General features: G+C 45.9%; 10 protein-coding genes and 1 non-coding gene across 18 annotated transcripts; 6 read left to right on the top strand and 5 right to left on the bottom strand.

Annotated features, from left to right (window-relative positions):
* The first annotated feature begins 7356 nt into the window (after window positions 1-7356).
* Window positions 7357-73389, top strand: myripb (myosin VIIA and Rab interacting protein b). The gene is made up of 17 exons (XM_084702538.1): window positions 7357-7892; window positions 12674-12870; window positions 38887-39108; window positions 58516-58652; window positions 63948-64028; window positions 64343-64440; window positions 64876-64956; window positions 65200-65373; window positions 66799-66964; window positions 67167-67885; window positions 68316-69083; window positions 69479-69541; window positions 71132-71329; window positions 71536-71697; window positions 71963-72052; window positions 72151-72211; window positions 73349-73389. The coding sequence occupies exons 2-17, from the start codon at window positions 12761-12763 to the stop codon at window positions 73387-73389; spliced, it is 3171 nt and encodes a 1056-aa protein (XP_084558664.1). The 5' UTR covers window positions 7357-7892; window positions 12674-12760.
* Window positions 73390-75901: 2512 nt separating this feature from the next.
* prlh2 (prolactin releasing hormone 2) lies at window positions 75902-77557 on the bottom strand. Its single transcript, XM_084702560.1, has 3 exons — window positions 77493-77557; window positions 77067-77261; window positions 75902-76335 (listed from the first exon to the last, which is right to left on the bottom strand). The coding sequence occupies exons 2-3, from the start codon at window positions 77230-77232 to the stop codon at window positions 76139-76141; spliced, it is 363 nt and encodes a 120-aa protein (XP_084558686.1). The 5' UTR covers window positions 77233-77261; window positions 77493-77557; the 3' UTR covers window positions 75902-76138.
* Window positions 77558-80129: 2572 nt separating this feature from the next.
* On the top strand, window positions 80130-80202 carry trnar-ccg (transfer RNA arginine (anticodon CCG)). The gene has a single exon. It is a non-coding gene; the product is annotated as a tRNA-Arg (tRNA).
* Window positions 80203-80623: 421 nt separating this feature from the next.
* zfand1 (zinc finger, AN1-type domain 1) lies at window positions 80624-82979 on the bottom strand. Its single transcript, XM_084702554.1, has 8 exons — window positions 82846-82979; window positions 82414-82456; window positions 82217-82256; window positions 81985-82115; window positions 81753-81844; window positions 81474-81595; window positions 81137-81292; window positions 80624-80984 (listed from the first exon to the last, which is right to left on the bottom strand). Exons 1-8 carry the CDS (start codon window positions 82898-82900, stop codon window positions 80808-80810), a joined length of 816 nt encoding a protein of 271 aa, XP_084558680.1. The 5' UTR covers window positions 82901-82979; the 3' UTR covers window positions 80624-80807.
* On the top strand, window positions 82307-85320 carry chmp4c (charged multivesicular body protein 4C). 2 transcript variants are annotated; one of them, XM_084702556.1, is made up of 6 exons: window positions 82307-82372; window positions 83481-83673; window positions 84069-84246; window positions 84374-84482; window positions 84640-84766; window positions 84864-85320. In XM_084702556.1, exons 2-6 carry the CDS (start codon window positions 83586-83588, stop codon window positions 84926-84928), a joined length of 567 nt encoding a protein of 188 aa, XP_084558682.1. In that variant the 5' UTR covers window positions 82307-82372; window positions 83481-83585; the 3' UTR covers window positions 84929-85320. The 2 variants fall into 2 exon arrangements, with proteins under 2 accessions (XP_084558682.1, XP_084558681.1); XM_084702555.1 differs by lacking the exon at window positions 82307-82372 and having other exon boundaries at window positions 83123-83673.
* A 76-nt stretch (window positions 85321-85396) lies between these two features.
* Window positions 85397-88795, top strand: gimap4 (GTPase IMAP family member 4). Its single transcript, XM_084702553.1, has 3 exons — window positions 85397-85579; window positions 86176-86946; window positions 87340-88795. Exons 1-3 carry the CDS (start codon window positions 85549-85551, stop codon window positions 87354-87356), a joined length of 819 nt encoding a protein of 272 aa, XP_084558679.1. The 5' UTR covers window positions 85397-85548; the 3' UTR covers window positions 87357-88795.
* A 4269-nt stretch (window positions 88796-93064) lies between these two features.
* Window positions 93065-148924, bottom strand: plxdc2b (plexin domain containing 2b). The gene is made up of 14 exons (XM_084702546.1): window positions 148489-148924; window positions 125885-126123; window positions 120077-120223; window positions 117845-117914; window positions 113275-113397; window positions 111806-111924; window positions 110173-110272; window positions 106221-106316; window positions 105889-105970; window positions 102620-102680; window positions 102056-102209; window positions 98708-98746; window positions 94127-94293; window positions 93065-93190 (listed from the first exon to the last, which is right to left on the bottom strand). Exons 1-14 carry the CDS (start codon window positions 148589-148591, stop codon window positions 93071-93073), a joined length of 1620 nt encoding a protein of 539 aa, XP_084558672.1. The 5' UTR covers window positions 148592-148924; the 3' UTR covers window positions 93065-93070.
* Window positions 148925-154605: 5681 nt separating this feature from the next.
* On the bottom strand, window positions 154606-185366 carry malrd1 (MAM and LDL receptor class A domain containing 1). Its single transcript, XM_084702561.1, has 33 exons — window positions 185058-185366; window positions 184581-184718; window positions 184343-184431; window positions 184089-184250; window positions 183389-183485; window positions 180518-180655; window positions 180264-180416; window positions 179542-179647; window positions 178964-179331; window positions 178346-178785; window positions 177275-177362; window positions 177000-177185; window positions 176614-176773; window positions 175457-175613; window positions 175232-175342; window positions 174362-174575; window positions 174005-174252; window positions 172614-172893; window positions 170729-170974; window positions 169948-170105; window positions 165930-166110; window positions 164333-164461; window positions 163970-164131; window positions 162423-162580; window positions 161809-162010; window positions 160546-160824; window positions 159971-160096; window positions 159336-159402; window positions 157196-157284; window positions 156731-156827; window positions 156453-156513; window positions 155416-155523; window positions 154606-155236 (listed from the first exon to the last, which is right to left on the bottom strand). Exons 1-33 carry the CDS (start codon window positions 185242-185244, stop codon window positions 155144-155146), a joined length of 5478 nt encoding a protein of 1825 aa, XP_084558687.1. The 5' UTR covers window positions 185245-185366; the 3' UTR covers window positions 154606-155143.
* Window positions 185367-193826: 8460 nt separating this feature from the next.
* Window positions 193827-200407, bottom strand: arl8 (ADP-ribosylation factor-like 8). 3 transcript variants are annotated; one of them, XR_014766252.1, is made up of 7 exons: window positions 199854-200407; window positions 197708-197768; window positions 197417-197564; window positions 196475-196558; window positions 196041-196192; window positions 194563-195869; window positions 193827-194478 (listed from the first exon to the last, which is right to left on the bottom strand). XR_014766252.1 is itself a non-coding variant. In XM_084702559.1 (7 exons), the coding sequence occupies exons 2-7, from the start codon at window positions 199897-199899 to the stop codon at window positions 195821-195823; spliced, it is 540 nt and encodes a 179-aa protein (XP_084558685.1). In that variant the 5' UTR covers window positions 199900-199978; window positions 200071-200407; the 3' UTR covers window positions 193827-195820. The 3 variants fall into 3 exon arrangements, 2 of the variants coding, with proteins under 2 accessions (XP_084558685.1, XP_084558684.1); XM_084702559.1 differs by having other exon boundaries at window positions 193827-195869; window positions 199854-199978; window positions 200071-200407; XM_084702558.1 differs by having other exon boundaries at window positions 193827-195869.
* Window positions 200408-200448: 41 nt separating this feature from the next.
* Window positions 200449-202952, top strand: LOC146274955 (serine/threonine-protein kinase pim-1-like). Of its 2 annotated transcripts, none has more exons than XM_084702551.1 (8): window positions 200449-200574; window positions 200731-200997; window positions 201140-201234; window positions 201484-201534; window positions 201714-202092; window positions 202188-202364; window positions 202521-202618; window positions 202751-202952. In XM_084702551.1, the coding sequence occupies exons 2-7, from the start codon at window positions 200868-200870 to the stop codon at window positions 202616-202618; spliced, it is 930 nt and encodes a 309-aa protein (XP_084558677.1). In that variant the 5' UTR covers window positions 200449-200574; window positions 200731-200867; the 3' UTR covers window positions 202751-202952. The 2 variants fall into 2 exon arrangements, with proteins under 2 accessions (XP_084558677.1, XP_084558678.1); XM_084702552.1 differs by having other exon boundaries at window positions 200541-200574; window positions 200785-200997.
* Window positions 202953-203081: 129 nt separating this feature from the next.
* On the top strand, window positions 203082-207837 carry nsun6 (NOP2/Sun RNA methyltransferase 6). 4 transcript variants are annotated; one of them, XM_084702549.1, is made up of 11 exons: window positions 203084-203492; window positions 203637-203792; window positions 204068-204171; window positions 204636-204742; window positions 204890-205043; window positions 205240-205321; window positions 205430-205549; window positions 205739-205883; window positions 206092-206237; window positions 206817-206942; window positions 207030-207837. In XM_084702549.1, the coding sequence occupies exons 1-11, from the start codon at window positions 203418-203420 to the stop codon at window positions 207204-207206; spliced, it is 1392 nt and encodes a 463-aa protein (XP_084558675.1). In that variant the 5' UTR covers window positions 203084-203417; the 3' UTR covers window positions 207207-207837. The 4 variants fall into 4 exon arrangements, with proteins under 4 accessions (XP_084558674.1, XP_084558673.1, XP_084558675.1 ...); XM_084702548.1 differs by having other exon boundaries at window positions 203082-203492; window positions 204071-204171; window positions 206817-207837; XM_084702547.1 differs by having other exon boundaries at window positions 203083-203492; window positions 206817-207837.
* Window positions 207838-208155: the final 318 nt, after the last annotated feature.

The raw sequence follows: 208155 nt of genomic DNA, 5'->3' as shown, positions 1-208155 counted from the left end.
CACATAATGGCAATAACACTGCCTGCCTTTTCAAATGGTGGTCTTACCTGACGAACACTGAATGCGGGCTTCCCGTGTGAGACATGAGCTGATGTTTTTTGACAATTTGCATTATTGTGAGTCAAAGAATGAAGCTGCTCGTTGCAAACCCCCAACCTGTGAACCTGTGTAAGGACAACAGTGACGTAGATCAATGACATGCAGAACCACTTCCTGTGTTATTCTCATTTTGGCCTCCTCATTGGCTGGCAGTGGCAGCTAAGAGCCGAGTGGCCATCACAACTCGTATGAGCCTGATGCGCTTTGGCAGCCTGTCGACCTTGTGTGTGTATGTGTGTGTGTGTGTGTGTGTGTGTGTGGGAGGGGCACTCTCTGGAGGCACTCATGAGAACAACAGGTAATTTGTGACACGATAATGCATCACAAGAAGCCACTTGGACCCAGACAGACACAGACGATGCGTCATTGGGAGACAACTGTCTCAGAACATCACCAGTAGGGAGGGAATCACGAGCTGTACGGTATATTTTGTGTAATAGGCAACAACATTTTTTATCAACCAAAACTAATGATAGAATTGCAATATGACAATGTCATGAAAAGCTATTGTACATTAAAGCGTGACACACCTAGCCTTTTGGCTGCGTCATTTTTTCAGGAGGTCAGTATGAAAAACAAGTCCATTTTGAGGGTCTGTATGTTGTGCTCCTGGCCAGGCTTCTCACTGTGAGATGGATGGTGATGGGCCTCTTCCCAGAGAGCAGAGCAGGATGTGGTTTACCGTGCAATCTCTCTGCAAATGGGAAACAAGTGGATATAAATCAGCCACTATACAGGGCTGCTGAGTATGTGTGCGTGCATGTGTGCGTGTGCGTGCATGCTGGTGTGTGTGTGCGTGTGTTTACCCAGCTCTTTGAGAGGCTGTGAAAGCTAGTAATGGAAAACGAACAGGCCCTGCGGCCCCCCGACCCCCCGGAGCTCTTGGGCGAGAGATCTCCCTCTCAGCCCCTCAAAGTGGCTCTCCTAAACGGAGCCATGCACGGCGTGGCACCATCCGTCTGCTGTGAATAGCACTTCCTTTGTGTGCAGAGGGAGTGATTTCAGCACCAGTGCTACCCATTCTGACTGTGGTAAAGATAGACATCACGGCAGCACGCTCCTTCCAGACTTTGAACATTGTTTTCTCTATGTCCACTTTTCTTTGTTCTCCCTCTTCCATGTTTGCAGCCTTCGCTACCGCCTCGGCCCCATTCCAAATCAATACTCCTCCAAAGTGCTTTGTCACTATTTCCAAGAGGCCGGCTCTGGCAACAGCTTGTTTTGAGGCGCGAGGGCAGCGGAGACCTTTCAGGGCCAACGGGTGGAAACAACCTGACAACCCAAGGATGGGGAGGGAGAGAAAACCCAGATGTGTACAGTCTGGCATGGCAATCAGCGGATTTGTCACTGATATTAGAGACAGTGTTGCCTGCCCCTCCCCTCCCCATCACTCTCTATTCTTTATGTTTTCAGACTGCAATGAACAGTCCCAAACTTGAAGTTATCTTGAACATCTTATCAATTACCCATGTTCATTCATCTTTGAATGAGTATCTTTGCCTGGCCAGACCCTCAGAGAGAAGTCCTTGTGAATGAAAGGCCCACAGCAATCAGAAACCCCCTTTGCTACAGCCCTCAGATGAAATAAAATTCCACCCCGTCCTGTTTCCTTTTGATGAAACTACAAATTACTTTCCATTTTAAACACCAACTCCCAGATCCATAGAGACGGAACGGGTGCCAGCTTGCCAGATTAAGAATGAAAGGGCTAATTGAGCTCTGCCTGGGACGTCCTGGTGATCTGTTATTGTCTGACAGCTCAAAACATGCAGAAATAAACTGAGGCACAGACGGCATCACTACAAGGATACTCACAACAGCGGTGCTCATCGTAAGGATACCAGCTTACTATAAGCATACACACATCATTGGATCAACAACGGTTGGTAGTGCACATGTCCAGCAGACATATAGATTTACAGACACATATACAGACAGATATACAGACAGATATACAGATAGATATACAGACAGACAGAGAGGGACCAGCTCACGCCCTCTCACTTTCTCACAGAGTTACAATCCATTCACTGGGCTCCTCTTACCATGGCAGCACAGAGTCGATGGCAAACAATGCCTCAAAGGTAGGTGGTGTGGGGAAGAGAGGAATGCCTTTCAACACTTGTCTGTCTCCACGACTCACTCTTACATGTCTGCTAACATCAAGCTCCATCCTGACTTCTCACTCTCAACGCCCACAGTCTTGACACCTGTGAAAAGGTGATGCAGAAGGTCAATTAGGCCAGGAGTAAATAAACTTTCACTGTTGATGAAAGAACTCTTTAGACTTAATAGTGCTGCTTGTACAATGCACCATGCAAGAGAGCATGATATCTTTCTCGTAGTATACTGGGAACATCAGCACAGAATCTCAATCCAGTGATGCTCCACACAGCACAGAGACAGTCTTAATGACATGGGGTCTACAGGGAGCTGGTGATTTGACATGAAACAGGAAATGGGAAAATACGATTTTTTCATTTCACAGGAGGGATGTGGACAATCTTTACTTCCCCTACTTAAAACTGATTGTCCATAACGTTCTCATGTCTCCCATGTTGACTGCCGGAGCTGAGGTGAGACATCCTGAAATCTGTAGCTCCTTCGTTGCATACCAAACACTATGCAGCCTCTCCCCTCTCAAATACAGTCTGCCATCCTACCTTCAGCTAGGTACAGTGGCGAGTAATGCTATTCTTCCATGCCTGCTTTATGCTGAATCAGTTTGATGCTTAGAGACTAACCTGTCTGTGAGTGTGAGGATTGGATGACTATGAGCAGCTGTTGGAGGGCTGTTGAGAAACAGACTGTCAGAGAGACAGACGGCACAGCAGGCCAGAGATGACAGGAAAACCTGTTCAGGATTCATCAACGTCGTTTCAGCCGACTCCCAAGCACCTTTTTGTTTATTCAGCTTCATTAATTGGGCGTGACTGGACCATGGTTTGGAGATCACATCCTTTGTGAACGTTGGATGTGAAGCAGTTCTGTCTGGATGTAGATTTATCCACACTTCTTTAAAGCAAAACCTCAGAGCTTCCTAAGGGATTGCGGACTCTGCTGGAGTCTGTACTGTTTGTAGTGTTGTAATGAATGACAAAGTCTGGCACGATGGGAGCCGTTATTGAAATAAGGACACAGAGGAAAGAAAACACAAACACAGCCTCAGGAAGCAGCTGTGGTGGTTAGACTTGGCTGGAGTATTGTTGGCAAGGGACGTGTATGGAGTGCTAGGCAAAACTCTCACTGATCCACAATTGTGAAATAAACAAGCGGTTGTATGTATGTGTGTGTGCATGTGTGTGTGTGGAGGGGGTGTGGGGAATAGGGGGTGGGGGATGGTGGGGGGGGGTTGGGGGAGTGTCTGGCTGTGACTAATAAAGTCTGGAGGGGAGATTGGGTTCTGGCTTCTCATTACACTGTAGTCTCCATGAACAGGAAGCACATATCGGCAAGATAATAATGAAATGAAATCAATTCAAACATATATCTGTGTCAGACCTCAAACAAAGCCTCATTTCCCCCCAGGGTTGGCTCTGCCTCCGCTAGTCCTTCCCAGGAGGATGCCCCAGTCTGCAGGCCTGACGATCCCTACCTAGTCCCTGTCTGGCCCCTATCTGGTCTGCCTCCTCGGTAGGTCTAGTGGGCGCTGAAGTCAGATTTTATACTGGTTTAATGACTACAGTTGAGCTGGGAACTGGGAACTGGGAGTTTCCTCCACTGTTTCACTCATTAAAGACACTGGGAAGACCAGGCGTTAGTCCGTGTTTAATAGCCGTAACTAAGGGACCATTTTCTAAGTCTGGAGGTCTAACTTCCAAAGGGTTGTTTAAAAACATGGAGTGATAGTTCAAGTACAAATACTCTACTGTAAACAATAAGTCTGAGTTTGTATGTGGGGAAAGGATGGCACACTTCAGTTTATTTATTTTTAAATACTGTGGACAATATTTCCTGTGTGAGTGAGTCATTGTTTGCTGAGGCTTTACCGACTGTGCGCAGGCCAGTTACAGGCAATTAGCCACGTTCATTAAAGTCAACCTTTGCTAAACCTCCAACTGTTCGATCTGAATCTTAAAGTTAATGTATATTCTTTAGGTAACAGGATTCAGCAGAGCAGATGTAGATAATACACACACAAATGCACATACTGCTTACATAAGTGTATATTTACCTAGATGACAAGGTGAACATTGGTCTGTGATGCCCTCTGATGGACCACACAAAGATCCTGGTTCCTACTTGGCCATCATGTTGTGATCCTTACCTTCTCAGTCCTGTAGCTGTCCCCTGCCCATCCTGACAAACGCCAATGCAGAACACAGCAAATACTCTACTGATTCAAAACTTGGAGTGTCTGCGTCTTAACCATCCATTTGCTAGCAAACGTTTACTCTTACATTTAGTCATTTAGCAGACGCTCTTATCCAGAGCGACTTACAGTAAGTACAGGGACATTCGCCCCAAGTCAAGCAGGGTGAAGTGCCTCGCCCAAGGACACAATGTCATTTTGCATGGCCGGGAATTGAACCAACAACCTCCTGATTAATATCCCTAACCGCTCAGCCATCTGACCCCCACTCTTATCAGTATTCTTACTGCATACAGACATACAAGCACATTGACACAGACAGACATAGACTGAGTCATATGAATGCTTTAGCCAATACAGATAACTACAACCACACACACACACAAACTACTCCCCCCCCCCACACACACACAGACACAAACTAACCCCCTACCACCCCACCCCCCCCCCCCCCCACCCACACACACACACACCTAGCCTGGATGGTGCTTAGCAAGCGCATTATCAAATATCTTCCTGTGGAGAATCACTAATTCCAAAATCAATACCGTCTTACTTTGAGTTTTTCCGAAGCGCAAACTTTATTGTTTTTAAACATGCAATGATTACTTCTCTGCTACAGGGATACCACTCTTATCACTCTTATGTGGGATTAAGTAGATCAATTGTTTCTAAAGAGAAAGAGAATAAAGTAGCGGATCAACGAGAATGTATCTTAAACTTGGCTGAATTCCAGGCTTCATGGAGGGTGGGCTAATCCAATAAATTTGATTCAATAGAGTTCAGAATTTCTTGTAATAGGGGGCATAAGCCATTGTAAAAACACACATACACTTAGAGACACAAATGCTCTGTCACACGTACAAACACAGACACATAGCTACAAACATTGACACAGACATACATTGCAGATCCAGATTACCACTTAACTTGACAATTCACCACTTACCCATCACCCCTCCCCCCCACACACACACACTCAACACACAAATTCCTGTTGTGAGTGGTTGAGGTTTTCAGTTCCAAAGCCCCACAGGAAACCTGCACAGCCCAGCACATTGCAGCCACAAGAGATCCAGCTCGACCAGCTCTTTGTGATGACTCATGATGATGCAGAGATTCCTTTTTTCCTTGGTAAGAAACTGAGAAACTTACATCAGTCTACAACATAACTCCTTTTCCTGCTTCAGAATTGTCCTGAATTCAACACAGGAATCTGCTCTCAGATCCTCAATCTATGCTCAGTCCAAAAGTTTTTGGCTGAGAAAAAACAATAACCCTGAATGGTCTACCTCAAGGTGCGTCACACACAATGAAGGGTGTCATTTACTTGGTGCCTTCTTTCCGTTCACAGTGCAGAGATCATTGTAGCAGGTTGAGATGCGCGCACTGTTTAAATATAGCTATGTATGTAGGAATGTATGGTTGCTCCAAACCAAGGCTTATCCAGGCATATAATCAAACATGGATATGAACATCCCTGTTATTGTGTGGATACAAATGGAAGGCAATCAACAGGAAAGAGTGTTTTATAACTTTAAGCCTTCTTTAATCAGGTTATTCACCTCTGAAGGTGATTGTTTTCTTTATTGTACCTTTAGCTGTGGATTGGAGGGGCTAGAAGTGTGACAGCTATTTTCAGGACCTTTGACATGACAATTGCATCATTCTTAAGAGTGGGTCATGACAGGAAGCTAGTGGTTGAATGTTTGACTCTTTGTGAACGGTGCTTGCTGTGGGTCAGGGTTGAGTGGTCGATGAATATGACCGGTGCCAGGTGCTAAGGCTTTAGACACGCCTGCTGTCTGACTCACTGCCAAGGAGAGAAGGTAAGGCATATAAGTTGCTCAGGAATATGTGCTTGTGAAAAAAACCTATTGTAGTTACACTAATGTTGATTTTTTGCTTCCCATGTAGAATAGTCGTTTGATTCAAACCTCAAACCACCATAAACCTCCAACTCTCTATTGTATCTCAAGTTGAAAGGTAGGTGAGAAGAAAGCAATACACTTAGGACATAAGTGAGGTATCTATTGTGAAATAATTGATAAACCTATGAATTATCTCCACAAAGGAGCTCGCTGGATTCATGAATTAAATCTGTCTTAGATTGTTTTGAAGTGTGACATTTCGACAAAGAAATAGTTTGCGTAGTGTGCATAGAGACTCTCTGTATAGCCCCTCAAATGCCAAGGTTCCAGCTGTGTAGCTAATCTATTCCCAGACAAACAAAAATTGTGAATGTCGCTGCACACACACACACCTTTGCGTACACATACACGACTTCTAAAGCTTGCTCTTTCCCACTGATTTATAAACACACTGTGGGAGGCATGTGAAAGGGATAGAAGGACTAGAATGCTTTGCTCTCTTTATTCAACCAAATAATCCCACATTAGTAATCTCTGCTCTCCAACCCACACCAGTGCACTCACACTTGAAATCTACAACCAACCCACATGATACACTAGACACACTGTGGCGACAGAAAATGCAAGGCGCTTTAAACTTGTAACTTATTTCAAAATGTAGACTTCCTTTCATTAGCTACAGCATGCAGCTCTTTACATTTTCCCTTTGTGACACTTTAGGTCAGTGCGTGCACATGCCATACTGGGGCGTTTATTCCTGGGCACCAGCGACTTTTTTCATAGCGTTTCTTCTTTTTATGTGCGGCCGCTCTCTGAAAGTAAAGGCGCCAGTATCACTGTCGCTCCTTAAGCTAGCTAGCCACTTAGAGTTAAGTCTGTCCGTTAACGATAAGATAATATGAGTTTAGACTTTGAATAATCTCTCTGAAGTCTAAAACAAGTTATTTAGTCAATTTTTATTTGATGTAATTTTTATTGAGTTACTATGAACGTGAACTGAGAAACAGATACATCGAATCGTTTAGTATGGCGTTGTCATGACCTCCGGTTTTGTAATGTCTTTATGCTATTTGTTTTATTTTTTTGTGAATGAACACACCGAGCGAGTTCATTCTGCAGCAGAGGAGTGGACTACCTCAAGAGAGGAGAGAAGCGGTGTCTTTGAAGCACTCTGATTGGCTGTCCCACAGGATGCACAGGTGCCGACAGAAGATGGGATCAGAAGCTGGAAATCTACGTGGCGATAAACGGAGAACGTGGCGTGCCTGACATTATTTTGCGTTTTCTACCGCCTTTTGTTCTTATGGCCGCCCAGAGAAAATAAATGTGCACCGCTCTAAACACCGGGAAAACTGAGATATGTAAATCTCCTCACCTCGCCCGGTCTGCGCCGTCTTGTAATCCAAACCTTGTGATCACTCAATGGTGCCTGCGACTGTTTGGGGAAAAAAACCCGAAGACATTGCAGCGCAAGTGACAAAAGGACTAACCTAAAGGAAGTTTAGCACTGCATATCAGAGCGCATCAACCCACGTTTTGAAATCATTGACTGGGATAAAACGCTGTCTGGAGACTGTTGCTGGCGGTCATCTGGTGCTCATTGATTGCGTGTAAGTGTTTGCTAGACAAATGAACTTATGGCTGATAACCTGTTGTTTGTTCGCATCTTTGGTTGTAAACATTGACAGCAAATTGACGGAATGTTCTGATTCAACGTATAAATAAAACTTGACAAGAATGCTAGACTGCAAAGCATCTGTGTTGTGTCTGATAGCCCGTTAATGCAATCATCTGTGTGTGACCACTCCGTATCATGCATTTTAATCATGATTAGCTAAAACAGTCGCTTGCTCTGTTGCAGATATAGTTTTAGACGGAACGATGCAGTGTAACAGAACATAGTATATTTAACAACAGACACAACCTCCTTGTCTAACACTTGCTAGACTATGTTCTTATTGATAATCTGTTTTGATAAGCCAGCAAACGTGGCATGCAGTCTGAGAGGCGGTGAATGGGCTAAACACAAAATCACCATTGATAAAATTATCTCGGGAAATGCGATTGCGCCTAAGTCCCTACTAACATAACATTTATTCGTAAAAAAACCCGGAGGTGACCAATCATCAGTCTAATCCAATGTTGTTACAATACATAGACATGTTAGTCATCATGGTTTCAACGGAGAGGAAATAAGGACAGTTTTGTATTCGTCCTTACACCTGCATTCATATAATGACGTGTTGGTCATTGTAAACAAGGCTATTTGGACACTGAGCTGCCAGACCTCAGAAAGGTAATACAACCATGAAAGGATATGCAGGGGAATGCAGAACAGTCTGGAGAGTGTGTACAGATTCAATGTGAACAGGCTGGGTTTATGAAACACAGATTGTAGGCACACACTCAGAGGGGTGGGCTTAGTGCAATATATATCCAGGCTAGTATAACTCGTAAGGTGTACTGTAGGATTAGATATCCAGCCCAGGAAAATAATTGATCATAGTAAAGAGAACTCATTCAGACAGGGCTGTGTGCAGGTTCTGGTTGCTGGTGCTGATGAGTTGGCATTATGGCTGCCTGACACCTGTTGATAAGAAAGACTTTGGCCGTTCAAAGGCTTTGGTGCAAATAGCTTTCATCTCCATAGACTGAGATTAACCCATGCATGACAATAGGCTTCCTCAAAGCCAGTTTCTTTGATCTTTTTCGATATGGAAGAATATGCAATGAGCTGAAACCATACATCTATTCAGTCCGCATATCACATCATAGGTCACAGCAGCAGGAGCAGCATTGAAGCTATTTCTGTGTTCAACAACCTTCCCCTTTTTAATCAGGAGCGTTAGCTTTAGGTTAAAGGTGATGTCAGTGATTGTGAGGTAAGGTATTTCCATGGGGGATTGCAAAAAGCTTACCGGAACACCATTGTAAACAACTGCAACCTGTTCTCATATTCTCACCTTAACACTTCCTGTGTACAGGGTGGTAATTGCAAGGCAGGCACAGAGTGTGATAGCACTGCATCAGACAGTGACAAATGGCCTGGTGGCCCTCAAAGGCCTGGGGTGTGGAGGCCGCCGCTGACAGATGGTTGTTCTCTCGTCTCAGGCCCCCACAGTCTCCCCTTCCTCTTCCTCTTCCTCTCTCTGGGGCATTAGCCTAGTTGAGAAAGACAAATGGCCAAACAGACACAAAAGAAAAGACAATAGGCAAGATAAAGGCTACTGTTTCGGGTAGACTATTGTCCATTCCTTCAGTTTTTTTGACGGAACTTGGAAGCGTTCCCCGCGCTTTTGTTCTTTCGTTTCTGTTGTGGGCGCCTTGTTTCAAGGTGACTGCCATGCCATGGCTTGGTCTCTGTGATCTATGTGTGCAATTATTGCAGGCACTACGAACCTCTGGCTGGTTTTTCACCTCTAAGAACACACTCCTGTACAGATGGGTCACACACTGCACCCTCCACAACACTGTCCACAAACATACAGCCGCAAAGAACGAAGGAGCTGGTTTTTATTCACGAGATTCCTCCTCGGATGTCTATTAGTGGCTGGTCTGTGAATGGAGGTGGTGGTTGTCCTTCAGGCTGTGGCTAAGCACCGATCCTACAGAGAGGCTAAAACAAGCAGTTCATTTAGCGCTTGGCTGCCCATACCCTTTGAGCTCGTCCTGAGGCCTGCTCTATCAGTCCTCCATCTGCTAGGAGCAAGCCCTGGGCTTCACACACTCACCTGTGATAGGCTGCAGCAAGCAGACCAACGTCTTTGTCTTTGTGTGTGTGTGTGTGTGCCAAGCTGACATTTTCATCCTCTGCATCAATATGGGTGTTCCTGCATGTGTGTATGTGTGTGCCTGTGTGTGTGAATGTGTGCAGTACTGTGCAGAAGTCTAAAGCAGAAATTAAAATAAAATAAAAAGTGGGACTAAAGTGCTGAAATAAATAATGTAATAAAAAAACTAGACAAAAATTGCCACACAAATTCAAAAGACAAAAAATACACATTCAAGACAATGTTCATGAAAAAAAAAAATTGGGTGTCTGACTTTTGCACAGTACTGTATGTCCATTTGGCATATATATATATATATATATATATATATATATATATATATATATATATATATATATATATATATATATGCCAAATGGACATACAGTACTGTGCAAAAGTATATATATTAAATATATATATATATATATATATATATATATGTATATGTATATGTATATATATATATATATATATATATATATATATATATATATATATATATATATATATATATATATATATATATATATATATATATATATATAATGCTCTGTATTGATGTGTGCTTCCTAGTTGACACAGGTTCCTGTGTCTGTGTTCTGTCAGGTGCTCCAGTTTCACCCACTTCCTGCTTGTCCTACCCAGCCACGGCTCATTTGCTATCTCCCAAATCTTCCCTCATCTCATTGATTTCTCGCAGTGACTCACTTGCGTTTAAAGGTCAGCTAATCAAAGGCTAAGCAGTAAGGGGAAACTTTGTTTACGTCACATGACCCACTATACTGTTGGTCTTGGGTGAACTACCCAGGTAAACAGCTCTGCCAGTTGTACTCCACAGTACTATCATTAGTGCAGGACAGCTGGCACCCCATGACACGGGTGGTTCCCTTAAAGAACGTGTCTGATTCAGATATTGTCAAGCAATCAGCCCCTTTATGACTGAAGACCGTCTCTGGCAGAGTGAATGACAGTGTTGCTGAAACGTCAACCCAATCTCCAATCATTGTGCGGCTGTTTAATTCAGTGCAGCTTGTCGTGTTGTGAAGCACTTGCCCACACATCCTGCAGCGCTGGGTTCAGAGCGATGGCTCATTGGTGGCTTTTGTCTGCTGTGTGCTGGTGGGCGGGCTGTTGTCAGTGTATGATGCAGATGTGGTGACATCAGCACACAAGTGTGCTGGGATGAGGAGGCGTGTTTGAGTGTGTGTGTGTGTGTGTGTGCGTACAGTCAGGATGTGTCTGTGCATGTTGGCTTTGACCAGAAATCCATACAGAGAGTGTTGGATGCCACCCAGCCTAAAGCTGTGACTGAACATGTGGATCCAACTTTGTAATACAAGACACACACACACATACACACACATACACACAGATCATTGATACCCCCCCCCCCCTCCCCTTTTCCCCTGCCCATGACACGGCTATAAAAAGCTGGGGCTGAATAATTACCTTTGCCCCTGGGTTTAAGTAATGGAGTATTTTTGCTGCTCTTTACATCAGGACAGTACAGTAGCTCCTTCTCCCCAAGGCCTGGGCCACAGGCACATGTGACAGACCTAGATAGCTCAGCCTAGAGAGTCACAATCCTCAACTGAAGTGCCAAGGCAGAGGCGGGGGCAGGAGGGTGGGTGTGTTCTCATGTTCTCTTCGCTCTGTCGTCAGTTACATTTACATGTATTCATTCAGCAGGCGCTTTTATTCAAAGTGACGCACAAAGAGTGCATACATTAAGCCCAGCAGGAAATTATGACATTGGTTTGTGAATGATAAAGGGTGAGACATAGGGCGTACTTGCAGGAGATGGGTGGGGGGGGGGATTCTCGTTCAGCTCCAGGGGTCAGTGTGATAGGCTGAGTAATCTAGCTCGCTGGCTAGTAGCAGATGAAGGTTTGTCATTGGGAGCTGCAGTAGTCAAAGTGGGAGGTCTTGTGAATGACATTGTTATGCACAAAATGCAGCACCGGCTTACTGCGATGGTGAGATTTCACAGCTTTCCACTTAAGGCTGTTAAGAACGTGACTAAGTGTGTGTCTTTGTGTGCATGTGTGTGTGCGCGTGGGTGAAAACACAATATGCCGGTGTATGCAGTTTTTTCAATGGGCTTGTGATGCACGTTCATTGGCTTCACTAGCTGGCTGAAACAGATGATCTCAAGGCTCTTACCCAAGAAAGGACACAGTGAAACCTACAGTCCACAATGGAACATTTATCTCCCACAAACTGACTTTGACATTGGAGACCAGCTGTCACTCTCTGGTCTGGGAGACGAAAAGACTCTCATCTGTCTTCGTGACGAGAAATAGGATGATGACGTGCGTTTGTTCTCCACACTGGAGGAAGGCGTGCTAGATGGGTAGAGAAAGAGAGAGAGAGATGGAGGGTGAGAGAGGACAGGAGTGTAGTGTGCAGAGGAGAGGAGAGAGTCTCCCTGTACTACAGGTCAATAACAGGAGAGATAATTGTCCAGGCTCATCATCATTCACCAGGCTCTCGCTCTGAACTCAGTCTCATCGTTTACAGGCCCCAGAGTTAATGGAGCTCTCCATGTCCTCCCTCTTCCTCTCTCCCTCCTTTCTCCCTTTCTCTCCAACACCCGTCTCTTTCTCCCCCCTCCCTAGAGGGTCGTTCCAGCCTCGGCCCCCAGAGCCTCCTCTGTCCTCTTCCCCAGGAGCAGCCCCTTCGCTGAGCTGGCGCAGCCAGGAGAGATGGGGCGGAAGCTGGACCTGTCGGGCCTGACGGACGACGAGGCAGAACACGTCCTGAAGGTGGTGCAGAGAGACATGAAGCTGAGGAAGAAGGAGGAGGACAGGCTCAGGTGAGGTCCGGGGGGAGGGGTGTATATTGGGGGGTGTGACTTGCTCAAGATTAAGAGACTTCTGCTGATTCGGAGTGACTGGAACACATGGGGAAGAGGTTCTTGTCAGTCTGTCACTGGACATCAGAGGCGCTGGGTGTACAAGTCTGGGGTCAGCGATAGTTCTCACTGTGATGTTATGTCATGGCTCCCACTCTCTCACTCCCTCAGACAGATTGCCCACACTTCCCCTCCTCTTCATGGCCGGCTCCTCCTCCCCTCCCCCTCTTCATGGCCCTCTCCTCCTCCCCTCCTACTTCTTATCCCTCCATCTCTGTGACAGGCGGTGGTCAGAGGAGACAGTGCTGTCACATTGACAAGCTTGCCTGGGGGACCCGTCATCAGATCCATTGTCCAGTCTCATCTGTCTGTTTTCTGAAGGCTCAGCGGGATTGGATGGGTATCCTATGAGAGCTTCAGGGAATAAGGATGTAAAAAATAGATTTAACAGATAAAACACAAGACAAATTATGTTTTGTTTGGCATAATGGTGCATCTTTGTCCATCTGGCAAACAATCTTAATTTGTTATTGGATGGCAAGTTAATGATCAAAAATTGAATTGGAGGTTTTGTTGTGTTATCGAACCTCCTTAAGCGATGTTAAAGAAAGACATCGTTGTCATGCTTCGCTGGGAGATGAGTGGATGGATGGCCTTTTAAACCTTCTCAGCAGTACAGATGCATTAGTGACATCTAGCTTTGTTTGTAGCCTTGTTGAATTAAACATGGGTGGAAGCTAAGTGCTTTTCAAAGTGTAATGTTAATTTGGCAGTTATTTCAGATTATAGTTTCCAGCACACAGACACTTAAAGTGGATTCCTTTATTTCTACTGATTTTGTTTGGTCTTGTTATTTGTTAAATATTGCCTAAGAAACCATTTCATTATCATCTGTTTTGACACACTCCCACAACAACCATCAATGGGCTTTTGCCTTTTCTGTGAAATGAGCCCTCCGCAGTGGCCTGTTCCTTTTTCAGTCAGTTACTGCCTCACCCATTTCTCTAGTCCCCCGCTCTTGAGATTAGTTTATGTGTTTCCAGAGTTATCGTTTCAAAATGTACCACAACAAATGTACTGTTCTGCTCTGTCTTTAACTATCTGGGGTCCAGCTGCTTTGGGAGTCAGAACTTTGCATCTCAAGAACAAGACCACACACATACAAACACCACAGCCTATGTGTGTGGTCTTTTTACAGTTGCCTAATATAAGAAACTACTATAGATTTCATGTATATTCCAGTCTGCCATCAAAGGTTTAACTTTTACTTAATTATCTAATAGGTTATCAAAATGTAACCTGAATACCAGTGAAACAGAAAATGGATGTGTGTGTGTGTCGGCTAAATGTGTATTTTGTGTGTGTGTGTGTGTGTTAAAGTGAGGTTGTAGAGCCATTGGTGTATTTTTGCTACTGCATACACCTATTTAAGAAGGATCAGACCAGCATTCATAGTTTCACAACTTTGCTGACTAGGTCAAGAAAACAACCAACAAAGCCTGTTGTTTGCTCACTGTATGGAGCCATTTACAGGGAAACACCAATTCTCAACACTGGAGACGTGTACATTGTCTGAACATTAATAATAGCATATTAAGTATAGATATGAAAGCAACAGCAGATGGTGTGTTGGTGTTTCTGAATGTTTCAGCCCCCAGAGGGGCTTCTCTGCCTGGCTGACGTTTGTTTGTTCTCTCTGAGATGAAGACAGCCCAAAGGAGTTATAAAGCATCCCATGAATCCTTCTCAAGGCTAATTTACAAGTCTCATCTGGCACCTTTAAACGCTGCAGTTTTAATTTCCCCAGCGTTGCCTGCTAAGAAATGGTGAAAAACCTAATTGATATTGCCGTCTGTCTCATAAATACTGGCCTGTCAGAAAGTTTAAATAAGCACAAAACAGTTCTGGAGTTTCTACAGAGAAAGTTTTTGTTTTAATTAATCAGCATTGGCATGTAAATGCTATACACAAGTTGCTATGGCAGTGTGTTATACAGTCAGTCAGTGGGGTGTAGCTGGCACTGTACTTGATTGGCATTGATTACCACTACTTTGCTGGTGTGTAAGTATGTTGAAGGGATGATCATGTCTGGCATGCTTCAGTGTCATCCGCATGCCTGTGCCTGTGACTGTGGGAATGTATGGAACATAAGGTGAGAACAGACGCCACCAAAGGCAGCATGACAGGCCATGGCTATGGATGAGCTGCTTGTAGCATGTGCTGCCTTCTGTAGCAACACATCTGGCTGTGTGATCCCAGCTTATTATCATGTAGGAACTTCTCCACCTCTGACCTTATCTCTGTCCCTCTCTCTCTCCTTCTCTTTCGCTCTCTCTTCCTCTCTCCACTGTCCCTCGGCGGGAGTGGCCTTCATTAGAGCAACGAAAAGAGCTGAGGTTGAGTGCTGAGGCTGAGGCTGAGGCTGGGAGTAATGCTGAGGCAGAATCAGAGGCTGAGGCCGAATATGATGCTGGAAAGCTATAACAAACAGCCCAATGAGTGTTACTTATTCTGTAATGGTGCACACGGTGTTACCGAATTTTCTTCGAAATCAGTCATATTAATTGAATCGAGCAATGACTCCCAAGGGAAGGAATTAGACAAAAATGATAAAAAAGAACTGAATACCCAGCTCTATGTGTGTGTCTCTGTGTGTGTCTCTGTGTTTGTCTGTGTGTTGCCATGCCTCGTTCATGCTGGTTCTCATCACTAATTACCTCAGGAGATGGGGAGATCTTCCACAGGGCTCCCTCTGTTCCTGACATGATAATGCCAATTACTTACTACTACTCTCACTCCTGGCTCGCCTCACTTTCCCATTAGCCAGGATTTGACAAGTCTATCTTTATCATGCAAAGGCAAGCGTAGAGAGGGTGCATCACCTTTTAGTGAGCCAAGTCACCCGTGGAAGGTAAAAATAGCACGGTAATTGAACAATGTTCTGCTTCTAATTTGCTGTCCCTTCGTCCCATTGTAGAATGATGTTCCTTCCACCGTGTGTCCTGGCTCAAGCATGTTCTCTCTCTCTGTTCCACTCTCTCTGTCCCTCTCTCTCTGTCCCTCTCTCTCTGTCCCTCTCTCTCTGTCCCTCTCTCTCTGTCCCTCTCTCTCACTCTCTCTCTCTCTCTGTCCCTCTCTCTCTGTCCTCTCTCTCTCTCTCTCTCTCTCTCTCTCTCTCTCTCTCTCTCTCTCTCTCTCTCTCTCTCTCTCTCTCCCCCCTCTATCATAAGGAGATTACAGACTTGTACCTGATTGCTGAAGGGTGTCGTTTTTACAGCTGTGGTTTTAATTGGTCACAACCCTCAGTGTAGGTCTTCAGCGATGAGACGGTAGTAAAACTGCACGCTATGCTCAGACAAACAGGCAGCCTCGTCATCAGACAAGGCTTTGTTAATGATGCGTCGAGCCATTTATCACACCAGGGGGTGATGAACCGGTCCTACAGAGACATTTGCCTTCGTCACTTCTCTCCCCTGAGTGAATGTGACAGAATGTTGTGATCGACTAGGGGTAGCAGGTGTTAGAGATTAAGGCTGTAAGTTTGTCAACAGAGACAGCCGAAGAAAGGCCTTTCCATGAAGCGGAGGCCTGCCCTCTGTTTCCTGTGACGTTTATCTCCTCAACTGTCCACAGAACTGGCCGTCCTGCGACTTCAGTTCACCCCAAATCAACCTGAAAGCCACTAATTTCACAACACAACTCATTCACTTACTGACTTATTAAACAGTTATGTAAAATACCCCTCTCTTTTTCTCCCGAATGGTTCTCTGTCAATCAGAATTGATGTAATTGGGTGTCCCGTTGAAGGACGTCTCGTCAGTAGGTCTTCATTTCATTAGAGGAGCACTAATGGATGGAGATTAACTATCTGACTCGCGGCTGTCTGGACACTTCTCGTTTCCTTTCCTCTCTTCTCATCGTTCCTCTATATAATGTCTGTTTCATCTCTGGTGGGGGAACGGTTGTGTGTGTGTGCATGTGTGTAGGTGTGTGTGTGTGTCTGTGGGGGGGGGGGCATTAAACCAAGAGGGATGACCTTCAAGTAAATGTAAAAACAACAGAACATAAACTTTTCAGCAGTATTGCAGTGGTCAGGTGAAGTTCCTTTAGACTGAATAGACCTATTGTGTTTCACAGACGTGTACTAATTCTCCAGGTTTAAAGCTCTTCTCCATGATAACATGTGACCTTATTCCTCATGAGCTGCTAATCTGTTAGGCCAGCGTTGATCACAGCGTTGATTACATACAACACAACATTTTCTGATCTTTACATGGATGTTGGCTAATTGGCTCTTGTTACAGGATTTATATATATATATATATATATATTTTGTTTTTTTGTTTTTTTTGTTCTCCAGATTCAAAGAGGACAGTGAATTAGGTGGTGCAGGTCGATATAGCCGCAGTTCTGTGCTATGCTTCTGGGCTACGTGGTGGTGGTCAGGGATAAAGTCATGTTTTGCTCCGGGGTGGAGGGGCTTTCTCCATCAGGGATTAGAAGGGGCGACCTGTGGCCTGGAGTGTTGATCCGAGTCATGTATCTTAGGCCTGTTGCCCAGCAGTGTACCACCCAAGGAATCCCCAATCACTGGCCTTTATTCAACATGGATGGTGTTGCCCTTGTCTGTGGATGTTTGTAAATACAGTATAGCAGGCTTATGACACAGTGTTATTATTTTACCCGGGCTATACAGCAACCTTTTCTGTAAATCAGCAACATTTTTAAGTTACCTACCTCTGCTAGCAGAAAAACAACACAGCAACAGTCTAACAGACGGATTTAGCAGTGTCTGTTTCCTCATAAAGAGAGTGACTTTTGATTATCAGCGGTTGTGTTTTAATTTGTTCACAGGCGTTAATGGTCGTTAGGGTGATCGGAGTTGCTGCATGAGCCTCCTGATTTCTAATTAGGCTCTAATATGACCCAGACGAGTTGATGTTTAATATGTTTAATACCGTCAGAGTTTAATTAGCAGACCGACAGTTAACCTCCACCACGGTGATTATGCATGCGTGTGCACGCTCAGCCAATCAGACAAGGACTTTCATCTGAAACACAACAGCTGTCTCTGTCAACACCGAGCACACTGCTGTGGTCAGGTTGGTCTGTGGTCAGTTTGGTCTGTGGTCAGGTTGGTGTGTGGTCAGGCTGGTCTGTGGTCAGGCTGGTCTGTGGTCAGGCTGGTGTGTTGTCAGGTTGGTGTGTGGTCAGGCTGGTGTGTGGTCAGGCTGGTGTGTTGTCAGGCTGGTGTGTGGTCAGGCTGGTGTGTGGTCAGGTTGGTGTGTGGTCAGGCTGGTGTGTTGTCAGGCTGGTGTGTGGTCAGGCTGGTGTGTGGTCAGGCTGGTGTGTGGTCAGGCTGGTGTGTGGTCAGGTTGGTGTGTGGTCAGGTTGGTGTGTGGTCAGGCTGGTGTGTGGTCAGGCTGGTGTGTGGTCAGGCTGGTGTGTGGTCAGGCTGGTGTGTGGTCAGGCTGGTGTGTGGTCAGGCTGGTGTGTGGTCAGGTTGGTGTGTGCTGTGTTCAGAGTGTGTGTGATCTGGCTGCTTTTCTCTGTTGGTGGATGGTACATTCCCATAAAGTCAGGTGTCTGCAGAGACTGTTCTCAGCCTCAGACGCCAGGGCTCATTGATTCCCCTAGAGGACAGCGAGTCAAATGTCACCACTGAAAACAGCTTTTGTGTGGCTCATGTCTGTGGACAGGAGCGATAGCCAGATGTAATGGATTCCCAGGCCAGGTATGTAAGCATTCTCGGAAACCAGCTTGATGCTGAGGTGTTTTCAGTTGATTGGACAGATATCCTTTTCCAATTGTAACTTTACCTGCCTGTGTGTGTGTGTTTTCATGCATGTGTGTGTTAGGTGACACAACTTGCACTTTGGAAAGAGCTGACTCTGCCAGCTGGTCTACCCTCCACCAGGTGACTTTGGAAAGCCAATCACTTCCGACGGTTTAGCCACGCTCAGCAGAGCTGAAGTGAAGGGCAACAAAGCTCTGCTTAGCCTTATCTCAAGGCCAGACAAATAAACCTTGATGTGAGCTTCTCTCCAGAACAGGCTCTGTAGCTATCAAGACAACTGAAACAGACTTGGAACAAAAAAAACGATTTTGTGATATGATATTTGTATCTTTTAACAAGGTACAGGCTGCCCAAAACGTGGCTTCCCCCCCCCCCCACCCCCCAGCAAAATGTCAAGCACATTAACGCCAGGACAGCTAATACCGAAAAGCTACTGTGAGCCATCATATTGTATGTAATGTCCTTGTCTACACATTCTTTTTCACTCTGTCGGTGCCCCCATCTCCCCTTTTCCCTCTCTTTCTGCTCCTCTTCTTCTCTGTCTCTCTCTCATCCTCTCCTACCTCTCTCTCTCTCTGTCTCTCTCTCTCTCTCTCTCTCTCTCTGTCTCTCTCTCTCTGTCTCTCTGTCTCTCTCTCTTTCTCTCTTTCTCTCTCTCTCCCCTCATCCCTCTCCCTTCGTCTCTACTCCTGTGCATCATTAGCTGGGCTCTCTGAGAGGTGTATGGACAGATGAGATTGATACCCAGGGTTGTGAAGCAGGAGACTGCAGCCAGACTCCTCCTGTCTGAGTCATAACCTTCGCCTCTTCTTCCCCTGACCAGAGACACATCACTCAGCCTCCTCACCGCTGGCATCAGCTCATAAGCCCCAGACTCCCCTTGAACACCAGCTTTATTAAACATGGGCCCAGATGGATTCATGGGGGGAAGGGGGTATCCCTGGTCGAAATGTGCCTCTTTAGGGTGTGCGGTGGCTGGTCAGCTTTTTATTGGGAGCTGTTCAGAGGAATGTGTGTAGTGTGTGTTACAGCTAAGATGCCCTTCAGGAGTACATCTGGGAGACAAAGAGAAGGAGGATCTGGGAGAACATCAAGCATGTTCTGAGACCAAGCTTGGTCAGGTGATTCAGGGATAGCTTGATGCTAATGTATATATTTATAGTCTGTGTGTGATTTTATTTTCGTTTTGCTGAGGGAACATCCTATTCCTCCAAATGCCCTACATATCTCACAGACGCCAAGATAACATTTGGCCTGCCTTTTCAGAATTTCTTTTTTAAGGAAGTGGAGGGGGGGGGGGGCGCGGGGTGTGTGTGTGCAGGTGAGGCTCCTAGCACTAGTCAACCGAATCAGGGGTTCCTCAAGATCGCTCGATCCCTGTCTCCAACGTCCCCTATCTCCCTGATTCACAATGCCTCGGCTTTGCATGTCTTGGTTTTTAGACAATCAATTAGACACCCTCTGCAGCTTCTGAGAAAGCTCTTGAGCCCAGCCCTACTCCAGTCAAGAGGATGCTGGCTGGTGTTCTCCTCAACACCCGGGGGAATCTCTTTCCACAAGAGTTATGGATGGAGGAACTGTATGCCAGGACGCAGAGCAACAGCACAGGCTTTCTGCTGCTGCTGATCTCTTACACTTGCATTTGCACACGACACCCCCACACACATATAGCCTGATGTTGTCATACTCATTATTCTAGTCAGAATATGAGTCTGAAAACTCTCCATTGGGCTGTGACTGTGGGGCGTGTTTCAACCGAACTCCAACTCGTAAAACAAATGCCTCTTCGCTCATTTGGATAGACCTACAAGCAATCAGATTAACGTAATATGATGTTTGTTGAAAACGAATTCAACCCAAGGGCTCTTTTGTGACTTTGTTGATTACGTTACTGTTGCTCATCTGTCCATCATCGTTTAAAGCCCGCCCTGGCAATTTCATTGGTCCGCCCAGATCTTGGTTTTATTTAGTTTTTCCCAATACGAGACCCTCCAAACCCAACTTCCCGACCAAATTATTTTGTGGGCGGGGCAAAGTTGGGCTGGCAGCCAGGCTAACACACATACAAACATGGTGATTAAATGAGTGTTGTGCTTTCCCGTCAGCACTGTACTCCAAGTAACCAGTAAAATGGCGGGAACTCCGTCGACAGAGGAGTATATATAAGATCACGTCTACGAATTCTGCCTCTTCCATTTTGTATATGTGAACCAAAAACTGGAAATCCAATCACAGGATCGATCAGATGCAAGCTGGAGACAAAGTAAAAAGGTCATTTGTAGCCTTGACTGTGGTAGTAACGCTGTGGTTAAATCCACAAGCCCGAACATGGGCCCAGGGAGCAGCCTCATGTTGAAGACTTGTCACGCTTCCTTTTGGAGGGCCATTGATTCTAATTTTCTCCTCTGCTGGGTCTATTTCAGGAAGACGAGGAGGGGGCTGATATTTCCTAACGGGGAGTGTCCTGGACTTGATCAATACCTCCCCCAGGACTAGTCTTCGTTCCACCCACACACACACCGGCTGAGAGGAACACACACACACACGCTCTCTTCCTCCCTCCCTGCCTTGCTCTATGGTGTGGTGTGTATTATATAAACTCCACTGTCCCGGTGTCCTGGGGTGAGGCTCAGCGTGTGTGTGTGAGTGTGTGACAGGGACCAGACTGTTGCGGGTGACATTTCCCTCCTTCAGGCTTTACTAACATGCAGTAATGGCTGGATGGGGCGAGGGGTCGGAGGGGGTGTGGGGGTTGGCGTGGGGGTTGGCGTGGGGGGTGCTTCTCCCTGGTCTCTGACCTTGAAGAGCCTTGCTGCCAGCGTGTGACTAGCGTCAGAGCCTCCCTGTCGTGGATATGGGAACATATGCTGAGATTAGATATGCAGCTCTCTGGCGATACTTGTGACAAACAGCTGGCCTTTTAATTCCAATTACAGCCTCCTTCAGCGAAAGTGGTTAGCATCCGTTTATGCCGAGCAGCTGCAAAGGGAAAATCATTTACCTATGTGATTTTCATTTTGTTGCTCTTGTGACGAAGGGTAAACTAAACCCTGACGGGGGAGGCTGGTGTTGTTCCTCTCTACAACGATGAGATCGCATTTCTGAGGTTTGCTGCTTCTGGGTGTGAGGGTTGTTTCTGACAGGGGAGTGCAGGGGCTGCTTTGTGTCGTGTCAGTCCAGAGACAGGATAGGCAGCCTGGGGTGTTTCTCATGTTTTCAGGAAGGGCTGCAGATGCTGTCTGAGCCTCCTTATCAGCACTGCCTTGCTCTGCTCTCACAGCTGCTGCTGCAGTGTGTGTATATGTGTGTGTTTGTGTACAGTATGCTTGTGTACAGTATGTGTGTAGATGTTGCACTGTAGTTGAGATCTCATTACTCTCGCAAAAATTCAGTTAGAGCTTTGCCCTTCTGATCTTTGGTTCTCTGCGGTACTATACACTATTTTCCTGTCGCTTTGTATTGTGTGTGCATGTGTGTGTGTGTTTATGCAAGTGTGTAAGCCTTTGTGTGTGTGTGCATGCAAGTGTGTAAGCTTCTGTGTGTGTGTGTGTGTGTGTGTGTGAGGGTTCATGACAAGGCTGCAGGTCTGTCTCCCACACCTACCATGCCCAGGCAGCTTGTGAGCGTGTGTGAGTGTGCGTTTACAGCAGAGGAAGTGCTATGCAAATGCTATGCAGATTTTACAGTACATTACCTTTCCAGTTATGTTTAGAATGCATACAATATGCATTCCTCCGGTGTCACCAAAGGTAATGCCCAGTACTGCGTAGCTTATGTGTCAGCTCTAAGAGTGGGATGTGTTTTGCATATTGAAGAGTTTCCATACCTGTCCATGCATGGAGGTTGTGTAGGGAAGGAAATTATGTGACAGGATTGAAGAATTCACTCTCAGCACAAAAACAAAGTGTCTGTCACTTTCTTCAACAACTATGATCAATCCACATCTGCATCCTCTCTCTCTCTCTCTCTCTCTCTCTCTCTCTCTCTCTCTCTCTCTCACTACCTCTCTCTCTCTCTCTCTCTCTCTCACTACCTCTCTCTCTTTCTCTCTCACTACCTCTCTGTCTTTATCCACCCCTCTTCTCTCAATCTCCCTCCCTCAATCTCCCTCTATCTTTCTCTACCCCCCTCTGTTCTCTCAAAATCACAGTCTCTCTCTCTCTCTCTCTTCCAAGCCTCAGCAGCTGAAGTTGCGGTGGAAGTGTTGAGATGTTGAAGCAATCCGCAGAAATATCACAATGAGCAGCACTTTGTGGCGGATGGCTCAGCCCCGTCCTGTAATTCAGGCCACTGATGGTCTGTCAGCCATGGAAGGGTTCCACACTAGTGGGGCAACTGCACTCTTCTCACCACTATTCACTGTTTCAAAGTGTTTGAGCGGCGAGTTGAGTTTTTATGATGACTCGGCGTAAAGGATCTCGGAAGATATTCTGCTAAGCTTGGCTTGTGCTTTCTCCTTCACTTTCTCCTTCTCTCCTCCTCCTCTCCCACCCTCCTCCCTTCTTCCCTGCTGGCGGTTTCTGTCTTAGTCCTGGGGTGTGGGGTAGTTGGCTACTGTTAGCTAGCTACAGGATCTCTGAGCCCCTTTTCAAAGGTTCATATCACTACAGAAGCCACAGCGGTTTGAAGTTGGCAGTTTGTCTCCCCACTGTAAAAGTCAACCATTGGAAACCCATTCATCTGATGTTAGTGTTGACCAGAAGGCTTGGCTACTGATAGTTGTCACTGGGGACACATGGTAACTATGTTGAAGTGGGCTGAGTCTAAGGAGAGTCAGGTGACCTGGATGGCTTCCACTAACCCCAAGTGAGATGGATGGGCCTTGACTATCATAATATGTGTGCTGCATTAGGAAGGGTTGCTAGGTTGTGGGAGCAATGTTAATGAGTTTACCACCACTCCTCAGATGGTTGCTAGTAGCGACTGTGGACAGTAGTTCTGAGGGATTGCAAAGTAGCCATGTAATGGATTAGTGGGTTGCCAAATTTGAGGGGTCTGGCCCGTTGAAATGCAACACACTATACTTCAAGTTCAGAGATTGTTAGGTATCTTGGAAAGTACTTTATCTATATAGCTATGATCTAAGGCGATTAGTGGGTTTCCATATAGTAGTTTCCTTTCACCAAACTTGACCAATATAATCCTAGTCAGTCATTTCTTTCTACTGGGTGGGTTGCCAGATTTGCAGATTGACCTGGTGTGTAGAGCTTCTGTGTAGAGCCTATAGGGAGCACTGTTGTCCATGTTACTGTTAGGTCAGGACGGTCTCTTCCAGCCCCAACTCATCCTTGGCAGTACCTCAGGATAGCCTCTATGGTACCTCTGTTTGGTTTTCTCTCTGAATGGCTGAATTCATAGTTACAGTTTTCTGGACTGCCAACAAATTAGATCTCTGCTTCATCCAAGATCTTGGGGAATGACATTCCAGGTTTGCAAGGTTTGTAGTCTTTATAGTTAAAAATACCATTCGTCCTTATTGGAGTAAGTTGTTATTAGTGGCCCAAACATGTTACTGTAACTGTGAATGTGCACTGCAGAACATTCAGTATGTCACACTGCATCTAGTGCCCTCTTCTGGAATGGGGTGGCATTGCAGGAGAAATATTTAAGCAGAAAAAGATTACCTTATTTTTGTTCATTGCAACCTTTTCCCAGCCTATTATCAACTTAGTTTTAAGGAATTATGATTACATTTGCGATCAAAAGACTTCTACGTGTACAGTTACAATTTGCATTTTTGAAGACCATGGAGTGAATATTTGTTGGGAGGATTCTTATTCACTGTTTCTTGCCTGTTATCTATAATGCAACTCCTCCTCATCAAACATCAATGAAGCTTCTCAAAATGCAATGTCTGGCTATTTGACAAAGACATCTTCCTGAAAAGTTAATGAGTCACAATGTAATGCTTCCTCCCCCGTGTGTGTGTGTGTGTGTGTGTGTTTGTGTGTGTGTGAGGTTTTCGGGAATATAATTGAGGTTTCTCCCAGCTTAAGGGACCTGGCTGAGGCTCTCCCGGTGGAAACTAATCAGCTCTCCTAACGCTCAGTGCATCAGCCTTGTGAGAGTTCACACACACCAGTGCTTGAACACACACCTCATTCAGACACACACACACACTCACACACTCACTCACACCCTCAGACAGATACAGTGCAACCGACATACATGTTGCAGTTCCCAAACAAGCTTTTCCTCAGGTCCAGCATCTGTGTCTGTGTGTGTGTGTTTCATGTGTGCCCTTCTGATTGAAAAGTAAGGAACACACAGGTTGGAAAATGGAGGAAATTACAGTTCTCTCTACCAGTGCTCCCATCATAAGCCGTAAGTGCATGTGGCCGACAGTAGCAATATGAAGTATTTCAGTCAATCATCAGCCTGACTCCAAGTCCCTGAGGCCCACAGTCATTTCAGACTCGTTTTCTGTTGCTGAGATCCAGCCTTTACTGAACCATACAGAAATGCGGCACCTTGTTCAACTGTAAATGCTGTGCGGCTGTGCTGTACAGCGTTTGGTACCAACACCAGTTAGAGGTGATTGAGGTGATTGATTGTCTTTTGCAGCTGAGAGCTTGCCCTGTAAGCGTTTCATACTTGACTGAGTCAGTTGGAGCCAGTGCACTTTGGACTAGCACACAGATGCAGGCAGAGAAGTGTGTTTGTGTGTATAAATGTGTGAGTATGCATGTGTTTCTGGTTAGATAATGTAATGAAGAGAGATTAATGAGCTTGTATTGTTATGCTACCAGTTATGCACTGATTGTGGATCAAGCTCAGTGTGTGTGTGTGCGTGTCTGTGTGTGTGTGCGTGTGTGTGTGTGGAGTTGTTCTCTGGCTGTTAACAGGGGCGTGATGACACGGCTGCTAGGACATTACAGGAATGTTGCTCTGCTGTCCTCAGAACACACACACACGCGCGCGCGCACACACACACACACACACACACACACACACACACACACACACACACTCACTCACACAAACACCAATCTGCTCATGCCTACACTTCCACCACCCTGATTAGATTTTTACTTGTCAAATGAGTTATGTACAATATTTCATTACAATTTCAAAGATTTTTCTAAAAATGGTTATTATGATGATAAATTATGACTTTTACTATTACACATGGTTTGGTGCCAGTTTAATCATTTGTTATCATGTCCTGTCCTTTCATGGGTTCCTCCTGGCTGTAGCAGCATGACACTATGAGGGGCTGATCAGATTCTATATTAACAAACAGCATCATACTCCTTGTGAAGTGCTTATAAATAATGACTCCTGATATTTTCTCAGCCTTAATTTCCCCCAGCTCCATGGCTGTGTGCTTGACTAAAGCAAGACTCAAATACATTCAAATGAGCTTTTTTTGGTGATACATTCTCGATTAAAAGTCCCATTGATGAATATTACATGCAGTATTAATAGAGCTGTTTCCCTTCCTTCTGATACAGTTAAATGCCCTCTAATTGTGTTCTGATCTTTGTCGGTCTCTTAGGAACTGTAATGTTGGCATTCTGCTGTTCTGGAGACAGAAGCCTTCTGATCACATTTGAACAGAACGGGTGAGGGAACAGCAGTCATCTTCAAATAATGACCTTCATATATACATGAACAATGCTTTATAGACCATGTAAAAAAAACCATTTAATATCAGCATTGGGTCCATCAGTAAGACTGCGGTCTGTAGCATGGTGGGACTAAGCTGGTGTTTGTGTGCTGGAAGCTGAAGCCTGTTACTGCAGCAGATCAGACTCATCTTCACTCCAGCACACAGTGCACACGCCTCCTGGTCTCAGCTCCCAGGAGCTCTTTACATTGGGACTACCTTATAGAGGATTCTTGCTTTAACTAGGATTTTCCTCTTTGTAGGCAATTTCTATATGCTTCTAGAAGGTTCTCGCTTAAACTCGTCATCATGAAAATACTACTGTGTACAAATGCCATATTGTGGTGTTTGGATTTTATACAAACTGAAACAACATTGTGTTTTGTTTACTGTAGGAAGTAAATGTTTCCTTTCGATTAGACTGAAGAGGTTACCTGTTTTTAAAGCCTTGCTGTAGCCTGTAGACACGACTGGATCAAACCGGTATAATGTGTGTGTGAGTGTAAGCATGCGTGTATTCTAAGGCCAGAGCTGTGGATCGTCTATCGATGATATTCAGAGTCATTACCGTGGCACCATCACAGTGTTTTAAAAATGGACACATTAATTACTCACCCCCTGGTCTCCGACCCCCGGAAAGTGTCCCGCCAATCATCAGGAGTTGCCATGGCAACGGCCGATGGCGCTCCACGTGACCTGTTAATGAGGTACGATTGTCTGGGTTGTGATTTGGGATTAGAGCCAATCAGCATGTGTGACACGTACAGGTGCGCGTGAGTACGTATGCTCTCTGTTGCTCTGAGGTGCCCCCCCATTCTCCCTTATTGCCTTCTTATTGCAAATTAACGACACGCCGCACGTGATTTGCAAGCCATTTATTATCGTTCTTATGAGCATTTGCCCATGTAGGGAGAGGAGGGGCGGGGGAAGGGAGGGAGGGACATGACTGGAGTGATCCATCAGGGGAGCTGTACGCTCCGTGTGATTGGTGGAGAGCTGGCCACTGTTGGGATTGGATCCGGGTTTACACGTTTCTCATAATGGTAAGACGGATGCACGCGGATGCCTTGTGTGTCTTTCCTGGTGTCGTGTCAAATTGTCGATCTTATCCACGGCCGCCGCTGAACAGAAGTGGGCCGTGATTCGGAGGAGAGACCTGTGTTCAATCAGGGCCTGGCGCTGGGACAGAGACGGGTTCCCTAGCTCTGCTGCTGCTCCTCAACACAGGGAGCACAGCTTCGCCCTGAGAAAGAAACCCAGTAGATCCAGGACCTCCTGTGATGGGAGACCTATGCCCGCCTACAGAGCACACAGACTGGGAGATGAAGGGAATGCAGGAGTTATCCAAATAGGGAAGGTGTCCTACTAGAGATAATGTGAGAGCCAAAGCTAACAGAGGAGTGTATATTATGTGTGCCCGCACGTGTGTGTGTGTGATGTGATGTTGGATTCAGTGCTGTGCTTCATGAGGAGGTGGTGGTAGACGTCTCATTGCTCTATCTGCAAAAGCGCCAGTGACTGGAAGTAATCACTCCACCGATAGTTATGACTCATCCAGTCTCTCTCTCTTTCTCTCTCTGTCCTGTATGATCGTAGCTCTCTCTCCCCCTCTACCAATGGGTCTTTCTCCCTCTCTTTCATTCTCTTTCTTTGTCACTTCCCCCCTTCTACAGATCCTGCCTGATAGTCTAGTCTCCCCATCTTTCTGTCTATTCTCTCCATCCGTCTGTCAGGGGGGCTGTCAGCCAGATGCCTGTCAGAGAGCGTCCTTGTTAAGTGGTGACCCTGCCTCACCCCTCCAGAGCCGCCTCCGCCTGCCCTGCCCTGCCTGCCTGCCTGCCCAGCTCCCTGGGCTGAGCTTCCACCCCTGCTAGAAGAAAGAGAATCCTTAAATAATGTACTTTTATGAAATGACAATATATTTTCATTATATTTACCCAATTGGAAGTGTACTTAAGGGATACACATTTTGTATATTCACATACTTATTGACAACTGTAATATATGTGTTTCTACTTATAATATTTGTTGGCTTTGGGAGCGTGACTGATTCCCCTGCTCTCATTTCTGTAGAAGCAACTCTGGAGCCTTTGAGAGAGTTATAGTCTTTGAAGGGGAACTGGACAGATCCAGTATGGGGGCTTGGCTACAATATACAGCCTCAACCTGCCTCAACACCAGCTGGGCTGTTGTTGAGTGCAGTCTCTGGCCTGGACACACACGGACACAGGTGGTAGGTACACACATGCGTTCGCAGCAATACACAGCTTGTCCTCCCGTTAGACAGTGGTAGGACAGTGTGTCAGAGTGGGTAAGAATGCGAGAGAGAGAGTAATATTAGGGGAGAGAGGGACTCCTCGCTGTTGCTGTGAAACTATATTTTTTCCCCAGGGAACTATTAAAGTGTGACACTAAACACAAGTGTTTCTTCTCTTTGGATCTTTTTCATCTCAGTTGGATAAATAGCCCTGCTCTTTGATTTGTGGCTGTTTTGTGAAAAGCTGTTTTTTCAATAGTCTCCTTGCAGAAATCTACTGTAGCTACACTCATTTTGTCACTGAAGGTTATTATGTTTTTACCCAATGAAACAGAGTTTGCAGAAAGGGTTTGAAGCGACAAAGGGATTCCGTTGTGTGATGTTTCTTGTCCTAATTCCTGCTGTTTTAGTTCCCCCCATAACTACACCATCATTTTCTTTAGCTTGCTGCATTTTTCAATTGCATTCTGCTGCTTTGTCGCATTCAAAATAAACTAGTGCAGGAATATCTGGCTCCTAGTTTCTCCTTCGCTATGAAAAACATTTTCAGATGGGAAGATAAATGTTTGCCATCATGGCTGTCTGTGTAGAGAGTTGACTTGAGTGATGGTTGACAGTTTGTAATTGCAAGGTAAACAGCCCGGAATCCCTCAGTGTGCAGTTTGGGAGATTGGCTGTCTGGATCAGATGTGAGTGTGTTCTCCACTCAGAGTGAGACATGCGACATCTGAGGCCTCTTAGTTTAGATCTGTGAATTTGAACCTGCGTGTCATTGTGTCAGCGTTCCTTTAGCGAACAAGAACAATCCTTCATTGATCTCAAATTGTGGCACGCATCAACACACGCTTGCAGGGAGCGGTTCACACATGCAAGAAGCCTCCACAGGACAGACTCCCCAGGTTGGGGATTGAAACCAGGACCTTCTTGCTGCGAGGCCACTTGCCACGGTACCACACAATGACAAATGAAGAAATCATTGTGCAATACATCTGTGGTTCTGTGAATGAATGGGCGTATATGTGCTTTATGTGTGTATTTTATGTGTTTGTGTCATTATCATCATGTGTGTGTCAGCATGCTGGCGCCCACCGTAGTGATTGATGAGGTGTCATCTCTCCTTGGTTGTGCCTGATCCCTCATTCCTGACACACACAAGAATAAAGGATTTAAGGATGAAGCAAGGAAGGAAGAAAGAAAGGAAGGAAGGAAATTTTAGAGAATCATAACAGTCCTAAAGCTGGGTGTTGAGCCTGTCCCATCTCTACTCTCCATTCCTCACTGTGGCTGCAGTCCAGAGCCTGCACGACTCCTCTCAGAGCTCTGTCTGGCTATTATTTAACACTGCAATAATGAACTTCCTCCTTGGGAAGTAATCCAAGTTAAATGTGTGCATCCCTGATAACACTTTCTAATCAAAATGGCTGCCCTCTCGCTGAACCAAGGGGGGCGAAAATCCTTCATGAGTGTTTATTACGAAACACAGCAGACTTGAGGTAATTTAAAGGCAATTTCTTTCTTTCTTATGTTTTCCAATTTTTTGGGAATACTTGGCTTAATGGTTTTCTCTTTGCAAGCTGGAAGATGATAAATTTCACTTTGATGAGAGATATCGTCTAGGGGACTGCATTTCATCATCTTGTAGCTCATGCTCAAGACCATAGGCGACAAATATCATTCTGACAAACTTCCTCTCAACACTGAGCTGCACACTGAGCAGTGTGGGATCTTTATCAATTGGCTACTGAAGCTGACCAACCAGTGAGCAGCCCTCAGGGCTGGAATACCGCCTATAGAGGTCATGGTTTAATGATCTTACACGCACTCAGGATCAAAGTCTAAGCCCAGCAGTCTCACACTTTTAACCCTGACTCCCCTCCATCTCTCCTTCCATCCATCCCTCCTCCATTTCTTTCATCTTACCAAATCTCTTTCCACAGTATCCATCGCTTCATCCATTCAATTAAATGAATCTGTTTTTTTTTTCATTCCTTCATCTCTCCTTACATCATCCCATCCCACTTTTGACCTTTCATCCATCCATTTCTGTTCATCTCTCCCCACATCCATCCCCTCGATCTCTCCATCCAACCGTCTCCCACCCTCTCTCCCTCCCTCGTCTCTCCCTCTCTCCCTTTCTCCGTCTCTCCCTTCTTCTCCCTGCAACACCTCTTGGCTCAGAAGGATTACTCATGCGGTTCACATAGCGCAAACTCGGTGGAAGGCTGTGATTGTTCCCACTTTGCTGAATAATCTCTTTTCACTGGAAAGAAAAGAAAAACAAATATGCCAGCAATTCAGCTTAAGTGTCCCCCCCCCCTTCCCACCCACCACCAGAAGTCAAGTGAGAGGGAAAGGAGGAAGGGGGGTGGGGTGGGGTGGGGTGGGAGGGAGGGGACACATTCGGGCGATTACCCAATGGCCTCCTCGATGGCCCCGGACAACAGTGCTGAGAAATGCATTGTGGGCAGCGTGCGGAGGAGTCAATCTGTTGTTGGGCTGACACTGAGGAATAATGATGCAGGCTCCAATAGGCTCGGCCTCACACTCAATATGCTGGTACTGCTACTCTGACCGTGTGATTAATACAGACCATACACACAGTTATGCCTGTCATGCCTGCATCACATCACCCAGGTGACCAGAGGGAAACAGGGAGCTTTACTCCACATTTCAAAATAATCTATTTTGTTGTTGCTTACTGCAATTGGGCCATGTACAGTGGTATGAATGAGTATTTGGTATGTTTTTGAAGGTGTCCTGTAATTGGCTGAGAGCATACACATGTGGATCTGGGACTGCCGTTGGGAAAACAATGGCTATTTCAGAGGCAACAAAGACACTGAGCTAGGAGGAACGTCCTTCAACATATTCCACTGGGATGAATACTGTACTGCATCAATGAGGGAGAGGAGGACAAAATGGGATAAGAGAGGACAGATAATGGAGGAGAATGAGAGAGAATGTGTTCACATAAGGGGCGGGATGGGTGGAGGGGCGAGATGGGGGCGGGGGTAGTTATTTTAGGGAGATGCCATTTCAATTAGGAACACAGGGATCGCCGTTGACTTAATGAGAACCTGGGTTCACATTCTGGGCATGCTGTCCTGAACCCAATTAGAGAGGAAGAGTAGACTCAGATTGGCTGGCTGGGTACTTAGAGACACAAAGAGACACTGACTGGCGTAGCCAAAGTACCCAGGGTAGTGTGTGCAGCATGTAGATATTAGAGAGAGAGTGTCTGTCTTTCAGTTTGTCTGCTGGTCTGTGAGTTTGTGCGCTCTGCCGATAAGAGACAGTTTTCTCTGCGGGGGACTCTTATGGCTGAACTATTTGACAGTCGCTAGCACACACTCCACAGAAGGCTCAGGGTTAGACTAGGCACACACACAAACAGCCATACACAAACACACATACATACACAACCACACACACAGATTTCCCTCAAATAATCAATAAGGGCCGGCTTCAATCCTTCTACCAACCGACAGACAGGCCTGAGAGAGCAAGACGCTCATTTGCTCACCAGTGATGGATGCCTGGTCTCTGGACAAGCCTCATTCCCCAGCTAGATGCAGTCACCCCCCCCCCCACACACACACACACACACCCTGATCTGGCCGAGGAGGGGTGAAAATATGGCATTGGATTTTTTTTGACGGCGAGGTATTGATTTCAGACTGAGACGAATGTCCATTCGCAATAGCGAAGCAATAGGCTTTGATTTGAGCAGTTTCATAATGCTAATAGCCAACAGCTGTGTGGGGGAGGAGGACCGGGTGTGGAAGGGAGCCAACGTCCACAGGCCTGACCCAGGGTGACTTCTGGGTGATGTCGTGTAAACATGCAGACAGGCATCATGTCTCATGTGCCTTACGGAGGACTGACGTAAGTATCGGTTTTCTGGTCATGCAGAGCAGGAGCCAGATCGATGGTATAAACATGAGCTTCTGTGTCTTGTTTAGCCTGTCAGATGTGGCGCTTAGTAAGGGCCTGTGGAAAGGTGTGACATGACTAGGATTTAGAACATTCTGGTCACTTCATATAGCCTCACTGTTAAGCCATTCATCCATCTCGCTCTTTCTCTCATGTACCTGTATGTGCGTGCCTGTGTGGATGAGTGTGTGTGCGCGGATGTGCGAGCGTGTGTGTGTGTGTGTGTGTGTGTGTGCGTGAGACACCTGGTCTTCTTCTAATATCTTCGGCGAGCTTCACTGACACGCAACAGTATCCTCTGCTAATCCAACAGAGGCCCTCCCAAACACTATGATCTCAGTTATCTTGTTCATTCTCTCTCTCACTCACTCAGTCACACACACACACTGTCTCTGCCTCATGTTATCCATAAGGCATCTTCTATTTAGAGACATGTCCCTACTGGTGTATGAGTGTGAGTGTGTGTACTAAAGAGTGGCATGCTTTCATTCACACAGTATGATTCCATTCCCAAAGGCATTTTTACCGCTGAAAAAAACCCTGCTGAGGTTAACATGCACATAAAAGCTCCAGCACATACTTAGTAACACAGTCTCCCACACACACACATACACACACACACTCACACCCTCTCACACACACACACACACACACACTTACATATGCATACACATACCCAACCAAGAGATATCATCACATGGTCTTGCCCTTGCTGTGGTCACCTTGGGCGAATTGTTGCAGTGGGATGTGAGAGATGAAGGGGTAGGGTGGGGGAGAATGAGGAAGAGGGGATTGGACAGTGACAGAAAAAGACATAGAGGGGAAAGGAGAGGAAGAAAGAGGAAAAGTAAGGTGTGCTCTGGGCTAGATAGGAGGAAGAGGGCTATAGAGTTGTGAGAGCATCTAGACTTAGCATATCATTCTACTCCAGCAGTCACTCCTTTCACATTTCACAAAGTACATTATTTTCAACCTTCATCCAAAATATGAATCAGAAGGTACTTTAAGCAAGGATACAACTGTACCACTTTGTCATTGTGCTTTTGACTCGTTCTCTTCTTCCTTTTAACCATGCATGATTTTGAGCATGTTTCAAATCGGACCAAATAGCAATGCTCCTTGTTGGCTCAGTACTATGTTGAGTTAGCATCGTGACCTCACTGTCAGCCCCAGTTCCGGCCAATGAGACGCAGGGCACTCTACTCTTCATCCAATCAAGTGCCTTAATAACTCAATTTGATGAGGCAACAAAAAACAGGTGACAGGTCTGTCATTGACTTACACAGCGCTGCCATCCATTCATCTCCTCATGCTGTTAGTCATGGAGTCACTTCTCCATAGGTCATACTAGCCTTTGTCCCTTCTCAAAAGACCTATATTGTATTGAGGATGGATCTATGTGAAGTGTGTTGGAGTGGATTGTACTCCATTGTTGTGTGTGTGTGTGTGTGTGTGTGTGTGTGTGGAGTGAGAGTGGGGTTAGGCACAACCAAGGAGAGATGACACCTCATCAATCACTGTAGTGGGCGGCAACACTACTGGCATCATACACATGAGGATGATGACACACACTCACTCACACACAGAACACTCACAGTCATTACAATAGCAGCTGAATCTCATGCTGCCTGAAGCCAGTGGCATTTTGATAACTCTAGTTAGTTTTACACGACAAGTTCATTCAGACGCCCTTTAATAATTTCTGTGAGTACTGATGTTTTTGGATAAATCCTGAATAAAAAATGCATTAACACATACATAATGAAGCTCCTGGATGCACACTGTGACAACATCGCTGTGTGTGGTTTAATTTGCTAGCAGTAATACTTAGACTGTGTAATGACCTTAGGCGGATCTTGCTTTTTATTTGTCTGTACTGTAGTAGCCTTGTTTGTCTGTGGTGGAACTAGCTGGGATAGGTGACTCTCCCTGTGGCATATCCACTAGTGTGTATGCAGATGTGGAGCAGCCCTGCATGGTGCCCCGCAGTCAGGATTCAGTAGGGCTGTTGAAGAACTTCCTAGAAGTGAGTATAGCAATCTTCTTTCTTCTTTCTCCTAAAAACCGCCCCTTATATCCCCCGGTCTCTTCTGTCCTCATTTTCTCTCTTCTCTCTACTCTTACCCTTTCTCCCACACACACACCCCGGAGAACTTGCTCACTACCCTCACACGCTTGTGACAGATAAGAATATCCACAGAGTTATATATTATTTGTCACTGCACCAGGAGAGAGAGAGAGAGGGAGGGACAGAGAGGGACAGAGGGACAGAGAGGAGGAGAGAGAGGGGGAGAGAGAGAGAGGGAGAGAGAGGTACAGAGAGAGAGAGGGAGAGAGAGGGACAGAGAGAGAGAGGGAGAGAGAGGGAGAGGGAGAAGCGATGGTGCAGCTGAATGAGGAGATCCTGGGGAGGACGAGATATGACACTTCTGCTTCAGAATTCTTTGGTTCATCTCCAGGTCAACCCGAGGCAGTGCCACCTGCTCTGGCTGAAGGGAGAAGGGAGAGTGGGGATAGGAGACAAGATAGAGAGAGCAATGGAGAGAGCGGAAAGTAAGAGGGAGAGAATGAGGTGGACAAAGGAAGAGAGAGGGAGAGAGACTGAGAAGGATGGAGTGATAGATGATGTAAAGATGATGAGGGAAGGAAGCTAAAGGAAATATGGCATCAATCCAAGCCAGTCTGAATTTTCAGGACTCATCTAAGAGTGTGGAAGATGGCTAACACTCTCTCAGAAAGGAAACATCCATGGCATATAACCAGGATTTGGGGGAAATGACCTCACAGGCTAAATATTCTTACTGGAAGTTGGCTGACTGACTTCCTGGACTGGAGTGTGACTCACAGCACACATTAGCCTAGCGGGTTAGCCCATTATGGCCCCCAGGAAGGAGTCTGCCAAACAACTTCAACCCTTCCCTCAGCCCGACAGCCTACCCTTCACCTCAATCAGCGGCCTGGAGACAGGCCTGATAACCTCACACCGATGAGCCTCACACTCAATTCATGGCTGTGATGTGTCAATCTGCTATTGCACTGCAGAGAAGAGTTAAGGCATTGTCAAGTCTGCTCTGACAGCCTATTTATGTCTGAACGTGACATCTGACTTAGGATCAGCTGCCTAAACCCTGCTCATATCTTGACCAACATCTAGCAGAACCATTACAGCTGGCTCTGGACCAGGTCACAAGGACAGAAAGTTTCTGGAAGTTTGAAAGTGTACATTCCATGAGGGAGATTAAAACGGTATTGATTATGGAAATGGATGACTGTATTGTGACACCATGGTGAATACAAAATAGAAGAATGCTATTCAGCTCTTTAAAACTGATAGTTTAATGATAGGGTATTTGCCTTTTCTTGGCAAAGGAAGGCTTAGATAGATTCAACTAGCCGGTGTGGGGTGTCTTGCTTTCTAGTCTGTTTCCTTAGTTAGTTTTCTCTCTCTCTCTCTCTCTCTCTCTCTCTCTCTCTCTCTCTCTCTCTCTCTCTCTCTCTCTCTCTCTCTCTCTCTCTCTCTCTCTCTCTCTGTCTCTGTCTCTGTCTCTGTCTCTCTGTCTCTCTCTCTGTCTGTCTCTCTCTCTGTCTCTCTCTGTAGATTTCTCTTAATCTCTCTCATCATTCCTCCTTCTTCATCTCTCTCACTCTCTGTCTTTCTGTCCACCACACTCATACAGTAGCCTTAGCTTTACTCCTCAGTCAACACAACACAGCGCTTCCTCCTGTATTTCTTTCTGTCTTTCTTCAAAGTCTCAAAGTTCAGGAGAACATATTTGAGTTCGGCCTGAAAGCAGTTGTGTTAATATTCAGTAGAAGAACCAAACGACTTGTCAAGCTCATCTGAGTGGTGATGCTCTCAATCTTATAACAGGACAAGATAGGATACCTCATAAAGTTAACACTGCCATGCATGTGAGGCACTTCAGTCCTGTTAAATGCTGTGAACCCTACACAGTCCCAGAGTCCAGCAGGCAGTGGTAAACAGTTCCATGAATACTGAATGAGAGGGGGATGAATTATTGACTAAATAGTAAAGGGCAAGCTAATGAAATAACTCAGGGCCCATTTAAACGACACACAGACCCCTGCTAAGACTTTCTCACCTTTACCATGTTTAATTCATGTATTCATTTATAAACACACACACACAGACACACACGCACACACAAACACGCACACATACACACACAAACACGCACACATACACACACATACAAACATGCATATTTGCACACGCATACACGCACGCTGGTTCTTCGTTTGCTGCTGGAATATTAGATCTGTGGTGGTGCATTGGGGACGTTCCCCAAGGGGTGCTGTGACCCCCAGACACAGTTGAAGGCGGGGCAAGGATACTGATCGGCTGTGGAGCCCTGTACGAGCATGCATGGCTGTGTTTATGTTTGTGCTGTTGTTCGTGTGTGCCCGCGTGCATCTGTGTACACGTGTGTGTTTGTGGGGGGGTGGAGCGTGCATGGGTGTTTGTGAGGGGGTTGGGTGTGAGTGGGTGTGTGTGTGGGGGTGGGGTGTGAGTGGGGGGGTGGGGTGTGTGTGGGGGGGTGGGGTGTTTGTGGGGGGGGGGTGCGCGCGTGAGGCAATGCGACGGCGGTAGCAGCTCTACCCTGCTCCGTGGTTCCATCTCCGTGTGATGTCATCCTGGACCCCGCGCTGCTGTGACACCGAAGGGACGTTTCTTATGCCTAGTTAAGGGAGAGGGAAGTTAATCTGCCTGAGCAGCGGGCGTGACCTGCGCTCTGTCTGTCCTTGGCTGTGTGTGTGTTTTAGCCCATCTCATTTACTCCAATGACTTATCACACACACACTGTAGCTGTAAGCCAGCTGGACGGCTCATCTCAGCTCATTAAGGCCATATCTGTCTCGGACACGCAACTTAACCACTTTCTTAACCTCACCACAACATGCCATTTTCTCTACTGTACTCAGGCAAAATGTCTGCCCTGTTTTTTCTGTGCTGGATGAGTTGGCAAAAGGTCTTCCCGGTTTGAAGGTAGTTAATCTGTGTTTGTACGTGTGTTTTGTGTGAAAACGATTGTTTGTGTGAGTAAAGAGAGCATTTGGGTGTGTGCATTTGTCACACTGTGTATAAACTGGACTGAATATGTGTGGGGGGACTGTTCATGTGATGAATATACTAAGGCTAATGATGCATGTGAAAAGCAATCAGAGAGGCAGGAGCTGATGAGTAAGGGAGATGAGTATAAATACCAGAGGAGGCAGTAGATGGCTCATCCCCCTGGCCCCACCACTGGGCTGGCTGCTCCACATACTCACTGCTCCACACAATTCCCCTTTACCTCTGTAGTACCAACCCGGTATTGTTCACGATAGATTCTTGGTGATGCTGCTTAGCGGGTGAATGATTGTTGTAAGGCGTGTGTGTGTGCGCGCGCATGTGTGTTGCCGTGCTTGTTTGTTGTGCACATGGTGGTTATAGGAGCGTGAGTTTATGGGTGTGTGTTTGTGTCGGAGATCATTGAAAGTCGTGTTAGAGCTGGCGCTAGCACTGTAAATCCTGGTTGATAGCGAGGCTTGAATAATTTACTTAGTGACTATGAGTCCGAACCCTTTCAGTCTTGTCTACCTGCATCTGCACCTTAGGAGTTTGTCCATGTCTGTCTCCAGCGTTCACACTGAGGAAATCAGATAGAACAGTCAGTATATCTTAAACAATTGACACATTATTTTCAAGGCTGTAATTCTAAATACAATTTTTTTTCCTCATTGGCCTGCTTAAATACCTTGGTTTTTTTTACAGTAAAGTATAGTCTGACAGTATATCCATACATAAAAAAGGACATGCATGGATTGATCCAGAGACTTCCTGTGTGGTTTGCAGGCTCGTATAAATCTACTGTCTGACCTTTAGTTGTATCTCTTTAATCTTACTGTTTAATCATCATCGTCATCACCACCATGACCATCATTATCATCGCCAGCATCACCATCATTGCCATTATTGTGTTGTTTCACAAATGAATGTGCGCACACACACACACACGTAGTGGATTCAGGCTTTCTTTGGGTTTGATTGATGTCGAGAAACAAGGAGTGACATACTCCCAGATTGAAATGTCGTCCGTCGTGTTAATTCAGAGGACTGGCATGAGAGAATAGGAGAGAGCGTTTTCCTCTCCGCCCCACCCCGACCTCCCCCCTCCTGTTTTATTATCCCTTTTTAATTTTTCATTTGTTACAGCATCTCCAATTATTCCGCCTCGCCGTTTTTTTATTTTACATTCCATCTCAGACGCACTCGCTCACTCTCTCTCTCTCTCTCTCTCTCTCCCCCTCCCCCTCCCCCTACCGCTCCCCCCTCCCTCCCTCCCTCGCTCTCTCCCTCTCTACCGCTCTCTCCGTCAGCGAGATGAAACAGGAGCTGGCGGAGGAAGGCAGCAGATGCTCCATCCTCGCCAGGCAGCACCGCTTCAACGAGCACTGCTGCATCCGCTGCTGCGCCCCCTTCACCTTCCTGCTCAACCCCAAGCGGCCCTGCCTCGACTGCTGCTTCAACATCTGCAAGACCTGCCGCACCTACAGCAAGAAGGAGCGCGCCTGGCTCTGCTCCGCCTGCCAAAAGACCCGGTGAGTACCCACCCACCCCGGCTCGCTCCAAACGCACGCCAGACGCTGTCCCCTGGAGAGAGGGACCGGGGGACAGGGAGAGGTGGGGACGGAAGGAGAGGGACAGAGGAGTGTGGATAGAGGATGAACGAGAGGAATGGGGTGAGAGGAGGGTGGTAAGAGACTGAGACAGGAACGGAGGAAAGGGAGGATGGGGCTGTGACTGCTGCTACTACTGCCAGGACTGCTGGGAGTGAGTTACAGGTATTTAGAGACGAGAGAGAGAGAGGACTCCGCTGAAGAGAGAGTGAGCGACAGAGAAAATGGGATGCCTGTAGAGTGCTGTGAGGGTTGACAGGTTGTTTTAGGGCAGGAGGGGAGGAGGAGAGGAGGAGAAGGGAAAGGTGTTTCATATTTGCGGCTGCAGCTGCTGCTAGTGTGTGTCTACCATTAAACATCAAACCCGCACGGGCTCATACGCACGCACGCACGCAAAAACACACAGGTGCCGAGTCTGAAAAAGTGAAAATAGTATACCGTGCTGTGTGTTTGTAGAATTTATAACGAGGTTGTATTGAACCATGTTGTGTATGAGTTGAGTGGGGCTTTAGTGAGTTAGCTGGTTGATGATTTATTTTCCTGTCAGACCTGGAGCTCCGTTAGCACTGTGGGATCTGGGTGGCGTGATGGTCGCGGTGTGTCTCCGCACATTCCCGTGTGTACTGTACACTCCACGAGTGTAGCGGTAGGTGTGTGTGTGTGTGTGTGTGTGTGAGAGAGAGACTCGTAGGTGTATCTGAGGAAACGCCTGTGGTGTCTGGGAGCTGGTCACGTCTGAGCCACCTGCGGCCGCGGCACCGACACAGCGCCACGCTCCCTCTCACCACACCGTCTGTGCCTCAACTCTCAGTGTGTGTGTGTGTGTGTGTGTGTGAAATTCAGAGAAATGCAGACTTGTGTGTGCGGGCATAACTGTGTGTGCGTAAGACAGTTTGGAGGTGTTGATTGTGGAGATTAGGGAGCATGACAATGTGTAGAAAAGGCGTGACGTAACCGCTCTACCCAAGTCTCTCTCTCTCTCTCTCTCTGTCTCTCTCTGTGTCTCTCTCACGTTCTCTCCTTTTCAGTTTTTACTCTGTCTTTTTTCCTGTCTGTCTGACTGTGATTGATTCTGCTGCATGGTATTGAGTGAGACCCTCAGCCTAAACTCTCGCTTCACTAGAGGAGGGGGGGGGGGGGGATGGAGGAGAAGCTAGAGATCTATCGATCTGGTTAAAGAATCTCTCACCCTCTATCCTTTCTCTCCTTCCAACCCCCCCCCCCCCTCCTTCCCACCCTCTCTATCTTTCAGCGCTCTCCCTCTCTCATCTCTGACACTACCCCAAGGCAAGGGAGCGCTAGCCCGCTAACGGTGCGCCAGCTAGTCCTTCTCCAGCGATGTCATGTTCTCATTAAGGCAGATAGAAAGTCTGTCCAGATATTAGCAACCACCAGGCTCATTAAGCAGAGCACCTTTCATCAACGTGTTGAAAGAGCTGTCAACATTAAATAGACGGTGGGCTGTCTAATAATTTCCTGAATTGTGTTGTGGCCCAGCATTGTAGCAACATTGCCAGTAAGTTGCTGCAACATTGTGTGTCAGCTGGAGAGTAAATTTACCCAGTTATGTCGCATAACCTGCTTTCTGGAATACCCCCCAGATCTCTAATTCTGTTACTCTGATCTTTGCGGGTGTTTGTGTGTGGTTGTGTCCGAGGTGTGTGTTTGGAAGGTACGATTGGACGGGCCACATGGTCTGGTTAACACGTACAGGCTGTACTTTTATGTACGCCCACATTCCTTCCGAATGCTACTGAGTGACATCACCACCAGCGACCACACACTCACACACACACACACACACACACATGCTGGCACACACACATTTCTGTGTACACTCAGACCTGCGCACGCACAAACACACTCAAAAGCACATGCACACACACACACACACACTTACACACCATGTACTACACACCATATAAGTCATGAACATGTAATGATAATGAATCATTTCGAGTTTACTGCTAATTCATTTTGACTAACGCCATATGGTAATCAGACTGTTGCCTACGGTTACACAGTCACACAGAGAGGGGGCACTACCCAACTGATTGGTCCTGCCCAGTGGTTCTAGGTAGTGATTGGTCCAGCCCAGTGGTTCTAGGTAGTGATTGGTCCAGCTCAGTGGTTCTAGGTAGGGATTGGTCCAGCCCAGTGGTTCTAGGTAGTGATTGGTCCAGCTCAGTGGTTCTAGGTAGTGATTGGTCCAGCTCAGTGGTTCTAGGTAGGGATTGGTCCAGCCCAGTGGTTCTAGGTAGTGCAGGGTCCGTGTAGAGCAGAGGAGCTGTTATAGGACTTGGTAGGCCAGGCGGAGGACAAGATGAGGGTTATGTGTGCACAGAAGAGATCGTGACGATGCTGCCTTGTTCCCCTGTGTGTTTACCCTGCTGCGGCAGGACTGTCACACCACCTACCTGCTAGACTGAGAACACACACACACACACCACAGGCACATAGCCGCATCAACAAACACACACACACACACACACACACACAAACTGTCCTTACCAGTCCTGGGTAAACAGGCATGTTGAGCGTGACCGTGAAAAGTCTGGTTGTATTAGTCACTTAGGCCTCTGGAGTGAGTCTGTGTGTGTCCACACACACACACACACACACACACAGGCAGACAGACAGTTCAGGTTGAGAAATAGTAAGTACGTAGTTCATGACATCTACAGGGCTTCTCGTCTTCTATTGAAATGTTTCCAGATGGGGTACATATACACACACAAAAACACACGCACACACATACACACGTTCCAACACACACACACACACATGCCTAGACTTTTACTAGGTTTCTCAGGGAGAGTGGCAGTGGGAGGGGAGTGCGGGGACAGAGAAGGATGCTGAGCCCCCCTGCCTCCCAGCTGGCTTGGACCAGCACACACTCGGCTGAATGAATATGAAATCCTCTTTTCATCTTCCTCTCAAGTTGCCCTGCTCGCCACTTCCATCTGGGAAATGAAAGTCCCTGTTCTCCACAGTTACGTTTGCACCAAATTTCAAAATTGACCACTCTGATTTATGTTTTATACCCTAGCAATACCCCCCTCCCACACACACACACACACACGCACACACACGCACTTCACACAGCAAAACGGACATGCCGCAGTTACAAAATCAAACCAAACTCCTGTGGCGGTGTTGACCATAAAGGGGTCCACCTCTGGCTCTATTTCAAGCTGATGGGCGTCAGGGGAGGGAGCCTGTACGCTCTTGGCCTGGAGCCCATCACCTGCTCTTCCTATTGGCCAGCCAGCTGGAGCCACTCTGATTGGTTTGGGTAATGAACAAACGTAACCCAAACCCTCCGCCCCCGACCGGTCCAGTCCCCCACCCCCCTGGGCATATCCCGGGATGCATTCTTAGACCTTCCCACTTTTTAAATCAGCCCCTGTCACCAATTGTCACCTCCCCCTGATGGGATGTACCCCACGGTTGGAGATGTGCCCTTTGACAATGATGAGGAGTTTTTATGAATGGGACTATTTCTAGGGATGACCCAGGGGTGACGTTAAGCGCTTGTGACATACGTCACGCCTGTGGCACTCCTCTGTGTGTCCAGATTGTGTGCACATAGACACACTAACATGGAGGTACGGTATGTTTTTATTATATTTGTATACGTTTTTTTATTTTTATAATGCTTGGTTACACTGCTATGGTGTATCATTAGCAGATGGAGTTGTGTTAGCAGGTAAGGACTCATGTCCTTGTGGATGGCAATTAGACTTGAGAGTGTGTCTTGTAAATGGCAAGCATTCTCTGAAGAAACCGTGAAATAACTCAAGGAAAAAAAAAGTGGAGAGGAGGAAGAAGAGGAAAGATGAAAAAGGAGATATCTTCAGCTTGGGGGTGTTTTTGGAGAAGGAGAGCCAGCAGGCTCAGACTCTGGGTGTCTCTGTGTGCTGACTGCTCGCTGAATGTCAGGACGTCTCCGGTCTGGAATGGTTTCTTGTGACCAGCGCATCTCCATTTTCACACAGACAATCTGTTCTCATCCTGCTGCAGTCTGTCTGTGTCTCATCACCTGATGGATCTGGACTAGCCTACTGGAATGTCTTACTACATGTTAGACATATTCATATTTCATTAAATGTGTTGTCTTCCGACACATGGATGAGATTGTATGTGACATACAGGCAAAGGCTTATAGGTAGTGGTTTGTGTGTGTGTGTGTGTGTGTGTAGATTCAGAATACAGGGCAAGTCTGTGTGCTTCCTTATAGGCTGTCTAGGGATGTGGCTGCAGTCTCACGTGTGTGTGTGTGTGTGTGTGCGTGTGTGTGAATGAGGGTCAGAAAGAGCAGGGGGAGAGAGTGAGAGAGAAAAAGAACATGTGAGAGAGGGAAAAGGAAAGGGAGGGAGTGGCAGAGAGAGTGGCAGCGAGAGAGAAAGACAGAGAGAGAGAGACAGAGAGAGCTTATGGAGATATGTTGAGGGGCAATGGCTGTAAGAACTCACTCCATATTTTAAAGAAGCTTTACGTTAATGGAAAGGATTTGACAGCAGTACGTAACACTGCTCTTCCTGAACACTTGGATAACCCAGCACTAAGATGACTGAATACTGAGAGAACTGAAACCTAGGATAACTGAACACCAGGATAACTGAATAGTGAGAACTGAACACTGGGCCTGTTCGTCCTCCCTCTTCTCTCTTCGTCTGTTTTTCTCTGTCCCTCTATGACTAGGACTGTTTCTCTTTAATGCTCATTCGCTCAAGCTCTCCCTTTTTGTTTTCTGTCTCCTCCTCTCGCTCTATCACTGTCTCACCTTCTCTGCTCTCGTCTTGATAACCTCTGCTCCACGCATGCTCTGTGGCAGACACTCATATAGACACACTCGCAACTCCAGCAGGTATAATAAGTACAGGGGATATAGTGTCTGTGGGCACTGTGTATTTCTCTGTGGAAGGGAGAAGGCAAAAGTAGGGTTCTCGCTTGATGAAGGTACATTTAAAAGCCGTGCTCCCCTAAACGAAAGCATAGACCCAATTAAAGAACTCATTCCTTTTGGCAAATAGTATTTGTGCAAGAGCTTCCTCAGTCTTAATTACTGCTGAGCACCCCAGCCCACAAGCTAGATCAGCGTGAGCCAAAGGACACTTGTGTGTAATGTGTGGTTCTTTGTATGACTGCATGTGTGTTTATCTGTGTGTGGTTATCTGTGTGTGGCTATATGCATATGGTTATGTATGTAAGGACATTAGTTTGTGTGAGCATGTGTTGTGTGTTGGTCTGTGTGCGGTTCTTTGTGTTTGTGTGTGGGAATGTTTGCGGGTGTGTCTGGTAGCCCTCTGTCACTTTGCGGATCTCTGAGTCATTGTTGTGGGTTAGCATGCCGTGGTGTCTCTGCTGTCATTTTGTCTGTCTGTGTGGGTGGTGAGACTGAGCCAGTGACGCCTCTGACACACGCCCATGTGACCCCAGCGCCAGTCAAGAAGCCATGCATGCAGCATAAAATATTGCTGCTCTATCCTAGTACAGTACCCCTGGCTGCCATTGAGTTTCCCCTGTTGCATTAGTTCTGCTTTGTGACTTGAAACTGGAACTTAATACCATGCCCCAGAACTCCATTGCTCGTCATGCAGGCTTCCAAACCTTCTGGCGCACAATTGGAAATTGTATGATTCTGAAATTGGATTGTTGGTCAGATATGATCTATCACAAGGCAACATTAGCATCAGAAATCTCTAGAACCCTGGCCATTTTTCATTTCCTGTCATAGACTGGATGCAGTCTGCCTGACGGTGATGCGAGAGATGTGATTGGCTGCTCTTCCTTCTTCTCTTTGTCTCAGCTTGTGTCTTCTCTCTGTCTCTTTCTGTCTGTCTGTCTTTCTCTCTGTCTTTCTCTCTGTCTCTTCCTCGCTCTCTCTCTTCCTTCTCTGTCTCCTTTCTCTCCGGCTCTCCTCCCCCGGGCGGACAGTTCCATCTGACTCTCTGCCACAGTGTGCTCTCCAGTGCAGAAATGAGATATTGACACCTCAGCGTTCATATTCACCACGCGTTCCCTCCCTCCCCCGAGAGCCCCCTTTGAAGAGAGAGAAAAAGATAGAGGGAGGGATTTAGGAGGGGGAGGATTGAGCTTCTTCCTATGCAAACATTTCCATAATTGCACAAATCCCTTTCCCTCATCTCCACAGTGCAGTCCAGGGTGGGAATATGAGTATTAGTATTTGGGCTCCAGCATGTTTGTGTGGATGAATAGTGTGAGTGTGTGCGCGTGTAGAAAGAACATTTTTGTGTGTTATCTAGTTATCAGGGCTGACCAAATTATTTGGGTTCGCACAAAATAATGTACTTTGTGTCGCTAATCAAACACACACATTCATTAACACAAACATATACAATAACCTGCATGCAAATCATGAACTCATTGACTGGTTTTCCTGGAAAGTGTGGCATTGGGCATGAATAACAATTAGCCGATATGCTAATGTTGCTATCCCACTGTTGGTGTTCTGCTCTGAGTACTGAGGCGTTTTAATTGATGTGTTTTCCTTTTCTCTTTTCCCCCTCTCTCTTTCTCTCTCATCATTCGTTCTTTCTCATTATCTCTGACTCTCTTCTCCTCCCTTTCTCTTTGCTCCTTGCACTCTTTCTCTTTTAATCTCTCCCTGACTCACTCACAAAGTCTCCCTCTCCCGCTACTTTCCCTCCCTCCCTCCCTCCCTCCCTCCCTCCCTCCCTCCCTCCCTCCCTCCCTCCCTCCCTCCCTCCCTCCCTCCCTCCCTCCCTCCCTCCCTCCCTCCCTCCCTCCCTCCCTCCCTCCCTCCCTCCCTCCCTCCCTCCCTCCCTCCCTCCCTCCCTCCCTCCCTCCCTCCCTCCCTCCCTCCCTCCCTCCCTCCCTCCCGGCCGGCATATAAATGATTCTGCAGGGCTCCCAGTTTGTGTACCCTTTCCCGAGTCTTCACAGCCCCTCCTCATGCAGCCCAGCTATCTGCTCCTCGTCCATCGTTTGATAGTGATTTAATACCTGGGTGCTCAGCTTGTGTTATCATATTTGTTTAGGACCGTCTGAAGTGGTTAACACTGCCAGGCAGGGATGCTGGGAGTTCAGACATCTCGTTTGTGTTTCACAAATGCTCAGATCATTTCTAAGTCCTGCTTGCTGACTTTACAGAGATGGGTGGATGAGGGAGACCGTGTCGGTAAGGTAGAGAGGAGGTAGACACTGAGTGAGTTGGTGACAAGGGGCTGGAACCTTGGCAGTATTGTACTGTACTGATCAGAGGAGATGTTGGATGCCTCAAGTTAGAGCTGAGTGTGTCTTCTGATAGGCTTGCCAGATTACGCACACACGCACATGCAACACACAGGCACACCACACACACGCGCAAAAACACACACACTCAAAATAACAGACAATATACCCAAACACATATGTACAAGTCAAAAAAACGACAAATAAACACACACCGATAGTTTTATACAAACACACACACTCACTCACTTGCACTCACTCACTCGTTGAAACAGATAAACACCAACACACATGCTACTGGCATCATTGATCTACCAGGTAGATACACCGGCAAAACTGCTAACCCTTTGTCTGTGTCCTTGTGTGTGTGTGTGTGTTCGTGTGTGTGTGTGTGTACTCCTGTATCAATCTTCTGCTTTCTGTATATAAATATATATCTTCTGCTGAGGCCAGGATCAGGGTGTTTGATATAGTGCTCTCATCAGCAGTATAGCCCACAACCCTGGCCTTGCCACCAAGCTGACTGACAGATGGACTGACGGACTCCAACAGCATAGATCAGTCTGCCTCGCCCTACATATTGGCCAAATCTCGTTAGGACTGTGTGTTTCATGTGCGCGCGCGAGTGTGTACGTGTAGTAGCCTGTAGGTTAGGCTGCTGCCACTGTTGGGTTTCATCCAGCCTGCAGGAATGTATGTACGGAGCCATGAATTTTGAATGAGCTCTCTTTTTCCTCCTGCCCCCTGCCAGTTTGTAGATGTGAGGTGGTCTCTTCTCGTAAGGGCCTCTCACTGCACCAGACAAACAGCCACTGGAGTCGCATTGCTCACGCAGTACCTTCACCTCGCCACAGACGCAGAGAACATCTCCCCTCGGTTGTAAAACCTCCAGCTCCGATTTTGGTGTTTGCGAATGAAGCAGGGTCCCGGAAAATTGTGTACAGTCCACTCATACGACTAATTCATTTCTGTGCAATATCAGCCTCAACAAGTCACATATCAACCCCCAACCCCATGGTGTTACTACTGAAAATCCCAACGTAGCTTGTTAGTTCTCTGTGCCGAATATATAAATTGATACAGTACCACCTCCATACCCCTGTACTGTGTTGTTCTCTGTTACTTTGTTTTTGCGTTTTGGCACCCTCCATGTTGATACTATGTTGGTAAACAATAGGGATCCAGAGAGACTGCCTGCTTGTCTGGCTGCCTGCCTGCCTGGAAGACCGCCTGGGTGACTGCCTGCTGTGTAAAACGCCCTCAGGCTGACGCCTGTGCACACACACACATGCGATCACGTATTCCTGGTTTTGGGTCTCTAATGTCATTGTGACAGTTGTGTTTTGTGTTTTGGTGGTGCCTCTTTTACAAATCGACTTCCAGTATCTGCATTCATCTCCCTCACAGCTGCACATGTTTATGGATCATCTGCTCGAGTCCACCTGCTCGTCAGGGTCAGCCAGGGAGCACAGGCTTCCCCTGGTCTGTAGGACCCTTCCCCCTCCTCCCTCCCCCAAACCCTTCAACCATCACCCCCCCTCCTCTCTGGAGTGAGTGCGGGTGAGGTGATGGTGAGAACGGACTCCTCCCAGGTGCGATCAACTCTGATCTTGGTTTTCCCGAGAGGACACACTGAAATGTCATTGAGCTATACCTCCGTCGGTTCATGCTTGACCCGCGTCAATCGGTCTCACTGCGTTTCTCCATTCCCGCGTGGCACACGTGCGCAGGGTGTCCTGTCGCCTGTCACAGGGCTGCCCTGCCGCCCGCTGTGTTCTCGCAGCGTCGGCTGCTCAGCAATAAAAAGTGTTTTGACTGTATTGAAGCGAGCGGCGAGCAGAGGGCCCGTGGCTGTGGGGGACGCCCTCGCTCTCAGCTGGATGATTGTCGTTAAAGTCGGCCCGCGGTGAGGCCGGCAGTTATTCATGCTGATTTGCTCTCCAGTCCAATCTCATCTGCTATCGAGCTTTGTCTCGTTCGGAGGGAATCACCTTGACATGTAGAGGTTGAAGATAACGATCAGGGAGGTTTACACAAGCACGTCTGTCCAACCATGTTCCTGAAGAGCTTGAGCCTGTAGGTGTTTAGCTCCAGTCCTAAATGAGCACAGCTGATTCTAATAATTAGCTGGCAGACAAGCGAAGTGGGGTGAGCTAAAAGTAGGGTTCGGAGAGGAAGCCTGCAGCTCCCCAGGAATAGGGATGGAGAGCCCTGCACTGCACCATCTCTCCCTACGGTACTCAGGGTTCCATATCAGCCTCCTGGCATGAATAATAGAGGGCTGTGCTGCTGGGTAGCCTGGGACAACTCTGGACTGTGCTGCTGGGTAGCCTGGGACGACTTTGGACTGTGCTGCTGGGTAGCCTGGGACGACTCTGGAGTGTGCTGCTGGGTAGCCTGGGACGACTCTGGACTGTGCTGCTGGGTAGCCTGGGACGACTCTGGACTGTGCTGCTGGGTAGCCTGGGACAACTCTGGAGTGTGTCGAGGAGGACCATGGATGACTGTGTCAGTTGTGGTGGTGGTGGGGAGGGGGGGGGGTTATAACACTTAAGCGATGTGAACCCCCCCTCCCACACACACACACACACACACACACACACAGATGCATATTTTCTCACCCTCCTTTCTCTCTTTATCTTACACACACATGCACGCTTTCAGCTTTTGGCTTGAGTGACCAGTGTTTACCACCCCTCTTTAGAGCTCACAGCTTTGTAGTGTAAGTCTTTGGAATGAGCTCAACGTACAGTTCATGCAACTCATGCTATCCAGAAGATGTGAGGACGTTATTGTTACACTCTTTGGGCTTAGCGCTGAGAACTCCTACTGTCCTGTCGCTTGATTTAATATGTTTGATGCTGTTTAATCCTATGGTTAAAGTGAGTTGCTACATAAAAGTTCTCACTTGTTGTTTTAAATGGCCTGGGTTCATGACTGGCTCTTTACAGGGATGTCAGGTGGCTGAGCGGTTAGGGAATCGGGCTAGTAATCAGAAGGTTGTCGGTTCGATTCCTGTGCCAAATGACGTTGTGTCTTTGGGCAAGACACTTCACTTGCCTCGGGGGAATGTCCCTGCTGTAAGTTTCTCTGGATGAGAGCGTCTGCTAAATGTAAATGTCCAGCAGGTATGCTTGGATGCAATCTAAATGTGGAGCAGAACCTACTAGTCTCACTCGTTATACTATGGCATCCTACGCAAAGAACACGTCTTACGTCTCACGTCACTGTGATCCCCCCCTCTATATCCTAATTTAGCCCAGCTCATGTTAATCTGTCATGGCCTCTAATGAGATTAAACGTGATGTTTGCTGCTGGAATACTGGAGTTTGTCAGGTTTGCATGTCATACCATGTGCTGGACTGAATTGTCCTTGAGAGTTCCTTGCCACGTGTTTGCTAGTAACACTGTTAGCATTAGCATGATATTAGCTTTTAGCAGGATATTAGCTGTTAATTCTGTGCTACCGTTTAGCATGGTGTTAGCTGTTGGCGAGATGTTGTCTTTTAGCACTATGTTAGCTGTTAGCCCTGTGTTAGCTGTTAGCACTGTGTTAGCTGTTAGTCTGTAGCAAAGAGCCCCAGGTGGGTCTGAGAAGGACATTTCTGTATTTGCTTGCCTGGCTGTTCCAGTCTGTCTCCAATCCTCCATCTGTCTCTGGCTGTGCCATGGAGCCACTGGCACAGAAACCCTTCTATATGCACTGATAATTGTAGAGAGAGAGAGAGACAGAGAGAGGCAGAGAGATTGATGCCTGGGGTAATGGGGTAGACTGGTAGGGGAATCGGTAGAGCTGTATATGACAGGCTATGGAGAAGTTGACTAATGTACACCGTATGCTATGTAGGATGTATAGGATAATCTGCTGCTTCTCTATGCAAAGATTCTCCAGTTCTGTGGACAAAAAGAGAAGGAGAGAGAGATGGAGGGATGAGGGAGGGAGTGTGTCATTGATGGTCCTCCTGGTCTATCTGGCTGACTGCTGAGCCGATGGGGCGAAAACTTACTCAGGACTGGCTCATACACGCACGCACACACACACACATACACGCACGCACACACACAGACACACACACATACACACACACACACACACACTGTTACCCAGTTGCTACGTGTCTGACTTGTCAGGACAGCTAGTTCAAGATACTCATTGGCTTGAATTAAGTTTCATAAAAATGAAAACCTCGCCTAATTTATACCTCCTCAGGTTCCAGATACTCCCTTATTCATAAACTGCAGATGCCCAAGACAGTATTTTAGCCAGAGACATTACAATATGTGGTCACTTGCCAGCACCTTTTTTAATGCTATTCTGTCATCCTTTAAAATATTTAGACCAACAGGAGATAGCCGTAAGGAGGGAGAGAGAAAGAAGTGAAAGGGAGGGAGAAAGATCCAGAGTTCTGTGATTGCCTCTACATAGTGTTAAATATAATGCCTTTCAATGCAAACCTTTGCACTAGTCTTAAGGCTGCATTGTGTCAAAGTAGCCACTGTTTTTTTCATGCACCCATAAAACTGACTCAAAGTTGAGAGTTGTTTAACTGTTTAACTATCAAGTCCACAGACCGTCCATATGACCAGTCAGAGAACAGTTGTTTCAGACATCCTACACATCTGCATTATTTTTGTCTGGCTCTGAATGACCAGCATTATTGTTCACCACACCCACCTTGTGTGTTTGCAAATGATGTCATCCATGGAAGGTTTGTAAAAAGAGGATCTATAGTTAGTGTTATTTGTCTCTTTGGTCTGGTCTACAACCTCAAGGGACCCTTACCCCTTGACACCCACAAGGGTCTTGTTTGAGAGAAGGGACATTCGTGGCTTTCTTAATTGGTGGTTCTGCAGTGAAATGGCAGCATTTATGGTCCTGTTTTGGGACTGTACTGCCTCATATAAAACGCACTCAAGTGACTAGAAGATGTGGCCTCGGGGGTGACAAGCGTGGAGAAATTATTGTGATGGGCTGACGTGCACACACACAAACGCACACACACACACAGACATGTACACGCATGCACACACTCACGCACGTATCCTCGCTCAGACACACATGCACACACACACACAAACACATTCTCCAATTCTTTGTTACTCACGTCCGCTGGGGGAGTATTAAAGTGTCTTAAGCTTCGACCAGAGAAACCCCACTGTGTCCCGTGGGGCGAGGCCATTCCGTGTGTTTATAGAGCAGCTCATGATGCTGGCTCCAGAATACATACTGCTTTATTTACAGTGAGGAAAACGGGAGTGAGCACGGTTCAGAGCTGTGCTATCATCTCCAGTGTTCTTGGTGTGTCTGTGGAGTCAGATGGCTGAGCGGTTAAGGAATCGGGCTCGTAATCTGAAGGTCGCCTGATCAATTCCCGGTCTTGCCAAATGACGTTGTGTCCTTGGGCAAGGCAATCCAGCTACAATACATGATGTCACAGATACACTCTAATGCCCGTTGACCCGGAAGAAAAGGGACCACACAGGTGGTTTCCCATAATACTCTGAAGTGTCAGGACTCGAATTCTACTTTCCGGGTGCGCTCTCTCTCTCTCTCTCTCTCTCTCTCTCTCTCTCTCTCTCTCTCTCTCTCTCTTTCACCCTACTTGGGGAATGTCCCTGTACTTACTGTAAGTCGCTCTGGAAAGAGCGTCTGCTAAATAACTAAATGTGTGTGTGTGTGTGTGCACGTGTGTCCTGTCTCCAATATGAGAGGCTGAGTGATCCAGCACTCAGGCTCAGATACGGACACAATGTTAATCCTCTTAATGTCATGTTACATGATATATTGCACTGTTACTGTTAACTGCCAACGTCATAGCTCTGCTGAACTGCAACCAGAATACAGGAGATAATGGAGCTGTTCTGTTATTCTGGACTTGACGTATGAGGTTTGTTTTTCCATGTACAGAACAGCAAATTAACAAGTTTACTTTTAAAACATGGCAATCCAGCTACAATACATGATGTCACAGATACACTCTAATGCCCGTTGACCCGGAAGAAAAGGGACCACACAGGTGGTTTCCCATAATACTCTGAAGTGTCAGGACTTGAATTCTACTTTCCGGGTGCGCTCTCTCTCTCTCTCTCTCTCTCTCTCTCTCTCTCTCTCTCTCTCTCTCTCAGATTAGAGATGTGGATGAGACATGGATGTCAGCTCTCCCTCAGTCAAACAGCCTGTCAGCCAAGCTGATAGTCTGAATGCGACCTTCAGTTCAGTGCCTTTGACATTGTTATCCACTTTAAAATATTCCCTTTGTCAACCTCTTTTTTGGGGGGAAGCCATCTTATCAAGTGAAGGAGTAGGAAGGGTTTGTTCCTTACAGAGCAAAGGTGCGGGCCCAGAGCACTTGAAGGAAATGCAGCCAGAGATGAAAGATTGCAGGTCAGGGTCTCTCTCTCTCTCTCTCTCTCTCTCTCTCTCTCTCTCTCTCTCTCTCTCTCTCTCTCTCTCTATCTCTCTCTCTCTCTCTCTCTCTCTCTCTCTCTCTCTCTCTCTCTCTCTCTCTTTCTCTCAAACACACTCTCTCTCCTTTTCTCGCTTACTCTCTGTCCCTTTACTTCTCCTTATCTAACTCACTCTTTTCCTCTTTTTTTACCTTTCCCCCCATATCTCTCTCTCCCTCCCTCCTATTGAAAATCGATCCGCATGGATAACACAGGCTGAGGATGAAGCGTGACTTCTAAAAATAGGGACGGGGAACTAATGCCCCATGCATCTGGGGTGTGATGTGTCCCCATGACCGCCTCCTCTCTCTCTCTCTCTCTCTCTCTCTCTCTCTCTCTCTCTCTCTCTCTCTCTCTCTCTCTCTCTCAAACACACACACACACATCTCTGTCTTTCTCTCCTCAACCCCTCTCATTTCTCCACCCTACCTCCTAGTCAGTGAAGGTGACACTCTGATCACAGGCTAGGTGTGGTCACATGGCTTCTTCTACCGTGTGTCCTTCTGTGTCATCTCTGCTTCGGTTGTCCAGGTGTTAAAGCGTTAAGATGACTTGACATGACCCCTGGGTCATGTCAAGGGTCTAACCCTAACCCTAACCCCTGCGGTTGTTTATTTCGCTAAAAGTCATTTTTCCGTTTTCTGTCGATTTCTAATCCTCCGTCGAGTATGAGGATAACATTGGAAAGCTGGAGGATAACAACAATGGAATTGCTACCCGACTTGGAGTCACCAAACACAGCCACATACACGACTGTTAGGACGAGCAGAGGTTAGACATTTATGAATGAACATTGTCTTGTTTACATTCTAGATTCGAGATTCCCTTTACTGTCCCACAAAGTGGAACATTTGTCTTGGGCTTTCAACCACGCTGCAGCCGTAAAAGACAAACATTCCGCTTCTTAAGAATGAATAAACATGCTTGTACGCCCCTCTCTCTGCAGCTGCAGTGTGCTGCGTTCTTAACTCCTCAAGGCTGGAGTCGCTCCCAGCTACAATGTCATTAGCCCAGCAGAGGGGCCAGATAGGCTGGGGGTGACAGGAACAAGATTACAGCAGCACATGTTCTGACTGTTAGTTCCACCCCATGGCTGGACTCCACTCTTAGCCTGCTGGATGGTGCCCTGGGTCCAGTCTGGAGCTTCTCTCATCAGGGGCTCCTCTAGTGGCAGCAGGCCATCCAGGAGGAACCTAGATTAGCAGGTGGGGACAGACGAGGAAGGCGTCTCATTGTCTTGCCCTTTCTTACTGGTTCTCCCTCACCACCTATCAGTCTGTCTCATACTCCTCTGCTCTCACAGCGTAGTGTAAATTGATGACTGGCATTACCAGGGTGCTTAGCATTACCATTACTGTGTGTACAGTGTTGATCCTGCTGCTAGACTAACTGTCTAGGACTTAAAATGTAAACAGTCTATCACACCCTATGGACTGTCGATGACTTCCTATGAATAGTACATGACTCCCTCCCTACAGAGTGAGTAGTCTATCCAGACTGTGACTCTCTACATACACTCTCCAACTCCGCACATACAGGTCTACGAGAGAGCAGTATATATCATTAGATACGATCCTAGAGCTTCTCCTAGTCTATCCTAGTACTGCCTTCTCTGCCCTGCTGTTTGTCCCTGGTCTGTGCCAGATGCTGCCATTGCCCTTGGAAGAGCCAGGGGGTCTGGATGTCTTGAGAGAGAGAGAGAGAGAGAGAGAGAGAGAGAGAGAGAGAGAGAGAGAGAGAGAGAGAGAGAGAGAGAGAGAGAGAGAGGGGGGGGGGTGAGGGATGGGGGATGGGGGGAGGTGTTGAAGGGAAGATGAGGTTTGGGTGAGTGAGAGAATTGCCCGGCAGTGCCTGAGCAGCAAGATGTGCTGCTCCTAAATTTAGAACCACCAAGTGACCGGTGAGCTGGATGACACCAGAGTGTGTGGCTCTGTGTGTGTGTGTGCATGCGTGTGCGTGTGTCTGTAAGAGTCAATTACCAAACCACTGATTATGTGGTCTGGGGTCTCTTCATCCCTGCTCCCTGTGTGAATGCCCATCACACCTAGGGCCCTACACGCAGACCCCGACAGGAGATCAATACCCCCCTCATCTTCTAAGAAGGGGCATCAACAAGGGGTCTTGCTGGTAGCCTGGGGAGATTGGGACCTGCAGTTATCCTTTGGGGTGTGTTCTCTCTGCAGAGATCTGGAAAGGCAGGTGAAGACAGGGGTGCTTCTAGCACACAATGTACCCAGACGCTGCCACTAACGGACTCAGAGCAGAGTGGAACAGAGGGAGCAGAGCGTGTGTCACGCACAGTCACTTACTTAAACACACACTCACAAGCTGAACACACAGACACTCTATCATCCTGTCCGCGCCTTCAATCACTCACTAGCTGTCGTTTCCTGGTACTCATACATTCTGTCTGGGGTTATAGAACAAAGCTACACTGAGACACACCGGAGGAACAGTAAGGGACCCGATCTTGTTTGTTTGTAAAGAGGAATTAGTCGCTAATTTGTTGAATGATGAACTTGATTAATATTACAAGCTTGTTGCCTCCAGGCTCATTCTTGACTGCTTGTCCGTTTACTTAGAGCAGGCTTGTACTCAACCAGCAGTAATCTTACATAAGGGTTTACATAAATCCATTATTTGCATAACGTTGTTTGTTTGCGGAATAAATAGACGACCACCTCACCTTTGGCAGCCCTTGCTGGAGAGAGGCCCTGCTGCAGGCTGCCTCCACCTTAGGAAGGCTGGCGGGAAACACAGCTGGACGTCCTTATCATGCCTTTTGAAAGTTTTTCTTCACTTTCTGTTCAAGTTTGAAATAGGAAACACCCCCCCCCCCTCCCTTGCCCCACCCGTCAAGTTAAAGTGGAGCCATGATTGAAGCGGTCAAATTAGCAGGAGACCACAGCGCTTCAGACACTATATTCTCATTAAGACATGCGGCTTGAGAGCTCCTTGTGTCTGTCTCCCCCCCCCCCCCCCCAGCTCTGATCCGCACAAAGGAAAAAGCAAGAACGATGTCTCCACCGCCTTATGTTCCTTCATTCGAAAAAGAATCCTGCGATAGCTTTCAGAGCGAGGACAGATTCTGTTTGATCTCCGGTTAAAGCCGCCCCCCCCCCCCCCCACCTCTGACAGAAACCACTCCAATTCATTAGATGACTCAGAAAGTCAATTATGGTAATATCTGCTCTTGCCAGAGAAGCAGACCTTGGCAAGAGCCACAGAGGGTGTCTTTTATTTGAGCGCTTTCACATTTTTTATTTAGATCTCATTTAGATGTGCAAATTGACAAAGAGATACAGAGAGAGACAGAGATACATATTTATATATATATATATATATATAGAGAGAGAGAGAGAGAGAGAGAGAGAGAGAGAGAGAGAGAGAGAGAGAGAGAGAGAGAGAGAGAGAGAGAGAGAGAGAGAGAGAGAGAGAGAGAGAGAGAGAGAGAGAGAGAGAGAGAGAGAGAGAGAGAGAGAGAGAGAGAGAGAGAGAGAGAGAGAGAGAGAGAGAGAGAGAGAGAGAGAGAGAGAGAGAGAGAGAGAGAGAGAGAGAGAGAGAGATAAAAAGAGAGAGATAAAGAGAGAGATAAAAAGAGAGATAAAGAGAGAGGGAGAGATACAGAGAAAGAGAGTGGGGGGGTGAGCTTGTCTCTCATGCTCCAAAAAGGGAGGGAGGAAGGGAGGGAGGGAGGGAGGGCAGGCCCTGTGTCTGGAGAGCATCTCAAGGAATTCCTTTCTGTTTTATTTATGTGTGCAGAGCAGGGGAACATAAGGGATCTCCCAGCCTTATTATGGGATGGGTATTTGTAGGAGCGAGCAGTATGGAGATACTTTACTCACACTGAAACCTCCCCTGATCCACTTCTCTTTCAGTCATTATTGTAATTCTGCAAGTATATGAAGATTCCTTGGTTCTCCCAAATTCTTTTGTCTTGAGATGAGAAGCTTAGTTTGGGTTGGGTTCGTCTAGACTGTGGTGACAGTGAGATTACAAGGAGAGAGAGCAGAGACAGAAAGAGCAGGAACGAATGAGACAGTTCAGAAAGAAAGCAGGGAGAGAAACAGTAAAGAAACAGTAGAGAAACAGTAGATAGCGAGCAGAGCAGAGAGACATGGAGAGCAGAGAGGGTAGAGCAGAGAAATAGAGGCAACCAATCAGACGGCTGCTTCACAACATCTCCTGATCAGTGGTCTGGAACATGCAGGCCTTTAAATACGTTACCACGGTGGCACAGTAGTCAAAGCACACAGCCAGACCAGGCCACAAATGAGTCCACTCTCTAATCAACCATGGCATATTCACATACAATGTTTTTCATTAGGAAAGTGATATTGCAAAACGCCATAATCATCTCAGCATCTGGGTGCATTCAGCCCTGAGAGAACTTGTGATTCCATTCACTGCCAAATGGAATTGCAGCAATTTCCTGTTTTTTGCTACATGCCTCATAGGTCAAAGGGCCCTTTCTAAGGTCATAAGCTCATTTTGGAGTTCAGGAAAACCTATTTCCATCTGCCCTTGCTTCCCTGAATCAAAAATACTTCTGCAATTTGGGGTGCATTTTTTTTGCCGTCTTGTGCCGCCCGCTATGGGGGTAGAGCATAGATAAAGACCCCTGGGTGGTTTGATTGAGGAGGATGGAGTTCGGGTGCTGAGAACAGACTGCTGGTGGAGGCAGAGCTTCTGAACTCTTCAGAGAGAGTGGAAGGGAGGGAGGGATGGATGGAGGGAGGGAAGGAGGGTGAAAAGAATGCCAGCAGGGAAGGATGAAAGTAGGCAGGGAGGGATGGAGGGGGAGGGGGGGGGGGGTAGGATGCAGGTCTGAGGGGATTGAAGGAGGGAGAAGAAAAGAAAAGATGGGATTGGAGAGATTCCTTCAAACTATGAAGCCTCGGGGACACTCAGGATCCTCTTAGTGTTCACTTACTGGTGTGTCACTCTGATGAAGAAGAAAGCACACTCACTCACTCACACACACACATACATACACTCACATCCTGCACACATCTCAATGACCATTTTTTGCACTCTTGTGATTGTTTGGTCAATCCCAACTCAAAACTCACCCCACAATGGAATGCAGTTTACGTAACAGTCAGCGCTTAGGAATTGGGACAGGCTTCAGCCTTCCCACTAGCAGCTTCACACCATAGGGGAGTGGACTTCAAAGACACACACACACACACCCAAGACAAACACGCGCACATACACAGGACCAGACTGGAGAGTAAAGCCCTGGTCATCCAGATTTGGAAGCCAATTATTTTCTCCAAAGAGTCTAAGTGGAGCTTTGTGTGTCTATGGGACTGTGGACTGGATGACTGTCAACTTGAGTTTGAAATGATGCCAGGTAGCTGACTCAATATCGTGAATGGGGATTGGCCATGAGCCAATTAACTTCACTTGTATTGGTTCACATGGAGAGCAGTGACCGAGACACTTGTCTGAAGCAGGTCTATTTATCTCCCACTGCAGTGTAAAGACACAAAATGAAACGTTTGGGTTCTGAGTTTACAACCTAAAGTTATTAGAAAGTTCTTCCGAACTGTTTCTTTCCGAACTCTCTTTGTGCCATGTTTAATTTCACCTTTGACTGACTCTTGTCTGTCTCTGTTTCTTTCCTCTTCTATCTCTTCCTGCTCCTCCTCCACCCTCCAGGATTCTAAGGACCCAGTCTCTGGAATGGTACTACAACAACGTCAAGAGTCGTTTCAAACGCTTCGGTAGCGCCAAGGTCTTGAAGACTCTGTACAGGAAGCACATCATAGAGAGAGGAACAATCTCCGAACTCCCAGGTAAACACTGCTCCAGTTGCATCAGAACAAAGACACCTTTGTCTCTCTGGCCTCTAGTAAACAGCATCCGTGTGTGTGTGTTTGGTTCAGCCGAGGTAACTACGCTCTTTTGGCTATCGTCATAAACCCAACTTTTGGGATTGAACACTAACTCACTCTCTCTACCCATTCTACTCTATATTCTCTCTCACACTCAAACACGATTCTCCGCCGGATACACACATTGCCCAACCTAGTCTGGCCTGTGGATCCATTTAATCCCAGAATTTGGGGCTGTAATCCCGGTGTGATATTAGCAGGCAAAGTTAAGGCGCATGTTCACTAAGCCTAATGGAGGATAGCGCCTGTGGCTGCTCCAGAGTGCTGCTCCAGCAGAGGGGGAAGCCACTGGGTCAGAGGACCAGGGACAGAGCTTCTGGCTGGGGGAGTAATCCCCTCGCAGGCCCTGGCCACTTTGGCCGCTGAGTGATTAGTTCCTGTGTTGAAGAGGGAGAGTGGAACGCGTTTAATCTGCCCCGTCCAGATGCCATTGTTGCTGGTAGCATGAGACAACTGTGTACGGAGACCGAGTGAGGGATTTAATAAACAACAACAGAGAATCCCGTGTACTGGGGCTGCAGGCGTAGCTGTGTCCGTCCGTCCGTCCGTCTGTCTGTCCTCTCCTCTACTATCCTCTCCTCCCTCTCTTACATCATCACAGAGGAGAACAGGAAAACAGGATTAACTGCACGCTGTCGCTCGCGTCCCACTTCACATGAGACGAACCGATTATAATTGTCTCCTGCACATGCTGTATGCGCGCGCGTACACAGACACAGTGTTGCATGATAGGGGAAATACACGTCATCTGTTGTGTTATGTTCTGGACTAACCATACATGACTTACTGCCATGTGTTTGTGTGTGTGTGTGTGCACACGCGTGTGCGCGCATGTGTGTGTTTCTCTTTCGGTGCTTTCGTCCCTGAGAATGTCCTTCTGTTTCTCAATGAGATGCCCCCTCCCTTCTTTCTCTCCCTTTCTTCCTCTCTCCCTCTCTTTCTCTCTCCTCCCAAGTCCTCCCCTCTTTTATCTCCTACTTCAGACTGGATAGGGTGAGATTGTAGAGATCTCAGCATGGCAGGGTTAAGGATCCTTCTGGAAGCTTCCGTGTTTCCATGATACTGCATCCTAATCAGTGGAAGGATGATCAGCATCCACCATTGCGGTAAAGAATCCACAGGATGGAGGTTCGATAACCCCCCCTCTGGCACTGTGACCCACTCAGAGCCCATTGGTACTTGGAACTTCTCCTCTGCTTTCATTGAAATCAAAGGGAGAATCTGCAAGGAGAAACGGCTAGAAGAAATCTAAAATAAAAGTATATACTTTGACTTGCAGGGTTTGAAATGTGGTACTTAATTCATCGAGAGTACACTAGGGCTAAAATCAGTGCTCGTCTTTTGGAGATCCCAGATGTGATTTTGTGGTAACTGTGCACTGTAAAGAGTTGAATGCTAGTCAATGACATGACCTTCAAACGTACAGGCAGCCAATGTGAACATGAGCTATGTGTACTTCCTGTCACTCAGTGAGAGTGAAGGCTGTGTGTGGGTGTAGTCCTGAGTGTATGTGCACGTGCGTCTTTGTGTGGATGCGCACCTGTGTGTGTCCTTCTCTGCGTGCATGTGTGTTTGTGTGTGTCTGTATGCATGTGCACTTGGTTTGCGTGTGCATGCGTGTGCCTGTGTGAGCGTGCGTGCATGCGTGTGTGTGACCTGCACCGGCAGTCGTCTGCAGTAGCAGTGATATGGATGATAGATGTGGCCCAGGGGGCTGGTCCAATTAAACATGGAGGAGACATTGATGGAACAAGCTAGAGAGGAGGACTGGGAGGAGGAAGAAGAGATGGAGGAGGAAAAGGAAGAAGAGGAGGAGAAGAAGGAGGTGGAGGAGGAAGAGAGATGAGGAGGAAGAGGGATGAGGAGGAGAGGGAGGAGGAGGAGAGGATGAAAAGATCAGGAGATGGAGAATGGGGAGGTGGAGGAACAGCAGGAGGAGGAGGTGATGGAGTACAGGGAGGAGAGGAAAGACCAGGAGGAGGAGAATGATTTGCGTGTCTCTCTTTACCACAAAGCAGGTTTCTCGTCTCAGCCCAATGCTGAGATAACGTTCCAGCAACCGCAGGATAACTATCTCAGAGATACAGTTCACCACCAGATAACCATTCATGGGTAGTGCTGTAAAACGTTTATTGAATTAATGCGATAACATTCACGAAACTGCCAGCTAATATTTGGTTTCACGTCCACGCCAATCCTCGTATATCCAGAACCTACAGAAGAATGTGGTCAGCCTGAGCTGAGCTCTTGTTGGTGCCTGTTATTTCCACCTGGGTGGGTCTGAGCTCATTCTGAGCCTGGAAACTCTGTGCCTGGCAACCAACTGGTCTCTTTTTAAAGTGCATCATTTCTATAGTAAAATGGTAGCGATCGCCTCAAGAGAAACATAGCACCTCGTGGAGCAGAGCGCTCCTCAGTGCGCGGTGTTTTTGACCGGAACTCTGTGGAGCGTCTTGAGTTTAAAATAGCCTGTGAGCACTCGGGAGCGCCGCACTATACACATCTTTCAGTGTCCTCTCTGCTTCCGCCTCCCTGGATGAGCGGAGCTGGCCCGAGCTTACCCCGTGAGTCAGTGTCTGAGGCTCGTTGTGAATGGTGACCTCGGTTGTCCCTCTCATGCTGTTTGGAGTCTTGGAGACATTAGTGACTCAGTGAGGTGCTGTCCTGGAGTTGACTCTGGGAGTCTGGCTGGAAAGGGCCTTATCCTGGGAGTGGAGGGCAGCATGGAGAAGCTTGAGTAGGGCTGAGGGTTGGATCCTGGGGCCTGGGACTGGTGGCTAGGGCCTAAGAGCTGGACGCTTGGGTTCACAAGGATAATAGTGAAATAATCTTGTGTTCAAATGTGTGTTTGGGACCATCCAAGTGTTGTGTTAGGGCTAGTCTGAAGCTGGGGGGGGGGTCATGTGACCATGGGGGAGTTTAACTGGTGTCAGCCTCCATATGGATCCATCATCAATCATTTGTCACAGATTGGAAAAGGTTAAAGACACACACACACATACTCACACAACGTACGGTGCACTTTATTGCAGAGGCGTTGCTAGTGTCACAAGATTTAATAGGATGAGGAGAGGACAGTTATACTGTAGAGATATTTCACAAAACACCCTCAACCTCGAATCCCAATCCCAGTCATGGCATGCAGTGCCTCTGGTGGCCAAAACATGTCATAACATGTAGTTTATCTGTGTTAGTGGAAGTGAAATGGAAAAGGCCCTCTGTATTTCTATTGATGTGCTGACAACTCTCTTTTCGTTTCCATCTCTCTTTTCTCTCTGTCTGCTGGTATGCTAGCTGTCATGTCGTTTTCCAGTGCGTGTACAGAAAAGCTGGGCTGCGTGTGTGACAGATGAGCTGTTACAGTTGAAAGCGAGCTGTCTGGTCTCTACATGCCCCCACTGTTAGGAGGAACTGCAGCTTTAAGTGTTATTATTGACAGTGTCTCAAACACACACAAACACACACCCACTCTCACGATGATGCTGTTGTCTGCAGTGTTGCCATGGTGATGTGGAGGGATTGTGCAGCCGAGTGCAGTGGGGTAAGGTGAGGCGGTGACCAGACAGGAAATGAAGACACATGCTGAGAAGCCCCCTATTTCCCCCAATAACCACACCCTATCACTTGAACTTCCTTGTTCGGGAGAAGGGGGCGGTGCTCCTTTTGGTTTGCATCCATGATTGACAGGGCGGGAGAGAGAGCCAACGTCATATCAGGATGGCACACAGCACGTCAGGTTGATGGTGTATCAGGGTGTGTGCATGCTGACAGCTCACATCAGGATGTCACACACACATGTACAAAAGTCTTGTATTCTTTTTTGCTGTATGCTTGTCTGTCTGCCGAGATGAGTGTGTGTCTCTGTGTGTGTGTCTGTGTGTGTGTGTGTGTGTGTCTGTGTGTGTGTCTAAGCTCCACTTCCACATCAGCACTGAGTCATTTATTGGGGGTGTGTGCGTATCCCAGGGGGCCAGCTGTTTCATCAAGCAGTGCTTTATTGACTCCTTGCTTCCTCTCCTGGGGATGATCAACCTGCTCCAATCAGACCCAGTTGGGCTCTTAACACTGGTGTAACAGCAGGAATTTGGGGCAGGTTGTTTTTGTGTGTGCTTACAGAATGTGTGTATGCATAAGTGTGTGCGTGCGTGTGTGTGTAACTGATGGCAATTTGTGACAGGAAAGCAGGCTGGCTGTCCACTGCCTGCCTGCCTGCCTGCCTGCCTGTCTGTCTGTCTGTCTGTCTGTCTGTCCATCTGTCTGTCGTTCTGTCTGTGGGGTCTCGTCAGGTTCAACCAGAGACAGATGGTGATGGTTCCTCTGCTTCCGACCCACTGGGTCCTCAGCCCCTCCTGAGACACAACGGCTGCCTCCTCAGACTCTGCTGCCTCTCCTCTCCTTCATCTGCTTCTCACCTTCCACCTCTGTCCCCATCTCCCCGCAATCTCCTCTCTCCTTCCTCTCCCTCCTCTCCCTGCTCTACCCTCCATCCCCTCTCTTTCCCCCTCCGTTTCCCTTCCCTCCATCTCCCTCTCCCTGCTCCTCACGCAGGTACAGTGAGTGACATTCATTGCTGCCCCGCAGCCTCAATACCAATAAGAGGCTGGATTGAGGTCAACCTCCCTCTGACAGGACACTGTTCTGTTGTAAATACAGCAATGCTATGAACTGGAGGGAGAGAGACGGAGATAGAAATAATGTATCACACGACCATGTAAAGGGCAACATCGTGGTTAATGTGTAGAGTCTGGCAAGGCTGACGGAAAGGAAACGAAAATGAACTCGATGAAGCATGCAGAGCAACAACAACTTAACAATGCCCCGATAACAAACGGCAGTAGAGAATCGAGGCCGTGTGGCATTTTGCTCAATAGGCTTTCATGAGGCACTGCCAAGTATCTCTCCTTTCGTTCCGTCTGTCTCTTACTCTCTCTCTTTCTCTCTTTCTCTGTCTCTCTGTCTCTGTCTCTCTCTCTCTCTCTCTCTCTCTCTCTCTCTCTCTCTCTCTCTCTCTCTCTCTCTCTCTGTCTTTCCCTGAGAAGCATGATTGTCGTGAGTGAGTCTGCTTTTCAGATGTTTATCTTGTCTTATGGACTGTAGAAGCCCTCTCATAACATAAATGTGTGTTTCTGTAATATGGTGCCAAATCTCCCCACTTAAACTAATCTTCTCCTCTCCTCCTCCTCTGTTCTTTTTCAGAGAGCAGTATCAACGAAGGAAGCAACGACAACGATGGCAGTGTGTGTGGCAGTGACTCCACCTTCTACAGGCAGAGTGATGGTAGGCCTACCAGCCATGTACTAACCAGTCAATACTGCCATTACAAACACACTTGCATTGTCGGGCTCTTGTCCAAAGCGCCCCTACCTCCAGGCCAGCCCAGTAATGCTCATAGATGCACACACACACATATATAAACATGTCCAGTGTAAACATCCAACCACAGACACTGTCGCTAATTGCACTTGTTCAGCCAAATGATCTTGTTTTGTTTGTTTAATATACATAATTGAAATATGCCTTTCAGATAACAATTGCCCCAAGAGGAAACTAACAAACACTGTGTGTGTGCGTTTGTGTGTGTGTGTTTGCAGAACACAGCATGGCAGATACCCTTACAGTTGCTTTGCGCGTTGCTGAAGAAGCCATAGAGGAAGCCATTGCCAAGGCAGAAGAATTCAGTGACAGCTTGGTGAGGCGTCAATGATGTTCGGTCTTTCTCCTCTCCCCGTTACCTTTCCCCCTCTTCTCCCCTCACTCTCTCTTCTCCCCTTTACCTCCCCCCTTTTCTCTCCTCCACACTCTCTCCTCTCCCCTTTACCTCTCCCCCTCTTCTCTTCTTTCCTCTCTCTCGTCTCCCCATTTGTCTCCTCTCCCTTCTTCTCTCTTCTCTCTCCCCTCTCATTCTCTTTTCCCCTCTTTCTCTCCTCTCCCTGTCATCTTTTTTCTTCTCTAGTCATGGTTTTTGGCTGGATTCAGCACCACTGCACAGGGGTTCATGGTAATTCTCAGCTCCTTTGAACAGGCTTTGATGTGTGTGTGTTTGTGTGGGTGTGTGTTTGTGTGGGTGTATTTCTGTGGGTGTGTGTGTTTCTGTGGGTGGGTGTGTTTTTGTGTGTGTGTGTAGGAGAAACAGAATGAGGCTCGATATCTACGGGACCACAAAGAGGAACTTATAGAGGAACTTGCTACAACCATTGTACAGAAAGTAAGTGGCTTTTGCGTTTCTTTGTAAAACACACTAAAAGGATTGGCCAGATTGATTATCGTTTTCTGCCCAACAAGGTTTATGTCCTCCTCTCCCAACCTATTATGTTCTTCTATCTATCACAATCTATCAATACTCTTTTCCTCCCCATGCATGGTGCCACCATCTCTCTCTCTCTCTCTCTCTCTCTCTCTCTCTCTCTCTCTCTCTCTCTCTCTCTCTCTCTCTCTCTCTCTCTCTCAGATCATTCAGAGGAGGAAGCGTTCAGAGATGCAATCTGAGTATGACTTTGTGTGGCCCCAGTCTCAGAGCCAGTCCCAGGGCCGACCTGGCGAGTTGCCCTCCCCCCCTCAGACCCCCCATGCTGACCTGGCTCAGGGCTCCCAGGCCCAGCTACACAGCTCTTACTCCCTCTGGGTCAGTCTGGAGCTCCACCACACCTGCAGCCAGCACACACACACACACACACTCAAGAAGATGCACACACACGCTCACCCTCTTACTCAGATAAACACACGCTCACCCTCTTACTCAGATACACACACGCTCACCCTCTTACTCAGATAAACACACGCTCACCCTCTTACTCAGATACACACCTGCTCACCCTCTTACTCAGATACACACACACACACTCTCTATACTCAATATACACATGCATTCAAACACACGCACTCCCTTTCTCTCGCACACACGCGCTACCTCTCACACCATAAAGCACACACACACACTCAAAAATATACACTCCCCCACACACACACACACACACACACACACACACACACACAGAGCCTCTCCTGAGGCAGCAGGGTAGACTGGGAGGCTGGCAGTAGAACTGTAGCAGGTCTCTGTGCTCAACCAGGTGGTGCATTCCTAGTCACAGGGGAAACCTTTAGCCTTTAGCACATGTTCACACCCACACCCACACACGCAAATAGACACACACACGCATGCACAAACACACAGTGTTGGCAGAGTTTCAGTGGGGCCAGTTTGGTCGATCTGTCCCGTGTGTCAGGCAGACGCTGTGTGGAATCAAAGCAGCGTTTCCCAGCCCCCCTCCTGCCTCAGCATGTCTGTTTCACTCAGTTATGATCAAAGTGCTGCAAAACACACAGGGATTCACCTAAACTCCCTAACCCTACCCCGCCATGGGGTAGGCTGCCTCCGTCAACACCACGTAAACATACACACAGACTCTCATGAATACACGATGCACATGCACGCACACACTCTCATATGTACAGTATATTCGCACACTTATTCACACACATATCTGTGCTTATGAATGAGCTGACAGAAACATAAATTTGGACAAAATGAGAGAGAGGGTGGGGGAGAAAGAGGGTGGGGGAGAGAGAGGGTGGGGGAGAGAGAGGAACTTAATTTAAATCGGATTACTCACTCCTGCACCACTCTACTGTTTTTCTTTTTTAACAAATGTTTTTGTAGCTCTCTTGTGCCCCCTGTTGACTAAAATATGAACCACAGCCACCAGTCTCAGGTCACAGCACTGACACATGCCTACTGTGAAAAGAGACCAAGAATGTTTGTATTTGCTACTTTTAGATTCTTACAGCACTTGGCCGCTTTACACACACACACACACACACACACACAAATATGTAGCAGTAATCTAGAGTAGCTGGTTTGTTTTCACTTAGGAGCATGAGAAAGTAACAGTTAAACCCCATCTTAACTCACCCAGTAATTAGCTGAAGTATTACTAAGTATTACAATTGTGTGTGTGTGTGTGTTTGTATGGATTGCGGACATGTATGTGTGAATGTATCTGTTCATGTATGTGTGTGCATGTGTGTGCATGTGTGTGTTTTCTAACAGAGATCCAGGTCAGCCTTCTCCCTGACCAGTGACGACTCCCCAGAGAAACCCTCAGAGGGGGGTCTGGGGGCCGGCGCGGGCTTGCAGCACTACACCTCTCTGAAGAGGGACGCCAAGGCCGCGTCGCTGCCCAGCTGGAAGAGTGTGGACCGCCTGGATAACTCCAGTAAGACACACACACACACACACACCTGCCCCCATCACTCTGGCTGCTTATGTTACGGTCAACACTAAACGTTACTCTGGTCTTTGTAGCATGGAACTTGGTGATACTACCGTGTCTTCTTAAAGGCTGTAAATAGGTGTGCACAACTGTGTGTGTGTGACTGTGTTTGTGTGTGTGTGACTGTGTTTTTGCGTGTGTCCAGGTGCGTCGTCTGTGCTCCAGAGCCCAGACGGTAACTGGATGGCCCTGCAGAGTTCCCAGCTGTCTCGCCCCAGCCTGCTCACCAAGAGGAAGAGCCTGGTCTTCAGCGTGCTGGAGAAGGAGTCCGGCGTCGTCTCCGCCTACGACGAGATGGGCTCCGCCTCCGAGTCGGACCGCGAGGACGAGGGGGGCTGGGCCTCGGCCCTGATGCAGTTCCGCAGGAAGCTGTCGGATGAGACGTACTACACCGACTCCCAGCACGATCCAGAGTGGACGTACACCCCGCACCTCCCTGTCACCTCGCCCTCCTCGGGGCAGTACACCAACACCGAGACCCTCAACTCCGACTCGGAGCCCTCGTCCGTCCCCTCCGCTCGCCCCCGCAAGCCCCCTCACAACCTGGGGAAGAAGAAAGCCCCCCCTGACTCCCAGCTGCACCCCCACCACCCTCCGCACCACCACCAGCACCAACATCCACAGCATCGTCCTCCTCATCAGCATCAACCCCAGCAGAACCCCCCCTCGTTCCCGCAACGCCCCCAGGCCCTGGATGTGAATTTTAACCCCAAGGTGACGGGGGACAGCAGTGAGGCGGACGAGCGTCAGGTTGACCCCATCAGGAGGTCGCGGCGACGCAGGAAGAGCAAGAGGGAACCGGCTGAACAGGGGAGGGGGGGGAACCAGCCCCCCAAGCAGCCTGCGCCGCCCACTACAGTACAGGTAGCATTCTACTTCACTGGAGACCTAGTCAAATACCACTGGATTTGTATACATTTGAAAAGTCATCGCTAGGCGCTATTTGGCTCCACGTTAGGTATTTTTGCTGAATAGCTTGGGTTTTACTCCTCTTTCACCACTAGGTGTCCTCCCAGGGCCATATTGCTGTTACACAGAATGTGCAGCATTGGTCACACAATGCCTTTACTCGAGTAGACAGTCGACAGTCTAAATATGCGCCACTTTGTTATGTGACCTTTCATACAGCGTCTCATTCTCTTTTTCCCTGTCGGTTTCTCTCTGCGTTCCTCTATATGTTTCTGACCTTGTCTAACTCTTTTTCTCTCTCCCTCCCTCCCTCTTCCCATCTCTCTTGTTCTTTTTCTTCATCTCGACCTGTCTCCACCTGTCTCTCTCTCTCGCTCGCCCACAGGAGAACAGTGGCTTCCTGCTCAGCGCTCTGATGAAGAGGGGAATGCGTGAGGAGAAGCCGCCCCATGACATTCCCACGCCCATGATGGAGGCCTCCACCTCGGATGTCATGACCCCAGAGCCCGGGGACCTGGACACAGTTGCCCCTGTCTCTGCTGCCCCCAGCCCCTCCGGCCGGGACCCCCAGGCCCCCCTGCCCCCCTTTGACCCTGGCCCCCAGTCGCTCAGCAGCTCCGGACCAGGTTCTGGAGACACCCTGGAGCAGGAGGTCCGCTCCAAACTGAGCGAGATGGTCAGCCGGGCCAACAGCAAGGAAATGACATCGTCTGAGGACGAGACGACCAAGCGTCTCGGAGAGAGGCCGCTGGACAGAGGAAGTGACAGACAGCAGGACATGCAGAGCCTGAGAGAAAGACCCAGCTTTAAGGAGAGGGAGAAACCAAGAGAAGTGCACGAGCAGATGAATGGGCCCGACCTGAAAAGGAGAGAAACGCTAATGGAAAGTTCTGTGTTGAGAGAGGAAGAGAGACTCAAGGCAAGGAGGTTGGAGACAGGGGGAAAGAGTTGGGAAGAGAAATCAGATGACAGCAGAGGAGAAAAGAGATTGGTGAAGAGAGAGGAGAGCAGGCAAAGCAAGAGACAACAGAGGAGAGAGGTGGACAGAGAACCAGAGAAGGGAACAGAACCAACGGAGGAGAAGGCCGGATCCACTCCTTCCTCCCCTGCCATGTCCCCTTCTCTCCTGGAGGGGGCGCTGTCAGGGGGACAGGTGAGCACAGAGATACCGTAGATCACTCGAGCTTTAGCTTAGCGTCCACGTGCAGCAAGAACATAACAACATCTCTGTTTTGTGACATAGCCTGTCTGCTCGTCTTTGTCTCTGTAAACGTTCTTTGTCTCACTCCTGTCCTTTTTTCCGTCCATCCCTTCATCGCTCTCCTTCCACTCTTGTCCATGTTTTTCCTGTGCTGTCCACATCCTGCCGTCCATCTCTTTGTCTCCTCTCTCTCTCTCTCTCTCTCTCTCTCTCTCTCTCTCTCTCTCTCTCTCTCTCTCTCTCTCTCTCTCTCTCTCTCTCTCTCTCTCTCTCTCTCTCTCTCTCTCTCTCTCTCTCTCTCTCTCTCTCTCTCTCTCTCTCTCTCTCCCTCCCTACCTGGCTAGCAGGAGGGCCCGAATGGGCTGGATCTACAGCAGAGACTACAGTTACTCTCCTCTCTCTTACAGCAGGTGAGATGTGCTGTCTCTATAGCAGACTGCCTCAGTCACTGTCTATACAGGCAACGTCTGGTCTTGTCCGGAATAGTCTGGTCAGGACACTATTTAACACAGCAAATGTTGGATTCCAGACTTGGTTGGAAGCGTGCATTTGATTGATCTTGCTTGGTCAATGACCTAACTAAAAGGTTATTCACACACAAAATCAAACCCTACCCACCTGCTCAAAGAACACAAGCTGATGGTAAACATGTAACCCTTACATTCACTCAAGTGAGACGAACACACAATATTCTCACATGGATGGACACACACACATGACATATGGCCCTTTTGTCTCCATCCAGACTTTATTGATATCAGCTCTTGTTCCTACTGGCTTACTGTGCGTCCACATCGATGATGGAGACTATTTCAAGTTGCAGATGCCACTCACTGGTTGTGCATCATTCAAGTATAGTTAATAGTCCTCTAATTTGAGTCCACCATCGAGCCAGTAAGGCCAGAGTTTAGGGGCTGAGTGAACGACAAACAAATGATCACAGTCTTTTGAAACAAGATAACTGCAACGTTTTCTTAAAACGACAGTAGATAAACAAATCAGTTCTGATTTGACACCCAAACGGTGCTTGGTAAATTAAAATAATGTGGCTGGTGCTAGTGTGGTCTGTTGGTGCTGGTGTGGTCTGTTAGTGTTAGTGTGGTCTGCTGGTTAACATAAGTGAATCCCTAACCCTCAGAACGGGCTTGTGGCTGTGTTTCATCCTCCTGGTTATGACTCTGACTTTGTAGTTGATGACACCAGCCGCTCTCTCAGTATAGATCCATTCTCCATTGACGCAGTAGTCAATACTGCGGTCTCAGCCTCGCTCTCTTTTCACCGCGGGCGGCCATCAGTGTCTTATCTTGCTTCATGTCATTTCTGACTCAAGTAGCCCCCTCCTCCTTCCCCCATCCTTCCACTCCTGCTCGTGAATCCCACCCCAGCACACTTCTTTTCAAAAACAGCGCTGTCACTAAGTAACCCTGGAGTGTGTGGATCAATGCTCTCACTGGTTCTCCTGATCAAAGCCCCGGCCAGTGATTAATTAATTTATTGAATTTCATCTATCTCTCTCTCTTTTCCCTCCCTCACCTCCTCATCTCTTCCAATAAATGGAGGTTTTTTTTTCTGTGTCTGTCCTGTATGCTGAAGTGCTCTTGTGTCGTGGTGTGATTCGTTGTCTGCAGGTTGAAACTAAAAGTTATTCGTTGTGGCATCACTCCTGTTTAAGAGAAAACATTGTAGCGGTGTAGTAAAGTGATGAAAGGTCAACTTTTCCCCCTCTCCTCCTCCATACGCCTCTTCGCACTCCTTCTTTTCCTGTTCTTACGACACCTGACAACTCCTCACAGGTCAAGCATGACGATATGTGTTCACAGTGACACATGGTAGGGTGTGGGAGAAGGTGTCATACCTGCGAGAGTGTGTGTTGAGTGTGATTGCCCGAGCAACATTTGCAATCCTCTGACCCTCACATCGCGATGTGTTTGTGCGCTCCACTGCGCGTGTGCATGTGGGTGTTCGCACCTGTGTGTGTGTGTGTGTGTGTGTGCGCTGAGCAGAAGGACACAGCGGCGTCTCTGTGCAGCATTACCACTGAGGTCCTAAAGGTGCTCAACGCCACGCAAGAGCTGATAGGTGAGGCTGGCAGTGGCAGCGCCACTCCGTCCGAGTCCATGAGTGCCCACGAGTCCTCCATCTCCAGCAGCTGTGAGACGCGCAGACTGGACCAGAGACTCACCAAGATGGAGGAAAATGTAAGACGACACGTGGCTTTAGATTCATACCTACATACATACAGCGCCCGAGAGTCGTCATAATGTATTTACACGAGAGAAGAACAAAGGATATGAGGACAATCCCCGCCTCAACTTTGACCCAATCTCTCCCCTCACTCTCTCTCCTTCCTCCCTTCTGTCTCGCTCCACCTTCTCTCCGGCTGTCCGTCTCCGTGCGTCTGCAGGTGTACCTGGCTGCAGGAGCGGTGTACGGCCTAGAGGGGGAGCTGGGGGATCTGGAGGATTGTGCGCGCAGCATCAACAGTGGCACCTCAGACAGAGACCTGGCCTTCCTGGAGGACCAGGTGGCCACGGCCGCAGCCCAGGTGCAGCAGTCTGAGCTCCAGGTAGGGCTCTCCCCCCAGAGAGGCGGCTCATCTGGGTGTGGGGGGTCGGTGGCCTATTGATTACCAAAAATGTTGTGATACGCTACATTCTTTATGTTTTTTTCCATTTAACAGACGCAAAATCGTGCGAAACAGCCCCTGTGCTGTCTGTCCACCCAATAGTAGCATTCTTGGTTGTTAATGAGTAATTAAACACCAGAACATCTCTTTTTAGTTTAACCTCCATAGTTGATATTTATGCACAGCTGTTTTCCCTCCTCTCCAGATTTCTGATATTGAGGCTAGGATATCCGCTCTGAAAACAGCTGGCTTGAACGTCACAGTCTGCACACACAAGTACAATTCGAAACCCCAGGTACACACACATACACATCCTTCAATCTCCTCAACATGCACCTAGAAATAGTCGCCCACAGACAGGTACACTGTGCTAACACTCTGTATCGTCCACAGCCTCAAACCCTTGACTCATCACGCCAACAAAGGAGAAAGCTTCCGGCTCCCCCAGTCAAAGGTATCACAACAGACATGACCCTCCAACGAACTCCCACCTTCCACGATATGGTCTTTGTGATTTATCTGTTATCAATTAGATTCGTGTTGGGGGGAGTTACAGCCATGACCCGCAAGCCACATCCCAGACTGACAAATTCTGTAGACAGCTTAATGTCAATGTCAAATGTGTGGCGGAGCGAGGTTAGCCTTCGGCCGGAAGGACGATCTTCCGCAGCTTGTTCTGTTCAATGTGTGAGCATGGTTCATTGATCTCTGCTCACGCCAGCGCAGCTACAGGGCTGTCTTTTCCACAGAATAACTCACTCTTGTTATGTTTGGGTGTTCTAAGAAGGACAGAGGGACGGAAAAGGAAAGAGAGAGAGGGGGTGGGGGGGGGTGGTGGAAGAATAGTATTCACACCTCGACTCATCACACGTTCTCAAGTGAAAGAGTAGGTTGGGAGTTGAATGGATGCAAGTCTAAATGTGCACGGTGGAGAGCGCCTAAGTGAGACGGACTCCATTAGGACCTGATAGAAGGAACACTGAGGGAACATGGAAACGTGGGGCTGCTTTATCCAGCCGTGGCAGACAGCTCCTTTCATGGTAATTAATAGTATTTTTTGTGGGTCGTTAGGACCAGTGTCCACTCACACAGCCTGTGTGGTGACGCACTCTTCTTCAGCTACAGTTTCAAAGAGACACACGGCACAACAGAGAGGGAAAAAAAGCAGAGACAAAGTCATGTTATCGTGTCCTTTATTCTAGCGAGGCTCAGCCTGAGATGAGGAGCTTTTTAGAGATACTGGGATAAGACGGAAGTTTACATCATTTAATTTAGCATCCGTTTAAATTCAAAGCAATATACAAATAGTTAATAATTTTTTGAAAATACAGAATCAGAAAATCACTGATGAGAAGTGCATAGTTCTGGTATTTCAGTGTTTAATATCAACGAATAGTCTGTATTTTGGCACTCAGTGCAACAGTAACATCTTGACTACATAGTACAGTGTAACAAAACATCATTATATCATTGTCAGTGCAACATAAAACAATGTTGTGGGTGGAGTGTTTTGTCGGCAATGCTACAGTGGTGCCTGCCACTGCTTGTGTTATCTGGACTGTCTTAGACTCAATGCAGTTTTGTGTTGCAGATAAGGATGCAGAGCAACAGTTGAGAGTGGTTCGACCGTAGTGGTTCAACAGCACAAAGAGCCTCTTCAGACCCCAACCCCACCTTCAGGCACCCCCCCCCCCTCACCTCTGGACACCCGGGGCCCTATCACTCCAGTGCCTTGTTCCAGCATCCATCTCCAGCTCCAGTGGCCATGGGGCCTACACCTGCCCTATGTGCTATCCCATTTGGAGCTCTCCTCAGGGGCCAACATCAGTCCCCTTGCTATCCCATTTGGAGCTCTCCTCAGGGGCCAACATCAGTCCCCTTGCTATCCCATTTGGAGCTCTCCTCAGGGGCCAACATCAGTCCCCTTGCTATCCCATTTGGAGCTCTCTTCAGGGGCCAACATCAGTCCCCTTGCTATCCAATCTGGAGCTCTCTTCAGGGGCCAAAATGAGCCCCCTTTCTACCCTATCTGGAGCTCTCCTCGCACAGGCACGGCATCAGCAATCAATATCTCAAACCCTTCATTTTCTCAGTCCAGCCCAGGACTGACTCCCTTAACCCTACCCACTCTCCCACCCATCCCTGGACCCCACTTCCACCCTCAACAGGAGGGCTCGACAGACAGTGTGTCTCTGCCTTAAAATCTACAAACACTCCTCGCGAGACATCTCACTGTCCAACTCTCAACATAGGAATACGTGACTTTCCATCTGTTGTACAGAAAAAGCCCTGTCCGTCAAGTTTTCTATCTGTTTGCAAGAGTGTTGTAGGTGTTTGAAATAATGTATGTCAATGAAGATGTGAAAATCATGTGACATCTAGTGTGATACATGTCTCAAAAGAGGTTGACCCATGTTTTATACTGTTCCCTTTCTCGCCAATTATATGTCATGAAAAACGACCGTTTCCTAACACAGTAGAGCCTGTTTAACATGACCCTTACATTGGATCCAACTTACTGTCAGAAATTCAAAAACAATTCATAACTTTGATATTTTGTTCAGAGTCTTCTCTACATCTCTCCTTAAAAAAAAGTATGACACTTGTTTTGGGATTTGGAATTGGCATGAGAGTTCCCAGCACCCTAAGCACCGTGAATAAGGAAATAAAGTTAAGCATCTCGAGAGCTCTAATTACTGCCTCACCCAAACAGTGACATCTGATGGTTACTTTGCAACACTAGGTTTTGAATGTGTAATTTAAGCGGAAAAAAAAACGACTGTAACTTTCATATCTATCATGTTATCACCTGAATCAAGTAATTCATAATTGTTTTTCTTATCTAAACTCCCTTTGCCTTTTTAAAGCTTTGTGGCCTTTATGGCCTTTTTTTGCCATTTTTCTTCTGATTTGTTTCTTTACTATCTCGCTCCAGGTTTTACGTTGTCTTCACAAATCTTGTAAAGCTGTACACATATTGAAATATAATAGGCTTTATATCAAATGTCATGAAACCATGATTTTGTTACAAGCAATTTATTTTTGTACGTACCAAGAGTTTTTATGCACTGAAGTAAGTGGGCAGATAACTTGGACAAGAACAACACGTCTTTTATCTCCTTAAAGGGTTCTCTCATCTGAATCCATGTCATGTCCATCTCTTTAAAGTGCTTTGAATGTTTGCCTGCATTAATTGACTGAAATGAATGACTCAGATGGGGAATTGTCAAAGACAAACAGGCGATACAAACGCTTTGACTTCAGCTCATAGCATTACTCCAAAGAGCTCCACAAAGTTACATCATCTCACACCATCCTTTGAAAGTCATTGAACAGGAAAGCAGAACTAGTACATAGATTCTGCTGTCATTTATCAGCCCCGGGATCACATCAGCAGTCCTCTGGTATGGACTTTGAAGTGATCTGTTCCCCTTTAGTAAGACTTGTGTTGCTTTTGAGATGTTTCTTGACTCTCCTCCTCATTCCAGGCTTCTCTCAATCTGCAGATCGTTGCTGTTCGTCATTCCCGTACCCGGAGGTGTTTGCGTATGATAGCATGTTCCTGGTTTAAATAGATGTACAAGTTCTCATGAGAAGCACAGCCAAGGGGTTCAATATCAACGTCTTGTATTTTTATATTGTAAAAAATTAAAAAAACTAAACTCAAATATTTTATTTCACCTCAGAGTTTGCTCATATGTATTTATATATACACACATATATATATATATATACATATACTGTATGAGGAAAAGATGGATATGACATACAAAGCATAGTCAAATGTGAGACTGTACTGTTGCTAACTGTATGAGCGTGGTGAGTTTCGCTATGCACAGCTCACTTGGTGGTCCACGCACTCATACGTTCAATCGTTTGTCGCACTTGCAATCCACGTGTTGGGGAAAATATTAACAAGCAAAAAAGAAAGATTATCTGTGCCAAATTACCTTGATTGAGAAATGTGTAATATCAAATAAATAAAATTTGCTAAACCTGCAAAGCTTGAGTTATTATTTACTAAGTCCTCTGTAGAAACATTACTGAGAATTGACAGCAGAACAATTAGGGTTTATAGACTTGTTTAAGTAACCCAGAATAGTGTCTGACAGATACAAGAAAAAAAGGCAAAAGAAGGGGAAAATATGGTCACAATATCCTCATTTATTAATCAATATAGTTTGCATTTCTCATATGTACATACTCCATCTTGTTTCGTTTTTTTGTCGGGCCAAAGAGTTCAGTGGTCCAGTCAACACAGGCTTCAATGGGACTCTTGTCACGAGATAAGGCAAGACACAGAGAAGTAGAGTAACAATCCTTGATAAATAAAAAAAAACACTTTAACATATACGAGCGAGGGAGAGAACTGGGCACACTGTCATGGTAACCAATCAGAGTCTTCGTGGAGCACCTTTCCAAGGTCCTCCTTGTTCCTGATGGCATCCAGGAGCATCTCCAGGGTGTTAACCACAGGACGCAACCCTTCACTAGAACCGACCCTGCTGTTCCGCTTCCCAAAGCGCCCAATTGGCCGCACGCCACGCCCAACGTACCAGAAGGGGTCTATCTCTGGACCTGGGGGACCACGGGACGCACAGCAGGTGTGAGTGAACACATATCAGAAGATAGAGGATAAACTAATACAAATATCTAACAATAAACATCATATTTTGTTTCTATATGCCAAATATACTTTACATCAATTCATGCAGATGCATTCATTTCATAACTAACAGTGCATTTACTTGTCGCTATAATTAAGTGCTGTCGATTTGTGTTGGCAATTGATGGTCAACTATGAAATTAATGTTATTATTACGATGTGTTGATCACATGCAAACTTTAAAGTGGATCACAATATGGATCAAACAAACACACACACACACACACACACACACAGTTTACATTCAAAGGGACTCTTGTAGAACCAAGATGCAATGATAAACACATCCAAATTCCAATTCAAAGTCCTTTATCGTTTTGTAGCCTAAAAAGGTTACCAACCCCATTTACTGTCTTTTTTTAATGAAACTTAAATGATCGATTACTTAAGTAATTTCTACCTTTATGGCCTTCCTATAGCGTTTGAATGTTACCCCATATTATTTCATACCAGTACCTTGCTATTATAACGATAAAGACAAATATTCCCTAATACAAGATCTGACTGAACCGATAACTAAAACAAAATCCACATTCAAATGACATCAATCAATTATTACTAAATGCATGTATGTTGGATACAATATATGTTTTACAGAACGTGCACCCCGTCTTTAATGGGTAATTGATTCGTAAAGTCTTACTTCTGTTGTCGACATTGTGGACGATATGGAAATCATGCTCCACTGTAGTACTATGAGCGCAGGTGACACTCATGGAGAGAAGCAGAAGGACGGTAAGCGCTGCCGTCAACCAGCGAGAGGCCAGAACGCACTCTCCCACCGGGCAAGCCACTCTTTCAGGCAGCATGTTTTTGACAGCAAGGCACTGCGCGTGGGCTGTTGAAATGTAAAAGAAAAGCATCCGGAAATAGTAAAACAGATATACAATGTCGTTTTTTTTCAAACATTACCAACTAATCTTCTAAATAAAAACGTAAATAGCTTGGCAGTTCCATATTATCAGGTTTCGTAATTTTACAATAATTGTTTTTACACCAGTAGTGTTACTGTGTCTGGAATACATAAGAAAGTCAAGACCAGCGTAAATTCAAAGCAGAATAAACTCACCGTAAACTTTGGTTGCGCGTAGAGGTGAGTGTTGGCTTTCTCGTGTTCAGTTCTTCATTGTAAAGCGTATTTGTGTGCGAGCTTTTATAATCTGGGCGTCAGAAGACGATGAATCAAGAACGTCCGTCACCACAAGGGATGATACTTTGGCCCCCACCACACCCCACTAAACCCCCACCCCACCTCATCCCCAACATCCCCTCTTCGCCTCCAAGAATGATGAGATAATTTATTGGGAATTTTGGTGTTGAGCTTTCCTGGTAACCGGCACGCCGTAGTACACTCCATCAAGAAGTAAATGACACGCGGACATTAACTTAGTTGCAGCTGCCTGATTTGGGGATCCCTACCTCAAGTGCACGACAGTGGCACAGAAGTGCGGAGGCGCGTGTGAGTTTATCATGTTGATTGAAATCGACAACCCCTTCGGCTATCACGCTCCATACCATGGACTTGTGGCTAACAACTACACATTCAGATTATAGATTCCAATTTTAAGGTTTTGGATCATTGTTTGCTAGTTATATTAAAACAAACGGAACTGGTCTGTAGTGCACTTTCCTTAAATGGCTGCAATCAAGGGTTCCATGCTATGTGCGCCAATATCCAATAAGGTCATGCAATGTCATTGAGACGGTTTTCTGTTCCAATATCTTTCAACAGGAGTACACATGGGTGTAACAAATGACTCACCTCAGGTGGCCAGACGAGGGGAAATGGGAGTGTATGTATGTGGGGGGTAGAGGGAGGGAGGGACGTGGGGGGAATCGACAAAGGTCAAAATGAGTGTCACAAAATGCCAGTATAGGATGTGTTGAGCAGTGTTTGCGTGATGCCAGTAAGTTCAAGACAAAAAAAAATCGACTTAAGAGAGGCAGCCTTTGTGTCTCATTGCCCACACATATCTAGGCCTTCCATATATTATTGTATTTTTTGCACACCCAGTAATTGGTTGTAGGTGCTTAGTCTGTCGTCCAAAAAAACAACAACAGTCTTATCCAGACATTCCTCATGCAGAAATTTACTAATCGAAGATAAATGTCTTAAATTGGTCAATTTCCGTATATTGGGGATCTTCTCATACGTCATTGGTCTATTTGGTAGTAACAGGGCAGCCTATCCTTTTGGTTCTCCTCTACGGAGTGGGACCATTATTTTCTAGTTAAGGCGATCAGATGGTGTTTATAAAGCTCTGTGAACGAGAGGGGATGGTTTGGGTAATGAGCAAATGACTTCCTCAGGATTCCTTTAATCATAGCGTCGCTCTCCGCGCATAAAATGGCCCTTAACGGTTGAAGATACACATTGATTGATGGTGAGGAGCTCTAATTTGCAACAGAACTAATATGAGATTCTTCGACCAGATGCTCAACATTAGATGTTGCCTTAAGCATGGAAGTTTGAACAGCCTTGAAATCAAGAACAAATCCATCCCCTTTGTCCCAAAACAGTAGAAGTATGACAGGTTACCACTGAAGAAACACATACGGTATGTGTTTCATCATGAGCAGTCATCTGACCTGCTGCTGCTGTGTGGAATGAGAGGATCCGATGGCCATCAGAGTCTTATGTTCTCACACCTTCAGATGGATCAATTGACCAACTCAGGTCTTGTCTCAAAATCCTGGAAAATGATTCAGTTTCTGACTCAAAGATTCTCACCACAGGCACCAACCAACCAGTCAGTCTCACACATGGGCTCTTTCTGACACCTCTTTCTGAAATAAACATTATAGCGGATAGCTCAGTGGTAGAACATTTAACTGCAGATCAAGAAGTTGTAGGTTCAAAATGTTCCTAGTATGTCTCTTTGGATTGAAACATTTTCGGAATAAATTACTATTATGCCAGAAACCAATGATACAAGGTTTAGCTCAATGCCTCAGCTCAAAGCCAATTAAAATGTTTGTTCTTATTTGACTTTTCAGGCAATGTTCACTCCAATACCCATCCTATTGAATGTAACAGGGTTGAGGAAAGTAAGTGCTAACAGGGAACGCTAACAGGGTTTGCAGGATGATTTAAATGTCTTGGTCAAGTAAGACTCTGAGGCTGAATCACTCCTCTTGGTACCCTGGTGTTTTTCTTAACGAGTCCTCATAAATCCTATCTCACAGAGTGGGCTGATGTCCAACATTGATCTTCCTTGGTTAACCCAGTCCACAGGAAGCTTCCTCGCAGTGTTCAATGAGCTATTTGGTGCTCATTTGTGGGTCTGTTTCTTTTATGGAGGGATGGGGGGGGGGACAAAGGTTGTAGGTCACCTTGTAAAATCAATAATCTTCATCGTAGCAAATCCATTCAGTCTTCTCATCAACTAAAAGTAAAAATCATTGTATTACGTATTGATGTCTTGTGGACAATTGGAGTACCAGACATCGTTGAAACACAGCTTTGTATGGATCTATTAGAAAACGGAAGAAAAAAATCTGTGGAAAACGTGTGTCTCAAAATGAAGTGATCATACAGCAGCAGTTTCCTTCAATTTGGAACTTAATCTCTCTCTAAGCAGCCATGCAGAAGGTACACACCCCATACTGTCAGAAATGCTCATCTGCATCTCTATAGGGAGCCTGGGTAGGGGCTAGCCTCTAGTGTTAGAACAATACTATCACAATATAATGGAGTCAGTGTCAGGGCCCAGTGGCCTAATGGATAAGGCATCAGCCTCCGAAGCTGGGGATTGTGGGTTCAAGTCCCACCTGGGTCGATAGCTATTGGAATTTTACACTAATTGCTAATCTAGGTTATGTGTAGCTCAAGATATCAAGTCTTTTCTAACAGTTGCATGTAAGACTATACCTCCAAAAATCCTTCAGATCATACAAAAGTCTGTTTGTGGAATATGTTTCAATTTGAGTATCATCTTGAGGTCCATCTAAAAGCTCGACCTCCTAACAAGCAGGAGTCAAGTGGCTGAGCGGTTAGGAAATCGGGCTAGTAATCTGAAGGTCGCCAGTTTGATTACCGCCTGTGTCAAAATGAAGTTGTGTCCTTGGGCAAGGCACTTCACAGTACTTGCCTCTGGGAATGTCCCTGTACTTACTCAAGTTGCTCTAAATGTATTGTAAAATGTAACTATACAGAATTACTGTGAAGATACTATCATGGTCTGAAAATACAACTCAGTATTACACTTGTTTTTTCAAATCTTTATCATTACAATTACAAAATACACATTCATGGTATGTTGACAGCAGTAAACAATAACTCACAGATGTGGGTCTGATTTTATGAATAGTCTCAAGGCAAAAATGATCATTCTCCAATACTGATGTATCGAGACACTGCCCCATGCTGTCTGCTGTGTGTCAGTCAGGACAGGGGAACATAGGCAGACACATCGTCCAGGGTGCTGCAGTCATTGTCCAGGTACTCCAGGATCACGTTACCCCCATTGTGGAGGGGCGACTCAGGGTGGGCCAGCAGTGACAGCAGGGTGTCGTCCATCCTCAGGGCCTCCCCAGTCTGGGGATGGCACAGACGAAGCTTCTGCAGAGAAAGACACCATGTTGGTTTTCAGTGGGGGGGCGTTTCAATGAAAGAGTTGTATAGTGTGTTTATGAGGAAAATAATTTGGAGTGCAGATTTCAGCTGTCTACAAGGGTCTCTCTGTCTGCTCACACTTCCTATCCAATGGTTACCTTAGCAGTTAGTATGTTGTTGTTGTTTTTGAGACTAGCCAGTGAGGCTGCATAGTCCACTACTTTCCCCACACTCCACTTGGAACAGAAGAACATGGGCAGGCTGGCGTCTTTGCCTTCTTGGGGAAGGTAGACTTGGAAATAGGTCCTTTCTACCTGAAGGTACAAATCAACACTTTCAGAAAATATAGATATCCATGTTAAGGTTCCCAGTACAGCAGACATTGCTGCTACTGCTTTGCTGTGTTTTTGAGGTAATAGGTGGGTTATACTGTTTCGTATCACATTAAGGCACACGTGTTTCTGGCTGTCTCTCCCCATACTAGACGAGTCTTACCTGTGGCAACCCCTTGTCTCCTACAGCGTGGAGCTTTAACTTCATCAGTGCCACTTTTGCTGCAGTTGCACTATTCTTGGCTCCTTTGCGACCTTTACTTGCTGGCATGTCTTTCTTCGACTCTGAAAGGCAAGAAAGAGGCACAGAGTTTATTGAATACTGCCCTCAAGTGGAGATGATGTTGAACTGCTACAATATTTTAAGGTCCTAAGCACCTTAAAAAATAACTACATAATACTTTTACGGATGACACTTTTATACATTCAAGACGGGACTGACCAACAATTCTTTTCACCAGCTCTTGCGTGGCTGCCATCCGGGGCTTTGGCATCTCCAGCTTCTCACACTTGTGGTCATCTTGATGACGATGGCTGGACAGTCAAGACAGCAGTTGAGACAGATGTTCAGGTTTTAAACATTACATGATATTAATATGTGAGGAACATTTCTGTTCAGTCCAATTGATTACAAAACTGTGAAATTGCATAAGATTAGTATTACTATTACTTACCCCAAACAGAAATGTTTTTCGCAGTGTGGACATATGACTGGTAGCAACTCTCGTCCTTTGCAGTCCTGGAATGTGCAGGGATGGCTAGTGATGCCTCCTCCGGATGTCTGAACCTCTTTCTTCAGAGGCAACTGGTAAAAGTAGAACCCAGGAATTTAAAAAAGGAAAATTTAAATTTCCACACACACAAAAAAAACTTTATGTTGGCATTTCAACCACCTTCTAAAATTACCTCCGGGCATGAATGTGACTCTCGACTTCTGTGTTCAACGCTGAAATAAAAGTAGATACATATGTATTCAGATATGTCTGTTAACACAAAGTTTAAAACGCCCATAGAGGCTCACCGTCAAAGACCTGCATTATACATTGTGTGATAAAGCAATAGGTGAGTGCTCGACAAGTAACGCTCGGTTAACTATGTCTTACCAGAACACTTCCTTGCAGCCATCGCACACAAACGGTAAAAAGTCTGCAGAGGAAGCGTATATATATATATATATATATATTATAATACTTAATTGCAAGTTAGGAAAAACATCATGTTAGCTCGCTAGCAAGAAGCATGTAGTTAGGCTACATGAGTCATGGTCTTGGGATTTACGTTGCTAAAACACCATATTAAATATACATGGGATTAAGTTTCAGCTAGTCACGATGCTGGAAACATTTGAATATGACCAGTTTCAATGCAAATATATTTAGCTGTTTGTATCCATTTGGATGCAACCAGTAAGAGCTAATAGGCTAATGTTGTTTGCACGCTCGAGCCAAGAACTGCAGTGCTAGTGGTGAGCATATAGCCAAGTCAGGATACAGAGATATTTATGTCAATTATATCGGTAAGATTGAAGAAAACACCTTTCTGATAGCAGGTTTTGAGCCGACAATGATCACCAATGTCCAGTTCAGCCATTAGCCTACTGTCCAAAATGTCAACATGAACTTTCACCCCGTCAAAACAAAACCACGTGATACTCACGGTATTTTATTTTTGTAGCTGTCTTAAATGGAAATGTAGCCTACATTGATACACTGACTTTATTGTATCAAGTAGCCTAGGCTGTATCCTGAAGTAGCCTAGACATGAACGTTGTTTGTGTGAACAGCCTAGGTTTAAAATAATCTAGAATTTTGGACTATAGCAACATGTTAAATAAGCAGTTATTTACTTTGATATTCAAAACAATTAGAGGCTTACTCAATATTTTCAGAAGTCTGTTTCACTGACAGACTATTTTTAAATGTTTCTAATTTGCTCAATAACCTACCTATTACAGCTCAGCGTAATAGTCAGGCGGTGTCAAATATCATGAAACGTCATACAGGTGTGTGGTTGTTTGAATTGAGGTTAGAAAGCTGTCAGGCAGGAATTGGTGCATCTGCCGCCACTTTCTCTCCAGCAGTTTGAAGAAAGATTGTTTAATAGAATTTTGACCGCAGATTAAAAATTACAAGAGAGTGCAAAAATGAGTAAAATTTCTAAAATGTTTAAGGGAAGCTCTTCAGGTTCTTCAAGCTCGTCAAAATCGAGACACAGGGGACAGCACACCGGACCTTCCTCTCAAGAAGCCATTCACAGACTTCGGGAAACAGAGGGAATGCTAACCAAAAAGCAAGAGTATCTAGAGAAGAAAATAGAGCAAGAAATTGCGATAGCGAAGAAGAACGGCATGAAGAACAAACGGGGTTTGTTTTTATTTAATTTTCATGTTAAAAATTCCCAACCTGTTAGACTTTTCCAGGACGACGGAATGACCCTCTAACGTTAATAAACCTAAACTCCTGTTTAAGGCGCAAAGACAAACCGCTTTCGATTACGCCTAATCGACCTGAGAACAGTTAGTGTACCATAATTACTTTGGTATAGTTACATTAGTCTGGTCTGCATGCAGTGCTAGGGGAATTTATAACAGCCTTCTCTTGTTCAGCATGAGGCCTAAAGACTCGCAGAGCAAAATGGTCAATTGCCGTAAATGGGCAACATTGTTCAATTCAATGCACTATAGCTAGATACAAAAAAGTATTTTCTGAAGACACCCTGAAATACTGTCAACTGTCTCTATGTACCCATCATCCCCTAGCTGCCCTACAGGCTCTGAAGAGGAAGAAACGCTATGAGCAGCAGCTCACCCAAATTGATGGAACCCTGTCCACCATCGAGTTCCAGAGGGAGGCACTAGAGAATGCCAACACTAACACCGAGGTGCTGAAGAACATGGGCTTCGCAGCCAAGGCCATCAAGAGTGTCCACCAGAACATGTGAGTGACCTGAACATATGAGAGGTGCCATATTTTTTCAACTTAAATCAACAAGGATAGGTTTATTGCAGACTAATGGGGTACGAAGATGATTGTCTTTCTCTTTCTCTCTCTCCATCTCTCCCAGGGACCTGGAGAAGATAGATTCTCTGATGCAGGATATAACAGAGCAACAGGAAGTGGCTCAGGAAATATGTGATGCTATCTCGCGACCTTTCGGCGAGGTGTTTGATGAGGTAAGAGGCCTACTTGTTAACTTATCCTCTTCTACACATAGAGGATAAGTTAACAGGTAAGGTCAACATTAAGTATGAGTAGTCTCTTTATGTGAGAGTGTAGACCCAGCGATGTCTCCAGAGGAGTTTCACTATGGCCTTTGTTTCACTTCTCCAGGATGAGCTCCTGGCAGAACTGGCAGAGTTGGAACAAGAGGAGCTGGAGGAGAGCATGAAGAACATGGGCAGACTGCCTCGTGTGCCGTCCTCCAAGCTGCCCTCTGTCCAGCCCAGTCAGCGCACCAGTAAGTATGAGCCACAGGGCATTACCTGTTCTGCCTGTACTGGGACCATAGCCCACAGCTTCGAGGCTCAGCAGTTATGTTGTCTCTTGTTTTACAGAATCCAAGAAGAGGGTGGACAATGACAACGACATGCAGATGTTAGCAGCCTGGGCAACTCACTAATATGCGCACATGCACAAACACACATGCACACACACACACACAGTCTTGATATGAAGGTTAATCTGAAGGTTGTTTTTTTCTCTTTTGAGAATTTTATAAGTGTATACAGTTTCTTTGTGTTTCTTTGTAGCCTATAATGGGTAGGTTTGGCAAAAATGTTTGGTATACCAGGAATACCATAGGTAGGCCTAAGTGACCTTCTGTGGTCTTTTACACCAGTGTGGTTTCTTTTATTGCACTTTTGTATGCTTTACTGTCAGAAACAAATTAGTTACATCATTTTAATGACACAGGTTTTTGTAATACAATAATGTTATTAGTCAGACACATTTTTGTAAATTCATAGTAATATGACTTTAAGAAATAAAGTATATACAGCATATCTGAATGTATGTCAAGTTTGCTACACCGCGTTTCTGTATTGCCGAGCTGAGATACCAAGGGGGCACCATACTTCACTCTTTGAATACGTGCTGTAGGCTACTGTCCCGCCTGTCAGCCAGTAAAGCAGGAAATCCTTCTACGGTGGATTAGAGTAAGACGAACCTGCCGATGAAAGGAGCATACTGTAGCTCATAGCTAATGTAAACCTGCATCTTGAACCGCAATAACAAAACAGTATGGAAGCAGATAAACCGGTACAATCAACAGGTGGGTGTTCCTAAAGCTACATAAACGCGTTGTTGAACAAACTTTAAGAAATTGCGGTTTTGTGTAGTCTACTGTGGTAGCCTACCCGTCAGTCTTCGGGTAGGAGCTAATTTGCTAATTCATGTTCAGTTTTACGTCACACATTTGACCACCAAGTGACACGTCTCTCGTTAGATAGTTTAGTTTCCCGTAACACAGACAGAGATAAACAAACGTTAGAATAATTTAAGACCAGCAGCTGCGTGGCTGCTCAGTTCCATTGTACGCTTCTAGCTAAATCGTCTACAAAAGTTGTCAGTGGAGTCGACAACCATTTGGAACGCATATAAATAATACATTATGAACAATGTAAGGACGTATTTTTTACGTTTTAATTATTGATGTTCTAAATCTATCATGGTCTATTAGAGTTAGGCTACTTAGAAAGTAAATCAATAGTAATGTGTTGAAAGACTAAATTAAATACATTTTACAGAATCGATTACAAAATGATTTAGTGTCAGGTTAGCTTGCAAAAAGAGTAGAAATTTGGTTGTGGTCTTTCCTTGATCAAACCTCAGTTGTATCCCACTCCTAATTACATATCATTCCCACAGGAGAAGATGTCCTTGACCCAGAAGAGGAGGAGAAGAGGGCGGCAGCAGCAGCCCGCGTGGCCAACCGCCTTCCAGAGCTCCGCCTAGTTCTTCTAGGCTGGCGGTGGCCTGGGAAGAGCCTGACAGGGAACACCATCCTGGGCCACGAGGAGTTCCGCCTGGAGCGGGCCGCCGAGTTCTGCGTCAAGCGTGAGACGGAGGTTGCAGGCCGCCGTGTGACAGTGGTGGATACGCCCGGGTGGTTCTCGGTCCAGGATACGCCGCCCGTGTACCAGAAGGAAATGCTCAGAGGCGCTTCCATGTGCCAACCAGGCCCCCACGCCTTCCTGCTCGTCATCCCAGTGGGCATGTTCACGGACGTGGACCGCGCCCGCATCGAGGAGCATGTGGGCCTGTTCGGGGAGCGGGTGTGGAGGCAGACGATCGTGGTGTTCACCTGGGCTGAGGTCTTGAGGACCATATCCATTGAGAGGCACATCCGCAGGGAGGGCAAGGAGCTGCAGTGGGTGCTGGAGAAGTGCAAGCGGAGGTACTACGTCATCAATAACTACATCTTCGGGGAGCACCCTCAGCTGCTGAAACTGATGGAGAAAGTGGAGAAGATGGTGGCGGAGGAGGGGGGCTTCTACAACCCCGAGGAGGCCGTGGAGGAGAAGAAGACTGTGGACCAGAACCAGAACACTGCACTTGTGGGCCGAGAATTAGGGGCACGGCCTAAGCAAAACTCAGCAGTGGGATTAGCCAAAGCCATGGAGGTGGACCCGTCCCATAGTGAGTGTTTGGCTTTGTATTGACAGTCAACATCACTTTACTGTTCCATTTTGACCTACACTTAATCTATGCATTTTCTGGTACTCCAGAGAAACACATTTTGTAAACGTGTTACATATCTATCTAGGTAACACGATTTGAACAATACATTTTCCAAGTAGGTTACTCTTCCCTTATACACATAAGGCAATGATTCCTGTTTCTCTCTTCTACCCCCTCTCTGCCCTACTCTGTCTGTTTCTGGGTGTAGAGTCAAACTGTGGTGACATTAACCCAGGCAGGACGAGGGAGTGTAATAGCAGCACCTATCCTGTCTTCTCTAGGAAAACTAGTTTATGCCTGATGACGGATGTATTCAGTGATTTTCACTAATCTATGATTTCCTTGTTTTAGATGCACTGACTGACTGACTGACACATTGGCTGACTTGCTGACTGAATTCTGGAGTGCTTCTGGATCACCAACAGAACTGATTTGAAAACTGCTGAAAATGCATGGATGAATGGGATCATTGGAAACTTGTAGGTTTGAATGTGTGTTATTTATTTTGGGAGAGGGATAAAATGTCGAAGCATATGTTAGATTTTATGTCACGTCCTCGTGATAGTGTCTTGGGTAACAGCTACACTTACTCACCAGGAGACCCAGTGATTGCCTCAGGGCTTTATTGTATATTAGGTCAAATACCCTTTTAAAATGTTTCTTAAACAGTTCCTTTCTCTCTGCCATCCTTGAGGTAACAATTGGTAAAGTCATGTGCCCCTTCACACCAAACTGCTGCTTCCTATGCTGTCATGTTAGAGCTGTTCCTTTCCAGGAACACAAGATTGTGGTCAAACCTGATATAGGCCCAGGACTGCAAGACATCCGTGATCTGTGGGATGGGAGTGTAAAATGACACTTGCTAGATACATCTATCTGTGACATCTGTGAGTGACACTAACTGGAACTCCAAGAAATGGAACACTTAACATGTCACCCCAATGTGAACACTTCAACCTGACATCACCCTGTACTTAGTACTATTGTACTGCACTGCAGTTATAGTAAACCGGGGATCGATTACAACAAAAAAAACAATGTAGTAGTTTGTATTTTTGGGAAACAGTTGGTCAGGTTCCCTCCTAAATTGTGACCAATCTTAGGAATGTGTCTTGTTTTAAATATATCTTAATATTTATGTGCTTATGTTATTCATTGTTTCGACCCCCTTTTGACAAACATAACCTTTACATATTTATGAATGTTCTGGGTGTCCTTTCAGCACAGTTATCGTGTTGTACCTACAACATATATTATTTGAAGGTATCCAAAATTGTAAAAAATTATAACAAATGTTTTAATGATTCCAATGCTGTTGCAGTACTGTATACTTAAATACTACTGTATAAATATGACCCAAATACTATTCTACCCAATGTACTCCAAAAACGAAATAATACTTCTATTGCTTTCTCTAGAGTTCATATTCTCAGCTCGACTTGCACTTGCACAACCTAATGTCTAATGCTGGGTTTGGGTCAAACTCCATTGTTTATATGTTGATATGACATGCAAACATATATTTTTAAACGATTGGTATTTTAATGTAATTTTATAGGGCTCTGAACGGAGTTAAGCAAATTGTAAGTACAGAGATATCAATGTTACTTCTTAGGTTACTTTGAATAATTGATGAAGTGACAGTAAGGTATAAAACTGGTCCAGGCCTGCTTAGTGACATTATGTCTTCCTTTCAGGTGGAGCTGACTTGTTTGTATGTGAGAACACATTCTGTTATTTTAGTATTTCAATTACAGCCCCACTGTTTTTATGTAACCAATAAAAGGTTTATATTTTCAGTTAAACATTTCAGTCTTTCGAAATTGCATTATTTCAACACAAAGGAAACTCCTGCTTCATTCATGGCTTATGATTCTCACTTCCTCTGGTATTTCAAGGATCCTCAGAGAAGATTAGATTTATTTCTGTCTTTCATGATGTTGATTGTGGTATGGCCTATTAGTTAGACGGATGCTAGTTATGTCAATATTGACTAATCAAAGCTACTGACATGGAGACTCTTGAGTTGTTATTGTAACCTTATTGAAAGTTTCTTATATCAATCCCATTTATCATGTGAGGTGAAAGTCTGTTTTATTAGTTCTTCCACTAGATGGCAGTAGCACATAACAGCTAGGATACCTTAAATTCAACCTGAAAATGATTCTACTTTATAATAAAGACATTTTAATAGTTACAATGATCTTGGCTGAATATAACTTCTTTGATACTTGACTTGCAGAAGTAGGTGCGAGCTTCCCATAGAGTATCACAACACTTACAACAGTCTCTAAATATGCCAACAGTTACAGTACAGTCAAACAGATCAATATTAACCTTGAACAATATCCCTTGGGGCAACTTCTATGGTTTCCAACATATCCTCTAAAACCTTGGCATGGGTCTCTGTCATCCCCCCTGTCTGCCTGTCCATCCCCCACCTCCAGCCCTGCTGAGCCTGTTGAGGACAGTGTCCACCCCCCAACTCCAGCCCTGCTGAGCCTGGTGCGGACAGTGTCCACCCCCCACCTCCAGCCCTGCTAAGCCAGGCGAGGACAGTGTCCATCCCCCACCTCCAGCCCTGCTGAGCCTGGTGAGGACAGTGTCCACCCCCCACCTCCAGCCCTGCTGAGCCTGGTGAGGACAGTGTCCACCCCCCACCTCCAGCCCTGCTAAGCTCAGCTTTGAAGCCTGCTAGCTCAGTATGTCTCAGGTGTGCTGACAGACAGCTCTCCACCTCTGACAGAGGACCAGGGCATGTCAGCAGGCACCTACAATGAAGAAGCTTCCTGTAAGTCCCAAGATCTGCGCAGCAGGGTTCTTTGCCAGGAATATTTGGCCCAATGAAAATATACCATTTGGGACGTTTTGAGGAACTGACTGCCTGCCAATGAGCTGGTCTGACTGGGAGTTCACCACCGGTAAACTTTTTAAAATGAAGAATAAAGCACGTTATCGTGTAAGCTGCAAACCTTCTCAACTGTGCTGGGTTACACCAGGACTGGTAAGAGCTATTCCTGTGGTAGCAATTGGAGGACAAAAGACTGGATTTTAGTGTCAAAAGAAACATGGATAATTGTGTTTTAAACATTCTTTATTATTTCAAATGTAATCAAAACAACAGTAGTTACAGAAATTACAGACAGCTATGGTACTGTGCAATTTGAAGTGTTTCATCATGTCCTTTGTGATCATTCTGGAACAAAACACAGGGTCACAGTTTGATTAACCTCCACCACCCCCCATCACACCCCTGCCTGCTCGACCCCATTCTGTATATTTGTGACAGACAAACATTGTAGAGCTAGACTTGTACCTGTATATAATCACATCATTCAGTGGCAGGAAAAACACAATAGCACACTGCGGCAGATGTAGCCTATCCCAGCAACAGCACAATGTTGCTTGCCCGAAATAAAAGAACAAAATAAATGTTTATATAAAGTTGGATGGAAGTAATCAATTCAGTTCAGAGATGCAAATTATTATTAAAGGCATAGTAACAAACCCCAAGCAATGTTGAATGTTTTTTTTTTTATGGCAGAGGTGTCTTGACAAGCAGATCTTTCAAAGTGCTCCCAAACAGTACTGCTCCACAGGGGGTGAACCCAACCCCCCACCCCAGCCAATCTCAGAGAATGTCTGTAAGCATAGAGAGGCCATCAGCCACCAACCAGTGTGTCCACCCCCTGGCTCTACCCGTCCTTTGAGATCTGTTAGGATCTCTGTTAGGAAAAGACTTAGACTTTGAGGGAAGCCCTCAAAGCATTGCTCTCATGTGGAGAGGCTATGAAGTACAGGAAGTGCTGAGTAGAGAGGCAGACAGAGGGAGAGGTCTGGGGACTCCACAGAACAGGACTGCTTCCACACATACCTGTGTGTGTATATGAATCACTGTGAGTGTCTGGTGAGATAATAGTGCACATGTCAGGTGTTTGGGTTTTCCTGTTGGAGGCGGGGCTATGGTAATAGGGGGTGAGGGACATGGGACTATGGGACAACCACACACGGCTTGAATGAAGAAAAGGGTATGGGCAGAGTGTGAATTTAGCAATTTTGTAGTAACTGTTATGGTTTATGTTGAAATGATTCTTTGGTCTGCAGTGCAATGGAAATGTGTGGGTCCAGATGGATTTTTATATTGCACATTTCATGTCACTTGTCAGCTAAAACAGTATACAAGTACAACGTGTTTCTAAGATTTGTGTTTTTGTATCTGAAAGAGTCATAAAAATCATAGTCATTTGTTTGATTTGATCAATGCATGAAAGCATGGTATATTGATCTGCATCAGCAGCAATTGAAACATGATTCTATGTTTTGATAAAAACAAAATGAGAAAGAACATAAAGAAGGCCACTCAAAAGTAAGACATATTAATTTCCTAATAATATATGTACTAAGTTCATTAATAACCTGCAAATGTTTTTGAACGTCTGTCTACAAAGGTGACCCTTGTATACATTGCTATGGTTAAATGATGTGGACTAGCCACTATTCATATCCTCTAGAGATCAGTAACACTATACCTCAGACAAAAATATGTAACTTGTGTGAGCCACCAAAATACATTTCAACCAATGAGCATCAATCACACAGAGCCAGCTCAAACATTCCAAGCCTTAAAAAAGTGGATGTCCAATCACACACACACATGAACTCACACACTCACAAGCGCCTGTCTTGTCATTTTGCATTATTACCAAATAATGTTAGTCAAATGAATTAAAGAAATATGTGCATGGGAAACAACACTGTATAAAAAATGGCATGGAAGAAGTGAAAACAATGTCAAATTAAAAAACTATTTATTTCTTTCTCTCTTTCTCTCTCTCACACACACACACACACGCACGCACACACACACACACACACACACACACACACACACACACACACACACACACACACACACACACACACACACACATACACACACACTCACACACACACACATTGAATAGCGTAATCTTTACCTTTTAAGGATCAATTGAATAGTGAAAAGAGTATTCACAAACTGATTTTTTTTTAACCCAGTAATCAAAGAACCAATCACCTTTGTAATAAAACTCACGCAAATCCACCTGCCTGAACAACTGAAAGCCATGGCTGTGTCACCCCCACCCTCACCCCGGCTGTAATTGGGGGCAGCTGCCAGACATCATGGTCTATACTGTATCACACTGTTCCGCCTTACTGTGTACAGTAATAGACTGTAGGGAAAAAGTCAAAGGCAGCCATATCACTGTACTGGAAAGCAAGGTCATATCACACATTTCACGATGGAAAGTCCAGTAAAAGCATCAAAAAAGAAAGCATGAAAAATTTAACAAGCAGGAAAAAAGGATATACAAAGGCCTATAGAACCCAGAATCTCTGTGCACATACTCTGTATTGTTTCTGAAAAATATACTGTATGTATAGTTATATTCACTACCAATCCCTTAGGCACATCAGCACAACACCAAGGGCAGTTAGGCTGTACAACCACTCAATGGCTACAGGAAACCAACCAGAACCAAGGCCACACGGCCCTTCCTCTACCCCTCTGTGTGTGCATCAGTCGCCTGCAGCGGGGAGAGGGAGCTCTCTGAGGCCTGGAGCTGAGATAGAATCAGTTTAGAGTTTTCCTGCAGCCCAGTCCCGCTGGCAGTGAGCCTCCCTCAGGGCCTCTCACATCAGCTCTCTGGGCTGCCAGACTTCTCCTGGTGCATTATGGAGGTTCACTAAGGCTGAAGACCACCACCGCAGGGAGAGAGAGCCTGGGATCTCAGAGTGAGGTGAATGAGGTGAATCTTATGAACGGACATCTTTTCCCAAGTACTTTGTCACCATTGACACCTCAGACGTTAGCAGTCCACTTGGTGAGCCAGCCTAAGTCTAAGTTGAGTCAGCGCAGTAGGTAAGGTCCTCCATTTGGGGTCAGTACTGGTACAGGATGAAAGTTCACTGTGGGGTGGACGAGAGGGAGGAGGAGGAGGCAAAAGCGTCAGGGAGTGTAGAGTACAGAGTGTTGTGTGTGTGTGTGTGTCTGTGGAGGCCCCCCACCCCCCTCCCCCCACCCCCCTCCCCCCCATCCCCCTCAGCACTGCTCAGACTCGATGAAGCCCTCCTTCTCCTGGCCCACGGGCTCCACCTCCGCGTAGGCCGGGTGCCCCGATCCTCGACGGAACTTCATGGCTGGCCACCTGCTGGGACGTCTCTGGAGGGACAGGAGAGAGAGAAAGAGAGACACAGAGAGAGAGAGAGAGAGAGAGAGAAAGAGACACACAGAGAGAGAGAGGAGGGGGTCACAACATGCCAACATTGAGGGATAAGCTCACTGTGTGATATTGACCTTGAAGAGGATTCGTTAGTCATTTATTAAAGTGGTATTTGAACATCAATCACTCTCATCACACCGTCAGAACCATACACATAAAACTGGACCAATTTATCCTTGAGGCCTTCACAAATGCCTTCACAGGCATTTATCAACAAAGACCATAAAGTGCCACTGCCTCCTGCAAAAGTTATGCATATTTTATAAGTCAGGGACATAGTGTAAAGAGCTCTGTCAAGAAACATTTTTGCCTCCACGTCCAAAAAGAGATCTTAGAGGGACATACAGAGTTCAAAGTTTTGGGTTTGTTTTTCCCACTTGGAGGCACTGGTGTCTGTTTTTTTTGACAGACATGACCTTGGACAGCAGGACCTGCCTCGGTAAGTTAAGATAGCAAGCCTCTCAGACCTGACAGTCAGAATCCCTCTCCGTTCCTCTCGGAAGCCTCGGGCTACTACACACCTCTGTTTCTCATCCAGGAGGGCCAGAGGTCACTGCTTGTGAACAACAGAGGCAGACGATATGCAGCAGAGGGACGACTAGACTGAGTACAGAAAGTTTTGAAACTTCTGAGATGTCTTGGGTCATGCAGGGATATTTCAAAGCTCATAGACACACTCTCCCAGCCATAAAATGTACACCTTCATTCAACCTTCATTCAGCATTTAGTGAAGCTTCATACAGCATTTATTCTACTTACATAATTCATGTTTTACACCAACATGTGCGACACCTAAATGGAACCTTACTCAGCCCTCAGACGAGGACTCGAAGGCAGAGCTATGACCTGAGGGGGTGCGAACAGACTGCACTCACCTCGATGAAGAAGAGGCTGGCGGCGGAGGTGGGGTGGTGGTAGACGTAGACGGTGATCAGGACACCGGCGACCATGACGACCATCACCATGAGGACACCCAAGATCATCCCCGTGTGGAGGGGGTGAGCGCCCGTGGTCCGCTCAGCTGTGCCCTCAGCAGGCATGGCTGCAACACAGCACAACATGCTGGGTGAGTCTCAATGGACAAACAGAGAGAGAGAGAGAGAAAGAGAGAAAGAGAGAGACAGAGAGAGAGAGACAGAGAGAGAGAGACAGAGAGAGAGAGAGAGAGAGAAAGACAGAGAAAGACAGAGAGAGAGAGACAGAGAGAGAGAGAGAGAGAGAGAGAGAGAGAGAGAGAGAAAGAGAGAGAGAGAGAGAGACAGAGAAAGACAGAGAGAGACAGAAACAGAGACAGAGAGAGAGTCTGATAAGACACAGACAGGTAAACAGACTGATGAGAGTCTTTTCTGACATTGAAAACCTATTTGATTCATTTCTTTGCCGTTCTCCTTTCCAACAGTAGGGGACACTCATCTTTCATCAATTCCAGCCTCTCGTCCTCTTGCCAAGGGTGCTTCTGTCCTCATAAACACGCCTGATGCTCGTGATTAAAACTTAATTTGACCAAATGTCACGGTATTGAAACAACACACAGGCGTTGTTTAGTTTCACAGCATAACCATAATCACTCTGGAGGCCCCCCCGCACTCCCCCATCAGCCACAACACAGACGAGTGACAGGCTGCAGTTCAACCTTTCAGAAGTTAATTGTGTTTTTCTGTTTTCTGTTTTGAACCAAAACAGAAAAACACCTCAGCGTCTTTCAAAACGCTGCAGTCAACAGAAACACTTTTAAAAACACAGGCTTTTTCTGTTCTGAGGGAGATGGAAAAATCCAGGTTTGTGCTCGGGTTTTTAGCTGGAGTGTAGCGAGCTTGGTGCATGGTAGAGGACCATTGTTGTGATCTGCTTTGCTATTCATGAGCACTCATGCTCACAAGGCAGTGGCAGGAGATAAATCCAAGGTTAGAGGGATGGAGGGATAGGAGAATAGGGAATAGGGAGTTGGAGGAGAGACGGATGTATGGATGCTGATACAGAGTCCTATCAGACAGACGTCTGATAAGGGCTGGGAGAAGCAGCGTCATTACGGTGTCCTACAGAGAGCCTTGAAGTCCTGGACGCATCGTCCACAGGCCCACAGGAGATCCATGTTCATGTGGTTGTGGAGGCCTGTTGATCCCGGTCCACACCCATGTCACTCAGACAGACTGCTGACGGCAGAGCCAACAGCTTACGAAGAGCAGGGACTACAACACTCGTTATACAATGATGTTGGGCCAATGCTGTAAACGTTTGAGGCAGAGAGAGGGGAACAAACAGGCGAGAATGAGCGAGAGAAGGAAAAGATAGAGAGCTGTGATGGACAGTGTCAGTCAGTCTGGAAGAATAAGAATAATTGACCAAATCCTCCATTGTTAGAGCGTATCATTCTCCCCAATCGCATTAGCTAATGTCTGTGACTGAATATAAAAGAGACTAATCCACTTTCAGACTTGGCTGGCCCAGAAACATCATCTAACTTTAGACTGATGCCAATGAAAATGTCCAATTCTTTGGAAAACTATTTGTCTTGTTTTTTGGAGAAACACAATGGAGTCAAACTACTATCACCTCTGGCCCAGAACAGCACAGAGCAGAGCCAGGCTTGGCTGTTAGCTTGAGATGTTAGCTGAATGACAGGGGGAAGTCTTCTAAGCACTAGCATAAGGAGAGAGAGAAAGAGAGGGTGAGACTGGAGAGAGAGGGAGATAGGGGAGTAGTATCAGGTAGGTTAACAAGCCTCCTGTGGACCAGGACCGACAGCCTGCCTGCTAACTGACTGCTTCTTTATCTGTCGATCAGGGAGAGGAGTGGACGAAGGGGGATGGAGTGGTGGGGAGAGCAGAAGAGGGGGGAGAGGAGGGGGGAAACCGGGATGAGTAGAGGGTGGAAGGTGGATTGCAGAGGAGTCAGACTCAAGCATTAGACTACATGTGTTTGAGCCTAGACAGTGTGTGGACATGCTCTATCCTGTATTACTGAAAGTCAACCTGGGACACAGTCAAACCCAAGGTACCAGGGTGCTGGCATCAGTCCAGTCCATGCCCATAGAGGTCAAGACCGCAGCATTGTGTTGTCTCTATTACAGCTCACACATTAAGGATGGGAGGCTGTATTAAACCCTAATGCGCCGTACAGCCTTCTCCCTGCAGCCATAAAAACACATTAGTGTTAAGAGAGAGGACGGACCCCTCTGATTCACTGAGCCTCATTTGGCTCCACAGTTCTGCTAGGGAACAGGAGTGTCGTAGGGTCATGTCCTGCCTGTCACCTGGCTAATGGCACTAATTGAAGATGGAGAGATTGAGTTTACGTGCACACACGCACACACATGCACAGATTTGCACACTCACACCAGTGAGAAGTGCATCCAAGGTCCCTGTTGTTCTGGATCTTATCATTGGAGTGGCTAATCGCCTCGGCTTAGGGTCTGCAAACACACAGACGGACAGAAACTTCTCCCAAAACAAGACAGATTTCAAGCTGGGACATGTTCTGATCCAGCAGGGAGGGGATACGTCTGTAGATTCAAACCCAGTATCTGAGACAATCCCTGTATGCATGTGGACCTGTGTTCTATCATCACACCGTATCGTGGGGTCAGATGGCTGGGCAGTTAGGGAGTCGGGCTATTAATCAGAAGATTGTTGGTTTGATTCCCGGCCGTGCAAAATTACGTTGTGTCCTTGGGCAAGGCACTTCACCCTACTTGCCTCGGGGGAGAATGTCCCTATACTTACTGTAAGTTGCTCTGGATAAGAGCGACTGCTAAATGACTACATGTAAATCACATCTAGGATTTGAGCCTGTGATGGATCCAGTCCAGTGGAAGACTGGAAGAGAGCACCTCTGAGGAAAACACTGTGGTTTGGCTCCACCATGCCTGGCTCACTGTGGCCTCCCTCCCTCCCTCCCTCCCTCCCTCCCTCCCTCCCTCCCTCCCTCCTCCCTCCCTCCCTCCCTCCCTCCCTCCCTCCCTCCCTCCCTCCCTCCCTCCCTCCCTCCCTCCCTCCCTCCCTCCCTCCCTCCCTCCCTCCCTCCCTCCCTCCCTCCCTCCCTCCCTCCCTCCCTCCCTCCCTCCCTCCCTCCCTCCCTCCCTCCCTCCCTCCCTCCCTCCTTCACTAGCATTGATTAGCAATTAAAATAGCAAGCAAACTAGTCAAGTCTGGCTAAAACCTCAGGCCAAAACTCAGAGAACGAGGCAGTGAGGCGAGCCATTGAGACCACTACACAGCAATCCTCTCATGGAAGTATAAGAGATGTGAATTCCTCTCCTGCAGGAAATTAAACATTGGAGTGGCTCACTCAGGATCGGACTGAACTTTTTTTTTTGAGTTTTTTTGAACTTTTTAGAACACATATATCTGCTCAGTGCAGACACAAACACATTACCACAGTTCTGCTCAACTAAATAGACTTGTCCAAACAAAGTGGAAGAAAATGTGCTGTCCTTTGTTAAGGCGTTGTGTGTCCAGCATTATCTACTCAGCCTGCCTACGCACTCGGCTACAGCAGGGTGATGGCCATACCTGCTAATCTCTACAGTGACTTTCAGCTGACATTGACTTCACCGTGAATGTCAGGTACCCATCCCCCCCAAAAAACTACTGGTGGACCTTGTTTATACATGTTTAACCACAGAGCACACCTCACCACCTCTACCCTTTCCCCTGCCTCTAGCCCATCCAGGCCCGATGATTGATATCTCCTTCCCAGAAGGGGTTGAGTTCACTGGGTGGCTGGATGATATAGCGGGCTACCTGATTAAGCCCCAGTATGCTTTCCCTTGGCCTACCAGCCTCTAATACCCAGGAATCCAAAAGCAATCTGCTGCCTGTACTAGAAGAAATATCTGGGTTGTAGATACAGAGCAGTCTTCCTGCCTGACAAACACTCACATGTAGACACCCACAGGCACACTTACACTTACCCCCCCCCCCCATTGCCACACACACATACACCCACAGGCACACTTACACTTACCCCCCCCCCCCCCATTGCCACACACACATACACCCACAGGCACACTTACACTTACCCCCCCCCCCATTGCCACACACACATACACCCACAGGCACACTTACACTTACCCCCCCCCCCATTGCCACACACACATACACCCACAGGCACACTTACACTTACCCCCCCCCCCCATTGCCACACACACATACACACACAGGCACACTTACACTTACCCCCCCCCCCCCCCCCATTGCCACACACACATACACACACAGGCACACTTACACTTACCCCCCCCCCCCCATTGCCACACACACATACACCCACAGGCACACTTACACTTACCCCCCCCCCCCCATTGCCACACACACATACACACACATGCACACACTTGCACACAACATATACACACGCACACCTACAAACCAACACAATGCAACATCCAAGATATTGCCCAGTTCAAAACCAGCACTTGGAATATCTGTAACTACATAGCATGGCAAGAAGCTTACCTCCATTGTCTTTAAGATGCAGAGCAATCTTGGTATCATCTGTGAAAAAGACAGAAAGAAGATGAACATGTTACACATATACTTCTGTATTGTAGTACTTTCTGCTGTTCTGATAGAGCCTTAATCCAACATACAGTCTACTGATTGTTGATCTCAACAGCAGAATGAGAAACCAATGTTTATATTTGAGAAATAATTTCATTTTAAGGCTGTTTATATTTGTCCTTTTTTTCTAGATCACATTTATTTCCCCAAATTAGATTTACACTACACTATTATTAAAAATGAATGTACTGAATATAATGCTGTCACATCCATAATTCAACACTATCAAAGCAGTCTGGGGTTAAGTTATGGTGAAATATGTAAATGTAGTTTGGCTTACTTCTCAGAGAGAGCTAATGTGCATCCAGTATCCACACCACCGAGCTCATGCAACATGCAAATGTGGCATCAATTCATAAGAAGATAAGACATTACGCCTGTCATTTCTCGAATAAAAAAAACAGGGAGCCTTGAATAAAATCCCATTAAAAAAATCCTCAATTGCTTAGATCATACTGCAACCACGTTGTGGTGTGAGAGATGAATCAGTTTATAAGATGAGGTGTGGGAAAAAAAAAGTGGTTCCAGTCAATGACCAAACCTAGACAACTGCCATGAATATGCAAACATATCCTAGCTCTACTTATTATGCTGAGCCAGTTAAGACTTCTGTATCAGCAAGTCTAAAGTTAAAGATACAGAGCAGACTAACCGCTGGGGCAAGGAATGCACTGGAGCTCCTCTGAGACAAGAAGAGGCAGTTCATAAAAACGTCCGCATTAAAATGGAAAATAAGGAAAATAAGAGAGAGAGAGAGAGAGAGAGAGAGAGAGAGAGAGGTAGGTGGTGGGAAAGGCAGAGGAACAGAGAGAGAGGAAGGGGAAGAAGGGAAAGGGAGGGATCATGTAAGCAGAGGAAGAGGGTGGAGAGGGAGAAGGAGAAGGGTAGGAACAGACTGAGAGACGATAGGGTTTCTCACACGTCGGACACTCAAAGCCTGCTCTCAGCATGAGGCTCTGAACCACCCACGCCCAACCTTGACCTCAGACCCCTGAAACTGAGGAGGCCTGCAGAGTTAGATACAGGGCTTCTCTGTGTGGGCAACACAGCACATTACACCAACACACCCTCTGGCCCTTGATGCTGACACGCACACAAACACATGCACTTGCCTTTGCAAAGCAGCATGCTACTTTTCCCATTGTCATGTCAGCCCCTATTTCCACAGCATGCTCCTGAACTACAGGATCAGCGTGTTTGTTTTGACTTTGTGCTAGGCCCCTTCCACACTCCTACTCTCGAGAACATCTGATCTGAGTTCATACTGTATCACCCTTTCCGCTGTACTGAGGCACTCTGACACCAGTGAGATGCTGCCATTATCCACCCAACCAAACCAAGGAAGAATGGAATTTAGAGATCTACACAGCATGGAGCCGGGTCTGAAACCCACAACCTCCTGGGCTGTGTCAGTACAGAGCAGAACCCCTGCTGGGACACTGTGGCCTCAACCACCGGCTTCATTAACAGTGGGGATCCATCAGTTGTGTTAGGATTACTGAAGGAGTAGCTCTCTGAAGCTGTTGTAGTTGTCTAAAAAGTAATATGAAAGAAAATCCTTTGTTGCGATGGTATTGGTTTAACATTAGTGGGGGTAAAGAGGTGAGGGAGACTGTCAATGGATGAACCAGACAGTATACTGTGAATTACTCTGTACAGACCTGACTACAGCACTGCCCTTCTTACAACACTACATATCATCCCAAGCATCCTTTCATGTTGCTCAAACTACTCCTCCTTGAGGTTTAGCTCGAGAAAAGTGGCCGTCCATTAGCACTGTGCATGCTGGGATTTTTCACCCCTTAAAGCCATTAAAGAACATAAGCCATTAGGAGTTGCTCCATTACATAGTGCTCAGGCCCCAACCGACTCTTCATAAAGTCCACAGGCTTTTAGCGCTGATTAAGCTGTGGGCATCACACTGTGACACAGCACATTCACTCGAACATTACACACAGGGTGATACTGGACAAAAGCTTCAGGACGGGCTGACTCCCATGCCTCTCAATCTCAGTTCAGCGTTGCATACATACTATGTTATTGAGATGAATCCGTCGTTTATGTTGTTTGATGTCTGGAAACTCCAGTTCTAACTCTTGGTGGGAGGCAAATAAAGGTAAACAAACTTTGAAGGGGCACCTTGACCACTTCTCCCTGCATCAGCAGAAGGACTCAGCAGTTCCCCCTCAGCAGGGATTTGTGCTACATAACTCTGCAAGGATGCTGACGGAGGTCTGGAGTGAGTTAGGAAGCTTCCCTTCCCTGAGGTGGCACTAATCAGGGGGCTTAGTACAGCACCAGCCTGGAAGGCCCGGGTCTGGCCCCTGGACCGGGCTCTGGAGACCCTGTAGCAAAGAAGCTGGCAGGCTCAGTCTACAGGAGGACAGGGGCAATAGTTGAGGGAGAGGCTCCGCTAAGGGGGAGAAGTGGGGTGTCACTTTGAAAAAGCTGGCCTGGACAGGGTGTAATGAAAAAGTTAACTTGAGGGATTTGTAGAGAGAGAGAGTGTGTATGTATGTGCATGAGTGGAAAGATATCTGGGTTCAATCACAACAAGGTGTTGATCAAATTCCTTACTCTTTTAGTCACATTTAATTTGCGCCGACAAAATCCAGCTTTCAACCTATTTATTTCCAATGAAAGATTCCTCTTTCTGGAACAAAGGCTTCTTGTCATTTGAAATATGACAAAAACTATTCACAATCACATGCATTTTGCAGGTTTGTAAAAGCAGTGTGAAGCTAAACTTCATGAATTTAAACTTTTGCTGATGACAGCTACAGCTTCAAATGACTGAACGCACACAACTCTGCTAAAATCTCTTCACAGGATAAAAATAATAAAGAAGAAATGTCATAAAAGATGAATAACCGAGCTGGTTTGGAGTGTTTCTCTGTGGAAACATCTAGTTAAGATTTCAGAGGTTTGTCCTGATTCAATCTGTTTTGTTTAAACGTTTGGAAGACAAACACAGCTGCCACGCCTGGCACAAGGAGTTTGAAAGTTGCCATCTGGACAGTGTTTTCTGCTGAGAGGAAGACTTTGCATTCTAGAAACCAAGATGCTATTGAGCAACTAAGAAAGTGAAAAACGGGGTACATTATATGCTTAACAACTATACTAATAATTACTGTGAAACACTATTACAGAACTTGTGAACCAGCACCTATGTGACAGTTGTTGGCTTATGAAGAGTGCCTCAATAACAATTGTGTGGAAGTATGCCTGTGCGTGTTGTCATACCTTCTGTAGGGGCACTGGTGGGGGGGTGGGATGTAGAGGATGTCTCCCCTGCAAGGGTGGACTCTCTGCGGGAGGCCGTGGTCATGGCGACCTCGGTGGTAGTGAAGGGATAGGGCTGGGTGGTTCGGATGATGTCACAGGTCTTGTCCTTGGTCTGATAGAGCACAAGGCTGGTGTTTGTCATTCATAGAAGCAGAAGTATATGTATGTGTGTGTGTGAGAGAGAGCAGAAGGTAAGAGAGAGAGGAGTAACTGGGGCATCCCTTTCTCCCTGCTCACTGCAGACGGGAGCATCCATCATTCTGGCAGCTATGTAGGAACATTACAGACCCTATATTCCACACACACACACGCACACACACACACACACACACACACACACACACACACGCAAGCAAGCAAGCAAGCACGCAGCCAAACCCTATCCTATCCATTACACAAGAAAGCTTCTCTACAGTAAACCATCAGCATCATTCATTCTCAGATACCCTACTGTGATCATAACAGTGTCTGTTATTCCCAGTAGAGCTTGTATCTATCTGTACTGTATCTGCTGGGCTTCACCTCATCTGGACAGCTGTTATCCACCCAGTCCTGACGATGACGGTCAAATCCACTGGAGCATCTGAAAGACAGGAAAATATGCCATAAACAAGATCTTCCTGAATTTCTCTTACTGAACAGGAGAGAATTAAGACATAATTTTGATCAGATGGAATCCATTGGAAGTAGTTTCAGTTATTTAATTGTACCATAGGGCAGTAAGCCCGTCTACCCACAGTGGGGCCTCTGCTCTATGGGAGCTGCTCCAGTTAGAATACAGGAGGATTTGCATTGAGGAAGTTCATTGGGTCAAACTGCTGGCAGTGGAGAAGGGGGTGAGGGGGTGAGGGGGGTAGGGGGAGAGGATGTCTGCGTGCCCTCTGGGCTCGAAAGCATCTAATAAGCTGAGACTGCCTTTGATCAGGGACGGCTACTGCTCATCCTCGCTATTTTTCACAGAAAATAATTACAGAGGACGGACAGTGAACCACCGGCGAATCAGCTATCCTCCCCATCACTCCCTTCTCTATCTCTTCATCACTCCTTTCTTTGTCTCTCCATCACTGACTTTTCTGTCTCTCCATCACTCTATCTCTGTCTCCCTCTGCTCTGCCTCAGAGCCATGAATGCAACCCATAGAAAGAGGAGGAGTGAATGTTCATTCAATTTCTATCCCCTCTCTATCAGCTCCCCCCCTCTCTCTCGTCCTCCCTCTCCCCTTCCCCCCTCTATGTCTGTCTGCCTGACATATTCCAGTCTAAAACATAGAGCTGCATGGTCATGTCAGCCACAGTGTGAGTGTGACACACAAACACACACACACACACAGTTAATGAATGACACGTTGATGAACACCAAACCCTGTGACCATGTCACGGAGCGTCCACAGCCTGGAGGCTGGTCCTGTCTCTTCAGCAGACTCTGCTGCAGCCCTGTCTTGAGACGACTGCTGCCCCACACTCATTCTTATTCCCAGCAGGTGCCTTCACCAAGGTGAACATATTGTTATGCTAATGGTTCTGTGTGGAGAAGACTCCATTTTCGTCTCTGCTCTACTCTAATCTGCCCGTTTTGTAAAACGACGACAAATAAAAAAAAGAAGGTGATTCTGCCTCATCTGTTCAATCAGAGCTGATAGATGACTCTGGTTTATCTCCTCTCTCTTCCTAAGATAGGAGAGGGTAGGAGAGAGACCCAAGGTGTTGGTGAGCAGCCCTGCCTCTCCCAACGCCACCTAGCTCACTGCACTGCCAAATAGAAATGGGCTCATATGCATGGCAACGTTTCTCTTCTGTTTCCTTCCCATAGGAAGCGTTGGTTTTTTTCGCACTTAGCTCAACTTTGCTTTGAAAGTAATTTAATTCATGGCATTTAGAAAATAAATATATCATGACATAACCGGGATTCCATAGGCTTCCAATTTAGTCTGGCGACCTGACTGTGGGAACAGAATGGCGATGCTTACACCATTTCTTGGCACCGTTCACAGTCCACAAGGCGTTCACTTTGAATGAACATGCTGTGAGACCGAGACTTAATAAAAGTTGAGACGCAACGTCTTTGATCTCTGGTTTTGACCAAAGTGATTTTCGAGATTCCATGTCTGTGATGCACAACAGCTGTGTGCTCTGGGTAAACAAATCCTAACCAAGTGCCTCTTCTCTGTGGACTGATGCTCTGTGGGTCTGGCAAGGAAGGCTTTGGAAGAACAGGCTTCATTAACGCCATCCATTTTTTATAGTCTGATCATGCCCAGTGTTATTTGTATACATCATAAAATGCAGCACAATTATTAAGTCTGAAATGCAATGGGGGAGTAGGCTTTCTACATTCATCAAACATCAGACAGAGGGAGGGAGAGGGGGAGGGAGAGAGAAAAAATGGAGAAAAGAAAAGAGATCATGATGGAAATGTGAAGAGAGAAAGAGTGTAGATAGAGTGAAAGAAAAGGTAGGAGAAAATAGGAAGAGAACTTGTAGAAAGAAACAGAGAGAAGAGAGGGATGTTTATTATGCTTGTTCCCTCTGAACACCAGCATCTTTCATTAACCCTAGGCATCACCATGCTGCCATGCATTTTAATTGACTTTTTAAAGTACATTCATTTGCCTTCTCAAAGCAAGTTGTTGAAGGTAACAGAACAGAGAACAGAGAACAACCTAGAAGAGAAAGTACTAGAAGACGGCCACATTGGTATCTCATCAAAATGCTGCTTGATTACAAAACCATAAAGTGGGTGTTTGTGTCCCAACAGCAATATGAGTTTCTGATAAGAAAAACACAGAGGGATTTGTATTATTAAGGGGAAAAGTTGATCTCTCTACAGGAAATGTGGTCTCTTCGTCAGTACACAGGGCATTTGGGATTTAAGGTGCATCTCCGTGTTTCAATGTTGTAATACCGACCCCAGAGGAACTCCAAATCCCAGAGGACCTTGTGCGTTTGTAATATTTCCCTTTAACTGCATGTGATTACTCAGACAATAAGAGTCTGAAACAGAACAAAGTTGATAACAAATAGAGGAACCAGCCACTGAAGATAGGGAGAGGGAGGGGGGATGGAGTCTGCCCAGGGTCAAACTTTGCAAATCATCCCTGCTAACTCCATAAGACATTTTTCCTAGAATGTCTTCCCAAAACCTTTCCGTGCACTTGATAACTAATGGCTCGTATGTCAGACTTGAATGGCTGACAGCACGTCTTTAACACATGCTGTTTTTTTGGATTTATTTATTCTTTCTGTCTCTTTAACCCAAACCTTCACCTCTGACTAAGCTGAGGTATATCCTCCCATCTCTCCCACTCTACCTTTCCAGACAGAAAACACCATGTCTCGTTGACAGCATTCTACAAAGTCTCAAATATTTACATTTGTGTGAGAATGGGAGAGAAGACAGAGAGAAAGATACGGGGAGGGAGATGGACTGAGTAGGTGAGAGATGAGTGAAAGCTGAGTTGTTAGCACAGTTAATAGGTAGAGCCCCCCTCACTCCCTTCCTCCCTCCCTTACTTCCTGCAATTTACCCCCATTATTCTGTTGTGTATATGACTGCCTTGTGCATACCACTGAATAGACAGACAGAAAGATACAGAGAAAGTAAGAGAGGGAAAGACAGACAAGAGAGGGACCTGGTATGAACCAGGTGAACACTGTCCTACGCCCACTCACCAGGAATTGTTTGGAATAAGACAGTGTGGAGATGCTTACTGTAACAAGAACCTACAGTATGTATAGAGAAAGTGTGTGTGTGATGGGTCACTCAGGGTCTGTGTGTGTGTGTCAAGGCCTCACCTGTGCAGACGGTGGCACCAGCTGCAGTTGAAGTTGATCTGGGCGGAGATGCAGCCGCTGCAGCTGGTGAACTGGAGACACGCTGTGGAACAGGAAGTGAAACAACACTATCACAACTCCTGTCCAACACGTTAACACTTCAGGACTGAGGATCTGAAGTATCAAGTCTGTCACGGATGTTTCTAGAAAGACACTTAGATGTAGGGTCAAATGAGCTCCAATATGATTATAAATGACTGTCTACTTGCAGTAATCTATTGATAGAGCAGTGAGGCAATTCTTTGTGTTCTGATGGCATTAGGGGAGAGCCCATGTAAAGAGAGGCCTCTTACTAGGGAGAGGCCACATCTCAACGGCTGTGGAGTTGGTGATCTTTGTCTTGGTGAGTTCCACACGATGATACTCATAGATTGTTCTCCTTCGAACATCTGGAAGAAGAGAGAGGGAGAAAGAGGTGAAGGGCAGAAGTGTGTGTGAGAGAAAGAAAGCGAGCGGAGCGAGCGAGCGAGAGAGAGAGAGAGAGAGAGAGAGAGAGAGAGAGAGAGAGAGAGAGAGAGAGAGAGAGAGAGAGAGAGAGAGAGAGAGAGAGATAGATAGAGAGAGAGAGAGAGAGAGAGAGAGACATCACAAATCTTCCTCCGAAAGCTAAAACTAGGACAAGTGGTCCCTGAAGAAAGAAAGGAGAGAAGGGGAGGCAGAATCAGGCCATACTGGGAAATACCACATTATTTATTTCTCTATTTCTCTCTCAGTAACCCTCCGTAAGGCCTGCCACTTGGCAAGCCAGAGCAGATAGCTCCCTCAGTCCCTGCAGAGTGGATATCAATCAGAGTGTTGAAAGGAGCCACTCTTAGTCATCTGCTATAGCAGTCACGTTCAGGTCAGGATAGAAGGATAGAAGCTTGGTGTAGTCGTATCTTCGACTCAATAACTCAAATACCACTTCTGTTTCACAATTAAATGGGCCACTTTGTTTTGCAGTTCATGCATCCTCCCTAAGCTTTGCTCTGCATGATGAATCCTACTTGGATTTAAATTATTTTTTACTTGTGAAGTGCACTTATGATTCACTAATTGAGATGTTTCCAGTAAACCATTAAATATGTCAAATATATTTTTGCATGATGTACAAATATTCCTTAAATATAATGGGAGACGCATGCAGCTGATCCCTACTCTGTACTTTGTTCAATTTAGCTCATTCAGGCATTGTTTGTTTTTTATATTCTAATTTGTTGGTCCAGCGAGCTAGAAAATTGAAATTCAATACATTATGCATCATGGCAGTATAACATACATGAAGCAGAGAGGCTGGTAGTGGTTGACTGCTAGCACCCCCAATCCATCATACACATACATGTTGTTATTGCATCATATATATTCTACCAGCTGAGTTGAATAGCCAAACTGCTGGGGTAAGATCTGGAACTAAACCAAAGCAAATTCAAATTGACATTCTCACAGATGTTGTACGTTTGCTACAGTCAAATCAATGTGTTTGATGGCTGCTTTTGGCAGATATTTAATAGATATGGAACACCAAGGGGAACTGGTATGAACTGCCTCTAACCTGAACTGCTTTCCTTCTTCCCATCCCTCCATCATCTCCTCCCTCTTTCTCCCCTGCAACATTACCACTACCCCCCCCCCCCTCCCTCCCTATGGCGGGCTTCCATAGCCTCTAGCACTGGGCTTATCCTGTTTCTAATAGTGTGGAGGTGCGGAAGGAGAGGAAGTCAGCCCCCATGGTGACCCATCACAGAGCTGCTGTTCTGGAGAGACTCTCTGGCTGGACCAGCCTCTCTGGGCCTCTGAAGGTCCTCACAAGGGGGCCGTAAGAACGATTACAACCCTGTCCTCTGCAGCAGTGTAAACAGGCACTAATGAACATTCAGCAGCCTTGCACAGATACCATCAAACAAAAGGTAATTTACACAAGTGTGCCATCCATTATGCATAAGAGGGTCAATTAACAGATAATCTAATTAGAGGCCCTTTCAGAAAAAAATAATGCACTGGTTGGGGTCAATATACTCCAAGACCCAGAAAAACACAGCGGAAAATTACTGGATGACCCCACCAGGCAGCGTTCTTAAAAGCTCTGGTAAGATAATTGCAGTACTAGCCAGGTACATATTGCTTATAAATTTAGCTCTTAAAAGACAGATGAAAATCAATAAAAAAGTGATGTGGAGACTTTGTGCAATGAGTTCGAAATTAATGGTTGACTAAATAAATCCAAATTCCCTGCTCTGCTTGGTTTTCCTGCAGACACACAATGAAAGTATCTGGCATCTAAATGAATACTTTCATTCTCATTACTCTGGAGTTCCAGCAGATATTACCAGGGTACACAACCACATATTACACTCAGTCCAGTCCCAGATATGACATCCCTTGTCTCTCTGTCTTAGATAACAGATTATAAAGGCTCAGCGGGTATGCTGTGTGCTTCTCATACTGTCGTCAAGATCACCAACTGGGAGCTTTGATACTGCGACATCATCCTTGCCCAGACAGATTAAATGGCTCAAATATTTTTCTCCTGAAAGCACCAGACACATTGTTATTGGTGTGAAAAGAAAAATCTAACTGACAACGTAACAAGGATGCCAGTTGACCTCCATCTCTCTCTCTCTCTCTCTCTCTCTCTCTCTCTCTCTCTCTCTCTCTCTCTCTCTCTCTCTCTCTCTCTCTCTCTCTCTCTCTCTCTCTCTCTCTCTCTCTCTCTCTCTCTCTCTCTCTCTCTCTCTCTCTCTCTTTTTCAATCTGTACAGTAAGATTAGCTCATTCTGAGCCATTGTGTGGATTTTCAGAGGACTGCATACTGAACTGTAGTTAAACTGTCTAATAAGGAGAGATCAGAGGGACAGAGGGCAGAATTAGCAGGGCAAAGCATCCCAATCCTCAGCCCTGGATCTGAGCCCCCCAAATATCTAACCAGGTTAAGGGACACCCACAAATATCTTCTCCTTGTTACACATCCCATTCCTTCCCTGCCTACCTCCTCTCCCTGCCCTGGATGAAGCAGGAGTTCGCCCCCCCAGAGACTGAAGCGTGTAACATGCAATTCTAGCCCTTGAATCCTGACTGTGGCGGCAGGTTTCAAAGCGTCCCCATGGCATGCGCCCAGGCCAGTATGGCATAATTGGCAGTTATCGACTCGACACGACTTCCCCCAGAACACTCACGCCCCAAGATGGCACGCCACTCCCGATCGATTTCATTCTCTGAGACCTGGAGCTTACAGCCCTCACTGCCCCAGCCATTAAATAAACAGTCAGGATCCCAAACACACTCTAAATACTGGGTTTTCATTGCACTTAGATTAAATGACAAGTGTGGCAATGCAGATCTAACATTTTTCTGACATTACAGATTTGTATTTATCAATCTGAGAACAGCAAATTAATGTCATACTGAGAAGGTATTAGGTTTCATTAAACCCCTGTGTGAATGGTGTGGAGCCTTGGGTCAGACAGTAATCCATACAAGATCTATTCTACCTGCTGGCACAGACTCAATATCCCCCAGTGAGAAACCTTGCCTACTCACAGATTTTCTCAAAGTTTGACCTCCAAGCACATTAACTGTAATGTAGGCAGGCATCTGTACACCTGACAGAAGGAGCAGCCATCTAAAATTGTTGAGCTCCAGGTCAGAGGTTATCAATGACAAAGCTCAAACCGTTTGAGACTTATTAAAATAAATTACCTAGAAGAAGGGGGGGTTCATTTCACATTGGCAAAACGTTCAAAAACGATAAATGTAATCCATATTGAATAAATAAAAGTCATTGATCAGATTCACACTCTGTGAATGAGAAGTACTATGAACAAATAATACCACAAACACACGCCGTTAAATGAAGGAATAAATCATTTCAGATTTATCGTTAAAGTCGTTATTTTTGTTGAGGCCTTCAGCAGTTATCTAGAAGTATATAAAAAGCCTGTGCATTTCTTAACTCTCGTTTGTGTTTTACTGTAATGGGTCTAAATTGGCAGCGCCTGTAAGGAGGCAGGACTGGCCCTGTGCCTGTACCCTGTCCACTGAGAGGGGGAAATATGATGACAGATGGGCTGACAGAACATAAAGTTCAATGGCAATATCGTTTTCTTGAGACAAATATTACTGTGATGGGCTTACTGGGTAGATGTAAAATGAGTATATGTTTGTCTGTCCTGCATGTGTGTGTCTGTGTCCTAAGTGTCTGTGTCTATGTGTGTGTTTCCGGAGTGTGCGTAGCTTGTGGGTCCGGAGTGTGGGAGGTGTGGAACTTACTGGGTATCTGTTGAATCCTGTGGAGCACCACAAAGGCATCAGAGAGGCCAATCTTCACAGGGTGATTGACAGAGCTGATGACTGACACCTCCACAGGGACCTGGAGGAGGGGGGGGAGGGGAAAAGAGGAGAGGAATGGAGAGGAGAAAGGGGTGAAGACATCAGTCACCAGTGATAGCTGTCAGATGGAGGCCTTTGGAGGACTGGACCCAGACACAGGCCACCTGACAGACCCTGATGCTGATGGAGGGTCAGGGGAATCAGAGGACATGTTGAAAGAAAGGTGGTATTCAGAACCAGAAAGGTTCTTTATTTGGAACAATTCTGAAAATCTCACAATACGAATGGTTAAAAAAAAAACGTAATATGTAGAATTTTCTTTTATTTCTGTAAATCAATAGGACGTTTTCAAATGGGATTTTTCAAATGGTTTCTCTACAACTGAAGAACCATTTTGCAGACCTTATTCTTCCAGTGTACTCTCATCTCAGATTGAACTGACAATTATATGCCCCTGACAGGAAGACCAAAGTCTGTGTTACACAATGGTGCAGGAGTGAAGAAGAGAAGTCCACTTAGAGAGTGAGAAAGAGAGACAGACAGAGAAAAGTAAACAACATTCATCTTGCAGTCGGTAATCTTACTAATTTCAGTAATTACTCAAATATGATTTTTCTTCCCCAGAATAACATTGCAATATTATTATGCTCTTATTCTCTTTATTATGATAATTTTCTAGACCCTTTCAAAAGTCAGCTGGCTGAGTGGTGGAGTATCGGGCTGGTAATCTGAAAGTAGCCAGTTCAATTCCCGGCTGAGTCAAATAACGTTGTGTCCTTGGGCAAGGCACCTCACCCAACTTTCCTCAGGGGAATGTCCCAGTACTTATAATAAGTTGCTCTGAATAAGAGTGTCTGCTAAATGATTAATGTAATGTAAAACACAGAACAGTGAAATCTGATTAGATTCAAGATATGGAAAGACATATTGCTGATAATAATACGCCTTGGATCAAAGCAATAATGTTTTTAATGGATATTAAAGTACCCTAACACGTTCAATTTGATACTCTCTCCATGTCTCCTTTTCTTGTTTTTCACGTCATTTTGAATCAAATTTTAATAGACACCATCATAGCAATGTAATAAATATGAACTCTTTCATATGAGGCGATGTAGCATAGATCCAAGACTCATTTGACATTTGACTGGTTTGAAAGTTTGAAACCAAAGCCAACATATGGAAGCGGTACCCAAGATTAGGTCATATTTTCTCAGGCAGCGTTGATCATAAAAGTCATTAAATTGTCAGTCACGGCGGCGTCAACTACTGTAACGACCCTGAATGAAAACAGAGGTCCCTGAGTGGAGAGCTTTATTTATCAATTCAATCAAGGAGAGAACGAGAGGAGGAGGGGGAGAAAGAAAGACAGAGGGGAAAACAACAAGAGAGAGGGAGAGATAGCTAGATAATAAAAGAGAGAAAGAGAGTTACAGAGTGAGAGACAGAGGGAAAGAAAGATCATATAAAATATATAGAGGTAAAGACTTAGAGAGTGGGAGGCAGTGGGAGGCAGTGGGGAAGAGAGACGGCGATAGAGAGAGAGATGAATGAGACAGAGATAGGTCAGGACCTCTTTGTAGGCGAAGACGATGCGTCCATCATTGTGCAGTGTGGCCTGGAAGGTGAAGCTGCCCAGGTTGTAATTGTCCTGGAGGTGGACATGGTCCCACTGGACCACCAGAGCGGTGCCTACAAAAAGGAGGGGCGCAGTCACAACCATGCAAAACCGTACACGTTCACAGTGAGCCAAACATGACCACAGATGATCAGATACTGTCCGCACCTTACAGAACCACACAGTACCCCAGAGAAAATGGGATCATCCAAGACTAAATACCCCAATGCATGAAGACTTCACTCATGAACACAACCATACTAAACCAGGAAGAACCACACTCTACCCTCTATGATCACGTAGCCCAGGCCTGAGGCCACCTACTGCCGATAACGTGCCAAACTTCAATCAGACAAAAGTACCCCCACCAACCCCCCCCACCCTGCCCCTCCATGGAGCAGGCCTCAGATTTGGCCTCCATACTGTTTTGATTTAGCGGAGGCTCTGTGGAGATCGTATTGACAGGAGAGCGCTGCCTCCATCGCCAGGCAGCCCTGCCATTTGGCAGCGCACCAGAGCAATAAAGGTTTGTTAACACAAGTAATCAATTTTTCCATCACACAGCCAGACTCCCTCGCTCTGCTGTTCTTCCAAAGTAAAGTCGAGATTTTGTTTCTCTGTTGACAGCTTTGGAGTAGCTGTGCTGGAGTCTACTGCCACAGGAAACCCCATAATAACACACATCTGGTCTACAGAGAAGAGAGAGAGAGTAAGAAAAAGAAAGAGAGAGATAGAGAAAAGACAGAGTAACAGAGAGAGAAAGTAATAGAGAGTGGGAGTGAGAGAGAGAGAGAGAGAGAGAGAGAGAGAGAGAGAGAGAGAGAGAGAGAGAGAGAGAGAGAGAGAGAGAGAGAGAGAGGGAGGGAAACGTAGGAGGAAGTAAGAAACACTGTCTGGCTGATAAGAGAGGGGGGCGTGCTAGTGCCAGTGCTAGTGATGGGACGGAGGTGTGTTTGCTGATCCTTTGTGCTAGTGTACCAGTCAGCACTAAGGCTGGCCTGATACGAGTCCTAAGCCTACTTAAAATGCATTGAGCTCAGAAGGGGAAGATGCAGCACTATCTGGGGCTCCCTCTGCTAAAAATACAGCCAGTCTGGGAGGGTGGTGATTGTGTGTGGGTGGGTGGGTGGGTGGGTGGGAGGTACACAAAGTACACGCTGGCCTTGTTTTTCCATCAACTAAAGGGCTTATACACGCCGAATGAGGCTGAACTCGTCAGACACACACACACACTGAAGATAGATAGTGGTGGGTGGAAGAAATTCAATGGGATAAAAAATGATATATACGGTTTGAAGAAGTGAGTTTGGAAATAAATCAGATGAACATACTAGAATGAACAGGAGAGCCTGTCAAGCCTGTCTTTAAACCTAAAAGAGATGACATTAGAATCCATCAGATTACGAGCTCCTGGAGTACAATACCGTTGTCAAAGTAGATGACAGTGGAGTTCCGTGACACGCTGGGGTCAAAGTTCGCCATGAGGGGCGCAATGTACTGGGTGGCCGTCAGCATCCTGTGGACCACGTCACCTGTGTAGATGAACCCTGAGGACGAGACAGAGACAATTTAGCTGACTCAGTACTCATTTATACAGAGACTCAGTTGACCACAAACTAAAAGCTAAACTAATTCAATCCATTTTACAGCAAACAAACTACTGTTGACAACCACCCCCCTTGTGTTACTATACTATTCAAACTAGACCAGACAGGTGTCTGAGCAGGTGTGTTTGCAGGGTTCCTGAGGGTCAGGTGCCCCCTGTCTGTCAGGTTCAGTAACACTTGTCTCCCACACAGCAGTGATCCACACTTGGCTCTCTTCCTTTGGTCCACATCAACAGGCTGCTTGACAGGAATAAGCTATCGAGGTTGAATAATTAGTTGATTAACGTTCATTAAAGAGAGGAGTCAATGTGAAGGGCTTCAGGGTGAAATTAGCAGAGTCATTCAGCTCATGTTATAAAGGGTATTTTTATGTGGTGGTACCAAGAGAATGTTTCACAGCCCTGTCTGACAGACTGTATAGGGGTTAGAGAAGACAACTATGGTGTCATATAGAACATTCCTATTCCTGGGCACTGATGTTACTGTCGGTAATTCGACCTAGCTTGCAAATGGCGTTAGAATTGATGTCATACAGTTTGATGGTGTTTAGGTCAGGGATATGTGCAGGCCAGTCAAGATTTTCACACCAAACTTGACAAAACAATCTGTATGCACCTCAGTTTGTGGATGAAGGCATTATCAAGCCGAAACCGTAAAGTGCCTTCCCCAAACAAATCTTGTAGCAAAGAATTGTCGAAAATTATAATTTGTGTTTTAGTCCATCAATAGAACTGAGGGCTTTAGGCCATAAAAAATCACGACCATTGTTAACTGGCTTGATTTTCTCAACATAACTATATGATACAGTCTCTACTGTAAGCAGCGCACAATTAATCATCAACAAGCTCGAAGTGCAGCCATTAGCATGATTCTCATTGGTGCTGTTATTAATGGACGCCAGAGAGACAGAGACCCCCACCACTCATTACCAGAATTGGTGCTTTCACGTAAGTGGCAAAAAATGAACAAAGGATGTTGATACAGAAACAAACGGCGCGTTAATTTATTCATCTGCCACGCAGGATAGCAAAGTCAGCCGGTGCAGAAACCCATCAGAGGCTTCATTGCTCCTCTGTTCGCCTCCTGTGTATTACCACCATCCATCACCTCACGGCGCGGGAATGGATCGGAGTCTCTCAGGCTGAGAGAGCAAGCAAGGGGACGTCTTAAAAAGGAGAAAGAAAAAAAGTAACAGTTTGACTTATAGATTAAGTCCCAAACTTTGCCCGGCAGGAAAAAAAAGATTTCTGGAAAGGTCACGCGCAGCTGTGGCCGGTAAGAAGCCATATCGTGTCCCAATATGTCTCGGCAAACACCATCTGGCCTGCTGAAAACACATCGATCAGAGCAGAGGCCAAAAGCAGGCTGCCCTGGAGGAATCACTGCTGTCAACAACAGAGTCCTTCACTAAGAGGTTGGGAAGGAGGCGGGGGAAGGGCGGGTGAGGGGAGGGGAGGGGGAAAGAGAGAGAGGGGAGAAGGGGAGGAGAGTTATGTCTACCTGGCTAAATAGTTTATCTTCAGTGAGCGTAGCTGTGAGTTGAAAGAAACATGTCCGAGCTCCAATGTGTGTGTGTGTGTGTGTGTGTAGTATACTAGCCCTTATCTCACTACGCCCTCTCACAGAGGGTTTGACACAAATCATTTACCCTCAACTTAATCCCTGAATTGCATGTACTCTCTCTCTCATACCCTCCCTCCTTCCTTCTGTTTCTCTCCTCCACAGTCTCACCCACCTCTTTCATGTTTCATTTCCCTTTCAGAAGCACAAAGGTAGGCTAAATGCAGGCTAAAGATCTACAGCATACAGGCCATCTAAATAAACACACAGCCTGCGGTCATGCAAACAAAACGCACATACCCACACACAATCACACCCACAACTTTTTCGTTTTTGGACCGAGATGCTTGCCGGCCTGCTGGGTTAGAGAAGAGATTTTTCCCTCCACTCCATTCCAAACACAAGCCCCCCTGTCTGACAGCCTGGAGGAAAGCAGACAGCCTCTCAATACGGCTCAGAGCAGACAGGCAGACAGCCACTCAATAGGCAGCAGGTCCCATTCATTAAAGCCTTCACTCAGAGCAAGGGGAAACTGAGGAAGGCAGAGGGGGAAAGCATGATTAATCAACTGCCCATTGATCAGCATCGATGGACGATTGGCTGAGAAAAAGAGAAAAACTCTTAGAGGATAAAACTAGGGACAGAGGGAGGGAGAATGAAAGAAAAGTAGTGGGTAGAGAAAGGAATTAAAAGGGAGAGAGAAAAAGAGAGAGACAGAGACAGAGAGATGGAAAGTGGAGTACAATACAGAGAGTAAGAAAAAGCATGACAGAGAGAGAGAGAGAAAATGAGTGTTCCTTCTCTCTCCTGTTACAGCAGTGTTTACGTGTGCAGCTATCAGAGTGTTGCATATTCCCTAGAATAACATGAGCGGAAATGAGCTGTCCCTTCTGAGCAGGCCATGGCTTTATTGGACATTCTTGTTAAACAGCTCACTGTTCTCCCCTTTTTGTGCTTTTGTTTATCTCAGTGGAGATTTCATAGTTCAAAACAGCTGCCTGAAGGAACTGGGAACCGCCAGGAAGGGTTCCTGCAAACACACACACACACACACGCACACGCACACCCACACACACACACACGCACACACACACACACACACACAAAGGCAGAATCTCTCTCGCCTAGAGCGTGCTCAGGACTCATCTTATCTCCCTTACAGAAACAACCTCTTCAATTAGGAAGAGAGGCTGCCCTCATTGTCCAGCTCTGATCATGATGACTGCAGAGGAGCGGCTGAGCTGAGGCAGCCTGACTTGGAGGAGAGACCGTCGTACAAACAAAGAGGAGAACAGGAGGACTAGAGGAAGAAGAGAAGGAGTTCATTTTATTTTCTCCCTGCTGTATCTGTCCCCTTTGTCCATGACTTGTTTTTTCTTTCCTCTGAGTGTGTGTGTGTGTGAGCATGTGTGTGTTCTTACTAACCCCCCATATCTAGCGAGGGATAAAGGCACTAAATACATCCATCCAGCATCAAGTGTATGTGTTGGACAAGGGGCTTGTTTTGACACTCAGCACAGATTGAGAGATGGGAGGCAGACCAGCGAGCATGAGCTGGTTGGTTGAAAAGGGCAGAAGGAAGGGAGGATGAGGGGCGTGAGTACTGGATAGGGGGATGGGAAGAAGGGCAGAACCTCAAATGGAGGTGTGTGATCTTGGCTTCCCAGAGGCAGTCTGCCGAGGGCTGATAGCTGAGGTGTCCTTCTCTTTTTCCACCTCCTCTGCATTACACTGCTAACAGCCTTTCTTCCCCTTCATCCCTCCATCTTTCTCTCCCGAAGGGTCCATGCTGCTTTCTGCTAACTCAGCCCAATGAACTTGTGAGATGGGACGTAATTTCCCACCCACAGTCATGAATAAATCTGTGGATACATTTTGCTGATGATGACAATAATGATGACGATTTACTTTGCTTTTATTACAATAACAGCCTCACACGAGCAGACATTGCCGTGATGGTTGGGGGGGGGGGGGGGGGGTTAAGCATGACACTTTGATGTGATAATAGCTGGTTGAGACTGCGGTCTCTCCCACAGACTGTGGAAAGTCCTGACTGAACATTCGATCACACACACCCTGCACTGGTCTCACCCGCAATGCTACACACACAGAATGTCTCACCCGCTCAGGAAATCTCACCCACACATCTGCACATATGGCCGAACCAGCCATCCATGTTCACCTACTCTTCAATCGTTCCCTCCTCACATGGACATGGAGGGGCATATCTAGAACTCAACCCAAAAGTGCTAATAACAGTGGCAGAACCAGTTTTCCTCCCCAGTCCAAACCCTAACCCTGGCCCGGGTCTGCTCCCATTACAGACTGATCCACACTGGGCCTGGCTGGTACCACCACAGAGAGAGAGGTTTCCCGCCAGTCTGATAGGCAGGCTTGTGTGCTGCTGACTGCTGTAAGTGGTGAGGTACCAGGCTAGCTGGCAGCCGGGCCGGGAGAGCAGGGAGCTGTTAGTGGTTTTGTACTGTGGTGTGTTGGCCAGACGGTGGTTTCTGAAGTGTCATTTCATCTGGTACTTCCCTGCCGATGGAGCAGTTCAACTGCTGTTGAACTGTTGGTACCGGAGGCAACAGCTTCAGTAGGTAGATCTTCCACACAAATGCACACATGCACTCACACATGCATACTTGACTACAATTGTTATTCTTCTCAATGTGAAGACTTCTTTTCATCTGGTGCTCCTCTGACTAACCTCATTACATAGCCTTTCAAAGCGTGCAGTAATAAAGGTCTAACCCAGCATGTATAATCCCAAAGATAACACAGTAATGGCTCCAACTGGAGGCTGACTGAGAGGACGTCCACTTACCACCAGTTGCCACGGTGATTTCACGCAGGAAATGTCCATAAAAGGGAAAATCGAAGGACAGATTGACTCTCTACATGAAAAAAAACACAGAGAAAACGTGGGTCAGAAAAATAACAAAAGAGAGAGAGACAGAGAGAAAGAGAGAGACAGAGAGAGAGAGACAGAGAAAGAAAGAGAGAAACTAAACAAACTTTGTTCTTGGTTAGGGTACAAGTTGAGGTTTAGTCAGACAGAGAATGTGTAATATAAACACTGAGACTGAGAGACAGGTCTGTCTCTCCGGTCCTCCAGGGTGCTGACTATCCATATTTATAACAGGTCAAGTTGTGAATTGTTTTAAGCAAATATAAATCTGCCTGGGTGAAAAACAATGTCAACCTTTCAAAGAAAAGCATTTTCTAACATTCATAAAGAGAAAGAAAAACATGCCATCTTGATGGAATTAAGTTCACAGCTCCAGGAAAGCTACAGTACTGCTACCACCACTTTATTTCTCAGAGATTTTAACCCGTGACTTTAAATACTCAAACGTTCCTGTTGTTTCTAAACAACCGACAGTCATGTACCTGCAAATAAAAATATTACCTATTCTGGTCAATTCTCTATTACGATATATAATGTGAAATAAGTAAAACATTTTGATCTTGAATCACTTTCAGAGCTTTGTTTAGAGTGTATTTATCTGCACAGCTAATAGACAGTCATAAAACAGAAGGGTTAGGTAGAAAATCTAGTTTTAACCGTAAACATGCAGCAATGTGATTCAGGATTAGACCAGCGGGACTAATCATGTGGTATACCACAGGTAATTATCAGGTCTAAACAAGCCATCTCCAGCTTAGTAGCACTACTGCACTTTGATGATGTCGACCTCCGTGGCTTTGCTTGTTTTACGAGCCTGTCAACTTATTGTGTTTTGCGGCTGGTCCTACACACAGGGCACAGAGGACTGCCAGGAACCCTTGATCCTGACCTCAATGTGGGCCTGAGTCCTGGCCACACTGGCTGGGTGTATGCTGGCCAGGCTGGTGAACCTCCAGCTCAGGGCTCAGTAGTCAGGGTTGTTTCTGATGTTTTGTGGGACTGTGGTGAAGCGGCGTCTCCTCTTCTCCTTCAATGCTCCATAGTGGTGGAATGACTTCCCCTATGACCCTCAAGACACTTCCACTGGGCTGCTACTCTTTTGCTTGCGTAGCGTGCAGGCGTAACACTAAGCAGTACATTACTTCTTGTGATTTCTGCAAATGTGTCCTTTTTAAACTTGTATGTATTCGATATCTTGTTGCACTGTCTGGCAAGAGACTGCACCCACGAAATTGATTGATGTTGCACTTACAATGTTGATTTTGCTGCACTGTACTATGCACTTTTGTAATTGAGCTGTTATTGTTGCACTGTAGTTAAGATATTATTAATCTTCAGAGTGCCTGGTAGCTGAGATGTGGGCTGTGGCTAGTAAATACAGACTGTTCCTTGACTCCGACCACCAAAATGCTGTTAAGACTATGCACCTCCGATCCTTGACTTTCTGCTGTACATAAAAGCGCCTTTTGTTAAACGTAGAAAACGCAGCCTAATGTACTCTTACAGCTCCTATACTGCAACTGTAAAGGTTTTGCCTGAATTTTAACCTTAGGAGGAAGGTGCTCATGGAAGAAGAAGGGAGGCACTCCCTATCCCTCCTTGAACCTTCCCAGCACTTTGGTTGTCCGTCTCTCTGCTGAGAGAGGGTGAGTGTGGAGGGGCAGGGGTTGCTGAGAGGGCTGTATTCCCCTCCATCTTATTGATTCTCAGGACACAGCTCCCAGACCCACTCCTTTTATTCTTGTTAGTATCTAAAAGAATTGCTTCACTTTCCGGGGCCTTCTGTGGCAAATAAAGAAAAGATTTTTCCCCACTCTGTATGGTTCAATCAATCATGCCTACTGAGGGTGGAGGGGCAGAATACACAATGTGGAACTCCATTCTGTCTTTCTACCAGTCATTGTTCACTCTGGGAGACACGCCCCCCCTCAGAGGACTGTGCTGCTTCCTGTCCCATAGCGGTGACCTAATGATTATGTGCCTCACTGAGAGGACCTGTTAGTGGGGAGGTAGTGAAGGGAGAGCAAGGGGTTCTGGCAGCTTCTAGCAAGGCAAAGTCATATGCAAACAAAATCAGCAACTAGATGCTACTAGATGTCTTAGATGTGAGATGTATGTGAACACGGATGAGGTGTGTTGCAGTCTTACCGCGGCTTGTCGGTGTGTGTTAGACAGAATCCCATGGATCTTCACCTTCTGCTTGTCCATCTGGTCAATATTTACCCACAAGTCCTTGCTCAAGGGATCCGCAGGTCCATAGCTCTTTGATGTGTAGTAGTTGTGGTCTGTGTCCTCCTGTCAACAAAAAAAACACAAAATAACCCATAACTAGTTCTGTGAGGGAATTGAAAGAGTTCCAGAGAGGCAGAGAGTAAAAAGGAGAGTGAGTACAGACAGTGAACGTAACCTCTGAACTCTGTATGATTTACTTAGATGGAGAGAGACTGAGGGTGGTGGTATATTCTATCAGCTTATGAAGTGACTTTCTCCAGTCTAGCAGGACCATCTTTCTCTCTCCCTGCACTGCTCAGTTCACATCAGACTACATCTCATCTCTCTAAGCACAAACTCTGTCAGAGGCAATTTCCAAGACTAAAGCCAACATTTCCAATACAAGGATTATCATAGACAACATCTCAACAAACCTTAGAGCAGAACATTTTTCCAAACACATTTATATTAAGATTTCTCAATCTAATATCCAAACTGTTGGGAGTAGAGCATTTTTGCCTGCGAGTCGATGTTTACAATTCTGGGTCTCAAGAGGAATAAAAAACACTTAATATTAATATGAGTACGTCTGTGTGCTGTGTGTTTGTGTGTTTTATGCACTTCAAGTAAGCCCTTGTAGGGTTTTTTCTCATAGGCACAGTCAGCATCTCAGAAGCAGCAATGACTACTAAATAAGAAACCATTAAAAACATGCTTCCTGCTTCCTGTTAGGAGAGGGACACGTGCCAGTCATGGGGCTCATATTTCTAGTCTCTGCTATTCCGGTTTTTATTGTCTTTTCCTCTCAGAATTTTCGTCTCATGCTGTTTTTAATTCAGACTCATTTTTAAAGGTTTGAGATGCTGACAGTGGTGAAAAGATGGATGGGTGGATGGATGAATGTAAGTACAGACCTTATACAGTAATCCCAATGATCATGAAGGGATATATTTGTGCACTATGCATAATCTATGCTGCGACAGGACATGGAGGATGTGCACCATAACAAGCAGTCTACTGAAAGCTTGTTCTCTGAAGGAAAATGAGCTCAGACCAAGAAACAACACCAAAATGATGTTGAATCTCCATATTGTTGTTGAATGGTAGATTGTTTTGTTGCCCCAGGAGAGGGGAGATTTTCTAAATCAGAGATAATAGCACCGTACACTGTGGATTTTAATATGACAGGGTGTTGTGACATGCTTGACATGTTTATAACTAGAATTATATATCAAATAGCTACTGTGTAAAACAGAATACATCGTTGATGTCACCATGCACATTCTCATTTTACATCAAGGAAAAATAACTTCATATACGGTCCAAAAGACGATCCATTTAAATACCGGGATTTAGAAGGACTCGTTAGGCGTCTTACAGTCTCAGTGGAATTAGTAAATTATTTAAAACTCTTAATGTAGTCCGGGACTCAGATGACATTGAATCACTTTTGATGAATTGGTAGACCTTGGATGAACATCACCATAGGCCATAAGATAAATCCCAATATTAAAAAGAGCCAGACAAAACTTGTTAGCTAAAGCAGCCACCCCCTATAACAAGTCTGACTCAGCATGTTACTCTAAGTTAAGGAAACGAGAGCTTGTAAAGAGAGTTGACACAACCCCACACCGGCGGATACGTTTCTGGCTAATCAGCACAAGATGTTTGGGCTTATTTGGGGAAAATCTATGGGGGACAGTCCCCTTGTGGAGGTGAGAGGAGGCAAGAGGGCTGGAATCTTCCCAGATGACCCTCCTCTTCCCTGTTGCAGGGTGATCAGGGAGATGTCTGCTGGGAGCCCGAGATTATTGACAGTCAAACAGACTATGGAATGAAAGATTACTTGATGAATGGATGGATGGAAACTGGAAGGGGACAGAGAGAGGTAAGAGGGACTGCAGGTCTGTCAGTCAAATGTGAATGTGCTTCCCAGTCTGTCAGGTCTTTATAGTCTTGAGGGGGAGAGGAAAATACCCTACTGCCAATAACAGTTTGGAACACGCACACACAAAAGCTGAAAACAATTTGATGTCTCTGTACGTTTTAGAATACCGTAGGCGCTAAAAGGAGAAAACACACATGCTGTGTGAATTCAATTCAATTCACGAAACAATCTCAAATTCGCTTTCCAATTTATGTTTGAGACATTTACTCTGGATGCTGCATCAATATTGCATGAGGGTGACACCTCAATATCTCTCTGCCAATGTGTTTTCATTTCTGAATAGATCTGTCATGTCTGGGAGATTCTGCCAAGCAGATTTATTGCCAAGCGCTTGGATGGTGAGTAGCATCTGCAAAAGAGAGGAAAATGTGATGTTCAGAAACATTTGCAAGGCTTTTATTATGGGTGCTGTCAGTGATCCGTTTCTTAACAAACTTCAAAACTTAACAAACCCTTCATTGTAATAGAAAAGTCCTCCAAGGGAGTGCAGTGTCCACAGGTGTGCAGTTTAGCGTGTGTTTACAACACACGAGCCAATGAGATTACCAATATTTTAACCTCTCCCTCAAATGTACAATAGGCGACAAACAGAGCTCAAGAATATGAAATCAAAGTCTGCCAGCGTTCCTGCCAAGCTATCTCTATCTCTTCCCACCCCCACTTGTACACTAAATCAGGCCATGGCCGGAACACACCCGCGCTAAAAGGAAGTCGTAACTCAAGCGTGGCGTTCTCCCATCGGCTGGTTATATCTATGATCCATTATTCATCGCCTGGCTCGTACCCCTGCCTGTTGGTACCATATTGTGATTGGTGGTTCAGCCCAACTACCATGGTGCTGGGCTGATATACTGTATGCTGTGTTTGGCTAGTGACCACACACCAATGCCAGGACCTCTTTGATCCCAGACATGAAACGTGCAGCTAACACACAGAACTGAGGTCAATATGAGAGCTTGAAATGCCGTTTCTGTTTTAAGGATAGCGTACTGCTATCCTGCCTCATGCTTTTTTATGCAAATGTGGACTTTGTAGTGAGAGATATTCACACAAAGAGAGACAAAACAAGAGATGTGGGAAAATGTGATGTCCGAGAGAAAATGCTGGATAAAATCAGATTTTCCTTTTCAGATACAGCAAAGCCTTCACCAACCCTTATAGCTGTGTTTTTCATGGCTGCAGGTCTCACTCCTCCTTTAAACATTTGAACATTCTGGTAGCTTCTAGTACATACCAGAGGACACGCACTAGAGCGTCTCCCAGACATGGCTCTCTGCGAGGAGCACTGATGTACTGAGCAACGAAACCTCAGCTGAGAATCGTGACTCCATCCCGAGATGACTACCCAAGCAATACACTTTGGCTGGAGACAGGCACTTCATTACCTGCCAGTCTGACATATAACACACATCTCTGTTGGGAACGCATCTCTCTATCTCTCGGGAAATCTTTTAATGAACATTATGCACTAATCCCTGAATACAAAAGGAAAATGCTCATTCATATTCACTCATTCTGAATATAAAATAAGTATATGAAAAAACAATAAAAGGAAATGAACGGAAGCAATGAGAATTACCCAACCTACAACAATTTTTCCTCCGTCGTTGTCTCACAGTATACACATGGAGAATGTAATAATGTACTTGCTCCCCTGTGACAGAGAGAAAGAGAGGGGAGATGATGTGTGTGTTGGTGTGTGTGTATTGTACAGACCAGAGCAGGTATCAAATAGCAACACTTCATCACAGATCTCTCCCTCCTGCCTACATCAAAGCTAACTACGCTAACAGAGGCACCAACATGAGAACTGCAGAGCTGTCTCTTTCTGGTTCTCTTTCCCAAGCACACAAATAAAAACCCACTTACTCCTGGTACTAAGAAAAACATGCATCTACAAGCTAACAAATTGTTGTACCAGATAGTACACTTTTGAAGCACCGTGTGCAAAAACCCATTCCGGTAAAAGAAAAGCAGCTTTGTGTTCCTTGAGGGTCTAGAAGGTTGTTTATAGTTTTATGTAGACGTCTTTATAGGACTGGCCTTCACGTGTGTAGTTTCTCAGCAGGATGACAGAAACCTCTAATCAACATCAATATATCCTAGAGGAGTTATGTGTTTGTTTACATGCTATCTTTGGCAAAGGTGTGAGGAATTCAACATGTCAAGGCATCCTCTGAACCCAACTCAGGCTCCAGTAAATGCATCTACAACACAAAAGGCCTTGCCACTGCTACCACAAAGTACGATCATGACGATAAGCTCACACACACTTACGCAACAGTTAGAAGACTTCATCAGGACCACGGTGCCATGGTTTTTTGATCCTGGATCCTGGGAAACGTTCCAGTAACTCATACCGCTGGGCGTCACAGAGTCTGCTCTTGTATGCATGTTTGTTATGATCTCAAAGTTGATTAAGATAGAGAAGAGTTGGGACACTGCCGTTCTGGCAGCAGCTAGCCCAAACACGGTAGCTAGTCTAGGTTGTGTGAACAGAGAGGCCGACACAGATATATGTGGGTGCTGGACGGCTAACGTGTGGCACATGCCAGTTTGGGAGGGGGCCAAAACGGAACTGCAGTTAGGCAATGATGCAGCCTTCGCTCATTGGTGAGCCAAGAGTTCCGTCTTCTGTCACTTTACCCTCTTGATCCAACATTCATCCCCTTCTTCTCACTACCTGGCATCCGCTCCCATCTTACCTTTCTTCTTCAACCCCACTCCCTTCCACCAACCCCTCCACCACCCTCCTCCTTCCTCTCTACACCCTTCTCAGCCTCGCAGCGAACAGACATTCATTAGAGTTACATCCAGGTGCTGGGTTGGAGGTGTCAGTTTGCCATCTCATCAGATCTCACCCATAGCTCTGAGGACGCGAGTGTGATGTCAGAGGCATCAGAAAGCCGCTAGGCGGCCATGTTAGAACGAGGAGGGTGGACAAGACAGTCAGGTTGATAGAGGGGGGCATAGGCCACTGCCAGGAAAAAATAATAGGGCATTTCGCGCTATAAGCCTCAGTATCCCACACAACAAAAACAAATGAGCTCGGGATAAAATCATATTGAAAAGAAGGGAGAAGGATGCATGTGCCTGTGTGTTGTGTGTGTGTTGTGTGTGTGATGTGTGTAATCAAAGCATCCTTCACCAGCAACAAAGCTGCAAACCTAGGATGATTACAAGGCAAAGGGAGACTTAACAAGCTGTCTGGCCACCTCGGCCGCCATCATTACCACACAGCGCCATGAGCGTCAGGCTCAGTATAATAACAGCAGACCCTGGGCACGGCCTTTCAATCACATGGACAAGCCCAGCAGTTAATCTGTCCTGGATCTGTTGGCCTTTTGACTTGGAGGGTGTTCATTTCCTGGCCCTGAATGTGTCCCTGTCTAAAAGTGTAAGAGTGTGTGTGAATGAGTGTGTGTGTGTTTTTTCAATCTCTTTTTGGAGGATTTTTAATGTGATTCTGTCTCCCGGTCCATGGGTAAATGAGTGCCTAGGAGGTTCACTCCTAATTTGACACTCATAAATCCTGGATAAACCCTCTAGTCCTGTTTCTTATTATCCACACCTACAGAGCTCTGTTCTGGAGAAATATGTACTCCTCAGAAAGTTTCTGGAGGAATCTTCACTCCTCAACAAGTTTCTGGAGAGAGCAATGTTTCTCACGGATGTTCTGGAGAGATCTCCACTCCATAAAGAGGTTCTGGAGAGATCTGCGCTTCTCAAATAGGTTCTGAAGCAAGATAAATCTCTCTCTAGATGACATTAAGGCGATGGGCTAAAGTATACCCTACCTCTATCTGGGAGCTGTTGTCTGTTTCTTGGGCTGAGAGCAGACCAGGGAAGGCATCTGGCAGATCCAGGTCTTGGTCCGGCTCGGGGTCCTGGTCCTGGTCCTGGCTGGCCCTGTTACTGTCCATGTTGCGTGGTTCTGGGGATAGCCACCTCCGCCACCTGTGGCTGTAAAGCTTCACGTCCACTGCCACATCCTTGTCCGCCAGCGACAGCCCCTGCACATAGTCATAGGAGACCCCTAGGAAGCACAGAAAGGATGATTAGGGGTCTGTCACTATTTACTAACCTGTAGAGCAGTTTACTGACTTACAACTTAGTTTCCATGGACATAGAGTAGATACATTACATCATCAGGATGTGATGTTGAATTACTTCTAGTTAGGACACCCCAAACAGGAAATCAATATGCCGGGATTAAACTCACATTCCGGTGAGAACAATAAGTATTTTTAGTGGTGCAACATCACTGCACAATCAATGTGATTCACCAGCCAATGCATCCTTAACTGTTCAACTCTGTTTAGGTAGACCAATTGACATCAGGATCATTTGGGCTGCTGTATTGTTGTTCCCCAGTGAGAGATTGTACTCTAGTAATTACAGGAAACAATCTTTCACAGTCAATAAGGCAGTGGTCCAGATATGGAAGCTGCCTTGGGTGGGGCCATTAATCTGCTGATTAACTCATAATTTACCATTAGAGGAACAACTCTCGCACCCTTGGAGATAAATATCCCTTTGGCTTAAACAGGTGGCTGTTTTAGTAGTTTTCACACACCCACAAACACAAACACACACACACACCAACATCAGTGGTTGTCCCCTTTGCTCGTCCCGGTCTTCAAGATGAAAAGTTGGTGACCAATAATGAGACACCGCTTTATTTGAATAAAAAGCAGACAGCTGACTGACAGCTTGGTAATGAGCAGTCCTTGTGTTGTTACAGGGTAGAGTGAGAATGAGGAAGACCCTCACAACAGACACAGCCCCACTGGTAATGCTCTTTATTCTACATCTATAGGAAGACCTCCAGGACCCCTCTTCCTGAGGGGACCCCCTGGTTCCCAGACTCATAGTCCCCGGACTCTAACCCTGCATGATGTGATCCTTGGGGCTGACAGTGAACAACCATCCATGTCATCTCAGCTATGCTAATGCAGCTGGCTTGTACACAACACTGTGTTTGTCAGCTTTCTTTCTTCTATGGTAGAAGACCAGTGCCTGGGTTTTAATTAAGAGCGGGCTTTGTCTCCGTCAAGCTTTCTTGTACTCTTGTTCATTACCCCTCTGCTCTCCCTCCTTCCATCTTACAATCTTTCTTTCCCTCTCTTCCTCTCACTTGCTTTCTCACCTACAGCCGCCCAATCTCTCTCTGGACACGGCTCAGTGTTCCTTAGGAGACAGGCGGGACTCGGAAGGGAGGGAGGGAGGAGGTGAGACTGAAAGGGAGGGGAGGGGAGAAGGAGGATGTGAGAATGGAGTAGAGGGATTTAACATGCTAATGCGCCCAAAGTGGAAGCTGACAGATTCACTTTATAATGAGTATCTGCGGAGCAAACAGCACTGAGACCAGTCCCTGCACAGAGAGAACACACACACACACGCAGAGAATGCTCAATGATCTCACACAGAATGTGCTTCTGGGTGCAAGTACATTTACATAAGAGCCAAAGAGCACAGGACAAAACATAAAACAAGTGTACATCTCTGGCTCAGAGATTTTTTAACCATTTCGTCTGAGAAGGACATCATCAAGATAACATAATAAATATCCAAACATGCCAACACATATGGCTCACTCTTCTCTGAAGTGCCAACCCCAGTGTCAGGCCCTCTTATTAGGCAGTCAGAGCAGACAGCTCTGTTTAAAGGACATACTGCTGTGGTAGGCGGCTTATTACTATGCAGATCCCAATCTTGTTGTTGTTAGGGTGTCTTACACAGCTCCTGAAGCCAAGCATTTATTTAAGTCTTTCTCTTTTTTTTCTCTCCCCATCTCTCTTCCCTTCTTGCCTCATCAACTTCTGGTCATTAGTTGAGTTATGTGTATCAGGTCACTGCAGCCTTGGATGGTTTGCATCAGCCACAGTACATTTCCTTCCATGGGGAACCTGGATTTCCAATCTCCCGTTCCACTCCAAATTATACATTTGCTGTTATCCCAACACATAAGTTAGAGAGTAGTCAAAACCAGGACATTTCAAGATACACCACGGCTGGTAAAAAGCAAAGACTTTGAAAGCTAGTGCTTTTCCCAGCATTGCTATGTGAATGGCCATGATGAGTCAACAATTTTAAAGCTGCACCTGCGTTGGGGACTCTGTCTTTCTCCTGTCACTGTAGGTCACCTCTCTGATTCAGGAAGAATGAACCCTCTCACTGTCCGGGGGGATTCTAAGCTCTTTGTGAAGTGCACTGTGCAGAGACCCCTGAGGAACACCTAAATCAGGCTCCAAGCAGGACGGGGCTTCTCCCTGCATGTGTGTGTTCCCTTGCTTTTGTGTGAGAGGAAATCTCCCCCCCCCCCCCCCACCCGGTTCCCCCCTTCTCTCCCTCTGAATACCCAGCATGCCTTCTCACTGACTTTACCCCCTGGCCACTCCGCTCGCTCGACCCATGCCTGTCCGTGCCACAAAGCCCACGGCTGCAGCAGGACTGTAACCTGCACACACTTAGACCTTGTAGGGACACTGAGAAGTTTGTGACATCACAAATTAAAGGTGCAGACTGCACCCCTTCCTTATCCTTTCTCTCACTCTGTAGTCAGGGGTTTGGAACCTCTTTTCTCTGGCTGTGTACCTGACTCAATGCCCCTGACAGGCCACTTCCGCACATCAGGTCCACACTAGAGAATACTGGTATGTGTGTGTATTATAGCTGGGTTGTTGTGCTACAGTGTGTATGTTTGTCTGCTTCCATACAAGTTTGAGAGAGTCTGGTCATGCTTTGAGGTAGGATGAGGCTGGAGCGAAGTCTTTCTGGCACAGAGGGTTTGCTGCGGTCGTCTGCACAACCTCCTCACTCCTTGCTCCCTGGCTGACACAGGGGACTTTCTCACCCTCCATAGAAAGCTGTTTCATCAGAGGGCCAGAGCCCCTGCCAAGCACCCAGGAGAGTGGAGGCACCTCTCTCACTGGGGCCAAGAGGGGCCAACAAGGGCTAACCATGGCCCCTGACTGCCATGAAAGGGAGAAACACACAGTACTGCAGCTGTAGCCCCTAGGGTTGAACAGATTCCTGGCCCTGAGATAGAGCCAACCGTGCTCTTTGGTGCTACTCAGGTGACACTATGATTCTCTGTGTGAGGTAGCCGGCACAAATGTGATATCACATCCTCCAAAGACAGAAAAATGGATCGGGAGAATTATAGGATGCCTGATTAGACATACACAATTACGGAGTGCCGGAATATTTTTCACAGATCCTACAAAACACTAAATTGCTGTTCTTTCTCATCAGTCTGAGTTGTTTTCATCGTTAGCACTGATTCAGGGGGAGGGGCAATCCTGGTTGAATTCTGCAGCTGGGAGCCTGGGAAATGTCAGCAAATAACTCAGCCCTGAGCACCACTTTAAATGCACAGCAACAGAAGATGATGTGGAAAGCAAATGGCACCACTAAACAACCTTCCTACTCTCTCCGTTCTCTCTTCCCTCTTTCCCCTCTCTCTTGTTTAATGGCTGCGTGCTCTGTAGGGGAGCCATCACTACATCACATGCCAGGGGTTATCAAAGCCCAGCTGACTTATTATTGTTAACTAATCTCCGGTAAAAGTGTAAACTTTGCCTCTATGGTAGAGGTCAAAGACGGACAGGGAGAGCAACTGTATTAGGAGAGAGTGTTGACAGAGAGTCAGTGAAAGAAATAAAAATAATTCAGTGCTTTACAAGAGCTCCACTGTATATGTCCAAGGGAAGGTGGAGTGAGGGTGAGAAGAAAGTGTTGCAGAACTTTCACAGGATGAAAGTTCTTCTGTAAGTTTGGGCCCTGTCCTGTCCTGCTACTCCTACAGGGATTCACGTGTGTGTGGAGACTCAGGGTATTGATTCACAGGGAGCAATGCTTCAGACTAACAGATCGATAAAATACAGCACGCAAACTAACATGGCGACCACACAACAAGCAACACAATGTTACAGGGTAGAAGGACCTATTACAGTAACACACATGAGTAATTAAGGAACACAGAGTGATTGATTGCCTTGTTGTCTAGTTGAGAGTAGTTAAAAGAAAGACACCAGTCATCTAATATGGTCGACCCTGCGTATGAGAGAAGACCTCAGATTGTATTTGATGTTGGCCAGATGACTCCAACAGACAAAGTGCTCTCTCTCCTCTCTCTCTGTTTTCTCTGTCTCTCTCTCATCCAAGCGGAAATTGATCCCTCAGGGCCTATGGGGTCATCCAAGTGCAAGGGCAGGGGGAGTGAGCCCTGAGGGTGAGAGGAAGGGTGGGCGAGGGGAAACGGAGACTGGAGAACCCTCTCAGGGTGTTTAGCCACCACACACCTCCCAGGTGTGAGACAGCTTGGCCAACCTGGAGACTGAGAATGATGTGTTACTAAAGAGTTTCCAGCTGCTGCCAGGATCGGCTCTCAGATCACCTGTGAGATGACAGACGAGGCAGGAGATCTATGGCAGCGCAGTGAGAGGCTGACTGCAGGTCTGCTAACAGCTCTCTTCCTGTTCGATCTGAGGTGATACGGCGACCAGGCTGGGACTGCTGTGCAATGAATGAAACAAGCACCATGAATCAAGTCAATAACGTTACTTTGGCCCACTGTGAGAAATCAGTTGGATAATTCTAGCATCAGCCCTCTGAAAGGATAATCCATTCTTATTGGTGCTTTATTAAACACGTAAATGCTGTGTTGCAGACTGATACTGCAGGCTAACATTAAACATATATGGAGGCCCAACCGTCTCTTTAGGAGAACCTCCCAAACGTAGAGGAACTATCATTAACAGGAAGAAAGTGTGCCTCTCCAGCCTGCTCCAGCACGCTCCTCTGCCGCGGCTGTCTGCAGTAAAATCCAGGCTGTTATTATAGTTCCAGGTGAACTCAATGACACCACTAGAGGAGAGACAGCACCTGTCCAGACGAGACAGACAGAACACAGGGTTGTGGGCCACTGATCGATGCAAACACACACAGACACACACACACAAACACATGCACATGCAGAACGCACTCGTGTTGTATATCCCTGTGGAAGGAGTTTAGGGTATTACTGGGGATGTTCTGGCTGCAGTCTTCACTGTACTGTCAAAACAGTGTAGGCCAGGGATATAACACACTCCAACAGAATGAAAATCAACCTCCCTCCCTCCCTCAATCCCTCAATCCCTCAATCCCCTTCACTCTCCCTCCTTCTCCCTGCCCATCCCTAGTATTGCTAGCTGTCATGCTCCACACGATTACTCTAGACATTGTATTTAGCCAACAATTAGTCCTATCTCTCCAAATGAAGGCAAGCAAGACTGTGTATCCCTGGCATCTGCAGATGTACGAGCCAAGACTGCAAACAGGGAAATGCAAATGGTTGCTTCTGGTCGTCGACAATTTGTCCTTTTCTATGTCACGTTAACCCAAAAGGACACATTTGCACTTTGTATTTTCCAATATGTAGACAAATTCAACACGCTGGTGGTACATTACACACAAGATGATTCATCGGCCCCGAATACCTTGCCTCTTGGAAGAAGGAAGTAAGACAGTTATGTTTGCCATCCTCTGACACGTTTGCAGCTGTCCTGTTACCCCCCCTCCCTCCCCCAAGAAAATGAGGTGTGAAAAAGGGCCATAAATAAAAAACAATCTTCTTTGCTTTCAAAGTGTTAATTACATTCTACATGGGAGCCAGAGGAAGGGAAGGGGAGGGGTGGTAATTAGATAGAGACTAATGTTGTGTTCACGCTCTGCCCTCGAGAAACCCTGACCAGATGAAGAGAGATGGGGAGAGAGGGATGTACAGATGAGTAGGGGAGGGGAGAGTGGAGAAGAAAGAGGAGACAAGACAGAAGAGAGAGAGGAGAAAGAATTAATTCCATGTCCAGATTACAGTGAATCTCCGTAAAATGTATCTAAACATTTACATCGACACACTTCAACTGTCTAAAAGCTGAGTCAATTTAGACTTGGCCTTGTAAAAAGTGAATTTTCCACTTTTCTTTGACAAACATGTCAAAAACACAACACAAACAATCAACAAAAACCTACATTTGTGGTCCTTAATCTCAAGCACATGATAAACGGACAAAAACACAGGGACTCAAGCCCGGGGAGAAACCACAGAGCGTCTTCTGTCCCCAGACGGCTCTCTGGATGTCATCATCACTTTATAAGCTGGTGACACAGGACACCCAAGAAGGAAGATAGAGTTGGATAACAAAGACAAAGTATGTGGTGCAGTGCTCTGCACTGGCTGAATGACACAGAGCCTAGGACATTCTGTATTTCAGACAGGCGTTGCGGGGGGAATGGGGAAAGAACGAAGGGGAGAGGGTGTGTCTTATCATTTAGGATTTTGGGTGACAGAGTACAGGACACAGGCCTGCTTATCATTCCACAGCGAGACAGAAGAACAGCTCGTCCAGTCTGGAAGCCTGGTCTCATTAGAGCGAAAGATAGAAAGACCTACGGTACAGAACCGTGTTTTCTAACTGCGGGAGGTCTGAAGGAACAGTAAACGCAGTGATGGTCGTTGTACTGTAACTCACTGCATATGATAAGGTCTTTATCTTATGAAAGCACTGCTCTAGTACACTCACTGCATGTCTCACCTGAGCTGGCTCTTCCAACTCTGTCTTCCACTGTCTTTAGAGAACTTGCTTAGTAGAGCCTAAAATTGGAAATGGGCAAATCAGAGCCACTGGGTCTCTCAACGGTCTGGGTTTACGGGCACAAAAGCCCAGATCCACTCCGACACACCCCTGCACAGAAATCAGCCTGTGTTTGTGTGTGTCCGTGTGAATCAGTACAGTGTGAGTTTTAAAAACAATCATGTCATTTTCTTTTTACTTTGATAGCTGTATTGCGTAAACATGATTACAACCTCTAAGAGCTGACATTTTCTCTATGGTGTGCTCAAAAGGGCCGATCTACAGCTACCTCATCAACATGGACAGTTTGGCCAACATGAATGCCTCGCTGAACCCTGTGTGAATGACCCATGAACAGATGATTTCTAAGCCGGTGGTCCTCCAACTGGAGATTGATTTAGACTATGGTACATCCCTGAGGCGTGTGTGTGTTTGAATGTGTATCTGGAGATTGATTGAGTGAGTGTGTGAGAGGCCCAGAGAAGACCCTGTGGCCTGACCTCATCCTAATTGCTAATCCCTCAGCATCAGGGAGCCTCGCACCACTGTCCACACCAGAGCCTGAAAACTCTCACCCGTCACATACACATACACTCACTGCTTTCCCTGCAGAAGATTTAACACGAAGGCGCGAAACAGGTGAATCCAGTTCTATCATGATCAATCATCTTCCATGTTAGGAGCCTCATATGACTTTGGACCCGTGAATGTTCTGTACAATGACTAAGATGAATATGCTGTACCATGACAAAGATGAATATGCTGTACCATGACTAAGATGCAAATAGAGTCTGAACAGCAGAGCAAATATAGCTTTACTAAAACCAGTTCAATGTCACAGTTGTCTTCTCTCCATCTGCTGTTGTCTGTCATTTGTGTGTTCACCCTCCACAATGCCTCCAATAAAGCTTCTAATTCTGTCGAGTCTGCAGTCTGTGACTGGGTGCTATTCATCAATAGCCCAGCTCAGTCCACATTCGGATGACTAGATAAATGTTGATCACAACACCAATTCTCTTTAGCAGTGTTGACTTCAGCCGCCCTCTGGATAACAGCATTGGTGACAGCTCATGTGAAACGCCTTGTCCCTCACTGGAAACATGACCGCAAAGTACTGCAAAAGATTCACCAGTGGATGGCTGTTTAATTATGTAGTCGACTACAAACCACTTTTGATGTGTTCATGTGTCGAAAGTCAGCTTATCTTAGAGTAGCTTAGCGTCAGAGAAAGGAAGTATACCAACACTCTCCTTCCACATTGAGCACACAGGAAATGGGTTCCTGTCCATATTTGCATTGTTCGATTGTATTGCACATTGATTACCTTGTGAATCCTTCCTCTCTGCGCGAGGAAAGGTTAATTAAGCTGCACTAGTGTTCTCCGCTCACAGAACAAAATGCTCTCCTCTATACCGCCTGTCTGTCAACTGACGAGCTTTCAATAGAGAGTGTCGGAACCTCTTGAGCAGATGCTTAATAAAAGTGTAAGCCTCATCCAGACAATTGAATTAATGATCTACAAAATATTAACTTTCACACACTTTTACACTCTTCGCGGAAAAGAAAAAAAAGCAAATGACGCGGAATTCATTCATTTGGGTTTACTAAACAAAGCTGTGAGGGATTCTTTCCAGAAGAGATGCAGTTTGTGGAATAACATCTCCTCAGAGACTGCAGTAAATTGCCGTGAACTAATTGGTCATTGAATGATAGCTCATCTATTATCTGGAGTTTCAGATCAATGCAACGTGGCTCCTTAATCATCTTCTTAATCAAACTAAAGGAGCAACGTGGGTGCATGTAAATGTCAGTCACTGCTCATTTCATATGTCTTCTCTCCTTTTCTATCTCTCTCTGTCGCTGTCTCTCCACCAAGTCCCATTGAGTAAAACCTAAAAAAAAAACTGTCCCACAATGATGACATCACTTCACAGGGAAACCATGTGTGAACACTCACAAAGGTAAAGAAGGACAAAATCCTGCTTGTAAGTTGTAACGTGCTGACTCCAGCAAAAGACGAGACATTCAGCAGTGTTGACATGTACCCCTCCCCCTTGCATGTCAGTGTTGACAGGCGTCTGCCTGTGACGCAGGGATATCATTTGCCACACCCACATTGCCTCACTTTGAATCACATCTCCATGACCTTCATACACTCCACTCCAATTAAATGTACTTCAATAAAAGTTGGATTGTTCTCATTTTTGGGAGAGTTGACTGTAGGCAGCATCCTCTTAATAACAGTATTGATCTCCTCCAAACATGTGTTAGATTTGTTTCTGGAAGGAACAACAGTCTATTGGAGGGATGGAGCAGTTTGTCTCACAGCTAGTGAGCAAAATTGCACTGATGGGGATTTCATTAGAACAAGACACTCAGCTTGAACTGTGTGGGACTGGCCAGTGGAAACACAGGACCAGAACGGTTTCAAAAATCCTTCTGTCCCCATAACATCCTTCCGGTCATTCTGCTTGCTCCTCTCTTCTTATCGTTCTGTTTTTCAAGACATGCTGGGAAGGTAGTTGCCTTCTTTCTTGGTGATGAATGCAGGGGGATGGAAGATACTCAGTTCCTCCAGTAGAAAAATGGATGGTCCATGACACTCTCTGCCTCTTTACACTCGACCATTTTCCAGCCCCAGATGTCTAATGAGTGTGTGTGTCACATTGGTGCCTTTCTGCTAGGCACTCTGCCATCACTACTTGGCCCACGGCACAGACATGGATGCCAGTCCAGAAAGGAGGGGAGAACACACAAAACAAGATGAGAGAACATTTAATACAGACATACAGGGTTTCAGAAACAATGTGAGGCAAAAGCATCCAGATAGCCCCTAAAGATAACAACAGATTAATAAAATATAACTCCAGAAGTACCATAGCAATGAGAGTGCTGTGAGTCCCGACTTCTAGGGCAGCCCTTTCGCTCCCTGACTCAGACAAACTCAGAACAGGACAGCATGGGAACTCGGAGGAAGAGATCATTCCACCCTCTTTCTGACCTCCTGATGGATAAAACGTCTAGACAAGCGAAGGCAGCACAGTGAAGTCCAGTCATGTAACACTACTCCGACAAAAGTTCAGTAACAGAGAGCCTTTGTCTGGCAGTGGACACACCTCTCCAGCTCCAGAAGTTGATGATGAAGTAAAGGGTTTGGGGGTGTCATCAAGGTACACTCCGCTGTGAGATATAACCAATCACAGAGTTGGACTACTTGTTATATAAAGCATTAGTACTGTATTACTGGCTGGTATTGAGAGCAATATTTTTTGGATCCACACTACAGATGTAGCAGATGGCATTGTCAAATTTTAAGCATTTTTTGCCATACATAGCCTATCTGGGGAAATATCTAGAACACTTTTGAATGTCGCTTCCACATATTTTTCCACCTGTCTTCTTACAGTATTAAAGTCATCAGAGCAGTGACAATGGCTTTCTGTCTATAAGCTTCACTACCTGTTACCTGTTAGCTGAACTGTGTCATGGGAAATCAGCTCTGTCTGTACTGAAATAGGTCAGAACACGGCCTATCTTGATACTGTTACTTCCTACTTATATATACTGAAATCTTCTTCCTGAGATTTTCATGTTATAAAATTAGCAGACTTCGATTAATAGACAGTTACTGTCCATATTCAGTATGCTTTTGTTCTTGTTGTTGTTTGGAAGGCAATATTCATGTAGTAATAGTTAAAGCAAGGTTGGATTTTGTTCTGTTGCTGTGTAACTCACACAAACAGACACACATGCCGGCACGAGTATACTCTTCCTTGTTAAACAAAATCTGTGAATGAATACATTCCTGAGCTACAAGGCTGAGGTTTTACAGTGCCAGAGAGAAAACAGCTTGGGCAGAAGCTTTTAATGACTCAGTAAAGCATTCACATCTGGCGGAGAAGAGGAGGAGAACAGGGGAGAGGCAAGGATAGAAACGAGCAGAAAGGGGAAGGAAAGACAACCAGCCATCCCCAAAGAACTGTGGTGAGTTTAAACCTCAGGGTGCGTGACAAGGAGTGTTGGGAGAGGGGAAATGACGAGCGACAGAGACAGCAAAAAATAAAGGAAGCAATTGGACAAAACCGGAGAGGGAAAGAGGTTTAAGAGAGGAAAAAATGAAGAGAGAGAAAAAATGACAGAGCTTAGGGTGTGACAAAAGAGAATCCAACAAACCAAAGATGGGATTTGACTTGATTTGATCACTGTGTATTCTCTCTCCTGCCCATTTCCCAGGCAAAGGGTGCATGTCCATCAGCCACACCACAAAACATCAGTTGACACCATCTCCTTTTGTCAGTTGGCTGGTTGACATCAAGGTTAAATAGGTTAACCAGGGGGCAATTTATATCTCCCCCTCCCCCCTTTCAGTTTTGCAGTGTTTACTGTCTTGTTTCCGAGACAGGACCTGTTTTCCTTCCCACAGTGTTGTGCTATCAGGAAATTCCATCCCTCCATCCCTCCAGCCCTCCATTCCTCCATCCCTCCATCCCTCCATCCCTCCATCCCTCCATTCCTCCATTCCTCCATCCCTCCATCCCTCCAGCCCTCCATTCCTCCATCCCTCCAGCCCTCCATCCCTCCAGCCCTCCATTCCTCCATCCCTCCATCCCTCCATCCCTCCATTCCTCCATTCCTCCATCCCTCCATCCCTCCAGCCCTCCAGCCCTCCATCCCTCCAGCCCTCCATCCCTCCATCCCTCCATTCCTCCAGCCCTCCATCCCTCCAGCCCTCCATTCCTCCATCCCTCCATCCCTCCATCCCTCCATTCCTCCATCCCTCCATCCCTCCAGCCCTCCAGCCCTCCATCACTTGTCTACTTTATGGAGAACACCAGGACCTTCACTGCTCAGAGGAAGTTCCTCTCTAGTAACTGCGGACCTCAGGGCATCTACCGTCTTTAAACAGCGCCTTGCACCTGTCTTTCCCCTCACCTGTCTGATTTAAGGACAGACACACAGACAGCCAGGACGGACAGGGTCCCATTATTCCTGCCAATCACTCAGCAATCCTTTTTTTCTCGCGGGCACCTGGCCGAGGTGTCACTAAGGCAGAGACCCCCTTCCATTACCTGGCTGTCAGAGTGATTGTGCTCTCATATCAGGATGCATGTGCAGCCTGTCATGTCCAGGCTGGGGCTTGTCACTGCAAATCTGCCACCAGACACAAACACCAGGCTGAGGCTAGGAGGTGACAGCATCATCTACTCACAGTGAAAGTGATTTAACACCTCTATGTGACACTATAAAATACAAGCTATCATAGCAAAGTGCATGAGTGATCAGAGGCCTCAAGTCACTGTTTTAGAACCAACTAACCTCTTGGGAACAGAGAACCAGCCAGTTATGACAGTGTATGCCTCAGTCTCTGTGGTTCTCTATCTATTACAGCTTGGACCCAGTTCACAAGATGTGCACTGAATAAAAGCCCACACTTACCTCATCGAAAAAGAAATCTCAGCCATGAACAATAATAAAGCGACCCATTAAAGATGTTTATGTCCTAAATAATAAAGAAGAATTGTGCTCAAAATATTTAATGAGGCAGTTTGGAAAACGAGATCATAAGATTTAAGGGATAAGGGTTCTAAGCTCCCTCACAGAGGGCAGTATGCAAGCATATTCATTTTTTGATGAAATAACAAATGACAGTTTGAAAAGGTAAAACATGATGAGCTGAGGTGCTGCTTTATCTCCGTCTGAACATGGTGGAAAAATTACTGTTCTTGGAGTTCATACTGAACATGAAGGATTATCAGTATGTGAACAAAGCATCATATCTTCCAGAGACTGTTTAGTTCACGTATCAATCATAGACAAGTATTTGTTCACCAATTTATTTCTCCATTTGTCCGTTTGACCTGTTCAACTCTTATCTGACAAATGTGTCCACTTTTCAGTATCTATCTGGTGCTTGATTTCTCCATTATGTTTGTGTCTGTGTGTTTGTGGTCTCAGGAGGCTGTGGTGTAAGAAAGCTGGGGGGGGGGGGGGGGGGGGGCATTTTCCAACCCAAGCTCAGGGTCATAGTTCAGGGTCAGAGTTCAAGGCAGTGACATGCTCGGGTATCGAGCTCTCGCTTCGTGTTAAATCAGCTGTCTCCTTTTGGCCCACACATCTAACCAACCAGGGAAAGAAGGAGGAGAAAGACAAGAGTGGCCTTTTCTTTACTGCTTGGAAATCTCCGGAACGCTTGCAGAGTCACGCGCAGCACTTTGTCGAACACAGTGAATATAATATCCCATAAAAACTGACTGTGCCAGCTCAGGTGTCTCACCTACACACACCATGTCTGGAGCTACAGTAGGAGGGGGCCAAAATACCCACACTGCAATTTGGTTTATCACCTCGGTATGATACTATAAAATAGGCAGTCGTGACAAAGTGGATGGATTGGCAATGAGAGGGATTAGTGAGGCCCCAAAGTACCTGCTCAACCACCTCTGGGCTGATAATGAAAGTTCCCCTCGAGATTGAAACACAGCAACAAGGAGGAGAGAGAGTATTATTTACTTATTGTACAAATCTTTAAATGCAATTAGCGATGTGACTAAAAATGAGAACCGGCAGCCATGATTCCTTAGCATGTATTAATTTACGTGGTTCTTAAATTTGAAGAATTTGAAGTTCTTCCATTTTGCCCCCCTGCAAAACCCCAGCAGAGACCGAAAGGCCCTTCCGAGAGAGAGACAGAGACAGAGAGAGAAATCATGAAGAAAGAGAGTCCAGTCCTCCAGCCTGTGTCCTCAGCTGTGGAGCAACCCAGTCCTCCAGACTCCTCCAGCCTCCAGCTCATTAAAAACACATCCCCTCTCCCCTACAGAGAACAGCAGGAGTGGCCGATCATTAGGCCTCTCCATCTAATCACATGTGACACAGGAACGTTAACTCAGGAAACCGGGCAAAGGGAAAGCAGAACTCCTAATCACATTCACATAGCGAGCCAAGGAACCGAACCGTGGACTGGAACCACCACTCTAACACCCCGGGGTGTGGATCACAGAGTGTGGGGAACAATGGAGAAGAAGACGAGAGGATCAGAAGTGGTGAAGTTAATGTTCATTTTCTATGTAACTGTGGATTTGATTTTTGTCAGAATGTTCTCCAGAGACAGAGGGACAAATAGGTTATATCTGAGGTTCTCTTCTATACGTTTCTCATTGATGCCTACATGATTACAGCGATGTCACCTAGATCTTATCCTCTTAAGAGGAACCTTAGGAAAGGCCTCTTCACCGCATCACTTTTTGACCATTCAGATTCTTCCTCTCATCTTCTTATCTATCCTTATATCCATATCACTCTCATTTCTAAAGATCATCCAAAAATAACCCACCCATCCCTTCTGTTTATCTCTCATGCACTATCAATACCTGGCAGCTGTGAAGTGTTTAATAATATATCTAACACACACTCACTCACACACACACGCTCACAGACACACACTAACTCACAGACCTGCACACACACTCAGTCAATGCCACCATGGGGGCTCAACCTTTTAACAAGCCATGTGGATTCATCTATTCAGTTTGTTATGTTGAACAATAGCAGCAATCATTTGGCAACAATAAAACTTGATGTTCCTCTACAATATTAGATGCATGCTGTTCCACTAAGTCACATAGAAAACTGCTTCAAGAAAAATAACTCATAACTTCCACCTTACATGCAGCCCCACATCTGGCAAGTGAAAAAACCCTGCACAGCAGGGAACCTGCTGTCAATATCCCCCCTTCCCACAAAAATATATTAAAAATAAATGTTTTAATATTCACAAAACTTCACTTGGCTTAGCAAATTATGTCAAATAATTCATTGTTGTTTATTCTCATCACAGCTTGTTCGATTTCTGAGCCAGAGTCAATGAGTTCGACGTGCAGCGCATCCATCACAGCTCCAGACAGCCCTGTAGAGTGATGCCTGCCTGCTCCACAACACAAGCTGTACTTCAAACTCAGGATCACAAAAAAAAACTAAGATGAGGAATTGATGAACCGGCTGCTAGTCTTTATTTGTGGAATTCTTGAATCGGTGGCAGGAGTGTTGAGTTGGCATTGAGCGAGTCCCTGACTGGGATTAAGCAAAATGCATTGGTAACTGTGCGACCTCACCCATCTGGGGAAGCGAATCCCCAAAGTGGGAGTGTGTGTGTGTGTGTGGGGGGGGGGGGAGCCAGACACTTAATCAATACCTGGCACCCCACACCTTAGCCAGACACTCATGTCCCCCAGGCCTCGACAGCTCCACCAGCCTGTTAAGAGACAGCACAGACCCCCCGTCCCTCCAGGGAGACAGGGGAACTTTTCCATCGCCACCAGGTCCCGGTGATATTTGTGGGGGACAGGGTGTGTGTGACGTCATGTCTACCACCCGCCACAACCCTTCTTTGGGCCGAGGATCCAGCCATGAGCGGGACACAGCGGAACAAACAAACCACTCTAATGAAACTGCCATCATTAATTCACTCAGCATCCAATTACTGTCATCTGGGGTAACTTGCACAAAAGCTGGTTAATGAGAGTCAATTACACTATTGTGAAGAAATGAGCATGTGGAGCCCCACCTGAGAACCTTGCTGTCACATCAACTTCAAATAGAGGCCCACCCAGAGTACCAGAGGAAACCCATGTTTACCAGAGCAAAGACAAATATAAACGTGTCTATGGTAGCCACAGGTCTTGGAGTTAGACCCCTGGAATTCCCTGAGCAGCAGCAACCATCCACAGCCCCGAGGGAAATACTAGATGGGACCTAACTCTTTAGGAGGATGAACACACAAGTTGAGACATTAAGTGCTCTGGTTCTCAGGTGTTGAGTCACACTGAGTACAAGACTAGAGACTAGACTGGTCAGCCAGGTGTCTGCCAGGAAGAAAAATACAATCTGTAGTTCAGAAGGGACTATGAGTAAGCCTTCCTCTAACTTCACCCAGGCATATTCAAATTCATTCTGTCAGGTAATGTAGAGGTTAACAGGTCATTCTTTAACCATAAAGCAGCCTTTGAAGATTCCTGTCCTCGTTTCTAACCACCACACAGTCAGGTCCAATGAGATAAAACACATCAGACACTGACTAATTCCAAAATTACAATGGCAAGTTATTGTACAACCTATTGTTGAACTAGCATGTCAAATGAAATTTTGCTCATTAAACAGAAAAAATCTGTGGCGTCTGAATCACTGTGTGTGAAATGCTGGGAAGGAAGATGGGGGCTACTGTTATTGTCCAGCTGTACGTCTCTCTGTGAAATACAATGAATTGGCAGGCTGGCTGCAGGGCATTCCACTGAATTAAAACAGCCTCTGCAAGTCTCCGGTTACCTGAGTAGAACTGCCAACGGCTACAATACGTCCTCTCACAGACACAAGGCTACCATTCCCCTTTGTTGTCGGCAGTCTGTGTGAGTTCAGCTCCAAAATCGCTTGCAGCCAGACACAGCTACAGAGACACCTGAAAACTTAAAGTTAAAAGCAACCAGACACACTTCACCAGAAACCCTTGTTGATTCCCATCACAGTCGTGCTACCCCGTTAGATATTCAGCCCCCAGTGAGTCATAAAGAATGTTCCGCCAGGTAAGCATAACGACCTCAGATATCCTTACAAAATAATCACTGGGTCTCTGAGGGGAGTAAGGAGAAATATCTGATGGTCTCTGAAGTCTTAGAGATTTCCATCCTTTTGTCTCTACAGATACAGTCTAAACTCAAAGTTAGTATTCAGAGGAAATCTCTCTTCCTGTGTAACCACAGTGGGAGGAGCTCCACACTCTCCAGACTTAGTCTCCACTGGGACATGACAGCTGGAAGACAGCAGGTGTCTGACAGCTGACCCAGAACCAGCCAGCAAGTCAGTCAGTCAGCCGGTCTGTCAGTCAGATCTCAGTTCCTCCAAATACTGCTGTCTCTTTCACAATCAATGGTAATTTTCCTTTCAGAACTCATTCTCTCCAGTTCTGGATGACTCACAAGTGCGGGGGTATATCTCTCTGTGGCTTGTCATGACTAACAACAATAGTGTACCAAGACTCACCAACGCAAGAGATTGTCTTTTTAAATCAAAACCTTGAGTTAATCCCTCTATTCTAACCCGAAGGTCGATACTCACAACATTTGGAAACAAACAAAGTCCCATGAAGTTGAGTTGAGCTGTCAGTGTGCCGTCGCTGCAGTGCCTGGTTGTTACATGTCAGGAGGAGTTTGGAGTGGAGGTAATGAGAGAGACACATGGACCTGGACACACTCCTTATGTCCCAGAGACCAAACAGAAACAAAGACTGGGCTGTTGGAGACAGAGGGGGAGACTGAGAGCTAGATATGTAGAGTGAATATGTAGAGAAGCCAGGAATCAGCTTCAGTGCTTGCTTGAACTTGTTTGCAGGTTTAAAAAACATTTTTACCCGTGACACAGTAAAGAGATGACAGCAGACAGCAGGCACGTTTGTAAGCTGCTGTAAGCAAGAAGATGACATGATTCCAGCAGTGATGATAACGCCACATGAATGTGAGACTGTGGACATCTTATGAAGCTTCTGGAAACAAAGCCTCTTAAACACGTCTGTATTTTTACTGGCAGCCTGCATCCAATGTCACAATGAGAGAGAAAATAAATAGAGAGGTTGAAAGGAATGTTGGATTGGTGGGTTTGAAGCAATAAGCATAATATGCATATTGTAAAATCCAGGTTGAGTTTGGGGCTGTGTAGCTCCTGTTCATTTGTACAGGAAACTACTGAAGACACAGAAGATCAAACAAAATACAGAGCAAAGGGAGATCACAAGATACATGAATACAAACCATAACTAAAGAAATACTATTCTCCTCATCTCTCCTTTTCTCGCTCTCTCTTTTTATTTTGCCTTACCTTTTATCATTGTTTTCTGTTTCTGTCTCTCTTGTCTTCTTTATTACAGACACAAACATACACATGCATGCAGATGGACGTGTAGCAACATGTTGTCAGCCCCACTGAGTGACACAGCCTGGTCTGGGACAAAGGTTGCTTCCGCCCACCTGGCTGTGGTGTCAGGCCTGTTGAAGGCAGGGTGTGTGTGTGTGTGTGTGTCAGGGGTTAACTTTTCTCCAGCTTGTCTGAAAGATTCCTTGGCCCCCCACCTGGACAGACTCCCAGACAGTCTTCATCGCCAACTGGTGTCTCACACACACACCATACGACACCAACCTCTGGCATCTCATACAAAACATATGAAATCCCTAAACTGTCAGGTGTAGTGGATGACACCTTGTGATAGTCCAGAGTCTATTCCCTGGATGTGAGGGCAGCCAGGGATGGAACATTTTCTCCAAATACCCAATCTACTGTTTGATCATCACACACTCTCCCCTGCAGGCAAAAAGGAAGCTGAAAATGCTCCAACTTCAAAAACACAATTGATCTTTTTCTCTTTTTGGACTCTCCTACTCACCTCTGCCCAGCTGGACAGTCAGCCGGACTCCAGATAATACAGCAACTTGGGTACGGACACTGTCCACACGGTTATCAAATCAGATCTTCCCCACTTGGCAAGAGCTCAGGAGTTATGTGAATGCATGGAGAATGAAAATACCTTTCCCTTTCTCTCTCCATCCCTCTCACATAGATAACACTACACTCCCCCCTCCCTCCCTCTCTCTCACATAGAAAACCCTGCAATCAGTTAAGCTCCTTCACATGTAAGTCCCTCAAGAAAAAAAGCCATCTCCAATCTTCAGTGTGTGCTCCTTTGACAGACCCTAATAATCACTTAAGTTCCTAAGTGATTTTAATCTAATAAACACAACCCTAGAAGAGAAAGCCCCCGCCCCCCTCCTAAAGCAGAGGCTGGTAGAGGCTCAGTGACCCTGCTGAATCAAAAACTGCAGGTGGAGGAGAAAGGTCTTTAGGCTCACGTGAAAGACAATAGCGGGGTGGATAAAGAGCAGCTTAACTGTGCTGGCTTTCATTAACTAGCGGCCTCGTCTCTTTGTCTCTGGGGCTATTGAACCCTCTACTCTGCCCCTGCCCCCTGCCCAATGCACCCCCCCTACTCATACCCTTTCCACACACACACACACACACACATACACACACACACAGTTGGGTCCTCCACAGAGTGAAGGGGTGGACACAGGATGACAAGTTCCAGGGTGTGACTAACGTGAGAGCTTGGTGGCTGCCGTGTGCCCCCCCACCCCCAACTACCCCCACCTCTCATCCCCGCATGGGAGGGGGGCAAGACAATGTTCTGCCGCACCACCGCTCCCCCGCCCCCTCCCGCTCCCCCGCCCCCCTCCACAGACCATCATCCAGCCCCCGTCATCCATTCATGGCAGCTTCTTTCAGCAGGTCATTCAGACAGCCAATAAAGAGGCCGGCTCCTTCTGTGCGTTATAGAATGTGCAGTGTCAGAAGGAGGGGGGGTAGCGGATTCCAAGAAGGCTCACACACTGACCGTAAGCCCCTCCTCTCCCCTCCCTAAACTCAGCTGAACCTCTTCCCCTCTGTGGAGAACAGACAGGCCTCTTTGTGAAGCAGGCCTCTGATGATAACCTGCCTAGTCATGAAGGAGAACCAAACTGGGACAGAGAGAAAGCAGACTATCTTAGTCATGAAGGGCAAACCGTTTGAAGGTGAGTCTAACAAGCTGTGCATTGAGCATACAGTTTGTGTCTGGGTACATACATACGTGAACTGTATCTTGGTCTTGGTGAGTTAGTGTGAGTGTGTGTGTGTGTGTGTGTGTACAGTGTTCATGTGCAGAGTGTGCAGCGTGTGCACCTGTGTGTGTCCGCATACAGTCCAGTACCGAGGCGGCTCCTGCCATTTTGATCGATGGAGAACTGGCCCACACGACCATCGCCAGGCTATCAGCACCTGTCCATGTTAACCCTCTGTCTACCACAAAACCCATCCAGCCCAGTGCGGCTCAGCCCAGAATAACACAGCCTCAGTCACTGCACACCGTGGTACAGTCTCCAACACAGACATAGCTGTCCATGACTCAGTGGCATTCCACAGAAAACCACAACCCCTAGCACATTAGCAGCCCCAAACACAGCAGTTTTAAACCCGACCTCACCGCTCCACAGGGCCAGCAGGGAGAAGGAGAGAGCGTGGTGACGTCGCCTGTCTCTCGCTTGGAGGCACAATCGGAGTGAAAAATGAACCGAGCCTGCTGCTGACGTCAGCCATAGATGGTCACAAAGAATGGAGTAGGGGTAGATTGGGAGCGTTTAGATCACCGGATGTTTTCGCCCAGATGTACACAACAGCCAGTCTAACTGATAACTATGAGGACAGGCACGTATGTGAGGTGTGTGTATGCCCGTGTATGCCCACCATACACATCTGCATACTATACTGTTATGCAATGTCACACACACATACTCAAACAAATACACACACACATCTGGCTGTAGGTAGTGAGACAATCTCATCTCTCCCCATCTCCAAATCCTTTACGGCTGTGGGTCCCAGTCAATGAGAGAGCCAGTGACAGTCTTTGTGCGAGCGAGTGCTTCACCAGACCAACCAATCCCAGAGGTGCCTGCAGACTGGAGATCCTCACCTCTATGTGCTGGTGAGAACACACCCCCATGGGAGCCAAACGAGAGGACACACTCCCCCTCTTCACCCAGACCCAAAATAGTGCACGTCGTAACCATGACGAGGAAAGCACTTCACCTAGAAGATGGAATCTAAAAATATTGTCCCACATACGGCTCCGGGGAGGGGGGGTCATCCTCTCTATGCGGAACTCGGAGTTCATCACATCCACCGACAAGGACAGGGACCTCCAGATAGTCTTGGAGTTAACTCTCTCATACATGGGATTGGAGGTCTGAGAACTTTAAAACAGAATACTGATGGTTGGAATTATGGCACTTTCATATGTAAACCTATTGTAGGACCTACTGGTTGGAGCAGCATGATCATGCCAGTCCTCCTAACCTGAACAGTGTGGTGATGGACTGGCAGGTGGAGCAGCAGAACCAGGATCTGTCCTGTAACATGAGCTCTTTATTATCCTCTCACAGCACTGTCACTGGCTGATCCACTGCTTGCCAAGTGAGATGGATTAGGTCCATAAAGAGAGACAAAGTACCTGTCAATAGCGCAGTAAAGATAACAAAATGCGTGAGTGTGTGTGTGTCTGTGGGCGTGCCTAATTATTTTTCTCTCTTTCGCCGTCTCTGTCTTTCCTCCCTCTCTGCCGAACTGGCTGTGTTTATTCCCTCTAATCAAATACAGTACTACATACTCCAAACGCTCCAAACACCTTGGCCCCGTCTAACACATACACACACATCATTTTACAATCCCTGTCACAGAGTCCATTTCTTGAAACATTATGCCATATGACATTACATTTCCCCCACCGATCCTCCTAGAAACAAGACCAGGATTATGAAGACACAACCCATGTTGGCATGATGTTCTCCAGGTGTCACAGAACCAGTCTGGAGCAAGTCCAGAACCCTAAGAAAACATGGAACCACTCACTGGAACCCAGGGAGGGTAGAATGGAGTCCCTGATGGCAGTGCCTGTGAACAGGGCTGACACATCATCAGCATGTGAACAAATATACTTCTCCCTCTTCAACCACCCCCTATCCCCAGACCCTCCCCCCCTACCCTCTCTATCTCTCCCTCTTTGCTTCTAAAACGGTGGTTATTCATTGCTATGTTTCTGAGTGTTGAATTTCAAGACTGGACACTCCCAGACTGGCACAAGATGTTCTGGGTCAACACTCTTAGAGGAAAGCAACTCTCTCCTACCTGCTTCTTATCTCTCTCCCTACCTCCTTCTCCATTGGGGCTGATCTGGCATCAAATAAGACCAGAGTCCTGCAGACAGCAGTTGCATTGGGCTCCTCAGGCACTGCTTGGCCAGATTCAATCTTGTTCATTCTCATTCATAATATTTACTGTAACTCAACATGAAGGATTTTTGTATCATCCAGGTGTAGCAAATTGACAGAATACCACAGTGTGCAACGGTCTCTTAAGAACATATCCATGATTAATAGATAACCTTTGACAATGGGCGTGAGCCTGATTTATAAAAGGAAACTAAATCTCGACATGAATGTGTACTGTACAAAATGACTTAAACAACTTCGAATATAACTTGTTTGCAACACTATATATTTACTGAGAATGTTTAAACGAACTGTTTTGGGGCAACCTATCCACTGCTGGAATAAAAGAGAAAGACAATAGCACCTAGTAGGCATCCGTTGCCCACCCGAGAATGCTTTCCATCTCTCCAATTTAATGCGCGCGCAACTGCTCACACAAAAACACGAGAGGATGCATGGGAGCGCCCGCACACACATGTTCGAATACTCCTATCCAATATGAACCTTGCCCTTACTTCCAAATGTCATTGCAAATATTGTAAATACATTGGCCTCCATTTCACTGTAGGATTATCTGGTAGTTACCGCATGCTTTTGGATGCACCTGATGTGGTCCACCAATACAAATAATCAAAGAATGTTACGCGTTTAATCCCAAGCATGATGAAAACAAAATGATCATTTTACTTTACGCGACGGGTGAAATGGCTGTTTAGACCGTGAGCCTGTGACATCACATAAAGAGTAGACTAATTTGGTTTTCTGTTAGGAATCGGAGTTGTTTTCTAACTGTCGTGCCTACTTTAGGATGTACAATAGATAATAATGAGCGTAAAAGATAAGTCCACATGACAAGACACGGTTTATTTGTTCACTACCCTGTTTTTAAATTGTATGGATAATTTGTGTAGGTCTTGGAACCATCAAGATTTTGGGTCTTACCGCTTGTTGTTATCTCCCCTCGGGTCGTTTGAAGCGCATTTCCAAGACAGTGTAAAACTAAAACAACTCCAACAATAAGGTCGAATGTCTTCACACCCGCCATATCCGAGGTCCACTGGTATTGGTTATGTCCCCTTTATATGGATATTTGTTTTTCATACACAAATTGTTTTCACGTTGACTCCGTAACTGTGCCTCTCCAGGAGCCAGTGTTTCCACAGCGAGACCTGTCTGTTCCGCTCGCTCTAACAGGAACAGCGGACGTTCGGTGGTGTTTGTTTGTATGTGTTTGTGTGCGTGCTTGCTTGTGCGGGGTATGCGAGAGTGCGCGCATACGCTCGTCCAAACAAGTCCCAGTTCACAATCCAAAAAAGCAACACAGTTCAAAATATTGGGGTCATACAAGCTCCGCGGCGTAACCTACAAAGATCTCATTCCGACGGTCCTACCAGGGAAGGAGAAGGAGGCGCAATGGGGCTGCGCTCTCGAAAGAGCAGGGTGCACTGTCCCCTCTCCCCCTCTCCCCCCTCGATCACCAATTCACCAATAGTGTTCCGTTTCTTACAGTGAGTGCCACCCCTTCCTCACACACCCAGTTTACTGTAAACTACCGACCACAATTAGGTGTACAGCAGTGTATCCATTCATCTGCATGTATTTTTTACAGTTAACTAGGCCTATGTCAGATACAACGGGTATCCTACATGTTTTCCTGGGTGTCGGTCCACATCCATTAGGGCAGGCATACAACCTAAGACTAATACTATAGCCTATGTGCATCATTAAATAATCTCATCACAAACGTGACAGGGCAAAATAGTAAAATATTTTGTTTCCATAATTCCTTTAGATCACTTAGGGTATCCCATAAGCAGCTGCCTGAACCTCTAACCTGACTGCCTGCACTGGCCGGTGTCCTATTGTATCCTGCCTGTTTCATTTTCCTTCTAGGACTTTAATGCGTTTGCACATATCAATGTTAAATCTAAGGTTAGCCCTATACTTTTGCACTACGGTAGGAGCATCCGACAAGGTTGGCCAAATGGACAGAACACTAAGGTTCCCTCTCCTCATTCTACTGGTTGAGCTCCCGCTCCCTGCGCACGGCCTTCTGTGGCCATTCCATGGCTTTGATCTTAAAAACTTAAATATTTTCCCACGTTGAGTTATGCTCGCTTTGTGGAATGGGTACTTGTCTTCAAAGACTACAGCCTCCTTGCTTTTGTCCTCTTCTGAACTCTAGCCTACATGGGACTAGAAAGGCAGTTTAGGGAAGTTTATGGCGTGTTGCAATCATTTGACAAATTATATTCTGTTGAATACAGAACTACAGCCAAAGAAGCATTATGACAACATAAAAATTTAAACTATGCAAAAGGTTATTTTAATCACAGCTTTAGATATGGTTGACAATATAGGCTATTGTAGCCTAAACCATCGTATAAATGATAAGAGCGGGAAAGATTTAGGATATGTTATTCCAAGACCGTACTGAAACACACTTTAAAGTAAAAATAGAAAGTTCGGCCAATTACATTTGAGTTAATCCATATATCGTACCTGGACAAAGTAGCCAACTTGACCAGGTATCTTGCTTGCGTACCACCTGGCTGGTTGCAGCTCTGGTATGAGCGCCCTCTTTCGGCAATAGCGTTTGTAAAGTGAATATGTAACAGGTGGGCGTAGATTTCTTCTAAGAAACGGTTAAATATTACTATCACGCTGATTAAATGAAAGAAGAAAATAAACTGCTGCAGCCGACATTTGCATAATATGATTCAATAGAGGTGATGTCATGATTATCATTATGAAGACAATTTGGCCTTAGCAAAACAAGGCTGTGTTAGACTGCGTTCTCTGGTTCCACCTATACACAAACATACCGGCCTTTCTTGGAGAGCGTGTTTAGCAGCGGGCTGGGAAAGCTCCTTGCTTCCTTTGCCAGCAAGCACATGCGGACCAGTCTTTTGGTCTGAAATGGCTGCCGTCCACGCCTTAGAACTCTCTCCATTCTCCTTCTGCCCCTGTGGTTGGCTGTGATCCTGCCCAGGGAGAACTAGTTTGGACCACATACATTTTCCAATTAAGACACCCTCACCATGGGAACAAAGAGGCCAACATGACCTTACCATAGTTATGGAAAAGCTTCATGGAAATGAAAATATTTTCATTTCATAAAGACCTCCTTTTGTAGGTAAATGTTGGCAGACGGGCATGCAATCATGCATGTAGCATTTCTTGATAATATGAGTTTTGGAAATGATTGAATAAACTGGAAGAGTAGTTTATAGTTTATAATCTAAGTAGGCAGCTAGCCTACCAGTGCCAGTGCATCAGGATGTCAACAAGTCACAGCTTTACCGATCCATTCTTCACTTTCCAAAGCCCATACTGTGCTATTTAGACAAAAATGATGCATACATGCATACATTTTGGAGAGGGGAGTCAGCCAACGAACCCAGTGCAGCACTGCTAACTGAATTTGTCGCCTATCTGGAGAGGAGAGATGGTTGCATCAAGTGAATCCAGTGGGCGATACTGTAACAGCACCAGCTACGTGTCTGTGACAGCAGAGGTTGGCTGGATGAGGGGAGTCGTGGATGAGCTTGACTGTGGATTGAGAGATGGGGACCGGGCTGTGTATGCAGCAGGCCAGTCATTTCTAATGGTTGTCTGTCATGTTTTTCTATTTAAAATGTTCCTGTATTCTTTATTTGTAGTGTTCTATTGCATTTTGTTGTGAAGCACTTTGTGATTTTTATCTGCGAGAAGTGCTATATAAATAAACTTTACTTACTTACTTACAATATTAGGGAAGGAAAAAAGCCAGAGACTCACCCAGGTACATGAATGTCCTAGTATATTGCTTGACGACAGCTCATTGTGGATTTGAGGATTGGTGGTTGCTAATGTTTCCTCTTGAGTTTCACCACATATTCACAGCTTGAATACATTGCTTTGCACTGGATTGGCAGTTGTTAAACTAGAATTCTGGATTTGTCTGCTTCTGAATGTTGCTGTTGGCTACTATTACTTTTGACAACCTTGGAAATCTTATTTACAACATGCAGTAATCTTTGATCTCAAGTTCAAGCTGTTTCAAACCTCAAAAACAGCAGACTGTAGAGGAGGCTGTTGGGGGGGTTATCATGATTTTAAAATTCTTTCACTTCCTTGTAAAATGTTCCAAACAGAGATGTTGATGAATTGCTTGGACTTATGTTGTGGTGATCCGACACATATTATCTGCTGACAAAATTAGACTGGAGACTTCCACATCCCTTTATTCATCCATTTGTCTCAAAGTTGGGGGCTAAGCAGTAGACGTTTTTCACAGGAACACTGACATTCTCGATACACAACATTGGCATTCGCTTACTGTATGCTACATTGTACTGTGTGTAGACAGTTTACAACTTACACCCAAATTATTACACTAACGGACTTACAAGAACTTAAAGTCAGAAGGACAAAATCATTCCAAAGTTTGCTAATGTTTTATTTGCCCGTAATGTAGTTGGGCACTTGTGCGATGGCCATCAAGGCCATAAAGCTGATTGGAATCAGTGTTGTAGCCGTAGTTACTTCATTCAGGGGCCTGGGTGGAATGGGATTCAACCTCCTTCAAAGTGGCCGGCCAGAGCAGAGTCAGAGCCAAGACGCCTGCCTCCAAAAGAGCTTTACAATTCTCCACTGCTGACAAAACACTCTCTCTCTCTTTCTTTTTTTCTGTTGTTTCGGCGTACATCACTTTTCCTTGTGATGATTTGTGGAAACATTGCACGGTAGTGAAGACACGGTGGGTCTAGTCTCCAGCTCTGATGATCATGTTTCACCAGTGTGGAACAGGAGCACAGGCTGGGGGAAGCCAGAGCCCATACAGGGCAGGTCAGACACCCCCCCCCCCCCCCATCTCTCCACCTTAGTCCATCTTTCTCTCTCTCTCTCTCTTACTTAGCTTCTTTTGTGTAGCACTTATCTTTGACTCTCTCTCGCTCTCTTCCTCTCTCTCTCCTATTTATCTCTCTTTTTCCTATGTCTCTTTCTCTCTTCTCATTGTATGTAATGCAGCTCATTGACTCATACGATTAAACACTGCTTGACGTGTAATGTCAGGCGGAGACAACTTAAAATGGTGAAAGACGAATGAGAATCACACAGAAATCCCTTCACACCCAGCAGGCGTCCCAGGATAGCCAGGGCTTCTCACCCGGCGTGTATAGCAACCACAGCACTAAAACAGTAGAGTTTTACAGCAACATAACGTACAGAAGAGTCCCTTAGCTTTCCACTGTGCAGACGGTGTTCGTTCAGGGCAGGTCCTGCTAGGTGAGTCTCTCAGCACTGTGGCTCTCAACAGTGCTTATGGGCCCTGGCACTGGAATGGAAGGAGAAGGTTGGGACTGAGTGGCCGTCACAGCCCCGCTCAAACACTTTAATGACGGTGAGCCGCAAAGAGAGAACAAGGTCAGCTCTGTCCTTTTCTTTCCACTTCTCCGTCGCCTGGCCACCGGGAGCTTTTCCGTCCCACAACAGCAGATGTTCGCCAAGTTTTGAGATGTACTATTGAGGGGATATGGAAACTCAAGTGGCTTTGCAGTTTGCTTGGGAAAGACTCAATGTGGTGCACCCCACAAAGATACAATACACATCTTTGACTGACTCGGTTGAGTTTTTCTCAGCTAAATTGAATAACTTTTGGAATTTCACATCACACAGTCAAAATTAACCCCTCTCAGGATTTATAGTAATTAATTAATGAATGGCTACAATGACTAAAACCTCTTATTATGATATTATTTTCATGGGCTGAAATACAGACAGAACTTCCCAAGCATCATTCCCATTGATTTAATTTGATTGATCTCACATGAGCAATCTAACTGAAACACTTTATCCATAGTAAAATTAACTGGTGCCCTTTAAACACCGCTTCTCTGCAATAAATCAATCTGCCAGGCCTCGTTTTTGCGTCTTATAGGGAAAACAGCAAAACGATAAACCTCAAAATCACGTTAATTAAGGAATGCTTCAAGAGATATTGACTTGAATTTAGAAAGTTAATCAAGCAAACGGGGACAAGAAGGGGGAGCGCATTGAAGCAGAGAAACCAACTCAATGTTTAGGGTTTGCTGAAGTGGATTAGATAATTGGCTATTGCCTATCACATTCAGCAACATACATTTCTTTGAAGAAAATATTTAACCCCCCCCCACACACACACGCACACACCGAGCTCCCTCATCCACCCTTACATTTACAGGATGGCACATACCTCAAGGCCCCCACAATCAAGACAGTGAGAGCTGAGGACTCTTTCTAAACTGTTGGAGAGAAAGTTCTCTTTCACCTTGACTCGGCAGACCTGAGACTGTGATTCCCGGGTGTAAGGGACAGAATGAAGAGTTGGCCTGGACTGAGAGACAGCAGGGCTGAAGTGGAGAATGGGCAGCAACCCAGGAACACACTAAAGGCCGTAACAGTTAGCCCTTTCCTCTCATGCGTCACCTGCCACTGTTACGCCTCATTTAGGAAGATACATTACAACAATAAGTAAAGTGAAAGCCACGGTTTTTGAAAAAATATTGTTTTGGCTCATTTGCCAACTTTGAGGGTCAGGAATCGTTACATTACATGAGGCTTTCGGAGAGTGTGCACCGGGTGTAAACAAAACACTGACCTTTGCCTCGGCTCCAGGGATAGCTAGCATAATTGGAATAACAACAGGCTGGGTGAAAACAGCTGACTGGTGTTGCTTTACAGAAGTGCGTCAACAAAAGCCCAGTGATGAGAGCTGCGCTGGTATGGCTAAATGCTTCCAGGAACTCTCCTCTCCCATTCAGCAGAGAGAATAACGATGGTTCCAGAGACTGAGTCCAAGCTCCCAGGAACAATAGGAGAAGAGAGAGAAAGGTGGTGGTGGGGGGTGGGGGGGAAAGCGCTGGGGAAAAGGCAGCTGGATACACATTCTCAGTCAGCTGACTGTCACGTGAGTAGTGTGGGGAGATGAAGATAAATGAAAATAAGGGAAGGAGGTGTGTGTGTGTGTGTGTGTGTGTGTGTGGGGGGGGGGGTGCATATGTAACATGTAGCATTTTTAAGTGAAAAGGACCTGTGTCAAATTATCAAATGATTTTATTCATTCAGGAGACATTCACCTTGTAACACCTTGTAAAGAGCACAGCTCAACATTTTTTCGGAGTCAGTTTATAGTCTGCAGAAAGCCGGAAAGAGACGGGGTACTCAGAACTGCCTCAATACCGTTATACAGTCACAGGTTTGGATCACTCTGTATCATTTTATTACTGAACAATCCTACTCAACGCCACTGAATGTAAATTCAAAATGCCAAATCATGTTGGAACACAAGCTGATACATTGCCTGAAATAAAGTTTTATGATGATCCAGATCCTCACTATTAGAAACATATGTTGAGACATGCTGGAAGTACACGAATCCGAACCTCAAAACAGCTCAACTTTGCACAGAAAACATGGGCCGAGAAGGTGCTGAGAGGATTCATAACATTGGTTGCCAGATAGCTTCACAAATACATTCATGAATATGTCACCAAGGCTGTTGTCCATCCTGGGCTGTGATGGTGACAGTAACATGAGTATTATGGCTGTTGTTATTTGATGTCGTGATGTGTGGTTATGCCTCTGAGCTGCTGTTAGCTGCCCCAGCTGAGGGGTACTGGTACAGTGGGTTAGGGAAGGACAGTCTGACATCACTGTCCCCTGGACCCTAGAGTACATGCACGCATGCAAGCACACACATACACACACACACACACACACGCACACACAAACAAACAAACAAACAAACAAACACACAGACACAAGCACAACATTTTATAAATACAGACAATGATGGTAATTGTTAGTGATCTGTAAGGGACTGTGTGTGTGTGTTGGAACCCTCACCTCCACATTCCTCCTCCAGGGGTAGACGCTGATGGGCAGCCCAGGACCCTCACCCATCCGTGGGTTGGAAGCAGGGGAGGCCCTGGGTCTCACCTCCAGGGAGGGGGGCTGGGTGACAGAGCAAAAGTAAAAATAAAAAAACAACAAGATGAGAAGATGAGGGAGAACGCATGGATAAAAAAGTGGATGTGAAACACAAAAGAACAACATGTGTCTATATTGTGGGTCACTCATGCTTAGTGCAAGAGGAAAGGCCTCTCTCATTTACTTTGACACTCTCTCTGCTCTGGATCACACTTCTGAAATGGTTTGTCCTAAAGATATCTCCTTAGACAGCAAAATGATAATTATGAAGACTGAACAATTTTTATGTCTCCATCTCTGAAAAGGCGTTCTCAGTGTCCTTTCCATGGGAAGTGATTGCAGTTGAAAGTCTAAATGTATTTAAAACTCTCTCTTTTTGTTTTTCTCTCTCTCTCTCTCTCTCTCTCTCTCTCTCTCTCTCTCTCTCTCTCTCTCTCTCTCTCTCTCTCTCTCTCTTTCTCATTACACACACTCATTAAAATGCATTAGCACTCATTAGAAATGATGACATCTGTCTTGGTGATGTTTATGCAGTTTGAGCTCCTGCTGGGCTGCTTCTCAATGGTAGCAGAGAGACTGGAGAGCTTGGATCTAATGCTCCAGGCATCTCTCTCCATATCTCTCCCTCCCTCTCTCCCTCTCTCTCTCTCTCTCTCTCTCTCTCTCTCTCTCTCTCTCTCTCTCTCTCTCTCTCTCTCTCTCTCTCTCTCTCTCTCTCTTCCCCCCCCCTCTCTCTCCAAACACATACAAAAATCAATGTTCCCCTTGTAAAAGGACAATCGTGGAGGACATTGTTTAACCACTAGGACCTCTACCCATGTCAGATGTGGTTAGCTGACCTATCAATACAGAGAAGTGGAGTAATGTGATTTATACGGTTGACTAATCCCAACTACACATTCAAAATTAAATACAGAACATACTAAAGTGATTGATAGGGGCTCCATACTGACCTCTGACCTCCAGTTAAAGGGCGCGTTATTCATCACGCCATAGTCCATGAGATCATTCTTACTGTGGAGTCAGCACATGAACACATTATCATCCCTATCTTCTTCCTGCTCTTCTGCACAACATCCTCATCCTCTTCTTCATCCTTATCATCCTCCTCCTCCTCACAATCATCCTCCTCCTCTTCATGATCATCTATTTCACCTCCTTCTCTTCCTCCTCATAGTCAATGTCATCTTCATCATCAGTATAACATCTTACTGTAAACCACTGAACTTACATCCAAGAGTGCTTCTTCAAGAACAGAAACACAACAGAGACTGTGATGCCCGCTATCAGAAGGACCAGTCCAACAGCTATACCTGCATACATGACCTCTGAACAGAACACGGAACACACGGGTACAGACTGTAAATACATCCTGTAAACAAATCCACACACAGTGACATAGCTTTGATCGACAGTCTGTCTTACGTAAGGTAAACCTGTACATTTCAGTAATGAAATGAAAGTAAATTATTTCTTTGAATTCAAAACGAATTCAAAAAGAATTCAAAAAGAATTCAAAAAGAATTCAAAAAGAATTCAAAAAGAATTCAAAAATAATTCAAAATGTATTCAAAATGAATTCAAAATGTATTCAAAATGAATTCAAAATGAATTTAATGAATCATTTACAAATCACAATTCTTATGATATAAAAGTCAAGTTTCAGAGCTTGTGTTACAGAGCAGGATTTGTTTACCTAGTTTGGAGTCAGGTTCAGGAGGTAGGATGGAGGGAGAAGGCTTCTTTTTCACATGGCACCGGATGGCCGTCCAACCAGGGGAACATCTGCAGTCATAGATCTTCACGTCACAGACTGACACTGGCATTGAGAGGCCACTGTCACCCACTCTACTGTAGCCTGGCATCTATTCATACTGAGACTTTGGTGACGGACACAAGGAACAGTAAAATGCTGACAGATTGGGACATGTCGGCCCTGACAGAGAAAACATATGGCGGCATTGGAATCAAACCACACAGGACAAGGGGGACACCCACTCAGTGTAACTACTTATAGAAAAACATACCCAACAACAAGTACTCATATTGGAAGCTACTAGTTTCATCTTTCAATCTTACACAGACACAAAACACGGCAAGAAAATGACTGTATAAATTGTGATCTCTGACCAATGGTTGCAGTACTGCCTCTGGGAAAATAACTGTTTCTCTAACGTATTCAAGGCTTCTTATCCAAGTCCACATCTGTTCAATATCACGGCTAGAATGTGGGGATAGAGCCATGTATGAGATGGTCGAATGCAGAACACGCTGCTTGCATTAGGGCTGTTTTATCTTCATTAGGGTATAGTGGGCTATCTGGAAAGGCTGTATGGCCAGTGTGTGTGTGTACTGTACATGTAGGTGTGTGTCTATGTGTATGTGTGTGTATGTGTGAGCCAGCTGTAATGCCTGATGATGGACTGTCCTTGGTTTAGGTTCCAGCCCACCAGGTGGATTGGGACTAGTAAGCCAACGATAGTGTGATGCTTGTTGAGTTTAGACAGGCAGTGCGTGGTGGTGGTGGTGGCAGGGGGGTGGAGAGGTGGGGGGGAGGGAGGAGTAGATGATCACAAGTGGGGGGGGGTGAATTGGTCACAATAAGACATAGGGAGGGACAACATTTGATGGTTGACAAGAAAAAAGAGAGAGAAAGAGCAGAAGGGAGAGAGAGACAATAGGATGAAAAAGAAAGAACAAGAGAGGAGAGGAGAAGAGAGATCAGCCTTCTCTATGCCAATATCCCCCCCCCCCCCCCAGAGCTTGGCACATTAGAGAAATGCACAATGTAAAAGACGGATCCAGCCCAACATTCCTGGAGGGAAACTATTTGCATTTAAATGTGACATTCTCACGGCATTGTGGGAAAGGACAGAGGATAGCATAGCTCTGTCAGACAAGTGATTTTGGAGTCCCCCCACTCACATACACCCCCTGCCCATCTACATGCCCCAGAGCTGCTGTAACCCCTGTCTCAAGCAGAAAAACATACTATCACACAAACTGATGGTGACTGACAAACCATTATGAAATCAACAAAATCATCCATTTACATGGTTTGATAACACCTGAATAGATTCTGAATAGATTTGATATTTCCGGAGGTCATCTCCAACAGACATATAAGTGATGTATAGAATATTGATTATGTATCAGCTGAAGTATCATCAGGTCTGCGGATGAAGATCTGAGCCAGGAGCTACTTCTGAATATGCTCCAGTGTCTCTCAGTGGAACCAGCTCTGGTCTCTCAGGCCAGTGTGGGTTTAGCAGGAACAGAGAGGAGGAACAGAGAGGAGGAACAGAGAGGAGGAACAGAGAGGAGGAACAGAGAGAAGGACCGTGGAGGGAAGAAGTTCAGTCACAATCCCACCAAATTCACAGGGTTAGTATAATGTTTTGGTCTTTTGCCGACCACTCCCGCAAACTAGACCTCTAGGGGTGGGGGAATGTTCACATTTTGACCAGGAACATCTATGAAAAGTCCCCTTGGGGAAAAAATGTGTGTGTGTGTACGAGTGTGTTTCTGTGTGTATGAAAGCTGTTGGGGGATAAGCTTAGACTCCCCTACGGTCTGTGGAGCGTGTCTTTTCCAGGGAATGAAACAAGACTGATGGGATTTCCATGTTTTAAGGCAGCCAAAAGTGAGAGAAAAGGAGAAGGGAGCAAGGAAAGAAAAGAACTAGCATCTATCTGTGTTTGTGTCTGTTTGCGTGTGTGTTTGTGTGTTTGTGTGAAAGAGGGAGACAGTGAGGGAAAGAGAGATAGAGAAAGAGTGTGAAAGCGTGTCTCTGTATGTGTGTGCTGCATCTTGGTGTTGTTTGTAATCCTACTCACATGCAAACCGGCCCATGATCCTCCACACGGCACGAGCCGTGATCCAAACAGTAATTTGGTGGACATTCTGTCAAAAGACCAGAGTTTGTCATCCTGTTAAACAATGTGAGGGTAGCAGAGACCTACTAAAAAGATAATTCCATATTTCCAACATCCTGCTGTATATCCTATCCCCTCTTTTTCCTCAACACTGTACCACTGTGTAACACTGTTTAACAATAGCCACTCGTCGTGTTTTATTGACCGTATTAAACCATTTTCTCTATTTATTGATCATGCAGAAGAAATTCTGGACTCTGCCCTGATGGGCGAACTGGGCTCTGAATTACATCAGAACAACTGTGATTCTAAGAGAGGTTCTGGCACTGCCTGGGGTGACCTATGAGGTGGGCCTTCAATACAAAAAAAGTACCTATGGCCACACACAGGGTTTGAAGGCAGGAGGACAGTTTATGAACCCCACTACTCATCCCCAAAACCCAGTGTTCTGGCCAGAATCCGTCCAAACAACCCCCACCCAGAGCCAGCTCAACCACCTCAGAAATCCAGCAGTCATTTCAAGCCCAACAAAACACATTGACTGGCACCATAGAAAGAGACAGGTACAAAATGCACCAACAACATTCAGACGTTACCATGGCAGCTGGACTCATCGGCATGGAAGGTGAGACAGTCGACAGTTTGGTCGCAGCGTTGGTGCTGGGGGAGACACCTGGGGGGGTTCTCACACACCAGCTCCCCCACCTCACACTGCAGCAGAGCTGGGGGGGAGGCAGAGCAGAGGACAGAGAATGACATGGAGAGTTGAGGAACGGATGAGTTTAGTAGAGAGAGAGACAGAGAGACAGAGAGAGAGCTGAAGAGGGAGAGAAAGAGAGAGTATTCCGACCATAAATCACAATCAATATTTTATTTGACAAAAGGAAACTTGAGTGATCGCTCTGGTCGGATTTAAAGCTTTGTTCACATATCCCTGCTTGTGTGTTCTAGAGCTGTGTGTGAGACTCACTATACATTTACATTTAGTCATTTAGCAGACGCTCTTATCCAGAGCGACTTACAGTAAGTACAGGGACATTCTCCCCGAGGCAAGTAGGGTGAAGTGCCTTGCCCAAGGACACAACGTCATTTTGGCACGGCCGGGAATCGAACTGGTGACCTTCAGATTACACAAGCACACATACAGGCAGGACAACACACAGACACTTACGGCAGCTATATTCGTCCTCTCCGTTGGGGCAGTCAGGGACCCCGTCACAGCGCAGTATGGAGGGCAGGCAGCTGGAGTCTGAGCACTGGTACTGGTCTGGGGGGCAGCGCTCCTGGGGGGGCACGGTGCCCGGGGTCAGGCTGGGACACTGCTCCTCATCTGATTGGTCAGCACAGTCGGCCTGGCCGTCACACCTCCAGGTAAAGGGGATGCAGTAGAAGGAGTAGAGACACTGGAAGTGCTCTGGGTTACAGGTCGGGGGCTGGGGGGTCAGCGGTCCTGGGAATGACACAAACACACACACACACACACACAGGTTTACATATAGACACACAGACACAGACACACACATACACACATGGACATACAGAGAAACACAAACACACACACAAATGTATGTTACACACACAGACGCACACACGCTCACACACAGTGTGTAAGGACAGATGGCAAGAACGCCTGCAAGCATAAGATGTGTTGCCACACTTGCAGGCAGGGCTAGACACACCCACAAACACATATTTTGGAACACATAAAAGAGACTGCTTAGAAGACCAACGGCCACTCTTACTTCACATCCTCTAGCAACACAGAGGGCAATTTCGACTTCCTTTTTGCTGTCTATTCTCTTCACAGACTGTGAGGAGTCCTTGAATCAAATGTGTGAACTTCCAGTGGATTGTGTTGGCTCTAATGATGTAGCCTGGGCAATTGAACAGAGAGAGCGAGAGCGAGAGTACATGTGGGCATGTGTGTGTTCGTGGAGGCAGAGAGAAGAGCAGTGAAGAGGAAGCCACAGGCAGGCTGCTGTTATAGGTGCTGGGGGTGGGGGAGCAGGGGAGGGAAACAACACAATACAAATGTAATTGCTTTTCTCCCCCATTGCTCTCTGCTCTCCCCAGCTCTGACCCAGACTCCACTGTGAATTTATATGGGCCTATGGGGCAACAGGCTCCATTAATTCACACACTTCCCCTGGCTAAAGAGAGCACTTTACAGACAAGAAGAAAAGAAGGAGGGAGGGAGGGAAAGAAAAATGTAGGGAAGAGTGAAATAAAGTGATGAACCACCCTAAAGAAAATACAGCTTTATCTAAATGCGGGAAGATGTGGGAAGGGTGAGAAAAGAAGAAAGAGAAAAAGTAGGGATTGATGACTTTGAGAGAAAAAAAGAGAGAGAAGGAAAGAGAGAGGGAAAGAGAGAGAGAAGAGAGGGAGAGAGTAAGGACAGAAACACAGAGAGCAATGGAAGGAGATAACCTACCTCCAACTGTACACTCGGGCGTGAAGGAGATGTCATCCAGGGCGATGTCCGTCCAGATGTCTCCGCCCACCTCGGCCTGGAAGCGTACCCTGAACGGACCCGGGTTGGACACTATAACGTTGGCGTAGGACCACTGGTCTCCGTGGTTACCACTGGCGGCCCACATTAGCAGACTGGTTCCACTGGGTTCCAGGGTGAAAACCTGACAGAACCCAGCAACAGGTATGAGCACTAAGTCAGACACTGTCGGTCGGTCTGTGTGTCTGGTGGGCTGTCCTTCTGTTTGTCTGTCTGCCTGCCCTTCTATACTATGGACGTGCTGTAAGCTTATAGAAAACTTCATGACATTCACGAATGGAGTTTTAATGTGTATACGGGGCAGAGATGCACAAGTTTGAGTTGAGATCAAATAGATGAGACTACCGTTGACTGTTGTAGCCAGCTAGTAAGCTGAAACACTGAGATGTAGGTCAATCAGGAAGGAAGGGGAAGTTTCAGAGGACAATCTTATTTTTGGTCAGGAAAACATATCCTACAAACGAGGGCTCGACATGATTCAAAAAAGTAGGGAGGGGTATCTCTGAGGAGAGCTGTGGCAGTGGTGTTGGTCTCACCTTTAGAGTACCCATCTTCTCAGAACCAAGCATGTGAAACCAGAAGCGCAGGTGGCACAGGCCAATACTGGCTGGGAACAGGTGGCGTGTCGTCACCGTGGCGATGTCCCCCTCCCTCTGAATGGCTGAGTGGACAAACAGGTACTTTCCCCCTCCGTCTGATTTAGATAAACACACATAAGTATGTACATACACTCAACCACACATAAACACGCTCACACACACATACGCTGGCTGTATCAATGATAGCTCCAGTGAAAGATTTCCAGACATAAAGCATCCCGCATGGATAAGTTCCATAAGTACAAGCTGCTACTCTCTTAAATCCTCACTCTGATGCAACAGCCCAGAAACCAGTCTGAAAACTTGAAAGTTGAATCTTGTAAGTTAGTGTTGTGCCTGAGATTTGACTACTGTGTTGCTTTGAAAGGCCTTTTGTTACCTTGTGTTGTGTCATGCAGTGCTTAGCATTGTGTTACAAATGACTGAAGTGTTGTCTCCGCCGGAGCGGTCAGAAAGGAGACACCAGAGGGGTGAAGCCAGAACAAAGGAACGGTTTTCCACATCAACTGGAAGCGGAATTTTCTGTACATTAGAAAACCTTTGGGACTCTAAGACCACCTTGTACAGCAGACAGCACAGGCTCCTGGGCGCTCGCTCATGTCCTTCTCCTTCCACCATAAACTTGGATTTGTGGATGTGTGGATTGTTTCATGGGACCTCTTTGGACCCTGTATCTCTGGACATCAGTGATGATGCAACCTGATGAGGTGGGTGTCCCTCTGTGTGTGTTTGGGGTCCCCTCTGTCTGATGTGCTATGGTCTCACCAAACCATCCGTGTGTGTGTGTGTGTGTGTGATACTGTCCGAGCCTATCGATATGCCTCGCAGAGGGATCGTGAGGTCAACCCGGACACTAGACAGGCCTCCGCTGCTTGTATCTTTGAGATCAATAAAATATGTGGAGTAGCCCCTCCCTGTGATGAGTGTGTGTGTGTGTGTGTTTGATCGAGGACGTGTGTGTCATATCACGGCTCGACAGAGGAAAACTGTATCCATCCCTCGTACAAAACAACATTGTCCTTGTCGAGTTAATGGGTCAATCTATTATGTATTGTGCCACATATTAGATAACTGTCTTTTTACAGTGTGAAACACGGAACACCCACACACACACATGCACCTCCCATCTCCAACAAGTCACTACGCTATCCTTCCACCGTAAACAAACCCAAATATCCGATGAACACCCTTTGAGTTGCCAATAAACAGAAGAATGCCTAAATTTCCTGGGAGGAAATCCTCTCCTGGCTCAGGGAACCTCACTGATCTGCCTCAGTGCTCCGAGAGCAGCTCCAAATCCACACCAGGAGATTGCCTGTTGCTAGGCACCATCTAACAGCAGACCAGAGGCTCGGAAAAGCCATCTACCTGTAGCCCAAGAGATGAGTTAGACTTTTGGCCTCTGCTATTCCACAGATTTTAATCTATTCTATTCTTTGCTACTCTACTGTGACGGTGCTCCGGGGCTGTATTGGCAGACTCACCAGGGCTGTGGTCACCGCTAGGTCCCGTCCCGGGAGTGTCACTCTTCTGGCCAATCCTCCAATCACAGTCGTTGCCAGGGTCCTGAGACAGCTGGCAGGTGTCTTCCCATTGGTCCTCGGGCATGTTGAAGTTACAGGCACCCGGAAGGCCTAATATGTGGTCTGGAAGGCGGGGGAAGAGGGATGGAAACAAGCAAGCGTGGCAGAGAAAGAAAGAGATTGGAAGAGGGATTGAGTGTGTGTGAGAGGAGGAGATACAAAGAAAGGGCTAACAAGATGGGTGAAATGGAAGGGGATGACCTCAATGGATGTTCCCGTTGTGGTGGGAAAGTGATTAGACAGCTCAGGGTTCCAAGCCCTCACCACAGTGTCGCTCGTCTGAACCGTCCTCGCAATCAGCCTTGCTGTCACACACCAGACGGGCCTCCACACAGTCACCGCTGCCGCACACAAAGTCAGTGACGTCCGGACAGGAGTCAGGGACCACAGCATCTAAAACACACGCACACGTGTCACAGACACACACACACACGGTCACAGACACGCACACAGTAACACGCAGTCACATGCACGCACATGTGTTAAGACACAGTCACAATGAGAAGAGACAACTCTACAGGAGTGCCACTCATATCCCATCATTCGCTTGAGTTCGAGGTGTAATTCCGGTGTATTGAGACTTCAGCGTTGGTGGTCTTGACAGCTGTGACCCTGATGCAGTATATCACCGTGAGTCAGGGGGCTGTGCTTTCCAACCGAGAGAAGGAGGACGTTGAGACGCAGCCCTGGATGATAGAACTCTCTCTCTCTTCTGTTATCTCCCTCACTCTCTGGTACCACTTTTCTTTTTCTGCTCACCTCAATCCATCCTCTGTCTGTTTGTTGTTTGGCTCCAGAGGCCAGGAACAGCCACAGCAGAGTAAACAACAGCAGACTAGGCCACAGTCATCAAACACTGCTTCTGCTACGCAGCCTTGTTTAAGAGAGAACATCCCAGACAGGGATCAGCCGGATAAGAAGTGTGTGTGATGTGTGCGTTTGTGTGTGAGTGTGTGTGTGTGTGTGTGTGTGGCAGTGAGGATAACAAATGTCCCATTAGAGTGAGAAAGACAAAGAGTTTCTCAAGGTTGCAAAAATGGAACTGCTCGCAAACCTATTTTGCATTTGCACCATGCAACCATGTAAGTATGTGTGTGTGTTTGTCTGTGTAAGGGAGAATGTGTGTGTGTGAGCTTCAGAGGGGAGCACAGCAGAGGTATGGCCAGTTGCCATCTTCTGGCTAGACCTCTGCCAGGGCCTTCTTACTGTGTTAAACTAATGTGAAACATTGGTCTATGACAGAAACATCTAGAAAGAGCACATGTGATCCCTGTCATCCTCTGCATGTGTATGTGGGTGTGTGTGTGTACACAAGTATGTGGGTGTGAGTGTGTGTGTGTTTGTGTGTGTGTGTGTGTGTGTGTATGACGTAGGTATGGCATATGGTTGCCACATCTGTCCAAAAGAAAGGGTTGCTGACTCAGTAGGAAAACAAGTTTGTAGTAAAAGGAGATCTCTTCAATGCACGGCTGAATGTCAGTTGGCTTGCAGGGCAACTAGAGGATCACATTTAAACGCTGCCAGAGAAGCATAATCTCATTTAATCCACATTATTCAAGGATGGCCGCAGGTACTGTTCAATTCACAACATCAAACGTATGATTTCATGGCTTCAGTTCCAAGGAACTGTCAATGACACGACCAAAATGTAATTAGGCTGTGTTCATGCATGGTAATCATAAACTCCTATCCTATAGTTGAAGACGATAAGTGAATTAACTCAATTGGCTTCCAATTAGCTCTTTCTATAAATCTTTTAATGTCTGAGATACTCATCCCATGAGACGCCGTCCATACCAAGTCATATCCCAAGACAAGGGAAACTATAAATAGTTGCTGTAGTACAGTGTGTGTTACTCACTAGGGGCACAGTCTAGAAACTCCAGATCATCCAGGGAGGCCCCTCCGCCCAGGTCTGCAGAACGAACCCCTTCGAAAATAACCTCAAAGTCTCTCAGTTTCCTCAAAGGAACCTCTGCTCGGTTCCACTGCTTTCCCTGGTTCCCTGTTCGGCTCCATACCTCCGTCAGAGCGTTCTCGGTCTGTGGAGAGGGGTAGAAGACATACAGAAGAAAGAGGTGGAGAATAGAAGGAAGTGGAATGAAGTGACGGGGCAAGCCAAGCCTTAAACAGGGAAGCTTATTCAAAGCTGTAGCACTTTGTGCTTTTAAACAGAGCTCTGCTGCCTTGAATCAAGGAGGCCATTGTGGAGTGGTCATTGTAATGACATTTGAAGAACATCATTTGGCTCTCACCCTCATACCATACACTCATGTTCAAACATGTTGCTGGTCTGAGTGAACTGTATTCGTTTCATTACGACTCATATGGAAGGCATTAAAACCCAGGCTCAATGTTTTACCAGTAAATCCTCTGTCTGTTCCCATAGAGCTGTAAAGGCCCTTCATCACAACTAATAAAGTTGTGAAACAAACGTTATACCTTGAATAACTTCAAGGCTCTTTTATGGCTATGTTACACACCAGTGTCTCAACTGCAAGGATTTTGCAAGTCATTTATCCAGACAGCAAAATAGAGCCTTGTGTTATCTTTTAATTGAAAGATGATTCTCTTCGAGATCTGACTGGTACACTGTCATCTCACACGATTAAGGATAGTGTCATAGGATCCTTTTTAGTGGATAGTGGAGGATAGTGTCATCACAAAAGTGAAAAAATGTACTTATTTACAGTCGACAGAAACACTTATTCTAGCGTGTCCTATTGGGATGTACAACAGACCATTTAGAGACATGCATCAGCACCTGTTTAATCTTGGGCCTACATACAGACCTGCAGAAGAAGCCGCTGCCAAACCACTTAATGGAAGCCTGATGGTTACAGGGTCGAGGAAGGCCTCGTATAGACTGAAAGGACTCCCATATTGGAGGCAGAGGGGATATGGATTTTGGAGTTGTGCAGTAATTGACTGTCTGAGAGTAGAGACAATGCTGACGATGATGCAAACACAGAAACTATCTTCAATTGTATCTTCATATTACATTAGGATGGCACCCATCTGGAATGATCAGGATACAAGTTGCTCCTTCAAAGAAGATAATAAACTTTGATAAACACCAAAAATAGCCGTGACTCAGCAGTTACAAGTGTAGAGTTGAAACAGAAAGTGTTCGGTTGTCAAGTTATAATCTTGTTGCTAAGGCCGGTGTGGCAGGTTGATGACGTGAGTGAGAGCGACGAGTGACGCTAGGTGAAAAAGGGAAAATAAACGGAAATTGTTATTGAGCTCCAAGAGTACCAGTTCTCTGAGTTTTTGTCCAATACCATGAGATATTCAGGCCTTACACCTCGGATGCTACACTAGTGACACTAGTAACATTTAAGTTATCTATGATATGTCAGATATGTGTATCCATATCTGACCTCCCTCTGTACTAGTACTGAGTGTATCACAACAAAACATGAAGCTAACCTTAGGCCTGTACTATAACACTAGCTAATCAGCTGTAAATATGTGTTTCTGCCAAAGGGTTCAGTACGCTGCAGAGACAGGAGAGAGAGAAGGGGCTGGACTTAATCTACTCAAAACAGAGGACAAGCAATGTCGTGTTCTGCTCAGCAGTTTGAAAGCTTATTAAACTGGCCCCCTGGGGTAAACCGCACTTTCTGTCTGTCGGACTCTTCCCGTCCTCTGCCAATGGAGTCTTTGTTGGAATAATCTTGTTACTGGGAGGGTAAAGCCTGTATTAATATATTGTCTCGTTGAAATACTTATCCAGATTTATAAGGGATATTGGAATAGAACTAGACCTTTACATACCAGTAGTGCAGTACTGAGGAGTGTCCGCTGTGACCTGTGATTTGATGCCTCAATACAAGCTCAATCGGGGTGCTGATCAGATCAATTTCAAAGATCATTTTCTAAGTTCATAGTCTGGCAGTGTGACCGCAAATCCAATTTGTGCCTAAATCAGAGAGGACGTACAGTTACATAACTTTATTTCAGTATCACTGATGACAATTCCAGGAGTCTAAATGAACTGGGTAAGTTCTAATATCACCTCAGAATAAATATTCCATTGAAATCTCCCATAATGTCTCAGTATATTGAATGTCCTGCTAAGCCAAAATCCAATTTATATTCATGGCTTTTTCATTTTATGGGAGTGTTGGCAGTCGTTTGGTTGTCAGCTCACCTTCAACCCAAAGTACATCCACTTTTTTTCTGCTCTTCGGATAACAAAAGGGATGCAAAGTTGTGAAGCCAAACTTGGAAAGTTTCCCAACAGACTTTGATCATTTTCAGACATGAATTTATACAAATGTGTGTTCAAAATCAATATACACAGTGAACCACAAGCAAATGTTTGTGTGTGTGTGTCAGTATAACCTTTTGAAATATCAATGCACTGTAAATAGAGCAGATTTTGAGAGTAACATCTGGGCCACAAAACAAGTCAACATTCAGATATGTGTGATAATGTCTACACTCTGGGTTTCCAACATTGATGCTAACATTGACATGCCATTCACACTCCAACAACCATGTTATCAAAACATCTTAACGGACTCTACACTGATTCACTAGCCCTCATTCACACCCTCCTTTCTCTGGTGTGATCACACAATGACCTTTGAATCCACAACCACCACAGAGTGAACCAATCCCCTCGTCTCATTTCCTCAACCAATCGTGACTTTCCTTAAAGGTTACATCTTGTGCATTGCGACCCCCATGAGAGGACCCATCACAGAGGGCCTTGCGGTCCATCTCATGTCTGTCTGTCTGTGGCAGGGATGTCACCACCAGGGAGCCAGAAACAGGTGCAGGCAGACAGAAGTCTCGTGGCCAGGGCAAACAGCCAGGGCATCAGTTCAACATCTGATCGATGAAGCTTAGATAATGAAGCCGTGTAGTCAGATGGGAGGTGAGTCAGCGCCGCACAGGAGCAAATTTGCTCAGAGCTCTGTCTTACAATACTCTGCTCTCTGTGTGTATGACTTGCTTTCATGCTAGAATATTGGGCATACTCTGAATGTTGTATTTGCTTGAAGGGATTTGTTTTACAGTGGCTCTGTAAAAGAAATGTATGATATGGCGGTAGTTAAGAGTCAGTGTTGTCACTGTCTTCCTCATCACAAAGCAGAAGCAGTCAGCAGCATTAGCATGGCGCACCGCTGCTTGAAGGGAAATGAAGAGCTTTGATGAAATTTACATGATGACTTCCTGTCCCGCCTTGCAAATTGCTCCAAATGAAGCTAGAGAATCACACACACACACGCACATGTACACGTACACACACCCGCACGCCTACACAGAGTGAAAACAACTGCTGAACCAAAGATGTGCCACACTTTAACCTTGAGCACCACCCTTACAGAGTCTAATCAAGTCTGGGAGGAAACAAACCAGTCAGCAGAGGGAGGAAGCCTGCCTGGCAGCCCTCAAATAAAGGCTCATGGGGGTAGGGGGTAGGGGGGTCTACTGGGGTACCCTTGGTCCAGATGGCACAGTGGCACTGCCTGGCTGCAATCCCCCCGCACCAACCTCCCCCCCCGCACCAACCTCCCCCCCCCCCCTCCAGGCTCTGCCTGTGACCTGCAGATGTCCAGGCAGGGCACACACAGCCTGGCATCCAGAGTGCCAGCCTGCTAGTTTGTACCAAACCAAATGGACAGATGCTCTCCACAGACTATTACAGACGGAGCCCTTATTCCCAAATTATTAGACAGAAATAACACCATGCCGTAATTGGGTAACCATGGCAGCCGCTGCTTATTTTTCGGACTGGAGCACTCTGACCAACGAAACTGTCTGACCAATGTCACTTTGACACAAACAGGGCATGTCGTTATGACACACAGAACAGTTTGCAGATAACATGGTTGAACAAGACCTCCCAGACACAGACCTCTTACCTTGATGAGTAAGCGGATGGTGCCTGATGCTTTCTGGGAGATGTAGTACCAGAAGCGAAGTTTGCAGATGGAGCTGGACTCCTTCCATGGAGAACTCTTCATGTGAGCTTTGTCTCCTTTCAGTCCCACAGGAGTGGCCTTCAGATAGACAAGATGTCCTGGGGGTGGGCGTGTGGTAGAGGGGGATTGATAGTTTCATATGAAATATATACACAGGAAGACAGAGAGGAAGGGAGAAAAGGGCCATGGAGAGAAAGAGGGGTTCCAAAGAAAGAAGGAATGTGTGATGTTGGAAGAAAAAGGAGAAATGAGAGGAGAAAGAGGAAGAAAAGGATGGGAAGAAATGGACAGCGAAGGTTAGCCTGACCAATAAGCATACTGTCTCTTTCTCCTCAGGCTCATTGAGCCTCCGGGGATGGATGACACTGAGGTCACTGGGGTGGGAGGGAGAAGGGTATGTGGGTCAGAATCAAATCAGTGCCACTGCCCTTGGTGTCACCCCACAGTGCCAGCTAGGTACCCCACAAGGCAATGATTAAACCTCCAAACTTAGGGGGGGGAAGTATCAGAAACTCCGAGGCTTGAGTGTGTATGTATTAGCAATAGCATAAAGAATGTACAAGCTACAGCCATTCAATGCACTTGAATTCTCACAGATCTAAAGTATGACACAATAATTATATTGTTGCATACTTAGCAGATACTTTTATCCAAAGTGACAGAGGGGATTTTTAACATCTTGATCTGCAGTCAAATGCAATTCATGCCACTCGGTTATTACCTCTCTCGTTGTTTAAGGTATGGTCAAATGGTGGGTGAATGCTTTTGTCAAAGCCACCACCCAAAGTCCAATCAAAGTTATCCGCCAGGGAACTCTTCCAACCACAACGGCCGTTCTCGAAGGTGCAGGAAGTCCCACAATCCTTTTCATCTGTGCCGTCGCCACAGTTGTCTGTGAAGTCACAGAGATGCTTCGGACTAAAACACCGGCCATTTTTGCACTGCAGGAATCCTGGCAGACAGGGACCTGCAGTGAACACACACATAACACACACACACAAACAACACACAGTAAGACACAGTACACACACACAACTCCACACACACTGAAAACATAAAATACAAGCAAGGATGATTCAATCTGCTTTTCCCAAAGCCCATTTATATCACAGTTCATTACAGTCTTGGGTGATGGGTGATGGTGTTGAGGTTAATGGATTCCATATGAAGACAGGGGGGAGCCGGAACAATCTTGGGGTCGGTTGGCTGATATGTTTGCCATGCCATTTCACCCCCATTCATCATGAACAGCAGCTATCAACGGTCAGGGGTCAGACAGTGGAGGAGCAGACCACCATTCCATCGAGAGGTTAAGCTGAGGAGCTCTCCAGAAATGCTACAGTAGATAATCTCCTGGAGTTCCTGCATGACCCACAGATGTCAATACGTTCTTAGAAGTGAAATTTCATCAGCTGAAAACCGTGTTCTAAAAAATAAAGGAGACAGCTGTACTCGTGGACAAGTCTTGTGACTTCCTTTACAAGGAAGTGGAATTCACTTGGAAAGTGGAGGGTAACCCAAGTGAAAACATCTCATCTCAGTGATGTATTAGTTTCTCTTTCAGTGGCTTTGGAGGACAAAGAAGTGGAACCTTAAGTCCGGCTCAGCTCCTATTGTATGTGGAGGAGGAGAGGGTGGGGGAGCGGGGGAGGGGGATTAGATGAGAGAGTGAGGAGAGTGGAGTGGAGGGTGTAGGGTCGGCGGGCGGAGGGGTGGGGGCGGACGGTGTTCGGGAATCCATGATGGTTCTGAGCCAGGCATTCCAGCGACAGGGTCAAAGAGAGGGTTGGGGAGGTACTAGAGAGGGAGATGGGGCGTGATGAGGGGCTGGGGGGGGCAGTAATTAAAGCAGAAAACGGGGAATAAGTCTTTCCAGTTTCTTTGTTCCTCTTCAGGTGCAGAAGACCAGAAGGAATCAGCTCTACTGCACGGCCTCACTGGAAGACAGGAAGACCCCTCTCCAGTCTAGGTAACTATACTGGCTCACAGCCAACAATAAACACACATTCACAACATTCCCCAGAAGAGAAAAGCTGTTGGCTGCAACTAATGGCTGCTTCGTTTCGAGCTATACTACTGCTGTAAAAAGGACAGACATCCTGCCCCCCCCCCCCCACACACACACACACACACGCCCATTATCCTCTAATACAGGGCTAGCTACTTGTCAGTCCCTTCTCTGGTTCTCTAGATCTGAATAAACGTGAGTAAACTTGTCAGCATATACAGTAAATGCCATCCTTACTGTTTGCCCCTGTTGCCCTCTGCCACAAACCCCTGGTCAAACTGAAGAGTACACTGCCCCCTGGTGGATGAATGCTAAAGGAGAGGCCCAGAAAAAGCAGAAACAGAAAAAGCTCCAGTTTTGTTGAGTCAACCAGTTCTGCTTGGCTAGACCATACCCCGAATCGTTCTGTCTTCTGGGCCCACTTAGTCACTGAGGTGTTTATGGACAGACTTCAGCCCAATGGCTCCCACTGTCCTGCGAAAGCTCACTAAGGGATAAGGACTCTGAGGAGAGTAGGACTCTGAGGAGAGGAGGACTCTGAGGAGAGGAGGACTCTGGAGAGAGGAGGACTCGAGGATAGGAGGACTCTGAAGTTTACCCGGAGGTGATGGAGGCTCCCCTGGAGAGGAGGAGGAGAGCAGACATCCAGACGAGAAGGTGATGTCATCCAGACAGACGTCCCCCTTAGCGGTGTGGCCGACCGTGCCCTCAAACATGACCCGGAAGTCCACGTGGGAGGCGAGCTCGATCTCTCTGCGCTGCCAGTAGTTCCCCTGGTCTCCCGTCAGGTTCAGGAGCAGCAGGGGAGAGGAGGAGGTCACCTGGAGAACGTGGAGAGATCCGATGCCGACTCCAGACATGTGCAGGTAGAAGCGGATCTAAAAAGGAGCATACTGTTTATTACGCAATATAATATGATTTGATGCAATAGGGTACAATATGATATGGTATGTGAGATGGTATGATATTCAACTAAAGGATATAATATAGTACGGTGTGTCATATTGATGACGTGAGAAACCCATACTGGTTTTTGGTGTCAAAGTGTTCATGCATTGTACATTCAGAATAGTCCAACGCAAAGTTGTAAAAAGTCTGGGTGAATGATAAACATGAGAGTCACAGTATGCTTTACAATTACCACAGACTTTCTGCTGCACCCTGATTAGTGGATGAAAAACAGTGGTCTCCTAACCACAGACCAAGCGAAGGAAGTTGAAGCCTATTATTGTAGAGGTAATTAGTTTTCATGAGACCGGTCCTCCCTGTAGACCCATTTGCTTCCCTCTTCATTTCCTGTATTCGTTAAGACCTGCCCACAAAGCCAGTTTCTCCAACACAGGCTGGAAAACGAGTTCTACAGAACGACTTTTCTCCAAACGTCACCTGACACTGGGCCAAAGAAGTGAGGCAAAAGCCGGACAATAGAGGCAGCTGCTGTTGCTGCATCCAAACTACTTCCTCTCCGTCTTCTCCCCTTCCCTCATCTTATCTCTTCTTCATTCATCTCCTATCCTCTGCTCTTCACTTCTCCTCTTTTCTCCTCCCTCCATTTTGAGTAATTGGAGTCTGTCAGCTGTATTTTGAGATTGATTGACAGGTCTTCCATGGAATGAAACAGACACTGCTACACATTGTCGGGAGAAGTCAGTCAGGAGGTAAGTTCACACACACGTACACACACAGGAGGATGTAAGACTCTGGCTCAGTATGACTGAGAAGAGAGAGGCTGATAAACCCGCCTTCCTATCTGGTCTGAGAAGAAATACTGAAATTGTCCTTCAGGCATATTTGATCTTTACAACCTAATTATCTTATAACACTGATCCCTCGTCTTCAAACTGAGTTTGACTTTTCCACCTCCAGTCTCAACTTCATCCTTCACCTGTAATTTCAACTCCACCACAAATCCAGACAGATTTCTGTTGACCCCTCTCACTTATTCCTCTCACTCTAGACACTGACCCCTGACCCTTGACCTTGACCCACCTTGCACTGCTTGCTCCTGTGGCTGAGGAGAGGTCCTGTGATGCGAGCGGAGTCTCCGACCACCTGGGGGAAGGAGGTCTCTAGATAGAGGTAATGACCAGACGGGTCTCGCAGGGTGTGGTCTGTGGAAGGCCCTGTGCCAACCGTAGGGGTGCTGCCAGCTTTGATCAGCCAATCAAAATCATCCTGCTTGCACTGGCGCCAGGAGCAGAGGTCAAACTCAAAGTTGCAGCGTCCGCTGAATCCCTCTGTGAGAGGAAAGAGAAGAGTCGTTGCGTTCTACTGTTGTTGAAAAGTCGCAAAGAAACCCTTGTCAGCAGTAAAGGCATTTTTGATCAGGCAGGAGAAAAGCCTAACTGCAGATGTAGAGGTCCTCGTCGGAGCCGTCGCCACAGTCATCGATGAAGTCACAGAGGTTGCCGTGGGGGATGCAGTGCCCGTTGGCGCAGGCGTAGTCCTCAGGACCACAGGGTAGCTCAGGGGGGAGGGGCGGGGCACAGCTCTGGAAGGCAACGTCATCAATCACCACGTCTCCAAGGTAGCTGATTCCACGCTTGGCCCGGAACACCACCTGACCAATAGAAACAAGCCGCCCTGTCAGACCTCCTTCAAGACTTCAAACAGTCAAGCCCATAGAGTGACAGCTAGCCAGAACGAGGGGTCGCCCAAGGGTCACTGCAAGAAGGCCTTCAACACACTGGACATGTATGCCATCAAACAAACATTATTCAGAGCCATTCAAAAGTTCTAATTACATAGAGTTGGATGGTCAGACAACACTATAAGGGCAGCTGTCTGTTGAAGGGCTCTCTGGAAGAGACAGAAAGGGCACTGCGAGTCTCTCTGATTGTGAAATAGTGGCTGTTGGAGACATGATGCTGGGGTGGGAAAGGTCATTCCAGACACTGATTGGCCTCTGAAGAGTTGAGCTGTGTCTGCTAGACAGAGGGAGGTAGGCTGGCAGATATCAGTGGATACCGACACAAAGGACATTATTATGTGGAGCTAAAATGACAAGTCTGGTGTTAATGTCCAGGCCCTGGTTTTGTTTAATGAATGACCTAGGCTGACCCAATCACAAAGCTTCACAGACATAAAAATGCATCATAAAATGCAACACAGACACAGAATACTCTGACAGAGAATACAATAGCTCTGGCTAAAAACAAACATTCACCCCAGACCGACAGACTGACTTAACCTTGGATAAGCTCTGGGTCAACAGACCTGAAAGTTGCTTGATTTCCCCAGAAAGACCTCTCCACGTCTCCATTGGTTGCCTTGGTTACCGGTCTGCGACCACACCTCCTGAGTAACATTTCCCAACTTCAACAGCACCTGATGATGACGACCGCAAGGTATTACCATCATGGTCATGTGATACAAACCATTATTCAACTGACAGTTTCTTGTCTGAGTCGATTTCTAAAGAAGCGTGATTGGTTCCCTCACCTGCAGAGCCCCCACAGTGAACCCACTCATGTGGTACCAGAATCCCAGGGTGCACTGGGGCCCAGTGGATGAGATGACGGGAGTCTGGAGGTCAGTGATGTAGCCGTAGCCACCGTTAGAGCTGTCAGCATACATGTACCATCCCTCATTGCTGCCCCTGGTGGCAAAGGTTAACCTTGTTTACATTTAACTTTACACCTGATGAAGTATTGGGTGAAGGTCGGATGTTTAATCTTTTAGTTTGTACAAAAATATATCTAACTCGAGGGAGATACTAGTGTAAGTAGTATTAATAAATGTGTGCTCTCCCACTTTCTGCACACCTCTACAAATCTTATAATCGAAACCCCCCTAATTTAGCAGGAAGCACTGCTGTTTCCAATCTTTAATTTCTGCTGAACCGTGAAATGGAATGAAAGAGCATGTTTGGCCATCTCCAGAGAGTATGAGACATGTCTGTTCTTATCAGACCTATCTCTCCTAACACACTCACGCGCACACACACATACCCACACACCCGCATACACACATACAGCTACGGCGGCAAAGAGAATTCCAGTCTCTTTGATCCTAGTAGCTGAGCTCTACTAAGTCTTACATTCTGTCAGTCAAAGAACCATGGGTGAGTGGGGCCCTGGGAACCTCCTGCCTGTCTCATCCATCTCCATGAGCTTCCATCACCAGAATACTCATTCCCCTGCCCCCCTACTCCCCAGCCCACTGCCCCCCAGGGGGAAGAGCCTTCCCATGGCTTACAAAACACAGGGCTTCCCTTCTCTCTCCGTAGAGCCGGCAGAGTATCGATTGGTCACAAGGGAAGTGTAAAGGACAACAGCAGGAATTGATGGAACTGAGGGCTGAGAGATGACTGCATCTGCTCTCTGGCCCACAGTCCAAGTAGATGAAATTACAGGAATAGAAAGATTGAGGGTAGTGAGGTCGAGGTAGCAGGAGTGGAACAACCATTCTGATCCGTCTCTTTGTTTTCAAGGACCTCAGATGAGCTATCCCACCAAGTCAAAGTCCCCAGCTGCACTGCCCACTCTAGTTCAGTGCCCATGGCAACGTGGACAGCAACACTCTGAGGCAGAATGTGTCGATCCCCCACCCAGAACCAGATGTGTTGGGTGTAGGAAAGTCCCATGTAGAGTGCTCACAAGGTGTGGTCGTTGACGGGCCGATGGTACTGCTCCCCGTTGTGAATGGTTTCCCCCTGGTCAGGGAGCCATGTGAAGTAGTGCTGGTTGTCGGATATGGCTTGACAGCTGATGGCCCAGCCACACTGGTCACCCCCCTCAAAGTCACACACCTCCTTCACTGGACGGAGGAAGGAAGGGAAAATCCAGAAAGACAGAAATAGAGAGACAGAGCGAGAAAATTAATTAATTTAGGTTAAACTGAGCACTCTGGAGTTCACATTATGGGTGGGCAATTAATTTAGCTGCAAACGTACACGTATTAGTCATAAAGTAAGGTAAAATAATAATAACTTTAACTAATATTTACCATATAAATGTTCCATCTGAGGTGTAGCAGTACTCACCACAACTGAACTCATCTGAGCCATCGGAACAGTCATGTCTGAAGTCACACACCTTTCTCTGGTCCACACACTCCCCGGGGGCCCCACACACAAACTCCCCTTCTGGGCAGCTGTGGGGCTGGGCCGTGGGGGCCATGGTGGGGGTAGGCGTAGGGGTGGGGCTGGGGCTCACTGGTGGCAGGTCCCCTGAAGTAAAACAAATACGCTCAATGTGATAGCACATAGTACACAGCAGGAGAGAGTGGGATGACTGAGTGTGGAAGGGTCTAAATTACCTTCGAATGGGACACAGTCAAGGAATGAAAGGTCATCAATGGCAATGTCTCCATTGAAGTCATCACCAACTGTACCCTCCACCAAGATCTGCCCCAAAAAGAAAGAGGGGATGGGTGAGGGGGGATGAGTGAGGAGAGCGGAGCAGAGTGGAGGGGTACAGTGCTGAATGGGAGTCTACAGTCTCTCCTAGACAGATGGTTTTGGTCAGCTTGATAACGTTACTGCATCCTAAGGGTCACAAAGCCACAAACTAACTATCTGCATGAAAAGCAACGCCATTTCCCATAATCCATATCACTCCATAACACTTTATGTATTATTGATATGTGTGTTTATGAGTCACACATTAGCATTGGCATCGCACACCAGGGAGAATGTGAATGTTATGGAAGACTGGATAAAAAGCCTTTTCGTTATAAGAAACTTCATTAGCAAGCACCACAATAAACTACCTTGGGACACAACTTAATTAACTTCTACACCTATCGTGCAATGCTGCTGCTGGTTGAATGACTGAGCAGAGCGACATAACTTAACCAGTAGGCTCATCTCCTCAATGCAGCACTGCCGTGCATTCTGGGATACGGGAGCCTCCACCTCACCTCAGGCCAATGCTGAGTTAATTAACACATGATGCTCATTGGAAGGGAGCTCGACAGTCTGAACTGGATTGCAATTGCCCAGAGGGAGATGATATGCAGATTCAGGGAGGAATGGACAAAGTGATTCCACCACTGCACAAATATGTTAATGACTCCTTCACAACTTCACAGCATAAATCCAATATTCATGGCTGAAAAGACACTATAATGAACAAGTGCCACCATTTGGATGTATTCAATACTGAACTTAGGTGGATTGGTTTAGTTGGGAATATGTTGTTGGTGCGGTTTCACAGCTTTACCGGAGAAATGTGTTTCTTTGAGGTGATATTAGAAACACCATAATGATTCTTAAAGCATCACACCAACCAATCCACATCACTCAACTTCTTAATGTGAACACGCCAACACAAACAGATAAAACCTTCTCATTGGACCTGTTGAGCCCCGGTGTTCTGTCAAGTTTACCTGAAAGGGCCGGGCACTGTTGAGATAAAGGGTCTTCCTGTGCCACAGGTTGTCTTGGTTGCCATAGCGAACCCACAGCATGTGACCATTGCCGGTGCTGGAAGTTCTGAGGTAAACCGCCAGTCGGTAGACGTGGGAACCAAACATATGGTAGTGGAACCTGAACACACAGGGGTGCTGGGGTTGACCCTGGCCGTGGCGTGGCGTGGCCTGGAAGACCCGGCTCACCAGCACGGCCGTGTCCTTAAACTCCTGAGGAGCGGAGGCCTCGATGTAGACGTAGTGCCCGTTGACGGTGCCAAGGGTGTGGTCCTTCATGGGGCCCGTGTTGAAGGTGGGTGTGGGGCCCTGGATCTGGCTCCAGTCAAACATGTCCGCTCCACTGCGCTCCTGAGTCCAGCTGCACAGGCCCTGCTCAAAATCACACTGCAGCTCTGGGGCTGGATGGAAACCAGGAGCGAACAAGAAGACCAGGAGACAGGTACGGATCATGAGGCTAGGACCACGCAGCACAGACAGAATGTGGGAAAACCCCTTCCATGACAGTGTGTATGTGGGTGTCTGTGTGTGTGTCTGTGTGTGTGTGTGTGTGTCTGTGTGTGTCTGAGTCCAACTCACAGCAGCCCTCCTCGTCAGAGCCGTCCCCACAGTCATCCACCAGGTCACAGCGCTGCAAGTGCTCCACACAGGCACCGCTGTGCAAGCACCAGAAGTGTGTGGAGGGAGGGCAGTCCATTGTCGCCGGGGGAAGGGAGCAGTTCTGGAACGTGACATCATCCAGGGCAGAAACGCCATCAAACACGCCCAGGCTGATCTTAGCCAATGAGATCTGGAAGGGCTGGGTGATGCGTCCTAGTTGGACAGTGACCTTGTTCCAGCGGTTCCCTTGGTTGTATAAGGTCCTCCATAAAATGGTGGAGTTCTCGACCCCCTCGATTTGCAGGTACATGTTTGCAGCCCCCACAGATATACCTGAGTTAAAATGCCTGGGGATTGGGGGGGGGGGGGAGGGCACAGATGGCTGTTTCATTATACCAAGGATACAAACAAGATGAAGCAAAACAAATAGACATGCTGCACATCATGGGTGAGCGTTTCTGCTGTGTCGTGGTGTCCTCATAGAGAGCGAGAGATGAGTGCTTCAGACACTTCTGGTCAGTATTTCCACCAGGGGTACCAGCAGGGCTAGTTCTTACCAGAAGGTCAGGGTGCAGTCGGGCGCGCTCTGCTGGAAGCGAGGTCCCTTCAGGACTGCTCTGGGGTGCAGGCTGCTGCTGTTCTTCACCACAAACATGAAGTGACCTGAGGAAAGACAGAAGGCATCTGGATAAAGAGGGAGCACTTCATGACATCACATTACGGCCTGTCTTAACCAGATCATGAAGGCAGGAGATATAGAAGAGGAGGTATGACTGGGAGGGAGCGGGGGAGGGGAAGGGAGAGGCACAGATGGAACATAACTGTAAAGAATGATGTGAGAAGCTTGCCATCAAATTAGAGATCCTAAAAAATGAGAGGAGGGACAAACAAAAGGAGGAAGGGAGGCAAGAAATGAGAGAGGCAGAGACAGAAAGAGAAATGGAGGAAGGGGAAGAGAGAGGGTGGGTGAGATGTCTCTTTCCTCTCTATTATCCAGAAAGCTGAGGAAGCGCTTCTCCCATCAAATCTCTGCACTCCAAAAAAGGTCAACAGGGGCTTTTTTATGGAAAAGTGATAGATTTAATCGGTGAGTAATATTATTTTCCAGCCTTATTTCCTCTGCAACAACACTGAGAGGGTGAAGGCGGCCTCTTATCTGCCTAACGTGGCACTTTGCTTTTTCGATTAAGACTGTGAGAGGGAGGAAAGCTATTTTCAGACACCATGTGCTTGAGATGTGTGTGTGTTTGACTGATGCTGCCTCCGGTGGTCTCTCTACCTTTGGAGCTGTTGGTGGAGTGGTCCAGAGGGGGGTCCTGACTCTGGTAGTGGGGTGGGACCTCTGGAGAAGACCCCCGGACCCAATCGAAGCCATCCCCCTGTGTGAACTCATACCAGCCGCAAAACCCCCCCTCAAAGTCACAGTGAGACGCTGCATTGCAATACGGGGAGAGAGACAGAGATTAAAACAACCACGAAACAAGTTGCATGCATCAGTCTTTCTCAATACAACCTGAGTTTGAACTGACTCACAGCAGTTGGCTTCATCTTCTCCGTCTGGGCAGTGTGGGGTGAAGTCACACACCTTGTTGTCCTCCACACACACGCCAGGGGGGCCACAGGGGAACCAGGAGGGGGGGCACCCAGGGGTGGGAGGAGCCACGCTTCTGTCTATGAGCGGGAACACAAACAAAGCACTCACAGGTTGGACAAAGAAGCAGTACAAACTAGTGTCCTGAACTGGAAAAGACATTTCCAACAATAATGTGCAAAATGACTGTGACTGTGGCTTTTATGAAATAATTTTGATTGCGCAAAGCACAATATGTACAGTAAGCCCCTCCATGTGGGCAGGAAGTTGATTTCATTGACACACGTGATGCAAGTCATTCATTAAGTGACTTTCTTGTGGGAAATCACTTGAGGCAAAAAAACACAAGCTGCAGCTGAATCCCTAAACATTCTTTGTTGCGGTTGCTGTTGTACATTAGTTTTTATTGTTATAGACTGTACAGCAGATGGAGTTAACCATAAAGAGAAGGGACCAATGAAAGAAAAGTTATTTTGATCCATCCAAAAGATGAGCCTCCATCTCTTAACCAATGGGATTCTCTCTGTTTTTACAAGTTTACTTATAAGTAAGCATAAACAATGTGACTCACTAAAGTAGCCTTCTTTCCTGAATTGATCCTGGTTGAATTTATATTTACAGACTGTAAACTTCTGGAAAATTCAGTGAATAACACAATCTGATGGAAAACATTTAAGTCATCGAAGCTACTGTAGCAAACAGGAAGAGCCAACAATCAATACACCACAGGCCAAACAGACAGAACTGCAAGAAATAGGATGGGTTATTTCATAAGGATTCCAACCTGTCAAATCTGAAACACTGCTGTGTATGCTGTGACTTTTAATACAGAATTTGGTTTTGGAGGCACGGTTAATAACAGTTTTCAACCGGTACCCATGGTTACCATTTAATCACAGGATCTTTATGGATGGTAGTAAGGCCATAATTTGTGGCAAAGCATTTAGTCTGATTCTGTACCTGTTGGGGGCTCATATTTCACTCCAGCACTTCTGTAAGCTGAGCTGAATAATAAAAGCCACAGGAAATCAAAAGGAGACTGTAACTGTGAATACATGACAGCTTGTTAGATGTCGTTAGAGACGTGAGCTACATGACAAGCCAGACTATTAATTACAGCTATAACAGGGCTCCAGGTGCAGCTGCATGAGCTCCCTAAAGTGGATTGAAGGATGCAGCAGGGCACACCTGCAGACGGTGCAGGACGCAGCATGCATCCACCCCTGACTTGAGGCTAAGCGACGTCAATGCAACAGGCTGAACGACACTTGGTCTCACCAACCGTAAATCACCTTGATGACCTTAGAATATGTCATCACGGTGTTGCAGCAGAAGAGACTGGGAACGCAGAGACAGTAGGTCCCTGAGCTTTGACACTCCACAAAGTATCTTCTGTCTTCAATGCAACCACAGCAGCCATTTCATGTGACACAAACTCCACCTTTAAATGGATCCCTCTTTTCACCTCAGCCCTGATTAAATGATGCAGAGGAGGTATGCCATCATGCTGAGTCAGTCACGGATAGTGGTAGAAAAGGGGCACCACCAGGCAAGCACACCTGAGAAACACGAACAGCCAGCGTTCAATGAGCGTCCCCGGCACTGAATAGCTGTGTGTGTGTTTCTGGCTTTGGTGTTCAAATCCTTGATGGAGCAGAGGGCTCTACAGGGTTGTGCTGTTCACGGCTCACTGTGGGGAGCCTGTGACAGATGGAGGCAGAGGGACAGAACTGAGAGGTGACTTTGAACTGCCCTCTCCACTTAGACATGCAAGGCTGGTCAGGCTGGAGAAGCTGATCGCACCCTGCAGCAGATAGACAGACCCGGGAAGCAGACCCAGGCAGACAGACCTGGACAGACAGACAGACAGAGACAAACACAGACAGACAGAGAGAGACAGATATACCCAGGAATGCAGATCCAAACCGACAAACAGAGACTCAGACAGACAGACAAATTCCGATCTTCGCAGACCTATGCTAGTATTCACGACAGTGTTACTGCCGCAGCCTGGGAGAGAGGTCCAGCACAGACATTTTAAGGACCTTGAGGCCTAAGAGCCCAGTGCTAAAACTAGAAAATCTTTAGAAAAGTTACAACCCCTTATTTACTTTATAGACGCAGAGAGCAGAAACTGAAATCCTACTGGGTGAATCATGGAGGTTTTGAAGTTCCCCTATAAAGATGTCCAGGTGTGTGATTAATGTTGAGAAATAGTACTTTGGTCAAAGTGATTGAAGAAAAGGTTGGTCCATAATTCTGAGGTCTCAGGAGTGTATAAACCCTGTAGACCACTGAATCACAATATACCAAAGCTGCCTTAGGATGACAAGTGTCCAAAACATTGAAGCTCTGTGCAGGGTTGGGTTTCACAGTCTATGCTCTAAGCCTTGCATAGAGAGAATCAGAAAAAGAGTCGTGCTTTCATCTTTTGTTACATTTACATTTAGTAGGCGCTCTTATCCAGAGCGACTTACAGTAAGTACAGGGACAATCTCCCCGATGCAAGTTGAGTGAAGTGCCTTGCCCAAGGACATTGGGCCGGCCGGGAATCAAACCAACAACGTTTTGATTAATAGCCCAACTCCCTAACCGCTCAGCCATCTGACCCCCTACAAAGCAGAGTTACAAAGCAGAGTTAACAAAGATTTGCTGTACTTGAAGTTGAGTTTAAAGAGTCATCCTAGCTTACGTCGACCTGAGGTTATCAGAGTTGTAAAAGGTTAGATCCTGTTCCAGAATGTGCAGTGACATTTTTGACTTGACCCCCCGCAGGATGTGTGCAGTGAAGCGAGATTAGAGGACACTCTTACCGGGGACTGTCACACAGCCATCACCAAAGGAAATGTCATCGATGGCCAGGACCTGTGAGGGGTCGCTGTCAGCAGAGATCTCCCCTCGAACGACCACCTGTCAGACACAAATATTCAATATTTATCTTAACACACTGTATCTTTCTATGCTGACACAGGTGTGTTCCTGGTGTGGTGTGTGTGTGTGTGTCTGTATCTTCTGTGTGTGTGTCAGTTAGTGTGGTTGGATTAAAGAGCATAGGTGTTCCCCTGTGTGATTAATGCCTTCCAGTATTGTACATCTAAGTAAACCATTATCTCTGCCAAGAGTACAAGCTATCAGACCAAGGCCAAAGTCCACCTGCTTTTAGCATCCGGGAGCTTTAGTCTATACTCATAGGTCTGGCTTAATACATGTGCTGTATTATACAGTAGATGTGACCAGTTGTGTTATGGTGATGTAGAACTCTCTTTAGATGGAGAAATCACATAGCACTCTGAGTTACTGTACTGAGAAACCCCTGTCATGCCATTACTGGAAGACTGCAGTGTCACACAGCCTGTTGCAACTGATTGATCTGAAAGTCCCCATCTGTGCTACAAATCTGAGTTGGCAAACAAGGTTGACTTGTATTATCAAGTCAACTTGTTGAAAAAAACAGGGACAGATAGCACACCCATGGCCTAGTGTTGAAGAGGGTGGGACAGAGTGGGAACAGACCCGGAACTGGTGCTGACTGGTAATATGTATCACAGTCCTCTGCCATGGTTCTGAATGTGGTTCTGATTGGCTCCACACCAGCACATCCTGGTTCAGTGCCTGTGATCGGGTCAGAACCTGCAGACCTCCCTTCACCTTCCCCAAGTGGTGATAGAAGGTCAACTATGGAGGAAAGACACACAATTGGTCATTCAGATATGATGTGGGACCAGCAGTCCAATCAAGAAAGGGATAATTAGGCTTTAAAATATTACCCTGCAAGACTCAGAGGGCAGGAAGGCAGGACTAAGTAGGTCAGCCAAGGACCTCTGTCCTCTAATTCTCTGGAGGAATAGATAATGAGCTGGGTAGGATAGAGTGAATGACAAATAGAAGAAGCAAAAGTAAAACAAAGATGGAGGAACATGAAGGTAAAATATAATTGACAATTCAGACTCAGGAGTGTCACATTTATAACCATTTAGTTTGTTGCACAATTTGTATTGTATTTACCGGATTGGTTGTTGGCATGGTTGTGTTTGGTTCCAGAGCCTGAAATGTACGTTCCTCTGGTCCATAAAGAGTCTGTGTCTGAACCAGCTAGCAGGTCACATAAACCCTCCTCAAAGTCACATAGAGTGTATCTAGAACCTTCCAAAACCAACACAGTAAACTGTAAGGCAGAGCAGGACGGCTCATTCAGTGAATTATCTGTCCTTCACGCAGAGATGAACTGGAAACCATAAACCACATTTGACTTTAAAACCCCTGACTCACCCAGAAAATGCAAACTGCCAGGGATAATATTTTGCTCTATTTGGAGGTGTTACGTGGTTGTAGTTGTGGGCTCAGAAGTTACATTACTTGATGAAACAGGAGTAGGGTCAATTATTATTTATAAAATAGTAATATATAGTATAATATGTGGACTATGGACACTATTAAACAAATAACTGCAGCAAACAAGGGTCATCAATTAGAACTACTCACAGTCTTTCTCATCGCTACCATCCCTACAGTGGGTGGTGAAGTCACACACGCGGTCCTCCGACAGGCATGTTCCCTTGTCACAGGAAAACTCTCCAGCAAAGCAGGCCACAGCACTCACAGACAAACACATAGAGACACACCCCAGACAAAAGGCCAGCAGGCACAGGGCCCTTGGCAACCCAGTCATTAGGTAGACTGGAACAGAAACACTCACTCATTCACCCCTTTATTCCATAAAACACGGTTTGGTTTCAAGAACGTTTTTAACTGAGGTACTACCTTACAATGTTCAGTTTACCTTTAGATAGTGATCACGTACAAGCTGTGAGCCTGAATCATCACAAGTCAATAAATGGCTTTTATGGCTGTTACTCAATAGGCTGTATGTGTGAGTGTGTATGTGTGTGTGTGTGTGTGTGTGTGTGTGTGTGTGTGTATACGTGAGTCAGTGTGCTTGCATGTATGTATGTATCTGTGTGTGTGTGTGTGCGCAGGTGCATGTCCTTCGTATCATGACTATAAAATAATTGTTCGGACCTGAACACACTGCAAGTAATTTACATACTGTGGGATTTTCTGTCAGAAAACTGAAAATCATAGCAATAACAGAGAAAAGTAAGTCCTTATGAAAGGAAACGTGTTAAAAAGCTGTTCTATGACACTCAGAAAACAGTCCAAGACTCACTTTATAAATGTATTCTCACACATATTCAAATTTGACATGAATCGATTAGGAAAGCATATCTTTCTGTGACGGGTGAGTTGATTTCTGCGGTAGGTTGCCCCAATGACCTTGAGACAACAGGGAGTAATTAACACCTTGATGGAGGGACCCTGGTAAACTGGATCAATTACAAGAGTAATTTTCTGTTTAGTAACTTTGTCATTTCATGTTTTTTTGCCAAAGTGACTCACTTAAGCTTAATTAATTGATCCTGGGGCAGTTGTGGAAAACCTCAATAAAAGAGCCTGCTAATGAGCTAGCACAGGGCACATTAGGGCACATTCGCATTAAACTTCAACTTTATAAATCTTTTACAAGCAGTCAGTGTTCCCATACTTAAAGCAGACATGGTGTACTGAAAGTTGGCTGATTTTAGATCAAAGGAACATCCATTCACTGTCAACCCCAGTCCACTTTCAATGGAACCAATTTGTTGGTCACCAAACTAAACATGATTACAACAGTATATGGTGCATGCTCAAATGCATACAGGCATGCACAGACACAAACATATACAGGTAAGTTATGCTATTTCAAGTTGAGGCAGGAGTAATAACATTTTAATTTTTTCTTTCTTCGCAGAGGTGTTAGTCTTGTCTCCCCTGTCAGGATTATGCATTTTCTCTATGGGTATTAAATTCACCTTCATGGCCCAGAGAGAGGTCAGCACACTGCGCCACCATAAGTGACTTAAATAAGAAAGACATATAATTTAGGTCCCACAAGGATTTGTGGGATGGTGTAACCATTGCAAAGATTTGTCAAACGATTTGCAGAGCAATCTGTCTTGTGCTGGCTCAGCTCCACTTGCAACATATTAAAACAAAGACATGATTTAATTTTCCTCTCCTCTGTAACCATGCTAGTTTTTGCTGCAAGCTTTGACCTCAAGTTTGCCATATGGTGTCCCCTGAAATGTTACCCGAAGTGTAGGTCAAAATCAATGCTTGGAACATACAACAACATATTATAAATGTTCACTAAATACTTAAAATGTGGACAAATAAATATGTAAGCCTTCACACCTCAAGTTACTGCATTCTAACATTGGCAAACCCTAGAAAACTGTGAATGCTCTCTTAACAGCCACACTCTTTTGCAGTTTTATATTTCAAGCGGATTGCTGTGTTTTGGATTACACTTCTATAACAGTTTACAGAGACATGAATATTTATGTAAAAAAGCTGTAGGTGGAAAACAAACCCAGTCTTGTTGACTTTCCATTCGTCACCATAATGGCTTTTTCCATTCTGTTGCTTTTGGACAGCTGGTTAATTGGAATGCATTAAAAAGAACAGAATCGTCACCATCGTGAATTCTGCCTTGCTTTTTACATCCCAACTCATAACAGCTATTAGTCGCATTGCATATAAGACGTGGTTTTAATCTCTACGTCTTTACGGTAGGATTTGATTTTTGGGGTCTATTTACCAACGCAATAGCCTATATTGAACAACTGCTGAAAACGTAGATAATAAAAATCCGGTTTGAACATGAAGTGTAGATGAGCTTGACAGGTGGAGTGTGCTGGAAGAAGAAAAGCGTTTTGTGAACCAACCAAGCATAAACACACCCATCTGTCAAGAGCATGCCAGCTCCACCAAGCTGCCACCTCTCAATGATGTGAGGGGAAACGTGCCACATGCCCAAGAACATTCGGGGTTCTATTATGAAACACTAACAGGGCTTGTGAGGTATGATCACAGTAACATACATCACCAGCATCACTGTGTTGCTTTATACATAGCCAGACTGTAATATACAGGGGGGAACCACTTTCCTCGGGCCTCCAGGGAAATCTGTTCCCCCTGTGTTCTCAGTATAAAAGACTGGTGTATAGATAAAACTTGTTATACATAATGTTCACAATAACATACATCATCAGCATCACTGTATTGCCTGCAAAAAATGACATGGGCTGACTCAGATTTATTGACTGTCCTCTCTGATTAAACTCTGTGCAGCTTCTATAAATCTCCCCTCTTTTAACAAGACAGGGAGCTGAACACAGCCACACACATGCACACTCACTCACACTGCCATAAGCACATCCTCACACCAGTTTAAAGAATATTTAACTCTAAGAAACATATCAGAGATTTACTTGTCAGGGCAAGAGCTGAATGTAGTTACTAAAGCACACTACCTGGGCCACATCATTTTTTTTTTACAACAACCTTAAGACTTCTTTCTTTAAGCTGTATCATACTGTAGCCCATTTAACATGAAGAAAACTAGGAGCAACAATGTGGTATGACATTTTGAGTTGCAAAATGTGATAATAATAAAGGTGATAAATTAGGATGCAGATTTTCTCTATTGCTAATTGTATCTTATCATCCATGTCTTGTAGACCTTTCTACATTACCAGAGGATGGTTGTTGCTCATGTATTTTCATTTCCTATCACTCACATTAATAGCTAATATGTAACAGAGAACTGAAAGAGAAGACAGGCTGCTAATCTGCAGTGATTAAATAGTGTTCCATGTGACTGGTTGCTAATGGGCTGCCATTCATTAACACCTCAACGGCAGTTAAATACAAAACTCCACTTATTGTAGAAAAATAGGAGGTACAATAATAGAGAATCGTATTACATGTTTCCCAGAAACACCTGAAAAGTTACATTGAATATAAATTAAGATATATTCTATTTTCTCTCCTTTGCTTCCGCCAAAACTTCAGCCTTTTCATTCAGTGAAGATAATTCACCATGCCGAAGGTCCAGAATGGTATCTTCAGCAACAAGGAAGCTTGAGGGACAGGTTGATATGGCCAAATTTCCGGAAGGTTCTTATAGGAAGAGCACTTCCTCCCCTGGGTACAGTACCTCATCTGGCTTCAACATAGGTTACAGCTTTTAACCTGTCAAAACAGATTAATCGGTATGTTTTTACACAGCAGAACCCAAGGACACTGCTTACAGACAAACTAGTTTAATTCTGATGCATTGTGTTGGAGCATTAGAAATGGCATTTAGATAACTGACCGAAGAGCATCTGTCTAGATATGAAACTGATCTCTTAATCTTTGAAGAAATATAAGAACGATAAAAGCGTGAAACCAGCTGAATGGGTAAATAACAAATATTCTCCTGAGAAACTGTATTGTGAAGGCATTAGAGACACTGTCCAAGAGGATATTATTACCATTCTCTTGTTCTTAGAAGAAGAATCAAGAAAATGTTTGTCTTTATCCAGGAGAGTATCCAGACCACAATCTGTTATGACCTGATACAAGGACACAGGGCATAGTAAGATAAAAAAAAAAGGACTGAATTTATTCAAGTTGGCTAACAGGTAGGATGGGGAAGTTAGGGGAATTGCCGTGAGAATTGCAGTCTTTGTCTGTTTGTTGACCCATTGCCCCATGCCCTGCCCACCAGTGCCATCCTATACCCTCCTGTCTGTGCCAGTCTGTAATTTGCCTCCTGTTCCTTTTGCTCACTGCCAGGCCATATCAACGGTGACCTTCTCCCCTCCAATCAACTCATCCAGTCACCAGCAGGGCCTTCTGCTGCTTACAGATAAAGATGGCAGACTGGCCACAACTTCCCTTCAGAACTCGAGACTAGAAAGAGGAAGTTAGGTTGTTTAAATTGCAGGCCTCTCTTTTCAGTGACCTCCTGCTTGAGTTACTGTTAAGAACAAAGACGGGACCAAGTGTGGCTTTAATGGTTTTTTGTTTCAATTCAAGTTCATTTTAAGGAATAACCCATGGAAAATACTATCTGTCAGCATATAAATAACTCAATAGGTTAGATGACTGTGAATACAAACTGTCAGGGACATAGATACTTTAGGACACTATAACTTTTTTTAAATCAAGCTTCCTTGAGAAGGACCACACAACAGTACATCCAGTTAAGAAGCAGAAACACATAACAGGATCAGCAGGTGAAAAAAACATTCATTACTCACTGAAGATATTTTGGCAACGTATTTCTGGAAGATGCACTTTCTTCAGAAATTGTGTTCTAGAGTTCTCTGCTTTGGAGCATCAGAGAAGTATTACAGGTTGATGAGGGGTAAAAATACTAGGGGCCATACTTTCCCACTGCTAAAATATCATTATTGTTTAAATCACGTTAAGGGGGTCATTCATTCACCCGTAAAGGAACTGCATGTCCTATTGTCTTCCTAGTTTCTGAATGTGCTGCCTATCATGTGAATGTAACAGATCCTGCGTCCTGGCCAAATGCAAATTAGATTTCAAAAGAAATGAAAAAGGCTAAATTTGGCACTTCTGTGACTAGGAAAATGTCACGGCACTGTTGGCTCTCTACCAAATTGATTTTTTTGGTAAGTAATGTGGAGACAGTGTGATTATCTCGGAGGAGCCGTTAAACGAACATAAATATTCATGTGAACACTTGATTCTGGATACGAATGGATGACTCTGGATACGAATGGATGATTCCAAAGAAACCAGTCGTGGGGAAAATAAATCTTATCGTCAAGTAGCCTACAGACGAGTCTCAGTACATTAAACCTTGGATGGCATGGTCAATTAAAGGAAAAAGGCCCCAGTTGCTACAAGCATCACCACCATACACTCATTTAATGGACTAAATTATAGCCTAATATAAACGCGTAAACTTGTGACATACAACAGTCATAACAGTAGAACATTGTTCCGGTGTGACTGTGTAGGTTAGAAAACCAGAGGAATGTTCCAGAACATGACATCCAAGTCTGGCCAAAGGCCAGTGTTATAGAAGCAGGCCATCTATTGATTAGCTGGAAAGATGCAAACCCATTTACTGAAGTAAATGCCTGTCAGTCTGCAACAGACCAGAGAAGTAGGGATTACTCTGCTTTGGAGCCTATAGGCCCATGTGTAAGTTTATGTCTGCAAAATGAAACAGGCCTACAGTATTGTGAGGCTCATATTGTTGATAAAAATGACTATGTAGAAGTGAAGTACCTTACTTGTTGGGACTATTCTGATTCTCCTCACGTTTTCAATGGTTATTGAATTAGAGAAATACCCGTTGCGATGAAAGAGAAGAAAATATATGATATTGATCCGATTTTAACTCATCTTATTTCTTTGAACTGTAAGCTACTTTTTTACAGATTCAGTGTCACATAAAATATGTATTCATCATCTGAAAGAGAATAGAAGAGAGTACTCAGGATGTTACCATGGAGACACACAATATCTGACGTGTAACCAGTCATGATGCTTAAGGGGGTGACTTTTGAAAGATTCATATTCCAATTTCTATGTAGTTGATATTGAAAATATGCACCAGATGGCTCATAGAATTCCAAATGATCATTAGATTTAGCAGATTATATGACAAACTCAGTACAAGTTTTGGTTGACTGAACGTTTACAAAGCTCAGGTTTTCTTTCCCTTTTCTTGTCATGAGTAGACCATCACAGCATTGCTCATACTCCTGGAGGGCCAACAAGTTATGATGGAAGAGAGAACTCAGAAAGAAAGCCATGTCTCAAAAGTGAATTTACTGAATTTCTGATGGTATTTTTCATTCTGCAAGATACCAGACACTGCTCAACAGGGCTCACATTTGATCTATATTCCTTTGGACTTGTGAACCTTAATAATAACACATCATTAATCCATGTTGTTTCAGAAATCAGTCAGTCTGGCTTCAGTTTGGATCTGGCCTACCCAAGGCTGTTGCGTACAGTTAGACTTTACGGAGTGAATCTTGTGACAAGCCCTGATGGACAGATCCACCAGGGCTTCCCAGGTCTGCTCCTCCCAAACATGACGTCTCTTCAGTCCAAAGTCAAACATTAACATCAAACACCCTGAAGGCTTTCAAACCAGAAAAATGTATTGTGCAGTTGTCATGACCATAAACTTTCCTAGTCAATTTCAATGCCCGCCACTTGAGAAAAGACTAACTTGGTGACGATGGTGAATGTGAGAGGCTGATGAGCAATAAAGGTGTGAAGAAAGCTTGTCTCCACACTGGAAGGGGACCGTCACCATCTGTCCCCATCCCTGAGGTGAGAGAACAACGCTCCGCACCACAGATGGTTCTGAGTGCATGCAAATCACACTGGCCAATCACAAGCAGCTGCTGAACAACACCAGCCAATCACAAGCGACCATCAAAAAACACCATCCAATCGTAACCATCTGTCAAACAACACCAGTCGTCCGTCCGTCCCCCCCCCCCTCCGTCGGGGCGCATGACAAGGAAGTGGTAAATGGCCATGTGATGCAGAGGAATTTTAGAAGGAAAAAGGAGGAGGGAACAGAAGGGGTGATGGGGGGGCTTTCCTATCGCCAAATGATACATGAACTAAAGTCTGGCTGAGACATCCATTATCCTTACTATTAAGTTGTTTATCCCAACGATATTGGTATGGATTACAACTCAGCACCACTCTTCATTAGAATACTCATAAAGAGGTCAGTAGTGACTGATGCCAGATCTTGCTCTTAATGATCCCAACCTGTAGATCAATCCATGTTCCTCTTTTTTTCCCTCCCGTCATCTCTGCCATCGATTCCTCGTCTCATGTTTCCCTCATTCACCCTCCTTTCTTTTTTCCATTCAATGTTTTGGTTTACACCTCCTTATGGCCTCATCTCTTGTCCAGTCATTCTGTCAGCTCAAAGTCAGTTACTTTTACATTTACATTTACATGTATTCATTTAGCAGACGCTTTTATCCAAAGCGACTTCCAAGAGAGAGCTTTACAAAAGAGCATAGGTCACTGAACATAACAACGAGATTGTCCCAAACATTGCAAGTAGCCAAAAACATGAAGCATACATTGTGAAAAAGCTAAACAAGTGCCAAAAGGGAAGACCCATAAGAGCATGCAGTTATACAAGTTACAAATTAAAACAACATGAACCACAAAAGTGCAGGACTGTACCTGTAGAAGACAATCAACAGTAACATATTTCACAGCGAGTACAAGACTTAGCTTCGTTATATCTAACCTAAAAGAGCAATGAGTCACTTAATAACTTTTATTTAACAAGAACTGATTGTCCAATATCAACCCAGGTAGGTCAACAAATGAGGTATTTCTAATGACTTCACTTGCTGTAGTACTGAAGAAACAAACCCACAAAGTCCATTTCTGAAATATCTGTCTAGGACATACTGTTATATCTGGTCTGGGTGGTAATGGTGATTTGATCTGCATGTGCAGTTTTAAATCTTTCATTCTCAAAATAATGACCTTTCAAGACATTGTTTCGACACCGCTGCAAGATGGATGAAGGCACAGAAACATGATTAATGGCATCCAAAATCTTGGACAACGAACCAAAAGAAAACCATTTCTGCCTGCTGCAGAAAAACACCCCAAAGTAAATCGTGCTCGAAAAAAAAACGGAATCGTCTGATTGAAATCAAGTTTCTTCCGATGTTCGAATAGGCCCACTGATTACCTACCCTGTATGCTTTATAATCTTTACGTGAGAAGAAGAGGAGGGAACAGTGAGGAAAAGAGAGAAGGGAGGGGATAGAAGACAGCAGGGAGTTCCATTCAGAACCATCCACTGTGGAATGCACCCACTCAACCCCATGTCATGATCCATATAGAAGACTAGCATTTCCATCTGGTAATGGTGTTACTTAACTTAAGAGGGGAGGCCTACTAAAACTGCCTCTTCACAGATCCAGCTCTTCAGTCAGGCTGTAATAAATGTTTTAAGTGGCCCATCGATCATAATGGTATTCTCTCAAGAGCCATTTAGACTGATGCTCTCAATACTAGATTGCAACATTAAGGTGTCAAATGCTTCAGTTAAGACTAAAGGAACCTCATATACATGTACAGAGTGCACTGCACACACTATGAAATGGTGCTATTGGATTAAGGCTGACAGAAAAGTGTTATGTTGCCACCTAGTGGATGTTATCGTACAGCAGTTGTCGATCGTACAGCAGTTGTGGATCTAAATTCCACATACAGTTTACCTGAGGATTGTATGTAAAACCTTTAAGCTACATTTCATATCAAATTATTTCTCTATAATTGTCCCATTGCCATATACAAATGGCTGCCATTTCTAAGTAGTAACAACTCGAAAAACGGCCATTAGTTTCAAAATAAAGGTTTATTAAAAATGAAATAAAAAATAAACTGAAATGCATGACACAGATCATACTTGTCATCCCCCTGATTTTAGAGTGACTGTCCCACAGCTGAAGATCTGACGAACAGCACGAGTGAAACCACAACATGATAAACTGCGGGCACTTGGTCAGTCATTGTCCTGCGTTTCAATGGTGAAATACTGAAGACCAGAGCAATAGTCTGGTTAAGAGCCTCAGACCCAGAGACACAATAGATCCATCATCACCATCCACAACCATGACTGGTATTTGCAATGAGATCCTATTTAACACTGAAACCCTCATGCAACTGCCACCACTCAGTTTCTTTGGCCGCCACAGAGCTTGGCAAAGAAGGTGTAGGGAAATAGAAAGTGACACGTGCATAGATGTTAGAGGAGTATCTTACACCAAAGTCACTGGAGTAACAAGGCCTGCTCATCAGGACGCTCACATAGGCCAAATACATCTGCACGTTCACACCTTTAGAATAACGCTGGGGTCAGTTTGGTGTGGTTTGAAATGAAATATGTCTCGTTTGGTTGGCATAGTCCAAAAATAACAATTTCCACTGAGATTTTTTTGGATTAAAACTAAACTGACTCAAGCCCTGATTCGGGTGTTTAGACCAGCATCTGCAGAGAAAAAAGAAAACCCCATGGGAGCACATTCCATTCACACAGAAATGTTTGTGGCACATTAGAAGGAAGGTCCCTAACCTTCCAGGGCTCCCAATCCCCTGTTCCTGGATAGCCATCCTCCAGTGGGCTTCTGTTCCAACCCCGGTTGTGATTAGGGGCTGCAAGAGGCTTGCTGGGGGAGGGGGTAGAGGGGATGGGGATGATCTACATAGCAACACAGCTGCCAGAGACAAGAGACACGTCGTCAGGAACCAGGACTCACTCCAAACACACAACGAAAGGTATGATATCATTCAGCTGGAAGTTAACCTGCTGACCATGACATTACATTATGTATAAAATATAAACATACACTGGAATAGCAGAAAAAAAAACGGACATCTTTTGCATCAACAAATACTGTAGAGCTTTGTTCCACACGATCGTAACGGTTGCATACTGAGGTGAGAATCTACTTTGTTTGAGAGGGTTGTTGAGGTCTGCACCAAAACGCATACAGCGTCCTTCACCTTGTGTTAGCCTCTACTTGGCTGATCCCCATCTTGTACCATGGCTCAGGCACCTGGAGACCACACTTTAACACAGTAGGAACTGGGGTTTCAATTCAGACCATCATAGCTTATGATACTGCAACTGTTACAGTTACCACTGAGAATATGTTAATGAACTATAAAAAAAGAAAAAGTACAAGATCTGGATACACTACCCCAGTTTATGAGGTAGTGAATAATATTGAACCTAACTGCACCATGAGTATTTAAACATTTATGATAACACCACTGTGTAGCACCAGGTGCTAAGCCCATTCTTCAAACATCCCAAACAACCAACTAGAACACGCAAAGCCTTAGGTATTGAACTGTTTTGAAAATACAAACCCACCCACAATACACACCCACATAAAATGAAGAACAGTCCAGATAGGCGATGATCCCAGTTATTGTTAGAATACGGCATTCTGACATAAAACTGGAGATGATATGTAGTGATAACGGCATGCATCCATATTTCTACTGTCCTCGGTACATGTCCTAATGTCCCACAAAGAGAAAACAACTTGGTTCTCATGATGACCAGTAGATTCACAGCTAGGCAACCGGCAGTCCTTGTGGTTGAGTTGTGGTCAGACGTCTTGACCACTGAGGTTAATACTTGGGGAGGAGGGTCTCTCGCTGTAACAGGTAAGGTTGCGTGTAGTGAAAAGAGGCACCCCTGTGCAGTCTTGAAGTTAGTTGGAACTTTTTGTTTCGTTTTAAAAAGCAGCCACTAAGGGGAGGCTAGGATGCCACCTTATTGGTGGAACAGGCAGAAAGTCAGTCCATCATTGGGCAAAGGGCTATCTAAGTCCCGCCCTCGAGGTCATCCACTCCAGCCCCTGACACAAGCTGAGAGAGAGAATGGGTTCAGTATCGAGCAAGACATCAGAAAAATCTAGACTTTGATCTAGTGTTTGAGAACTTGAGAGAAAGTGGGACAATAGACTAAGTTTGTCTTCTGTTCTCTTTAACAAGTGTGTGTGTGTATATGTGTGAGGTGTCAATTTGCGTCCGTCTCACCCCTCTCCTGTGAGCGCGCAGCACGACTGGATGTGCCAGGGGTGGTCTTTGATGGAGCTGAGGGTGAGGTATTTGGAGATCTCCGCTGCAGACATACAGTCCTTCATATCCTGCTTGTTGGCAAAAATCAACACAGCTGCCTTCCGCAGGTCCTGAAGAAAGAGAAGAATAGGACAGGGGAGGAGAGGGGTAATGGAGGACAATGAGCATTAGCCTATATTAGACCTTACATAACGACTGAGACGGAAACTTCCAGTGAACCAGGTGACGGTGGGAAGTCTGACAACTGGGTAGATGGACACGATGTGTCGTAACACAGACAAAAAAGGCTGGAGTAGAATCCCTGTCCGTGATAAGATAGGACACGTATGGCACAGCTCCCCCCCCCCCCCCCCCCTCACTGTGTGTGTGTACGCACAAAACAGAAGGGTTACCTCGTGAGCCAGCATCCGGTAGAGCTCTTCTTTGGAGATGACCAGCCTCTCTCTGTCCGTACTGTCCACCACCAATATGATGAACTAGAAATAAGAGGAGACACGTGACTCGCACACGTGACCCAAGCCTGGACCAATGACGAGGTGCTGTGAGGCACGGTGGGAGGGGATTTCCTACTGGAGCGGTCTGCGTCACAACAAAAGGGTGGCTCGGCTTCCCTATGCATCGACAGTGACTACAGAGACAAGGACGAATCAGGTGGTCTACATGTGAGGTGGATGTGTTCAGACACACAAACAATACAATAGGAGCGGGTAGGGTGCAGAGTGAGGGAGACCCATTGTCAGCGCTGTGTGTAAATGAAAAGCAAGCAGAGTGCTACGCTGAAGTGTACAGTATAAACAAGGACAGTGCTAGATAACAGGCTTGACCATAGGGGGGTTACACAGATCTTTTTCCAGGACTACTCTCCCTCTTAAACCCTCTTCATCGTCCTCCTCTGTCCTGGCCTCATAGAGGCCGGTCCTGACCCCTCCTTTCAGACTGCGCCTTTGTAGCAGGGTGACCCTTGACCTGGGAGGCCTCTGCAGCCGTCTGTGCTCTGAACAAATACACCAGCTGCTGTGAGTGTGAGGCGGGGGGGACGGGGCGGGGGGGAAAGCTACTACAGCAGGATGCTACTTTTGTTCTCCTGTCCAACAACATCTATGAGGGATTATGGAGCCCCGCTACAAAAGTCACAAAGTAGCAGCGCACACAGACGCCACAGAACCTTCAGCCAATGCAGGAGTCTGAACCCGAAGCGGGACTGCTGCCAGCCAGCCATGTCTATACATGCACAGGCCAGGGCAGTTCACATCCTGCCTGCGGCGGTAGAGTGTGCATTTGGGTGTGTGTGAGAGAAAGAGAGGGAGTGTGTGTGAGTGAGTGTTAGGACCCACCTCAGTGTTGGAGTAGTAGGTGTTCCAGGAGGACCTGAGAGACTCCTGGCCCCCAATATCCCACATGAGGAAGTGGGTGTTCTTCACCACTATCTCCTCCACGTTGCTGCCGATGGTGGGTGATGTGTGGACCACCTCGTTCATCAGACTGGCAGGGGGTGAAGGAGATCAGAATGATACAGTTAGGTTGAGGGATGGAGGGAGAGACAAAGGCAGACACCGATAGTGAGAGAGACGGACAGAGAGATAAAGACAAAAAGATGCATGGAAAGAAAGAAAAGATATACTCACAACTGGTACAGTATTGTGGTCTTTCCAGCATTGTCCAGCCCAACAATTATGACCTTGTGTTCTGAAACATTAAAAACATCATTAGCAATATGATTGTCAGAAACTCCAATATCAGTGGAGCCACATCTTCACAGACTAGAATTTACCCTTCATGCCAGTCACTCATATGCATCGCTAAAGAAAACAATACAAAGTAAGGAATGACCTTCTGGGAATGGCCTACTGCCAAACTGACCTAGTTTGTGCTATGTTCCATTCAGAATGTTCCTTTCTGGTATTCACACACAGTTTGTTTTCCAAGCACCTATTCACTAAGTCATGCCATTTCCATCCAAAGCCTTAGCTTTTTGTTCTGATCTTCATTTGTCTTTGAGCATAGCTTTGTCTATCCTTGCCTAACTTAACCCAGCCCCACAATTCCCCATAGCAGGATTCACTTTACTGCCATGCTGTTATAGGAGATTTAACACCTGTTTGTCAAACAGGGAGCCATGAAAGACCAAAAAGCCGTATCAAAGCAGGCACGTCCGTGGTAGAATATCTCACATGAGTGTTTTGACTTCTCAACCTCTGGAGGCTGAGTGTGGGAAAGTGGAAGGAAGAGTGGTCAGAGGGCCCATGACACTGACAGGCCTGGCATCACATATAGGATGTTGGAGGATGTTGAATTCCTATTACTTCCTACAAAATAGACACTGCTTCACTGCATCTCTATGCCTCAGCCAATACAGCCACTAAACTCAATAAACTGGTCATGTCCAACATTCATCCGTTCTTGGTGCTTCTACTTAAGATAATAGATAATACCCTGTCCCACTTTGTTACTGATAGGCCTACATGATTTGGGCCAAAGTTGAAAGCACAACAAACAAACTCCAAATGTAATCTAATAAGAGTACTCTTGTCACAATTTCACTAACATCTCACTGTCTCTGAGTGAGTGAAACATAATACACTGAGAGAGGTCCAAGACACTAATCCAGGTATTATACTGGGATTAGCAATCCAGTACTGCTGTAAAAAGGTAGGTGGGCCCGAGCAAGGCTTTTCCCACCACTACCAAGGAATTAGGCCACAGACGGCTCCCAGAAAGACAGCCAGAGGATATACTCCAAATCATTACATCATTTCAAAGCACAGACAATGGGAAGGCCTAGCCCTTAGTTGTATATATATAAAAAACTTGAAGTTGACATTCTCAGCAATTTATTTTACGCTTCAGCTCACATTTAAAATAGAAGTTGAATTCTGGTATTTAAAAACTTGAGACCACATCTGAAATTTCAGTGAACTGTGGACACTCCTAACAACACCCCAGTTCCATTTTTTCTTCAGACCATAAAGATCTGTTCCTCTGCACCTGAACCTTCGTTTGTGTAACAATGGAATAGAAAAGGGGCACAAACACGAAACACTCGACCAATACACTTATGTTTGTGCCCAACCTCTTGGTCATTTACATTACATGATGTAATGTAAATACATTTAAAATACATTTATTTGTCGAGGTCGAGTGCAATAAAGTGATATTAGATTACATCTAATTGCTTCGTTTACGTGTTTTAGCTGGCTATTTGTCGTGGTCGACTGCAATACAATGATAATAGATTACCATTGTATTGCAGTCGACCACGACAAATAGCCAGCTAAAACACGTAAACATGTGTCAGCAATTGGACATCCAATCTTATCAACAAGTGCAGTCACAAGTTAGCTAGATGAGCAGGATCAAGTCCAGACATTGCGCAATACATTTTTCTCCATGGCAGGATAGTCCATTTTCAAATCCAGTTACCTAGCTAGAACCTCATCCTTGCAAGTTGGCATGGTAGCTAGTGCGGCCACTGCAAACTCACTTGCCTTGACTTTATTCCCTGGATGGAAGGATAAAGGCTGTGCCAGAATTCTGAATACCAACGCAAGCTAAACTATGTCTACGTTGATGTTCCATAAACACAATACATCACTTTATAAATAAGTAGCAAGCCTGCAAGCTAATATATCATGTTAGACACACGACGAACTGAATCTAGCGCGCTAAGTAGCATGTCTAGCTTATTTTGATTAGCAATACTGCTAGTTACTACCTCCAGCATCCATCACTGCTGCACATTCCCACTATCGTTGCCAACAAACATCAACTCACCTTGATTGCAGAAGAAACTCCACAGTTTGGCAAATATGAGACCCATAATGACGGCTAGGTAGTTAACGTTGTAGTTGACCTCTTTATAGAAGTGTTTAATTGGTCCCTTTCCTCAACTTTCCAGCCTGCTAGCCTAGCATAAAGATAAAACGTTAGCTCGCTTGCTTCGCCGTGCACAGCCGTAACAAACAGTGCTAGTCGAGCGAATGCGTGTCACCCGTTGTAGCCGAGGACGTCGCATAAAAATCGACCAAGAAATATTAAATGACAAGCTCATCTAATCCAACACAGATGTAAGGACTCAGTTAATGTTCGTTCGGCTGTTCTATGCTTATGGCTTTGATCCAGGCAAAATCATCCCGGTGTACTGTTTCTTCGTTAAGGCCATCCCCTAACAGTGTCCGGTTTCGTTGATGACGTTCTAGTTGGCCATTTGACAGGTCCTTTAAATATGGTTTCTCGTTGTAATTTATGATTGTATACATTAAAATATTTACATGGACATTGATAGAACCAATAAAACCAGATCTGGAGACACTTCTGTTTTGCACCTTTTGCCTCGCGCGCTGCACCTATCTGCAACAACAGGTGCATTGTTTTTTGTGACGCTATACGTCTCTTATGATATCATCAAATGTTAGAACTCCAAGGCTGTCACATTTCAGAACCATATTGGTCTACCAGTCAATACCTACACCTCCCACAAAATCTTCAACTCTTGGTAAAGTATCATATTTTTGTAATTTGTTGAAGACATGTTAATCACAGTAAATCACACATGAAAGGCATAGCCTACTAATGCTGTAACAAATGTATGAAATAAAAAACATTACAAGAGATTGTTATGTTCAAATTGTCACTCAACTTGTTTGTGCAGATGGTATGAAGTCAGTGAAGACTTAAAGTTCTGATGTATGTACAATAATTAAAGAGGAGGTAACCTTGGCTGAGACAGCGCCCATCAGACTATCCATTACAACAAGACCAGCTTCATGTACTACTGATTCACTGAGAATGAAGAGGAAGGGTAATGCACATTTAGGCAGCGGCGAAGGGCAAAGCCCATCCAAAAAGCCTTCACTGCCCATGCAGGGATGTTCCTCAGCCCCAAAGCCCCAAATCCGACGGAATCCACCACGTAGAGGTCAGCATTATCAACCTTTTCTGAGGCGGAAGCCCACAGTTTCTCAAAGAGATAGAACAGTCAACATTTTGTGGAAAAATAGACAAATAGACGATTCAATAGAGATGTTTATTAACTGTAAGTATCTGTATTTGTATTGCAGCCAGTTTCACATCTCTCTACACCGTGGGGGACTTGCTGGGAGAGGGAGGGTATGGAGCTGTCTATGAGGGAAAACGTAAAGAAGACAACCAAAAGGTGCCCTTAGCGTACCAACACAATATTCTACACAAACCTTTTCCAAATCCATTTGCTAAAATTATACAGTTTATTTAAATAATACTATAGACTAATTAGCCAAAAATAGGTACATCTGTATTATGGTCAAAATATAGAAAGCTGACTTGGCCAATGCAGTGATCACCCCTGTTTGGTAAGTTGCCAAAATAGCCCATTAGAATTGTATTAAATATTCAATAATTTTCTTGTCTTTCTCCTCTTTATCAGGTGGCCATTAAGTTTGTCCCGAAGCACACAATGGACTGTTATCTAAAACTCGTTAGTACAACAGTCTTTGTTGAACCACATCCAGAAGGTCAAGTTGGGAAGTTAAAAACACCTCTAAACATATATGTATACTGGGGTTTTCAACTTCAGTTGTAAGCCAATAGTTCCTCTAATATAGAGGACATTGCAAAGGGACCAATACCTAACTCCCAGCCTTGTGTCCCCCACAGCCTGGAACATCTAGCAGCCTGCCTGTGGAGGTAGCCCTCATGCAGATGGTGAGTGAGCCTCCCACCTGTGAGTATGTGCTGAAGCTGATTGAGTGGTTCGAGCAGCCCAATAAGTTCATCCTGATCCTGGAGAGGCCGGATCCGTGCATGGACCTGTTTGACTACACAGAGCAGCTGGGGGGCAGGATGGACGAGGGCCTGGCAAGGGAGATCATGCAGCAGGTGGTTGTGGCTGTGCTGCACTGCCGTGACCGAGGCGTCCTGCACAGGGACATCAAGGTTGAGAATCTACTGTTGAAGACCGACACCCTGAAGGTGAAGCTCATTGACTTTGGCTGTGGAGATCTGCTGAAGGACAAAGTCTACAAGGAATTTGCTGGTGAGGGAATAGAGGCTGACACTGAGTGCTGTTGGAGTGTCACAGCAATAGATATATCAATCAAAACACTATTGTTTGCTGTCTTTCTCATTTAGGCACTGCAGAGTTCTACCCACCAGAGTGGGTGCTGGATGGGAGCTACCAAGGTCGCAAGGCCACTATCTGGTCCCTGGGAGTACTGCTGTTTAACCTGGTCTGTGGAAAGCTTCCCTTTAAGAGGGAGGATGATATCGTTGCTGGACGCCTGTATTTCAGACAAGGGCTTTCCAAATGTAAGAGTCGACTCTATTTTTGTTGTCATGGAGCTTTTTGTCAGTTATCTCGTGATAACAATGCCAACCATGGTACCAGACTGTTCACAAATATACAGTTTTGCCTGAAAATTGTATTTGTGTTTAAAATTATAATTCTTGCATCTCATTTTGTAGCAAGCAAGGATCTGATTCGCTGGTGCTTGACACCAAACCCAACTGACAGACCAGACCTGGAGCAAATACTTCAACATGACTGGTTTTCAGAAGTTTAGGTTTGTAACCAGTAAAACAAGCTAGGTATCAGGATAAATGAGAGACATCAATGTACTCAGTCATTGTTTTGGCTCATTCTCTTAATCTCTGTGTAGTTAATTTTCTTTTCTTTCTTCAATTACACTTTTCAGGTCCCTTAGCAACATGAAAAGGGTGGTGAAGGGTGGTAGGGGGTTTAGGGGTAGTTGGGGTGCCTGGAAAGAAGAAGGATTTAGACCGTCACATAATACAAAGACAAAAAGTAGAATAGAAATGCTTGAAACAATAAACCAATAAAAATTTATAATCCCAAATTCTGATATAAGACTTACTGTAGTATTGATTGTACTTAATATACTTATTTAGTCTTATCTGTAAGTATGGTATCATCCAGGAGTCGAAATAATTACATATGGTGTGAGAACTACAACTCCCAGAAACCACTAAAACACGTTTTCGGTGACGTATAAGGAACTGCACGAGCGAAGTTGGAGAGCAGTATTATAGACGTGGAGGTTGTCATATGGACTCACATGTTTGTAATTTACGACTTTAGGTGGAAAAACATGTTCAAACATATTGCTTAAAAAGAGCATTATTACACCAAAATATATTTTGACCAAACTTGTCGACGACAGGCGTCTTAAAAGAGGTAGCTGTCATATGTTCTGTAGCCAGCTAGTTAGCATAGCAGTGCAATAAGTGCCAGTCTATTGTCAATTTACCAGTAGTGTAGGTAATCTAGGTACAGTAGTTTGTTTATGAAGACCAAGGAGGAGCTTGAATTTGAAGCAAGTTGAAGAGGAGAGTTGAAACGAAATGTCTGTCTTCCCACCAATTGCTCTGAAGCCCAAAGTGTATGATTACATGAAGAACTCCTTCATGAATGCAGAGGTTAGTCTATTTCGTTTCTCCAGTTACGTCCACTTTCCAGGTAACAAGAAACTTCTACATTAAAAGTGTGTTTCTCATCAAATTAAATAATGATACAATTATTGCAGTCACTCAGTGTACATCATTCAAATCATTATACTGTAGTTATTGGCTGCAGTGGGCCTTGAGGCGGCTGAGGAGAGGTTCCAGAGGCTACTGTCTTGCCTGTCCCACCCGCCTGCCTTCACCTGTGTGAGGGCCAGCACTCACCTGGCCCCCCTGGAGGAGATCCGTCACCGCCTGGGGGAAGAGCTCAGACAGGTCAGACTGAAGCTGGAGGAGCAGTGAAGACTGGAAAAGTTCAGCTGAGATTCAGTTTTCATAAGGAGGTTGAGATGTCCAGCAACAATGCTGGCGTGAATGTGTGTCTGAGAGTGAACGTGTGAACTTGCAGTTTTTTTCAGGTCTATAGATCTATACCTCACTTGAGAGAACAGTCATGCGAGGAACAAGGTTTAGGTTCCATAGTACAAATCCTCTTAGACACGGCACTGCTATAACTCCACACTCCTGAGCCCTCTCTCCTCTGCCAACAGCAGTGTTGCGGGCAGCACATGTGTGGTTCTGAGGATGAAGAGGTTACTATTCTCTCCCATCCACACATTCCAGATGTGCTGCTTCTTCCTGTCATCGGCCCAAGGTATTTGAAGAATGTCAGCCAAAGATTGGACTGCTCCACCGAGGCATAAACAAGTTCCAAGAACCTCTCCATTCTCTCTGTCTACTGTTTTTTTTTTTTATGGCCAGCCACATATAATTTCATAGAATTACAACCAAAATAAAATATGCTCTCATCCTAGACCTACCATACACAATATTTTGGGTTACGATCATATATAGACCAAGAAACCGTATCTTGCTTCTTATAGTTATGACAAAGGATTGTTTGTTTAGGGTTAGCTATTCCGTTTTAGCCTATTTATATAATCTTGTGTTTATGTGTGTGCGTGCATGTGTCTAGTGTAGAATATAGTATTTTTTTCTTCGTCTTCAGTGGAGGTCTTGGTGAGTGTCTGGGTCTGAAGAAGAGAGAAATGGCATATATGTGGTACATAACGTTTGTGAACTGAAGAGAAAGTGTTGCTCGTTGACCTCTGCCCCTAGGTCTGTGACCCAGCTTGGCTCCGAAGTGGTGGTCGGGGCCCTGTGCGGCAGCGCCGTGCTCAGGGGAGCCCACGTCTTCGCCCCCGGGATCCTCGCCACGCCCAAGTGTGAGACCTCAACGACTAAGAACGTAGCACCGCGTTTCCTCTCCCTCCCTGTGTGCAGTGTCTTCTGTTTCTGTTTTCTGTTCCAAAGGGAGTCATGAGAAGCGTGTGGTTCTGACGCCAGATGGTGTTCCTCTCATGTGTCCCCAGTCATGAAGGCTGGAGACACTGTGTCTGTGTTCTCTGACCTGGAGGGGAAGTGCACGCGCGGGTCCAAGAACTTCCAGGGGAAGAGAGTGTTTCTGGGAAACGGGCTTGCAGGACTGGACCGCTCCTCCATCTTCTGCACAAATGAACCAGTCAAGTAGGTCGTTCTTGATCAAAACACCCTTTTCTCTCCAAAGGGTTTTCTAATTAAAAAAAGGATCACTTCTGTTGCTTCTTTGAGCAAGGGTCTTAGTGGTTAGAGCACTGGTTAAATACCCCTGTGCTGAATGTCGCTTTAGATAAAAGCGTCAGCTTGTGGTTTGAGTGTAACCTCATGATCTTTACCTCCACAGGGGTCTTGGTATTCAGATGGTTGAGCCCCTGTACCAGAGCCCCTCGTTTGACGGTGTGCTCCCCAGCCTGGTCTTTCTGCAGGTACCTCCTCCAACTACCCTCTTCTTGTTTGGAAACAGGAGCGCTCTGGATGCATCTGTGGTCAGAACTTTAGAGCTTCAATTCATTCATCTATCCCCCTGGTTCTAGAACCTCCCGTCTGTGGTGGTGGGTCACGTGCTGGGGCCCCGACCCGGAGAACGTATTCTGGACATGTGTGCTGCTCCAGGGGGCAAGACCTGCCACATAGCTGCCCTCATGGGGGGTCAGGTCAGTATTGACCCCCATTAGGGTTCACTACGAAAACAACTTTACATCCATAGAGGGATCACTGATGTGATGTTGGATCAAATGCCCTTTAATTTTCAGTTACTCAGACCACTTTGACCACAAGGTGGTGCTGTTGCACTGTTTTGTACGCCTCTTCGTGCTTTGGTCAGTGTGGTTTGTCCCTCGCAGGGAGAGGTAGTGGCGCTGGACAAGATCCGATCCAAGGTGGAGCGCATCCGTCAGAACGCCAAGACCCTGCATCTGGACTGCATCAGAGCTCACTGCTTCAACAGCGTCCATGCTGTGAGCGCTGACCCTGCCCTGGAAACTGAAGGTACGGAATGTGAGCATCGTCGCCAGACAGCGTCTTGGCTCCGGTCTGGTTGTGAGGAAGCCCAGGACAGAGCAGAAGGGAGGGAACAGCTCAATTTGTCTTGCCAGTCTTATGGTATTCTAGCTCCTTGTTATTGGCTCATGCTCTGACTGATTTAGCTTTGATCAGACTTCCACCGTTGAGGTAAGCCAGTCTCGCTGTGTTCCAGGGCCGCCGTTTCCCCCGGAGAGTTTTGACCGGGTCCTGCTGGACGCCCCCTGCAGCGGGCTGGGCCAGAGGCCCAGCATGGCCTGTAGCTGGGGCCTCAAGGAGGTCTGCTCCTACCAGCCTCTGCAGCGCAAGCTCTTCCACACGGTCGGTCACATGCACACACACACAAACACACACACGCATGCTGGCAAACACAAACACACTCCCAGACGAGTACACACAGGAAATAGCAAACACTTTGCACTCTGAGTGTGAGTTTTCCAACCAGTATACAGAGCCTCAGGTGACATCCAAACAAAGTGGAATGCCTAAACAGAACCAGTTCATCTTATTTCAAGACCCTTGCTGACCAGTAGCTGGCACTGTGGGTCAGCTATAATGTAGCCTATATCCTGGGACCATGCTGCTCTTGTGAAAAAGCTTAAGGCTAGCAGGCAGATGGATCACTGTGGGGAGATTAGAGTCCAATGCACTGCACATCATTTATCCCTGTCACACTCTGAGCTCCATCATAGTCGCCCAGTCATGACATTTCAGCATAGAAACTTTGGAGACAAGCCAGAAAGCTGAATGTGTGTGTGTATGTAAGCGTTGGACCACTCAGACAATAGGGTTCTCAATCAAGTGAGATGTGAATCTGAGTTCCAGTAGACTGACCTCTGGTTATTACAGTGTGTGTTTGTGTTGAGTGGTTGTGTGTGCGTGTGATCTGTTGTGTCCCAGGCCGTGCAGCTGCTGAGGAGAGGAGGGCTGCTGGTGTACAGCACTTGCACTGTGACTCTGGCAGAGAACGAGGAGCTGGTGGCCTGGGCTCTGAAGACCTTCCCCTGCCTCACACTACAGCCTCAGGTCATTGGCTGGAAACAGACAGATACACATACAAACACACATACACACACTGACACATTCACTCCTTTTTACTTTCACGTGTCTCAGGAGCCTCACATCGGAGCAGAGGGCATGCTGGGAGCTGGCCTGTCACCTGACCAGCGACGTCTCCTCCAGAGGTTCAGTCCAGAGCTGAGCTGGGCCGGGCCCCCTCCCGCGTCCCTCCCAAGCCGAGCCAACACAGACACGATCGGCTTCTTCATCGCCAAGTTCCTGAAGAGCTGAGCGAGCAGCGTCCCCCGCTCTTCCTCCTCCTCTCTCTACCCCACAGAAGGCTCCAGAAGGCCGGGGCCTCACACAGAGCCAGCGTTAGGGGTCTGTAGTGTTTACAGTGTTAACACTCTGCCTGGCCCGACAGGACAGTGTTTATAACACACTCTCCACCAGCATGCCCCCATCCCCTGCTGTTTACAACATCCACCTCTTGGTGCCGGTTCTCTCTGTCTGTGGGCCATATAGGGATGAGCTGTGTAAACACAGAGGCCAGGAGAGGGAGGGGTCAAAAATACAGGGTGGGGGGTTAAAGACAGGGGAAGAGGAAGTGAAGAGAACAGAGAGAATGCGGACTGGTGGACGCAGTTCGGCTTGAGTTGCCATAACAACAGTGACGACACAGCTGTCATGGCAATAGCGGATTGGCTGGCTCCTGGAGCAGAAGGCAGGAAGTGGTGTGCTGAAAGAAGGAGAGGAATTAACAATTGATGGCCTTTTAGTGGTGTCTGTCAAGTACCACTGTGGTTACTGTCACTTGAAGAAGTCAGAATTACCACGCTGAATGCTGAATTACAATACTCAATTCTGTGCTCTTTCATTTTATTTATTTATTTGAAATACAATAAATTTCAAGTTCTGTGGACTTGTTTCATTTCTTATAATTGGATGAGATCAAATTCAACCAAAGACAGATCAAATGAATAGTTTTAATTTATTCGGTGGCAAAAGTGACTTCTCATTTATCATTCATAGATGAAGGTCAACGTAATAAATGGCACAGCAGCTTCCAGACCATAATGATCACACGCTAGGCCGTTGCTACGTTGGGACCACCGGGTGACCTTCCCGATGACCTCCACTCACTCCATCCTCTCTCCTCCATCAGAATGACTATCAATACATCAACAGGATTATCCCTGACACGACGTGGGGGAGATGATGACAGCCATAGCCTGCAGAC

The sequence above is a fragment of the Hypomesus nipponensis genome, chromosome 8, assembly GCF_054491055.1.
Source record: "Hypomesus nipponensis isolate SF chromosome 8, ASM5449105v1, whole genome shotgun sequence".
In the NCBI taxonomy this organism is placed as follows: Eukaryota; Metazoa; Chordata; class Actinopteri; order Osmeriformes; family Osmeridae; genus Hypomesus; species Hypomesus nipponensis.
The sequence above is the reverse complement of the archived record's forward strand: the minus strand, read 5'-3'. Positions and strand labels throughout refer to the sequence as shown.

Coding starts and splice junctions, on each gene's coding strand:
- plxdc2b (XM_084702546.1), bottom strand. CDS start 148,591: ATGGCGGGTGTGAAGACATTCGACCTTATTGTTGGAGTTGTTTTAGTT. Junction 117,915..120,076: donor ACACACACCGACAAGCCGCG/GTAAGACTGCAA, acceptor TTTTTCATGTAG/AGAGTCAATCTGTCCTTCGA. Junction 98,747..102,055: donor CACCAGTGCCCCTACAGAAG/GTATGACAACAC, acceptor TCTTTTTCACAG/ATGATACCAAGATTGCTCTG.
- zfand1 (XM_084702554.1), bottom strand. CDS start 82,900: ATGGCTGAACTGGACATTGGTGATCATTGTCGGCTCAAAACCTGCTAT. Junction 82,457..82,845: donor CAAAACCTGCTATCAGAAAG/GTGTTTTCTTCA, acceptor CTTCCTCTGCAG/ACTTTTTACCGTTTGTGTGC. Junction 81,596..81,752: donor GCTGGTGAAAAGAATTGTTG/GTCAGTCCCGTC, acceptor CTTGCCTTTCAG/AGTCGAAGAAAGACATGCCA.
- gimap4 (XM_084702553.1), top strand. CDS start 85,549: ATGGAAGCAGATAAACCGGTACAATCAACAG. Junction 85,580..86,175: donor TAAACCGGTACAATCAACAG/GTGGGTGTTCCT, acceptor TCATTCCCACAG/GAGAAGATGTCCTTGACCCA.
- malrd1 (XM_084702561.1), bottom strand. CDS start 185,244: ATGACTGGGTTGCCAAGGGCCCTGTGCCTGCTGGCCTTTTGTCTGGGG. Junction 180,417..180,517: donor AGAAGATGAAGCCAACTGCT/GTGAGTCAGTTC, acceptor ATTGCAATGCAG/CGTCTCACTGTGACTTTGAG. Junction 177,363..178,345: donor ACAGTGCCCGGCCCTTTCAG/GTAAACTTGACA, acceptor TTTTTGGGGCAG/ATCTTGGTGGAGGGTACAGT.
- chmp4c (XM_084702555.1), top strand. CDS start 83,454: ATGAGTAAAATTTCTAAAATGTTTAAGGGAAGCTCTTCAGGTTCTTCA. Junction 84,247..84,373: donor AAGAGTGTCCACCAGAACAT/GTGAGTGACCTG, acceptor CATCTCTCCCAG/GGACCTGGAGAAGATAGATT. Junction 84,767..84,863: donor CCAGCCCAGTCAGCGCACCA/GTAAGTATGAGC, acceptor CTTGTTTTACAG/AATCCAAGAAGAGGGTGGAC.
- myripb (XM_084702538.1), top strand. CDS start 12,761: ATGGGGCGGAAGCTGGACCTGTCGGGCCTGACGGACGACGAGGCAGAA. Junction 65,374..66,798: donor ACAGCTCTTACTCCCTCTGG/GTCAGTCTGGAG, acceptor GTTTTCTAACAG/AGATCCAGGTCAGCCTTCTC. Junction 71,698..71,962: donor TGCAGCAGTCTGAGCTCCAG/GTAGGGCTCTCC, acceptor CCTCCTCTCCAG/ATTTCTGATATTGAGGCTAG.
- prlh2 (XM_084702560.1), bottom strand. CDS start 77,232: ATGCTGCCTGAAAGAGTGGCTTGCCCGGTGGGAGAGTGCGTTCTGGCC. Junction 76,336..77,066: donor CCACAATGTCGACAACAGAA/GTAAGACTTTAC, acceptor GTGGTCCCCCAG/GTCCAGAGATAGACCCCTTC.
- nsun6 (XM_084702547.1), top strand. CDS start 203,418: ATGTCTGTCTTCCCACCAATTGCTCTGAAGCCCAAAGTGTATGATTAC. Junction 203,793..204,067: donor TGGGGGAAGAGCTCAGACAG/GTCAGACTGAAG, acceptor CTCTGCCAACAG/CAGTGTTGCGGGCAGCACAT. Junction 205,550..205,738: donor CTGCCCTCATGGGGGGTCAG/GTCAGTATTGAC, acceptor TGTCCCTCGCAG/GGAGAGGTAGTGGCGCTGGA.
- arl8 (XM_084702558.1), bottom strand. CDS start 199,899: ATGGGTCTCATATTTGCCAAACTGTGGAGTTTCTTCTGCAATCAAG. Junction 197,565..197,707: donor ACCACAATACTGTACCAGTT/GTGAGTATATCT, acceptor ACCCCCTGCCAG/TCTGATGAACGAGGTGGTCC. Junction 196,559..197,416: donor CCTACTACTCCAACACTGAG/GTGGGTCCTAAC, acceptor TCTTATTTCTAG/TTCATCATATTGGTGGTGGA.
- LOC146274955 (XM_084702551.1), top strand. CDS start 200,868: ATGAAGAGGAAGGGTAATGCACATTTAGGCAGCGGCGAAGGGCAAAGC. Junction 200,998..201,139: donor ACGGAATCCACCACGTAGAG/GTCAGCATTATC, acceptor TTTGTATTGCAG/CCAGTTTCACATCTCTCTAC. Junction 202,093..202,187: donor AGTCTACAAGGAATTTGCTG/GTGAGGGAATAG, acceptor TTTCTCATTTAG/GCACTGCAGAGTTCTACCCA.